We start from the raw sequence: 256,210 nt of genomic DNA on the forward strand, positions 1-256,210 counted from the left end.
TGTTATCAAAATCGTTGCAGAATTATCTTGGTCTAACTCTAGTAATTTTCTTAAAAGACTGCTTAAGTAACATCAATTTCAAGGACATTGGGTGTTGATAGCCCCATAATATACACTGTAAAAGCGGTTTTACGACATTTTTCAACGATTTTAAGAAGTCTACAAAAGGTTCGGTTTCGGTTTCGGCCGAAACTAGAGCCAAAGCCGAACATTCGGTTTCGGTTTCGGCAAAAAAACATGTTTCGGTCGGACACTAGTTTTTATGGAGAAATATAATTCTGAATTCAATTATGAGTATATTTATTATTATTATTTGTTAGCCTGTTGTGTCCCACTGCTGGGCAAAGGCCTCCCTCTCTTTCTTCCACGCGTCTCGTTCTATGGCAATATTAGGCCAATCTTTCCGAAAGACGTCGAGATCGTGCCGCCACCTCCTTCTAGGTCTGCCGTGCCGCCGCACTATGTTTGGTGTCCACTCGGTAGTTTTCTTGGCCCACAAGTCGTATATTTAGCCCCAAGAAACAAAGTTTCTTGGCACAAGTTTTTTAAGTATTGCACTAAGACACTTAGGTTCAATTCAAAAACTACAATACATAAAACAAAACGCAAACGCTCTTGGTGAGAATATTCAGCTTTTAAAAAAAACCTTTTGTAGCGATAAAGAATTGATATTTTTGGCTTAAATAATAAACGTTGAAACATTTTATATCTTGACGCAAGAATTTTATTGTTTCCTTATATAGGAAACACAAAATATCTTGATTCAAGAGTATTTACTTGGCTGGAGAACTATTTTTTTTTCTGTGTTTGGATAATACGACTCAGTGTTATATTGTAACTTGGCTATCTAATACCTACCGATACTCCGTTTTCGTTGTATGTGTTATGGTGTGTATTAAATATGATTTTAAATTGAAAACTGTCGCGCCCATAGTAAAAATAACACTGACAGCTGTATTTCGGACCTTACTCAACAGTGGGGTCAACTGGTGACTTGATGAGCACAAAAACGGTACTCATTGGCGTCTAAGACACCAAACCAGCCTGTCTACCGTATAATTAATCAGACCAGCGTGACTGGCCCTACTGGCATGGTTTCCTTTAGCGGCGACAGATCCCGTCTTTGAAGAATCTTGAAGCTTTCATTTACGCGGTGATCAAACAACGTTACCATAAAAAAAGGGTTGCCAAAAATACGCATTCTAAATTCATATCATAGTTCTACTATAACTTGTACATAATATAACAATCGGTTCCCTAACATAAGTACTTAAGGCCTGGCCAAACAGCCGGCGCGACGCAGCGCCGCGTCCGCGCCGCGTGATGCCGACGCGATGCCTGTTCAAACAGGGCGCGCGCGGATCGCGCCGGCCTCACGCTCTCAACACGCCCTCATCGCGCGCGCGAACGCGGCGCACCGCTCGCTGCCTAACGTCCGATCCGACTGATGTGACCTTGCGCACGCGCCGCGTGGACGCAAGGGGCCGCGCGGCGCGGGGCGCGACAGAAGCGGGGCGTGATACCGGCGGGACGCAGTCTGTTTGACGTCGGTAACCTGTTAGCATGTGCCGCGGTCGCGCGGCGCGGACGCGGCGCTGCGTCGCGCCGGCTGTTTGGCCAGGCCTTTATCCACTTTTCTATACAATTAGTATGGCAACTTGGGTTCTTAAGTTGGGGCACCGATCATAATACTTGTTTACTTGAGCGCAGTTGATTTTCAAATTTCAATTACCAAATTACATTGATAACGGAGTTTGGTGGTGATTTTCTATGACGCTATGAGGCCACCTAACACAAAATTTATTTGCCACTACTCACTTATGATTAAACATAAATACTTGTCAATGTCAAGTAAATTATTATATGTGTTAGTGTAAATTGTCACACCCACGACACAGGGTGCTTTACTTAATTTTTTTACCTATACCTATAGCAAAATACATTGATTGAATTATATTACAATCAATTCTCTTTTCCTATAGTAATAGTAATGTGTATAATACGTGTATAGTAAGACAAAGAAGATACATCCATCATAGGTTCGTAATCGCTTAATGAACTCGTGTTTACGAGTGGAGCGGCCGAGCGACTTGACCTAGTCAATGACAGCGAAACAGGTATGGCCGGCTAAATCAATTAAAAATCGGGCAAGTGCGAGTCGGACTCGCGCACGAAGGGTTCCGGACCCAAAAACAAAACAAAAAAAAAAGCAAAAAAAAACGGTCACCCATCCAAGTACTGACCACTCCCGACGTTGCTTAACTTTGGTCAAAAATCACGTTTGTTGTATGGGAGCCCCATTTAAATCTTTATTTTATTCTGTTTTTAGTATTTGTTGTTATAGCGGCAACAGAAATACATCATCTGTGAAAATTTCAACTGTCTAGCTATCACGGTTCGTGAGATACAGCCTGGTGACAGACGGACGGACGGACGGACGGACGGACGGACGGACGGACAGCGAAGTCTTAGTAATAGGGTCCCGTTTTACCCTTTGGGTACGGAACCCTAATACTTTGGAGGCTATTGTGGCTTGGCTTATAGTCTACATCTATATTGGACCATTTTATTTAAAGCGGTTCAGGCCACTTGCTCTCATTTGTAAATTTAAACGTTATTTCTACTCAGAATCATAAGTTCTTTCGATCCTAATTTGTGTTTTGTACAATAAAGAGTTTACACACGTACATACAAAAAAGTATTCCAAAATGTCCACACATTTTTCTTAATATCCATTCCGTTATCGTCATACAAAGTCTGTGAAAAATGGTAAAGAAACGGAAAAAAAGACTAGGGACATACGTTTTCTGTTTGTCCCATTGGGATCCCAGCAGCTCGAGATTGTGAGTAAAAATAACATAAATATTGTCTGTACAGAATATAATAAATAAAATATCTGAACACGCCTCTATTCTCAGGGCGTTAGAGTGCGTGTTCAGATATTGTGAACACCTTGGCCGCTCCAGTATATCTGATGGGGACTGTACACACATAGACTGCTAAAATCAAAACTTTTCCTTTAGTCTGTTAGTAATTGAAGAATCTAACTATAAAGTCCATAATCCAATCCACATCACATCAGTGTGAGGCAGCGGTCGGCAACCTTTTAGCAACCAAGGGCCACATAGCAGTTAACGACGTGTTTGTTAATATTTGTGACGTTATCAGACATTGTCATTTGTCAATATTACATACAAAATAGCCAGGGAGGCTCGCGGGCCGCAAGTGAGAGGTTCGCGGGCTGCTGGTTGCCGACCGCTGATGTGAGGTCACAGCGGATGAGAAAAGACGTTTAGCGCCGTGTCAGTGCACAAGAAGACAATTTACCGATTGTAGAGATATATTCCCATAGCCGTTTAACTGAGGCAAACCCGGGCATATTAGAGCTCTTGCATATAGGCCCCGTGCATTAACTATAGGGGGCAGCATAGGAGCCGTCTGATATTTGGCGCGAGGCGTAAATGTGTCGTTTATGCTTCCGATGTAGCCCGCACGATGGCAGAACGTCCTATGCACAGGGAAACGTACCGACGAGAACTGTAGATGATAGCACTTGTTTTGGCAATGTACATGTGTACACATATGTTTCCGATTCAGGCCACAAGATGGCAGACCCTTCAACGCACACGGTCCCTATTAGAGAGACAGATAATGAAATATCGATTTTGGATTTTCGCGGTAGAGCCTCTGTTTATCTAAGATCTCATGTTCCGTATGAACTATTCCATATCACTACACCTTATAAAACAAAGTCCACCGCCGCGTCTGTCTCTTTGTATGTATGTAACTCAAAAACAACCAAACAGATTTTCATGCGGTTTCCACCTATCAATGGAGTGATTCTTGAGGAAGCTTTAGGTGTATCATTTGTTAAGGTTTTGTGTAACTCGTGCGAAGCTAGTAACAGATCATTAGGAAACTAGACCGCGAGTAAAACGCCCGGCAAACCATAAAATTTGTTTCGTCACGACGTCACAATATGGTTTGTAATGAAACGAATTAGTAATTAATAATGATCATGTTTTTAGTACAATCGACGCAAAAGATATGATTAATATACTGTTCATGTAGTCTTGATCTTACACCAACGCAATAAGGCGGAATATTGTATGTGTGACGTTGACCGTCCGCAGTAGATCAACGCGCAAATAAGTGCGGGAGTAATGTACTGATAACGCTGATAAACATGCTAATTTCGCCGCTTCCGAGCGATATTGTTTACTATTTATAACAGCTTGTGTGCAAATAGCTTGACGGTTGACGCTGGAATTAATTGTTCGTGTCCTAAAACGTGCAGGAGATTGTTTTAAGTTCTTAGAATATATTTTAGTTCTTCTAATATAGGGTTGAAAATAACCGTTTTATTCATTAATCAGACGTACTTTCCAAATGCGTCCCACCGCGGACTTTCTTTGTTTTAGTTATTCTTGGGAATCGTGGTTTTTCCTAAAGCAAAGGTCATATTTAACTTAGGGTATCGTCTTGGGTCGTCCCATTCGTTTTTCTCAAGTTCTTAAATTAGTCCCATTCTGCTTTCGTCTCCCATTCTACATTCGTCACAATCGTCGGTGGCTTTCAATGTAGAATGAGTGACGAAAGCAGAATAGGACTAATTTAAGAACTTGACGAAAAACGAATGGGACGACCCAAGACGAATACCACTCTATAATGCCATACGATTAAGTAAATTCTGTCAGTTCTCTTTTCAGTCTGAATTTTCCTTGTATTTCCTTGAATATCGTGGAACGCATTCCAAAAAACAAAATACTATCGAGTTGTAAACAAGATGACTCATCAGTATTATCGATAATTGTTCCTTCATCTGCATTCAACGTCAAAAACCAGCGTCGAAAGTATCGAACACTATCTTAGAATTTATCGTATAAACAAGTATAAACCGGATAAATTTCTATAGCTTATTGTTATTGAAATATAGTCAAAATACCTATAATAGAGAAGCATAAAAAAAGCATTTCGTCAGTACTCACTGTAGAGCCTGGAATTTGGACCCAACTAATATTTAACATCAGAAATGCTTCTTCTGAAGCCGAGTACGAGATGATAACGTGTAGGAGTTATGATGATTTAGGTATAATTTTGTTTATGAATTACTTGTGTAATTTTGCATTTGAACAGACCTGTGAAACTAAACCGCATGTGTTCCTACAAGTTAACACGGTAAGGTATTAGTTTACTCACCTCTCCTGCCCCGCAGTGTCCCAAATCTCAAACTTAACGGTGGTGTCATCGAGGCACACGGTCTGCGTGAGGAAGGCGGCGCCGATCGTGCTCTCCTGGTACTCGTGGAACTGGCCCTTGACGAAGCGCAGCACCAGCGAGGACTTGCCCACGGCGCTCTCGCCGAGCAGCACCAGCTTGAACTGGCACACTTTGGTCTGCGGCGCGCCGTTCGGCCGCGCGGCACCGCTCCTGTTTGTCGCCATCGCCTGGATAAACAAAACGACAATGACAATAAACGCTGGGTGCTATCACAGGGACCCTCAATCAAGCTCACAGAATTACAACTAATTCTGTGAGCTTGATTGAGGGTTGCATGCTCACGACAACTAGAAAACACCCTTAAAAGACACATATAATATATACTCATGGACAAATTTAGAGGAAGGCAAAAAAAAGGCTTAATCACTGGATTACAGATTACATTACAGCACCTTAACCTTTTGAACGCCAAACGGCGCATCCATTTGCCGTGCCACTGACGCCACGGGGGTAAAATTTAGTTTTGGGAATAAATAATGCCAACCTAAAAGTGTTTTTCAGTAGATTTTCATCAAAAAACGATCGACGTCAAATGCCGTCTTTGGCGTCGTTGTCACGATTTTGCGTTGACGTCAACTGCCGTCTGTGGCATTAAAAGGTTAAATTAATTTCAAAATTTGTCTTCATTTTTGCGTTCCTCTAAATTTGTACATGAGCGTATGTATGAAAAAAAAAACAGTCGTTTAAAGTGTTTCCTGTATAACTGGGCAGTATTTAACTCTCTTGGTTAATACAGGATTAAGATTCAAAGTTCACGGGTGCCAGGATGTTTTGACCAGTTCTTTGGGAGGACTAACTTTACCAAACACTGACTAGCGCAAAACTTTACACATATGTCACTGTTGGAAACTTGAGGGTTTTGGTACCAAACAGCTGGCTGATTCTCCGTCTTACTACTTACCTACCTACACGTTTGTTTATGTTTGTTTTTCTTGCCGATACTAAGTCTCGCTAATAATGAAAATTCTCGGTAAAACTTCATTGAAGGATGCACATACATGTAACTACATCCAGATTCCAGACAGTCGACGTCAAAAATATGTATACACGTCGCCTATTACCTACAAAGGAATAAGTTGCAATTCTACCCTACCCCTACGATACCTTATGGTCCGAGACCTAGTAGACATTTTAGAGTTGGTATTTGAGGCATGCTGAAAATTTGTCAAACTTCTCCTATCATACCCTAATTCAGAATTGTAAGTCTGGCTGCAGGGTAGCTTTTACACACATTACATTCATTCCAAAATATATTCCAAGGCCAAAACATAAGTAACAAGCAGTTTACCTTTAAATAGAGAGAAACAAAGACGATGTTTGGAAGTAAAACGTAAACATTGCTTCATGCCATACCAAATGTGCTTTAGTCATCACAATGCTCTATGATAAACAATCATAGAATAGACCCAGTGTGAACAATAGACTAAATCTATTTTTCGGTGGCTATAACTGTGCTATGAAACACTCATACGTCAATTGCTAGTCCTTAGAATGGTGATTAGTGTGATCGCACAAATTGTATATTTTGGTTGACAGCTATAAATATAAAACTAGTTTTACAAACCTACATAAGAGTAACTCATTAAATTTCCTTGGTGATATTACTGTTTCAATGTTTGAAATTGGTTTAAGAGGAACCACTGACAATAAGAAACACTTGACAAATTGTGCCATTTTCAATTGTAAACATACTTATTTTTGGTTGTCAATAAAGCAATATTTCCATAAAGCTTCAATTTGAAATCAACCTTATCAACAACTGACAATGTGGTACCTTATGATTGAAAATGTCACAACTGTGCTAACATTGCAAACTTAAATAACTATTGGTAAATTTATCTGCTTGAAATAAGGCTTAAGAATGGTCAATCAACTGATGAAAATGGTACCAACACTACCAATATTATGAGCTCATTATGATTAGAACTATTTAGTATTATTAGATAAAACAACTACATTACATAATGTTATTCCATAAATCATAGAATCATTAAGTTTAGATGGTAATTTCAAATAATTTGCAAATGTTAAATGTAATTACTAATTAGATAGTGGTTGATTTATTGATAGCCTATTGTATTATATTATTTAGGCCAAACCATTAACATTTCTAGTCAGAAAGTGTGGGATCAAACTTTGGTTGTAATGTATAGAGCAGAAAAAATAATTCTCAAAAATATGAAAAAAGATGACTAAAAATTCAGTCAGGATTCTTATCATATACAGTCACCATCAGATATATCGGAGCGGACAAGGTGTTCACAATATCTGAACACGCACTCTAACGCCCTGACAATAGAGGCGTGTTCAGATAGTTGTGAGCACCTTGGCCGCTCCGATATATCTGATGGCGACTGTACAGGCAAATGGTTAAACATTGTTGTGATATTATAGAAACCATTTGTTTTTTCTTCTTGCTGTTTATGTAAATTGTAATGGATAATGTTATCAAATATCAAGTTCTGAAGGGGTCAAAAGTAAATGGTTCGTGTAATATTACACACGGTTGCTGCGTCGCCAGTTCCTTTTTCTTTGAACTTGGCTGGACATGCTACCGCATGTCTAGATTTATACTTGTAGAGTTTAAACTACAACAACTGATGATCAAATGAGCACAAATTAGCCTAGATCAGTTTTTGGAACACCAACCTTTAGATTGACACAGTCAAATATGAAAATGATGTACCCTTCATTTCAAATATTTTTGGCAACTTAAACAAAAACAAATTTTAGCAAAATAGTAAAATGAAACAAATCGAATTTAAACTGTTGTGAGGCATACTAACATTGAATAATTTTACGGTTTAGACTCACTTGTTTTTAGTCACTCGCGCGACATGTTTCGGAGAGCCTAGGTCTCCTTTCTCAAGCACTAACAGTGCGAGCAGCGTTCACGACGGCCGTGTACCGCGTACTGCAGCTCGCCGCATCGCACGCTGCGCGCGCGCCGAGAAAACAGGTTGGGGGAGGTCTTCCGCTGTTATTGTAGGCGAGCATAGTGGTGTGTTTGGGCTTGGGTCACCTAACACTTGTAGCGATACACAGCACGAACTCACTATACAGCCACTATATATATATGCAGTACGCGGTACACGGCCGTCGTGAACGCTGCTCGCACTGTTAGTGCTTGAGAAAGGAGACCTAGGCTCTCCGAAACATGTCGCGCGAGTGACTAAAAACAAGTGAGTCTAAACCGTAAAATTATTCAATGAAACAAATCACCAAACAAACTATAAGGAAAACTGTAGACTGTACCATTCAACCACTGTATCCATCATGTATATGTTCTCACAGCTGTGATTCATGAGGAAATCAACTATTGGTACCTGTAGTAGTCATTTCTTGACTGATAAGACTTCTTAGAAAGTATTGGCAATACTACCTAACATTTTCGTAATAACTGTGGAAGAAATAGAGTTGGACCAAGAAAAGTCTGCAGGGATTTTGATAGCCCACACAGTGCAAGTATTATTTTAAATGTCAATCGTCTATGAAATTATGACGTATAAATAGCATTTGCACTGTGTGGGCTATCAAAATCACTGCAGTATTTTTTTTGGTCTAGCTTTATTACATTTAAGTGTAAATTTACTTACATTATTTTATTCCAATTAAAAGTGGCCAACTACATGTCATAAATATTTCAGAGACCAAAGCATGTGTTTAGTATTATTACAGAAAAGAAAAAGATAACATTTTAGCCCAACAGTCATTGTCACAAATAGCAACAGAAATAACATTGACTGCATTTGATTTTGCAATGAATGTTACATTTACAATTGGCCTTATTTCAAATATATGAATATATGATCAAATATTCAAGTAAATTGGCTCATAAAAATCAGCTGTCTTGAAAAACAAACAATATAAAATTGAAGTTACGTTTTTGATTAATATTCCATTGTAAAAACTTATCACATCTTATCAGCACTAAGAATATACCAATACTCCTTGTATCAGTTGCCACAGAATGTTGAAAGTGAAATGATTTGCAGTAAAATACTCACCAGCAAGCAATCCAACAAAAACACAAGTAGAAACCATTGACCGGGTCTCAATCACACTGCTGCCACACGAACAACCAATAAAGACCTCTTAATGCAATTAATTAAAAAAATATGGCTGAATAACCAGCTCTCTAGCCTCACAACTCTTACAAGAACAGGTGAAAAAAACTATCTAATCAACAAGAGCCTGTGTGCTCAGGATTATAATGTAAACTGGCATAAAGAACGGTAAACAAGATCATTATCAAGCGACGTATCGTCATGCTCACACAAAGAAACAAAAGGGACTTGACACTTTATCACAAACTATTTGGCACATTTTTCCATATCACAAACTGCGAGTTACACTTTTTTTTATCAGACGCAATCGAAAACGTGTCTGTTGTGATGATGACTAAGTTGACTAACCGTATCTGGCCGTATCAACGTTTCCTACTCGTCTCACCAATTGCCCCAAGTGACGCCCTCGGCCGAATCAGCTGGAGGCCTTCAAGAACACTCAACGCAACATTTTCCTTAACCCCGTAACACCTAAGTTACACGAAAGTAAATTGTAGACCTAAATCTACTGCCACAATTACGATCTTCTGTAAAATTCGATAAAATGACGCATTTACTAGATTATAAGGACATGGAACAAGACGTACCCTCCCTGTTATTATATCGCCGTTTATCGCTTTTTGTTGGGCGACAAGTCCTCACGAGGTCGCCTTGATGTCACAAATTTCATTAATTACACAGTTACACGAATAAAATCATCAATTAAATGCTAATCTGGAAAATCTAGCACAGAAATGCAAAATGACCACGAACAAACATGGAAGCGAGAGAGCGAGACGTTTCACCAAAAAGTTGTCTATGGATCCGATACGTCACGTTAAAAAATGTTAAGTTTTAGTTTATGGTTTCAAAATTAGGTTTAAGCCTAGTTTACACGATACGATTATGATCAAATAACTGGAATCTATTTTATAATATTTTCGAACTGCAAAAAAAAAAATTACAGCTGTCAAATGGTCTATGGTATCGCAGCGTGGAATCGTGATTGCGAAATTTGCGAATGTTTTTCTTTTGATTTCCACTTGTAAACGCTTCTCATAAAACAGGTTCGTAAGCCAACAAAATGAAAATCACACGCTACAAGAAAGTCCAGAAATATCTTAAGTTCTACTATAACAACTTCGGTTTCCACCAGCCTTACCAAGTATTGATTGATGGAACATTTTGCTTCGCCGCATTCACCGTGAGTTTTTTACTGCTAAAACCCGGTCTAGGTTACTGCTCGGTCACTAAACCACACGTGGGTAATAAAAACGTGTTTTAAAGTTGTTTTAATTGTTCAGAATGGACAGTAAATACCGTCGCAACGGGCGTTTGCTGGACATGGTAGACGAGGAGTGGCGCGCGGAGCGGCTGCCCGACGAGGACATCGCGGTGCCGGCGGAGGAGCTGCCGGACCCCGAGGCCGACAGCGCGGACTCGCACCTCACGCTCAAGGAGCAGAGCATGCGCTGGCAGGAGAACTTCCCTGAGCCCGCCGCTAACACCGAGCAGTAATCTAGCCTAGGTATTACCTTTAGTATTTTAAATTAATTTTAGGCTGCTGTACACATGGCGATGGTAGCATGTAAGCCATGTTTAAAGTGGCAGTATTGTTGTCTGGTTTTTTGCCCCTAAAATTAGTGAAATTTAGTTTTAAAGTTTTCTCATGTGAATCATAATCTACAGTTAGAAAGACATGCAATAGCATTCGATTTTTTTATTTATTTGATAAAAGACAAAAATACAAGTGTGGCAGAGTGGGCAGAAACAAGATAACAAAAATAAATAAAAACATAATAAACAAATTGTTTGTGTCCAAAATCACTCCTGTGCCATTGCCACACAAGGATGTAGTTCCTCAATCGCTTCACACACGCCTAATTCAGTCCTTGACAAGGTCCCAGCATTACAATACATAGAAGTGTCAACTTATAGCTGCACCCCTGTCTTCGGTTACTGAATTAAGTTAGGTGTGTTAAGCACTTAAAGCAAGAATCTATCAAACACAAAATGAAACAATGGTGTAATTATTTAAAATATCTTTATTTACAATACAATTACTGTTTTAGGAACACATTAATATAAAAGAGCAAGTACCCAAATATCTGAACAGCCACGTAAAACTCCTGACCACAAGATGCATCATAATCGAGACAGAAAAGATCGCCAAGAAGACCCATGGTGCCCTGACCATTTTAAAGCAATTTGGCACCCATGAATGTGGGCACAAAGAAGCCATATCGGGGGCTAATTGTATTTTGTCTATGGTTGGTAAGAAAAATCCAAAACATTATATAGTGGCAACACAAGACAGGGACTTGCAAGAAAAACTAAGACAGAAGGCTGGTATGCCTCTTTTATATTTACATAATAAGTCTCCCACTTTTGAAAAACCTTCACAAGCAAGCTATGACAAGGCAGGCAAAGCCCTAGAAGCCAACCCTTTCATTACTGAAACTCAAAACGAGGCATTGAAAATAATGAAAGAAGCCTTTGGTCTCAAACAAGAAGAAACAAAACAGCAAATTAAAAAGAAAAAGCCTCACAACCCTAATCCTTTGTCGTGCAAAAAGAAGAAAAATAAATCGGCAAAAAAGCTAGAAGCTAAGGCAGGAGTGAGCGAGGGGAAAGTTAGGAAGCGAAAGAAAAAGAAGTTGCCCAAACATTTGAAGGAACAATTGAAAAGTGCTGTGAATGCTTAAGTAAAATAAATGGCTTAAACAAGAAAAGATCGTTTAAAATACCCTATTAGTCCTCATGGTGTTGGTAACTGTCGAAGAATTTTATAGATGGCACCAGCATAGATTTTACCTGTCTCTAGTTTTGTTCTATGGGATTTGACTTAAAGGGTTAGCATCATAACACTTTAAACTCTCGCGTTTTGTACACATATTTAATTACACAATCGGCAATATAATTTCATTGTTTTTACCTTAAATTCCGACGTTAACGTTGACAACGTTAGTTTTTATAAACTAATTTCGGGTACCACTACCAATACCACTTAACGTATTATATTAATATCGCCGTTGATATTTGCTGGGACGTTAGTCTTTCCGTGACCACAGGTGGTGCAACTCAGCTGAAACGTCGGAATTTAAGGTAAAAACAATGAAATAATATCGCGGTAGACCAGTTTGTGTAATTAAAATAGGGTTAGCAACAATAAAAAAACAAGAAGTTTACACTATTCGTAGGATTGACAGGTAAAAACCTATGCTGGCCCCATCTATATAGTACTTCGACCGGCCAACCCCATTGGGGCCGGTGGCATTTTGCCCTCTTGCCTACCCTACGCCATCGCTACTAAGTGGGTTTGAAGGGCCAGTTGAGCCGCAGGCGAGTGGCGCCGAAGGTGGCTATGTGCACGAGCGGCAGGTTGCTCACGTACGCGGTGTGGAAGTGTGTGAGGATGTCGTAGCTCTCTACAGGCTGGAACGCTTCAACACTTTCGGGGGAGTCCTGGGGAACGTATAATCATTTAAGAGCCCATCAACGTGCACACTAGCGCCACTGCTAAACTGTGCTGCTAAATAATCGTGATTATTTAAATTTAACGAAAGATATTTAAAAAACCGGACAAGTGCGAGTAGGACTCGCCCACCGAGGGTTCCGTACTTTTTAGTATTTGTTGTTATAGCGGCAACAGAAATACATCATCTGTGAAAATTTCAACTGTCTAGCTATCACGGTTCGTGAGATACAGCCTGGTGACAGACGGACGGACAGCGGAGTCTTAGTAATAGGGTCCCGTTTTACCCTTTGGGTACGGACCCTAAAAAGGGGGCCGCTACGTACTGTATATATTTAAGTACCTTTTTAATACATCAGACTAGTTTTTTAGTCTAAGCTAAAAAGTACGTACTTGCTAATAGCTACTTTCATAATTAAGTACTCCGCTTTCGAAACTAATATTTCGCGATTTTTGGCGACTAGAAATATGAATTGGTGCGCTCCATCTCTATGTCTCTAGAGTTAGACCAAGAAGACCAAGAGATTTTGACAGCACACGCAGTGGGTGTTATTTTAAACCTATTAAAATCTCTGCAGACTTTTCTTGGTCTAACTGTATCGGCCTGCGTCTCTACGGTCATTGTACAGTCACCTGCAATAATAAGTTACTCTTCGTAGGCCGCAAAAGTATGTGACTGTGACACCACAGGGCGGACACGCCATACATCAAAAATCATTTGCGTTTATATGTGTGCGCGGCACGTCTGTACACGCGTCATTGTCTATGTGTGGGTAAGTCGCTTTACTGAGAGAACGCCAGAAGTCCGCCAGAATCCAGATCACGCCAGATTCATGTCGCGCTCAGACGCGGGGCGAGGTAATGCGCATTGCGATTCGGGGCGGGGCGGTGCGTGGCCGTTCTTGTATGATAATACTATTACTTAATTCTGTGGTGACACGCTCTTATGGCCCTACAAATAAGATCGTGTCAGATATTTTTGCGGCCTTCGTTGTGTAACATATTATTGCAGGTGACTGTACCCACCTCAACGACGTGTCGTATCAAGTTCTCCATGAAGTACGCCCACAGCTCACGCGGAGACAGCCAGTAGGACCACTTGAAGTACTTGTGCGCGTCGAGGTAGAGCGTGATGAGTAACGCCAACTTGTACGCGGTGAAGTCCCGCTGTGCCGCGTAGTCCGTCGCCTCAAAGTAAACAACTTTTTTTTTAATATAGAAGGCAAACGAGAAAAAGGGTTTAAGAGGAATCTCCTCCCGCGGACGCTCCGGCTGTGGAATGAGGTCCTTGCCGAGGGTTTCTCAGGTCTACAGTGGGTATGGGGTTCTTCAAATAATGAGTGTACAAGTTTTTAAAGAGTGCAACGCGCATGTAACTCCTCTGAATTGCAGACGTCCAAATAAGGCTACTTATGGTGACAGCTTATCAATCTTATCATCAGGCGGACCGTTTGCATGTTTGCCACCGACGTGGTATAAAAAACGAGCAGACGAGTCGCCTGAGGGCAAGCAATTACCTACCGTCGCCCAAGGACACCCGCAGCAAAAGAGGGGTTATAAGTGCGTTGTCGTCCTTTAAGGTGGACGCTTAATTATTTCTTGGTTTGAAGGCGGGAGCGGTCCGGAAATATCGCAGGCGACAGTTCATTCTACAGTTTAGCTGTCGAAGCCAAGACTAATAGGTACCTATATAGGGAAACTGATCGAGTCACGTGACTCCATAGCGCTATACTGTAGCTTAGTAATTAATGCTACGAGTTAAATAAGAATAAGCTTTTACCTCATACACAAGACTCGTAAGGAACTGACGCTCGGACAGATTGAAGTTTTCTGTTAATTTTTTTTCCATTACAAAATTATCTGAAATGTCAAGACGAGTATTTACCCAAAATATATCAGATATTAAAATCACAAGTTTGTTTAGCCCATGGTATAATAATATACTCCGCCTGGTACTCCATTCCCGTCTTTTCTAGGTCACCTAACTGACACGGGCCTACGTCATCATGCGACAGCGCTATATGATAATATGCGATAGCGCTATATATAGCGGCCATGTTGTTGTGACGTAGGCCCGTGTCACTCTGGGAATGGAAGACCATGTTTTATTAGACTATGGTTTAGCCAATCTACCCACTATCTATCTAACCTAAACGATAAGTTTTAGTAAGTAGTTACCTTTTTTATTGGAAAGGTAAGCATTTGACCATCTAGATTGGGTTGTAGATTGACCTATGAAATTGCCATTTTAGTAAAGGTACCTAAAATAAAGTACCTACGCACTCTACTTTCAATTCGCTAGGTGCACTGCACGACTGGACTGGTGCTGCCCTCATTTTGTCGGCGTTTCTCGGTTGAATATTAGGGAGCAGTGTTGGGCATTCAAGAATAAAATCATTATTTGAATAAGAATTTGTAGGAATAAAATCATCTCGATTTTATTCCCGTCAAAAATATTCAAATAATTTTGGCCGGGAATAATTCGTATGAGAAAAAATTCAATGAGAATAACATATTCTTAATCAAATAAATATAATCATGATTTTTATTCGAAATAATATTCCACGAATCAAAATGTGGTCTGGGTACCGTATCGGTACTAATTACGTATAGTTAGGTAGATGTAATTGTAGTTAGTCTCTTGTCTAATTTCTACCCATTTTATGGAATAAAATCTTACAAATTGACTGTCGCATAGTTTCAGTAACCGTATTATTTTTAATTTACTAACCAAATCATTAGGTTCAATTTAGCTGGTCTAGGGGCCTAGCTAAGATGCCAATCGCTTGCGCTCCGACAACGAAGCGCTTTCTGTCTCTATCACTCTTACATATTAGTGCGATAGAGAGCCAGAGATAGCGTTTTGTTGTCGTAGCGCAAACCATTGGCATGTTGGCTACGCACTGAAGGTGCCTCCCCAAGATGCCAATTTTTGTTTTTAATTTGATAACCAAATCATTAGGTAAATTTAGCTGTTCTGGGGGCCTAGCCAACAAGCCAATCGCTTGCGCTCCAACAACGAAGCGCTTTCTGTCTCTTTCACTCTTACATATTAATGCGAGAGAGATAGAGATAGCGTTTTGTTGTCGTAGCGCAAACGATTGGCATGTTGGCTACGAACCCAAGATGCCTAGCCAAGATGACAATTTTTGTTCTTAATTTAAAAACCAAATCATTAGGTCAATTTAGCAGTTCTGGGGGCCTAGCCAACATGCCAATCGCTTGCGCTCCAATAACGAAGCGCCTTCTGTCTCTATCACTCTTACATATAGTGCGATACAGAGACAGAGATAGCGTTTCGTTGTCGTAGCGCAAACGTTTGGCATGTTGGCTACGCTCCCAAGGTGCCTAGCCAAGGTGGCAATTTTTGTTTTTAATTTAATAACCAAATCATTAGGTAAATTTAGCTGTTCTGGGGGCCTAGCCAACATGCCAATCGCTTGCGCTCCAACAACGAAGCGCTTTATGTCTCTATCACTCTTACATATTAGTGCGATACAGAGGCAGAGATAGCGTTTCGTTGTCGTAGCGCAAACGATTGGCATGTTGGCTAGGCCCCCAGAACTGCTAAATTGTACCCAAAGATTTGGTTATTAAATTAAAAACAAAAATTGTCATCTTGGCTAGGCACCTTGGGTGCGTAGCCAACATGCCAATCGTTTGCGCTACTACAACGAAACGGCATCTGTCTCTCTATCGCACTAATATGTAAGAGTGATAGAGGCAGAAAGCGCTTCGTTGTTGGAGCGCAAGTGATTGGCATGTTGGCTAGGCCCCCAGAATTGCTAAATTGTACCCAAAGATTTGGTTATTAAATTAAACACAAAAATTGTCATCTTGGCTAGGCACCTTGGGTGCGTAGCCAACATGCCAATCGTTTGCGCTACTACAACGACACGGTATCTGTCTCTCTATCGCACCAATATGTAAGAGTGATAGAGGCAGAAAGCGCTTCGTTGTTGGAGCGCAAGCGATTGGCATGTAGGCTAGGCCCCCAGAACTGCTAAATTGTACCCAAAGATTTGGTTATGAAATTAAAAACAAAAATTGTCATCTTGGCTAGGCACCTTGGGTGCGTAGCCAACATGGCAATTTTTTGTGCTACGACAACGAAACGCTGTTTGTCTCTCTATCGCACTAATTTGTAAGAGTGATAGAAAGAGACTATACGCAACTCTACGGAGCGTTAACGTTTGGCATATTGGCTAAGCACCCTGATCGGATGATAGAACTAGATAGTGTATAGCGGAACTCTTCAATGTGTACTGTACCTAAACTAAAGTAACAAATATCAATTCAATCCGACTTTTAAATAGAAGGGTGAAAATCAACTTACAAAATATAATCGATTGTACTACAAAAATTAACTTAATTCTAAATAACATTTTAATTGAATAAAACCTTATTTAGAATGGTCCCACTTCTAGAATAATTATTCTGTTTTTTATTCCGCATTTAAAATAAAAGTCACATGATTTATTCACCTTAATTTTATTCTAAAATAACTAGTGCAAGAATTATTTTAATTCAAATCGATTTGAATAAGAATAAAATTTCTGTTTTTATTCTTATTCTTATTCAAGTTAATTTTTGCCCAACTCTGTTAGGGAGTATTGAGATCACGTGTGTTTGTGACAATCAGCGCCACTTCTCCCTCCGCCGTCTAGCGACCCGCCCCGGCTTCGCACGGGTTAACAAATTATACACCCAAACCTTCCTCAAAAATAAATAAAATAAATAAATAAATATTATAGGGACATTCTTACACAAATTGACTAAGTCCCACGGTAAGCTCAAGAAAGCTTGTGTTGTGGGTACTCAGACAACGATATATATAATATATAAATACTTAAATACATAGAAACAACCATGACTCAGGAACAAATATCTGTATCATCATACAAATAAATGCCCTTACCAGGATTCGAACCCGGGACCATCGGCTTCATAGGCAGGGTCACTACCCACTAGGCCAGACCGGAATCACTCTATTGATAGGTGAAAAGCGCATGACAATTCGTTCACTAGTTTTTGAGTTTATCGCGAACATACAAACACACAAACTGACAGACTCGCGGACGCTTTGTTTTATAACATCTTATTTGTGATAATTGTAACGAGCCAAAAGTAATTGATAAAGCCCACTCCAAACTATGTGCGTGAATCGCGGGCGAAGCCGCGAACGCGAGTGTGGAGTCGATTTCGCTGTCTGCGAAAATCGACTCCACACTTCACGTTCGCGGCTTCGCGCCGCGATTCGCGCACGAGTGTGGAGGGGGCTTCACAAGATTTAGCAATAACAAACATTATGAGTTAGAGTCTGGCAAGCGAGTCGTGGCACAAAAAAAACGCGGGAATTTCAATAAAAACCGCCACCTGGCAATAAAATTACTATGAAATTAAATGACAGCTTGAAACTGACAGCTTATTTGATAGGAAATAAAGTTGCCTTATAAAGAATTAAAAAAAATAGCTTGTGACACGACTCGCTGGCCAGACCACATATATTATTATACTCTTTGGGCCAGACTCTAAATTAAAAGCTAGTTATAATAGCAGTTCTTACAGATATACTTCCAAAGTCCGAGAGGACCGTCGGCCGCCGCCACCATCTCTATAGCCTCTCGCTCGCTCATGACGGAGCCTATGGAATGACGGTTAACTTACAGTCAGCAGCAATAGTTGCTAAGCGGGCGAGGTGTTCAAAATGATTTTGACGCGACTTTATTGTTAAGAGAATAAGAGCGCATCAAGGCAATTTCGAACACCTCACCCGCTTAGCAACTTAATTCTGCTGCTACTTCTACTATACATAAGCACCGAAGTTCATACAATACACAAGATTAATTGATCGTATTTAATGTGTAAAATCTATAACAAATTCGTGCTTGGAATTGTACAGCTAATGTAGAGGGCGCTGTATAGCTTCGAGCCACGGCAGTATAGATTCTAAACTGAGTACCTAATACATTGTCAAAATTGTGACTGAAAGAAAAGTCAAACTATACCTATAGTTGTAATTTTTTAAGCTAACCGACTCATTTTGCGAACAATGGCATTGTTCTCGGTTGTTTGAAACTACCGCAAATAGCAAAAACGTTGTACGCTGCCGCGCTTAGCATAAGAACAGTAACTCATTTTGAAATTTCTTTCAATTGATGAACAAGTACAATGTATACAATTGAATGACATTTCAAAATAAGTTACTGCTCTTATTTATGCTAATCGCGACAGTACGATACACGTGCGAATAGGTAATTCGCAACTCGTGTCGATTTAAAACACTCCCTTTCGGTCGTGTATAAATTAGCCAATAGTTGCGAATTTCGCACTTGTTTATAACTATAGTCTGACAAAAAAGAGTAGGAATTAAAAAGTGGCAATACTGTAGTAAATGTCGTCCCGTTTTCTATATATTGATTTGGAAGGGACGACACTACAGTATTGCCACTTTTTAATTTCTACTCTTTTTTGTCAGACTATAATACGCGTTATAATTTATAATCCGTTTGAAGAGTAAGTATTATTTAATGAATATTATGATACTATGCCTATAATAATCCTCGGGCGCATCTCCTTGCCCGGGCGTCGGAATGGCGGTGCAGCATTTCGACTTAACGACTCGAAGTAGCTGGGAGCTGATACTTGTTGTTTTAATCGCACTTCTGAGAATACCTGAGTGTGAGCAAGACATTTAATTCTTACTCTTACTACTACCACAGAATAAATAATAGACCTAGGTACAGAAGACTCACTCTCTTGCAAAACGCGTCTGTTATGATCAGGACAGATATGGCCGCAGATATAGCTAGGTGGCGACAGCGCCACGCGCGGCTTATGGGTAGCGCGAGCGCGGATTCTAGGTTTATGGGGTAGCCACCAAAATTGGTGTGGAACGGATGTACTTGTAGCTACCTGTAGCAAAGCGATGAAATCGCGGAGTGAGCCACGCCTGCTACTACCGATTATAAGGCCGGTACCTAACCCAAATCACTATAGGCGTGTCCATAATAAGTAGGTATAATATAACATTTGAAGAGATCCCTTGCTCGGTCCAGAATCCCATCAACAGATAATTATGACAACTTTATAAAAAGAGTATTTTCCAAATCGGTCCCGTCGTCTTTGTAAAATCGGGGATCTATAAAACACCATAATCTCGCCTATCAAACCATAAAAATCGAAAAGATCAGACGAATTGAGAGCCTCGGGAATTTGACGACTTTGTATAGCTAGGTACCTTTCTTTGATTCACCATTCATTGCCATCCACACCCAGCCAAACAAGACGTCCGCCCCAGGCCACAATAATTTCGTCATATAAAGCAGTAGTACCACGATCCCGACTATCGGGTCGTCCGGCCTGGGAACGAAATCATAAAATACCTACCCGATAGTCAGGTTTTCGGCACTGAATGTGTTAAAAGACACAAAATTTAGGAAAACGTAGGTAATAACCGCATTTAGCGTCATACGTTTGAAAATGCGTTTAATACTTACTTTCCAAATTTATCTGACTAAAATTAAATGTAGGATGTTGCAAGACGGCCTTAACATGAAAAGTATGCTTTATGCTTATACCTGGACCTGTATCAAAGGAGCTGAAGACGTCATAATGCCCGCAGACACGGAAGACCCGGAGACCGGACTGATGTCCGGCCCCACTGCACCCAGCAACGTCTCCATTGCAACACCCTGTAGCTATGCTTCGGTACTTTAGTTCCTCCGGATTGTGTAGGTATTTGATGAATAGATTGAGTAGAAATTGTTTACTACCGTTTATCAAATAACATTAGACATTACTTTAGAACTGTCAAAACTGTCAGTCTTGTCACTTAAAGCAACGTGAAAGCAACGCAGTGCTAAAACCAACGGCCAAAACTGTCGGAAGCCGGTGTTGCTCGAAGGCCAAAACAATAAAAAACCGGACCAGTGCGAGTCGGACTCGCCCGCCGAGGGTTCCGTACTTTTTAGTACTTATTTGTTGTTGTAGCGGCTACAGAAATACATCTGTGAAAATTTCAACTGTCTAGCTATCACGGTTCATGAGATACAGCCTGGTGACAGACAGACGAACAAAGTCTTAGTAATAGGGTCCCGTTTACCCTTTGGGTACGAAACCCTAAAAACTAAAAAAAATATGTGATAAGACAATCAATTGATAATTTCATCGACACAGGAGCGATTGCGGAACAGCCCCTATGACGGATTTGGCCGCATTCACCTTATTCATATTTTGCATATACATATATGTATTTATTTTGAACAGAAATGTATCCTTTCGGAAACGGACTCCAGGGTAAGAATAGTAAGCACGGGCACAGATTATATAATCACGGGCAAGAAATTAATAATATATTAACTAATATGTTCACATTCATTTAATTTATTTAACAAATGGAATTACCCCTAAATCTTTACAGCTCGGTATTTTACACTTTCTCTTCGTCATGTTACAAAATAATTGTAGGTAGTACCTATTCACTACTTTTCACGGTTGAAAATTGGGATTAGGTAAAGACGCTTCCTCACCTCACTCTTCCGAGTGAGAGAGTGACCGCAGTGTTGTTTTGAGCAATCAACTTTGCTTAGCGCTCCCTCCTATCTTTAGACCTCTTTTCCTCCCTCGGGTCGACTTTGTAACTGTCCCAGTACCCAGTTGGAGCCTCCCTTCTTATACTACTCGCTCTTCGTATGTCCCAACCATCTTCTGTCCCATGTTTAGAACTCCTCTCATCTTCCGAATCTGAACTCTCTTTCCTTCTATCCTTTTTCCGGTCACTTTCAATATTTTCCTTTTCAGATTTCTTTTTACTTTTCTTATTACCTCGCTTCTCTTCGCTCGAATCTCCGCGTTTTCTTTCTTTATTTTTGGTTCTGTCTTCTTCGGAATCGCTATCACTTTCTCTATTCCTTCTGTTCCGTTTTTCTTTACTACTTTTATCTTTGTCAGTTCTTTTGCTTCTGTTTTCTCTTTGTCTGTCTCTGTCATCGTCACTATCATCGCGATCTTTTTCCCTATCGTCTCTCCGTCGCCGATCGTCGCTTTCTCTGTTTTTCTCTCTAATGTCATCCTTATCACGCCTGTCTCTATTATTTCTAGAATCTTCTCTAGACTCATCTCTACGACGGTCTTCAATTCCGCTATCTCTGCCGCTTCTCGAATCATCTCTTCTTCGCCCTTCATTTCTTATCTCTTCTTGGTGTCTTCTGGAGTCCTCGTAACCGCTATCCCTGTCACTTCTATAGTCCTCTCTTCGTCTGTCATCGTTCCTTCTGTCTGGTCTTCTAGAATCATCTTGACCTCTTTCCCTTCGTTCATCGCCGTTTCTCCTGTCCCGCCGCGGGGGGTCGCGGGGTCGGGCGAACCCGTCGTGGGGTCGCTGGGACCCCGCGGACCCGGTGTCGGGTCGCTGGGACCCCGCGGCCCCGGTGTCGGTGTCGGTGTGGCGTCGCGCGCCGGGCCCGTGCTGGTCGTAAAAGCCGTCGTGTCCCCAGCGCTCCACAGGTTTCTCTTTTTCTTTCTCTGGACTCTGCGGTTTATCTTTATTTTTATCTTTTTTGGATTTCTTGCGTTTGCCTTTGTTGCTTTCTTCTTCGGATTCTGTAAAGAAAATTGTAAAATATATTTTTTATCAGACACTAAGGTACCTTTGCCAAAGATGGCCCGGATATTAAGCTTGCCTACTACTCTCAAAATGTCTTCATGTTTGCTAGTACCAAGACAAAACAAAACTGCAAGTTCATATTAAACATAAGAAACAATAAGAAATAAAAATAACGATGGACCTTCTTTGGTGCAGGTACCTTAGTGGTAATGACGTTCTATAATATTTCTTGTTCAGGTTACTTATTGTTCAATAAAAGGATAAAAATAACACTTTAAACTCTCGCGTTTTGTACACATATTTAATTACACAAACGTCGGAATTAAAGGTAAAAACAATGAAATTATATCGCGGTAGACCCGTTTGTGTAATTAAATAAGGATAAAAATGTCAGCAGCAGCAGCATACACAATTACACAGTATAACAGCACAAATTAACAGACGAATCAATCGCCTTGATGTAAAGGAATTATTCGCCAACATATGTACTCCATCCCAACTGCAACTTGTAATATGGGTTGCATACAAGTTTTATAGTAACTAATCCTTATTCTAGTGGCCAGAGAGTATATTACAACGCCTAGGATATTATGGTGGTGGTTAAGTTCGAGCAGCTAATATAGTAAAGTGGACTCACCGCTGGAGCTGGACGACTCGCTGGACGAGGAGCTGGAGTCGCTGCTGGACGAGCTGGACACCTGGATCTGCGTGATCGGCGGCGGCACGTTCTGAACACAAAGGGGTTTTTACATATAATTAATAAACATTTGTTTATCTCAAATTTAATTGTTTATTTAACTGTTCTGGGAATAGAATTTAAGTAAAAAATATCTAAATTCAGATATTGCTCTTTGTTTCCAGGGGCCCGATTTTTGAACTTCGAGCGCTCGATTTAGTCACTCAAAAATTTGTGGAAAACGGCGAATTAATATTTTTGAAATACGAGCAATAGAAATTAGGAATCTAGTGATATTACCCACTCCTTTCAATTCTGTTAGTAGAATTTAAATGCCTAGTAGTGGAAATATATTGAAGAGACCCACACGAAATCGAGCGCTCGAAATTCATAAATCGGCCCCCTGTTCGATCTTCTAACGCCGTATTCAGGCGGAACGGGACATCGCTGTATACTTGCATAGCGCTGTCTCGCTCACACAACGGAGCAACGGTCGGTAACCACGTAAACTTAATTACACCCAGCCTAATCCCGGTTTTGTTTTGAACGTACATTGAATTATTGTGTAAGTATTTCAAAAGATAACTAGGCTTCTTAAGAAGAATTGCAATACCTGTGCTCATATCTGACACAATATTGACATACCTTGGGCATCTGCTTGAGATGGTCCCGCAGCTCATCAGTTAGGCCTCCGAGGCCAATGCTGGTGAAGAAGTTGATGGAGAAGCGCGTGTTCTTGGGGTTGTCGCGCGGGAACACGCCGCCGAACGCCTCCTGCAGCGTCCTGCAACACAGACAGCTCATTAGTCACTCACTGGGGCCACCGCAGACATCTCAAACTTAGGAGGCCAACTCAAACTCTCGCTTGCGCTAATACAGTTCCCTGTACATTCCAATTGTCTATTGTTTCTGATGAATTCAGATCACTGAGGCCCCTGTGGCCCGGTAGCAGAGGATGCTGGTTCGATTCCAGCCTGGGGCACTGGCTAGAGGCCTTGGTCACTCTTTCTTAGTATATGACATTTATTTCAGTTTAGAATTCAGATCATTTATGTAGAATTGACAGATTTCCTTGACCATATATGGAGAGCATCGGTGAAGAGTGCCACACTCGTCACAGGCTCACAGCCCTCAGCCATGAGGATACAATAAGGAAGAAGAAGAAATTTGTTAATCACGGTAAGATCTGAATTTAGCTCTGGATTCAGACAAGTTATGGTTAGAATCTTCAAGATGTCCAAGTAACATTTAGAAACCTTAAAAATTCCAACTATAGGTACCAGCATTACAAATATGTATTATCAAAACATTAAATTGAAAATATAAATAAAAAAAAAACCAGACTACTGCGAGTCAAACTCGCCCACCAAGTGTTCAGTACTTTTAAGTATTTGTTTTTATAGCGGCAACAGAAATACAACATCAATACATATAAATATATGATTTATCTGTGAATATTTCATCTGTCTAGCTATCACGGTTCATGAGATACAGCCTGGTGACAGACAGACAGTGGAGTCTTAGTAATAGGGTCTCGTTTTTACACCTTGGGTATGGAACCCTAAGAATCAAACCTTAGATTCTTAATTTGAGCAGTTACGAATTTACTATTACAATAATCACTAATAATTGATAAATGATAACTGAGGAATCAAGCAAAGCTTTACTAAGATACTAAATTGAGGTGCTAGCATGCTATCATGAAGATGCTGTTCCAAATACAGCATGCTAGCACCTCGTGAATCAGAACTTACGGATCCTTCAACCGATCATTCAGTTTCTTCAGCCCCATGTACTCCGCCAACTCCTGGAACAGGATCTTGATGTAAATGCGGCTCGAGCTTGTGGTATCCTCTTCATTCAGTTTCACACACTCCATGACCTCCCAGCTTATGGAGTCGGTGAACAGCAGATGTGCAAAGAACTTACTGACATTCCTCAAGCGATTTGTGTCTAATCGGTGAGCTGTGGAATATGATTCTTTGAAGATTTCCTCAAACGGACCAATGTACATTCTGTTCATATTGCAGAATCGTTGTGCGAGTAATCCGTAGAACTTCTCATATGTTCTCTGCTCGGCACAACAGTCCAGGAACATGTGGCAGAGTTCTACTTCCTGCCCTGGTTTTAGTTGCATCTTCATCAGCTTATGTGCGCATTCCTCAAAGTCCAAACTTGAGTTAATGGTCAAATATATAGTCCTACGTAACGCTACTAAGTTAGTCTCCGTATTGTCAATGATGGTGACTTCCTTCTGTTCCCCTTCTTCCTCATCATCAGACTCTTCGCTGCCACTTTCTCCGGAGCCATCTTCTCCTCCCGACTCTGCATCAGATCCTAGGATCTCTTTGCTTAGTGTCTTGTATTTGTCTTCGTTTTCTTCATACTTATCATCATGTTTGAAGACATCTGAAATAGTCAATGGCTGAGATTAGTAAATAAATTTTATCTGTTATGCACTATAAACATCTTGCGTGACTGTAAACTTTTTGTTTAAATTCTATTATCGGGTCCACACAGAGCGAGCATACGCAATTTCCTCGCGCGTATGCTCGCTGTGTGGACCTATTTATCTAAACTCTGACATGATAAGGTAAAGAAGGTTGCAGTGTGCAGGTAATAACAATATTTTTTTAAATATAATTACCCTAAACTGTGGAAAGTATCTCAAATTTGTATGCTGCCAAAGCCTGGGAAACCACCTACAGAGCCTACTTCATACAGACCAATAAGTCTCCTCCCAACGATATCCAAGGTATTTGAAAAAATCTTCCTAAGAAGATTAAAACCCATACTAGAAGTGGAAAATATCATCCCTAATCACCAATTTGGCTTCAGGGAACAACACTCTACAGTCGAACAGGTTCACAGAGTTGTAACAAAGATAAGAAACACACTGGAATGCAAGGAATATTGTGCTGCCGTCTTCCTTGATATCCAGCAAGCCTTCGATAAAGTATGGCATGAAGGACTGTTATACAAGTTAAAAACAAGGCTGCCCAACTCATACTACATGGTCCTTAAGTCATACCTACTAGAAAGAAAATTCCAAGTCAAATTTGGCGAAGAGACATCAAACCTATATGACATTAAAGCATCAGTCCCACAAGGATCTGTCCTCGGCCCAGTATTATATTCAATCTACACTGCTGACCTGCCGGTCTCCGATGAAGTGATCACAGCAACATATGCAGATGACACAGCTTGTCTTGCAAGTGACAAAAAACCTGAAATCGCATCACAAAAACTACAAACACATTTGAAAAATATTGAACACTGGCTCGAGATCTGGAGGCTCAAACCCAGTGTAACAAAATCTGTCCAAATAACCTTCACACTACGCAAGGGAGACTGCCCACCAGTGACTATGCGAGGCGAACCCCTTCCTAGCCAAAGCTGCGTCAAATATCTAGGACTCCACCTCGACAGAAGACTTACCTGGGCCAACCACATCAAGACGAAAAGAAAAGAAGCAGATATCAAATGCAGGAACTTATACTGGCTAATTGGAAGACAATCAACTCTAACACTTAACAACAAACTACTCATATACAAATGTATAATAAAACCGATATGGACTTATGGAATACAGCTATGGGGATCAGCCAGCAACTCAAACTTAGAAATACTTCAAAGATTCCAGAACAAAACCCTAAGAATGATCACGTGTGCACCATTATTGGTCAGAAATAGTGAAATACATGAATACACAGAAATACCAACTATAAAACAAGAGGTAAACGAATACTGCAAAAAGTACAAAGAAAGACTTCAAAACCACTGCAACGAATTAGCCAGAAACCTGTTAAACGAACAAGACTACACACCGAGGCTAAAAAGATGGCACATCCTAGGGCTAGACCAGAGACAATAAGCCCCCACGTAAACTGGTGATGGTGCTCAGTGGAACACCACCCTAAATAACAACTTAAAAAAAAAAAAAAAGAAACAAACCATCTGATTATGGCCAGAACAGCCGATTGCAGATTTACGTTGAAAAGAAAAAAAAAAAAAAAAAAAAATATATAATTTCTAAAACAGTGAATACTGTGTAATTTTCTAAATGAAAAGTGATCAATTAACCTTTTATGGCTCCTCTACGCAATGCGCCAACGTCGGCCAATCCAAGGGACGCAGCTATGCAGTAGAATGAGATAGCAATATCACTTGCTCCCTCTAACGCATACATGCGTCCCTTGGATTGGCCGACGTTGGCGCATCGTGTAGAGGAGCCATTACACACACCCAACCAACCAACCACCATCCAACCATATAACCAACTTATGCACCACATTTTAGGCAGAATAAATGATTTACTTACTTACTGTCCTAACTTAACAGGTGGTGGTTTGCATGTAACTTAAGTAATATGTGTTAATTGTTACTATTGTTAGGTTAATACTTAGGATATCCTGAGGGTCAGTAGCGTCATCCAACATCAGCAAGTGTGTAAACTGCTCCTCCTCCGGCACCAGCTCCAACTCCTCGATCAGTGCCGGGTGGTCCTTGAACCCGTCCTTCCACACTTGGAACATCACCTCTATCATGTACTGCACGCGCTTGTCAAGCTGACCTTCGTGCAAAATGTTGCGCAACATCTCAAACACAGTATTCACACCCTTCGATGATACCTCACTCAGCTTCTGACCACATTCCTTCAGGAACGCTATCGCCACCTCAACGGAATCATCTGTAGGAGTCTCTACAAGCAGAGTTAACAATTCTAAAGCAATAATCTCATGTGCAACTCGTTGGTTCACAAGATGTGCAATAAATGAGGCTGAAGATATACATGTAGGTTTGTCATTCCGTTTGAAACCCCTCTTAAATTGAATGACTAGCCTTTTAAGTAATAGTTCACCAATGTTTGGAAAGCGAGAGTTGACTGCGGCTACCAATGCTGCATACACATTTGTGAATGTTGGAGACGCCGCTTGAGCCTGAATGACTGAACGGCACAAGAGACCGCGTCCGCGGACTATGTTCTCCTTCAATAACTCCTTGATAATAATGCCTATGTTGCCCACGTTAATTTTGTTAATGTGACCATGTATAGACTTCTTCAGGGCTTCCCATGCAAGCCTCTGGTACGCCATGGACGACTTATCCGTGATCTGCGCCTGCATCATCCGCAGCCGCGCCGGTGGTATGTAAGCCCCGCCAGTTCTCGTGTTGAGCATGTCTATATCTTTGGCTTTCCTTTCAGGAACATCTTTTTTGACCTCCGCTTCTTTGGGTTCCTTGCGGTTCCGGTCATCTCTTTCACGTTTGACGGCTGGTGATTGCGATCTAGAATGCCTCCGCTTTCGGTTTGAATCTCTATCTTGATCTTTATTATCCTGGGGAGGAGACCTAGATCGAGCCCTTTTAGACTTCTTTTCCTTGCGACTCTCTTCATCACGATGCTTATCTTTCTTGCGTTTACGATCTTTATCCGTATCCATGATAAAGAAAATTAACAATCACAATAATTAAAAATGAATTCTAATGATCAATATATTTTTATTTTACACAAAAATACGAGTCTAAACCAAAACGCACATTCGGATAGAGAGTCCCGTCCCGTGGCCATTTTGAATTTTGACAGCTACGTTTTTTTTAAGACGTTATCTTGTCTATGCTTCTTATTTTTGTGGCTGCTTAAAGTAAAGGCTTGTATAGACGTTGCCACAAATGGCATGCGATTTTATTTTGGATTTTATACTCAAACCTCGGAGTAAATATCTATGGAGCGGCCATTAACAGGCGTTCCCCTCTGCAAAAAGATCGCGGCCGCCGGTCAAGGAGGTTATATAAAACTAGTTGCCACACGTCATACGCCATTCAGCAAACGTCAGTCTAAGCGGAATGATAGGAGCCGAAAATGCCGAATTGCAGCGTTTTCTCGTGCAAAATGAGATCGGAAACGTCTAGTCTACAAAAAGAACACGTTTCTTATCATATGTAAGTACTATTACATCTAAATATTATCAAATAGTGCATTAACTTTGCAAATAACTAAAAAACATTGTCAATCTGACAGTGATACCAGTGACATCATATTAGATCTAATTTAGGGTAATTCTAAAGAAGACTTTCTAAATATTAATTAGGTACGAGTAGAATTTCTAATAGGAAATATTATGCGAAACTCTGCGTAGGGGGCGCGACTACCACAATCCATCACAATCTGGGGGTCCGCCGCGGAACAAGAAAATTTAAATTTCGTTATCTAACCTCTCTATCACTATTGCATATTTGAGCGATAAAGAGAAAAGAGAAAATTTACTAGCTAGCTTAGTGCTACACTCTGGCGGCAGAACATTGCAGTAATATGCCCTATTTGCGTTGCTTTTTGTTATATATGACGTTCCATGGAAAAAGGTACCTTATGGCGGCCGGCGCTTACGTCGCATGGCGCCGCAATAATATTGGAGCGGCGTTAATAATAGCGTAATCGCCAACCCCCATAAGGTACCTTTACTCGTGGGACGTCACATATAATTTATGTAACACATTATTTTTATATAACACCTTAGTTTCATATCAACCTAATCTATTTAATCAAATAAATAGATCTATAAGAATAAGAAAAGGGGGACGGGGGATCAAATTTAGTCGAAAACATCTCGCGTGATTTGTGCACAGTGCACAACCCCTAAATAACGTAAAATTACCGATACTCTTTTTTGAAAATTATTTTTTCCTTTAGTTTCTACATATAGCTGGTCAAGCAGATCTTGTCAGTAGAAAAAGGCGGCAAATTTGAAAAATGTAGGCGGGAAGGGATATCGTCTCATAGAAAATTTGAATTTCGCGCCTTTTTTACTGACAAGATTTGCTTGACCAGCTATATATTTTTATTTAACATGTCAAATATTTTATTAATTTAAGGTATTTACGGCTGTCACTTTCCATAAATAGGCACTTTTAATTTATTACTCTGGTATCACCGTACCAATATTAGTGATGGGACACCATAAAAACCAATATCGGTAAAATCGATATAAACAAAATGAATAATATACAGATGGTCATGATGCCTAGCGAACACCAGCCATATCGTACAAACCTCAAGGAGTGATATTCCTAGGCAGATGATGATCTGCCTAGTGACCACCAGCCATATCGTGCTAACTTCAAGGTGTGATATTCCTAAGCAGATCATGAAACGCCGGCATGTCATGATCTGACTAGTGACCACCAGCCATACCGTTCAAACCTCAACATTTAGGCATATCGAATAAGTAGGATGTCCTAATTTTAGCAAATGATAACCATTGAAATGGCTTGACGGCCTACTTATAGTACGTGTTTGGGTAGCGTATGATTTTAGTACCTACCTAGTACCTACGCATTCTGCTCCAAATGCCACATAGAATGCAGCACTAGCCGTGGAAAAAATGCAAAAGGCAGATTATTAAATGGCAGCGTTTCATGATATGCCTAGGAATATCTCGATATGCCCGATTTTACGATCTACCGCCGATATATATACTAATTATCCCCTACTCAATATCCCTTAAATGACATCCTATGGCCGCGTTCCATCTCTGACATCAGATCTGCATGCTCGATAGTATATTGCATTGCTTTCAGAAGTAAACCAACATGTAAAATATTAACTAATGAACTAATAATAATAAATCATTCTATATCAGCTTGCAAGATTCGCCCTAAACAAATTGACAAACTATTAGAAATAACATCTAAACAATACAAAAATTCAAAGTTAGTAAAATGCTGGTACAAAGACTTGATATTGTATTATTATTATAATTGATAAAATCAGAAATTAAAATTCATTGTCAATTTTATCGACAATATTATCGGCGCGTCCCTCGCACTATCTAGGTTTACTTAGAACTGTGGGGCTACCGCGAATACCGAAAATCGTCAATTGCGGGCAATTCTGACAGATAAAACACGGTTTGCTACCGCGAAGACAGCCGTCATCGAGCGGCCCGTTCGAAAGACGATTATGGATCGAATATCGTTCCATAGACCTACCGCGAAACGCAATTTTCGGAGTTTTTGACAGCACGAAATTCGTAAAGAACTGTCAAAACACACGTTACCTCAAGAGCTAACGTTGTTCTTTCGTTTATCACAGTGCTGCCAGATAACTCACCTTTCAGCTTTTTATCCCGTTTTTGTGGCAGTGAATCCGCGCATTGTTTTGCAAATATTTTGAATGTCCTCGGTTTTTGAGCACTGCAGCGGGATGAATAAATATATATTTGGGGATTATGCTCGATCAACTCGCAGTTTCAAAGCAGTGCTCCTGTTTTTTCAATTTCATGACCTGGCAATTTCATTCTGTCATAATAGGGTATCATGCCCTTCGTGTATCTTATTATTATAGTTGATTGTGTCGTGCTGCGTGAAATTGTACTGTTTGTTTGTGAACTATTACAAAGATGTTTCTGTCGCAAGAGAACCTGGCTGAAGAAATCCGGCAACAAGCCGCTTCTATAGGTGCCTAATGCGATAAAAATTCCGCTAAGTGAAAGTTCTGGACGCGGAGTTTGTAAATACCACGCTGCATATTTCCACATCCACGACGAAATAGCTGTAGGACCCTGTTCAATAAGGTATACGTTTTAGATTATTTCGTAAGTCATTAATCAAATAGTCAAAACATTGAACATTCACAATAAAAGGTCTAGAGCATTGCAAGATGTATGTTTCAAGTATTCAAAGTTCTACCTTCATGGGAAGCTATGTAGTGTCTGTCAGTATCTAATTAAAATAATATACCATTTGATAGAATGTATTTTTGTATTATACAGAAGATATTAATTTAATAATATATGTATATAAATGTTATGGGACAATCTTACCCAAATTGACAAAGCCCCACAATAAGCTCAAGAAGGCTTATGTTGTGATATATAATAAATACACACATGGAAAACACACACCAAATGACTCAGGAACAGATATCTGTGCTCATCACATAAATAAATAATGCCGAGATTCAAACTGAGTTGTTCGCAAAGTAGTGTACTTCTACGTTATTTTTCCATTTAAACTTTTATGGCAGGCAGATTATCAACATGAAGTGGGCCGGGACCAAATGGATGCCTGTTTCTCAGCAAGCGGTGTCCAACTGCTAAATTACCCCGGTCTTATCAGTATGGACTATCATTAAAGCCGGGTAAGTGAAATTTGTTTACATTATTTATAATAACCTCATATCAGATAAAATAATACTGTGAGTACCTGGCACACACTACTTAATATACCATGAATGAATACGAATTTATAAAATATACTGATAGATATTGTTAAAAAAAATCTTGGGTTTAAAAAGAAGAATTGTCCAGTCAAATTGTATTTGTAATATATGGGTCTTCTTACCTGATTGAAATGTTAAAATAAATAAATACATAAAACATTTACAGTTAAGGTTGTTCTAGCCCCCACTCTATCTAAACACAGTGTTCCTTATATGTAGGTAATCTTACCTACATACAATAATTACGTATCTAGCCAATTCTAAAAGAAGTTTACATATATACATAATTGATGCTAAGTAGTACTTAACCAGTATTTCAGTAAATACTTAGCAGGGCTCTTCTCAAAAAAATAGTTATACATACATTTGTGATATTTCATAAGATTTCAAGAATAAATTATAATTATTTTGTGTGCGTTATGTTAAACTTATGGCATTCAGTGGGTAGTGATTAGAAATGTGATTTGTGTTTACCCGAATATTTGTTAATTAATATGTCGGTAGTCGCGAAAATGACCCTACTCTCCTACCCGCCAATTCAAATGATGAAAAAGTATAAATGTAACTTACCATGAGATGGAAGGGGCATTCTCGCTTTGGCGCTTGAACCGGTAACATTGAGTAGGAAGGCTTACTGCTTGTTAAGTTAAGAATGTCGAAAGTGTTGAAGTAGGAACTTAGAGTAAAATAAAGGCAATTGATTGTACGAAGGACTTTGATTCATCACAAGTCAGAAGTGGTAACACGGCGCCCATAAAAGGACCAGAACGTGTGAGTACCTAGTATATCTACATATACATATTTTATATACATACATATTTTATATACTTACTCTGACGTTATGGTAGTAAGTTTTAAGTTGTGTAATGCTTATAATCTCAAAACCTGATTAATAATATGCAGATACGCGATCATAGTCAAGTTGAAGTAACGAAGTAGACTTGTTACGTAATTTATAACTCTGCGGGTAACTTTTTACAAGAGTCATATTACGATTATGTACAGTGCAGTTACTACTGCACTGTACATAAGATGTTATTTTTATTTTTGTGTAGTATCAATGTTTAGCGAAGTTGAATACAATGGATACGATTTGGATAAATATTTAATGAATCCGTTAGCAATTACAAAACAAACAAGTACTGTACGTGTACCATTAAAGGCAAGTACGTTTATTGTCGTTAAAGGAACAATTTTATTTAACTGATTTTAAATTTTAGTGGTTTTAAATTTTAATATGCCCATATTGTGAAGAGACATGCAGAAGTTCTCGGTTGTTATGCAGATCTAGTTGAAATACGTACTGTCGTTAAATGAAAGTGTTTACATACATGTGCATCCTATATTTGAGTTTCGAATACTGAACCTAATCTATTAAATAGTAGGTATATTTAGTATGAGCTAAATGATCCAATAGCAAGTCATGCTTGATAACCGCCTCTGGTTAGTTTTGAAATGAATGAAGAGTGTCTTAAGTGATTACTATGTACCTTAAGTGCCGTGTAACGACAATTACGTGGTTTGGTAACAACAATTAAACTTTCAATATTGATTTGGCTATTATGCATGTGTACCATGTAGGTAATATAACCGGGTCTAATGTTTAGTTACCTATGTAGGTGGGTAAAAGTATAGTTAGCATGTAGTTAGTCACCAATGTCACCATGTAGGTGTACTATAGTCAGACTCTAATGGTTCTAGATATCATGTAGGTGGTATCATATAACCGGGTCTAATGTTTATTTACCTATGTATGTAGGTAAAAGTGTAGTTAGCATGTAGTTAGTCACCATGTATGTGGTGTACTATAGTCAGACATTAATGGTTCTAGATATCATGTAGGTGGTATCATATAACCGGGTCTAATGTTTAGTTACCTATGTATGTAGGTAAAAGTGTAGTTAGTCACCATGTATGTGGTGTACTATAGTCCGACATTAATGGTTCTAGATATCATGTAGGTGGTATCATATAACCGGGTCTAATGTTTAGTTATATATGTAGGTGGGTAAAGGTGTAGTTAGCATGTAGTTAGTCACCATGTATGTGGTGTACTAATAGTCAGACTCTTAGGGTTCTAGATATCATGTAGGTGGTATCATATAACCGGGTCTAATGTTTACAGCCATGTAGATGTGCTGTTTATGAGTGCGGCCATGTAGTGTGCTGCTAGAGTCTACAGCCATGTAGATGTGCTGTTTGTGAGTGTAGCCATGTAGTGTGCTACCAGAGAATTTAATACGAGTTTGAGTCTAATACGAGTTTGAGTCAAATACGAGTTTGAGTCTTATACGAGTTTGAGTCTAATACGATTTGAGTCTAATACGATTTTGAGTCTAATACGAGTTTGAGTCTAATACGAGTTTGAGTCTAATACGAGTTTGAGTCTAATACGAGTTTGAGTCTAATACGAGTTTGAGTCTCATACGAGTTTGAGTCTAATACGAGTTTGAGTCTTATACGAGTTTGAGTCTTATACGAGTTTGAGTCTAATACGAGTTTGAGTCTAATACGAGTTTGAGTCTAATACGAGTTTGAGTCTAATACGAGTTTGAGTCTAATACGAGTTTGAGTCTAATACGAGTTTGAGTCTAATACGAGTTTGAGTCTAATACGAGTTTGAGTCTAATACGAGTTTGAGTCTAATACGAGTTTGAGTCTAATACGAGTTTGAGTCTAATACGATTTTGAGTCTAATACGATTTTGAGTCTTAACGATTTTGAGTCTAATACGATTTTGAGTCTAATACGATTTTGAGTCTAATACGATTTTGAGTCTAATACGATTTTGAGTCTAATACGATTTTGAGTCTAATACGATTTTGAGTTTAATTAATACGATTTTGAGTTTAATTAATACGATTTTGAGTTTAATTAATACGATTTTGAGTTTAATTAATACGATTTTGAGTTTAATTAATACGATTTTGAGTTTAATTAATACGATTTTGAGTTTAATTAATACGATTTTGAGTTTAATTAATACGATTTTGAGTTTAATTAATACGATTTTGAGTTTAATTAATACGATTTTGAGTTTAATACGATTTTGAGTTTAATACGATTTTGAGTTTAATACGATTTTGAGTTTAATACGATTTTGAGTTTAATACGATTTTGAGTTTAATACGATTTTGAGTTTAATACGATTTTGAGTTTAATACGATTTTGAGTTTAATACGATTTTGAGTTTGAGCTTAATACGATTTTGAGTTTGAGCTTAATACGATTTTGAGGTTGAGCTTAATACGATTTTGAGGTTGAGCTTAATACGATTGTGAGGTTGAGCTTAATACGATTGTGAGTTTGAGCTTAATACGATTTTGAGTTTGAGCTTAATATGAGTTTGAGTTTAATACGAGTATATAGTACGAATTGTCTGAATAGTCTAGAGCTGTTTATGAATGTGGCCATGTAGTGCGCTGCTAGAGTCTACAGCCATGTAGGTGTGCTGTTTATGAGTGCGGCCATGTAGTGTGCTGCCAGAGATCTTAAAGAGTTTAAAAATTTAAAGAGTTTATCTTGAGTTTAAAGAGTTAAAGAGTTTATTTTGGGTTTAAAGAGTTTATTTTGAGTTTAAAGAGTTTATTTTCAGTTTAAAGAGTTTATTTTCAGTTTAAAGAGTTTATTTTGAGTTTAAAGAGTTTATTTTGAGTTTAAAGAGTTTATTTTGAGTTTAAAGAGTTTATTTTGAGTTTAAAGAGTTTATTTTGAGTTTAAAGAGTTTATTTTGAGTTTAAAGAGTTTATTTTGAGTTTAAAGAGTTTATTTTGAGTTTAAAGAGTTTATTTTGAGTTTAAAGAGTTTATTTTGAGTTTAAAGAGTTTATTTTGAGTTTAAAGAGTTTATTTTGAGTTTAAAGAGTTTATTTTGAGTTTAAAGAGTTTATTTTGAGTTTAAAGAGTTTATTTTGAGTTTAAAGAGTTTATTTTGAGTTTAAAGAGTTTATTTTGAGTTTAAAGAGTTTATTTTGAGTTTAAAGAGTTTATTTTGAGTTTAAAGAGTTTATTTTGAGTTTAAAGAGTTTATTATGAGTTTAAAGAGTTTATTATGAGTTTAAATAAGTGTAGGGTGAGAAGAAAGTTCAACAACCAATCATGCAGCGCACTGAAATTTAATTACAGGGTAAAATGGATTCCAATATTGACACCCCGAGATCACCTAGACTGCCGTCACGAGCAAGACTGATGCAGAGTCGCGGTAGACGCTGGAGGTTAGCGACGGTGAATCTACCACAGAGGACGCTGTGGACTGCGACAGCCGAGCGTGAGAACAGCCTGAATACAGATGTCGTCACCACAGCAGGCGCTGACGACGAGGGCCTCTCTCAGATGACCCGCACGAAGAAGGACCGCGGGAGTCAAGGCGACGCTCAAGAAGGACCTACAGTAGAGGACGTCATCAAGCATGTAACTAGTATTGTAATTTGAAAAAAAAAAATGTTTGATTTCAGAGAGAAAATATTAGATAATTGCAACTGTTAATTACAAACCTGATTAAGCCATTAATGTAATTACGTAGCTTCCCCAAAACATTATACCCATAAACAGTTCTTACATTTACCATAAAAGGACTAAAAATTTGATTATTGATGTCAGTTATTATGGCTCATACTGTGGTAGTTGTCTCTTTCTTCTTATTCTGATATATCAGGCTAAATTGTATTGCTCGTGCCATGTTTGTTATAAGTATGTTACAGTACTAAAATCAATGCAATGAAATTTGGGCTTATTCTATAAGTACGTGCCGATAATAATGTCTGTAATCCTGCGTGTAATAAGCTAAAATAACTAATCGTATGGGGTTGACAGTGTGGACGATGTATTTCGTGAACGTTAACATGATCAGTAGTATAAGTAGGTATTTAAATAGGTATCCCTTTTTATGTAATAGTAATACTAGTCTGAAGAATGAATACCGTTTACATCTGCAATACCGGATACCATGAGTAAATTAAATAATTTGAAGTTTACCTCTACTAGAGTTGCTGTAATTCTTTGTATTATTTTATTGTATTCTGGTGTACAATGAAGAGTATTGGTATTGTATAAACAGACTAGTCTAACTATAATAGGATTGAAAAGGCATCGGGCAACACGGCCGAGTGTGATATTATTGTTGATCGTGCACCGGAGGTAGCACGCAGTCGGATGGCCGAGTGTGATATTTCATAAGATTTCAAGAATAAATTATAATTATTTTGTGTGCGTTATGTTAAACTTATGGCATTCAGTGGGTAGTGATTAGAAATGTGATTTGTGTTTACCCGAATATTTGTTAATTAATATGTCGGTAGTCGCGAAAATGACCCTACTCTCCTACCCGCCAATTCAAATGATGAAAAAGTATAAATGTAACTTACCATGAGATGGAAGGGGCATTCTCGCTTTGGCGCTTGAACCGGTAACATTGAGTAGGAAGGCTTACTGCTTGTTAAGTTAAGAATGTCGAAAGTGTTGAAGTAGGAACTTAGAGTAAAATAAAGGCAATTGATTGTACGAAGGACTTTGATTCATCACACATTGTACATTAGAAGTAATGCACATTAATCTTATATCATATTTCATAAATTAAGTACTAATAATTTCATTCTGCATTCCAGGGGTTTTCGATGCACACATGTGACCCTTCATGGGCCATAGGAATATGAAGACCGCTTCTTGTATATCTTTTCCATCACGGAACAATGGTGTTCCGGACCTTTGGGAGGCGTGCGCGGAGCCGTAGGCAACACGTGAGTCCCTTTTGACACTTAATGAAATGTAAGGGGTAAACCGAGCGGATGCTGCCCTTGCCCGCGTCATGGAACACACGCAGAGGCAGCATCCGCCAGGGTGTAAGGACTATTGAGAGTTGATGGTATCTAAAATTAACTAGGCTAATGCGTGCAAGCGATGGTGATGATAAGTACTGAGCTAAGGGATATAAATGGTATAAAACGGACGACTGCCTAATAAAATGATACGCAATTTTATTTCCGGCAGATATATTATTATTATTAGTCTAATAGAAGCAGCTAAAACAGTTTGTCTATTTCTGTGCTTGTTTTGAAGGGCAATTTTATAAAAAAACCTACCTCTTATGTATACTACTGTTTACTATTGTAATAATGTTTTGAAAGTTGTTTCTTTAGTGTACCTTATAAAAAAAGATTGCCTCTTTATCCTGTTAGGAGGTTGATATATTGATCAGTATATTTCATGTTTTCCATGTGTGTAAAAATAATTTTGTGAAATAATAATCTTAACCAGTTTATTCTAATCCCAAAATATTTTAATTTTAAACTGGCTCTTAGCCCAGTCGGTAGTGACCCCGTCAATAAAACAGGAATTTTCGAGCTCGAATCCTGGTAAAGGTATTTATTTCTGTGTTTATCACAGATATATGATCCGGAGTTATGAATGTTTTATATTATTCTATCTATTGTATAATTATATCTTCATTTAGTACTCACAATACAAGCTTTATTTAGCTTTCTATTGGACTAGGTCGATTTGTGTCTTAGCTTTTAGGTTTTTACGATTTGAATATATAAGTAGAATATAAAAAAATCACAAAACAATAAAAAATATATAAACATATTATTAAAAAAACTAACCTAGAATGCCGCCAGCAGCGGGGCAAGGCCCAAGCTGCCGGTGGTCAAGGCCGCAGTGAGAGGAATCGACGTAGGTACTATACGCGCCGTGTCCAAGATATTTATTAATTACTAGCTTCTGCCCGCGACATCGTCTGCGTGGGATGATGACGATGATTGAAAAAAACTAACCCTTTCTCGGGGCCCAAACTATATCCATACCAAATTTAGTCCAAATCGGTTCAGCGGTTTGCGTCAAGAGGTAACAGACAGACACACTTTTACGCGCATTTATAATATTAGTATGAAAGTATGGATTATTAATTTATTTAATTTACTAAGCCTTACATTACTTATTTCCAAAGTTTATAGAAGATGTGTATACTACTGTATACCTACTCTAAAATATTCATGATTTGAATTTGACTTCCTTTTTTTGTAACTTCGTACTAAAGTGAAACAGAAATTAACAACAACTGACGTTTGGTTTTCAGATACGGGATCATATCAATTACGTGGACAAGTCGTATGGTGGGACAACCTACGACACCTTTATATAAAGCAACAGCGTTAGTCGAGATTACTTCGAGCAGCTGGCATGACAGTGTGTGGCACCAGCGAAATAGTGTACATTAGGTAGGTATGTGTTATAATTTATATAAATATATTTGGTGTTTCTAATCACGCACTACGATACCACAGTAATATTAATAAGCATGTGTGTGTATGTGTGTGTGTGTGTTCATTTTTATTAATTCACACACACACACACACACACACAATCAATTAATCGTTTAGTTAGCGCATCATGGAAAAAATGATTTACAAAATTGTCGAATGACGCTAGATGTAAAATGTGGATGACTGAAAAAATAGGAATAAATTAGAATTGTACAATACAAGCAAAAGGGAGCTAAGCTAACTAAATTCGTACTATGGTGAAATATAAATTAACATTATGTAACGTTCGGTTTTCAGATATGGGAACAAGTCAACTACATCATTAACATGGACGCGTCATACGGCAGGGCAACCCACGACGCCTTCATATCTAGCATTAGCATTAGTCAAGACTACTTCGAGCAGCGGGCATGTGGTACCAGCGAAATAGCGCACATTAGGTAGGTAGGTATGTTATAACTTAATAATTTATATAAATATATATTGTGTTCTTAATCATACACTAAACGATCCTACAGTAAGATCAATGAGCCTGTGTGAGTGTATGTGTGTGTTGGGGGCTACGTACTACAGACAGACATAGATGCACATGTTACGTCAGGGGTTCATTAATGGTTTAACGCAGCGGTCGGCAACAGGCGGCCCGCGGGCTGCATGCGGCCTGCTAATTTTTCGCTTGCAGCCCGGCCCGCGAGCCTTGCTGGCTATTTTGTATGTAATATTGACAAACGACAATATCTGATAAATTCACAAATATTAATAAAGTGCGGCCCACTTCAACATTGTTAACAACTATGTACTTATGTGGCCCTTGGCTGCTAAAAGGTTTAGCTCATCACGGAAACTATTTACGAAATATTTCGAATGACCCTAGAGTTAGACCAAGAGAAGACTGCAATGATTCTGATAGCACACGCAGTGCAACTGTTATTTTAAACGTCAAACTTCTATGAAATTATGACGCATAAATAACACTTACCTACACTCTGCATGCTATCAATATCGTTGCAGCCTTATCTTGGTCTAATTCTAGTTGCAAAATGTGGAGGACGGAAATAATAAGAATATAATTGTGTCTTATTTTATATTATTATCCCTGACAGAACGGCAATAATTGCCGCTTATTGTATATGCATTTAGGGTGAGAGACTCTTCGTTTGTTTGTGTTAGTTACAAATAAATGTTTCCATTGCGGCCTTCAGGAAAGGTTCCGTAACACCAGCGATGGTTTTTAGGCAGATATTAACCCACTATTAATATAATGTGCTTATTATAATTTTAGAAGACTCCGGGTATCCACTGCGGGAACACGGGACACCTTATGATTTCTGCAACCGGCGCCGCAGAAGAATCCCCGAGGCTATAACGCCATATAAAATAAGGCGCGCTCCACTATAGAGCTAACATTTGGGATATTAAAAGGTAACTTAGTGTTATGGACACTGATTTGCAGTTCTTTATTATTTTTTATTTATTCAGGCAAACACTAAGTATAAGTTTACAGCTGCAAGATGCCAAGACACTTATACTGTTAATAATACATAGTCAGTATCATAAAATTCATAAATATGTATACACTTTTCGAACTATCTCTAACATACATATTATGTATTACTAAGTTACCTAGACATTTAAAAAAAAACTGATATTAAGTAACATAGGCAGAGTTAAAAAAAATCCTGATACTACGTTGTAGGGACGGCCACTTGTCTGCGAATATGTCTGCGTTTCGGACTGTAGCTATGAAGTTAACCATCCATTGTGTAGATTTGCATTGGGGGGTGACGAGAAAGCTGTTTCATTCGCCGACAGATCCAACAACCATCGGCATAGGTCCTAATATAGGCTTATAATTAGATACGCTTTCCCCAGGGATAGCACGCGCATTGTTGGTGTGTGTCTGTTTCCCGGCGACACTTCAACGACATGTAACTATTACACGTCGAAAACTTTCAAAATGGCGAAGTCATTGTAAACTAGCGTCTAAAGAAAATAAGAATCATAAAATTAGTATTCTAAATCAGCGGTCGGCATCATTTTAGCAGCCAAGGGCCACATAGTAGTTAAAAAGTTGAAGCGTGCCGCACTTTGTTAATATGTGTTACTTTATCAAACATTGTCGTTTATCAATATTACATACAAAATAGCCAAGGGGGCTCGCGGGTCGCAAGTGAGAGGTTCACGGGCCGCCTGTTGCCTACCGCTGTTCTAAATAATAATGAAATTCCTAGTAATGTAATGAAGATGTCAAACAGTAATATTAGTACATAGTAAGTATAGTAATAATTCTAATACCAGTTCTTATGATGTTTCAGTTACACCACCACCATGGCCACTACTGTCTGATCTGTGATCCGTGCTGTGCCTATACGCGATGACCGTACTCCCGACGACGGCGATGAAAATAACACTGCCGGCTTTTCAAGGAGCTACATTACCAGCTGATAATGCAACTATTACCCAATGCCCCGTACCTACGTAGTATAGAAGAAGACTAAGACTTATCTACTATATAAGCAGAGGCTAGCAAACTAGTCTTATTTCCTATGAGGCCATGCTGTGGTAATTATTAAGAGCGCTCTTACAAGAAAAGTCGAAATAACGCAAAATTGATGATACTAGTCGACGAAATTCAGGACTTTGTGCTCATTATTAGAAACAATGAGTACTTGTTCCAGTAAAAGCGTCTTCTTATCTTTTTAAATATCGTTGTAAATATTAGAAAAAGGACTTATTAAATTAGTAATGATTTTTTTTCTGATGGTCGTTTCCGAAAAACCGCGTGAAGCACTGAATGGCAAGCTCTTATTTGGAAATGTAGAGAAGTTTACTCTGCTAAACCTGGCTATTTTGTATTACTAATACCCTGTACTTTAGGCATATCAAACGATATTTTTCCTACACACCTTTGAGAAAGAGAAAATCAAAGTAAAACGAATTCAATTTTCTCTCCGAAACAAGTGTCAATTCCTACGAAAATCTACTTAATATCGAAGTCATTTTCATACTCAAGCAATCTGCAACGTTTGCTTATACTGTTGGTATACATTAGTGTTTATGAAATTCTACTATATTTTTTTGGCAATTTTTTGAAAACTACTCTATATTACCGATGACGCGCGCTGCGCCAGCTCAGTGCCGCGGCAGAGCTTGTAGAGGCAGGACGTGTGTCGGTCGGCTCCGCACATTTTCAACGGCGACAACGAGATTTTTTATCATTGTGTGCGGCGGGCGCCGTGTAAAACGCTATACTGTGTGCGTGTAAACCGCAACGAGAGACTTTGATCCTAGCACTGTTTTTATAGTATTATAATTTATAATGGTACAGTTTAATAAACTACCGGACAGGATTAAAAATATTTGAAACGACCTGACATTCTATATGTATTAATTTTGACTCAAGATAGTACTCAGGGTCTGATGATGGAGCCGGAAGGTGGTCACCGGAATCAATCAACCATGCAACTAAACCACTTCGTGTTTAGGCTCGTTTTATTCATCTCAACAAGATCTTTGACACAAGATAGTACTCATGGTCTGATGATGGAGCCGGAAGGTGGTCACCGGTACCAATCAACCATGCAACTAAACCACTTCGTGTTTGGGCTCGTTTGATTCGTCTCAACAAGATCTTTGACACAAGATAGTACTCAGGGTCTGATGATGGAGCCGGAAGGTGGTCACCGGTACCAATCAACCATGCAACTAAACCACTTCGTGTTTAGGCTCGTTTGATTCGTCTCAACAAGATCTTTGACACTGAAGATACACAGGGTCTGATGATGGAGCTGGAAGGTGGCCACGGGTACCAGTCTATCATGTAACTAAACCACTTCGTGTTTGGGCTCGTTTGATTCGTCTCAACAAGATCTTTGACACTGAAGATACACAGGGTCTGATGATGGAGCTGGAAGGTGGCCACGGGTACCAGTCTATCGTGTAACTAAACAACTTCGTGTTTGGGCTCGTTTGATTCGTCTCAACAAGATCTTTGACACCAGACAGTACTCAGAGTCTGATGATGGAGCTGGACTGTGGCCACGGGTACCAGTCTATCACGTAACTGAACCACTTCGTGTTTGGGCTACGTGTTTGGGCTTCGTGTTTGGGCATCGTGTTTGGGCTTCGTGTTTGGTGTATCACCTAGTGTCAAAGATCTTGTTGAGACGAATCAAACGAGCCTAAACACGATGTGGTTTAGTTGCATGGTTGATTGGTAATGGTGACCACCTTCCAGCTCCATCATCAGACCCTGAGTACTGTCTGGTGTCAAAGATCTTGTTGAGACGAATCAAACGAGCCCAAACACGAAGTTGTTTAGTTACACGATAGACTGGTACCCGTGGCCACCTTCCAGCTCCATCATCAGACCCTGTGTATCTTCAGTGTCAAAGATCTTGTTGAGACGAATCAAACGAGCCCAAACACGAAGTGGTTTAGTTACATGATAGACTGGTACCCGTGGCCACCTTCCAGCTCCATCATCAGACCCTGTGTATCTTCAGTGTCAAAGATCTTGTTGAGACGAATCAAACGAGCCTAATCATGTTACTACATGGTTGATTGGTATCCGTGACCACCTTAATCATCATCATTATCATCAGATCCTCAATACTAGTTCGTTTTTAAACCCTCGTTGATACAAACTTTACAACCTATAGGTACCAAATGCTATGACGAAACATGTAAGTAAGCGAGTACCTATAATTTATTTCGAGTAATACTTATACCTTCATAAGTACGAGTATGGGGCTATTCATAAATTACGTCGTTTCAAATGGAAGGAGGAGGGGGGGGGGGGGGGGGTCTGGACATCGGATGATGGTAGTATGACGTAGGAGGAAACAGAGTCATCCGAAGCATGATTTGAGGGGTGGGGGGTCAAAAATCGTCAAAAATAGATGAAAAATTAATGTATGAACACTGCACACACTTACATTTGCACTGCATTTAGTATTTTCGTACTTACCAAATAACAGTTTTAGGACTTTAAAAGTTAAGCACAGTTAGTGTTGTTATGGTTGATTTCAATATGCTTCGCGAAGGATCAAGAATGTTTAATCCATCATTGTAGTGCGAGTGTGGTAGAAGGGATCGGCATACTGAGCTCGCACGGCCTGCCGCAGCGCGTAAAATACCTAAACTCGCTCAACGCCGAAATGTAATAGCGCTCTTAAGCGTTCCAGTTTGCTGTTTAAGTGTGCGATATGTTTTCCATTGTTTAATGTGGAGCGTTAGCGGGATGCCCCGCTTTCAAGCTTTTGAGAAAAATAAGATTACTTGTTGTATTTACAATATAGGGTTTAAGCTTAAATTCAAGTTAAAAAACGCAAAAGCAGAAAAAAGCAAGGGAGATATCTTAGGATGTGTGCGCAGATGTAGTGAGTGTTGCGTGTCGGACTGTTGAATAGCACATTGTGCAACGAGGGGGGTAAGTGAAATATTGGAAACGAGGGTGTTGAATTAAAGACTCGAGTTTGCAATATTCTTACCCCCGGATTTAGACACAATCGAGTTTCGTAAATAACTCGTAAACGGTAGCCCATAGCAAGAAATAGTCTTTTACGTAAATAATTTGTATACAATTTCCTACAAAATAGATATACAGGCTGTCCCAAAAATATCACGTCAAACTGACATTGGAAGTAGGTAGGACACCCCCACCCTCCGGTACTTTTAGTAAGTATGTTGTTTAATATGTACATAATTCCCTACCTACCCAAAATACGCTTATACACATATTATTTCACCCGTTTTTTCTTCGTTTGGTGGCCTATATGGCTGCTAGGAATAAACAAGCCTCTATGAAGTCTACGACCTATGTAGCTAAGTACTATAGGTACGTCACCTACGTGTAGTAGCAGTAAATAGTTTACTGTTTAAGTGTGCGATATGTTTTCCATTGTTTATTATGCGGGTTATGAGCGCGAAGCCTGAAAGTGGGGCATCCCGCTTTCAGGCTTACTTTGAGAAAAACCAGATAGCTTTATTTACACCAGGAATATAATCATGCCTGCCTGATGGCAAGCGGTTACCGTTGAATAATGGGTGGTTTGGAAATAAAAAATGTGTTGGGGAAATATAAAAGTGAAAAATAATGTTATTGCGCCTATTTTTTTTTAACCTTTCATAAGTGTGTGGTGAACAAAAATCGTGGATTGTGCTGTATAGAGCAGAAAAAATCGTTCTCGAAAAAAATGCTAATACCTATACTTTTGCCTATACCTATACCTATGTACCTATATCTAAAAATTCGGTCAGCAGTAATCCTTATCTTACACATACAAGAGGTTCAATAACTCATGAAAGTTATAAACTATTTATCTTAACATTATGAAAAAGAAATGGGTGTTTAAAATTCTCTCAACGACCCCTTTTTTATAATTTTTTTTTTCTGTCACCCAACAATGGCCCTCATGTTAAGAATACATTTATTTACCTACCTTACACACCAGTGTTGGCCGAAAGTTAATGCGAATTGAAAATATTCGCCATTAACCATTATAAATTAAACCTTAAACCGTAACGGACGATTACAGTTTACGATTCAATTTATAATGGTTAATGGCCAGCATTTTCAATTTGCATTAACTTTCGGCCAACACTGTTACACACCCTCTTTGGATTCCCGATATACATATGTGTAGGCAGTACTTACCTAGGTGGTACTAACCAAATTTTCAACTCCAAGTCCGGTACTTTATTAGGAGCAAACTTGCTGTGACAGACGAACGGATAGATGGACTGACATACAGATTGACCCTAATTAGAGTTCTGTTTTTTCTTCTGAGATACGAAATCGTAAAAAAAAGTAAAAAATGGTGTGACGTGACGGTACGAAACCAGAGCGTGAGTTTGACTCGCACTTTTTTCTTCATTTTGCCTTATTTGTAACTCCTAATGATCGCTTCACTTCCACACCTACAACGGTAGCTCGGTAGGTGTTACCATAATAGTGACATTGAAAGGTTTTTATGAGTATTTGATAACCGACCGTAATACGTAGGCGGTCAGCATTTACATAAATTATTACAAAGCAATTTGGGTCAAGGTCGTATGACGCCATTTTTACCCGACTACGGCGAAAACGGAAGGTGGGTGTGTATGTTTGTGTCCATATAAAGTGTGTCGCTACGGCGCGGCGAGACTAATGAGTTGATTTTGATGAATGTAGTTTCATTCATTTCATTTGATGATGATAGATCATATCTTTAGTGCTCTGGGGGGCTACCGCGAAAACCGAACTTCGCAAATTGCGGGGATCTTTCTCTTTTACTACAATGAAGGCGTAATTAGAGTGACACAGAGAAAGATGCACGCAATTTGCGAACTTCGATTTTCGCGGTTATAGCCCTGATTTAGAAATAAGTGTGATTGAATTGAGTAACATTTAGCTCGAAAGCTTTGAATACCTATACAGGATTCTTCACACAATTTTTTATAGGTTTTTAAAGGGTCAGCAATGCACATAGGAAATCCATGTGATAGCGTCCATAAGCTCCGATAACCGCTATCAGGCAAGCTGTGTGCCTGTTTGCCACCGACGTGGTATAATAAAATAGATAAGCAAGCGTTGACATTTATATAAAACCTTCATAAATTTTTGTAGCTAATTTCCAAATAACGATATCACCAACAAATAAGAAATTGTGTAATCCCTGCCCTTAGCCTTGTAAGGTATAGCTTTAATAGCTTAAACAGCCTTGGCCGAATATTTATTCATTCACAGACTTTGTATCTACAATTCTACATTTAGTCGCCGCCCGGTGTAAATTTTACATGACTCTCGTAAAAACACAAAAGCGCCCGTTGGTAGCCTAGCGGTAAACGCGTGTGACTTCAATCCGGGGTTGGTCTGCATTTAAAGGGGCCCACAGATTACCAGTTCGCCGGACGATATCAGCCTGTCAGTTGTTCGGTGCTGTCAAATTTTGCGTTTAACTGACGGGCTGATCTGATATCGTCCGGCGAACTGGTAATCAGTGGGCCCTTAATATATACTGATCGCTTTTCGATGAAGGAAAACATCGCGAGAAAACCGGACTAATCCCAATAAGGCCTAGTTTCCTAGGTTGGAAGGCCAGATGGCAGTCGCTTTCGTAAAAAGTATTGCCTACGCCAATTTTTGGGATTAGTGGACCCAAGGCTCCCAAAAACAACGCGAGGAAGATGATTATGACTTATGACAATTCGTAAAAACACGTGTCGAGGTGTTCTAAGCTTTAGGCAACACTCGGATATTGATTTTAGCACATACAGTTGTTTCAGGAGGTGACAGGGGGGGGGGGGGGGGTCGTAGGCAGTAAAACGGCAACCAAACCTCGAGCCGTGAATATTTGATGAAGGAATCTCGTGGATTCAGACACGGATACGGTGAGCAGTGTCACACAAATTGTACAGCTGCCTATTACTTGGGATTGTTCGGATCTGATTATGTACATAGCAGATGGATCGGAAGGTACACTAATCAGGACTACAATACTACAATAGATCTATTAAGGAAATGACAAATCGAGAATACAGGAAAACCTATGGAATGAGAATGTTTCAAGATTCATACGTTTGATAACAGAGCAGTGTTCATTTAATGTCATGGAATATATTTTTATTATGTGTTTTCTGTTTTCTCTATGTTGAATATTTTTTCTGTATACATTTATTACGCTTTAACGGTCAAGACAAAAAATATACAATTTTGCATAAGAAAAAAATACAAAAAGATGAGTTATGGGAGGGGGGGGGGGGAGGGGTTGGAGCATTTTTGCCATAGAATATCTAAGTGTGCCCTATGCTTTATTATAATAAAGGGTTTTAGGGTTTCTCGGAACATTCCTAATGGAGCAATCGGTACATTCCTACTTTGGAACTGTGCTCTAATAAAAAGTCGACATTTCTTTTACAGGGCTCAAATCCATCAATATGTTTCAGCTGTAACATATTAAGCTGTTCCAACCGAAACTCGAAGCCCTAGCCACGAACATAGAAAATTAAAATCTCTCTAACTGGCTCTCTATCGCTCGAATGCACAAGAGCGAAAGAGAGTTAAGAGAGGTAGACAACAATATTTTGATTTTCAAAGTTCGCGGAAGGCCCCCAGGTCGTTTTTCGTCAGTCGAGTCACTTACATTACATAATGAGCTGAGGTGTAGGGGAGATACACTCGGCGTTGTGACTGATGGCGGGCGCCGAGCGGGAAATTAATATTTCACTCGCAAAAGGCTACAAAATGGCGTTGCGTATGTCAACCGTTTTGGAACATCCCTTTAAGCTTGCTGCTTATGTATTACATGTTGCAAATTGAGTAATCAATCTACTCGCATTGGGAAAAATATCTAAAAATAGCTCAAGCGTGGGACGATCCCTGGTCTGTGCCTAAATTACTTATACCAGCAGGTTAGAACAACAATGTTTTCATCCCTTTCTTAACTACAACTCCATAAGTCAAAATTACATAGTATGACAAATTATTTACCTATAACTAATTGAAACTGGTAGTGCGTTTATGAATAATTCTATATTTAATATCCGATGTTAAATACGGAAATTCTTAATCTCCACGTGTATAACCTTCTCAGAATTAAGTAATTTTAGACCAAATAATGTCGCTAAATTTAATACAGTCGCCATCAGATATATCGGAGCGGCCAAGGTGTTCACAATATCTGAACACGCGCTCTAACGCCCTGACAATAGAGGCGTGTTCCGATATTTGTGAGCACCTTGGCCGCTCCGATATATCTGATGGCGACTGTACAAAGCAGCGTGAAACACGGAACTTGGGTTTCAAAGCATTGTTAGTTTAACTCAATTTAGGAAGCGATTCAATGGGGGTTCACACTCAATAGTGTGTTTAGTTACACATATAATAAGCAACGCCATTGAGAAGTGCTCAGTAATTTAGTTCGGTAATTCATCTTAAAATAGTCTACTTACTCGTCATTAAATATACATATAATTTTAATTTGGTTTTGTTTAGGTTACATATTATATGAGCAAAAACTTATTATTTCTTTCAGTAACTTCAAAAAAAGAAAGTCAGCCGTTAGTACTTTTTATGGTGCAAGTTAAAAAATAAACAATATTGACATCCTACATATTTCTTGAATATACGCCATCTATTTCAGTTTACAATTTCCTGTATATAACCTATCTGATATTGCATTCAATATGCACAAACTGTAGACACATCAACACACTTCCCATATACTTAAATAAAAACGCGTGAGAGCGATTGTTCGTGTCGCGTTAATGACGTCGCGTAACTTTGTCGTTTCCTATCCTGCATTCGCAACGGCGTGGTGCGGGAAAAGATAGAAGACATTTTTAATGACAATTAGTTCCGTGAAACTGTATCTATCAGTAAACTATCTATCTACAATTTTACACTAGAGTCGATTTAAGAGTCACGCGAACCTAGCCGTGGCCAAACAATTAAAGGTACGTTCTCATTTTTAAACGACATTTTGAAATGACATGAAATTTGACTTGTCATTTCAGAATCCCGTACAATTTTTTTTTTTTTTATTTATTATAAGAACGAAAAGAAGTTTAATGTAGGTACCTACATTTAGTACTAGACATAGATAAGTATATTTATGAGAGCGTAACTTCAGTTGTATGGGAGCAGTTTTTTGACGGCGCGGGTTCGTATGACTCTTAAATTAAATTATGTCATACGAAGGTTGAGACTATCGACCATAAAAGTGTGTCATACATGATATTACAAATGTAGTGCATAATTATTTTCCTTCGTATTTTCACGAAAACGTACGAACGTGTCTTGCTATTTCAGTCAGTCTCGGTACAAAAAGTACTGAGGTTGATTGAAGTAGCATGACAAATTTAATATGAACGTTTTCGAGAAAATACGAAGGAGAACAATTATCGACTACATCTGCAAATACATGTAGGAAGGTACTCTAGTACCAACTGGTAAACGTCCCCAAGTTTAAAAAAAATGTATCAAAAACTCCTCCATTATATTCTTCAGACGAAGTACATCCGTTCTTATAACGAAGTAGAAGAATCACAAAGAAATCAAAGAAACTTCGTAGGGATTGATCGAGCGCCGAGCTTTTTGTATGGCGCCGGAAATTTCATCATCGGCGGAACAAACTTTAAAGACAAATGGCGCTGGGTGTCCCTTCACGTGCATATTATAGGCATTGGATGCGGATCCGCGTTGTATGCGTATAACGCTGTCTTTCACTGGAGCGACGGCGACGCGCGAATCGCATCAGTGCAGTTGCACATTTTATCTTGGTTTCCTCGCGCTCTTAACCAAGAATAATTCCTGTTCCTGAATAATTAATGGTGTGACTTCTACTACTTTTTGTAAAGCTTCTTCATTGAAAAAACTACAGGTTGACCCGAAAATACGTTGACAGAAAAATATATTTTTTTCTTGCCTACTTCTCTTTTACAAAATGTCATTAAAATTTACATTACGTATATTTAACTAAAAGATAACGTATTCTTTTTCTTCTTAAATATTCTCCTCTACTAGATTTGATACATAAACACAAAAGTTAGATACAATTATCAACAAAATGTCGCAGTAAAAACTTGGTCAATGAAGTTTTGAGCCACCCGTACAAAAAACAAGTAAACAAACAAAAAAAAGGCAAGGAATGCTCGTATATTCTAAGATTGCGTTAGGAATTTAGTGTGAGCCCTTGCTCGTCTGGTGTCGCGTGGTTGACTAGGTATGTGATATAAATGGTATAATAAATTACTTTATTTTTGTATTTTTTGTAAAGCTTCTCATTGAAAACCTGCAAATATAAACAAGCTAGGCAAACAAACCAAAAAAGGCGAGGAATGGTCGCATAATTCTAACTTCTTAGATTGCGTTAGGAATTTAGTGTGAACCCTCGCAAGTTGTCGTGTGGTTGGGCTATTGAAAATTTATTGACACCTTCTGACAAGCAGGTAGTATGGGCCTTGTGTAAAAAACTATGAATAGAACTGGTCACTAGTGTTGGTTAACATTCGAGTATTTTAAGTCGTCTGCTTTAAGACTCGACTCAGTTTTTCAGATTAACAATTAAGTCGTACATAACTTAGATTATTTTCAACTTATAGAGACCCGAGTCTTTTGTAGAGACTTGAGTTCTTATCTTCACAGAACTCTTAATTTTTTTTTTTACAAAAAGTTCCAAAATGCGTTAAATTACATTAGTTAACCTACTTTATTTACTGTCTATTTAGATAAAAGCTGTAAAATTGTTGGCAAATCTTTATTCGTAGGCTCGAGTCCTTTTGAGATGAGCTTAAAAAGGACTCGACTCGGGACTAAAAAAACTCGGAAGTTTTTTTAAGCGTAGAGCCTCGTAAAAACGAGTCTAGTTCTTCAAATATAGACTCAAAAGACTCGAGTTCCTACCAACACTACTGGTCACTGGCCGTTCTGTCACAGGATGTGTGTAATGGCTAGATTCCTGTTTTCTGTGTTTGTACTTTGTTAGCGTTAAAAAAGGCAGGATGTTGAAGCACCTTGATGTTGATGGAGTTTGTCTTTTTATTTTGCCATGCAGCAAGTATTTATTTACAAATACGGAGAGATGGATCATACTTGCATACATATATAGACTTTGCAATGGCAAAAAGTAGAGTGTCGCTATTTACGACAAATTTCTGTTACCTCTTCTCACCGAGTTAGATTAAATTTGGTATGGAGATAATTTGAGTTCGGCCGAGAAAGGACATAGCATAGTTTTTTCAATCATCATCATCCCGCCCAGATGACGTCGTGACGATAAATTTAAAAAGTAGCAAATTTTACCTAAGTCATAAATACCTCGGCTCTGACCCCCTTAAATCTTTGCATTTAGCTACCAAACAACCTGTATTATTATTATTTAACCTACCTACCCAAAAATCATCAGTCATTTGTTATCTTGGACGGGGTTTCAATTGTTCTTGACCCGAAAGTCGGCCCGCCACCCCGCTAACGAGGCCCAAGAAGTTGGTTAGGTTAGCAACCTTGGCCAGAGGGGTCCGTAGCTCCCAATGGACCAAGCCGGACTGATCGAAGCAAACTGGTCCGCATCCTATTTATAGGCTTGGGGAAAAATCTTGTAAGCGCCATTTACCAGAGCGCACAGCGGCATCTAGTATCGAATTTGATAAGTAATTAAGTGTTTTTCAAATCTACTGAATGCAAGAGACAAGATCTACTTGCATCGATATTGTAACAGATTTTAAATATTTTTTTAAATTATTATATTGTGGTATGTATGTTGAATTGTTGATATAGAGGTTGACAGGAGGTGTTGATATTTAATATCATGTTGTAATAAGTATAGTTCTCATAAAAATAAAATCTGTTGGAGCAAAATTCCCCGGTGGGGAGCAAAGTAAAGGAAGTGACATCGCGTTAATGTATTGGCTTGGATTGGTACTTAACAAAATTACATTGCATAAAAATAGGGGGATTTCGTAGCTCTATAAATTGCAAACCTATTTCCGTAGCTAGCTCTCCGCCTAGTCTATCTTGTGTCCTGAATCGGAAACATAAACATATGAATAAGTACCTACATTGGCACTTCACGCCAAAGCAAGTGCTGTCATTTACCGTTCTTGTGCGTTTTCTTGTGCATAATAGGTTCTGCCATCTTGAGGGCTACATCGAGAGCATAAACATCAAATTTACGCCTCGCGCCAAAAATCTGACGGCTCCTGTGCTGCCCCCTACAGTACATGCACGCTCCCTATCGGAAATCTGAAAAATATAATAGTAAACAATGAAGGTACGCACCAACTCTTAAGAGCGCTCTTACAAGAAAAGTCGAAATAATGCAAAATTGATGATACTAGTCGACGAAATTCAGGACTTTGCGCTCATTATTAGAAACAATGAGTACTTGTTCCAGTAAAAGCGTCTTCTTATCTTTATAAATATCGTTGTAAATATTAGAAAAAGGACTTATTAAATTAGTAATGATTTTTTTTCTGATGGTCGTTTCCGAAAAACCCCGTGAAGCACTGAATGGCGAGCTCTTATTTGGAAATGTTGAGAATTTTACTCTGCTAAACCTGGCTATTTTGTATTGCTAATACCCTGTACTTTAGGCATATCAAACTATATTTTTCCTACATACCTTTGAGAAAGAGAAAATCAAAGTAAAACGAACTCGATTTTCTCTCCGAAACAAGTGTCAATTCCTACGAAAATCTACTTAATATCGAAGTCATTTTCATACTCAAGCAATCTGCAACGTTTGCTTATACTGTTGGTATACATTAGTGTTTATGAAATTCTACTATAATTTTTTGGAATTTTTTTGAAAACTACTCTATATTACCGATGACGCGCGCTGCGCCAGCTCAGTGCCGCGGCAGAGCTTGTAGAGGCAGGACGTGTGTCGGTCGGCTCCGCACATTTTCAACGGCGACGACGAGGTTTTTTATCATTGTGTGCGGCGGGCGCCGTGTAAAACGCTATACTGTGTGCGTGTAAACCGCAACGAGAGACTTTGATCCTAGCACTGTTTTTATAGTATTATAATTTATAATGGTACAGTTTAATAAACTACCGGACAGGATTAAAAATATTTGAAACGACCTGACATTCTATATGTATTTATTTGACTCAAGATAGTACTCAGGGTCTGATGATGGAGCCGGAAGGTGGTCACCGGTACCAATCAACCATGCAACTAAACCACTTCGTGTTTAGGCTCGTTTTATTCATCTCAACAAGATCTTTGACACAAGATAGTACTCAGGGTCTGATGATGGATCCGGAAGGTGGTGACCGGTACCAATCAACCATGCAACTAAACCACTTCGTGTTTGGCTTCGTTCGATTCCTCGCAACAAAATCTTTGACACAAGTTAGTACTCAGGGTCTGATGATGGAGCTGGACTGTGGCCACGGGTACCAGTCTACCATGTAACTGAACCACTTCGTGTTTGGGCTCGTTTGATTTGTCGCAACAAGATCTTTGACACAAGGTAGTACTGAGGGTCTGACGATGGATCCGGAAGGTGGTCACCGGTACCAATCAACCATGCAACTAAACCACTTCGTGTTTGGCTTCGTTCGATTCGTCGCAACAAGATCTTTGACACAAGTTAGTACTCAGGGTCTGATGATGGAGCTGGACTGTGGCCACGGGTACCAGTCTACCATGTAACTGAACCACTTCGTGTTTGGGCTCGTTTGATTCCTCGCAATAAGATGTTTGAGACAAGATACTACTCAGGGTCTGATGATGGAGCTGATGATGATTGACAGGTACCCGTCGCCACCTTCGCGCTCCATCATCAGACCCTGAGTACTACCTTGTGTCAAAGATCTTGTTGAGATGAATAAAACGTGCCTAAACACGAAATGGTTTAGTTGCATGGTTGATTGGTACCGGTGACCACCTTCCGGCTCCAACATCAGACCCTGAGTACTATCTTGTGTCAAAGATCTTGTTGAAACGAATAAAACGAGCCTAAACACGAAGTGGTTTAGTTGCATGGTTGATTGGTACCGGTGACCACCTTCCAGCTCCATCATCAGACTCTGAGTATCACCTAGTGTCAAAGATCTTGTTGAGACGAATCAAACGATCCTAAACACGATGTGGTTTAGTTGCATGGTTGATTGGTAATGGTACCTTCCAGCTCCATCATCAGACCCTGAGTACTGTCTTGTCTCAAAGATCTTGTTGAGACGAATCAAACGAGCCCAAACACGAAGTTGTTTAGTTACATGATAGACTGGTACCCGTGGCCACCTTCCAGCTCCATCATCAGACCCTGTGTATCTTCAGTGTCAAAGATCTTGTTGAGACGAATCAAACGAGCCTAATCATGTTACTACATGGTTGATTGGTATCCGTGACCACCTTAATCATCATCAGATCCTCAGTACCAGTTCGTTTTTAAACCCTCGTTGATACAAACTTTACAACCTATAGGTACCAAATGCAATGACGAAACATGTAAATAAGCGAGTAGGTACCTATAATTTCTTTCGAGTAATATACCTTCATAAGTACGAGTATGGGGCTATTCATAAATTACGTCGTTTCAAATGGGAGGAGTGGGGGGGGGGGGGTCTGGACATCGGATGATGGTAACATGACGTAGGAGGAAACAGATTCATCCGAAGCTTGATTTTTGGATGATTTGAGGGGTGGGGGGGGTCAAAAATCGTCAAAAATAGATGACGTAATTTATGAACAGCCCCTATGTACATTTGCACTGCATTTAGTATTTTCGTACTTACCAAATAACAGTTTTAGAACTTTAAAAGTTAAGTACAGTTAGTGTTGTTATGGTTGATTTCAATATGCTTCGCGAAGGATCAAGAATGTTTAATCCATCATTGTAGTGCGAGTGTGGTAGAAGGGATCGGCGTACTGAGCTCGCACGGCCTGCCGCAGCGCGTAAAATACCTAAACTCGCTCAACGCCGAAATGTAATAGCGCTCTTAAATTCACCTTAGAAAGCTAATGTAAGGCATAAGGATAATAAGGCACATATATTTGAATCGCCTCCTTTACAGGAATAAATTGTGTAATTTATTGTACCTGCTAGTTAAACTAATACACGATTAGCAGCACTAAGAGTTGTATTGGCCAAGTTGACTACGGAGTAATATACCTAGCAGGTACAATAAATTACATTTGTTTCTGGGGGATTTAAAATATGTGTCTTAACCAGACACAGATTGTGCCGATTGTGTTATTAACTATGATTGCATAACTTTGTCTAGTATAGTTCTGAATATTTGACCATCGATATAAATGATGTAGATATACAAAGATAGATAGATAGAATACTTTAAAATTTAAAGATGTATAATACGTGTGTTTATTTTTCAAAATTACATGGCAGAATTTTGTTACAAAACAATCAGTGTAGTAGTATAGTATATAACGATAAGCAAACATGTTTCTCGTAAAGGAACACACGAACGAAATATATAAGACTTGTAATGTGAAAATCTAAATGTTATATTATATCTGAGTTGTGTAAACTTCGAAAACTTTTGGCTGTGGCGGCGAACAATTATTTCATGACACGGCAGGCGTGCCTTACGCCATAGAATATGATCGCACGCCTGTCGTGTCATGCGCCACACGTTGAAATCATTGATGACACGCCTGTCGTGCCAACCGCACCGAAACGGTTATAAATGTACCTATGATAAATAATTTTATAAGGTTAGGTAGGCTATTTTATTTCTTACTCTTGTATGTGCAAATAAACATAGTCAATGATTAGTCAATAATATGTAAATGACATTAGAGTGAGACCAAGATAAGTATGCAGCGATTTTTATAGCACAAACGTGCAAGTGTATTTTAAATTCCAAATTTCTATGAAATTATGTATTTAAATAACATTTGCGCGTCTGTGCTATAAAAATCGCTTAATATCCTGGTCTGACTAACTCTTTTCGAATGTAGACAATAAGGGAGGAGGAGGAAGCTTCTGCCCATTTGCCGCCTGTTTGTGCATGTGCTGAATGTGTTAGTCCCGAATTTTATTATATTAATATTTAAAATATAATTATACAATTTTAACCCTTTACCAGGCTGACATTTCGAAAATGACAATTGAATGTTTTACTCATCAAAAATAGAACAGATGTTTGAAGTGCCATACGTGGGAAATATAACCCTTAACCCTTAGCCTGGTAAAATTGTTAAATTTTTTACACAAATTAATAAATAAAACAATGTTAATGTGAAGACAAACTTTTTATTGAAAATCTCCCAGCTACGTGTTCGACCACTGCCCGACGATCTGCGAGATATAGTCGCGACGCTTCCGTGTACTGATAAAAATAGCTAAATTCAATAAAATATACTTTGCGTATAATTTTATTATTTTTATTTTAACAAAAATCGGACAAATCTCTATATACATTATACACTTTCAATAAAGAATATTTCAAATCAGTCTAAGCAAATAAAGTTATAAAATTAATGTTAAAAAAAGACCAAAGTTTTTTCCACCGCATCAGTTCGCGGGTGTATAAGTTGGCTTCGATCACCTTCATCTCCAGCACCACCTCACATTCTTGTGGCTCCTGTTGCGGTTGACCGGGTTGGAGTTGTGATTAGGCGACGGACCGGCGCGGCTGGTAGACTGGGAGTCGAGGGCAGGATAGCCCTATGAGGCGCTGCCAGACATGCTCTGGAGTCTGTGGAAATGTTAATAAAAACAAGAATTATATTTAGATATATACAAATTATTGTATTAAACCATACTCCAGTGAACGGTGTGAAATTGAAATTAAGTTTATATGTCAAATCTAATTATTCTTATTTATTATAATTTAGACATTTGTAGACCTTTAAAGCATGACGTATAGGATATATAAGTATGTAGCCAGCCTACTTGGCATCTAGGTAAGTAGGTACCCATGTACCTAGTTGGCGTTGGGCAGACACTTTTATTTCAAAGAAAGTATGAAAGTGAAAGAAAATCGTAGATTATCTCATACACAATCAGGATAGTTTCATGAGTACGAAACGTTACTGTGATCCAAATCAGTAAAAATGCCTACGTTTGTTGGCCTCCATATCATTATAGAAATTTCCATTTTCCAGCAATAGCTGGAAGCTATAAGCTTGAACATATTCCTTGCCAGGGTGCTCACTGTAGGTCCATTGTGATTCCCACTAGTCTGGAACTAAAAAAACACATGAATTAGAGCATATTTTTCTAAAATAACCGGCTACAGGAACTTCGGACAATCAATAGACTATTTGACCTTAAGAACTTACAAAGTAATAAAATAAATTACTTTTGAGAAAATATTAATAATAGGTAGATTGAAAATTATCCTTTAAACTGCTAAAATAATTATTTTATGTAAAAACTACAACTGTTCACTGTTTAACCAGTATCTTATTCTTATTTGTTTCATAAGTCGAGCGAGAGTAACCAAAAGTATGCAACGAAACTATGTAGTTTCGAAAGTCATCGGGTACTAGGAAGTAATTTATATGTTTAAAAGCAACTAAAATAATCAAAAGTAGGTACATTGTGATACATAGTTTCAAAAAGTCGTCAAGTACTTCAATTATAACGGTAATTTCTTCTGCTTTAAGAAAGTTTTTTTTAAAGACAAGGTAAAGATTTTCTTACCTTTTCAATGTAAATACAAATTTTATAATATTAAAATATGTGGTACAACAGACAAACATCGGCGACATCAAGACAGCCATGAGACAGTAAACAATGAATTTGACATTGACAGTCTTGACACTACTGCTTAAGAGCGCTCTTACAAGAAAAGTCGAAATAATGCAAAATTGATGATACTAGTCGACGAAATTCAGGACTTTGCGCTCATTATTAGAAACAATGAGTACGTGTTCCAGTAAAAGCGTCTTCTTATCTTTATAAATATCGTTGTAAATATTAGAAAAAGGACTTATTAAATTAGTAATGATTTTTTTTCTGATGGTCGTTTCCGAAAAACCCCGTGAAGCACTGAATGGCGAGCTCTTATTTGGAAATGTTGAGAATTTTACTCTGCTAAACCTGGCTATTTTGTATTACTAATACCCTGTACTTTAGGCATATCAAACTATATTTTTCCTACATACCTTTGAGAAAGAGAAAATCAAAGTAAAACGAACTCGATTTTCTCTCCGAAACAAGTGTCAATTCCTACGAAAATCTACTTAATATCGAAGTCATTTTCATACTCAAGCAATCTGCAACGTTTGCTTATACTGTTGGTATACATTAGTGTTTATGAAATTCTACTATAATTTTTTGGCAATTTTTTGAAAACTACTCTATATTACCGATGACGCGCGCTGCGCCAGCTCAGTGCCGCGGCAGAGCTTGTAGAGGCAGGACGTGTGTCGGTCGGCTCCGCACATTTTCAACGGCGACGACGAGGTTTTTTATCATTGTGTGCGGCGGGCGCCGTGTAAAACGCTATACTGTGTGCGTGTAAACCGCAACGAGAGACTTTGATCCTAGCACCGTTTTTATAGTATTATAATTTATAATGATACAGTTTAATAAACTACCGGACAGGATTAAAAATATTTGAAACGACCTGACATTCTATATGTATTTATTTGACTCAAGATAGTTTGACTCAGGGTCTGATGATGGAGCCGGAAGGTGGTCACCGGTATCAATCAACCATGCAACTAAACCACTTCGTGTTTGGGCTCGTTTGATTCGGCTCAACAAGATCTTTGACTTAAGATAGTACTCAGGGTCTGATGATGGAGCCGGAAGGTGGTCACCAGTACCAATCAACAATGCAACTAAACCACTTCGTGTTTAGGCTCGTTTTATTCGTCTCAACAAGATCTTTGACTTAAGATAGTACTCAGGGTCTGATGATGGAGCCGGAAGGTGGTCACCGGTACCAATCAACCATGCAACTAAACCACTTCGTGTTTGGGCTCGTTTGATTCATCTCAACAAGATCTTTGACACAAGATAGTACTCAGGGTCTGATGATGGAGCCGGAAGGTGGTCACCGGTACCAATCAACCATGCAACTAAACCACTTCGTGTTTGGGCTCGTTTGATTCGGCTCAACAAGATCTTTGACTTAAGATAGTACTCAGGGTCTGATGATGGAGCCGGAAGGTGGTCACCAGTACCAATCAACAATGCAACTAAACCACTTCGTGTTTAGGCTCGTTTTATTCGTCTCAACAAGATCTTTGACTTAAGATAGTACTCAGGGTCTGATGATGGAGCCGGAAGGTGGTCACCGGTACCTCATCACACCCTGAGACACATGCATCAGACCCTGAGTATTATCTTGTGCCAAAGATCTTGTTGAGACGAATCAAACGAGCCCAAACACGAAGTTGTTTAGTTACATGATAGACTGGTACCCGTGGCCACCTTCCAGCTCCATCATCAGACCCTGTGTATCTTCAGTGTCAAAGATCTTGTTGAGACGAATCAAACGAGCCTAATCATGTTACTACATGGTTGATTGGTATCCGTGACCACCTTAATCATCATCAGATCCTCAGTACCAGTTCGTTTTTAAACCCTCGTTGATACAAACTTTACAACCTATAGGTACCAAATGCAATGACGAAACATGTAAATAAGCGAGTAGGTACCTATAATTTCTTTCGAGTAATATACCTTCATAAGTACAAGTATGGGGCTATTCATAAATTACGTCGTTTCAAATGGGAGGAGTGGGGGGGGGTCTGGACATCGGATGATGGTAACATGACGTAGGAGGAAACAGATTCATCCGAAGCTTGATTTTTGGATGATTTGAGGGGGGGGGGGGGGGGGGGGGTCAAAAATCGTCAAAAATAGATGACGTAATTTATGAACAGCCCCTATATACATTTGCACTGCATTTAGTATTTTCGTACTTACCAAATAACAGTTTTAGAACTTTAAAAGTTAAGTACAGTTAGTGTTGTTATGGTTGATTTCAATATGCTTCGCGAAGGATCAAGAATGTTTAATCCATCATTTTAGTGCGAGTGTGGTAGAAGGGATCGGCGTACTGAGCTCGCACGGCCTGCCGCAGCGCGTAAAATACCTAAACTCGCTCAACGCCGAAATGTAATAGCGCTCTTAATCTATTAAAATTATATTCGACAAACAGCAAAAAATGTTAAATTGGTATTAAAACTTATTCTACGAAGGTTTTTAGTATCATTGTACGTTATAAGTACGTAAAACTAATTATTTAAATATATCTAACTCAGTTTTAAGTAAATTATTAATTTACCGGTTTTATGTCCCAGCGTAGGATGTGAAGTGTGATGCACACTTAACGTTAGGTTCGTTCATTCCATTCACGTCGGTCAATTCTATGGATTCGAAAGACGTAAGCCAAAACGAAAGAGTTTCCCGGTAGGCTTCAGTTGGTTCGTTCGAAGTAATTTACGTGCGGATGGCGCTCTATCGTTCGATTTTCACGGTAGGGCCCCGACGTCATCTCGTTCACGGACAGGGTTGTCTGTGTTTGTTCTTGTACTTGTGTGAATATAGTTTTTGCTAGTGTTTGATAATTTTGTCGTGTGCGTGTGTAGCGACGCATGCTAAAAATGCATTAGTGTTAACATTATTTGTGTGCGTTACCTCGTCCCCCGCGCCAAAAACGACAGAATTTTTCAGATAGAAATTAGTGCGCGTCTCTACTCCATAAGCCTCCTCCACACTCGTGCGCGAATCGCGGCGCAAAGCCGCGAACGCGAGTGTGGAGTCCTGAACGCAGACCTGCGAAATCGACTCCACACTCGCGTTCGCGGCTTGTACCGCGATTCACGCGCATAGTCTGGAGGGGGCTATAGATATTTACTCCGAGACTCAAACACACCCACCTTGTCTGGCGCGTAATTCAAATTTTCGTGGAAGGTCAACCTTTCACGCCTACATTTTTTAAATTTGCCGACTTTCTGTGCCAGAGTATAGCTAATTCTTGGCTAATACTACGGACTCCTACTCCTACTGAAAGATACATAAGACTATCCCGTTCTGTCAGTTACCCCCACCACTCATGCCAGATCCAGGTATGTCCTAGATTCATGGTATCAACCTTAGAGGATATAACCAACGGAGACGCCATGTCTAAAATCTTCGGTACAAAATAGTCTGCCGTTTTTTGCGGGGGAGGGGCACGTCAAATGTCAGGTACGTCATGTCAGATAAACGTCAGTCCATACATATGGTTGACATATGGTTGACCATTGGCCGCCTTTTTTCGACAGAGGGGAACGCCTGTTAATGGCGGCTCCATTGTTAATTACTCCGAGGTATCAACAGTATCAATCTCCGGTGTTGCCAGATCATACTTTTTAGTACGGTTTTTCGCATTTTTTGAGCGGCATGCGTACCAAAACCGTACACTGCCCAAAAACGATCTAAAATCGTACTTTTTGCCTAACCATGGCTAAACCTTTGGCCATGGCTAAATTAAGTTTTTAAGTACTTTTCCTATTAATGATTCAAAACATGCTAGAGGATGTAGAAAAAATACTATTAGACCATTTAAAGCAAGGCCTGTTCACTTCCTAAAGCCCCCTCCAGACTATGCGCGTGAATCGCGGGCGAAGCCGCGAACGCGAGTGGGGAGTCTAGTTCGCTGATATGCGAAATCGACTCCAGACTCGCGTTCGCGGCTTCGCGCCGCGATTCGCGCACGAGTGTGGAGCGGGCTTACGAAAGTTAAGCCCCTGCTACACGGCAGCCGACAAGCCCCCAAACCTCGGAGTAATTAACAATGGAGCCGCCATTAACAGGCGTTCCCCTCTGTCGAAAATAGGCGGCCAATGGTCAACCACATGTCAACCATATGTATGGACTGACGTTTATCTGACATGACGTACCTATACATTTGATGTGCCCCTCCCCCGCAAAAAACGGCAGACTATTTTGTACCGAAAATTTTAGACATGGCGTCTCCGTTGGTTATATCCTCTAAGCCCCAAACCGCGTGGCCTTGGTCTGTCCCGGACCGTGTAGACAGTTGTTACCAACAAAATTTCGTTTGACCTCCGGACGCCCTTGGCATGCGAGCGCGCGCCAGCGACCGCGGTCTGAGCGGTCGGTCCGGAACCGTGTAGCCGCCCGACGCCGACCGCACTAGGCCATTTCGCTTGAAGGACGCGCCGTGTGCGCTCGTGTGGTTAATAGCCATGCCATGGGTACTCAGTAGCATTTCTAATAATTCATCAAATACTTTCCTCTTCATTCTCAGAAAGTTATGTATGTCCCCGTAGCGTAGAGTCCAGCGAATTCATTAAGTTGAAATGACTCAACAAATGCCGTTTTTTGAGCCAGCGTTTCATTCATATACCCTTTTCTTTTTTTACAAACTTTTTATTAACTTGCAATATACCTAATGTAAGTATGTAAATATGTTTTTATGGGTCAAATCTTGCAAGTTAAATTAGACCCACTTTCTAGTTTTCGATGGAGCTGAAAATTTGCATACGTATATAAGTCGGGTGACAATGCATTATTATGGTACCATAGAGCTGATCTGATGATGGAAACAGGAGGTGGCCATAGGAACCCTGTGATAGAACAACGCGACCTAATTGTGTTTGGGGTTTTTAGAATTGTCTCGACGAGTATTAGATGCCTCTGGAAAGAAAAGTACAGTCAGCGATAAAAGCTTGTACCAAATATTCTTTTTTTGCCAAAAACTTATTTTTTTGTCATTGCACTAGTATATATGAGTAGGTAGGTTATGAAATTTGGCGCCCCGGCCAATAAGTTTTGCCGCCCCAGAAGTGAAGGAAGAAAAACAAAATGCAATCCGCCAGGGGTGGCATACGCCGCCCTTAGGGCCATACGCCACTGAGTAGGTACTAATGCCACGCCAACTTTCTGAAAGGTTAGGGGCCATTTTGTGCGCTTGCAATACGTGTTGTCTGTCCGCGAGTTCTGAACACACTTTGGTTTGCCACCGTCTAGCCAGACAACTCAGACGGACCCACACACCAAGGACAGACCTAGGTCAGACGGTTAGTAGGCTTGTCGGCTGCCGTGTAGCAGGGGCTGTAGCCGCCCGACTCCGACCGCACTAGGCCATTTCGCTTGGAGGACGCGCCGTGTGCGCTCGTGTGGTTAACAGCCATGCCATCGGTACTCAGTAGCATTTCTAATAATTCATCAAATACTTTCCTCTTCATTCTCAGAAAGTTATGTATGTCCCCGTAGCGTAGTCCAGCGAATTCATTAAGTTGAAATGACTCAACAAATGCCGTTTTTTGAGCCAGCGTTTCATTCATATACCCTTTTCTTTTTTTACAAACTTTTTATTAACTTGCAATATACCTAATTAAATGTAAGTATGTAAATATGTTTGTACGGGTCAAATCTTGCAAGTTAAATTAGACCCACTTTCGAGTTTCCGATGGAGCTGAAAATTTGCATACTAATATAAGTCGGGTGACAATGCATTATTATGGTACCATAGAGCTGATCTGATGATGGAGACAGGAGGTGGCCATAGGAACCCTGTCTTAGAACAACGCGACCTAATTGTGTTTGGGGTTTTTAGAATTGTCTCGACGAATATTAGTTGCCTCTGGAAAGAAAAGTACAGTCAGCGATAAAAGCTTGTACCAAAAATTATTTTTTTTCCAAAAACTTATTTTTTTGTCATTGCACTAGTATGAGTAGGTAGGTTATGAAATTTGGCGCCCCGGCCTATAAGTTTTGCCGCCCCAGAAGTGAAGGAAGAAAAACATAATGCAATCCGCCAGGGGTGGCATACGCCGCCCTTAGGGCCATACGCCACTGAGTTGGTACTAATGCCACGCCAACTTTCTGAAAGGTTAGGGGCCATTTTGTGCGCTTGCAATACGTGTTCTCCGTCCGCGAGTTCTGAACACACTGTGGTTTGCCACCGTCTAGCCAGACAACTCAGACGAATCCACACACCAAGGACAAACCAAGGTCAGACGGTTAGTAGGCTTGTCGGCGACCGTGTAGCAGGGGCTATAATCATAAAACGGGACTTAAAACACTTAAAACTTAATTACATGCGATTAAGTTTTATAATGAATATTTGCTTCCAACTGTCTCTATCAATGTTCATAAAATATATGGAGGGTATTAGGTACGTCTACTACTACTAGTATGTAGAACTTGTAGAAGCAGTAGGCACATAAATAAACCACGTTGATTACTTTTTTTTTAAAATTTTATTTTACGTCACAATAAACCCCACGCAGTGCCTTATTTATTGATATTATATCGATATATTTACACATTAACCCTTAAACAGGTTGTGTATCTATAAGTACCACATCGCAAATGATGTTTTTTTGGCGATCTGAGTAAATACAACGACCGCGAAATGTCATTGCCGTAAAGTCTATTAAGTGGGTGATATCGGAACGTAAAAAAATGACAGGTGTCAAAACAAATTTCTTTGAAAATTTAGTTGTCAAGTTCAAATCGACAACAAATGGCAGTTTTTGTACGTTTCTCCCGCTGTATAAGTTCGCTACGCCAAAAAAAAGTACTGTAAGTATTTTGTTTTGTATTTTTATGGTAGATTATTAGATAATGTATGTGTAGTAAGTCATAACTTACCTTAGTTATTGTTTTCTGATAAAATATTCGATCTAAAAGTTTGTGGTTCTTATGAAACCTCTGCCCGTCTGGGGCACGTTCGAGTGGTTTATAAGTGGCCTCTGCCCTGCAGGGAGTTTACATGACATTTAAGGGTAAGATTCATTACTATGAATGAACCATCATAGTACAAAAGAAATATATTTTCCTTTGGTTTTTTAATTAAATATTTATTCAACGGTCAATCTTACGAGCCACGACATCCATGCGAGCCAAGAAAGTGCTGGCAGTTAGTGCAATTTGTGACGCAAGTGTAAATGTGATGTGCACATGACTTGCCTTTAAAACTACTCTGTACGGCTAACAAGGCAGTGGCCATATAAGGACCACGTAGCACCATTGGTCACGAGCAGTGGGCATATAAAAACCACCGGGTTTTTTTTATTGAATTAGGGGTAATAAAAACAAATCAAGAAATTACTTTTCTTTTTAAGCTATTACCTACCCGAATCAGTAATCAAAAGTAAAAAATGCGTCAGGCCTGTTTAAGGGTTAACTGTAAGTATACTCTGGCAAAACCACTTTGTCAGTAGAAAAACGGGCGAACTCAAATTCTATATGGGAGGACCACGGAGGACAATCCCTAGCGCCTTATTATTTTTTTAAATTTGCCGCCATTTTCTATTCACGGAAATGGCTTGCCAAAGTATACATCCCTATTATTCTTCTTTGTTTTGTGCTATTATTCATGGTTCGTTAGGCGCCATTTTGAATTTAGACGTTTTAGTTTTCTTCTCAGACGGTTTCAGTGTTGTTTCCGTTTCCGTTAGCGGCAGAATCTTCTTTGAGCGTGTTTATCCCTTTCAGCTTATTCCGTAGTACTGCCAATGATACTGGAATTAAAAAATCAATCTGATATAAATGTCCATTTAATCAGGAAGGTCATTGGGTCGCCGATTCCAATATGAAATCCTGCGTTTCCACTAGAGAGGTACGAGTACGACGATGCGTAGCGAGGGATGTCTTTGTTAAGAACCCAATATAATTACACTTCATCTACCTATCCTCACTCGCTTGCTCAGCGTGTATAGTGATTATCTGGTATAGTATGAATTATCTCAAATGATTTTTTCGGGTTCGGGTGCTAATCCGTTAAACAAGAGCCTTTGTTTCTTTTAAGAGCGGTCTACAGCACGTGCCAAAGCAAGCATGTAGTTTAAAAAGAATCTATATTTGATAATATTAAGGTTCAAATTCATATGACAGCTCGTTCAGAGAACAATCAGGGTGGTCTTGTTTTTGGAGATAACAAACGTGTTATCTCCGAATGTGCTGTTTCATGAATTTAAACCATATAAATATAACGGTAAATTTGCTTTTAAACGGACTTGTTCCCGTCACTTATGTCGGGGCTATTAGCAGTAAGCAGTGTAACCACTGCATAAAGGAAACAATACCTTTTGTTTAACAGATTAGTGTCCGAGCCCGAAAAAATCACCTGAGATAATCCATACTATACTAGCTTTAGGAACGCCAGCACAAAATAAATAATAGTACTAGGTACAGAAGATTCACTCTCTAACAAAACGCGTCTGTTACGATTAGGACAGCTATGACCGCTAGGTAGCGCAAAGTGACACGCGCGGCTTATGGCTAGCCAGTCTAGCCACCAAAATTGGTGTGGAACGATGTACTTGTAGCTATAGATGGTCAAGCAAATCTTGTCAGTAGAAAAAGGCGCGAAATTCAAATTTTCTATGGGACGATATCCTTTCGCGCCTACATTTTTCAAATTGCCGCTGTTTTCTACTGACAAGATCTGCTTGACCCAGTATACTTGCTGCGACGCGACGAAATCGCGGAGTGAGCCACGCCTGACGCCAGTTAGAATAGAACTCGGCGCGTTTTTTGGTTTTTCTTGCAATAAATTTCAAAATTTCATTTTTATAAATGAAATTTCGCAGCTTTATAACCTAAAAATACTATTTTACTATTACAGCGACTCAACCAATACAATACTGCGTTAATCACTAGTTTGAAGGGCGCCGGCGTAGGCCAAGGTTACTAGACAACTAATACCTACATCACTTGACAGGTTTAGTTAGAGCCAACAAGGAAGTATAATTTGTCTTATTGCAATCCTTAATGTCTAAACAATAGATCTATCTATTGAATGATATGTCCTATTTATTTGAATTAAAATTGAAATATTAGTTGCTACTCCGTCAAGTGGACGAAAACTAGAGCTGGACGAAAACTAGCGCAATGACCCCTACGTCATTTCTAATTACAATAAAGCATAATTTAATTAATTCATCAATAATAGCGTAAGAGGTTAAGAACTAAGTAATCGTTACAAGAACTTTTCATACGGAAAACACCTAAAATAAGTATCTTAAAAATAAAAAATACATACCACATCGTAAAAACTTATTTTGGTCGTTTTTATTCCTGCACAAGTAAACCAGTTCTATCGATGATATTAGTGCTACCACTACTAATAACGCACAAGCAATTATAGCCACTAACATCTTTAAATTTTAAATTAAATAGGTAAATGAATATGGCTTGACCACACGTTGGCACTCGCGGATGTGTTTTAGCGTTTGAGCATAATATTGACAGAATAGATAATCTATTCTGTCAATATTATGCTAATTTGGGGCATTACGAACTCGCGTTTAAAATTTTCAAGTTCAAATCGTCGTTATGACTAATAGGCCAAGAAAGGTACGCTCGGCTAGTATGGCGGAATGGAAATAATTAGTAATAGCTGAAATTTTCGGTGTATGGGACAGATAATAAATCTAGTGATTACGTCGACACATAATCCAAATAAATATATTACATTTAGGTATTTAAAAAAAAATGTAAAAATATAAAAAATCACAGAAAGTTTGTAAAAAATATTAATAACATTTTTTAAATTTATACTCATAGAGAAATATTTGCTTTATGACATTAAGCATGAATCACACAAAAAATAATTCTGTATCCTACATTTAAAGTAAGTAACCTACGGTTATTATTAAATTCAGTATATTTCCGTCCTCAAAAATGGTAATAGGCTATTTTTTCTCTCATTATTTCCAAATTACAATAAGTACAAGCGTTGCAATTTAATCGTACACTAAATAATACCGTATGGGAGGTTTTATGGGGTTGTGCATTAATTGCCTGGTTAAAAATGGTAATAGATCAATATCATATGGGATTTTTATTATGAGTTCTCCTTCATCGAATACTGTAAAAATCGGCTTGAAATATGATTCGTAACACAAAAAACCATCAAAAACGTTATCGTTGCTTTAAAGTTGCCGCGCACGAGCCAGCGAGCTAACGCGATTGGTCGTTGCATGGAGCGGGGCGACGGAACGATGAAACTTCCATCGCCCCGAGCGCGAATATTTAAAAAAGTATTTAGTATATTTACTATTTACTCGGTCAAAACATATGTACCAGTGAACGTAAAAAATATGGGAGACTAGATTCGAACTAATTATCAGCTTTAATCTGGGCAAGAGTGCTGTAAATAAGAAAGTAAATTTTACGTAATTGCAGGCTTTCCGTCTTTGCGTGCGCGTTAAATTTAATACAATAATAGGCCAATTATATAGGGCTATTATACTGACACACACCCAATTTGATAGCAGAAAAAGACGCGAAATTAAAATTTTCTTAGGGAAATCAAATCTTCGCGCCTATAAGTTTAAACTTTAGGTTTCAATAGCGGTCATTTAAGTACCACCCCTTACCACTAAAATGTAATTATCAAAAACGACAGTTGCTAATGTTCCCCAAAGTAAGCATTTCTAGTTAATGCTGCAATACAGTGGTACCGGGCACCTTGCGACGCAAGGCCGAGCAGGAATCGCAAACCTTAAAATATTTGCACTAATTAATTGAGTTAGGATTTTGTTAGTACTCTTTAATTGAATAGCAAAAAATATAAGTTATGCATTAGAAATACCGTTTTTATTCTATTTTTAATTAAGTAATTATTGTTAAACTTATTTTTACCGTGTGGTGTCGGTTAAAATTTCACTAGTAACATCATTTGGCGACTAGGGCAATAAAAGTCGACACCACAACCAACAAATTAACAAACAACAATAACCAACAAATTAACAAACAACAAAAATTTGCAGTAATATTCCAAAACTCGACTGAACGCAAGCGCACCGAACCGTGTCGCTCCCCTGACGTGACTCAGTGTCATAAAACGTAAGGCCGTGGTATTAACGACAGCGGATAGCTGAGCGGCGAGCGGTGACTGCAGGCGGCAATAAGGTGTTCAGTTAATGTTTTTATAATTTGAAATGACTTCGTTTCCATGTAGAAATAACCAAACAGACTTTAGAAGCATTTAATATTTTATTTGTGGCCGTATAAATTATGTTTTATTGGTAAATTAACTACAATTATTCATATTTGTGGATAAAACAATATACATACTATAATTAATACTAAATTAACATTAAATAAATACATTATTTATGACATAAAAATACATTGCGCATATTTAACTACTTAGCACTGTTTAATTACGATACTTGCAAGCAAGTAGTAAAGTATATGGCTCCATCCTATCCTGTACCACGATATACAAGCGATAACATTTTTGCGACAGTTTTGTATAGATAATGGATTTGTCGCTAGAAAATTACGATATCGAGATAAAAGTCAGGTCTCTGAGCGCTATTGAAACCTCAGATGCTTTTTACTTATACATGTTTTAAATTTGCCGCGCTTTTTCTAGTCAAGCTGAATGTGTTTCACTATAGAATAGTAATCGAATTGGTTCAGATTTAACGTTTAATGCATATAAATAACATAATTAGTAAATAACATAATTTTGGACTAAGTACATTATACATACCTACATGACATCAGGCTATGGTTTGGCGCACCGTGACCCTGAACGGCGCGGTAATGTGTTACGGCTGTTAAGTGAAGTCCAGACGGGATGATCAAATCGACCGATTTGATCAGAAATGAAATTGGGGTCAATCTCCAAATTAAGCAACAATTAAACAACTGTACCGATATTTGGAACCTCAGAATAATATACCCGGCCGGATACCGGATAGTAACTTTGCTTGATTTCAGAGTAAACAAATTGGATTTAAGAAACAGTCACGGTCATATTGTACATTACTCGTTTATTATTTCAAAAAAATTTAAACATCCACTCACTTGCACGCGTAGGTACCTACTCATTTCGAACATAGAAATGAGTCCGCGCCAATGTTCACCACGAAACAGGTTAAAACCTGCACAATGCGCACCTAAAAACCGAAATGTAGGTATTGTTAAATTTAGTTTGTAGTTAATTAGTTTTTTGGTGTAAGTGTATGAACCAAGGTCTGAAATAAATGATTTTTTATTTTTTTTATTGTTCCGCCGGCCGACGGTCGGGCCGAATATCCGGTATCCGACCAAACAACTATCCATTGCATTTCTAATTGAGAGTGCAACACTATCGTAGGTCGTATTGCCCTTTTCTAGCATATACGTCCCTCGCTCCTACACTCCCACCACACAGGCAGGTTGCTTTGTCAGTTATACAAGGCAAATTTTCAAGTCATTGGCATGCTGTTTTTCCATCTGGAAGGTCGTGAAGCTAAACTGCTGGTGAGTTTTTGAATTTGTACCTCAGTTTAGCTGACTATATTGAAATAGTTATTTATTTTACAAGGGGGCAAAGTTGTTGTTTAACCGCTCGTGCTAATATTGATACTTGAGCAAGTAAAACATTCGAAACATGGAATCTTGAGCGTTGCGAGGGTTTCAAAGCACGAGGGTTAAACAAAATTTGCCCCAAGTGAAACACAAAATGTTTCACCACACCAACCCGAAGCAAATATTAAATGTAAAAATATCATACAAAATCAAATACAAATGAATTTTATTAAATATTTATGATTTAAAAGTCAATTCTACCAGCAAACATAAGAAAACAACTCAAAATTTGCATTTGATTCCTTTGCCTCACTTGTGAATAAAATGAAACTTTGCTCTCAGTTTTTGAAGTGCAAAGTAAGCCTTTCCGAGCTGGTGTGAAATAAATAATTAAATTTTTCACGCCACTGTTCGGAAATGTGGCAATAGATGGTCTAAAACCAAGCTGGAAAGTAGGCAATAGCTGTAGCACCTGAACCACCACTACTACAATGTTTCATTATTATCATCATCTGTCATTGGTGACAGTTCGCTATAGCAATGAGTATAATTTAAAACATAAAAATCAATAAAAGGTCTTTTTTGGCGCAACTTTTTCCTTCAAAAATAAATTTAGGTTATTCATAGGACCAATTTCTTGTTTAAAAAAAAAACGAAATGTCAAACTATTCATTCATTCAGTCAGTTCATTCGATTCACGCTTAAGGCGTTTTTTACTTTTGTAGCTGTTTGTGGTTTTTTTAGCAAAAACGCTTCTAAGTTTAGAGTCCGTTTGAAGCAAACAACATAAAAACGCCTCTTAAATGTGATAAAAAAGAAAAAAGGCGGGATCGGAAAATTCTCACTGAATTGGGTAGTACTATAAAATATAAGAAACACGTATCTACGCTCGCTATAAAAATGAGTTCTTCTAGTGAAGAAAATGATATTCTTACGCTGACGCCTACCGAAATTCAAGAGACAGCACAGGCAGTGGCTAGTAATTTGCTACCAGAGAAATCGCGGGCTAGTACTTATAGTTATTCAAATGTTTCCTTATTTCCTCGCAGTAGTCGTGAAAAGCACTATGTAATGCCTCGGCCGGAAACGCTAAAGATGGAGTCGTATTATTCGAGGGCCTCCACCAACGTGTCGGCCCTCAAACTCACTCGTCCATCTTTTAGCGGTTTTCCGTCCTCTCCTACAATGTACTATAGTTGTCCGTTAAATTATGTAGCAAATAAAAACGATCCGGAATAGTGATGTGAAAGTGCAAGAGGATATTAGAAAGAGAGATGCCTAAGAGTAGCATACCATAATGAATACATGTGTCTTAGCCAGTCGCGTGCACAGAGATTTGGGACTGGGTAGGCAAAATTATATCAGAAAACCGGGCAAGTGCGAGTCGGACTCGCGCACGAAGGGTTCCGTACCATAATGCAAAAAAAGGCAAAAAAAAACGGTTACCCATCCAAGTACTGACCCCGCCCTACGTTGCTTAACTTCGGTCAAAAATCACGTTTGTTGTATGGGAGCCCCACTTAAATCTTTATTTTATTCTGTTTTTAGTGTTTGTTGTTATAGCGGCAACAGAAATACATCTGTGAAAATTTCAACTGTCTAGCTATCACGGTTCGTGAGATACAGCCTGATGACAGACGGACGGACGGAAGGACAGCAGAGTCTTAGTAATAGAGTCCCGTTTTACCCTTTGGATACGGATCCTTAAAAAATGAGAGCTACTAACTCACCAAAAAAATTGCGTGATGGTTTTCATTTTGTTGTCAAGTCTTTTCAATTACTTCTTTTTTTGGCTAAACGAAAGCTTCGAAAACGCATCATTTTTAATAGTTTGCACACACACACACCCACCACAACTTTCACAGTTAAATTATCCATTTTTTCACTAATCGCACTTTATAATTTCCGGCAACTGTTAACTGTTATCTCATAAACTCACCAAAACAAACAAACAATGGCGACCGAATAAAAAATGAAAATAAACTTAACCAAATACTGTAAACGAATAAAAAAATAGTCTCTTATTTGCACTAAATTACCATAGCAAATGCTACTTTTTAAAATAGTCACATAAACATCGGAACTATTCGGAAACTTTCGGGCGTCATTCGTTTAGGTTTGGTACGAAAGACACTGCCTATTGCGTCTAAATGTGTGCGTTACTTGTATAATTGTGTGCTCGTACTTATAGGAAGGCCCACTACACTGTAACCGCGTAACGACGAAGGCACACATAGAAAGATTTAGACGGAAATGTTTTCTGTCTTTGCCGTGCAAGGCACGTAGCGGCGCTAGTGCCGCGTGGTGTAAACTTCGTCGCGTAGAATTATTATAGATGATGACTTGATGACAAAGCTTAACCGGTAGATGGAGCGCTTATTAATTTTTAGAATGTTTTAAGTTATATCGATTACTGATAGTACGATCAAGTATAAATTAAATTAAGTAGTTTAAGAGGATAGACATCGGAATTATAGTAGGGTAGGCAGTGCCTTTTTGCCTTTATGAAGTGCACGCCACTGGTCTTAGCTGTATATTGTATTGTTATAAATAATGTTAAAAATGCTTTATGTTGTTAATGTGTTCCAAATTGTGCTGCTTTGGCATTAGCTGTAAGGTGCAATTTGTTATTTGAATTAATAAATAAATACAATAAATGTTAATTTTACAAAATGTACCTATCAAATTGTATACTTTATTAAATATCTCTCTCCTCACAGGTGTTACAATAAAGTGTGTACGTACTACATTATTAATTAAACACTCATAATATAATTATATTACATACACATAATAAGTATATCATAGGATATGTATAATCACATTGGTCTGGCGTCTTCCCACCACCAGGCGATAACAAACATGTTTCAATATTATTCTTAGGTTCCGAATATCGGTACAGCTGTTTAATGACAGCATTTACACAAAAATAAAACGCTAATTAAATAACTTATCATATTCGGAACTACAGATGCAACGGATAGTTGTTTGGCCGCATACAGGATACGGGAGGTACGGCCTGACCATAGGCCGAATATTCAGTATTCAGCCGCCGAATATTCGGCCGGCGGAAATATTCAGGTTTTTTAGGTGCGCATTGTGGAAGTTTTGGCCTGTTTCGTAATGAACTTTCGCGCGGTATATAGGTCTATCACTAGGTACGAAATTAGTGCGCGAGCTAGTGAATGGAACGTTTAAATTGTTTTAAAATAATAATCGAGTACGATTATATTCCGATATCAAGCATAGTTATTTAGTACCCTTATTTTAGTATCCGGTATCCGTTCGGATATTAAAATAAGGGCGAGATAGGATACCGGATAGTAACCGAATATCCGGTGCATCTCTATTCGGAACCTAAATTTTTAATCCTGCATGGTGCAAATATGTATAATATTGAGACAATGACTTAAAAATTTGTCTTGTATAACTGACAAAGCAACCTGCCTGTGTGGTAGGAGTGTGGGGTAGAGAGGGAGGTATATGCTAGAAAAAGACAATACGACCTAGGGGCTGTCCATACATGACGTCATCTATTTTTGACGATTTTTGTCGCCCCCCCCCCCATAAAATCATCAAAAAATCATGCTTCGAATGACACCGTTTCCACCTGCGTCATGCTACCATCATCCGATGTCCAGACCCCCCCCCCCCCCCACCAAATTTGAAATGACTTAAATTTATGAATAGCCCCCTACGACAGTGTTGCCACTCTCAATATTATTTATTCTTAGGTTCCGAATATGGTAAGTTATTTAATTAGCGTTTTATTTTTGTGTAAAACGCTGTCATTTTAAAGCCGTACTTTTCGCCTTATTGCAAAGGAGTAAGGTGCAAAAGTGTAAACATATATTTCACGTCGACTCTTATTATACTATGTTATACTTATTATGGAACGTAAACTATGAATTGAAAGAGCACGAAATAGTCAATATAATACGTTTGTTGAAAAAAAAAGTCTACAGACGCTTAGGCGCGAAGGGTTATTGTCTCATAGAAAATTTGAATTTCGCGCCTTTTTCTACTGACAAAGTTGTTGGATAGACGTTAATATCAAATTAAAGAGTGGGCCTACACACTTCGCTGTGACAGAATGTGAAAGTGTCACCAAAACTGTCAAATGACTACGATAATAAGTATTCCTTTTATAATGCCACTCCACACTATGCCATTCTGAAATTAAATAAGAACGATAGATAGTCATGCGCAATTTTTATTTTTGTAGTGGGTCATAATTGACGTATATAATTACGAATATAATTTGAACATCAACCAATAATATTGGAAATGATATCAGTTATTTTTAATCAGCTATCATTCACGCGCGCGTTCATTTTGCTCAGACTTGGCCGCACAAATATTTGGTGCGAGCGAGACGCCCACGCACGTTCGAATTGGCCTGTCACTTGTAGCAACTTGTAGGTAAGTACATACTTACCTACATACTATCCACGCGTCCTTGGCACGAACTCCCGCCACCGCCCGCATTGAAACTGTCCCCGCGCGCCGCAAGGAAATGTAATCCTTAGCATTAGCGCAAAGAGTTCAAATTTGGTAGTTTCATTTAGCGAATTTGATAAAATGCACATATTTATTACATTGACCATATTTTTGTGTGATTATGTATTGAATATCACTTTGAACGTTATCAGAACAAAGTCTGCAAGAAATTATATCTATAACCATTTTTTCTAGCATGTTTAGGCGTAAATATATATACAAGTGATACAAATCATATTGATGTCGGATTCTCGGATAAATAGCTTAATGAGGTAGTTTTATGGTAATTCAATCAAAGACCTAATTATTACTTTTTTTTTATATCAAGTTACGACGTATATCCGTGAGGCCCCGCCATTTATTGAATTAGTTATTTTCCGTGTTAATATTTTGACTGATTCCATTGTCGACTCATTATAAATATTATTTTCGTCACGTTTACGAACTAAAAATACTATTACTATTTTTAACAAACAAGAACGGCTCTTTTTTTTAACTATTTTTTTTTACCTACTTCCGGACAGAAAGTTTTTTGGATTCGAAAATAAAGTATCTTAAAATGATCTAAAGAACAGGAATAAAAACAAAATTGCCTATTACTAATTAATGTTTAACGTAAGCGTATCTTTACTGGAGTATAATAGTTACCTACGTAGTGATTCGAAAACCATGATGCGTTTTATAAGGCGGAGGGACTATTCTTCCCACAATAATTTATAACTTTATTTATTTATTAAATAATAGGGTTCAATTTTGCGTAATTTATAGCAAAATGAGAGTATGTAAAGAAACTTACTATAGCGATCTAGTCGGTATAGTGACCTACGAAGCATGGTTATGGCATTTATTTGTATGTTTGTCACGGATAGGTATGTGTTGCCTACTGGTTTTGTATTAATAAGTATATTTGCCGTCTTCTAGTACCCACAACACAAGCCTTTATTGAGTTTACTGTAGGACTGGGTCGATTTGTGTGATTGTTCTTTAATATTTATTTATTTATACATATTTGCTGCCACTATAGATCACTATATAATATAAGTAAATCTGCTTATTTAATAGGCATATTCTAAATCTAAATCAAATCATTACTTTATTGTAGATATTTCCTGCTTAGTGAAGGTCATATTCACTACAAAAAAATTAAGAGTAGTAAAGTAAATTAAGTAAATGAAGAGTAGTAAAGTAATGAATGAATTCGTAGTCAAAGTTTGTAAAAAATGGCCGCCACTTTGAATTTCTTTTTTTTTTGGTACCTATAATCAAGAATTCCAGGGTGGCTGACTGTACCTAAACTATTGGAGTCTTTCCGATAGGGTTATTCGAACAAGTTGAGATTATTGAGAGTAATGTTCGTTATGAAATTTCCCCTTAAGACAGATTGTTGTTGTTGGGTTATTGTCACCTGTTCCCACCAAGTTGTTTCCACTGTTAAAAGCTCTACCAGTTGCTCTTAGAAGAAAAAAATCGTGAGTAAAGTAAACCCAACTTATCTCAATGAGGCATAGTTTCCCCTAGTTTGGAAGTTTGGCCAAAAACCAGTCTTGCACCAATTTTTTTTGGGATTAGGTAGCCACACGCAACCTCCAGGATCTTTTGAAATGCAACCGGGAAAACACTATGATCGTATTCTATCATACTTACTGGAGATAGTTCAATAGCAAAGACGCACGGGTAGGTACTAAATATGCAGCATGAATGTTACGTATAGGCGTTTCCAGTTCCACGGCGTTTCATTTTATATGAACGAACGAACGAAAGTTATCAAATCATTCATTCACTTAACGAGTCGGCTGCAGGCTGCACTCAGTTTACACCCATTCGTGATGCGCTCGCGACGCGCTGGCTAGCCGTCTTTACAAACGAACCACAACAAAAACATTCCAATTTCGAACATTTTCAAACTTCAAAACAATATAAGTCTCCCGCGCATTTTTGTAACGATTTTTTATCCCATGTAAAATTGTATTAACAAAATAAGCCATGTTAATAACGATTCTCGCGATTTTTGGAGCGGTGGTGTTGTTTTTCTCTTTACTAAACTTTCTGTGGACACCATTGGAATTAATTTCGTCCTATTTGATGCCCTTTTTCCTGCCATCGGAAGTGGAGCCGTTGTCAAAGCGATTTGGACCTTGGGCGGGTGAGTTAAGGCTCGGTTTATGTTTTGTTATTGTTGTTAGGTTAGGTCAGTTTCGGAACCTGTTGCTGACCTAGCCGGAGCCGGTGTATTTTTATAACATGTTAATATGCGTTATAACGTACCTAGTACCTACATCCATTTAAATTAAGCTATCTTTAAAAGGATAATGGATAACCACTCCTCACTACAAAAGTAGTCCCCATTCTCCTTCGGGTAGATATTAAGGCTTGACAGTATTTATTTTATTTAATATAAATTTCAGTTTCACACTTGGTGAGACTTTACACCTCCAAATCGGCATTGGGGACCTTATACATCTCCAAATTTAAGTAATGTATTATTTTTAATTCGCTACTTGCGAAATATCATTTTTATGTAGATATATCTAATTGTTTAGACATTAAGGATTGCAATAAGTCAAAATTTGTTCGGCAAGATATATTATTAAAATTTCGTCATCGGACGAAAACTAGACCTGGACGAAAACTAGCGCAATGACCATATATTAAAACAAAACCTATTACAATCATCAATTTAATATAAGTACTTACCTACTATAATGGGGTTGATGACTGTAGGTACTTATTTAAAATTAATTCCACACCATGCACGAAGAGACAAAACACTTTATAATCCATTTATACCTAATCGGAAAAAATCTATAAATAATTAAGATAACTTGACCGTGACGTCATAATCATAATGTCTGTGTTTCATGTTAGTATATGTTTTTACAGTTAAAAAAAGAAGCTTATTTGACTTATCAGTTTAATAGTTAGGTGCCCTTATTGTATTGAAGCTTGATCATAGATTGATTTAATTTGATGAGCATTTGCATGACAATCGAAGTAAAGGTCAGGTAATTAATTACAATAAGACAGGTATTTAAGACCGTTCTTGTTTTTTTTACTTACTCAAAACAAGGTCGTTACGTTAACTGGTTGACTGAAAAAATTACATTGAATGCGTGGTTATAACGAATGCATATTTTCTTAACTTACTTAACCCCTTAATACTGCATGTAATAAAAGATATTTTCATTTTCTAATTTACTCTCAAAAATGGCCGACAACTTTAAATTATACATAAGTAGTTATTTGTTTAACCTCTCGTGCAAAATCTTTCTCCGAGTTAAAATCAACGTAAAATTACATTCAGTTCTTTAGTTACAAAACTTACAAATTGTAATTTCGTAATTATTCCTCCCAGAATGGGGAGCTCTGTAAACTTAGCAAATTTTATGCAATAACAACAAAAAAAAACTATTAAAAAACCGGCCGAGTGTGAGTCGGACTCGCGCACGACGGGTTCCGTACCATTAGGGCTGATTTAGACGGCGCGCGAACTCGCGTGCGATTTTAGTTACATTGCGGACTGTTGGTTACGTCCAATTTAACTGACCGATCAAAAGCGGCAATGTAACGACTCTCACATGCGAGTTCTCGCATCGTCTTTAATGAGCCCTTACTCAAAAAACGGCAAAAATGTTTGTTGTATGGGAGCCCCACCTAAATATTTATTTTGTTCTGTTTTTAGTATTTGTTGTTATACCGGCAACAGAAATACATCATCTATGAAAATTTTAATTGCCTAGCTATAACGGTTCATGAGATACAGCCTGGTGACAGACAGATGGACAGACAGACGGACAGCGTAGTTTTAGTAATAGGGTCCCGTTTTTACCATTTCGGTACGGAATCGGCTCTTTTAATACTACACCGCGCTGTGTCGTTGCTGGCTTTCAGTTCCTCTACAGTCTCTACACGCACCGTGCATACTTCTATACAGTGTGTATATGCAGTGTGCCAAAAATTGGCCCTTGATAATATTCACATTTATTTTATTCTTAATCAATCTAAATGTTAGTTTGCAATTTTAAAATGCATATTCCAAAGGCCACCTAACCATACGCCGCGCCGTTGGCATGGTATTAGTTAGAATTAATTACTTATGTAATTATTTTATAATTACTTACAAGGAACTTAGTTGTGTCGTCAAGGAGAATTCTTATGATGGTGTTTCAACTTAGACACATTAGACACATAGTTTTAATTTTTTTTTAACATTACTTTAGGTGTTGTAATCCAGTAATTAACCATTTTTTAGCGTTCCTCCAAATTTGTCCATGACTACTAATACTACTCCGTTGGCTCAGCGACCCAAAATGAGACGGCCTCCGACACAAGACAGCGCCACTTTTCTCGGTCCTGTGCGACCTCTCGCCAATTGCTGACTCGAAGTTCGCGCAGGTCCGCCTCCACCATGTCGCACCAGCGATATCTGGGGCGTCCGATAGGACGTCTTCCTGCTGGACGGCCCAGGTATGCTCTTTTCACGTTCCGATCTTCATCCATTCTCTCAAGGTGGCCCAACCAACGGAGTCTGTGTGCTTTAGTCTCTCCCATGATGTTAGGTTCAGCCACTAGGTTTTCGATTTCACGGTTCGTAAGGACTGACCAGCTTCCGTCCGGTCTTTTTTTTGGGCCCAGTATCTTACGGAGGATCTTCCTCTCGGCCACTAGCAGCATGTTTTCTTCCTTGAGTGTCAGTGTCCACGCTTCGCATCCGTAGGTTAGGATTGGGCGAATCACGGTCTTATAGATTCGGATTTTGGCGCGTCTACTTAGGAGCACATCCTACAAAAAGTTCTGTCACAGGAAGGGGGAATAGAAGAGCTAAATGGGAGTCATAAGGTGATCGGCTACGCGGATGATCTAGCCCTGCTTGGAGCATCTGTAGACGAAGTGCGGCAAAGCGTCAGTGTTCTGGCAACAGAAGCTAAAAAGGTCGGCCTGAGTATTTCACACGAATTTGTCCATGAGTATATTAATAATTATTTAATCACAGATGCAAAAGACTCGAACAGAGCCAAGTTCAAGCCTTGATCTGTACCTATATAAATGCATTATTTACGGTGCCGCGGCATTCCTTAGCCGTATTTACACTGCGTTTTGACTTCAATACAGGGTGATTTCGGGGTCGTGGAGCAAGAGAGCCAGACATCATACAGAATCCAAAGATGAGCCTAATGATGTTGTTAATTATTGTTTATCACCAATAATGATGATTATTTTCCAGATGACAAGTAGGAAAAAACATTTTTGCATACAATTTGGTGACCCTACTCAATGTGACGTCTTGTCGCTTTCCATACAGCGTATGTCAAAAGTCATAGGGTGACCATAATTACTTACTATAACCAAAAAGAATAGATAGTATAGAGGGGTCCTGTCATTGTCAATTTTGTAGTCACGGTACATTTACTGCCATCTATCGACACACGATTAAAACTTAAAGTAAAATTGAAAATGTATAAAATAATCACAATATGTTTACGGATAAATGATTCTTAATTTTTATTGTTCCATATTGACCCATGTTCTTTCACTGATATGTATTAAAATTGTTAAATACCAAACGGTGTCGTTAACGCCATCTAGCCGAGAATAGGCCAAAGGTAATGGCGCCATCTATTCGAGAATGACTTTTCCTTGGCCGTCCGAGGCACGTTTTTTTCTTAGACTTTATTTATCTTATACGGAGTTATATATATCTCTGGTATAACATTAATTTTACTTGAAAAATTAGAATAATTCAAGTAATTATTATCTTTTAATCAAATACTACCATATAATAATGAGCCAAAACAAAATGGCATATTATTAACCGGGCAACTAAAATATGAAACAGGAACTTTCACTGGGCATATAATAATATAATTTGGGTGTGCATTAATATTTTAGCACTAATAAATTTATATTAGCCTCAAATTTAAGCATCATATTATTATAAAACTGGCAGCAAAACAAGCCACCTAAAAAAAATATAGGGAACTTGAATTGATAGGTTGGCGTCTAAAATAATAAGTTGGCAACTAATATTGTAAAGCAATCATAAAATTTGGTTGTTTATATATTTTGTATGTACATAAACAGAATACCTAATATACCTATAAACATAAGCTTTAAATACTCCATTGTTAAATAATTTAAATATAAACATGTAATTTGACAAACTTTAAATTGACAAATTTCCTAATCCACATAACACCACAAATTTATTTACGTATAATACCCTACTATACTTATAGTTGAAATTCCTAATCATGAAACACCTAATGACCATTATACCATTAGGTCTTTAAATTTTTAATTACTAATTTCAATAGTTACCACGTTCTGCCAGAGTCAAAAGATAGGTGCGACGACGAGCGAAACGACGAGGAGCGTGTTAGGTTGACCGTGTAGTGACAAAAAAAAATATTTTAAAAGAACTTAATTTTTAAATTAATAGATAGCCGTTTTCTTTTTAAAATGTGCTTCATAAGTAGTCTCCAATATAATAATTCAGTTGCCAAATAAATATATGGTACCTACCTAAAAATAAACAAAAGCTGTAACGGCATTAAAATACAACTCATATTGATATATTTTAAGGCTCCGTTTTAGTTGACAAACTATTAATTTTAGTACCCATTTCTATTATTTTAAACTAGTACCCAAAGTCGATTAATTAGTTGACCGGTTAAATACGTGCCAAACAAAATTGGCACTTTTGTTTGCCATCATTTCATGAACTATGTGGCGAGACTAAGACCATTATTTTTTTATTGAGAACGGCCTTTTTACCTACTATTCTGGATAAGTCAAAATGCTGTAGTACTTTTTATAGTTTTTATACTCTTCAATATGATCGAAGCCCTGTGCTGTGCATAGTGCATTAAATGCTGTACGATATGAAATTATGCAGACCTTAAAGGTCGACTGCTTTTACTACATATAGGTAGCTAAATAGCTACATGCATCATTGTAGGGTTAGCTAGATTAACACACTTGACACACTTTATAATATGACTGAACAGAGGGGCTACCGCAAAAACCGAAATTCGCAAATTGCGGGGATTTTTCTCTTTTACTCTAATGAAGGCGTAATAAGACTGACAGAGAAAAATGCCCGCAATTTGCGAACTTCGATTTTCGCGGTTACAGCTCTGCGCCACCTAGCGCACAATGAGCTTAACGTAACCCCCTCTTAGTAGGAGTAGTTCTAAGTAGGTGTCTATATAGATGTCGTCACTGAGGATTCTTCGGTTGTACGGTGACTTTAATTGTTGACAAATCTAGGTTCAAGCTAATCTGGTTTTCAATATAGTATTTAACGGTATGAAATGTCAAATGTAAAGTAAACCCTAAATGGCTCAACAATGAAAGTCCGTGACTGTACAAGTGTATACTACATACATATACATACATACTAAGCATTAAGTACAGTCAGCAGCAGAAGTTGCTAAGCGGGCGAGGTGTTCAAAATTACCTTGACACGCTCTTATTCTCTTAACAATAAAGTCGCGTCAAGATCATTTTGAACACCTCGTCCACTTAGTAACTTCTGCTGCTGACTGTACATAGCCAGGTACGTAACTATACCTACCTACGACTAGTAAGTACAGTCGCCATCAGATATATCGGAACGGCCAAGGTGCTCACAAATATCGGAACACGCCTCTATTGTCAGGGCGTTAGAGCGCGTGTTCAGATATTGTGAACACCTTGGCCGCTCCTATATATCTGATGGCGACTGTACTTATGTACCTGCTTAGGAATCAGTTACGACGTACCTTTAGTAAATAAATATTGTTATATTTGTGCATACCATGGGTTTACTTGAAACCAGGGCCAATTCTGATTTAACGGCTTGTTAAGGTTTTGATACGACATTGACGATCGCTTGGTGCTCTCGAAATGCATGCAAATCCTCGCCAAGATGACAAATCGTACATCTATAAAGTATAAACGCCAAACGAAAAGAATTAATGTATCGGGGTGACAGATGCTACGAAAACTCACGTGAATATTTCCATACATACATATAAGCTCGATTAGCGATTTCAGTCAATGGTTATCATTATGGCTGGCGCGCCAATAAGTGCCCCATGGGCAGTCAGGTCGGGCACTTATTGCATGATGGCGCTCTTGAAATGCACTGTGAGTCGTGTCGTAACAGGATCAAAACTTTAAAATATTAGGTAATCAGAATCAGGTTGTTGCTCGCGGAAGACGCCGCTTGTTTACGGATGATCAATATTTATTTACGTTTGATCAATATTTAATATCGTGATTAGTCTAGTCTTTGTTGATTTGACGACAACGATTTAAAAAAAAACAGGCCTAGTACGAGTCGGACTCGCGTACGAACGGTTCCGTATCATTATACGCAAGAAACGGCAAAAAATCAGGTTTGTTGTATGGGAGCCCCACTTAAATATTTATTTTATTTTGTTTTTAGTATTTGTTGTTATAGCGGCAACAGAAATACATCATCTGTGAAACTTTCAACTGTCTAGCTATCACGGTTCATGAGATACAGCCTGGTGACAGACAGACAAGACGGACAGACGGACGGACAGCGGAGTCTTAGTATAATAGGGTCCCGTGTTTACTCTTTGGATACCCTAAAAATCGACCAAGTGCAAATCAACAGCAAAAAAAACCGGGCAAGTGCGAGTCGGACTCGCGCACGAAGGGTTCCGTACCATAATGAAAAAAAAACGGAACAAAAATGCAAAAAAAAAAACGGTCACCCATCCAAGTACTGACCACGCCCGACGTTGCTTAACTTTGGTCAAAAATCACTAGTAATAGGGTCCCGTTTTACCTTTTGGGTACGGAACCCTAAAAATCAAATACATACCTACTTTGTATGAACACTTGTACACTGTCTGTCGGTAAGTATACCGAGTCCGACACGACAACAACATCATCACTATCATCGTCTTTAACATCTTGACAGATGATTTATGCAGCGTCACAGAATAATAGTCACAGTACTTGGCAGCGTCTGTAAGCGAGGAACAACGTCTCTCGTGGCTGTGTATAAGCCAATACGGGACTATTTGCGACCGCATTTGTGGCAGAGGGGATACCGATAGGGACACTTGGGAAGGAGCTCGACAACAACAACATGGCGCAAAATAGGTACTGGTCCTCTATGCCGGTTCTATACGTAGTAATAATAGTCCAATGGAGGACCATTATTATTATTATTAATTCAGGAGAATTATACAAAGAGCAATGCCTAAACTTTCACAAAATCTGAAGGACCTTAAGAGCCAACGGGAGTGGTCATTTCTCCATACAAACGTACTCCTCGTTTTCCTCCGTGGTTTTTGAAGCTAGAGCAACGATTTTTTCAACACAGATTAATATTGTCAATATCTGTGTCGGACCGTTTTGCTTTTTTTGATATTTTTGTTTTTTAAGGCGCTAGAGCCCTTCAAAAATGGCCAAAATGTCCGTTAGCGAGACGGGTATATTTACCTAAAATATTTAAAACTCAGCTCCCTGTTTCGTCTTAAACATCTCACGTACTATAGGTACCTAAATTAGGTACCAAACTCTCATTAAACCTGTGTGACACATCACGTAGGCCCCATTTGCGTTGCACCATTTGCACACCGTACGTACGTGCAGTTATGAGCACGGTGAAAGGCAGATCTATTGTTTATCTATGCACTAGGTGCATTACGTAAGAGTAGGTTATGCCGGGTCATGCACCGAACTAGGGTTAAGTATATCTAGAATTAGGATACTTTAGATACTTACCTAAGATTAGATACCTACATAGGATGATTCATGATCATAATAATATATTCACCATCGTATTTAAGTGAAAAAATCACACCTATTACTGTTTAAAAAAATCTTATGCCAACAAAATCTAAAGCCGCGTGTTCAAATTTATACACCTACAAATCAATAATTTGCTGTATTACGCAACGTTATTGTGGACGCGGTTAGGTACTAGTACCTACTTGCTTGAGTTTTGATGTCAGTAGTAGGTCTAACCTACACCTACCTATATATACTTACGTACGCGGCAGTTGAAAGCGTTAGACCAAATTAAATTACCTGAAACATGAAAATTTAAGAAAAATATGGTATAGTGTGGATAGCTAACGGGCACCTGATGGGGACATACCTATCTTCTTCTCTGTGCAAATTGCTATTGGCAATAACGATGATTTTCATCGCTTGGTCGTAAACTCTCAAACGATGCAGGTGTGTCTGACATGCTCACTTATTATGACATCTTTTACGGCTCGTTTTTATGCCTTCTAAGCTAAGCCAAACCTATAGAGACCCGTTTCTTAAAGAAGTGTATGTTTTGATGCTAGCGGAAGACTTTTTAACTCCCTAGGAGCACCAGGCGTTGACTGAAATGATCAGAGATTCAGTACCGGAACCTTTACACTCACGGAATAATTTATTCAAGATAGGTTTAAAATAGCAACGTGTGGGTACCACAAGATGGGCGAGGATCTGGCAGGCCCAGGCGGAGATTGCGGGATGACTTGGACGCATATCTCAACGGCTGGCCTGAGATTGCTCAGAATCGAGACAGATGGAGATCGAGGGGGGAGTCCTTTTCCCAGCAGTGGGACACCATAATAGGCTAGTAATAATATTAAATCTAGGTTTAAAATCGTCATTTTGCCCGTGGCCGAGGTGCTCATTATTAAATATCTGACGCCTTGACAATAGAGGCGTGTTCAGATATTTATGTGCACCTTGGCCGCTCCGTTATATCTGATGGTGATTGTACGGCCACGGTTTGGTTGTTGTAAAGTCACCTGCAATAATATGTTACTCTTCGAAGGCCGCAAAAATATGTGACACGCTCTTATGGCTCTACAAATGAGATCGTGTCAGATATTTTGGCGGCCTCCGTTGTGTAACATACTATTGCAGGTGACTGTACTTGCACTATAAAATCTCCAACATAAAGTACCTAAACCATTAATAGGCCAATTGAAATCCTTGACTGTATACATAGTTTGCGCGCTCGAGGCGCAAGTTCGCTAGATCTGAACCACAGAATAAATAATAGTACTACCGTACAGAAAGAAAACTTCCTACAAAACCGAAGTTTGACAGCGGAATCAAGCTATATAATGGCACTATCCCTTTCGGCTATTTAGGTTTGTCAACATTCAAGCCAATTTGTGTCAACCCTAATAATTGCTCGGAGCAATGCTGAGCCGAACGGAGCCGAGATTGCCTGGAGGAGTTTCGGACCCCTGTCTGAACGCATCTTTAAGACGAAACGGGAGGTGAGCGCGAAGTCAATTTTGAGATTTCGAGGTGAATATGTCGCAGTCGGATCGTATAATCCGCCGTATTACATTACGGCTAGCCGTTTTCAAAAACAGGGGCGTTTTGAAATGCGGCGGTTTAACGATTAGCCGGATTGAATGCGGCTGAATGAGAATCCGCCGGAATGTATTCGGCGCCATACGTTCTTCAACACGGCTAGCCGTAATGTAATACAGCGAGTCATTAGCCGCCGCTTTGACAGTTTTTAGTTCCCATTTTTAACACCCGTGGCGCTGCCTGACAAACGCTGGGGTGTCCATCAAATCTGGAGTTCGTCGGACTGTTTCTTTTCAAAAAACATTTCTTTCGCAACTTAACTAGACGGAGCCCCGCTTCGCGGGGCTCCTATTTCTGAGCGGTTTGCCCTTCGGGCATCTGAAGCTACCTAACGAACCTAACCTACCTACCTATTGATTTAGTGAGACGTCCGTGAAAACATTACACTTTGGGGAAAAAAGCGTAGGTAGGTAAGTAGGTTAGGTTCGTTAGGTAGCTTCAGATGCCCGAAGGGCAAACCGCCCAGAAATAGGAGCCCCGCTTGCGGGGCTCCATCTATTTAAGTTGTGAAGGAAATGTTTTGGAAAAGAAACACATGTAGTGCGGTGGGACCATGGTAAAAATAAATTAAATTGCAAATATTGTCAAACTCCGGTTACGTAGGCGACCGAAAGAACTGGTCACTCTACAATCTAAAATAGTAGTACGATGCGGCTAAACGTTGGCCGCCTTATTGAAGAACGTATCGCAATGACAATCCGGCTAATCGTCGAACCGCCGCATTTCAAAACGCCCCTGTTTTTGATAACGGCTAGCCGTAATGTAATACGGCGGATTATACGATCTGACTACGACAAATATACCCGTCGCTCTGACGGGGCGTAACCGCGACGTGAGAGACTGTATTTGTGTGTGTAATAGACGCACACAGACGCATGCGCTGGTACTCGCGCGCGCGCCTCACTGTCTCCAATTTGCAATTGTAACTTTTCGTTCGGTACTTACTGCCAAGTGCCACAAAGCGTTCACTTACCTAAGTATGTATTGCGATTAAACTTTTTGACTCGGCTTACTAGTTTTAAGTTAATACTAGTATGTAAAGATGCAACGGATAGTTGTTTGGCCGGATACCGGAATGAGTGGATGTTTAAATCGTTTTAAAATAATAAACGAGTACGATATGACCGTGACTGTTTCTTAAATCCAATTTGTTTACTCCGAAATCAAGCTACTATCCGGTATCCGCCCGGATAGTAAGTCACTATCCGGTATCCGGCCGGATATTAAAATCAGGGCCGGATACCGGATAGTGACCTAATATCCGGTGCATCTCTACTTGTATGTACTTACTATTTTTTTTCAATTATGCTTAAAAACGAAGTATAGACATGACATAACTGAATATTAACGTAAAGACGTTAATAAGTAAAGACGTTAAGTAAGGCAGGATATACAGAACATGAACCATTTGTACAGTCACGCTCCGTGATTGTTGAGCCATTTAGGGTTCTTACTCTTACTAAATAGGACATTCCATAGAGTACGAGTAAGTATGGAACAACCAGTTCAGCTAGGACTAGGGAATGCAATCTAGATCTCGCAATTTAGAGATCTCGCGAGATCTCGGATCGGACGTATTTTCGAGATTTAATTTTGTTGACACCAAATCTCGATTTGTGCAATCTCGAGATTTTCGAGATCTCGAACGAGATTGAAAGTGAATTACTTTGTTTTGAGTAATATTTTTAACCTTAGATTCATGTTGTTCAGGCAGTGCTATTATGTGTGACCGGCTTTAGCTGACGATAAAAACACGGTGGCGCACTTGGTCGAGAATTCCCGTGCCTCGAGAAATTAAAAAGGTCGTGAAACCAGAAACCCTACATAAAAGTAAAGTAAAGAAAAATGAATTTATGTTAAATGTCGATTTAATTTGTTGTTTTTATTTTCAAAATATAACGTGACGTACCTTATATAAGTAGTATATATGTCGGCGGCATATTGTAAAATCGGGCATATCGAGATAATCCTAGGCGTATCATGAAACGCCACCATTTCCTGATCTGACTAAGATTAACCCAGGCATATCATTCCTTGCATTCCAATGCAAACCAATGCATTCGTTGATATTTCTAGCTTCATACCGGGTGCATCGTAAAATAATTGATCGAGATATTCCTAGGCATATCACGAAACGCCGCCATTTCATGATCTGACTAATACGTCCTTATACTATACGTTCCTTTTGAGTAGCATGCGTACTAAAATAACGTAGCGTCACCGACCACCAGACATATCGTGCAAACCTCAACATTTAAGCATATCAATTAAAGTAGTGTGTGGGTATAGTGCGACGTATTAGTCAGATCATAAAATGCCGGCATTTCATGATCTGCCTAGGAATATCACACCTTGAGGTTTGCACGATATGGCTGGTGGTCGCTAGGCAGATGGTCGCTAGGCAGATCATGAAATGTCAGCGTTTCATAATCCGCATAGGAATATCACCCCTTGAGGTTTGCACGATATGGCTGGAGTTCGCTAGGCAGATCATGAAATGGCGGAGTTTCATGATCTGCCTAGGAATATCACACCCTACTTATTTGATATGACTAAACGTCGCCAGGCAAATCATCAAACTTTAAGGTTTGAACGACATCCAGACATATCACGATCTGCCTTATGAAAGAGGCGGCAGAACGATCAGACCAACGCATTCGTTGATATTTTATTTTATTTTATTTATTTATATTATTTTATTTTATTTTAGTACATGGAAAACCAACAGCGCTATATATATCCAGAAATTACAATAGAATCACAGAGCCAATTATAGGTTCTGATATTCCTAGGTTCATACCGGGCGCATCGTAAAATAATTCATCGAGATATTCCTAGGCATATCATGAAACGCCGCCATTTTATGATCTGACTAATACGTCGCACTATACCTACGTTCCTTTTGAGTAGCATGCGTAGGTACTAAAATAACGTAGCGTCCACAAACGTACTATAGTCTGTTAAGCTATTTCAATGGTTTTCATTTGCTAATACCCTACTTTATTCGATATGTCTAAACGTTGAGGTTTGCACGATATGGCTGGTGGTCGCTAGTCAGATCATGAAATGCCGGCGTTTAATGATCTGCCTAGGAATATCACACCTTGAGGTTTGCACGATATGGCTGGTGGTCGCTAGGCAGATCATGAAATGGCGGCGTTTCATGATCTGCCTAGGAATATCACACCCTACTTATTTGATATGCCTAAACGTCGCCAGGCAAATCGTCAAACGTTGAGGTTTGAACGATATGGCTGGTAGTCGATAGTAAGATCATGAAATGGCGGCGTTTCATGATACGTTTAGGAATATCTCGATATGCCCGATTTTACGATCTGCCGCCGACATGTATATGGAATTCTTTGAGATTTTTGATTAAAATAACACATTTTTAGTTACTTTGTCATATCTCGATCTAGTCGAGATTAATCTCGATCCAGAAAATCTGACTGTCGAGATCTCGAAACACCCAATCTCGATTCGGATTTTTTGTGCGAGATCTCGAATCGCCAATCTTGGTGCGGGATTGCATTCCCTAGCTAGGACCTTAAATTGCTCGACAATTACGGAGCGTGACCGTACCTAAAAATTTTGTAAACCCATAACCATGCAATAAAATATTTTTGATTTTGATTTCTAATTTGAAATATTAGAATCAATAAGTTCAAAATAGATTGTATATGTAACTACAAAAATGTGTTCCCTCTCAACGCAAAACCCCTTGTGTCTTAGGAGGATCTATGTACATATTTTCACACAAGACGGTTTATCGATAACTTCTTACATCACTAGATTATCGACATTAAATGTCGACTATTGCCCATCACTTTTCTGGCTGTGTACGTATTTAGAAACTTAACTCCGCCCCTAAAATTAGTGCGATAGGGACAACTGCAGCTGAGGCGAAAAATCCTGCGTAAAAATGTCAAAAATCGAGGTTTCGTACTCCACTGTTTCCTACTCCAAAACTTAACCAATCGTAACCAAATTTGGAAATCTAAATGATTATGAAATTATCTGTGTCGGACCGTTTTGCTTTTTTGGCTAATTGATATCAGTTTTGAATACCACGCCTGTCATTGCGGCATAGTCAATTAGGCCATTTTGGCCATTTTTGAAGGGCTCTAGCGCCTTAAAAAATAAAAATATCAAAAAAAGCAAAACGGTCCGACACAGATATTGACAATATTAATCTGTGTTGAAAAAATCATTGCTCTAGCTTCAAAAACCACGGAGGAAAACGGGGAGTACGTTTGTATGGAGGAATTACCACTCCTGTTGGCTCTTAAGTACAAAGACTAACTTGAGAAACAGTCCACGTACTTAGGTACTTAATGCAAATTGACCAGTTAACAATTCAGCGACGCTAAAGTTTTGTGAAACCGCAAGCGGTGTACTCCAGCCATAATTTTCTTCAGTAGCAGCAGTAAAGTTTCGCAAGGCAACAATTTTGTGTCATTACGAGACAACGAGATGGTTTGTGAAAGAGTGGTAAGATGATACGTAATTACGTAGTTAGAGGAATGGTCCTTGCTCTAAGAACTGGATAATCCAATAACAATAAGGTTTAGGTATTTAAATCTTATACCTTTAAACAAGCAATTCTTGTATATTTATTTATTTATTTATTTACTTATATATATATTTAGGGGATTTCGGAAACGGCTCTGTTTTGAGGGTCTCTATGGTAAAAACCGTGAAAGTTAAGGACATTGTTATTTTGCAGCGGTGACGGGCTGCACGGACGGCATCGGCAAGCATTACTCCGTCGAGCTGGCCAAACGAGGGCTGAATATCGTCCTCATCAGTCGGAACCCGGAGAAACTACACGCCGTGGCCAAGGAGATAGGTGAGTGTCAACAATATTCAACTGAAAGGTGTATAACACCGGCGGTATTGTAGCATTACTCTCTCGAGCTGGCTAAACGAGGGCTGGAAAAGGGCGGGAAACTTCGACCTGTGCGCGCGTCTTTTTTTACAATTAACAAAATTTAAATATTTTTTGTAGTTATAGTGGTCAACTCAGTGTAAATAGTTTGTAAATATCATTAGTAGTTAGTTTATTATATTTTGTGTATATAAATTCATCATCTAGGTAAGTTTTTAGTGTATATTCACCGCCATGGGCGGCGGTGACGACAAACCTCACGACCCAGGGGGAGGTGATCCTCCGGTTTCACATACAATTACGATTGATAACAATAATAGCTCTAAGAGAGAAATGAAAGAATATCACAGTATGGATACAGATAGCTCAGTATTATCTACCACAGAAGTTAGGAAAAAAAGGACAGCATCCAGGAAGATATGTCGTCACTGTAATAAAAAAAAGCGACATAACAAAGATAAAAATAGGGATAGGGAATCTATGAAGGACGATTGCGATTGTCAAGTTTCCACAAACAATAATGATAGTACGCATTCTCATGCTCCACTTACAGCCCCTGCTCCTGCTCCGGCCCCGGCCCCGGCCCTGGCCCCAGCCACTGCCCCGGCCCCGGCCCCAGCTGCAAATCCTGCTGATATTATCACCTCTCAGCCCACAGTCCCGGTTAGGAAACAATATATTCATTCAGATTGTTCACCTTATATTGTACATGTACAGAAGCAACAAGAATCTCAAGGTGATGGCACTTCAATTCATTCAGTTGCTTTTGGCAACTTTTTAAAACGCAACAATTTTAAGAACATTGTTAATGGCAGCGTTAAACGTATAGGCCGCAATAGAGTCTCACTGTCATTTTCAAAATATGAGGATGCCAACCATTTTCTCCAAGACAGCCGACTGAAGGAGAATAGATATACAACATTCATTCCATCATTTAACGTCATTAGAATGGGTGTAGTTAAAGGTGTTCCATCTGAAATGTCTTTAGATGAGGTTAAGGAGAGTATAAGTGTACCTATAGGTTGTGGAGAAGTTCTAAAATTGAGAAGAATCAATTATAAAGTTATTGTGGATGGCGCTCCAGTGTGGAAGCCCTCACAAACAGTCGTTATAACTTTTGACGGACAAGTTCTCCCAAAACGCATATTTATGTGTTATAATGCTTTGCCGGTCGATTTATATGTTTATCCAACAATCCAGTGTTTTAATTGTTGCCGGTATGGTCATACACAGGTGCAATGCAGGTCAAAACCCCGCTGCTACAAGTGTGGACAGGGTCACACCGGCTCCTCTTGCACTACTGAAGAAGATAGTGCATCTTGTTGCCTGTGCTCTGGCCTTCATTTTGCTACCAATAAGTCTCGTTGTCCTGAGTTTGAGAGACAGAAAAATATCAAGCTATCTATGGCCCAAAGTGCTATTTCCTATTCTGAGGCATCAAAATTGCACCCTTTTGTGACCAAACCGTATGCAGATGTGGTTATGGCCACTCCGTCATCTCCCCAGAACCAGACAACTACTAAAAACCATAATTTAGGTATTAATACACAGCATTCACATTCATATAAAAAAACAGTATTTCTTAAGCCTCGCAGTCCGCCAAAACCTCAAAAAGGTTTTGACACTGTCACACATTTTAATCTATCAAAAGATTATAACATGCCATCTCCTTCTGGAAATGGTAGTGCACAACAATTTAACAAAAAAACTACCAATGAACTCATATTAGAACTCATACAACTGTTAAGTATTAATTTACATAGTAATCACTCAGAACCGTCCAACGTTGCACATATTACCAGTCCATACTCTCATGTTTCCTTCAATAATGGCCAACAATTCCAAAATTCTTCAATGGAATTGTCGCAGCGTCAACAATAAAAAAAGCGATTTAATCCATTTAATTAAGAAGTTTGACCCTTTTGTTATTACTTTATCCGAAACATGGCTTAGGTCCGAGTCATGTTTCAAAATTCCTGGCTATGCATGCCTCCGTGAAGATAGGTCGGACGGGCATGGTGGTGTAGCCATCCTTGTAAAAAAATCTTATCATTTCTCTCATGTTCCATTAGCACCTCATAATAATGAATTTTCCATCATCTCAGCACTTGTAGATAACATTTGTATAGTTTCAGTGTACATACCTCATCCCTCGCTTACCATACTTAGTGAAGTAAGAAACATCATATCATCTCTTCCTACTCCATGTTTAATATTAGGAGATTTTAATTGCCATCACCCTGCTTGGGGGTGTTTCAATTCAAGTAGTTTAGGAGAGGAAATAATAGACATAGTTGATTATTATAATTTAAATATATTGAATTCTGGTGTTCCTACGCGTCGGTCTGCTCCCAATGAGAATCCTAGTGCATTAGATTTATCAATTTGTAGCTCTTCTATATCACACTCCTTACTGTGGGAGGTACTTCCACTTTCCTATGGCAGTGATCATTTTCCAATTCTCATTTCTTTTCCTATTAAAAACAAACCATTACATAAAAGATCTCCACTGTTAGCATATAAACTTCAAAATGCAGATTGGGATAAGTTTTGCAAACATATGGATGAGAGGTTGGGAGAATTATCCGATGTATCTCGTGAAAATTTGTTTAAAACTTCTGATGCTTTTGCTAAGTTTATAATTAATATAGCTGATGAAGTATTTCCACGTAAGAAGTCCTCTAAATTCAATATTCCCAGCCCTCCATGGTGGGATCCTGAATGTTCAGAAGCTGTTAAAAAGAGAAAACAGAGTGAGTTAATGTATAATAATAACATGAACGAAGAGAACTTTAATTCCTTATTAGTTACTTTAAAAGAAACAAAACAGTTTTTGAAGAAGAAGAAAGTTGACAGTTGGAGAGCCTTTTGTGCATCTTTGAGTCCCAGTACTCACCCGTCAGAAGTTTGGAGGAAGGTTAGAATGTTTAGAGGAGCTTTTGTAGAAAATAACGCCATCAATCTTGATCCTCCAATAGCCGAGAAATTTTTAGATAAATTAGCTCCTCCATTTGTCCCATTCCCTGTGTGTCCTGAACTGGCTTCCCCGTCCAATATTGATAATGATAACGTGCAGCGTTTTAACAGTCCATTTTCGTTATTGGAGCTCAAGAATGTCTTATCATATGTTATTGATTCTGCACCAGGATGCGACGGTATCCCATATTCATTCTTGAAACATTCTAGTGACAAGGTTATAGGTTACTTTCTTAATATTATCAACGGGATTTTTATGACAGGTGACATTCCACCAAATTGGAAAGTACAGTTGGTGTTACCCTTTCTCAAACCGAATAAACCCCGTAATGATCCAAATTCTTATCGTCCAATTGCGTTATCTTCTGTTTTAATTAAGATTTTAGAACATTTAGTTAAAAATAGGTTAGAGTGGTTTATTGAGAGTAAGAAATTATTACCCGATATTCAATATGGTTTTCGCAAAAGCAGAAGCACTTTAGACTGTGTGGCTTTATTAGTTTCTGATATCCTTTTAGCCTTCTCGAAACGGGAATATGTAGTAGCTTGTTTTATAGATATCAATTCGGCCTATGATAATGTAAATATATCAATTCTTGTAAATAAGTTGTTCCTCTTGGGAGTTCCTGAACGTTTGTGTAATATTATTGCTGCTATGTTTTATGAACGGACGATTAGGTTAGATTTAGATGATAAAGTATTTCACAGGACAGTTTGGAAAGGACTACCACAGGGTTCTGTTCTAAGCCCCTTACTTTTTAATGTATATACATACGACCTTAGTTCTAATTTGCCAGATTATATATCAATTTTACAATATGCCGATGACATAGTGCTCTACTCTAGAAATAGATCCGTACAAAAGGCCTGCGAACTTATAAATGGTAGTTTGAAGGAACTAAATGTATATTTAAATAATAATGGGTTAGACCTTTCAGTTCCGAAAACCTCAGCAATTATATTTTCTCCAAGGAAAAAAACGGTTAATGAAAGCTTATTATATGGTGGATCTACAATCTCCTTTCGTCAAGAAGTCAAGTATTTAGGAATGGTTTTGGACTACAATTTGTCAGCCAAGGGTCATTGTAATTATGTTAAAGGTAGATGTGAACGCTCATTAAACATACTGAGATGCTTGGCTGGTGTATGGTGGGGCAGCCATCCTTTCTATTTGAAGCTTATTTATAATTCAGTTATAAGAAGCGTAGTTGATTATGGTTCTTTTCTTTTAACACCGGGTACAGAAGATGCCTTTAAAGTATTCAAAGTCATACAGAATAAGTCACTAAGGACAATCCTTGGTGCTATGCGAACCAGTCCGGCTAATGCCATGCAAGTGGAGTGTGTTGACCCACCTGCGCATTTGAGACGTCAATTTTTATCCGACAGATTCATTTTTAGGACTATGCAATTTTCAATACATCCTCTTATCGCAAAATTATCGACTCTTTATGATCATATGCAGTCATCTCCATATTGGCGTAATAGAAGCCCTCCTTGTATAATTAATAGCTACCTTAAATTTTTGTCTTTGTCTTCTCCTACTGTCAAATATGTTAACCTTCCTATATACGAGAAAGACTTTGACTCTTTGATTATTTCTCCACAAGTTATTCTTGACTCCAATATTATGAAGGATATAATAAGCGCTAAACCCGTATTTAACAAATTAGTGGGCGAAAATTGGTCTGATTGGCATCACATATACACAGATGCATCAAAACTTTCTACAAATAGTTGTGTTGGTGTTGGTGTATTTCATCACCAGTATAATGTTGTACAAACAATTAAACTCCCTCCAGAATCTTCGGTATTTACTGGAGAACTATTTGGTATTTATAAAGCTGTTGAGTATGTTTGCATGTTCAATTTAAATAAATGTGTAATTTTTTCCGATTCTAAAAGTTGTCTCCAAATTCTTTTAAAATCACCTTTCAAAATGACAAACAGTTACCCTTTGTTATATGAAATCCGAGACATCTTGTTAAAATGCGAAAAGAAAAGGCTTACTATAAATTTTGTATGGGTGCCAAGTCATTGTGGAATTTCCGGAAATGAGAAAGCTGATCGTCTGGCCGTAGATGCTGTTGCTTCTGGTGATATCTTTCCATATAAAAATTATTGCCATGATCTTCTGTTGCTCCCCAAAAGATATCTCAGGTTAGCCTGGGAGTTCTTTTGGTTTTGGAGCAGCTTGGAATCTGGAAGTTATTATCTTAAGATTCAAAATGACATCCCTATAAAGCCGTGGTTTTACAATAAAAACTTTAATAGACGCGAAATATCATGTTTAACACGCATGAGACTGGGCCATACAAGTGCTCCTTCTGATCTTGCTAGATTTAAATTTATTAATGATCCTAAATGTGACTGTGGTGCTGAGGTGGCTGATATTAACCATATATTCTTTTCTTGTCCCTTATACGATCGCACTGTTTTCATGGAAACTTTACAATCTAAACATATTCCCTTTCCAACAGACATCCCTTCCTTGCTTATTAATCCTGATTTATATAACATCTTAGCTTGGTTCATCTTCCATAATAATATAAAAGTATAGTCTTTATCATATTAATTATATCACATTGTATTCTTATTTATATACCTGACCTGACCACTTTTTCCAAATTCCGAATTTTCCTTTATTCCTTTCCGCGTTTAATTTCCTACCCTTTTACTTGACGTTGGCTATGGGCAACACCGCCCTCAAGTCCATAGAAGAAAAAAAAAAAAAAAAAAAAAACGAGGGCTGATTATCGTTCTTATCAGTCGGGACCCAGGAAAATTACATGTTGTGGCCAAGGAAATAGTTTAATCAACGGTATTAAATTGGAAGGAGTGTAAACGGCGTTTTGTTTTGAAAGCAAAAATAATTGACGCACTCACTGTGAGTAGGCACTTACTTATTTGTTATGCTATTCACATAAATTAACTTAATAGAAGCGTTAATTATTTAATGTAAGTATATAAGTATTTATGTACCATTGTATTCCTTATTGTTACTATCACAATAATTAGTGAATTACCTATGCAGTACATTAAGTACTAATTATACTTCCTAGTTCCTAGGTGAATTAGCAAGAAAGATGATGAGTCAGAAAAGTCGTTTCGCAAATAATTTTGCATTTTGATTGACGTTGATAAAATAAAATTTTAATCATTCATTAGGTACAACTTGCTATTTTAAGTAGAGTATTATTAAGTATTTTTAGGTAGAGAAAGGTACAGCCAAAGGTATACCGGGTAGGTATAGCCAAAGAGAATTAAGACTAGAAGATCAAATTCGCCATACGTTTACAATGGCGTGGGTGGGTCTTAGCAAAACGGACAGATTATACAAGTATATAAAAGTAAATTAAATCTGACTAAAAGAGAAAGCTCCGACGAATCGATCAAACCAAGTCACTAAAATGCCGGTCTCTTTATTAGCGCGAGGGGTAGGTAAACAACAATTACTTCTTTTTTAACGCATTCATATACAATTAAACACTACCTTTTTTCCGCTTTGTAGCGAAAAGCGCCTACGAACGGAGAACTCACCTAGCGGTCACTGGCAGTAAATATGTTAAACAAATAACTAAATTCTTTAATTCTTATTTTATTCGCATCTATGCAAATATCAAGAAGTCGTATGATATGAGATCATGCAGCCATGCGATCATGCAGTAGATAACACGCAAAGGCCAAGACTGTTTTTAAATCCTAGCTTATTCGATTATGATCTTTTTGTTAAAGTCTGTTTAGTTATTTTTAGACCACAATTACTTACGTGATGTCTGAATGCTCGTAATCAAGTTTTTGTGAAAATTTATATTTCATTAGAACATCCTGTTAAGATATGATGATATAACTTAGTACTATTATTTATAATGTGACTCATGTTAGTAAGTAAAAATACCTAGCTTCATCTCATTACTAACTAACCTATGATTATCACCTGGGTTTCATGAAATATTAAGAGCGCTATTACATTTCGGCGTTGAGCGAGTTTAGGTATTTTACGCGCTGCGGCAGGCCGTGCGAGCTCAGTACGCCGATCCCTTCTACCACACTCGCACTACAATGATGGATTAAACATTCTTGATCCTTCGCGAAGCATATTGAAATCAACCATAACAACACTAACTGTACTTAACTTTTAAAGTTCTAAAACTGTTATTTGGTAAGAACGAAAATACTAAATGCAGTGCAAATGTACATAGGGGCTGTTCATAAATTACGTCATCTATTTTTGACGATTTTTGACCCCCCCCCCCACCCCTCAAATCATCCAAAAATCAAGCTTCGGATGAATCTGTTTCCTCCTACGTCATGTTACCATCATCCGATGTCCAGACCCCCCCACTCCTCCCATTTGAAACGACGTAATTTATGAATAGCCCCATACTTGTACTTATGAAGGTATATTACTCGAAAGAAATTATAGGTACCTACTCGCTTATTTACATGTTTCGTCATTGCATTTGGTACCTATAGGTTGTAAAGTTTGTATCAACGAGGGTTTAAAAACGAACTGGTACTGAGGATCTGATGATGATTAAGGTGGTCACGGATACCAATCAACCATGTAGTAACATGATTAGGCTCGTTTGATTCGTCTCAACAAGATCTTTGACACTGAAGATACACAGGGTCTGATGATGGAGCTTGAAGGTGGCCACGGGTACCAGTATATCATGTAACTAAACAACTTCGTGTTTGGGCTCGTTTGATTCGTCTCAAGAAGATCTTTGACACAAGACAGTACTCAGGGTCTGATGATGGAGCTGGAAGGTACCATTACCAATCAACCATGCAACTAAACCACATCGTGTTTAGGATCGTTTGATTCGTCTCAACAAGATCTTTGACACTAGGTGATACTCAGAGTCTGATGTTGGAGCCGGAAGGTGGTCACCGGTACCAATCAACCATGCAACTAAACCATTTCGTGTTTAGGCACGTTTTATTCATCTCAACAAGATCTTTGACACAAGGTAGTACTCAGGGTCTGATGATGGAGCGTGAAGGTGGCGACGGGTACCTGTCTGTCATCATCAGCTCCATCATCAGACCCTGAGTAGTATCTTGTGTCAAACATCTTATTGCGACGAATCAAACGAGCCCAAACACGAAGTGGTTCAGTTTCATGGTAGACTGGTACCCGTGGCCACAGTCCAGCTCCATCATCAGACCCTGAGTACTAACTTGTGTCAAAGATCTTGTTGCGACGAATCGAACGAAGCCAAACACGAAGTGGTTTAGTTGCATGGTTGATTGGTACCGGTGACCACCTTCCGGATCCATCATCAGACCCTCAGTACTACCTTGTGTCAAAGATCTTGTTGCGACAAATCAAACGAGCCCAAACACGAAATGGTTCAGTTACATGGTAGACTGGTACCCGTGGCCACAGTCCAGCTCCATCATCAGACCCTGAGTACTAACTTGTGTCAAAGATCTTGTTGCGACGAATCGAACGAAGCCAAACACGAAGTGGTTTAGTTGCATGGTTGATTGGTACCGGTGACCACCTTCCGGATCCATCATCAGACCCTCAGTACTACCTTGTGTCAAAGATCTTGTTGCGACAAATCAAACGAGCCCAAACACGAAGTGGTTCAGTTACATGGTAGACTGGTACCCGTGGCCACAGTCCAGCTCCATCATCAGACCCTGAGTACTAACTTGTGTCAAAGATCTTGTTGCGACGAATCGAACGAAGCCAAACACGAAGTGATTTAGTTGCATGGTTGATTGGTACCGGTCACCACCTTCCGGATCCATCATCAGACCCTCAGTACTACCTTGTGTCAAAGATCTTGTTGCGACAAATCAAACGAGCCCAAACACGAAGTGGTTCAGTTACACGGTAGACTGGTACCCGTGGCCACCTTCCAGCTCCATCATCAGATCCTGAGTACTATCTTGTGTCCAAGGTCTTGTTGAGACGAATCAAACGAGCCTAAACACGAAGTGGTTTAGTGGCATGGTTGATTGGTACCGGTGACCACCTGCCGGCTCCATCATCAGACCCTGAGTACTATCTTGTGTCAAAGATCTTGTTGAGACGAATCAAACGAGCCTAAACACGAAGTGGTTTAGTTGCATGGTTGATTGGTACCGGTGACCACCTTCCGGCTCCATCATCAGACCCTGAGTATTATCTTGTGCCAAAGATCTTGTTGAGACGAATCAAACGAGCCCAAACACGAAGTGGTTTAGTTGCATGGTTGATTGGTACCGGTGACCACCTTCCGGCTCCATCATCAGACCCTGAGTACTATCTTAAGTCAAAGATCTTGTTGAGACGAATAAAACGAGCCTAAACACGAAGTGGTTTAGTTGCATTGTTGATTGGTACTGGTGACCACCTTCCGGCTCCATCATCAGACCCTGAGTACTATCTTAAGTCAAAGATCTTGTTGAGCCGAATCAAACGAGCCCAAACACGAAGTGGTTTAGTTGCATGGTTGATTGGTACCGGAGACCACCTTCCGGCTCCATCATCAGACCCTGAGTACTATCTTGAGTCAAATAAATACATATAGAATGTCAGGTCGTTTCAAATATTTTTAATCCTGTCCGGTAGTTTATTAAACTGTACCATTATAAATTATAATACTATAAAAACGGTGCTAGGATCAAAGTCTCTCGTTGCGGTTTACACGCACACAGTATAGCGTTTTACACGGCGCCCGCCGCACACAATGATAAAAAACCTCGTCGTCGCCGTTGAAAATGTGCGGAGCCGACCGACACACGTCCTGCCTCTACAAGCTCTGCCGCGGCACTGAGCTGGCGCAGCGCGCGTCATCGGTAATATAGAGTAGTTTTCAAAAAATTGCCAAAAAATTATAGTAGAATTTCATAAACACTAATGTATACCAACAGTATAAGCAAACGTTGCAGATTGCTTGAGTATGAAAATGACTTCGATATTAAGTAGATTTTCGTAGGAATTGACACTTGTTTCGGAGAGAAAATCGAGTTCGTTTTACTTTGATTTTCTCTTTCTCAAAGGTATGTAGGAAAAATATAGTTTGATATGCCTAAAGTACAGGGTATTAGTAATACAAAATAGCCAGGTTTAGCAGAGTAAAATTTTCAACATTTCCAAATAAGAGCTCGCCATTCAGTGCTTCACGGGGTTTTTCGGAAACGACCATCAGAAAAAAAATCATTACTAATTTAATAAGTCCTTTTTCTAATATTTACAACGATATTTATAAAGATAAGAAGACGCTTTTACTGGAACAAGTACTCATTGTTTCTAATAATGAGCGCAAAGTCCTGAATTTCGTCGACTAGTATCATCAATTTTGCATTATTTCGACTTTTCTTGTAAGAGCGCTCTTAAGAAGTGGTTATAATATTCATTAATCATAAGCTTCCACTTAACACAGACTTCGTAAAAACTTATTACATACCTAATATAATTAATGTTTAATCTGGTTGATTCAGGGTAAGTAAAGTATATGACATTGAATGACTGTTATGACGCACAGAAAATCAAAATAAAGCATAAATTAAGTCTCCTCAAACTGTTCTCCTTCTACAAAAAAGACCGTGCAACAACGCCAACAACCCCACGAATCGTTTTAATCTTGTTTTAATTGAGTGATGAACCAAATTATTAATTTTATAAGAAACCAATAACAAGGTAGATACAGTAAATAAAATGTTAATAAACAGACTAGTGTTAATTTCATTCCATAGCGTGACGAGCGTTCGCGTTTGTTTGTCTATTTTTGTATGGGATTTTGAACAGCGCGCCAAGCGGGACGTTTTGGAAACTCAAAATTCCATACAAAATGACTCTGAACGCGTACGCGCGTCACGTCGCGCTACCGAATGAAAATAGAAAAATCTCTATGGTAACCCGACACGAATTCAGCTCGTATGTGATAATTTATTGATGGTCCAAACCTAGCCACTATAACGTACCTACTAAAAGTTACAGCCATAATTAATAGTGATCCTGTTACAATGTTAAAAGGTGACTTGGCTGGAAGGCCAGACTGTAGGGCTACCGCCAATAGCGAAAATCGTCAATTGCGGGCATTTTTCTCTGTCACTCTAATTACGCCTTCATTGGAGTAAAAGAGTAAGATCCCCGCAATTTGCGAATTTCGGATTTCGCGGTAGCCCCTCTGGTCAGATGGCAATTGATTCAGCAAATAACTTAAAGGACGATTTATGTTGCACTGCACTACACTAAAATATGTTAGGTATCTTGCAATTTTGTATGAATGTAGGTACCTACCTATAAATGGATGTCACATTGTTGTACACAGACGATAGCTAAGGCATTCAATGCCTATGTTTTATATGTAGTACGGCCACCAGCAGATATGTCGAAGCGGGCGAAGGCGTTCACAAATACTCGTATTATAGTAGAGCGTACACTTTCGAAATATTTATGAATCATCACTTACCTATTCATTTAAATTATAACCCCCTTATTCATAAACGTTTACTAAAGTTAACAAGCCGATAATAATCGTTTGTCCCTTTCCGACGTATTGGTATGATGGAAAGGGACAAACGATTATTATCGGCTTGTCAACTTTAGTAAACGTTTATGAATAAGGGGGTAAGTTAATACATGAAATGGCTTCTGATTGGTCAATGTGGGTAAGCTATTAATAAGTAATACCGTCTACGTTCGTTTCCAGAGCAGACGCATCATGTGAAGACCAAGGTCATCGTGGCGGACTTCACGCAGGGCGCCGAGATATACCCCCACATCGAGAAACAGCTCAAAGACCTGGACTTGGGGATCTTAGGCGAGATACTACATCGTTTTTTCACCTTTCAAACATCGTGGGTTCAAGCCTCGGTTGTGCTTAGGACAGGAAAAAATGTCTTTGAAAAAAAGCTAAAATACTTACATACCTATGGCAAAAAATCGGCTAGGATTTTTAACATACATAGTGTCGTACGTCTCGTACATTATGAAAAGTGAAAGTTTCTGACCTAAAGTCATGAACCTATCAACCTATACTAATATACATTGCCAAACCATAGCAATTAATGTTTAAGTGCCTATTTATAGCTATGCTAACGATGTAAGAAGGTACCTATTAAGTGAGCTCTGTTGCAATGTTTTTATGATTAGAATTAAAAAGAACTGCAAAAGTAAGCGTATCGCATATAAATATAAAGACTGACTTACACATTAAAAATAAGTGCAATAAAAACTTTTTACAAAAAAAAAGCAAACCGACTTCAAAAAGGATGAAATAAAATATTATCCTTTTTGAAGTCTATGCGTTACCAACTGATATGTTTGAAGTCGGTGCCAAATTTTGAAGCATACCATGATTTTGGTGCGATTCGATAAGGATGTACCAACGTTGGATTGCCTTACACGACGACAATGAACGTACATTCTGTAGGTACAGTCGACGTTAAAAATATGTTTACACTTTTCGCCTTATTACAAAGGAGTAAGGTGCAAAAGTGTAAACATATCTTTGACGTCGATTGTATCTAAGAACACACGATCAAACCTTCTTGGCGCAGTCTGTACCATGTTTGTCGGCACATTAGTGGAAATCCAATGCATTTTTTTTCCGTCGTATTTTTTAAAGAGCATTTCTTACTAATGCTCGAACAGTCTATAGCACGCAAGTGTGAGATTGGGATGAGTAATTTCCCGTTCCTTATCCAGAGGACTACATTTCAAAATATAAAACAATTCAAGAAATTTACCTTCTTGCCAAATTTCACCTAAAGCAGTTCAGTTGTTTAGCCATGAAAAGGCGACAAAGAGGCAGACAGAATTACTTACACATTTGTAATAGTTATTAGTACAGTTCTAATGGCATTTATAGCCATACATCTGATTATTTTTGACTGGTATTGTTACTACTTGGCTTGGCACCGACTTCAAACATATCAGTTGGTAACGCATAGACTTCAAAAAGGATAATATTTTATTTCATCCTTTTTGAAGTCGGTTTGCTTTTTTTTTGTAAAAAGTTTTTATTTTTCCATTTTTAGTTTTAACGCATTGTTAAGAGCGCGACGCATGAATGAAAAACAAGATCATGTTTAACACTAAATTCGTGTACCTATTTCTTTAATAAATATGTAATCAGGAATTTTCTCGAGTCCGTCTGGGAAATTATAATTCCTGTCACTACTACACTAAATCCATCCTCCGCCCCGCCACTGACCCAATCCCTCAACGCCCCGATCACTCAACCTCACAGCGCATCAACCCCTGATCCAGGAACCCCTCGACCCTGAACCAGAAATTTTCTCGAGTCCGTCTAGGAAATTATAATTCCTGTCAACTAAATCCATCCGCCCGCCCCGCCACTGACCCAATCCCTCAGCCCCCCGATCACTCAACCTCACAGCACATCAACCCCTGATCCAGGAACCCCTCGATCCTGAACCAGCAACCCTTCAACCGCCATTCCCCGACCCCTTAATCCCTGACCCCTTAACTCCTAACCCTAATCCCCGATCAGTAGCCTTACCAGCTTACCACGAGTTTGACATTGATATATTCGCTAGCATGTTTGTAACTTACTTCCTATGCATCTCGCTCACACTAAGGTGTTTAAAAGTTACATTTAGATGCATAAGACGTTAGCGAATGTGTCAATGTCAAACTCGTGGTAAGGCTACAGTTGCAGTACATCAAATTGGTGGTTTTCGGAAGCAAATGCTCGAGTTACTTTAGAAAACCCCGAAATCACTTAACACGTGCCTTTAAAAATTGAGGAGTTCCCTCAATTCCTCATGGATTCCATCATCAGACCAGAACCAAAAATAATACGGAAACACCTTGGAGGTAACTTCTTCCAAACAAAAAAAGAATTACTCAAATCGGATCACAGGTGCCGGAGTAATCGCTGAACATACTTGCATTTAAAGAAATCATCATCATTATCATCAAAATAATCATCATCATCAAGTCTACTTCATCAAATTGGTGGTTTTCGGGAGAAAATGCTCGAGTTGCTTAAGAAAACGCCCAAAACACCATGCATGTGCCTTTAAAAATTGAGGAGTTCCCTCAATTCCTCATGGATCCCATCATCAGAACAGAACCAAATTAAAATGGGACCAACTCGGAGGTAGCTCCTTTCAAACAAAAAAAGAATTACTCAAATCGGACTACGGATGTTGGAGTAATCGGTGAACGTACATAGAAAAAAAAAAAAAAATAGCCACAACCGAATACAGAACCTCCTCCTTCTATGAAATTGAAGTCGGTTAAAAAAGATAAACTAAATATAAAATAATACCTCTAGTATTTAATAGTGGTTAAAATGAAATATTCCCGGAAGATTATAGTACTTAATAGTCTGTAATTTTAACTTCGAAATTTTACCGCAAGTACCTACCAATTTAGACACTCATGCTCACTCCTGAGAAGTTCTTTCAATCCTAAAAAAGAAACACTAACTCGAATTAAACGATTTTTTAATTTTTTTTAGTAAACATAATACTCATTCAGCTTAAATTTTATTATGTTTTCTCAAAGTTCGCTTAAAATCTATTAAAAATGGGTTTTTCTTCATGCATGGGGTGAGCACTCTAAGCGTACTTATTTATATGTTTTTCTTTACTTATTTTCTTTCCAGTAAACAACGTAGGCCTAAACTACGAATGTCCGATCGAGCTGTGCTGCGCCCCTCCGTCTCGATCCTGGGACCTAATCGTCGTCAACGTAGGCGCAGCCACCATGCTCACCCGCGCCATGTTGCCTTACATGGCGACCCGAGGTCGTGGAGCTGTCGTTAATATCTCCTCGTCGTCGGAGCTGCAGCCTATGCCGCTTATGGCCGTATATGGAGCCACTAAGGTCTGCCTCTTTCCCTCCTGTCTCTCTCTCTTTTTGTCATTAGCAATTTCATTCTAGCGCACATTTTTTTATCGTAGTCGTCAAGTAAAAATAAGGATTATATTTCAAGGCCGTTTCATTAATGACCGTGTTAGAAAGCCAAATACTTATTTTACAAGATGTAATGGTATACTGCACCACCGTTGCTTGAGAGTTTCTGCGTCATCTCGGTACGGGATTAACATTTAAAATACTGTTAGAAACATAATCAGTTCCAATCCTGTTATTATTTCCACAGGCGTACCTCCGTAGCTTCACGCACGCCATCCGCGAAGAATACGGCCCGAAAGGCATCTATGTCCAGCACGTGGCACCTTTCTTCGTGTCCACCAAGATGAACGCGTTCTCCGCCACGGTCATGGCCGGCGGGCCGTTAGTTCCTACCCCTGAAGCATACGCAAGATATGCTGTAGCGATGTTAGGAAGGGTACAGGATACTACGGGGTATTGGGTGCATGGAGTTCAGGTTAGTATAATAACTGTACGGATCCGGTTAGAAGGACCATTAGCACGTGGCGCTTTCTTCGTGTCCACCAAGATGAACGCGTTCTCCGCCACGGTCATGGCCGGCGGGCTGTTAGTTCCTACCCCTGAAGCATACGCAAGATATGCTGTAGCGATGTTAGGAAGGGTACAGGATACTACGGGGTATTGGGTGCATGGAGTTCAGGTTAGTATAATAACTGTACGGATCCGGTTAGAAGGACCATTAGCACGTGGCACCTTTCTTCGTGTCCACCAAGATGAACGCGTTCTCCGCCACGGTCATGGCCGGCGGGCCGTTAGTTCCTACCCCTGAAGCATACGCAAGATATGCTGTAGCGATGTTAGGAAGGGTACAGGATACTACGGGGTATTGGGTGCATGGAGTTCAGGTTAGTATTATAACTGTACGGATCCGGTTAGAAGGACCATTAGCACGTGGCTTGGCGCCTTCTTCGTGCCCACCAAGATGAACTTGTTCTCCGCCACGGCCATGGCCGATATGCGAGATATGCCGTGGCGATGTTAGGAAGGGTGCAGGACACGACGGGATATTGGGTACATGGAGTTCAGGTTAGTATCATTAATTCATTACTAAATACTAAATCTAGTTAGCAGGACCATCAGCGATTAGTCTATTCGGTTCGAAGGACCATGAGCTGTAATATACTAACCTGTTTCGGCCAGTGTTGACGCTATTGACGTGTCAAATTGTATCTTTAAGCTTTGTAGTCTAGTACTTACAAATACATTCTTGTATTCGTCGATTTTCTATTTTACCCCAGCAGTTACCCTACTTTGCACTTAACCCAACTCTGTATCTTTAGGCATTTAAATAAAAGTAAACAAAATCTACCCTCAAATGGCTCCTTAAGTCAGTTGAGGGTAGTTGAAAACATTACATGATCAAATGATGTAGGTTAAGTCAGGTCGTTCAGTTACTGATCCAGGCTTGAATTTGGTTGGTTAACCAATATAAATGTTATAACTACCCGAAAACGTACAAATTGTTTGTTTACTTTTTTAGGGTTCCGTACCCAAAGGGTAAAACGGGACCCTATTACTAAGACTTCACTGTCCGTCCGTCCGTCCGTCCGTCCGTCCGTCCGTCCGTCTGTCACCAGACTGTATCTCACGAACCGTGATAGCTAGACAGTTGAAATTTTCACAGATGATGTATTTCTGTTGCCGCTATAACAACAAATACTAAAAACAGAATAAAATAAAGATTTAAATGGGCTCCCATACAACAAACGTAATTTTTGGCCAAAGTTAAGCAACGTCGGGAGTGGTCAGTACTTGGATGGGTGACCGTTTTTTGTCTGTTTTTTTCTTCTTTTTTTTTTGCATTATGGTACGGAACCCTTCGTGCGCGAGTCCGACTCGCACTTGCCCGGTTTTTAAATACCTAAAGATACAGACTATAACCTTAAATGAATCCCTCCTGTTGCAGGCTTTTTTCACCCAGTTGGCTCCAGTCTGGTTCCGCACGAAGGTCGCCTGGCACCTCAACCAGGGATTCCGGCAAGAATATCTACGAAATCAGAAGGCGCAATAGCCTAGAACACAAATCTTCTTCATGCGAAATACGACCTTGTTTCAATAAAATACGATTGACAATTCAATATCATCTTAGTACCTATTATGATGGCTCAAATTTTATTTTAGACATTTGGCATTGATTTGGATAACTTCGGATCTAATTCAATTTAGTTATCTCTAAATTCCGTTTTATAGTTGTGAAGTGAACTTATTGGAATAGGAGAAATGTATAGTTTTGTACAAATATAGTGTTATTAATAATATAAGATGGCCATATGTGATGTTAATTTTAAATATATATTTTAAGCATTGCCGTTTTCATTTTTAGCAGTAAAACCTTACCTTTATCATGCATACAGCACGATTTGGCAATATATATGTGTTGTTTTTAAACTTAAACAGTGTGGCGATATCCTGAACTATGAAATATATAAAGGAATCATGCCAATTTCCCATTATTAGGTTGGTTTCCCAACGAAATAAAGGTGGTAATGGTAATACCTACTTTTAGATAGAGTTTGTGCGGAAAGAGAAGAGTCGTGGCACTTATGGGGCCCAATACATTTCACGACTCCGAACAGACTAGTGATTGCGAAATAATTAAAATTTTGTATCTTAATGCAAAAGACTTACACTCGACTATAATTATGTCGATAAGGTAGAAACTGAAATGTTACTATGAAAATCATAAACAAAACTGACACGACGAAGGAATACAATTTTTTTTTAATAAATACTCACTTTATTATTAAATTATTATAATCAAGTAAGCACTTGCATAATTGCATATCAATTGCGTCACTTAAGTACAAAAGAAATACACTCGAACAATAATTATACTACACTATAATATGGCCACATTCAATAAAATAATTATGATTCGATTTAAACATTTTATACATAGAAGATTTAAACTATCGTGAGACATACTATAGTTCGTTTTTTTTAGCATTAGAAAAAGACGTGATCTAGACACATCTTTTGATTGAAAAACGCTTTTTAAAAATCAGTAAATAACTTATATAACTTATGAAAGAAGAATGTAAATAATCGTATATGGTTCATAATTGTTAAATATTTGCCGTGACTTATTTTTCAAGTGTTTTTCATTAAAAAGACACGTCAAGATTGTTTACCTTTATTCTACTGCTAAAAAAACGAACTATATCAAAGCTAATTTTACGGTTTTAGTCACGTGATTTCGTGACCGCTACACACTCATGCACTATGAAGGGGCCCACAGATTACCAGTTCGCCGGACGATATCAGCCTGGCAGTTGTTCGGAGCTGTCAAATTTTGCTTTTAACTGACATGCCATATCGTCCGGCGAACTGATAATCAGTGGGCCCCTTTAGTGTTTGGAAATGGAGACCTAGACTCTCTGAAACGAGAGTGACTAAAATCACGTGAATCCGTAAAATTAGCTTATTTATAGAAGATTTATTAAAATTAGGTTTGTTTAACATATGCACGGACAATTAAATTGTTTTTATATTCTATATATAAAATTGACAGTTGTATTGGCCAATTTGCTACCCAATCGTTCTGCTTTAGAAACAATTTTGTAGTAAAATGACAAATCTTCCGCGTAAATGGGGGCAATCAAACTATCAGTTTAATATCAGGGGTTATACAAATTTTTATGTTTTTCCTATTCCCATTAGGAATATTGAGGTTAAGGAGATTTGAACTCACTACCAATTTTGGTGCCGTTTGTACCAAATTAATGGGTAGGACTTAAGGCGCTCTTATACTCGAGTTTTACGTTTTCAAGGGGGTGAAGCAGACGCGTGGTAGAACGAGCAGGCGGGCGCCCCGCGCGGCGCACCGCACCATTCCCGCGCAGCACGTCTATGTCCTTATTCTGACGACATCGGTATTCTGAATTGTCAGTTCCGGGATTTTTTCCGGCAATTAATATTGAATAAGATTTATTAGCAAATTCGAATTTTGATGAGTACTTAATGAAATTAAAAATGGTAGGTAAGACGATGAGTGTAAATAATTATTAATTATATACAATATAAGTGTATACCGCGACAAACTGAGAATCTAATCAAATGATACCAAATTATTATGAGACAAAAAATAGTACTTATACTAATAGACATTAAAAATGTAATAGAGCTAGACCAAGAAAAATCTGCAACGATTTTGATTGCACACGCAGTGCAAGTGTTATTTTAAACGTCAATCTTCTATGAAATTATGAATAACACTTGCAGTGCCTATGCTATCAAAACCGTTGCAGACTTGGTCTAACTCTAGCAGTCAATTTCGGGCAAGTAGGTAGTGAAAATAAGGAAGAATACTAGCAAAGCTAAGATAATTTGTGGGACTATTGAGTTATGCATAGCTCCGATAAGTACATAAAATTAGCTGTCTACACAAGAAAGAATTATGTATAACAATTTATAACTCTAACTGTAATACTTACTATTTTTCTAATTTTGAATTGACGAGTAAAAGTCAAGCATTTAAAGATTGTAATGACAAAAAACACTTCTACTTCGACATTCGAGTTTGTTAATAGCTCAAGAAAATAAAAAAAATCTGCGGAAATAATTCGTATAATTTTGAAAATTGGCACAGTTATACCTTGTGGTGTCCAGATAACCATACTTAATGTCCTCGAGCTTAGCGGGTGTGCTGAGGGTGTATGGGTGAGGGGGGGGGGGGGGGTGAAGGTCCCTTTTTTTAGTTTTTCGTAAATAACTCGTAAATGGTGGCCAATATTAAAAAATCTTGTTAAACGTTAATAATCTACACAAAATTTTGTACAAAAAAGATTCAGTACACTTTTAGCAGGGATCAATATTTAAAAAGATAATAAAGAGAGAAAGTTAATTATATTAAATTCTAAGGTTCCTTGTTTTTATTTTTTCGTTAATAATTTGAAAAGTATGACTCATAGCAAACAAAATCTTATACATAAATAATAAACATAAAATTTCCTACAAGAAACATGTAGGACACTTTTCGCTAGAATCAATATTAAAAAAAACCGGGCAAGTGCGAGTCGGACTCGCGCACGAAGGTTTCCGTACCATAATGCAAAAAAAAAAACGGAAAAAAATGCAAAAAGAAAACGGTCACCCATCCAAGTACTGACCACGCCCGACGTTGCTTAACTTTGGTCAAAAATCACGTTTGCTGTATGGTAAATCTTTATTTTATTCTGTTTTTAGTATTTGTTGTTATAGCGGCAACAGAAATACATCATCTGTGAAACTGTCTTTCTTCAACTGTCTAGCTATCACGGTTCGTGAGATACAGCCTGGTGACAGACGGACGGACGGACGGACAGCGAGCTTGCCCAGCGTCTTTGAATGTATTATAATTAACTTTCCTTCTTTATTATCTTTTTAAATATTGATCCCTGCGAAAAGTACACTAAATCTTTTTTGTACAAAATTTTGTGTAAATTATTAACGTTTTATAACATTTTTTGATATTGGCCACCGTTTACGAGTTATTTACGAAAAACTAAAAAAAGGGACCTTAGAAGTGATTATAATTGAATTTCCCTCGTTAATATCTCTTTGAATATTGATCCTAGCAAAAAATTGTACTATATCTTTCTTGTAGGCAATTTTATGCAGATTACTTATGTAATAGAATATGTTTTGCTATGCGCCACCGTTTAAGAGTTATTTACGAAAAACTAAAAAAAGGGTCCTTTAATATCAAATATCTCACTCCCGGTCAAGAATTCGATCAAGCAACCGGCAAATTCTGATTCAGCGGGGTCTAATTAGGTTAAAAAACCCGGTTGCTAAAAAGTAATACGATTTGCCAGTCGAAATCGATATTATGAAAAATATGACCAGTCTAAAATATTTGAATCTTGTATATCTATGTTTAAAAATTATTCAATTTGATTAATTTTATAGCCTTTTAAAATATGTTTACACAATTTATCAATCGTGACTGAATTCCGGATTGGTTAGATGGGTGTGTGCCTTTGCTGCCCAACTTGTTATAAAATGACAATATGACGGACGAATGTCTGAAATGTCACCGTATTTAAGAATTATTTTGCTTTTCTTCGTAAGCATGTTGAAAAACATTGTGTGTATAACATATTTGCATATTTTCACTGTGATTACCCATTTTATGAAACGTCCGCTAAACTAGCATAGGTCCGACGCCGACAGTGGTCACGGGCGTACTGGCGTGAGGAATGGGCGCAAGGTATTGCCGCGTAGGGTGTAATTTAGTAAGCAAAATGTTGAATTCATCAAATGATGAATGAAAACATTAACGTTTCGATTAAAGGACAAGCAATAATGAAGATTTACTTAAAAGCTATCGACTGAAGTAAGTTTCATATACATTTTCGTCGTAGTACTTCTAACATAAGGAAATAAAGACAGTGTTAGGCATGTTTTCAACTTAAGATTCTATCGAGAAAATTATGAGCCGTCGTGTTTCTGACAAGCAATAACGTAGTTCAAGGACTGAAGTTATACATACTAGAAAATAATGCATGAAATCCTTGTAAAAGTCTGTAAATATGGTGACAAAAAAGCGCATTTTACTACACACCGCGCCTTAAGTTTAATAATAAAAAAATCCCTTTTTTTAGACTGAATTTGGAGGTAGTTTTATCTTGTGACAACAGTAATTGGCGACGTTGGTGTTTAAATATTAACAATATTTTTATGTTTGAAAAATTTTAATCAATTATTATGTCAATCGTCATATTCATAAAAAACAATGTTATGATTAGTCCTAAAAACTAAAGTTTAAATTATCAATTATATTGCATAGATGCTGAAGAAAGGACGCTTAGCGCGAGGAATTTCGTACATTGACCCTTCTGTTCCTATCTCTATCGCTCGCGCGTAACTACAATATTGCTGTCCCGCACATGATGACGGCGGTCACATGACACTGTGCGAGCGGCATAGCAGTATAATTATTAGAGATGTCCCGAATAGTGAATTTGGCCGAATACCGATTATTCGGCCCCCCTCTCGGCTGAATACCGAATATTCGGCGACCGAATATTCGGCATGACATGCGAACATTTTTAGTCACAATTATTATGAAAACTGTTCGCCAACAACGCACAATGTTTGCTAAGATATATTTTTATGTTGAACACAATCAATTAATGTAGTTAGAATCAATCAAATCAGACCCAAGATAAAAATAAAATATTTTGGAATCAACAAATGCTCAAAAACGTGCCTTCGTATTTAACTACTTTCCAAGAATACATTTTAAATATTGAATAAACCTAGTTTTTGATAATCTTTTTGTGTAATTTTTCTTTTTAGATGGGGTCAACAGATATTCGTTAATCGGCCGAATACCGAATATTCGGCAAAGTGGCCGAATAGGCCGAATACCGAATAGTTGCCGAATATTCGTGGCATCTCTAATAATTATGCGCGTGCGATAGATGTGTTATGTACAAGTAGTTCTGTTATGACTAGTCATCTTACGGATTCAACATTTGTGAGAACTAAGTGTCAAATATATGATCAAAGAGAATAGATAGTATAGAGGGGTCCAGTCAGAGTAAATTTTGTAGTCACAGTTAATTTACTGCCATCTATCGACACACGACTAAAACTCAAAATGAAAACGTATAAAACGTATCGAAAAAATTTATATACAGTGAAACCTGGTTAATTGGCACCTGGATAAATGGAAAACCTCAATAATTGCAACCAAAAGTCCGGTCCCGGTCCCTTGAGACCAAAGAGCGTCTATAATTGAAATTTTGGAACCTCTATAATTGCAATTTAGATTTTAGGGCTTTTCGTAATTTTGCCTCTGTAATTGATCACGTCGCAACTAAGACCTCTATAATTGACACTGTGCTAAAAAAATCCGTTATTTTTGCTCTCCTTTTTACCTCTATTATTGAAACGAGTCTTACTTATTACCTCTGTAATTGAAATAATGTAGTTGTAGACAGCAGAAACAATATTTTAATAGCAATGATCATTTTATTTATATCTTCATCCAGAATTCAATTTATTTATTGGGTATCTATCACAGCCTGTAGTAGGTGAAATATTTTTTATTAAATCAAAAACAAAGTATGCTTTTTACATTCCAATAAAACTTTCTTCTACAATTCAAGGGAATTTTTTAAACCCAAATGATTAATAAGAAAATAAAGTAGTAATTAATGTAGTGTAAAAGTGCAAGTATAGAAGCTATATATAGACCAGAAACCCAGAACGTAAGCGTAAATCTACTTTCAATGGTTATTTGCACCTCCATAAAAGAAATTTGTCAGAACGCAACCTCTATTAATGAAAACCTCTATAATTGACACAACGATTTTTTGAACCTCGTTAATTGACACGACCTGCTTAAATGAAAAACCTGGTTAATTGACAAAAAATGGCCGGTCCCTTGAGATTGCAATTATCCAGGTTCCACTGTATATGGATAAATGATTTTATTATTTTTATATCATTTTGACCCATGTTCATTCACTGATACCTATGTGTTAAAATTGTTAAATATAAAACGGTGTCGTCAACGCCATCTAGCCGACCATAGGCCAAAGGTGTGTACGCCATCTATCCGAGAATGACTTTTTCTTGATTTCCGAGGCACGTTTTTTTCTTAGACTTTATTCATCTTATACGGAGTTACATATGTCTTTGATGATATAATTGAGATATAGCTATTTAATTTGTTGGCAAGGTGCTACATGTTAGCATTTAGGTAGCTAGTAGTTGTTAACATTTTATATAGGGTAGTTCACCAGTAACTCGCCACCTGTTAGTAACTGGCCAGTATATAGTGGCCAGTTACTAACAGGTGGCGAGTTACTGGTGAATTACCCTATGTATTATATTTTATTATTATTCATTACTTAACATTCCAAAAAAATTATGACTACTTATACCTAGACGTCACTACTATGGTCTCAATATTTGTTATTACATACGTACATAGAATTAACATAAATATCAAAATACAGAACGGTAAATATCAACGTAAAATAATAATTATATTGAATTTATAATATCGTTTTTGTAGAATCAAAGTAAAACAAATCAAGTCAATAAAATAAAATTGAACTAAAATAAAACATTGTGAAATAGATCATTATGAACACCGCTTTACAATATACACTCTATTTAGAATTATTCTACTTATGTACAAACTCCGATTGACTTAGCGCCATTAGCAAAATACATTTACACAGACGAATGCTCAAAAATATTTACACATCTGACATTAGTCGTGTAGATATTACTGAATTAATCGCCAGTACACAATTTGGTTTAATAACCTTAAAGAACCATATAATGACGAGCAACCCCTTTAAAATAGGTACGTATACCTCGCTTGGAGCTCATCGTCAAAATGGTCTCCCATGAGCTGGTCGCCGTAGTCCGTAGCTTCTGACCCCACGAACTGCTTATAGTGGGTGGTCTCTCCGTTTAAGATGGTACAGTCAGCAGCAGAAGTTGCTAAGCGGGCCAGGTGTTCAAAATGATCTTGACGCGACTTTATTGTCAGGCGAATAAGAGCGTGTCAAAGTAATTTTGAACACTCGCCCGCTTAGCAACTTTTGCTGCTGACTGTACGTAGATCTCGCCAGAGTTCACCGTCAAAACGGTCACCTATGAGATGGTCGTAGTCAGTAACCTGACAAATAGCAACTTTAAAGTTGGTACATATACCTCGCTTAGAGCTATTCGTCAAAGTGGTCTCCCATGAGATGGTCGCCGTAGTCCGTAGCCTCTGACCTCACGAATCACGAACTGCTTATAGTGTGTGGTCTCTCCGTTTAAGGTGGTCGTAGTCAGTAACCTGACGAGTAGCCGAGTAGCGTTAAAGTTGGTAAGTATACCTCGCTTAGAGCTCATCGTCAAAGTGGTCTCCCATGAGATGGTCGCCGTAGTCCGTCGCCTCTGATCCCACGAACTGCTGATAGTGGTCTAGGATCTCTGAGAAGCTGAGACGTCCGTCTGAGTTGTCGTCGGCCGAGGCGAAGAGATGTTCCACCTCTTCTAATGCAATTTCGCTGTGGAAAATATATAGAAATATGTTAGGAGGTAGTTTTACACAAATCGAGTTTTTATACCATTGAGATTATTTCAGTAGTCGGGTTTGTATTGAATAAATATGAGCGGACACTTAAGCGCTTATTACATTTACGACGTTATGATATTTCGTAACTCAATCCGCCAATCGCAAATCCATCGTACCTACACCGGCCCCCTGTCGGAAGTCCCTTGAAAAACGATCGATGTAACAAGCTTTTTAAAATAGTGACTGTGATGAACAATAATCTGAATCTGACAAAACCTGAATTATAATTTAAGTTTAAATTACTTTCACTGCGTTATTACTTGAAGCCTTTAGACCAGCGGTCGGCAACCTTTTAGCAGCCAAGGGCCACATAGTAGCTAACGAAGTTGGCGCGGGCCGCACTTTGGTAATATTTGTGACTTTAGCAGACATTTGTCGTTTGTCAATATTACACACAAAATAGCCAGGGAGGCTCGCGGGCCGCAAGCGAGAGGTTCGCGGGCCGCATGCGGCCCGCGGGCCGCTTGTTGCCGACCGCTGCTTTAGACGAAGGCTTACTTCTTAGATAATAACATGGTGCAAAAGGGTTTTGGCGTCAGCCGCAAAAGCCAAAGACGCCGGTTCTAATCCCATACACATTTCTTTAAACAACGTTTAATTCCATTTTGAAATACTGACTCGTTGTCGGGTATGATCCAGCGACGGATCTCCTCCGCGTTGAGTTTCCCGTCGCGGTCCGCGTCGAGCTCATGGTCGAACTTGTCGCGTTCCGCCAACATCCACGCTTTATCGTGACCACCTGTAAAACATATTAAAAATGTATGAATATGAATGTGCTTATATTGCTTATCACATTCAGTGCCGAAACCCCGACTATCGGGTATTTTATGATTTCGTTCCCAGGCCGGACGACCCGATAGTCGGGATCGTGGTACTACTGCTTTATATGACGAAATTGTTGTGGCCTGCCGCGGACGTCTTGTTTGGCTGGGTGGCAAAAAATGTGTTAAAAATGTATGCTTATAGAGTTATTAGATCAATCCGGTTGCCGGCCTCATTCTGATGGGAGGGAAAAAGAAGTGTGATACAGCAACCGTCCGTATAATACCGCGCGATTGAAAAATACGGACGCTGTTAATATCACGCTGTCAGATATACCTCGTTTTTGTTTAGCATTAGAAAAAGGGTAAACAATATTTTTATTGAAATACACTTTTGAAAAATAAGTTCCAGCAAATATGTGACCTTGCGCGAAAAAAAGGGACGTTATGTCGGCTGGCGCTTACGTCGCATAGCACCCCAATAGTATTGGAGCGGCGTTAATAATAGCGTAAGCGCCAACCGCCATAAGGTACCTTTACCTGTGGGAAGTTACATATGTAACAATTATATACCTAATTAAGTACATTCTTTTGGTTTCATAAATAATGGATACTATTTTTTTATACGTAGGCCATCATATAAATATTAGACGACATGGCAAAGGCTGGTGGAGTCGGGTTTTAATAACCCAATAACAAATATATTGAGCCAGACACATTACAAAGGGGCCACGTGCATCCGTTCGCCATTGAAGCAACAGAGTCCTGTTGTGTGATGCAAATTACCATGGAACAACATTCAGACTATAAAAATATAAGCTCGTCTTAATATTGATTTCAAGTAACTTGCAGTGTGTCTCGTGTGCACGTGTGGTAGTATCAAAATCAAATCATGCTGAGAAGGAATCGTCTTGGATCGTCCCATTCGTTTTTCGTCAAGTTCTTAAATTAGTCCTATTCTGCCTTCGTCACTCATTCTACATTCGTCACAATCGTCGGTGGCTTTCAATGTAGAATGAGTGACGAAAGCAGAATAGGACTAAGGGTCTCCCCAGATATATCGACGCGCATTCGGCAAAAGCCGATAGGAAAAAGCTTTATGTCCACGCAATAAGAGCGAAAAAGCCGTCGACGCGTCGGCAGGCGCCGGCCGATGCGAGCCGAGCCGAACGACGACTTTTCGCTTTTTGGACTTTTTCGCGAACTTGACGAAAAACGAATGGGACGACCCAAGACGATACCGCCGAGAACATTCGAATTGGCATCGTCCGCTGCGGATCACCGGTTCAATCCAGTGCCGAGTTAATTGCCATTATTGGCTTAAATATAGATTCACGACTGTCTGTTTATTTAGTTAGTTAGTTAGTTTGGTGTTTACGATCTTGTTTAACATCATTAATTCATTACTTGTTAGTTGTAATAAAGCTTGATCAAGTTTAAGTTAAGTAGACGTTTAAGAGTGTCTAATGCAGCTAAATAACAACTATGTATTACGATTTAGACATAGAATATTATTATGCTACAAGTATAGGCGCGTATTTATAAAACGGTAGTCTGAAGCCGCCCTTAGACTTGTCTAATGACGTCATTGCTCTCTTAATCAAAACGAGATGCGATCCTCTAGTTTAACTTCTCTCTTGGTCACACTGTTTTGTCGAAGTACTCGGTCCTTATTCTATATACAGGTCGGCATAATTTAAGCCCATGAAAGAGTAGAAATTAAATAACATGGAACTAAATAATTTCCATATGACGTAAAATGCTTAAACATTGTTGCCATGTTTAAGCATTTTACGTCAAGAATGTGACAGTTACGAAGAAAGTGGCGCCCTCATTTATTTTCTACTATTATATGTCGCTATAAAGCCCGCTCCACATTCGTGCGCGAATCGCGAGTGTGGAGCGGGCTTAAGGTGGAGTAGGTGGTTCGTTATCGCGGACGTTAAACCATTCATGCGAGCCAGCGAATAGCTGTATCGATACGAGTTCGAATTATGTTCTGTGTTATTATAGGTACTTGCTATTTGTTATGGACAACATCGATAAGTGTACCTACTTTAGCAAGATTTTAACGGTTGTATTAAACAACATCTTAGGTTCTACCACGTATTTACCGCAGTATTCTCGTCCATCAAACTTACGACCCAATACTAGATTAGCCCGCCCTAACTCCAACATAAAAATGATCCACTCTGGTCCGTTTGCCATGTCCAGTCAATATATTCAACAAAATTCCTAGACTTAGACAATACAGTTGGAAACAAATATACATAGATTTAAATTGCAATTACAGCGTTTTTTAATTAGTAAAGCATATTATTGTATACAGGATTTTTTAAGTGAGAATTAGATGTTAAGTTATTTTGTAATACCTACTGCTATTAATATTTAATTTGTTTTTGGTAGTTTATGTTGCTATATTACTTATACGAGTAGAACTTGTTTTCGTTATAAAAGTCATTCAATAAGAGTAAGGGATTTAGGGATGATAATAACCTGTAGATGTACCTAGAGTCCTAGACGGCCAATGAGTGAATGAATGAGCCTCACCCCGGTCTCCGATGAACTCCTCGAAGCTGATGCTGCCGTCGTTGTTGCTGTCCTTCTCCCGCATCGTCTGCGCGAGCAGGAACGCGTGCATCTTCTCGTGTTCCTCCGGATTCGTGAACACCTGACAGAAAAATATAATGAGTATTCACGCATACTGTCGGCTATAGACCGACCGCTTAAATGAGTCCTCGCCTGCGCGGTACGGGGGCGACGGGGTAGGACGACTAAGGGCGGCGGGGAAGGTGCGGGCGGCAGGCGTACACCCGCCCGCACCTTCACCGCCACCCTTAATCGTCCTACCCCGTCGCTCCCGTACCGCGCAGGCGAGGCCTCATTTAAGCGGTCGATCTATAAAGTCGCAAACATTTTTTAACTCGAATTTTACAAGCTTTTACAGATGTAGTGCATACTTGTTTTTCTTCGTATTTTTTCGGAAACGTTCGTATTTGTCATGCTACTTCAGTCAACCTCGGTGCTTTTTGTACCGAGACTGACTGAAATAGCAAGACACGTTCGTACGTTTCCGTGAAAATACGATGGAAAATAATTGTGCACTACATACATCTGTATATAGTTTCACCTGTACCGATGTCTGTGCGTCTGTTAATCAAAACTTGCAAGTTAAATTAGACCACCTCCGTTTCCGATGAAGCTGAAATCTTGCATACATGTAAGTCGGTTGACAATGCAATATTATGGTACCATCGAGCTGATTGGATGATGGAAACAGGAGGTGGCCATAGGAACTCTTTTATAAAACAACGCAACCTAATTGTGTTTAGGGTTTTTTGAATTGATTGTCTCGATGTGTATTAGTTAATTGCCTGTGATAAGAAAAGTACAGTCGGCGATAAAAACTTGTACCAAAAATGAAATTTTTGCCACAACTTATTTATTCGAAGAGCTTTTGCGGCTTTAGCAACAATAGATACCTCACCTCACCATCTAGTTTCAAAAACTGCAATTATAATACATATTGTATTGACATCATTGATATAGATATCTAGGACTGGCTTTAAGGGCAATAATAATGAGGCATGACAGGGGCCAGTACAGCGGTGTGACAGCGCTACAACGCGATTGGTTGATGAGTTCGCATCACGCGCGCGATTGGTTGATGAGTTCGCATTACGCGCGCTATTGGTCGCAACTAGTTGCGTTAGACTGCACGATTGGCTGGAATTCGTGAGTAACACCGCTGAACTAGTACCATTTCTAGTGCCCGTAGTGCCCATCCTTAGATATTATACGTTAATGATTGACATTTATACATAATACTTTTACGATCGGTCTGGCCTAGTGGGTAGTGACCCTGCCTGTGAACAAGCCGATGCTCCTGGGTTCGAATCCCGGCAAGGGCATTTATTTGTGTGATGAGCACAGATATTTGTTCCTGAGTCATGGGTGTTTTCTATGTATAAGTATGTATTTATCTAGGTATGTAAAGAGTATGTAAGCGGGAGTCCGTGCGGGTGGCACAAGACCGGTCATTGTGGCACTCTTTGGGGGAGGCCTATGTCCAGCAGTGGACGTCCTCTGGCTGATATGATGATGATGATGATGATGATGATGATGATGATGATGATGATGATGATGATGATGATGATGATGATGATGATGATGATGATGATGATGATGATAAGTATGTATATCGCCGCCTAGCACCCATAGTACAAGCTTTGCTTAATTTGGGGGTAGGTTGATCTGTGTAAGATGTCCTCTAACATTTATTTATGAATACTGACCTCAAACTCGTCGATATCCAGTGTCCCGTCGCCGTTGGCGTCCGCAGCCGTCCACATCTGTTTCTCCTCGTGCACCAGCTGCTAACAACAGCCTCATGACAATTCACGTAGATATCTAAGGAGCACATTCCACGAAATTGTCTACCGTTTGTCCCGTACAAACGCGAATTTTCTGAAGATTTGCAGGTATAAGAGTTTCCTTTTCTATGACAAATTGTCAAAAATATGCACAGAAAAATAATCGCCTACTTCAAATGCCGAAAAAAAAGTCGCAACACAGGAAATAAAATGCGAAACGGGGACAGCCCGTGGAATGCTCCCTAAGGACTGGCCTTTACGGGCAATAATAATGAGGCGTGACAGGGGCCAGTACAGCGGTGTGACACCGCTCCAACGCGATTGGTTGATGAGTTCGCATCACGCGCGCGATTGGTCGCAACTAGCTGCGTTGGTGATTGGCTCCAATTCGTGAGTGACACCGCTGAACTAGTGCCTTTTTTAGTGCCCGTAAGGCCAGTCCTTAGATATATACGTCAATGCTCATGACAAAATATTAAATACTAGCGACACGCCCCGGCTTCGCACGGTATACCTTAACAAAATGTACTGGGTGATTTCGGGGTCGCGATCCACAATGTCAAAAATGTATTGAGATGGTCATACTGAATGAACAAGGTTATCCATGGGACCGATACTTAGAGCATTTAATAACCGAAGTCACCTTTTAGAGCTTACCCCTCTGCCGAAAACCTTGCACAGTGGTGCAAACTTTTGTATGGACTGACGTTTATCTGACATGGCTATTTGTACGTTACGTACAAATCATGTACAAATAGCCATACTTTTGACGTGCCCCTCCCCCGCAAAAATCAGCAGATTGTTTTGTACAGAAAATGACAGCCAAGGCGTCTCCAGTTACTAAATGCTCTAAGGACCGATATGATAAAATCGTGAAAAAAAAATATACTCCTGGGCCCATACATTTCGTTTATTTGTTACAACCTTTTGCATTTGTACCATCACATATATAGTAGAAGATACTTCGCTCGATGCTCGACATAAAGAAGTTTTCAACATAACATATGTTTTAAGTAACACAATCAGTGCCGAGAACCCGACTATCGGGTATTTTATGATGTCGTTCCCAGGTCGGACGACCCGATAGTCGGGATCGTGGTACTACAGCTTTATATGACGAAATTGTTGTGGCCTGGCGCGGATGTCTTGTTTGCCTAGTTGGCAATGAATGTGTTAACTATAAAACTAAGTAGCAGTGTACATCGATTTATTATAAATACTTACCAATTTTTTGTGCTGGAATTAAAATAATCAAGGAATTTAAAAATAAAACATATGCCTTGGGCGTCCGAGATTTCGAATCGAATTTCGAACGCGAATTATAAAATGTTCGAAGTTGGACTAGGACACTAGGTCTTCCCTGCGTGGGCGGGCGCGATATGTAATCAACGCGCCCACTGAGGTGAAGGGGTGATTTCCCCTAGAGTCGGGTCCGAGTCCGGACGGCCGCTGGCGAGGTTGCGGAAGAGGGCCAGTTGCACCAACCACATTTGACAGACTGATCAACGTCAGCCGGCGCGCCCCAGCGCTTTACTATGAAACTTTCCATACATAAAATTTTTACGAACTCTTTAACGATACGAACAGTTTGGTGCAACCGACCCTTAGATCGACAATTCGACACCCACCCGCATCAGTTACCCGTGAACAAGGTGCATGTACTTGCGTCGAAATATCGGGAGCTCGAAAACAATACAAAAGGTAATCACGCACGGTTCATATCCCGTCGATATAAGTATAGGTATAATGCCTCACTGTTGTTTATATTTGTTCTCTCCATTCTTTCCGTGCGATAACATAAACAGGAGCTTCCGCACTTCGTTAATACCGTAAACACCATTGTAATTATTGTAAACCCTATTGCAATGACATAAAGTCGCTGTTCATAATGTGTTTTTCAGAGTATAGATTCATTGTACAATGTGCAGTCGCCATCAGATACATCGTAGCGGCCAAGGTGCTCAAAAATATCTGAACACGCACCATAACGTCTTAATTGATCGAAGCGTAGCGAAGGTCTACGTTTTTACTCGGGCGTTTTGCTTTCGTATGTCCGTCCGGATGTTCTCCTCTACAGCTCACAATTCTCAACCGATTCTCGTGAAATTTTGTGACCAGATTCTATGATTAATAGTACATTACTATAGAGGCTGGGAAGTAAGGGGTTGCCGGCCGAATGCATATAGACGGCCGAACGTAGTGAGGCCGGATAGTTATGAGGCCGACAACCCCTTTTCACGCCGAGGTATGTATAGTGCTTTTCTTAAACATGCAATGAAATAATAATAAAAATTGATGATGATGATTGTTTCATGTCCTAATGTAATAGGTTATTCAGTGCGTGGGGTTCATAAGGGGAACGAACATTTTATTATTTTTGCGCTACGACGCACGGTTTAAGAGCATTATAAAGTATTTTTAGTTTTTTTATCTTTTTTTTTAAGTTTTTTTTAAATATTAATTAGGGGTTTCTTACAGAGGAACGAACATTTTTTTTCTTTTCTAGTGTTTTTTTAAATGTTATTAAGGAGTTTCCTAAAGGGGAACGAAAATTTGATTATTTTTGCGCTACGACGTACGGTTTAGGAGATACAGCATTATAAAGTTTTTTTTTGTTATTTTTTTTTCTTTTTTGTGCTTTTTTTTTAAATATTAATCAAGGGTTTCTTGCAGAGGAACGAACATTTTATTATTTTTGCGCTACGACTAGAGATGGGTCACGGGTATTTACCCAATTTACCCACCCAGGTAAATACCCGGTAAATACCCATCTACCCGGTATTTACCCGTATCTACCCAAATGGACGGGTAGATTCATTTCTTGTTGCACATGTCGATTTGTGTTAAAGTGGAGATATAAACCGAGTTAATGGCTGTAATTATTGTGTGTCATTTAAAATGAAATGGTTTAGTTGCAGTTGCAGTTGTAACTAAGGAATTTTTAGTACAATTTTGATAAATATTAAAAAAGGCCGTCATAAGAGTATTTTTTTTAGACTTGAGTAAATTATCGTACTTATACGTTGATAATACACATTCCAACTTCGGTCGGCGGGGGGTGTGGTTGGGGGGAGGGGGGCAAAAGTGAACTTTTTCATATTTCTTGGAATCTGTCATTCATATCGAAAAGTGTTGTATGTACAAACTAAAGTAGACATAATTTTCTACAAAAAAGGTTATATACATTTTTGTCCTAAAACTAACTGTGTTTGACTTATAAGCTTCACAAGTTGGGATAAGGCACAATTTTTTTTTATTATCATTCATAAGTATTCTTTATTTTCATCTTTCTAATGTATATTAAAAGCATTTTAAAACATTTCCGGAAGCCAGGGAATGATTTTACACGATTTTCATAATTGGACTGATATGTTAAAATCGAGCTTCACCTCATAGCAACCTTTTCGTAATTAGTTTGAACATACATTTTATGTAACATTATAAAAAAATACAGTCAAAACCGTTTACGACGACATCGTTTAGAACAACATACCGGTTATATTGACCAAAATCAAAGGTCCCGGCTAAATTCTATTAGACCGCCTTATAAAAAACACCGCTTTTTGCGACATCGCTTATTACAACATATCTCTTTAAGCGACTACATTTAACTGATATTTTCGGAGAATTATATCTGTTAGAACGACCAGCCGTATTGTAAACATTTGAATAGGTGAGGGCAGTATCCCGTTCCCACATCTGGCACACTAAAATCATTAAGATCGCAAAAGTAAACAAAAACAACTCGAGTTTAGGGTCTATTGTATTTCTCAGAAACAAAATAGGTACATGTGTATGCAGTATAATCGAAACCCAAAGCCCGCTTTCTCATTTCTTTTCAGTCAGTTTGTTACTTATCCGAACACAAGACGCACCAAAACATATTATGACAATACTTTAATTAAAATTCAGCGTGAACTAGTAAAGTGCGTACGTACTACAGAAGTGTTTCAAACAAACTAAAATAACAGATTTTGTTAATGTAGAAAAATGATAATTATATGTACGTAATGTCTTTTTATTATAATTTTCATGTGATATAAATAAAATGTAGTTTTATTTTATAGATGAGTATATTAATTTCACATTTAATAATAAGTATTAAGTACGTCATCGGCTGTTACGACTATCGGTTTTTACGACCAAATATGAGTAGTCCCTTCGATGTCGTTATAAACGGTTTTGACTGTACTTAAATTAATCTTATTTATACTCACATACCATAAAAGACATAAAATTTAGAAGAAAAACGAAAATACCCGCGGGTAGGTAAATATCGGGTATTTACCGGGTAAATACCCGCTCTCGGGTATTTACCCGGGTAGTTACCCATCTCTAGCTACGACGCATGGTTTAGGAGATACAGCCCTATACATTTTTTTTCCTTTTTTTTATTTTTTTTCTTCTCTAGTGTTTTTTTAAATGTTATTAAGGGGTTTCCTAAAGAGGAACGAAAATTTGATTATTTTTGCGCTACGACGTACGGTTTAGGAGATACAGCATTATAAAGTTTTTTGTTATTTTTTTTTTCTTTTTTGTTATTTTTTTTTATATTAATTAAGGGTTTCTTACAGAGGAACGAACATTTTATTATTTTTGCGCTGAGACGCACGATTTAGGAGATACAGCCCTATAAAGATTAAAAAAAAAAAGAAATCGTACCATAAAGCATATACTGCCTATAGTTTTTTTTAAAGCGGTGCGATAGTGTGTTATCACTTTAATGGCTGAATGCCACGATGGTGTGTCACACATATCTGTGAACTGGAAATTTAAAAAAAAATTACTTCCCGGCCTAGGCCTTAAATTTTGTATGAAATTCCTTTACAGTTCTCTGGAGTTGCTCCGCCCTAAACGTGATACTTCGAAGCCTGATATAACGCCCGGAGTGACGACATTTCATTGCATGTTTGAGAAATATTTTTTTTATGTCAATCCAGTTTTTGGAAATTCTTAAAAATGGCGGAGTCGTGATACCTCGCGCCTCAACAAATAGTCGTATCGATATCATAAGAGTTTTTTCTTTTTGAGATATGTTTATAGATTATATGGCCAAAAATTCAGAAAATTTAGTTTGCTGGTTTCGGAGGTATTGAGATATTTAATTTTAACTAATTTTAACTTGAGAATGAGTAGCTAAATTTCGTCAGCTTATCTAAGAACTATTTGGCTCAGTTTGTAAACGTTCGCTTTTTTTGTTTGCACAGAGAGTCTGGGTTCGATCCCCAGTATTTGTATGCTGGGATATAACTTTTTTTATTTATTTTTTTACACTAAAATTTCGTATTGTTTTTTTTTTAATTGACTATATTTTATTACAAGCTTTTTATTTAGCTTCACCTGTCCGTTGTCTGTCTGTCTGGTTCGATAATTAAGTTTTTATTGTCAAATTAGATTCTCTAAATTCTACTAAACAACGGAGCCATACATTTATTCAGTTTAAAGCTCTGCTCGCGAGGTCTACAGCTCACAGAGCCACTAGTAATAAAGGCTATGCTCAGGTATTTGTGAATAATTTAGCCGCTCCAATATATTAGACCAGCGGTGGAACAAAAATGGGTTTTGATAACATTAAAGTTTTTTCTTTTTTGATATGTTATTGCATGCATGTTAAATAACATTTATGTAAAATATTAGAAAATTATAGGTGGAGCGTTCGGCCATATTTAAATATTTCAATTTTGCTAAATAACTATGTAAATATAAAATTAAAGTTACAAAAAACTGTAACATGTTCAATAACACTTTAATTTATTCACAATATTCGGTTTTTAGAATCTGGAACAGCTGCTTTCTGGTGAACGTAAAAACACGAATTACTTTGTCAATAAAGAATTAAAGTAGCTGATATTGTAAAATTACGATATTATCTATCAACTTAGTATACTTGTAAAAAATTAGAAATGTAGACAATGTGCTTGTCTAGATATTGATTTCTGGTTAAGCAGTATAGCCAATATTGAATTAAAGTTTGTAGAGTTAATATTACACGGTCATAATAAAGATCTTAGTTCCCACGCAAAATATTAGAAATATAAAATCACGGCGACACTAAATACTGATACGTAAGTATGCATTCCGCGCTTATATTGAGTTACATTTCAAACGCGCGGCGTTTTCGCGCGCCGCGCTGTGCGCCTTGGCAGGAGGCAGCGATCGACGGTGGCGGGCTAGCGATTAGCGCGGTGCCCGTAAAAAATACGCAAAACGTTTATAAAATTATTATCAATGGTAAATAGTTATATTGTTAATAGTAGGTACACTAATAGAAACTTACCTACACCTACACTTATTTATTTCTATATGTACTAGGGATTGCCCGCGGTTTGGTTTACGTAGAATTCGTTATCGTGTTAAGTATAGAAATAATAGATACATTTGAAAATTATTTTAGGTGCATTGTCATACAGATAACCACCCTTGTTCAAGTATTCTTCAAATTCAATAGACAGGTGTCATTTCAATATAATTTTGCGTAATTTGGCGCTTTTAGGTTATAAATGACTAGCGACATATATTTTTTGTTTAAGAGCGATATCCGATATATATATCTCCGATAATATTTACTTTATCATTTAAATCAATTTCAAACTAACGTTATTCAATATTTATCATTTTAAAGTCAATTTTACCAACCAACTGAGCTTTACGATAATTTTGAATATTTTTAATCTCTCATTAATAAGGCCGATTTGAAGAAACTTCTATGAAATTATGACTTATAAATAACACCTTCACTGCGTGGGCTGTCCAAATCGCTGCAGACTTTTCTTGGTCTAACTCTAATAATTTTTCACTTGCTTTATTGACCTAAAGACGTTTTAAAGAATCAAAAAGTCTAATAACATTTAGACACTTATACTTTTTAAAGGCAGTAACTACTTACTTATATAGGTAACTTTTTTTATTAATACATAGGTAGTTATTTACGATAGAAGTGCGAAAAATTGAAATTTTGCAACGAATGACGAATTTTAAAACACGGCCAAAGGGAGTGTTTGAATGTGCTTATTATAGCACCGGTGTCGTAATGTAGCACCAGGGCCCTATTTCACCAACGTGACATTGTTGCTGACGTCACAGGCATCCATGGGCTACGGTTATAGCTTACCATCGGACGGGCCTTATTCCTGTTTGTCACTATCATTGTATTATTAAAAAAAAACTTTATTATATCGGCAAAAAACAGGTATCTTTCTTGTTTATGATGATAATGATGACAATTGACACAAGATTTCAAAGAACTTTCGGTAATTCATGACAGTAAATGAGTTCTGTGTCGGAATTTCGTGACAACTGTCGTATTTTTTGTGACAATTGTCCAAGTCCCAGCCCCCCCTTTGCTACAGTCCAACCCGAAAGGCACCTTAGGTCGGCGCTTACGTCATTATTACCGGCGCCCTATTAACTAATGAAATGAAAATGAAATGAAAAATATTTATTTCGAGCAACTATGGACTCATACAGATTTGTTAGTAGACTTACGTTCCTAATGTTAGTACCTAATTAACTATTACAATATATATACACTGCTGGAAACATGCATTTCGCAGCAGTGTCTCATATACGGGCAGTCAAGTCTGTCCGCTATCACACACAGGATAGGGTTGGGGCTGGCCCGCACCCGGCGCACCAGGGATGTGCATCGTGCAAACTAATGCGGTGCTACGCGACGTAAGCGCCGACCGCCATATTCAACGTGGTTTGTCACATAGTACCCTGTAAAGGTATGATTCCAGGGATAAAAAATATGTTATAACGTTATCCAGCGTATAATGGAATTCATAAAAGTTTTTCTTTATAATTACTACAAGTAAATTTGTTCATATTTGCATATTTTAAAAAGGTAAATGAAAAGTAATTGAGTAATTTAATTACTAATTAATGTAATCACAATTGCAAATTACACAGAAAAATTAATTACATGTAATTAAATTTTATGTAATTAAATTACAAACATTTTAATTACATGTAATTAAATTACACGAGTAATTAATTACATGTAATTAAATTACACGAGTAATTAATTACATGTAATTAAATTACACGAGTAATTAAGTACGCCCAACACTGGTTGGTGGCAAACAACCACACCGCTCGTCTGATGGTAAGCGGTTACCGTAGCCTATAAAGGCCTGTGACGTCAGTAACAGTGATGTCGACAAATGTCGCACCTGTCACGTTGGTGAAATAGGGCCCAGATGTACAGTAAAAATCATGTTAAAAGATAATACTAACTGTTACGAAGAAATATTTATACTGTAAAAAATTATCCCAACAAAAACATTTTCATGTAAAATGTTGCTAAGACGAAACCATAAGCCTAAGACTCGCACTGTTAAAAAGTTATCAGATTTCTTGTCGAGCCAAGCTTCAAACTCTACAAGCCCCTTCACTAACTCTACACCTTAGTCAAAATATGTGGCTTGGCTGTTTTGCTACCGCCACATGGGCATAAGGTGAAAAACTTATTATAATCATTATTTTTAGGGTTCCGTACCTCAAAAGGAATAAAACTGAACCCTTATAGGATCACTCGTGTGTCTGGCTGTCCGTCTGTCACAGCCTATTTGCTCTATTTGGACTAATAAGTTGAAACTTGTCTATAACCCAAAGACATACATGTAAAGTAAATATGTAATATAAATTTTAATAAAGGGGTCACTTTTGAGATGAATGATAAATAGAAGAAAAAAAACTATATCTTTGTTATATATCAAATGAAGGGGCTCATTTTAGAATTAGAATCTTAAATATATTTTTTTCATAATTTTAAAATAAATAGTTTAGAAGTTATTTAAGAAAACAGGCAAAAAATTAACATTACCCTTATCTCCGAAACTACTGGGTCTTTTTATTATGAAAAAAATACACATATTAGCTCTTTACCTATAGATGACAGGAAAACCTATTAGAAATGTGGAGCTAAGCGTGAGCAGGCCTATGGAACTCTCTGCGCGAGCTCGGATTAATACCTACGAATCTGCTCCCGTTCACGGTAGAAAAGCAAGCCAGTTGGTTGCCACACGCGCTCACGTACGCACGTCACCGCGCGCCGCACTGTCAATTTTTACGATAGTTACACGGACGGCGGGATTCGGGAAATGAATTAGAGATGCACTAGATAAGAAATAGTAAAGATTGTGACGTTCCACGGCAAAAGGTACCATTGCCCCGACTGAATATTGGAGTGGCGATAATAATAAGCGTAAGCGCCAGCCGCCATAAGGTACCTTTTGCCGTGGAACGTCACATATCTTTACTATTTCATATCTAGTGAAGTCTAACGGCGCGATATCTTAAAGTTCGAATCGCGCGGGTAGTAGGTACAGTCAGCAGCAGATATACCTGAGCGGGCAAGGTGTCCAAGAAAACATAAACACTTAAATCGTCACAAAAATAAGGACATCTAAGTTGTCATTTTCACATAGGCTTTCAGTTCGTCACATTTATCTTAACTTCTGAGTTTTTCTTTAAGACATACACCCTTATTTAATCACAATGACAATAACGGTTAGAAAGTCAGTGGTAACTAAGCACTCAAATTCAAGCTGCTGTCATTAATACCTACACGCACTGCCAATCACGTACGTCAGCAGCCAGGGTGCCACCAGTTGCTAAGCAGTTGTTATTTCAATGGTAAATTGGTAACTAAGCATCAACATTTTATCTGTTTAACTTTAAAAAAATACTGTAGCAGCTACGAATTGACACCTCCTTTCTTAAAGAAGTATTTTATCGTCAAGTGTCAAACTTAGACAATAAATGAGTAGGTTCTACGAGAATGATCGGTTTTTTATATTAACGGTCATAGCCGGCCGTTCTTCCAAACCGTAGAGCAAATATATGTTAATATATTTATTTAGCCCGCTTATTGTACTAAAATATACTATACAGGGTGGTCCATTTAGATCGGTCAGTATGGGAAAATCTGAAACTATAAGATATACACCGTTCTCTTCTTACGAACCATGTCGTCGATTTTAGTAACAAGAAAAACTGCATTCATACATTTAAAAAAATAGTAGATGTACTCAGCTCGGGAATTGAACCCCGAACGTTTTGAAAAATAAATCTAAGACTATTTCTATTTAGATATCGATTGTGTAGGTCTTATGCAGTAAATTTAATGTTACTATGAAACATGATGTCTGAAATGAATAAAATGCATTGTTTTCATATCCTTTAATTTTCGAAAAGACCATCATTTTTTTCAATATATTTTACATATTTTTTTTAAATGTATGAATGCAGTTTTTCTTATTACTAAAAACGATGATATGGTTCCTAAGAAGAGATCGGTGTATGTCTTAATAGTTTTAGATTTTCCCATACTGACCGATCTAAATGGGCCATTTTTAGTTATATAACGTACACAACAAACACCAAATGGCATTCCGCACAGGAGTAATCTAAGGAACGCCCACTGCGGGTTCAAATCAAGCGCGAGCGCGAATTCTAGGTCTATGGTTCAAACCTACAACGTCCTGTTAGAAAGTCGTACATACACTACATGTGACATATCTTCAAAAATTATATAAACTAATGCGAAATTAACATAAAACCAGAAGACACAAATTAATAATAAAAATGAAACCCAAAAAAAAATGAAAAGCTGTAATCTCTAGGTGCGTGCGACTGAGATTTGAACCCGCGGTCTCTGCTTAGAAAAGCAAACGCCTGTTACTGAGACCACAACGTGCCTTGACAATTGGCTCTAAATTCGGCTTCAGTTAGCTTTCGCTATGTGTCATTCGTTTTGTCGATTCTGCTTAAAGAAATAGTTTGCAGTAAGTTGACCGAGAGGCCCCTGTCAAATGGTTGAAGAGCAAAACGTGAGATAGATGTATGTGATGACAAGTCTGCACTGGTTTCGATGATTGTCAAAACGCTTTACCTGAAATTAGCATGACTATTTTTCATTCAATATTCGACCCTACTTGTATGCTTTAAACGTCTATGTCTTCCATATTGTTCAGATATATTTGACACGTTGACCGCTTAGATACCAGTGGTTTTTTGACAGCTAAGGTATCAATGACTTGCTGTAAGTGTAGAAATTAATGAATATCGACTGTTAAGATATTTGTGACACGTTGAGCGCTCACAAGTAAATACTACCATGACAGTCAACAACTTTTTGACAGTTTAAACGTTTACCTCTCTTTGAGCACCTGGAGTGTATAGCGACTTCTGCTGCTGACTGTACCTACCTACTATTGAATTTCTTTAATTAAACATGTAATGTTTAATATGTGTGACAAATGTATAGATTTAGATATCTATCTATTTGAAATAGGTAGTAAATTTTTAATTTATTTTGGTAAATGTTTATTTTAACGACAGTAAGTTTACACCGGAAAGTGCCTACTCATTTTTGCTCTGGTTAACTTATAATTAATTACCTTTATTCATGGGGTTTCTATTATTTTTCTTTACTATGTAACATTAATCTCTATCTGGTTTTAAATTACACGAAGTTTTAAAACTAATTCTTGCTGGGATTATTGCGCGGTTTATAAAACGGCGTAAACACTGCGGTTACTGCAGGGACATATGACCTTTTAAAATGACTATTTCGCAAACACTAAAGCATAATCGGAATATTAGGTATATTTTAAGATTTAGCTTTCCTTTTATTTCACTCCTCTGTTTAAGTGGGTATTTATTTATCATTTCTAAGCGTCAGCAACCCTAGCGTTGTGCCGGTGCGCGCGGTGCGGGGAGCGGCGCGTTGAAGGTCACTCCATTGTATTTTTGTGTAGGTATCAAAACGGTAGGTACTTGCGTTTTGTTTGAGAGATAAGTATCAGTCGTAAGAACTATTGTATAATCTGTGGCGTGAGTCGGACTTAAGTACTTAGTTTTTGATCCGATCCCTACGGGTTTTTAAAAGACATTTTACTCACTTTTCACTAAAAAAACATATTGTTAAAAATTGTGTAATGTACGGAACCCTTGGAACGCGAGTCCGACTTGCACTTGGGCGGTTTTTTTATTATACATACAATAGTTCTTGTAGAAACGAAACGGCCGAGCTACATACTTTGACTTAGGTGTAGAGCTAGTGAAGTTAGGGCTTGTAGAGTTAGAAGCTTGGCAAGAGATCTGATAACTTTTTGACAGTGCGAGCCTTATGGTTTCGTCTGGGCAACATTTTACATCAAAATATTTTTGGTGGGATTTCACTTCTTTTTGTAAGTTGCTTATGACAATCTTCCATCCCCTAATTTAAAGGGTTGGGGGTGATTTACTATTAAAAATCCTGAAATAAGTATCTGGGGGCATCTGTTACACAATGTACTTCTTACTGATTCCCCATATAAACCCTTCACCCCGTAAGGGTAAACTTTGGGGTTGAAATCTGCCTTCAGCCCGTAAGGGTAAACTTTGAGATTGAAATCTATTCTATATCCTTCCCCATAACAATACCTATCTACATACCAAATTTCAACTAAATCGGTTCAGCGATTATTGATTCCCCATACAAGATTAAACTCCCTCATCATCCCCTTAAGGATTAAAAAAATCAAGTTTTTGAATTTATTTGTTGTTTGTGTACTAAAACTATCTTACATATCAAATTTCAGCTTCTTAGAGGACTTCAGGAAGTACCCTAAAGGTATTGATAATCATCAAGTGAGTGAGTCAGTGACGAAATCGAAGTTTTTAGATATGAATAAAATCTAAAGTATAAGAGCTATGCAATTGATATGCTTAATAAGTCCGAGAACTTTGTTTATCTAGTATAATCCAACCCCAAGTTATGAGGGTTCCAAAAAACGACGAAGCGCTTCGAGAAAAGGTAGATAGTGCCCTTGCGCTTTGCTCGTCTTGGCGGGGGCACTGCCGTGCCCCTAGATGTTAAAACATAATAATAATAAAGCTTTATGTTTAGTGACTTTAGTTACCTACTATTTTCGCATAAACTAGACAATTTTTATATCTTTAGTTAATAAGGCCCAAAAGAATTATTTTTAACTTATTATAAATATCCTCTTGTTGTGAAGTACCAAATATTGTTATTTGTATATGTATAACTCTTAAGTTAAAAACAATAAAATCTGTTATTGTCTACTGTCAAAATTATTATTTTTTGCGGGATTAAGTAATACCCTGCTAGTGTTCAATAAGGCCCACAATAGGACTTTTATAAAAGGTATATTTTCCAAGAGTATCGTAATATTTTTATAACTATTTTGGTATAATGAAGAACCTTCAATAAATAAGATACCTATTTGAGTGAGTTTTTCATACTTAATATCCTGTTTATTAAAAAAAAAAACATTTTAATTTAAGGTGGGCCGTATATAGGCATATACGGCCGACACGGAATATACAATAAGGTGAGGTCACTTACCTTATTGTATATTCAATATGTATACGTGTAATATTGAGCAGTTGGTTTATAATATACATAATATGATATTGACGTTGAATAGGACAGGACATGACAATAGGAACCAGAAATAGGTATAGTCGGTCAAACCAATTTGTCAGTAAATAAAAACAAAAAACTATATTCATCCTTTTCTTTTGGGTGCTAGTACTAGTGTAAGTCAAAGATAGTATGATGATTCTCTCTATGTTTGAAATGAGACAGTCCTTTGACAAACTATGGTAAAAAATAGTTGTGAATATCATGTACATTTTTCTTACAATTTCGAAATTCAAATGTTCTTCCTAATCAACTCGGCCACTAAACTAACTGATAACTTGGTATCCGATCCGCTAACTCGGCGAATGAATCGCCAATTCGCCAACTCTCCGAGCCGAGTCAACGCTATCAAACTGCTACTAAGGCCATTCAAAAATAAACCTTAATTCGAGAGCCCGAAGGTTCTTATATGACAAACAATACATTATGACTTAAAACTTTATGGGAAACAAAGGGACCCCTTTAATTTCACGTAATGTCCGCATCTAATTTATATATGTCCACAGTAAACAAACAAATGAATGATAAGAAAAGACAGACAGTGCTGTGAGCGGCAGGTGGGGCGAGGCGAGGGGCGAGGTATAGGTAGGCTATGATAGGGTCTCGGGCGCCGCGCCGGCGACACTGACGGACCAGAGCGGCGTATGTATGAATTTCGCGCCTTTTTAAATATATTTTACTATTACAATGCAAGCTACACACCGAAATTTCTTATTTTCCATAATATGGCTGCGTATATTATTTTATAGTAATAGACTTATTTTTACAGACTCTAATTCAATATCATAGTCTAATAAAACATGGTCTTCCATTCCCAGAGTGACACGGGGCTACGTCACAACAACATGGCCGCTATATATAGCGCTATCGCATATTATCATATAGCGCTGTCGCATGATGACGTAAGCCCGTGTCAGTTAGGTGACCTAGAAAAGACGGGAATGGAGTACCAGGCGGAGTATATTATCATACCATGTTCAATATTAGATATTATAGGACAAAAAACGCATATTAATTCTAAAGCATATATCTTATTCTTCTAAATTTTTAGCTTGCCTATTAACTTAAGAATTTAGATATGTTGTTGTGGATTTATTAAACTTTAATTCAATATCGACAAAATAATAAGCTAATTTGTAGTTTGACTAAGAAGCACGTTAAAAAAATTTCTAATAATTTTACATTATAAAGCGTCATACATATTATAAACGATGGAACTTAAACATTGCACTTTAATTCAATATTAAAAAATCATTACTAAAAATATATAAATACCTAATTTATATCTAACGCTCGTTCTAACTTTTCGTCATATTTTACAAATATGCTTAAAAATATGTCCCATGTCAGATAAGTATCACTTTTTCATCTTTAGAATTATCAAAACTTTTAGTGCAAAAATCCGGTCCCACTATTGGTCTATATCTGATGGAGACCCGATTGTATGCTTATTACCTTTTTCTGGTAAGACAGCAAATGTTATCAAATAAACGGCTAGTGGGTGAGTATTGTTTACGTTACAGATAACTACAATTCATAAGTTTACAAGTTGTATACTGCTAATATTTAGAAATTTTAGCTAGGAAACTTTTTAACCTGTCACTTGCACCATCCCACTAACCCAGAGTTAAACTGTTAACCAAGTGCCAAATTGTACTGGTAACCATGGTAACTCTAGGTTTAACCGGTTAACCCTTGGTTAGTGAATAGTGCAAGTTGCCGTAATTGAATCCTAAAGGAGTGAAATGTAAGTTGAAAGTTACATACCATGCCAGTGTCCCCCGTGTCTTCCGGCAGAATCTCCTCCTCGGAGTCCACTCCAAAAGCGTCCGACAAGTATTCACTCCAAGAGACTACTCCGTCACGGTTATCATCTGCTTCCTTCATCCTCTCTTCTGCCTCTTCTCGGGATAACTTGCTAAAAAAATTTACATAATTCATATTATGTTAATATCTTGAATGTACACTATAACCTTGTTTTTCTACTGAAATTGCTCATATTTGTCCAAACCTGTGATTTTAATAGAAAATTGGTACAAAAATAAGATGATTCTATAGTAAATTGATCAATTCAACTATCATTTTAGTACCTCGGATATAGATACAAGGCATAACTTGTATAAAATAATATGACTCTTACAGCAGGGGCCAGTTTCTCAAAAGCTTGTAATAGCTGCTTTGTTACTGCACACCGTTGTATGGGGACCTTGCACTTTGAGACTATGCGCTGAAACTTGGCACAGTTGATTCTTAGCTGGTCTTGAGCAGATACAGACCGGGAGACCTCGAGAGCCACGTCTCATTTAGTGGGGGGGAGGGGGGGGAGTTCGACGCCGCCGCGCTTCACTTGGAGCAACATTTCTCTAAAACTATACCTATTAGGGAATGTAATATATCATTTTCGGATAAATTAAGGATGAGGAATCTAGTTTTGGAACAAAAACAATGCACTTTCTAACAAAAAAAAAGCATAAAGTAGAAAAGACTAAAAAACGTATTTTTGATTTTTTCATAATTACCAATTTTTTTTTAAAGTATAGCAGGAATCTGAAAACAAAAAATACAGTCGTAAAGCTACACTTATTACGTTTAAGAAAATATATAGTTTAATATACAAAACTGTTGATAAATGGGAGATAAAAAATAATATTAAGCGTGGGTCAGAGTGATCTCAATACAAAATATGATGAATGTGGGAAAGTTACTTATAATTTGTTCTACAATCGTTTATTTTTCTTGTTTTTCGTAAATAACTCGTAAACGGTAGCCCACAGCAAAAAAATATCTTTTACGTAAATAATCTGTTTCAGATTTCTTATAAAATAAGTACTACTGTTTTTCGGTACCATCAATATTAAAAAAAATATTGAAGGGAGAAAATAAATACTTAGGTCCCCTTTTTTAGTCATTCGTAAATAACTCGTAAACGAAGGCCAATAGCAAAACAATTTTTAGTACATGAATAATTTACATAAAATTTCCTACAAAAAAGGTCATTCGAACTTTTTCGCTAGGATCAATATTAAAAACGATATTAAAGAGAGAAAATAAATTCTAAGGTCCCCTTTTTAAATATTGATCCTAGCGAAAAAGTTTGAATAACCTTTTTTGTAGGAAATTTTATGCTAATTATTCTTGTGTTAAAATATTTTTTGCTATTGGACATCCTTTACGAGTTATTTACGAATGACTAAAAAAGAGGACCTTAGTATTTATTTTCTCCCTTCAATATTTTTTTTAATATTGACCTTAGCGAAAAAAAGGAGCACTTATTTTATAAGAAATCTTAAACAGATTATTTACGTAAAAGATATTTTTTTGCTGTGGGCTACCGTTTACGAGTTATTTACGAAATTATTAAAAAATAAACGATTGTAGAACAAATTATAAGTAACTTTCCCACATTCATAATATTATGTATTGAGATCACTCTGGCCCACGCTTAATATTATTTTTTATCTCCCATTTATCAACAGTTTTGTATATTAAACTATATATTTTCTTAAACGTAATAAGTGTAGCTTTACGACTGTATTTTTTGTTTTCAGATTCCTGCTATACTTTAAAAAAAAATTGGTAATTATGAAAAAATCAAAAATACGTTTTTTAGTCTTTTCTACTTTATGCTTTTTTTTTGTTAGAAAGTGCATTGTTTTTGTTCCAAAACTAGATTCCTCATCCTTAATTTATCCGAAAATGATATATTACATTCCCTAATAGGTATAGTTTTAGAGAAATGTTGCTCCAAGTGAAGCGCGGCGGCGTCGAACTTCCCCCCCTCCCCCCCACTAAATGAGACGTGGCTCTCGAGGTCTCCCAGTCTGTATCTGCTCATGACCAGCTAAGAATCAACTGTGCCAAGTTTCAGCGCATAGTCACAAAGTGCAAGGTGTCGTGCACTAACAAACTAGCTATAACTTCTAATACAAGCGGGGATATCACTTTTTGACAGCTTTTGTTAGAAAGGGACTTCCACTTGTATTACAAGTTTTACAAGCTTTTGAGAAATGGGCCCCAGGCAACCCTATTACTGATCTCTTGTTATCGTTTTGGCCCTAACTTAAGATAAGGAGCCTAAAAGCGTGTAGATCAAAAAAAGTGTGCCATATTAGATAAAAACACCTCCGTCACACATTTATAGTAAATTTGCAGTCACAATAATTTCTACAGCAAGAATCTTTTCCGTAACTAGCAACATGTTTATCAGCTCTTATCACAAACTTGAGAAACTACAATAGCAACATTTATGTACAAGATTATTCTTTATGTGAAGTTTGAGTTCAAGTGAGTTATTGTTTATTTCAAATATAAATTCTTTTATAAAATTGTGGTATAGCATCCTTATAGCTATTTATACAATCAAAATGTAATAAAATTATTCTTTTCATTATGCTTCAATAGGAATAGATTATAAAGAAAATGATAATTTAAACTATTTATATTTTATTTCTATAATGAACTCACCGGAAAGAATTTAAGATCCAGTCTTTGAGCTCAGGCCGGTCAATCATCTTATCTCCATTGAGGTCCATCTTCAGCAGCAGATCGCCGAGCCGGCGCTTCGCCTCCTCAGGACTCAACTGGTCAAACTCCTCGGCCTCCTTCACGCTCCCTATGGAATAGTAATACGTGACTATGAGCACCGCGGGCGCGGCCGCGGCCAGCGCGCGCCTCAACGACATCGTCACTGCCGCTTATCGTAAAAAGTTTGCATCACAAAACGTCAGATGCGACAGACAAAAAGATGTAAACAACGCACCTAAGATGGCCTCGTGGTCAAACTCTGAATGATGCCCGGAGTCTCCGTAGTGCTCGAAGTCTCTCGCTCGGAAGCTGCCATCGCTCTCGCGCTCCTGGGTATCCACCTGGTGGTTATGCACGGCCGCCGATGCACAGTTCAGCAGCAAATACTGCGTCAGTACGAAAAACGACAGAACGTATGCCGAAGCCATTTTATCGCACCCGCGATCCGGTTTTTTGATTCAGACCTCAATGGCTTTATTATGCAAATCGCATTATATTTAGTTTATTTTCAAAAATAGACTGTCGTCATTCAAGCAAAATAATAGAACCGCTGACAGATGCGGGTTGACTGCCCGCTTGACAGGAGACTCGCGAGCTTTCGTTCGGGAATCGTGACAGTTTTGAATGTAATGACTCGATTTAACTCATTCAACTCCATCAACTCGATTTCTGTAAATTCGACGACGTCAACTCTTATCAATTTTTTTATTAGCTATAGCAGAGTCACAAGTTTAACTAACCGTGAACATTATGTTTGTATTTTAGGGTTCTGTGATTCTATTTTCATAAGAACAAAAACATATTATTTGTAAATGCTTCAATACCTACACTGATTTAAATAAATAATAAAACATGTTCTCTTTCATAACTTTAATATCTATTAAAATTAAAAGAAAAAAATGATGCATATTAAAACTACCAAGCCTTAAAACTAATTTTCAATAAAATATAAAAATAAAACATAATTTCAACAGGCAACATTTCATATCAGAGAAGTTTTTGTGCAGTATCAATAATAGTGGCTATTCTGTGGGCCTGTAAATGGTGGGGGTACTTTTGGAGGAAGGCGGTGAGGTAGCGATGAAGCTCGCCCACCACGAGGGGCAGGTGCACCCGCGTCACGGGATCCGCGGGGTTTAGGTTTAGTAAGGCGTACTCCAAGTAACTGCAACAAGCGTGTCACAGTCAAAATCTGTCTCAAGAACTTCGTCTAAGGAGATGAGACCCACAAGAGAACCAATGTCGTTGACATATATCTAGCCCAAGGATGCGGGGTTTTGCTCAAAATATTAAATATCACTATTTAAATAAAATTTTGATATTATACTTTTGCCTGAAATTTCCAATTCACCATACTTCCAGTCCGTAAAGTGCAATTTTTTAGGGCAAATACTAAATTTACCTGCACTTGAGCGGCGTATCCAGCAGCAAGTCAGTGGCCAGCTGCTGCAGCAGGCTCAGCAGCACCGGCTGCGCCAGCGCCGGCCGCGCCGCCACCGCAACCGCTCGGCACGCCGACATCACCACCGCCAGGTCCGCCGCCAGCAGCGCGCGGGAGAACGCGCCGTTCACGTCGCCGGAGCGGATCAGCATGGATACTTCCGCTGTATACATCTAGAACAGAAAAGAAAGCAGTCATTCAGAGGGCGTATCGCGAACACCGAAGTTCGCAAATTGCGGGCATCTTTCTCTTTTGCTCCAGTTACGGTGTAATTAGACACCGTAACTGGAGCAAAAGAGAAAGATGCCCAGAGATGAGAGAGTGACAGAGAAGATAGGCCCTCAGAGCTGTTTTTATTCCAGGTCAGTGTCGTGTGGCCTTTGTTGGTTGTAAAAAGCGTAAGCACGCAAGTAACTTATTTAAGCGAGTTGTCTTGCCTTTAAAAACCTATACTTACATTCTTTTCCTGAACTATGTAGTTCCTTTAGAAAACCTCTACAGAAGTTTATTGTAGAATACAAAAGGAGTGTTCACGAAAGTAAATTCCTCTGAGACTGCGTGCATGTTTATTTATATTTCAGGGTGTGAGCCGTGTGAGGTGTGAGTAACCGCCCGTCTCGCGCCCGGTTTATGTGTATGAGCTACATATGCAGTGGTTAGAAAGCCGCATCATGTCAAACAGTTCCTAGCATCAGGCTTACCATGCGATCGACAGGAGACAGGCCAGCACTTTCGTTGACTTCAGGTAGCTCTGGGCTAGCTACCGGGAGCGGGTCCGGAGATTCAGCTCGGCCAGAGTCGCACTCCGACATTTGCGGCATAGCGTTGGAGACTTCCTCACGCCACTGTTTTAGCTCTCGCTCGATGACCCTGAGAAAAACAGAACCCACTTTAAGACCCCATGGTATATTTGAAAGTTGTGTCCACCTCATTTTATTATACACTATAGCGATCCGCCCCAGTTTCGCATGTGTAGTTCAACTAATTTACACAAAACCTTAACAAATTATACACCTAACTCTTCCTAAAGAATCACTCTATTGATAGGTGAAAACGTGGTGAAAACCGCATGAAAATCCGTTCAGTAGTTTTCGAGTTTATCGCGAAAATACATACACAGGCAGACGCGGCCGGGGACTTTGTTTTTTTTATAAGGTGTAGTGATTGTAGTGATTTTTGGTACCTAGAATTTCTGTAAAAGTAATTAAGTAACCCAACACAAAAGTAATGGAAACTATAAGCACCCTGTGGTGATTTTCATGACTGTTAATCAGGCAACAGGCGGTTTGCAGTAAGACTATATGCTTAACCTTTCATGTGTTTGCGGTGGCCAAGAAACATGAGTTCAAATCTCGATTGTGATGTATATAATATATAGAGCAGAAAAAAATATTTTCGAAAATAATACAAATACCCTAGATGACTAAAAACTCATCAGTCAGGATCTTCATTATACACTAACAGGAGGTTAAAGCTTACTTCTCCGTAGTACTAGTGACAGCATCCACCAGCCGACTACTGCCGTCGCACGCTTGCTTCAACAAGCTCTCGTGTCTTTGCAGTGCTGCTTGTAAGGACTGTGACGTCTGCCGCAAGGCTTCGGCGTTGCATGCGGTATTCTCTTCCACTGTGGAAACAATAAACAGTAATACAATTTATTTGCTTAAAATGTGGTACAAGAAGTAGATTGGAAAGATATCCGTACGATGGCATATTCTGCTGGTTAAGCATGCAAATGTTATCCTCGAGCTATACGTCAGAAACAGCGCCGGACAACTGTTTCGGATGTCAAACTGGCGGGCACGTTTTTATCTTAGACTCTATTACAATCAATAACTTTTGCTGACATGATAACACTTACGGTCAGCAAACGCAGTGGCGACCATCTTGGTGACATGTTTGAGCAGCTGGCGGTGCGCGCGCTCCATGACCGGTACGTACAGCGACGACACTTCAATGCTGAATAAATTCCTTATAAGCTCCTTAATAGACGCAGTCGTTGACGACACTATGCGCTGTTTCAAGTCCTGTAATACAAAATACAAAAATAAAACATTATTTCAATTTTCATAAAACACACCTCGCCTAATACGCAGTTCGTCCGTCGCGTCTATTTCACGATTCGTCAAAACGCATTTCGTTTATATCGCGATTCGTCATTTCGAATTTCGTCCATATCGTGATTTGTCATTAAGTACCTCGCTCTGTAGTAAGTCCGTCAGCGCAGTCCCAACGCGGCGCTCCAGGCTGGGCCGCGCTTCAATGGCGCTCAGGAGACTCCTGGCACCGCTCTCTCCATTCTTTTCCCTAAATATAATACAATATAGGTAATAACTTCTATATAATATAAAAGAAAAATAAAAATCATTTTCTTCTTGTTGTTTCGATCGTTACCAATCCTTTACCATTTTTTGGCATTCGGTGTCGAGACACTGGGGCCGTGGAGTCCAAGCGCACATTTTGTTCTTTTTAAAGAACTGTGCAAAAAGCTGGTCGATCGATACTACCGGTGACCAGAGAGCTGGTAGCTTTCTTTTGCAGCGGATTAGTATTGCCATTCAGGGAGGGAATACTGCCAGCATCTTAGGCACAATGCCGCGGGGGCCTTATTTAGATTTATTTTTATTTAGATTAGTTTAGTTCTTAATTTTATTATAATTTTATATATAGCTTCTGTAGTTGAATATTCATTATTTATATTATTTAAATTTACATTATTTAAATAAATAAATAAATAAATATTTGATAAAAAAATCACTTCACAAAACAGTAGCCATTTCGGTTCACTCTCTTTAGAGCCCTCTGCCCCGAGCTCACGCCTATTTTCTCATATGGCAAGCAAACTCACGTACCCGTCTTCGGCAAGCTTGTCCAGCAGCTCGGCCAGCACGGCGCCCAGCTCGTCGCCGGCGCTCCGGACGCGGACCTGCGCCGCCAGGTCGGCCAGCAGTCGGGTTTGCTCCGCGCAGATATCTGCCGAAGGTAGCTCATGTTAAATTTTTAAGACAATATATAATAATTGATGAATGATGTATTATGGTGTCACTGTAAATGTTGTATTGACTTGTAGCTGGTTTGTTAGTGCACACCGTTGTATGGGGACCTTGCACTTTGAGACTATGCGCTGAAACTTGGCACAATTGATTCTTAGCTGGTCTTGAGCAGATACAGACCGGGAGCCGTCGAGAGCCACCTCTCATTTAGTGGGGGGGAGGGGGGAAGTTCGACGCTGCCGCGCTTCACTTGCAGCAACATTTCTCTAAAAATATAGCTATTAGGGCATGTAATATATCATTTTCGGATAAAATGAGGATGAGTAATCTATTTTTAGAACAAAAACAATGCACTTTCTAACAAAAAAAAGAATAAAGGAGAAAAGACTAAAAAACATATTTTTGATTTTTATATAATCACCATTTTTTTTTAAAGTATATCAGGAATCTGAAAACAAAAAACACAGTCGTAAAGCTACACTTATTACGTTTAAGAAAATATATAGTTTATTATACAAATCTGTTGATAAATGGGAGATAAAAAATAATATTAAGCGTGGGTTAGAGTGATCTCAATGCAAAATATTATTAAGGTGGGAAAGTTACTTACAATTTGTTCTACAATCGTTTTTTTTTCAGTTTTTCGTAAATAACTCGTAAACGGTAGCCCACAGCAAAAATATATCTTTTACGTAAATATCTGTTTCAGATTTCTTATAAAATAAGTGCTACTAAGATTTTGCTCGACGCAGTCTTAATGCGCTCCAATTCATCCAAATTTACTCACCACTCAATTTGTCAACTTTCCTCTCCAAACTCGAGAAGCCATCATGAGACTGCACACCACTGTCATCACCAGTATAATTGTCGTCCCACTCACTATTTTTATACACATTTTCTACCAAAGAATCTAAAGATTTCGAGCGCTTCATTTTCTTCGACGGAGCGGCACCGGCCATTTTGTATTTGTACGTTTAAGTTTTGTATAAGTACCCTCTTTTTGTTGTTACAAAATTAGTTTGTTAAGCAGTTGGAATGGACTTTATCGCTTGTGCAGTAAAGTTGAAATTTCAATACATGGAAGGTACGTGATACTGTACCTAACAGAGGGCCTACCGCGAACATCGAAATTCGCAAATTGCGGGCATCTTTCTCTATCACTATAATTACGCCTTAATTGGAGTAAAGGAGAACGATGCCCGTAACTTGCGAGCTTCGATTTTCGCGGTTATTGTAGCCCAGTAGCCTATTGCAAAACTTTATTAAGTACTTACGTAGGTATGTATGCAAACATTTTTGCAAGCGGGAAGCGGAATGGTATTTTTTTGGGTGTAATTTAATCGATCTGTAGAATAAACAAAGTTACTAGAAGAGTGATCAGGAGGCAAGAGTGACAATCGCTTATAAAACGCAAATCTAAACTTAAATAATGTATGGTAATAGGCATGTTGACATGAATCGCGAATATATAACATGTTATGTTTTTACCATAGCAGGGAATATTAGAATGCTGAAAATCATATTTTGCAAGTGTAAATATGCGTAATAAATTAATTATAAATAATCAAAAGTATTTAAAATAATGCCCAGTATCACGTGACTGTAAACGCCAATCGGAGCGCGTGACGTCATGACATGAGAAACACCACAGACAAGTCGTCAAACCTGACCGTAATCCATACGACACCACCAAAGAGTTTGGATGTTCAAAAACTGTAAGTATGTATTTTTTATTTCGACAATAAACATTTATTACGTACAAAAAATATTATTACATAATATATAGTATATATTTATTTGTTATTAAATAAATAAAATGTTATATAATAAGATATTTCACCAAAATCTTTTTAATTATTTGGCTGAATGGAGTTTATCATTGCCACGTTGGCTGTCGGAAACAAAAAAAAATATATCTGCGCCCGCTATATTTGCATTCAGAATTTTAGTTGTATCATAATAATTCATCTTAAATTGTAAGCGTAAGTGTTTTTGTGTGAAATCAGTTATTGTGATTCATTTTTGAAATGATTTATCATCGCTGAACGTCATATGTATACATATAGTGCGCAATTAACAATATCATTCAAGTCAAAATTCGTAACTGCAACGTAAGTATCATGTAAATGTAACAAATATTTGTTTTATACTCTAGGGTCTTGATTGTTGTTCTTTTACACATAGGCACTGCATAAGACATGTAAAACTTGTTATTCATTATTTTAGCTTATATATTTACGTAATACTTATCTTTTAGAAAGAGAGATAAATGAAATACTACAGCTTTTGATCTACGCTAGGACTGACATTTTGGCAGCAGTTTGTTTATTTATGATGTCGTGACGTCACGTGACAGCTTGGAGCGTTTAGGCTCAAACTATAAACACTAAACTAATTAAGCTCTATTTAGTGTTTAAAATTAATGAATAAAAATTTTAAATATTTTTTTTGTAATAATTACGTGTCTATCTATAAAATGAATACAGTTCTAAAAAATTGTCACCATGCCTATTATCATGTTACTTTTAGGGTTTCGTAGTTACCTAGAAACCCTTATAGTTTCGCCAGGTCTGTCTGTCCGTCCGAGGCTTTGCTCCGTGATCGTTAGTGCTAGAAAGCTGCAATTTGGCATGGATACATAAATCATGCATTGCGACAGAACGGTTTTTATTTTAATAAAAAGTAAAAAAAAATTTTTTTTAGGGTACTTCCCATACAAAAAGTTTTTTTTTCAATTTTTTTTTGCTTTGTCCCGTTAGTGTGGGATATCGTTGGATAGGCCTTTCAAAACGAATAAGGGCCTCCTAAAACCATTTTTTGATATAGTTAATATTTTCGGAAATATGCGCTCCGAAAGAAAAAGAATATGTGTCCCCCCCCCCTCTAACTTTAGAACCACGGGACCAAAAAATATGAAAAAATAAAATTACTGCTTCAAACCCATTAGTCAGCCAGGGGAGGCTGACTATTGGATTTTGTACAAAAAAGTAGTTTCCAATAGTCAGCCGCCATAAAAATGTTACTTCCATACGGATTAATATAATAGGCCTGTTGCAAGTAACAAAGAATCACGGAAATAATGGTTTCAAAGAAACATATATGTTAATATGATTCTAAAAAATGGCCCAATCTCAGTATAAACTGAAGGATTATTAATATATTCAATAAAATAAAACTGCAAAATTCTCCAATCGGCCATTATTACTGAAACGCCAATCAGAAGCGTTCTAAACAGTGACGTCATCAATCCATAACATATTTCTTAGAGCAACATAGACAACCTCATTGACCGAAATCCATACGTTCTCACCAAAGAGTTCGAAGGAGCAAAAAAAATGTTATTTCGCCACTAAACATTTATTACGTCCAAAAAATATTATTACACGATATAAAGGAGATATCTATTTGTTATTATCTAAATAAAATGCTAAATAATACGATATTTCACCAACAAACTTTTTTAATTATTTGGCTGAATGGAATTATCATTGCCATGTTGGCTGTCGTAACTAGAAAAAATGAAAAATTAAAAAGTAAAACCGGCGCTCGGTGATTTTCACTCAAAATTTACATGTATCTAAATAATTCATCTTAAATTGCAACCGTGTGAGAGTTTTTGTGTAAAATTAATAATCAAACGAACTTACCTGTGAAGTTTGATTACAATTATACGAGTATCCAAATCCAAGACAACAATATAATTTACTGAGCAGCAGTACATGGAATCATGCCGTCCTTGTCACACATTTTAGAGATATAATATTTAAAAAACAAGTTCGCACTGTCCCTCTCACTCGCTACGCTATCATCCCCCGCCATCCCACTCCGACACCGCTCCTCAGATACCCGTCATTATTTCAGAGTGAATCTTTTTGTGTTATGCACGGAGACTATTTTATTTTTATTTTCGGGGTTGGGGGGCGGGACTTTGTTGTCTTGGATTTGGATACTCGTATAATCAGTGTTGCCAACTTGGCATAAATGATGCCAGATCTGGCATAATTTCACTCACTTTGGCACCGAAATTTTCCATTTAGCATCTGGCATATTTTTTAGCATAATTTAGTCTAAGCCAAGTTTGCACCAACTTGGCAGCAACAATATGCGCCATCGCCTTATGTGGTTCATATTTTCATACGAATTTGACTTTTGTGGGCGTTGTGTGGGACTTGTGTGGATGGACGTCGACGGACTATATATGTTTTTTTTTAAATGGCAAATAACTTCAGTTAAATTGACCTCTGATTTTTTCGTGGGTTGACATATTTGAGTTCGGTTTTGCAGATTTGATCAGACAATTTAATCAGGTTGGGCGAAAATTGTCCCATCTGGACTGGCCTTCACTGATCTTGTAGGTATTTACGTACATAAATTTACAGAGGGCCTACCACGAACGTCGATAATGAAAATTTCGAGCGACTACCTCATTTACTCCAATTAAGGCGTAATTAGATTGACAGAGATAGTGGAAACTTTCGATTTTCGATGTTCGCGGTTATATGCCTGAAACGGAGAAGCTTTGCTCGCATTTTGAGCTCATTTGGTCAATAATAAGGCTGGCCACAGACGCACGGAATTTTCCGTCCGGAATGACAGGTGCAAACGAGACATGTATAATTATGTGTATAGCGACGTCCCGTTCACACCTGACCGTCCGGAAACCGAATGAAAATTCAGTGCGTCTGCGGCCAGCCTATATTGCCAAACAACAGCAGACTCGTAACCGTCGTAACTATAGTCTGTCAAGCCATTTCCGTTAGTAAACATAAACGAAAAAATTTAAAAATAAAGTAGGTGCGAAGGATTATCATCCCATAGAAACATAGAAAATTTGAATTTCGCGCCTTTTTCTACTGACAAAGTACGGTGTTTTTAGTGAAGATTTTTAGACACCATATTATTGTAGGTGTCTATTTTCAAGTGACATTTTAGCATTTTTTTTAGCATATTTCAAAAATCTTTGGCATAATTTTGGCATAATCTAGACATTAGTCTAGCATTTTTTCAAAATCCGAGTTGGCAACACTGATCATAGTGCTGAGTGCATCGACTACGCTACGGCCGTGTTGTGGCTCGGCCCAGGCGGAGGCAAAGTGTGCCGGTTAATTTCGTAAAATAGGTTGGAACGCCAATTAAGCGTTTTTTTTTAAATAAAATAAGTCATTTATTAATTCTTATGCAATTATTTATATGAAAATAAGTTATTCATAAAGATTGTACGCTAACACAAACAATTTCTTAAAAGTAATCAATAGATGCCTTGAGAACCGGGAAGAACCGGGAATCCCGGTTCCGGCCATGCCCAGAACCGGGAAATGAAATTCTTGGTACCGGGACCGGTACTGCATGCCCTAGGCCGGCCGGTCGGCCACGTGCGCGCTCAAGGTCACACAGGTGCAAGCCACCTGCGCATTGCGGCGGCACGTGCATAGAGATGGGTAGGGGTGAGTAAATACTGAGTATTTACTCGGTATTTACTCAAAGCACCCGATAAATACCCGTATTTACTCATTTAGGTGGGTAAAAACGATTGCTTATAAAATGTTCAAAAAGTGAGATTTAAGAACAAAATTGTCTTTCATTCAAGAGTGCTAACGTGTATTAACAATATCTATAAAATAAAAAGCATATAGGAAGCTTAATTTAGGAAAAAAAGGTAATTATTAGTGAGAGGCAAATTGTGATAATTCATAGTTAACAATTTTGTTTTAAATAAGAAGGTATTTACTTTAAAAATAAGGTACTTAAATTCTATCGATGTTCGAGATAACTGCATGTCGCGCAAAAGTGCGTGTTTACACGGCACTTACGACCTTTTATTAAGGGTTTTTTAAAGAAAACTCGAAAATGGCTCAACCGATGATGTTCAAAATATTGTTTTTTGTACTCTATTATACGGTTAATCTCCCGATAAGTTTTCAGATTTTTTCTGAACTTTGGTTCTAAAGTTATAGAGAGATAAACATTATTTTGGTCTTTCGAAACGGTTTTTTTTCAAAAATATTCAATTTATCCAAAAATGTTCTTAGAAACATTCCAGTTATTTTTAAAGACCCATTTAATGATGTGCAACACGTTGGTGGTTTCTGAATTTTTTTTTTTGTGACAATTAGTTACATGTATGGAGTGCCCCTCTTAAAAATACATTCCTTACAATTTTGAGTACTTAAGCCAGTAGCGGCTTACAAAATACACCTATATTTCAAATTTATATGCCCCTTTCAGCACTCTAAATAGTTTATACTCACCAATTTGGGTATAAACGAGTAAATACGGGTATATTGAGTAAATACTGAGTATTTACTCGGTTTTTACCTGTGAGTATTTACTCACTACCCATCTCTAAATAAGAGTAATCTCATTGTTAATCAAGTAAATGTAATCATGATTTTATATTCTTAATAATATTCCTGGATTAAAATGCAGTCTGGGTGCCGTATAGATAGAAGTAAATAATAATAGTTTCTTGTCTAATTTATACCTAATTTTATTACTTTAATTTACTGCCGCATAGTCTTTGTATTGGTCGATACCCGTATTGCTTTTAATGTGATAACTAAATCATCAGGTACAACCGGACCGGATGGTGGATAGCGAAACACTTCAATGGCTCACTGTGCCTAATTTAATGTAAAAAATAAAATACCGGCCAAGTGCGAGTCGGACTCAATAAATACAATAAACAAAATAATCAAAATAAATAAATAATATTAATCATATAAATAACATTAATAAAATGAATATTATTAATAAAATAAATTACATTAATAAAATGAATATCATTGATAAAATAAATAACATTAATAAAATAAATTACATTAATAAAATAAATAACATTAATGAAATAAATGAATTATAGTAAATAAATAAACAAAAAAGTAAAAAAAAAAACAAAATTAAGAAAGTTAACAATTAATAAAACAACTATTTTTTTTAGTATTTTACTGACGGCACATCACTAAATACGGATGTTGCAAACGTATAAGCAACCGATAATAAAGGTTACCATAACCGAATAAAAACCTGTTAAAAACCGCTAACAAAAACCCTATCGCGATGGGGTTTTGAGATTAACTCGGTTAAAGGTTAAGGTTACCGTTTCAATAAGCTTACCATTACAATCAGGTAACAGTATGATAGGGTTACCGAATGATACGGTAACCGAATCGATTGGGTTACCGAATGGATAGGATTAAGCGTAAAGAGGGGTTTTCCGGTCCTTGCCTCTAAGTCAATTTAGGCTAGTAATTATGTGAAGCTATACTGTCTTTTATGTAACATACGAGCACAAAATGCTGTGTCTTACAGCTACATATTATTACTATTTTAATATTAATATAGGCTGCTAGCTTGAACATGTCATGCTCGCTTAAAAGTCTTTGCTTACGGTGGCGTCGTTGATCGGGTCGCCACTTTCCCGAATGAAGGTTGAGGGAGGCGATGGCTGAGATACGGGTCATACTCTTGAACTGGTGCTGTTTGTGGAGACTGGTCTGTTTAAGCTAACACGCGCTAGATACCTAGTAACTTTATTTTTGAGTTTAATTACAGTGAGACGCCTCATTCTGCTCTCGTATGTTTATTTTCTCTGATGAATGTGTTAATTTTACAGGATTTTGACTCTTGGAGACCCTATACATCTCTAAGGATAATTTGATAAACTATATAATCTTATAGTTCTGACACCTAGAGACATTTACACCTCTAAATATTATAGATTTTTTTTTGTTTTTGTATCTGTATTTTTTTATATCTTTATTCAATTAGGGTCTTAGGTTAGGGTTTTACAATGTGAGTATAAAAGTAAAATATAAAAACACTTACAAAACATAACAAAAATATATAAACACATTATAAAAAACCTAACCTAGGGTGCCGCCGGCAGCGGGGCAGGGTCCAAGCTGCCGGTGGTCAGGGCCGCAGAGTGAGGAATCGACGTACTATACGCGCCGTGTCCAAAATTACCGCCTTCTGCATCTGACCCTTGATCCAACCACCCAGCGAGAGTCTCTCTAGGTGTTGGTCGAGACTCTTCGCTATGAGACCGTTCGCTGACACGACTATAGGAACAATGATCGTCGAGTCAACATCCCACATAGCGGTTATCTCGTGGGCTAAGTCTAGGTACTTGCTGGACTTGTCCTTCTCGGCCTTCACGAGATTCTCATCATGGGGGATGGTGACGTCGACGAGCACGGTCCGGCGCTGCGATCGATCTATCAGCACGATGTCAGGCTTATTGGCTACAATAGCCCTGTCAGTGATGATAGATCGATCCCAATAGAGCGTGGCACGACCATTTTCGAGAACTGGCGCAGGTGAGTACTTGTAGTACGGCACTTCGCGGTCCACAAGGCCGTATAGGAGGGCAAGCTGCTGGTGAATAATTCTGGCTACGAGGTTATGTCTGTGCAAGTACTCGCCGTTAGCAAGATGAGAACAACCGGAGATAATATGCCTGAGTGACTCTCCGGGACGGCGGCATGCCCGACAAATGTCGACCGTACCGTCCTTCAGGATATATTTCCGATAGTTGTTCGTCATCATCACTTCGTCCGCAATTGCACAGGCAAAACCCTCGGTTTCTCCGAAGAGGTCCCCGAATCGTAACCAGTTCACCGACGCGAGCAGGTCCACATCGGGTCCCGTGAGGGCCTTGTAGAACCGCCCGTGTAGCACCTTACTCTCCCATGCCGCCTTGCGATCCGCAGTACTTAGTACCACAGGTTTGCGCCAGTTCTCGTTTGCCAAGGAGAGCGGCGTGAGGTTCCTGTCTACTGCCACCACATCACGATGCATCCCACACTCGTTGTTAAGGAAATATTTCCTGAGATTGTACACCTCGCGGTTGTGGAGATCCTTGGCGTTTAGGAAGCCTCGGCCTCCACACTTCCGTGGGATGTACAATCTCATAACTGACGAGCGTGGGTGTAGCATGCGATGTGTGGTGAGCAGTGACCGGACCCTCCGATCCAGAGCGTCCAGCTCGGTCTGAGTCCACCTTAGTATGCCAAAGGAGTATGTGAGTAGGGGCATTACCCAGGCGTTGAAGGCGCGCACTTTGTTGCCTCCTGACAAAAGACTGTTAAGGACTTTTGTGAGCCGACTGAAAAAGCGCTCCTTCACCGACCGTCTAATACCTTCTTCCTCAATACCCAACGACTGTGACATGCCAAGGTATTTATAGGTTTCTGATTCAGAGATGGATCTGAAAGACATTGTCTCAGAAAGTTGTAAATTTGTTGAATTTACAACTTTCCCCCGCTGTACATGCATAACCGCACATTTATCGACACCAAACTCCATGTTGATGGCATTACTGAAGACTTCGGTAGTTTTCAGTAGCTCCACCAAGTCTTGGCTATTTGGTGCAAATAATTTGAGATCATCCATGTACAGAAGGTGAGAAATGACTTCACCCCCTCTCCGAAGCCGGCAACCTAGTTCTAAATCCTTCAGCAAGGTACTGAGAGGATTCAGAGCTAGGCACAACCACAGAGGACTCAGACTATCACCCTGAAATATTCCTCGCTCAATCCTTATAAAATCCTGCGGGCCAGGGCTCTCATCCCCGCCTCCTGGTTGACGAAGGACTGTGGTCCATCGCCTCATACACGCGCTTAGAAAGGCTCTTAAAGCTGTATCAACTTTATACAGCTCTAAGACCCTCTCCAGCCATGAGTGAGGCACCGAATCATAGGCCTTCTTGTAGTCAATCCAGGCTGCTGAGAGGGCCCCCCTGTTCCGCCGGATTTGTTGGCAGATGGTCATGTCTATGAGGAGGAGCTCTTTAGTACCACGGGACCCAACTAGTGATGTGCAGAGAGTAAAATACCATTACCGGTATTTTACCATTTGGGAATATTACCAGTAAATTACCATTCTTCCCGGTAATATTCCCAAAAGCGGGTAATATACTCGTACTTGAACGCTTACGTTATAAATGAATTAATTTAATTTAAAACATGTAGAAACGGGCTTAATTATGTCACTAAATAAATAAAGTAAATAAAATAAAATAAATAAAATAAATAAAATAGATAAAATAAATAAAATAAATAAAATAGATAAAATAAATAAAATAAATAAAATAAATAAAATAAATAAAATAAATAAAATAAATAAAATAAATAAAATAAATAAAATAAATAAAATAAATAAAATAAATAAAATAAATAAAATAAATAAAATAAATAAAATAAATAAAATAAATAAAATAAATAAAATAAATAAAATAAATAAAATAAATAAAATAAATAAAATAAATAAAATAAATAAAATAAATAAAATAAATAAAATAAATAAAATAAATAAAATAAATAAAATAAATAAAATAAATAAAATAAATAAAATAAATAAAATAAATAAAATAAATAAAATAAATAAAATAAATAAAATAAATAAAATAAATAAAATAAATAAAATAAATAAAATAAATAAAATAAATAAAATAAATAAAATAAATAAAATAAATAAAATAAATAAAATAAATAAAATAAATAAAATAAATAAAATAAATAAAATAAATAAAATAAATAAAATAAATAAAATAAATAAAATAAATAAAATAAATAAAATAAATAAAATAAATAAAATAAATAAAATAAATAAAATAAATAAAATAAATAAAATAAATAAAATAAATAAAATAAATAAAATAAATAAAATAAATAAAATAAATAAAATAAATAAAATAAATAAAATAAATAAAATAAATAAAATAAATAAAATAAATAAAATAAATAAAATAAATAAAATAAATAAAATAAATAAAATAAATAAAATAAATAAAATAAATAAAATAAATAAAATAAATAAAATAAATAAAATAAAATATATAAAATAAAAATTAAAAAAGAAACAAATATACACGCTCAAAATAAGAATATAATTATATCAATTAAGCTATAAAAAATTAATGAATAAATAACGTATAAAAACAATGTCATTGAACTACACCTTACCTACTCATAAAAATGTGATGCCAGCATCCTTGGTACAATGCCTCAAGGGCCTATTTTAGATTTAAGCTAGTTATTAATTTAGTTTAGTAGTACCACTGTATATATATTGAAAATGTGATGATTATTATTAAATCAATGTGATTTTTACATTTTCCTTTTAGTTTTACTAAAATTCTAGTATTATTCATTGAGTGGTTTTGACTGGAACTGGTTTTGACTATGCCCACTTGCCCAGACAGGGGGAATACTTCCTAGTAATATTGGTAAAATACCGAGTAACATTGGGAAAATTACCAGTCGTTTTGGGAATTTACTAGAAAAGTAAACCTATGTTGATTTTTTGCACTTCGTATGATGCATTTGTTGACAAGTAATGATTTAATGTAAAACAACTTTTGTTGACATTTACTTAATTTGAATATTACCGTAAATTACTGATTCTGGGTAATATTACCGGTAACATTACTGGGTATTTTACCACCTTGGGTATTTTACCGGTAACGGCACATCACTAGACCCAACCCTACATCCATTTTGAGCAGAGGCCAAAATATTGTTTGCGACAATGTGCGCGTTGATTTTTGCTCTCAAAATGGATGTAAGGAGCTTGTAGAGTGTAGGCAAGCATGTGATGGGTCTGTAGTTCTTCGCTTCCGTGGTACTACCGGACTTATAGAGCAGGAAGGTGACACCAGTTGTTAAGGAAGGTGGGGGAGAACCAAGCTCGAGGGCTTGTTGAAATTGTGCTGCCAAGCAGGAGTGTGAGCATCGGAATTACATTTACACCTCTAAATATTATAGATTTTTTTTTGTTTTTGTATCTGTATTTTTTTATATTATTATTATAGATTTTTTTTATGTAATTCGACATTAAGAGACCATATAGGTACACTAACATCTCTAAGTAATTGTAATACGTTAGTTTGAATTGATAGTTGCAGTTAGTTGTATTTTATAAAATTGTTGATGTATTGTTATTATTTTTGCTAGTATGTAAATTCAATGTTGACGTGTAAAAGTGCCCTTGTGGTCTATTTGCTGAATAAATGTTGAAGTTTGAAGTTTGAAATAAAGTATTTTATTAAGTACTAATAATAATTTATGTTTTTGTTGTTAGTTTTAGTTTTATATTCCTGTTTGTCTTTTAATAATTATTATTAATAAATTTATGTTTCATTTTTAATTCAAAACACCCAATATATATTTGACGTCCGTCTAACTAAGCTAACTCTTCATATACTTGGCAAGCGACAGAGTGGGGAAGCGCCACAAATGCCACAACTACCACGTCGGTGTAGATTTACAACACCTATTCACGTAAAGGGTAATAAAAAAATCTTAATTACTTAAGTATAAAAATTTAATCACATCGTACATAACATAACATACCAAGACATGTTTCACATGAGAACGATCATTATAAATGGCTAACAGCAAAATCTAAATGTAGTAACAAGAAAAACTTTAAAATAACATTTTACTTAACTGGATCGATTAATCTTCATAAGTAATCCTTCTGCTCCTTCTCTTACAATTTCTTAATTATAACAATTTAATGTCATTTATGTAGGTACACGATACGTAATCAACAACATTGACAAACTATACTATTCAAAATTTCCGCCTGTTTTAAGTTGGCGTAAGTAAGTGTCTAGTACTAATCTACCAAGAAACACTAAACAAAGAATAATTAATTTTAAAAACAATTTTTGGCGGCCCTGTCCCTATTGACCCTTTAGAGTCCCTATTACTTATGCGCCTCTATTAACTACCACCTCCACCCCCGCCCCGCCCACGTCCCGCTCCACCCCTCAGTCATCCTATTCACCCCCGTTGCGTAGCGTCCCTATACACCTCGTGCTTTTTCAGAATTTTCATGGATGTCTAATTTTCACACTTTTTTTCTAACAAAACAAAGATTATTTAAGTATACTTAAAATGTAATTAATAGGTTCTCAATTAAATGCCAAACCAATTTTTCACTATCAGAAGTGTCACAAACAAGTAAAAACTTTTAAAGGAAGTTTTGGAACTCATATCAACCATTCGTTGACAGACTGAATTTTAAACCGTTAGTTTGACAATATATCACAACTTTCATGCTTTTCCTAGTCTTTCTATTAACAAGAGTATATAATCTACTGTTATTTTCAATCGCACGATACCTACAATTTGTAATACATATTTTCTTTTAAATTATCAGATGTCATTCCCGGTTCTTGTCGCTATTCACTCCGCCGTTCTATTCACCCCATTTGACGGTACTTACTAACTCTTTAACGAACGGGTGTTCGAAATCACGCAAAATTTAACCCCGTCACTTTAAAATAAATTTTAAAATCTTTGTTTGAAATATATTTATACCCTTTGCCTTATAAAGGCGTCAGCTAGTTTTTAAACCATGAGTTCTAGTCGTTAACGTGGATGCAACATGCAACTGAAATAAATAAAAGGTCGCGTCGCGTTCCCATACTACATAAGTACGGGAGCGCCTATATGTGGTGACCGCAATTTCTCATACTTTCAAATTATCTTTGGTCATACTTACTCAATCTACATTCTACACATTACAATCATAACAACCCCGCACACCATCTAAGTATCCCAATCCCAGAGCGTTCTCGAACTTTTCAATTTCTATTTCGTACTCGTTAACTGTTTTCTCAAACACAACTATTAATGTTTCGTATTTTGTCTTCATCTCTATCTCTTCGTATTCTCCAGAATGCTGAGACTTTAGGTCTTCCTGTTTAAAAAAAACAGCATTAATAGGAGTAGTCTTATTGGCTAGGCAATTATGTCAGGAAAAGGCAAGTAGTTATCACTGGTAAAAGGTGGGATTTTTTTTCCCAGTAGTTACCACCAAAATATTGTTAGAATTCAACACTAATACAAACAGTATAAATAGTAGGATTTGTAGGTATAGTATAAATGTAGCGTGCTTTAATAAATAATTATGTGTCAGTTAGTGATTCAGTAAACTGCTTTAAAAGTGATCAAAAATATTAAAACCGTTTAAGTGTAAAACCTACAATAGAAGTTTTACCGGTATAAGTGTAAAACCTACAATAGAAGAGTCTCATTCTAGTTAAGTAGAAATTAACTTATTATCCGGATTAAATTTATCGTATTAACTGTAAATTGAATTACATTATTTGAGCATTTCTCAAAAAGTTTGTACATTTTGATCACATCTTAGATTTCTATAAAAATTGGTATGCTGGTAAAGTACATGAAGCTGAACAACTTCCACCATATTTCCACTAGATTTCCTTACACATTTGGTAACAAAAAAGGAATGTTTCATACAAACTTTCTGGGACATTTTGGGAAATATGGTGGAAGTTGTTCAGCTTCATTACACTGAATGCATCGATACCATATTCACCCATATCCGAGACGACATCGACAAATCGATTTCTAAACACTTTTCTTTTGCTACCGCTTTACTATAATGTCATGTCATCTTATGTTTTGTTAATGTTTGCAGTACCTACATTGCTGCTCAGTAAATTAAAATAGTTATTTACGATACAAGTGCGGAAAAGAGGTGCAATGGTGTCATGGAGCACCTGGTTTTGTACCCTTGTATACCCTTCAACGGCCAAGTCACACAACATTAACTATAATAATAAAGAAATCGCAGTAAGGAACCTTAGACTTGGCACGACTTTGTCTAGATTTCATTACTTTTTAGAGATAAACAAGCAGCTCCATCGAGACTTGGCTAGTTTTTTACAGAATGTTTTTGGTGGGATTGATACTTACATGATATATGTCGGCGAGATTGGTGCGGCTGAGGTCGAGCCGCAAGCGCCGCCCCGCCCCCTGCGCCCGCGCCGCCGCCGCGCGCGCCGGCAACGCACGAGTCAAGTGCGTCGCGCTCCCGATCCTCAACGACTGTAGTAAGTGTAGTAAGTATGCGTATAATCAAAGTCAGAGGCTCTACCGCAAAAATCGAAATTTCATTATCTTTCGCTCGAATATGCAAGAGCGATAAATTTCGTTTTTTGCGGGAAAGCCTCGGAAACTAGTAAATATTGAAGAGACGAATAACCTCCATTCCATACGATACCGCGCCGCGTTCCTCGAGTGCCTTATTATTATTAGGTACTTATTTTTCCGTTTTAGCTCTATATCTGTCATCTACAATACATTGACGACTCTCGCAACGTTGTATGTTCTGTCAGTCTTCTTTATTTACTACTCTAGTATATAATTTGACAAACAAAATACCGACCTCACAAATCAGTTTCAAATGCCGTCATTTCATATAAGCTCAACAAGTACCTACCTCAAGCTCGGGGCATTCACGCACGAGCTCCACCACATCGTCGTCTCGCGCGCCATAGAACCATTCCAGCCTGAGCGACGTGAGTCGCGCTCCGTGCCGACATATCAGCTCAACGAGACAGGCGTTCCCTGCAAATTTATTATACGTCGTTAGTTGACTGAGCGAGAGTGAAACGTCAGTTTGGGATTGGACATAAAATGCTTTCATATACATAGCTGGGCATTAACTCGTTAATCCGTTAATCGTTAATTAACGAAGTTAAGTTTTCGAGTAACGGATTAACTTTTAAGTTAACTTTAAAAACCTGTAACGGACTTGTTAACTTCCGTTAACTTTTCTTAAGTCCGTTAATCGTTAATACCTAAGTACCTACTCACACCAAGGCCGCGCGCTGCCTCAAATATAACACTAGTATACCATCGAGTGCTGCTGTGGAACGCCTGTTTTCGGCGGGAAAAGATATTTTTCTCCAAAACGGGCGTCGCACATAGGGGTAAATTCACGATCTACGGGGCCAAAATTATTTTTGCGGGTTTTTGTATTTTTTAACGTTTTACGAAGTTGAAACAACTGTTTCATGATAAAAATTTTCAATTTATAGGGTAAATTTTTTAAAATTCTACTGATATGTAAAATTTCGACATCTGCACAAAAGAGGAAAAAATTAAAAATATAGTAAAATGTGTATAATAATTTATTACTGAAATAAAATCAGTTGCCATATTAAGCTACATAACAGTCTCTGCTATGATGTTTTCTTCTTCGCTTCCGGAAGAGCACTCTGGGTTCGGATCGGCAGGCAATAGCAATTCTATCGTCTCTGTCAGGAAAGTACTGTGCTTTCTTTTTTTTACTTTTCTCCTGCAGCTCAGTAAGGGGTCGGAACTCAAAAGTAAGCGATTCAAAATATCCGTGTTGCAGCTTTCTTTCGTAAACTTCCTTGCGAAATCAAGTCGATAAGATCGGAAATGCTTGTTACGCGCTTCTGCAGCTTCTTCAGTGAGCTGTCCAATGGGTAGTAACGCATTTTTTTATAATAACAGCACCATGGACTAGTATCTTATGCATCGTGGGCGTCATGGGATGCCATCCGTATAATTTGACATATAGTTCTCCTGTTTCCTTTGCGTAACTGTCGTATTTTTCAGAGTCAATTTTGTGGCAGCTTGATATCGTCTCTAAAATTACTTTTAATCTATATATCAGCTCGTAACTGATTCCAGTTATATCTGATGCTAATTTTGGATCATCAAAAACCTTCTGCTGGTGTTTCCATCATTCGTGTTGCCGAAATTTGCCTTTGGCATATCTACAAACAACGGACTTTCAGCAACGGGAATCGCGAAAGAGCCTTCTAGCCAAGAATTATTGTTTTTTATGAATCTGTCTTCTTTATACTGAGCTTTACTCCATCTAGTCTTAAATTCTGACTTGAAATAAGCAAAATTGCTTTTAAATAATTCTATTTGCTCATTAGTGCAGCCTTCACTAGAAAAAAGTTGATCTCTTAAGGAACACAGTTTTTCTTCCAATGTAGGTAAATTTTTACTTTTGAAGAGATAAAATATGTGTTTTCTAGTCACGATCTTCATTTCTGACGTATTTGATACATCTAAAACAAATAAACATGTCGATTAAACTCAATACAAAAAAAAGTTTATTTTTGAGTAAAATGGCGGATTATTTTTAAAGTATAAAAATGATGATTTGGCGGAAGCATGCGGAAAGTATTTTTTTAAATTATAATAACCAAAGCAATAGACTATAACATGTCGTTAACAATTCTGCTCGATCTCACCCTATTGTATTACTTATTAACGAGTGAAGTTTTTTTTTTGCGAAAAATGACGCTCAAAAACAGTCTCTCTTTCAGAGCATTAACCTAGCCTCAAAAACAAATAAATAAAGCATATTTTTATTTTTGCTTATAAATTACTAACCTGCTGTTTCAGAATCCATGATTTTTTTCACTCTTGATATCTTAAAAACAATAAACCACACCGTCAAAGTTTTGCTTTTCTAAGAGCGCCGAGAACAAGTAACATACACGAAGTGACACGATCAAATTCCGACTGACGTGAAACGAATTAGAAAGTGCATACGAGGGTGGGAGGGGTTGTTATCTAGCCTCTAAAGGGTCCTCTACCGCAGGTAGCTGTTATCGCAGAGGTATTTATTGTTTTGATAAATCGACTTTTGGCCGCGTAGATCGTGAATTTACCCCTTAGTGCGTCGCTATCAGACGACAATTTTAATATGCTCATGTTCATGAAGGGGCACATGCACCTTATGTCAGATGCTAGCGAATGATATTTTTATTGGCTATGCTATTATTAATTAGTAATGATTACCATGTTAATTAGTAGATTAGTCTTTAATAAAAATCAAAATTTATGATTATTTCTCCTAGTTTTATTTCTTATTGCGTATATTTACGATTTCGAGTTAACGATTAACTTTAACTTCCGTTAAAACTTTTGAAGAGTAACGTTTTAACGTTTAACGAAGTTAACTTTTTATTTAACGGATTAACGATTAACGAAGTTAACTTTTTGATTAACGGTGCCCAGCTCTGTTCATATATCTATCCGGTTGTTTTCCTTTATAGCTGGGGAGCCGACGATGCTAAATGTGTAGTTATACTCGACCGTCGTACAGACCTATTGGAATCGAAATATTAGATGAAAAGAAGAAAAAAAAGTTATATAAAGTTTTTTTTTCCAGCGAGCAGGAAAGCGTCTACAATTTTTTTTAAATTTCGGGAGGTTGGTGGAGGGTTAAAAAATCGTTAAGCAGTTTGTGGATTTGGTCGTTTTTGTCCAAGTTAATGCTATATTTTTTCTATAACTTATTACTTAATATAACACTTATTTGTAAGCATTTTCTTAATCTGACGAACACAACTTTGTCGCCTAATTTTTACATTGTAACCGTCAGATTAAGGAAATGCGTACAAATAGTTATCAGATTTAGTAATAGCACAATTATAGCGTTAATTTGGACTAATTTGACCAAATCCATAATCTGTTTAACAATTTGGCTACCAACCAATGGCTCAACATAGACGACTAAAAGGGGTAAAGGTAGACTACACGGGGTAGCAAGATATCACTCATATCTTAATCTGACGCGCTCGAGTAACTACAAAAATCCCCTCTTGGGCTCCCGTACTACCCATTGACCGCCACAGTCGGCTGTGGCCATAGAAAAAGAAGTAACGAAGAAAAGTAACTCAGTACATTGCTACACGGCTTACGTAAATCGCGTTATCTTCGCCGGTACCTCGAATGTCTTCGCGTTATTTTTAGATGGCGTTGTTATCAATAAATAATAGTGACATCTAGTGAGGTAGCAATGAATTACACCGTCAAGTAACCATATCTAAGAATTGATTTAATATTTTGACGCCTGCGCCACTTCAGTTTTGGTCGAGAGGTTTGAGTATTTGACTTGCAATTCTGAGTACTCGGGTTCGAGACCCAGCTCCGGTGGCACTTTTTTTATTTTATTTTACATTATCCGAAAAATTTTCATCAAAAATATTTTTTTTTAATGTAATATACAATTCATGAAGTAAACATTGTTACATCCATAAATGTATCTGAAGAAACCCCTACATATTAAAAATTATAAAAAAATCAAAAACATCCTATATGTAAAAAACATAATTAGTAAAAATATCTTTGTATTTAACGCCATGTATTTATTATGTGAGAGTGTTTGTTCTACAGTGTAATGTATATTGCATTTTGTATCTCAATGAGATACAAAAGACATACCTACAATACTCGAAAGTATGTTTTCCCGAAATGAAAGCAATAATAATCTTATGTTAATTTGTGCTCATATATCATATCAAAACAAGAAGTCCTTGGACTTAGAATATACTTACCGATAGGTATGTAATATGTTTCTCTCAAATAGTTAATATTAGTTGTTCCTGATTTATAGATTTTTCTTAGTGATGCAACGAATAATACTTATTATAAATAGAATCTAGATATTTACCTATCATTGAGATACAAACTTAAAATTGCAGTTGTCCCCTGGACACCAACCTCATTTTCCTTCACTTTAGTTTCGAAAAAAACTCCCTTACTTTAGTTGGGTTTTGTATGAAATATTTGACACAACCTAACTTATGTTTTGAAAGCGTTGACTTAAAATTTTTAACTCCCCTCTTGGTGCTAACGTCAGAAACTAGAATACCTACTCGTAACGCTATGGCTTTTCATGTAAAACTTTATTTAGGCTTATTCTGTTTATTTCATATTTTTACAGCCTACGCCAACACACTTACAAGAAATTAAAATTTTAAATTACAAATAATACTTTTTAAACTACAAACACAACCCCCTTGTCAGTAAATAAACGCCTACATTTTTAAAATTTGCTGCCTTTTTCTATTGACAATGTTGGTGTACCAGAGTATAAATATGTAGCTTTCCAACAGAGAAGGGTCCTTATGGTTCATGTACAATAAGGACCTTTTTATCAGAATTTCAGTTGGAATTTCAGATGGAAAGGACCTTATTGTACTTGAACCATAAGGACCCTTCTGTGATGGAAAGCCACATATTACAAATTATAGTTAAAGCAAATAGGATCCTGTTGTCAACTATCATTGAACACAGAACACAGTTGTGGCAATTCAGCAAATATAATGAAGGTGGGTAGACAAAAATAAAGCATGGATTGAAATAAGGATAAAATTTATTAATGGGTATTAATAACTAATTAAAAATTCTTCATTGCATCGAACTGCATCCATTGAAGCAGGAATTGACAGTTTCATGTTTCTCCTCTTATTCCATATAAATAATACTTTGTCACTTCATTTTTTCAGATATAATACATTGTTGTTGTTGATTGTTCAATGGCAACCCGGAGGTGTGTAGGGCCTCCACAACATCCTTCCACGCTTTTCTGTCTTGAGCATCCATCTTGGCCTCGTTCCGGCTCAGTCAGATATAATACATTGACCAGTAGTAACTCTATCCATTGGTTAGCAGGCGTATGATGTTTAACGACATGTTTCCCCTTCTAAATTTAAAACATATTTCCGATCGTTCGCTTTTCGGGTGATAGGAGCTAGAATGGGAGCACCTGAAATCAAAAAAATAATTTGTTGCATACAAAAACATCTTAAAGATTCAATTCTGACCAGGGACCGAATACCAGTATATTTTTCATACAAATTAACAGGTATTCAATTTCAGTATCACGGTTGTTTATGTATATTTTTGATTCCTGATGCTATTCACTATATTTTTGCATTTAATTTAGCTATCTTATCAATCACTATCCTTACCTAAATACTATTCTAAACTATAAAAAAAATACTGTGAATGCTATGTGATATTTTATTATTAGTTATACCGGATACCGGTAACGGTCCCTGATTTTTACTACATTTTTGCAGGGAAAGCAAGCATTCATCATAAAAATCATTATTTTTTCAAAATAAAGTCCATAACTTGAGTGTTTATAACTACATCTGTATTTTCTAAAATTGTTACTTTTCAAAAAAATTAAAACAACCTTACATTAAGACCTTTCTGTTGGTAAAACTAGATTATATTAACAACTTACATAGATTCAGTAAAATGTTACTGAGGATTATCTTACATGGTTTGAAATTAAGAACTGGAAAACTTATAGTTACAGAATAATTATACTTTTATTACCAATAACTGAGCAACCAATAGATTACATAACCAATAAATTCCGTTCACTAAAGTAAAACCAGCCATGAGTGATTTGCTTCATTATTTTCGACAGTAAATAATTGGTAAATAATGTCAAAGCACCACTCAAGTTTACATACCTAACCGTGTTCACGGTCGTTAGTTCGGGATTGACAAGAGGTTAAAATAAAAAGTTATATGTATAGAGCGTTGAATATGTTAAAATGTTTCAGTAGTTAACATTAAATAACCTTTAATAAACTTACCTGATGCATATTATTAATCCATTTGAAGGCAATATTCATCATTGATTGGCAAACCGTTGACACCCTCTCCTCAGGTTTGTTTGACCTGCTTTAGTTTAATTCTGATGGTACTTCAGGAATCCACAGGAATTCAGTACCTATTGTGAACTACATTTCGAATAATATCAAATACCGAACCGAACTAAATTTAACACATGAAATTAAAAAAGTTCATAATGATGTTATAAACAGACGCTACGCAGTAGGCGGCCGTCGACGCCATGGTCCTGTCCTGAGGGCCTACCGCGACCCACGTACGACATGTTGCCTCCCTGTCACACTTAAGTACGAATTTACAGCGACAGAGAGGCAACACGTCGAACGTGGTTCGCGGTAGGCCCTCTGACAGTTTATATTTAGTGTTGCCATTGATTTTTTTAGTCTCCCTAAATATATCTGTCATGTCATTATTGTTTCTGCTTCTTAATTGCACATGTTAATGGATCAAATAAAAAAATAATGTCCAAAAATACTTTTAAATATAAATCTACTATAATGTTTGAGTTTTAAAATACATGCCTAAAATTTCCAGTCGTTTTTTAAGAAGCAGCATTATAACAACACCCCGAAGTAGGGTACTGTTTTAATAGAATTACAACCCGTACTTGGTACAGTTTCTATTTACGCAGTTGGCTCCCTAGTGAACATAATTTGTAATTTAAATACATGCGTCCATTCTAGCAACAGCCTAAAAAATAAGCATATTTTTTGTAGAAGATTTTATTATAAATACATTAATACGTTGTTATTATTTATATTAGCTAAGATATACTTAATTTATTTTACCGTGGTCATAATAAGAATTTGAAACGAAACGTTATGCGAACACAATCTTGATAATAAATTTGTGTGTATCTGAACCACGCGGCGTTGCCAAATCGCAATGACCGCCAAACCACTGACATCGTTGACAGACTATCGTTGCATTGTATTGTGTACTCATTATTCGAGTTAGTGTAGTGTCAGTTTTGCCATTTCAATGAAACAAAAAATAAATAAAAATATTCCTTTAGTCTAGTTCATGTTCTAGTCTAGTTTTGTATAATTAATGAGTAGAGCTAAATAATTTGTTCAAAATACTGTAATGGTTGATTTAAATAACTAAAATTCATCAATTATGCAGAGTCTATGCGAAAGCCCTACGACTCTTCTCCTTGCACACAGGCTCTAGTACCTAATGAAATGTTCAAATAGACTTTCCAGATTTGAAATTTGTAATGTAGGCAACATAAGCTGAGAAATTTAAACAATCCCATCCACATAAAATTAATTGTCGCCGTTGTGATTTTCAAGCGTGGATAAACGGTGTCAAGTCATTTATTGTATGTTGTATGTGTTTTGGAAACTGTAAAAAAGAAGTTTGAAGTATAAAAATGTAGTTTTTTTAGCAATATTTATTTTTAATCGGAATCCGTTCTTGTATATAAATTTTAGGTTTCTCTTTTTTTTCGTCAATATGGCAACTTTGTTTAGCATACACTGGCACGCGCCATCTACCGGAATACGACGTTCGTTATTTAGTCATTTAACTTACAAAAAAAAGGTTCCATCAATTCAAGCCGATTCAAGTAGCCGACTCGTAAAAATTGCCTTAAATGATTTTCCAATTTTAGGTGTTATAAAGTGATAATTTTGTACGATTGAGTTTCATATTTATAAATATTACGAATTGGGTTATTTAAGTGAAACAATGTGGCGAATTCATCAATATTATTTTTCATGAGTGTATAGTAATGCCATCTATGCTTTGGTTAGTCAAACATGTGAGTGTGACTATGGAGTTCCTTCTCTTTCTTTACTTATTACTTTATGGCTGTGGCCGACATCAAAAAGTTGTGCCATGGACGCCACGACGGCTACAGCCGTCAGATACTTTTGCATCGATTTTAGGCTCAATAAAATCTTTAAAAGTATTTTGACGTGTGTTTTTTAATTATCCTTTAAGAAGTAATATGTTGATTCGTAGGTTCGCAAGGTGTACTAGCAACGTTAAAATCACCCTTTTTAAGGCGTACTGCCAGTCATTTTGTTCGTTTCTCAAAAAGTTGGCACCGCCACCTGTAAATAGTAGTTGTAAATAGGTTTATAGGTTTATGTTAGAACTTTTTTTTATTATGTATAATTTTTATATATAAAATTTTAACACATATTTAGAGAGACTTTTTACACAGAGGCCTAATACTTTGAAAAAGATTTAATAAATATTGATTACAAAAAAAAATATTGTAACTACGTTTATCCGTTAACCTGCCGTGTCCCAACGCGAGGTACTGATGTTCCGAGCTATGAAAACCACACAAATTATTAACTTAATTTAACGCCACTACCGTATTTTACTAACATATATCCTTAACTTTTAAAGTATTACTATCGCATAATAATATTATACTTATATTTTAAGTTCTTCGGCTTCAAAGTTTGTCCAAGGCAATTCTTAACATTCACCTGGCGCGTCACGTTCACGACGATTGTATAACCCCCACCGCACCTACCCCGTCTCACTCCGCACGAGCCCAAGCCGTCACTCATCAGCTATCACCTGGTAGGACGAAGACGTGGTTATCGTGCTTCGCAAATAAAACACAAACGACAAAGTATCGGAAATTGGAGTTTGTAATGGGTGAGCACTCTTTATCCTGGCGTCGATATCTTGCTAATTATGTAACCTATCGCATTACTATTAAGATATGTAACGTAATCAATAGTTTAGTTTTATGTGCCTAAGTATGGAGTTCATCAAGCTAATACATTTTGTGTATTCGCGATATTTTCCCCATCACCTGCTGTAGCGATGCTACATAATTTCCTATAGCACACATATACTTTCTCATACAACATAACCTGTACAACATTAGTGTCGCATTTTCGACAGAATAACATACACCACAGTATGACACTTATGTAAAACGGTAACGTACCTTCCTAGCTGCAGGTTGATTAACATATCCTGCCTCCTGGCTAACTAGTTTCGAAGAAACAAGTCCAAAGAGCACGCCACTTTGGCGAAACTTGTCATCCAAATTGCATGAAAAGTGCTGCACAGAACTAGACTTTATGCACACGAAAATGATCCTTGCAATTAACTGTAACTGTTTATATCGATCACATCCTGATTTAATTAGTATTTTAGAATCATTTATGAAACTATTTAGAAACATAAAAAAGACTCTCGTTAGGTAGTTCTAAGTGTCAAGGCGCAATGACAGCTGTAAAATCACGCGTTTAGTTACGGCATAAGCAGGGGATATTGTGACGATTACACAATAAACAGTACGACGCAACTACCCGCTAGCTTCACTCCGTGGAGAAGTGTCATAGCGTACGGGTGGCTGGCGGAGTGCACGAGTGATAACAGTTGTTTCATTTGATCACCCAGTACACAACGGAGCCTGGACGTCACAGATGGCGACGAGGGTAAAATATTACAAAAAAAATACGGAAAGGGAAGGTAACGGTGGCGGAAAAAAAAAACAAATCTAAGGTATGGAAATCCTAACCTAATAGCTACCGTATTTGTCCATTTCCTCCCGAGCTGCCGATTGTATTCAGGTAATACAAAATTTTGGGCGAGGTGATATTCTGTGTAACGAGTGACGTACGGTTGTACATAATACGAAAATATTAAAACTGCAATGATTTTGTTAGGCGGTACTTACGTAAGTAGGTTATGAAATTCCAAACTCACGTAAGAGGAGTATTAAAAGAACTAATGCAGAATTTAAATATTACTGTAAAAACGTAGATCTAGTACCTATACCTAATTTTATAGTTTTGTTTACAATCAATGTTAATAAAAACAATTATGTATATGCGCAGTTGAATTTGTCGACTGTTTACATAAGAACAGTGGTTAACTTTACAACTATTATTGAGTAAATAATTGATGGTACGCAGCTCGGGAGGAATGTTTACTAAGCAAAGAAGAAATATACGCGTGCTTATTACACTAACTCTTTGACAATGGCTACTGTGCGTGAGCCTGGTTACCAAATGTAAATCCAAAAGTGTAATCAATGCAAGATAGATCAATAATTGGGGTCACTACAAAAAATAATGTACTCAGGTTACATTATTTCTATGATGTGGCACCGACGTATTAGCCATGATTTTTTCCATGAAATGACAGAAACGAATATGCTGATGGTTTGCGTGTTACAAATACAGATGGTACATGGTTTATTTTCTGACTCAAAATCGTATATTAGAATTCATATGATATAAAGGGTAAATAATCAAACTACCTTCGCGGAAATCATGATTATTATGAGTTGTGTATCTACCGTTCATACTTAAAATATACCGACCTACTTAGTCGTGTAATTAAATACTAAGATATTTTTAAATGAGGGAACGTATAGAGAAACCTGCATATTAAGTCGGTATAGTTGTATACATTTTATGGACCTTATGTCCTAAAAGAAATATTGTTCGGTTAAAATAACCAGTTATAATCAATTGAAATGCTATTTATAGCACGATATGGGTATGAATCGATGTTAACTTGGTGTCGACTTAACATGTATTTATATATACATAGGTATGTGCTGTTTATGATAATAAACAATGCTAGCAGGTAACGGACCAGTTAAATAATCAAGGACCGTTACGATGTCAAGTGAGTCAAGAACTATAGATAGCGTACTTAGATTGATAAATGCCGAGGGCTTTGTTATTGTTTTACTGTAGGAGTAGACACGTAAACTCAGCATCAAATGAATTGAGTAGTAAGTCGGAGTCAGACTAACAAGAAAAATAAATTGCAAGAAGTAAACTGTACATCACATCTATGCTGCAGTTGGTATAAGTAATAATTAGTAGGTTGAAACGTTCAACTGGTACTAGCAAAACAAATAATTAGTAGGTTGAAACTTTCAACTGGTACTAGCTAAACAAATAATTAGTAGGTTGAAACTTTCAACCGGTACTAGCAAAACAAATAATTAGTAGGTTGAAACTTTCAACCGGTACTAGCAAAACAAATAATTAGTAGGTTGAAATGTTCAACTGGTACTAGCAAAACAAATAATTAGTAGGTTGAAACATTCAACTGGTACTAGAAAAACAAATAGTTAGTAGGTTGAAACTTTCAACCGGTACTAGCAAAACAAATAATTAGTAGGTTGAAACTTTCAACCGGTACTAGTAAAACAAATAATTAGTAGGTTGAAATGTTCAACTGGTACTAGCAAAACAAATAATTAGTAGGTTGAAACGTTCAACTGGTACTAGCAAAACAAATAATTAGTGGGTTGAAACGTTCAACTGGTACTAGCAAAACAAATAATTAGTAGGTTGAAACTTTCAACTGGTACTAGCTAAACAAATAATTAGTAGGTTGAAACTTTCAACCGGTACTAGCAAAACAAATAATTAGTAGGTTGAAACTTTCAACCGGTACTAGCAAAACAAATAATTAGTAGGTTGAAATGTTCAACTGGTACTAGCAAAACAAATAATTAGTAGGTTGAAACATTCAACTGGTACTAGAACAACAAATAGTTAGTAGGTTGAAACTTTCAACCGGTACTAGCAAAACAAATAATTAGTAGGTTGAAACTTTCAACCGGTACTAGCAAAACAAATAATTAGTAGGTTGAAACGTTCAACTGGTACTAGCAAAACAAATAATTAGTAGGTTGAAACGTTCAACTGGTACTAGCAAAACAAATAATTAGTAGGTTGAAACTTTCAACTGGTACTAGCTAAACAAATAATTAGTAGGTTGAAACTTTCAACCGGTACTAGCAAAACAAATAATTAGTAGGTTGAAACTTTCAACCGGTACTAGCAAAACAAATAATTAGTAGGTTGAAATGTTCAACTGGTACTAGCAAAACAAATAATTAGTAGGTTGAAACATTCAACTGGTACTAGAAAAACAAATAGTTAGTAGGTTGAAACTTTCAACCGGTACTAGCAAAACAAATAATTAGTAGGTTGAAACTTTCAACCGGTACTAGCAAAACAAATAATTAGTAGGTTGAAATGTTCAACCGGTACTAGCAAAACAAATAATTAGTAGGTTGAAATGTTCAACTGGTACTAGCAAAACAAATCATTAGTAGGTTGATTATTCAACTGTTGCTAGCAAAACAAATAATTAGTAGGTTGGAACTTTCAACTGGTACCAGCAAAACAAATAATTAGTAAGTTGAATGTTCAACTGGTACTAACAAACCAAAAGAGTCAAATGTACCTAGTAACTAGTCTAGTAGACGCGATAGTGGTGGTTGGTACTAACGATAGGACCTTTTGTTATAGGTCGTCCAAATTAGTACAACATAGTACTTAAAAGTAAACTGACGCGATATAGTGTTGGTTGGTACTAACGATAGTATCTTGTTGTAGGTCATCCAAAATGTCCTAATAGATACCACCATTAGACGGATTCTTTAGCCCACCAAAACTTAATAGGGAGGCAAAATAGTCATAAACTGACATTATGTTAGTATAGAGTGACCTCCTATTATGTAATGTATTTATTGAATTCGACATAATATAATAAGCAGTTTAGTGCTTCTGCCTACTGTTCCAGTTAACTTAAGGCGTAGGTATAGATGGATGGCCTCGGGAATAGGCATATCTACTAATGTAGATTCAGAGTAGATTTCAATTATACAAAAAAAAAATACGCCAGTTGGAAAACATTTCCTGTCAAGTATTACAATTTAACCTTCTTCTAACCTATACCCGTATCATAAATTTACTGCATTTTGCAGATGTTCGTATGGGTAAGAACTTAATGTATCAGCGTAAATAAAAAACGAACAAAGTATATATAAAAATATATTATACGCCGACTTAGACGGTATTCCGGTTAAAGATTGTTGTAGCAATTCTGTTGGAACAGTTAGAAGACAGGTTAAATTATAGTTTAAGAGAAACAAGCAGGGTACCAGGATAAGAGTAATAATGCATACTGCGTAAGTAGCCGTGGAAATTGTGGAACACAGAGGCATGCCTAAACTTCCCAAATAAAACCTATAAATAGATGAGGATATATAATTCTTCAAAATCGTATATGATCCAGATTTCATATAATAAATCCCAATTCCAATCTATTTTAGAGCCGGAATACATGATCCTATAGAATAATAATCAGGGCAAAGCTCAATTACATACCCAAGTACAACAGGTATGATGACTAATTATAATTAAGTGTAATTAAAAAGGCACTTTATCGGAAAATATATTTCCTTATTTCAGTCACATGCATAAACTTACAATAATTAAGGATGTCAAAACTCTTAGGTATGCGGTTGAGACAATACATACATTAGAAATTATACATAGTCTCAGAACCGATACATTAAATCAAAACAGAAACAAATAACTAAATACTGTGTGTAGGTACCTACACATTATAAAATAAAAACAATAAGTATTCGAATTAACCGTGATTTTGATCGCTCTCAATGACAGTTTGCCTGATGTTTAATTTGTTGAGGCTAACTAATTAAGTAAAACTAGTAGATCAAAGTTGTAGCTTGAACCACTTCATTGTTCTATCCAAGAGTACACATTTATTGTACTAATTGAGCACTAAGACTGAAAAGACCAAAAACCTAGGTCTTATCATTTAGAAACGTTAAAGGTAAAATGGTACCTAAACATTCGAACTGTACTCTGGTGTACTCAGTATTTCATGGGATCATGGGTTAGAATAATGGAATTCCATTAGTTCGTTGGAAGATGTTTATTGAAGTTAAATGACATACTTACCAATGGCAGGATATAGGAAGCAGACATACAAGGTGTATACCTATGTTTCAGGTTTATAAAATATGTTGCAAGTAATTGAAATAAACCGAAGAAGAAGTGTATAAGTACAAATAATAATATTTATGTGACAGTCTGACAGTAATTATTGTGGAAATAATAATACAATACTTACTGGTCACAATTCAATTGAAAAATCAGCTTTCAATTAGTAAGGTGTTACGTTATTTTCAGAACATAAATTGTAATTATGATTCTTCGCATAAGTAAGTTGCTAGAATAATTTTACATTCGATATTATATTTGCTGTGTTACTTTTTGAGCAATAAAATGAATAAAATAAATATTTGGAATAATTGATGTCAAGATTATATCAAGTATTATAATTAAAGAACGATAATTACATATGTATGCAATGCAATTAATAATAATAATGGTCAAATAGGCAGGTAAATCTTAGTAGGTACCTAACAAATTAATAATATATAAATCTATTTGTATAGATTATTGTTTGCTTAACCTATTCACAAGTAAAACTAATCATACTTGACGTGGTACCTCTACAACGAATGTAACATTCCTAGTTTATTTGACCTTGGATTATCTACAAGTATTTTAAATTGCATTATATATATTAACATCATACAAAACAAGTAAAACTGAGTCAATCAGTTATTGCCAATAAGTAAGTAATGTCCAAGACGCTTGGCAAGCTTACAATGTTATTGTACCTAAATCATGAAATAGGTATTAATTAGGCAAATATTATATTGTATACTAATGAAAATACCTGGAAATGTGTAAGCATCAAAAGGAAAATGTAGTAATTAAGGCGTTTAAAGTAAATCTTTGAGTTATAAGCAATTGAATAAAAAACTCAAAACTGCAAATAGGAGAAGGAGAGGGACTGACACCTAAAAAGAAATTGTAAAAGTAAAATAATAGTTTTACAGATTTAAAGGCTTGCTAGTGTTGGAAAATATTTATTATTTAACTGTTGTAAAATGAATACATCCACACCTCGCCGAGTTTCTTACGCCGGTTCTTCTCGGGTCTGAGGTTAACCTTTCCGAACCGGTGGTAGTATACCTAGATTGGAAAAATAAATTAACCTAGCGAGTATAAGATAATACGATAAACTGAACTATTGTTGCATGATAAATATATAAAGTAAAATAAATAAATCATTATAAAAAGGGAGAGATGTGACGATTACACAATAAACAGTACGACGCAACTACCCGCTAGCTTCACTCCGTGGAGAAGTGTCATAGCGTACGGGTGGCTGGCAGAGTGCACGAGTGATAACAGTTGTTTCATTTGATCACCCAGTACACAACGGAGCCTGGACGTCACAGATATATTCCAAAGGAAACTACAATAAAAATGTAATTATTGGTAATTATTATTAACCACTCAAAATACTACAAGTATTAATGAACAGTAATATTTTCCGAGAATCATTTGATTTGGAAAAGGTTTAAGTTGGCTTGACGTTTAATGTGTTGATGTGAATCGAAACGCGACGTGACCGGTAGGTGGAGATTTGGAACTGTCACTGACACTTGGGATGGAGATACGCTAGCATGTAGATGGCTCCTGGTTAAAGATTAAAAGGAGTTGCCTCGTCTCCTTCCGCCGCCTGGTCCGGCTGGTGGGAGACCGATTTGTAAAGTGCGTATATCGCTGTGCGTGAATTGTGCGCGTAATTTACCCAGTGCGTCCCGTGTCGCCGATGGACATGAGCACGGCTGGTGGTCGTGTTTCCTGGCGCGTCGTTGCGCGCCCCCGATTCTGCTGAGCGTCATGTTGACGCTGCTTCCACGCCGTAGGACGCGGCCCTGATCTGCAGGCCGTGTGTCGGATGGCTATGCTGCCGTCCGACGATTCCAAGGTGTCTTCGCGCGGGTCCTTCCCGTGAAACTCCGAGCGCCGCGGGTTGTTCTCGCCTTAGCTTGTCACAGCTGGGGCTCGATGAACGCCTGCCGCCGGCCTACAATGTTCTACCTGCTACGCTAAGTTCCAGGATGAAAGCTACACCCGGTATCCGTGAGTGCACTAGACTTTCGTTTTAGGTTTTGGCCAAAACTCCGCGTTTCGTCCGTCTCGCGATCGTAGGTTAAGAATTACCATAGTGTCGGCCCACAGCCGCTGACAGCTTGTACAAATAAATTGTATTCTTGACAGCGCCCGCCCCGAAGCGGAGTGCCTTGTAACTTACCTAGTATGGATTATTAAAAACGCATGCCATATATTTGGTTTTGTCTTTTCAGTATCCTACCAAGTCCCCAGTAACCAGGTTAGGATAACAAGAGGACCCTTGTACTCCAAAAGTCCAATGTTTTACGGCAGATCCTACCCGTGACATTATTTCCATTAATTAGCGAAATCAGTCAAAAACATCACTTTTACTGCCTTACATTTTACCTAGCTTTAAATCATATTTTTATTCACTACAATGTTTAAATCTTATTTTTTATATACTACAATGGCGCCCGAAGAAAGCTTAATTTAAGTATCAAACCTGGCGGCGCAGCGTCCGCGTTTTTATTCCTTGTCGCCATGCCTGTCACGTTCTAACAAGTATGTAAGTGCGAAAGGGACGCGCATAGTGATAGTCGATAAAAATGGAACCGTGCTAAGCCCGCTAGTTACTGCGAGCTTGGAAGAGCGATAACATCAATTTGTAAATTTTTTTCATTCAAAAAAACTTAATATTTAAAAAAAATTGTGAAATTATTGTTTTTAAAAATACAATATTAATTAATTTGTAAGTTTACTTGTGACAGGGTAGCATATTTATCAATTATTACAATTTTATTAGGCTACACTATGACTAATTAGCATAGCGCTTAGCCACAAATTATTTTTTCCACCACGCTTCATTTGAGAGCAAAGTGGTAATTTATTTTAACACTTCCTGTATAAAGTGAAGTGTTATCAATTTATTATACTTTATTACATACCCTGACACAAGCAAACCATTTTTTCTACCGACATGCCGGACGGGGAAGGAGAGGAATTTCATGAAGTAGGAGGGGGGGGGGGATACCTTAACTACCCACCCCTACCCGTGCCTATATAGGTTATAGGTTATCGCGGGCTTGTTTTCCGCAACTCGACGTCTATTATTGCGCCTATTTTGCGTGATGGGATGGCGGCACTATTCCTGCCAACCCAACTCCACCAAGAAGCCTAGCAGACCCTTTATGTTGCCGACGACTACTGGGAGAGACCCCGGTGAGCCGAGGTGTTGTGCCCGGTATTTTGCCACCCCTGGGCATTCGAGAATGACGTGGGCGGCTGTCTCCTCTGCCTCCATGCATGCTCTGCAGAGGGGGCTATCTGTAACACGTAGGGTTAATAGGTGTTTGTTAAATGAGGCGTGTCCAGTTATTGCCCCAGCTAAAAGCCGGAGCTGTGGTCTCTTCAGCTGTCGAAGCCTCCGCGACAGATTGGGGTTGAGTGTCGGGAGGGCTTCCTTCGCCTGCCTGCATGTGCCTAGGTTAGACCAATATTGCTGGTGTTTTACCTTGGTGCTGTGTCGCAGCGTGTTCCGGAGCCAGGCATATGGCAGAGGTAGGATTGGCTCAGGTCCTGCCACCTTCAGTTCCGAGCCTCCTCTCGCCAGGATGTCGGCTGCATCGTTACCTCGTGAGTTGCTGTGTCCTTTGATCCACTGCAGAGTTATGCCATTGGTGGTACATACCTCTGACAGAGCTTTGTGACATTCGTAAATTAGCCCTGAAGTGAAAGTATAACTTTGTAGAGCTTGTAGTACTGACCGACTATCAGAGAGTATGCGGATGGGGTAGTCCATTGCTTCCCTTGAGACGATTGCGTGTGCTGCCATTATAATGCCCATACATTCCGCCTGGAAGACTGTGTTATGGGCACCAAGTGGTGTCGAGATGTGTATGTTTAGGTCCTCTGAGAAAACCCCAGCGCCAGTGCCTGACCTTGTTTTTGATCCGTCCGTGAAGATTCTCAGCTCCCTTGGGTTGAGTCCTTCATGGGGTTCTTCGTGTAATTGTATTTTGTATTTTTTGTCGAAGACGAACTGCTTGGGTATCCTGTCAGTCACCGCTTCTATAAGCGGTTCCTTACCTATGGCCTCGTAGAGGATTTCGGTGTGTGGCACCCTAGGCGGTCTCCAGAGATTAGATTTTTTGAGACGTACCGCCGCAGCCAGCGCTTCTTGTTGTATGAAGAGGTGCAGCGGCGGCAGGCCCAGTAAGGCTTCCAGGGCCGCGGTTGGTGTTGTCCTCATGCAGCCCGTTGTCGCCATACAGGCCAACCTCTGGAGTCGTTGTAGTCTAGCCTCAACAGTGGATAGTTTGGTGCGTGGCCACCATACTATCGCGCCGTAGCTTATTATTGGTCTTATCACTGCCTGGTAAAGCCATAGAGTTAGCCTAGGAGTTAATCCCCAGGTTCTACCCACCATTCTACGACATTGCCAGAACGCGACTGTAGCTTTATCAATTTTGCCATTTAGGTGATTACTCCAATTCAGTTTGTTGTCAAGTATTACCCCTAGATACTTTACCTCTGCCGATAGTTGGAGTTCTGTATTGAACAGTTTGGGAAGGTGGTAGTTTCCCAAGTTGCGTTTGTTGGTGAACATTACCAGCTCCGTCTTGCGGGGATTGACTGTGAGTTCGTTGTTAACGCACCAGCGCTCCACGATGGCTAGTGCAGAGCGGGTAACATCGCATACCGTACCTGAGTGGTTGCCGCTTGTTAGTATCACTATGTCGTCAGCATAGCCGATTGTGTAATAGTGATTGTTGTTTAATGTTGTTATGAGGTCGTTCACCACTAGGTTCCATAGAAGTGGCGATAGAACTTCCCCTTGGGGGCATCCCTTTGCCACTACTGCCTGCTGTGTCTCGCCTGTCCCAAGTCTTATGACCCTCTGGCTCAACATGTTGTTTATCCATTTGGTCATGACTGCATTCGCACCATGTCTTACCAGTGCTGCTGCAATGCTGCTGAACCTAGTCCTGTCGAAGGCTCCTTCTATGTCTATAAAGGTTCCTAAGCACATGGACCTGTTTTTAATCGCTACCTCAAGTTTGCTTACCACTGCATGAAGTGCCGATTCTGTAGACTTGCCAGGGCTGTAGGCATGTTGGTTGGGATGCAGGGGCACGTTACTCAGCACTCTCTCCCTCAGATGCCTATCGCACAACCTCTCCAAGGTTTTAAGCATGAATGAGGTCAGGCTGATGGGCCTGAAGGATTTGGGATCTGAGTAATCGCTTTTACCTGGTTTCGGTATGAAGATGACTTTGACCTCTCTCCACCGCTTCGGCACGTACCTGTGAGCCAGACAGGCGCGCAGAATGGTGGTCAGCTTCAAAGTGAGATGCCTCCCGCCCCACTTAAGTAGCGCAGGGAAGATCCCGTCCATTCCTGGAGATTTGAAGGAGTCAAAACTGTTTATGGCCCATTGCGTGCGCTGCGGGCTGATTACCTCATGTGTCTGCTGCCACTCGTCCTCCGACGGAGTGGTCTCCTCCTCCTCCCAACTTACTGGGTGCGATATCACGCAGTCCGGGAAGTGTGTTTGCACCAGGACCCGTTCCGCCTCCTCCGGTGAGTTGGTGAGAGAGTTGTCAGGCTTACGTAGGGATCCCAAGGTTATGGTTGAGTTGTTGGAGAGAACCTTCCTTACCCTATTAGCCTGCATGGTGGTCTCAATGTCTGTACAGAATTTGCGCCATGAGTTTGTGCTTCTGTACCTGAGTCGTTTTTTGTACTTGGCCTTGGTGGACTTGTAGTTATCCCAGTCCTCGTCAGTGCCAGTGTTCATAGCTCTGTTTAGTTGTCCCTCATCTTGCCCCTGAGTCTCTCCAGCTCAGGTCCCCACCAGTTGTTCTTCCTTCCACTTCTTGTTGATGGGGTAGCTAAGGGACATGCCTGATGGTAGCAATCCAGGATGGTGTTTGTAAGGGTGCTTACCTGTTCTTCTATCTCAGCTATGCCTACTATCTTCAGGGGACCCTCCTGCTGTTCCAGTACTGTGTTTAGACGCAGGGTGTAGAGGTCGCGATTAGTCCTGCGTGGGTCCCTTCTAGGCACTGCTGTGAATGTTTTTACCTGAATGTCGAATCGAATCCATCTGTGGTCTGAACATGACACCTCCTCCGATACATGCCAGCCTGAGATGTGTTTCGATGCTTCTTCAGATGCTAGGGTCAGGTCAATGATTGTTCTGCTGCGTCTGTTTATGAATGTTGGTTTCGAACCTGTGTTAAGGAGGTTGAGGTTCGTGGTAAATAGGTACTCGACAAGCTTCTTACCTCTCTCGTTACCTGTATCCATGCCCCATAGGGGGTGGTGTGCGTTCGAGTCGGTTGCCACGATGAGTTCGAGCCCCGCCTCTTCGCAGTAGTTGACCAGCCTTGTCATGTCGTGCGGTGGTGGGTCGTCCGCCTCCGGCATGTACACAGAGGCTACGACCATCTCCTGCATGCTGGTGTCTTGCGCCCCGCGCAGCCTTATGGCGCACACGTCTCTAGAACAGAAGCTCGTTAGAGGTTGCACATGTATATCTTTAGTTGTGTATATGCAGGCCCGGGGATTATCCGGACCCGAGTAGACTGTTAGCTTACCTCCTATGTTACGGAGACCGCAAACAGAGCCCCTTCTGACCCACGGCTCCTGGATCAGAATTACGGCTGTTGTGTTGACCTCCAACCACTTCCGGATCTGAGCCGTTGCGGTTTCGCTGTGGTGGAGGTTGGCTTGGAGGAATTTACCAATGGGCGAAGGGGGTTCCTCCACCAGGATCGCCCTCCTCCGCCGACATCGGCTCCTCCTCCTCCTTGCCGATGGCCAGCTTGCCCAGCCCCTGCGCGCATTCCCCTTCACTCCCCGAGGAGTCACGAAGAAGTTCTTCTTCGTCCTTCTCGGGGACGGAAGGAGACTGCGCTGGGGCCTGCAACTCAGGCTCCTGGACTTCGTCAACAGGTGCCTGCGTCGTCACGCAAGTGTCCATGGGCTCGGCAGGTGCCTCAGCTGCGCCATCTATGGCGACAGTGCTGCTAGGGGGCGGTTGTTCCCTGAATTTGCCCCGTGACCCCTCAAACTTCACGTACACCGAACCCAGCATAAAGCCGAGCCGGCGTCCGCGGTTCACAAGGGGCTGCACGACTGTCTCCGGCACACTGACCACAGCGAACGTCTCCGTTCCCTGCACCTCTCGCCGGTTGAGCAGCCAGCGGTCTATTTCCGCCCACGGGTTCTGGTAGCGGAGGGCTCGGCCTACTTCGCCAAAGTCCTCCCAGACACCCGGGAACAGGATGCCGCAGCGTACTCGTTTGGGTACCTCGCTCTGGCGCTTGACTACCACCTTCTCCCCCTCATCGAGGGTGATGGTAGCCACACTGCGCTTGAGCCATGCTAGCGTAGCCTGGTTCTCGCACCACAATCTGAGGGAGCCATTCGCCCATACGGGCTTGCCCCTGAAGAGTGGGCCTGCGGTAAGGCTTGAGGTGGGCTGTCTAGCTTCCTGCGAGAGCAGGGCTAGCAGCTGCCTCTGGACCTCATCCGATTGTTGCGAGGTCAGGTGTCCCGAGGTGGCAGTAGTTACCGCCACCAGCAGGTCAGCCTTTGCCGCCTCTGCATAATCGGCATGGGGGGTTTCACCAGGCGGTCCAGTCCTCTGCCTCTTAGGCTCTCCTCTGGGAGATATTGTCTCATCCAGTCGGGCCCTCTTGGCAGAAGACCGGGCACCCTGGTTACTTTCCTTCTTGGCCCTGGTCCCCTTCGCCCTCTTTTCCTGGGGAGGGGCACGGTTCGCTGCTGGTGGACCAGCTGCAGCCTGCGCCTGACCCTTCCCAGAGACGCTCTGTTGAGGCGCCGGGGCGGTGTTGAGAGCTGCTAGTCTCTCTCTGCGCTTCCTTCTCTGCTTCTTGTTCAGCTTATGCGGCTTAGCCGCAGCTGTAACAGGGGGAGGCGGGGGCACGGGAGTTTCCACCCGTTTATTGGGCTTCCACCTCCGCGCCTTCCTGGACACCTGGACGGTCCAGCCCGCCTCCAGCTGAGCAGAGACGGGGTCCAGCGCTGGTTCCATCACTGGGGTCTGCTCCGTGGCAGGGGGTTTCCCTCCTGTCGGAACAGTGCCCGTGGATGTCTCCGGTGTTGGCAGTAGGGCTTGGGTACGCTGTGGTACCGAACCTACTGGTTTGGGCGTCCACGTAGCAGGTTTGCGTGCCTTTGGTTTCCCGGCGGCTCTAATCCCTGCTGCGGGCTGCCCCTTCCGAGGCGGCGCTGTCGAGACAGCGCCACCACGGGGTGTGTTGTGTCTGGTTTGTGGGGGTACTGTCGAGACAGCTCCCATTTGGTGTGTGTAGCGTGTCGGTACTGTCGGGACAGCGCCGTGTGTAGTGGTGCTTGGCAGGGTTGTTTGTGCCTCCCTGTGAGCACGTGATGAGGAGGGAGGAACTATCGGGACAGCTCCGTCTCCTCGTGTAGTGTTGTGTTGGGTGGAGGTTCCGGGTACAGCCGAAACTGCGCCGTTTCCCTCCGGTGTTGGGGCGCCTTCCGGTTTCCCTTCCGGCACCCGCGGGGTTTGGGATCTTGTTGTTTCCATTTTTTGAAATGTAAGAATTTCACCTCTCGAGCTTCCCACCCTCCATGGAGCCCGCACCTTTGGGGATGTCACTTTGGACACCAGGAATACCCAAGAGGTATAGGTGTGTACCCGTGCCTAATGCCTCATTGTTTAATACGCGACCACGGGGTGCCGCTTCAGACACCCGCCCGCCCGGCCCACCCATTTCAAAAGTATTAAAATATTTATTAATTTTCATTTGTCAAACCAACTCGAACTTTTCATTCCGGAGACTTAGTATGATAGACGAGACGCTCTAAATGTTTTTGATTTTGACTTATTCGGTTCTAAATAGAACTATTTTATAGAACTTAAATGTTCATATTATTTGTTTTTTGTTTTTTTTTTGAATTTGAGGAAATTGGTCCTAGAACCTACCTCAATTTCAGCTATCTTTGCATAGCATTTTTTTTAAAGTTCTACTGAAACATGCACCATTTGTATTCGCTAAAGGTAGGGACATGTTGTCGAACGGCATGCTGCAATCCATATGGAGTAGTATTCCTGATTCGTCACACAACCTCCGAATTTCCGACTGCTATAGCAAACCGCTTTGTAGTTAAGGTAATCTGGAAAAAACCAGTTACCATTTAATTTAAAAGCATTGGTTCAGTGACATTATGCTCAACATTATATTTTACAAGGTGTATTTTCAAGCTAGCAACTTATTTTTATTATTCGGGTGAACTTAGGTAACAACCCATTTTTTTTGAGTATGCATACTTCCTTGACTCATTTAGTCAAGATTTTTTTAAGCATTTCCTGGGAAATCAAATTTTTTTGTGACTACACACCCTAAGGGTCCAGGGTGATGTAATTATATTGGATATAATTCACTGACTTTGACATGAAAAAGAAAACCAAGTTTTCTCTTTTTTCACTTAGTGTAAGCCCGCAGGAGGCTACACATTGAGATTTGACTTGAGTGTGAGCTACAAGTTAGCCTCCACTATTATTAATATAATTTGTAGATATAAATTAGCAACTAGTTACCACATTACATTAAGGTACTAGTAACTTAATTTTGTAGTCATAGGCATGTACATAGTAGGGCATGCTATATTAAACTTAATTATTAATATCGCACTATGTATATGACTACTTGTAATATACTAAATAGCAAGAATTTATAAATATAGTTGAAAATACTTAATATTTAAATTAGGATTTAAATACTTTAGTGAATCTTAGAAATAAGAATATCTTATTATTATTTATGTTGAATAGTGGTCAGACCAGTCAATTTAGGATTACTTGAATTGGAAAAAATATTTTTAGTTATGTTGCAGAAACCACAGTGTAGTGGCCACGCTGTACCTCCCCTAACTTACTTACCTAATCTACCTTAATATAACATAATATAAACACCCCCTTTCGATTTACCCCTAAAATATGGCCATGTGATCGTCTAGCTAGTGGTTAGGACCCCTTAAAGTGAACCGCGGCAACCTCAAATTCTTTAGTATCAGCTAAATTTTGGACTCTGACTTTATTTATTATTACCTAGATTTTGAGAACAGATATTTATGGTAATAAAATAATTATTTATGGAAGTAAGAAATAATCTGAAGAAAATTATTCAGAGAAATAGAAAATTATTCAGAATTTATTAGTGCAACGTAAATGATGGTGTAAAATGTACTATAATGTATTTAAGTATTGCAGCATATATGATGATATAAAATATATAAAAATGTTGTTGGTAAAATCCTGCCACACCTATTAAGCTTCCGGGATAACATAGAAGCAGCACTCCTGAGATAAGCTCTTTTACACCCTAGCATTTCAAGGTTAATTATAATGAACTATCATCTTCTAAACGATGTGTGATTTAATCACACGTGCTGCTCCGTACGCCCGATGCAGGTCTGGAAGCTCTTAGTCCGATTTGCAAGTATTAATCGGAACACCTACCCTACCAGTTTAGCCAGACGGGCTATGACCAACACTTCGTAACCTAAACGCACCTAGATGATGATGAAAAGAAGTGTCAAAGTATCCATCAATCATCATAATTACTTATCTTTTTTATATTCAAAAGCTAGGGATGCTAATCCCATAGTCCCATTCCCCAAAGCTGATAATCTAGACAGAATTCCTAGTTCTCTAGATGTATAAACGAAGCACCGAGTTTATTTGTTAACTATTATGTTTAGTAGAGGCGAAATTGAGTATTCACTCAATAAATCCTTTGTACTGCTCTTGCCTGACAAAGGTTCCCTAAATCAAACCGTTCTTCAATCCCAGAATGTTCCTAAATCCAGATTGATAATTAAGAGTTTATGTTGTGAATACCTGATTTTATTACTCAGTACCTCGTTCCTACACCAGACAACCAGAAATGAAAAGTAGAAATAAAATTTTATAGAAGCACTAATTCTTTCCCCATATAAATGAGAAAAAAGAAAGATTTAGGCAGTTAAACTCTTTACCTTTTAAACACACATATTTTAGGATTAAGAAACCATATTTTAAAACCCTTAAAGATAAATATATATCAACCATTTCAAATTTATAGACCCTAACTAAAAAAGAACGTTAATAGACATCAAACAAGTGTGTGATTCTACCCTAATCCTACCCTTTGTCCCTAATCTAGTATATTCAAAGCATAGTTCGTTCTTACCATCGACCTAATGCTTTGTAATATACGCAAGTGTAGTCCCTACGAGAGGCTGTAAAGTTCGGCAGGCGAGACCGATAAGGCAACCTACAGGCCAGTGTATTTGACTCCCTCCTTATCGCCCGCGGGCATGGTGGATAAGAATAAGTCGCCCTATTCCGTGTATATAAGTGGATCAGTACCCTAGCACACACACGCACTAATCACGAGGGAAACTCTGCCACAACAAAGACTAAGTGTAATATCAGTCACGACAGAAGCCTGTCCCCGCAACCAGCACTAGCATGTACCGGAGCACCGAAATATATAAATAAATTTAATAGGAGACCTAGTCTCAATTACTGCCGACTCCAGTGGGCAGGATTTACACCCAATGACGCGCACGTGACGTCCCCACATCCGTCTAAACAGCTGGGCCTTGAGACTAGTGAGATAATTCGTCTCTTATGTTGATATAAAAGAGACGCCAAGTCCTCTCAAACTTGGAGCAATAGACTCCTAACCATCCAATCCTTTGGCACCGTTAGGCGGAGTGAATGTTTAGCTGGACAAACTGTCAGTCCAAACAATGATCTGGCTTTTAAAATAGCAAAAATACCCCATAGAAAAACACTAAAATAACTAAGTTAAATATCAACAGAAAAAGTCGCGGAGAAACTTCACCTCCCCGCACTACGTTACACCCGAAAACCAGAGTCACTGCTAGCCCGGTCGAAGAATGAATGCCTCTCCCAACGCTCCGCACCGGCCTTTTATACCTTTTACTATGGCGACTGAATGGCGACATAACGGCGACTGAGCGGCGACTGAGCGGGACTGAGTGGCGACTGAGTGGCGACTGAATGGCGACTGAGTGGCGACTGAATGGCGACTGAGTGGCGACTGAATGGCGACTGAATGGCGACTGAATGGCGACTGAGTGGCGACTGAATGGCGACATAACGGCGACTGAATGGCGACTGAGTGGCGACTGAATCAAAACAAAGATACTGGCGACTGAGTGGCGACTGAATGGCCACTGAGCGGCGACTGAATGGCGACTGAATGGCGACTGAATGGCGACTGAATGGCGACTGAGTGGCGACTGAACGGCGACTGAATGGCGACATAACGGCGACTGAATGGCGACTGAATGGCGACATAACGGCGACTGAATGGCGACTGAGTGGCGACTGAATCAAAACAAAGATACTGGCGACTGAGTGGCGACTGAATGGCCACTGAGCGGCGACTGAATGGCGACTGAGTGGCGACTGAATGGCGACTGAATGGCGACTGAGTGGCGACTGAACGGCGCCTTAGCTTGTCACAGCTGGGGCTCGATGAACGCCTGCCGCCGGCCTACAATGTTCTACCTGCTACGCTAAGTTCCAGGATGAAAGCTATACACCCGGTATCCGTGAGTGCACTAGACTTTCGTTTTAGGTTTTGGCCAAAACTCCGCGTTTCGTCCGTCTCGCGATCGTAGGTTAAGAATTACCATAGTGTCGGCCCACAGCCGCTGACAGCTTGTACAAATAAATTGTATTCTTGACAGCGCCCGCCCCGAAGCGGAGTGCCTTGTAACTTACCTAGTATGGATTATTAAAAACGCATGCCATATATTTGGTTTTGTCTTTTCAGTATCCTACCAAGTCCCCATTAACCAGGTTAGGATAACAAGAGGACCCTTGTACTCCAAAAGTCCAATGTTTTACGGCAGATCCTACCCGTGACATTATTTCCATTAATTAGCGAAATCAGTCAAAAACATCACTTTTACTGCCTTACATTCTACCTAGCTTTAAATCATATTTTTATTCACTACAATGTTTAAATCTTATTTTTTATATACTACACTGCATATCGTCCACCTGGCTAAAACTGCCAGGTGGATGAGATTTTGCGGCAGGTTAATGTCACTGATACCACAACTAATACTCGTAACTATATAATTATATAGCGGTTATATCGCTTTTGTGTGTTAATTTAGGAATAAAAACTGTCCTGTCTGTTAAAGCTGCATATTATTCAAATTTGTGTACTTTTGTCTTAAGTCTCGTTAACCTGTCCAAAAAAGTCAGGTGAATGATGCAATGGCAGGTGAATGCAGCGTCATTCACTTGCCATATGACAGGTGAACGATAACTATTTAAAATCCACGTTACATATACTCAAACAGTGATTATGTTTATTAAGTCGTTAGTGGACAACTGTTTCTCCATACAAACGTAGACCCCATTTTCCTCCCTGGGTTTTTTTAAGAAAAAAATAATTTTGTTACACTAATGTCGTAAGTAGATTTGTGACGTCCCACGGGAAAAGGTACCTTATGAGGGTTTTTAGTTTTAGACATTTATTAAAATGTTTTGTAAAAAGGTGAAAACATGCTCATTTTGTTTATTGTGTGATGAGATGACGGGCGAGAGAGAGAGAGGTATGGATGAAAAGAAAAAGACATGCTGCGTCGACCCCAAATGAATGAGCAAGGGCAAGCGAATGATGATGATAATCTGAAACCTTAATGCTTAACGTTTGTTTACCTGACCGATTTTGAAAATTATTTTTTTGATTGTATGTATATGCATACAGATTGGTCCCGTTTTTGTTAAAGTTCTGATGATGGGATCCATGAAGAATCGAGGGAACTCCTCAAATCTTAAAGGCATGCGTATAGAGATTGTTGTATTTTCATCAGAAAATCAAGCATTTTTATTAAAAACTGTCGCATTTGATGAAGTGGAACTGCTGATGATGATCAGAACGGAACTCTTCAACGACGCATAGTTTACGTTTGAAGATTTGTCCTCTTCGTTATGTTTGTTAAGCAAGTTAAGTTTTTAAGCCACATTTTTGTCAATCTCGAGTTCTGATGATGGGATCCATGAGGAATCGAGGGAACTCCTCAAATCTTAAAGGCATGCGAATGACCAAAACAGCGTGTGTCTATGTTGCACCAAACCTGAGTTCCACTAGGTGCTGCGAGGGTTCAGCATCAGCTCTATCTTGGGTACTGCCCTCCCAAGTCCTCATCAAGACGTGTCGAATGACCAAAACAGCGTGTGTCTATGTTGCATCTAACCTGAGTTCCAGTAGGTACTGCGAGGGTTTAGCATCAGCTCTCTCTTGGGTACAGCTCTCCCAAGTGCTCATCAAGACGTGTCGAATGACCAAAACAGCGTGTGTCTATATTGCACCAAACCTGAGTTCCACTAGGTACTGCGAGGGTTCAGCATCAGCTCTATCTTGGGTACCACTTTTCCAAGTGCTCATCAAGACGTGTCGAATGACCAAAACAGCGTGTGTCTATGTTGCATCAAACCTGAGTTCCAGTAGGTACTGCGAGGGTTCAGCATCAGCTCTATCTTGGGTACTGCTCTTCCAAGTGATCATCAAGACGTGTTGGATGACCAAAACAGCGTGTGTCTGTGTTGCCCCAAACCTGAGTTCCACTAGGTACTGCGAGGATTCAGCATCAGCTCTATCTTGGGTAGGTACTGCTCTTCCAAGTGATCATCAAGACGTGTTGGATGACCAAAACAGCGTGTGCCTATGTTGCACCAAACCTGAGTTCCACTAGGTACTGCGATGGTCCAGCATCAGCTCTATCTTGAGTTCTGCTCTCCCAAGTGCTCACCAAGACGAGTTGGATGACCAAAACTGCATGTGCCTATGTTGCACCAAACCTGAGTTCCACTAGGTACTGCCAGGGTGAATAGACAGCAAGATTGAATGTTTACTTATTCACAGAAACTTGTTGTTAAATTGGGAATCGAATCGAAGGTGAGGTGGGTCAGAATCCAAAATTTTAATCATCGTAGTGGACAATAAGGTCCCTTTTTATAGAAAATGACACATTTTTTGATTATTTTTAGAAGGCATTGAAAATGACGTGGTGAACAGGTGGATGACACCCATTTCAGGTGAATGATGACAAGAAACCAGGTTAACGGCAACGAACACAGGTTAATGTAGCCTCTCGATAACCTGTCAATATTTTCATTGGAATTTGTACTTATTTCTCGATAACCTGCTTCTACTATCGATAACCTGGAGACAAAATATCTTTCACCTGTCCTTGATATCATTCTCCTGAATTTCAAACGCCTATATCTTCTAAACTAATTGAAGGAATAGCTTCCCTTCCACATTTTCTAATAGTTTAAGTTGCCTTATAACGATCCCAATAAAAAAAATGCGAAAAGCCAAAATTTTTGAAAAACATAAATTTTAACCTGGCGGTGCTAACTTTTTGAGAAACGACCTTTTACACCTGCAGCCTATGGATCAACTTTACTCAAAAAACTTACAGCGCCCTACGCGTCCAATATAATAACGCTTTTAGGATGCTGTTGGGGCTGCCGCGCTATTGCAGCGCTAGCGGTATGTTCGCGGAGGCGCGCACCGACGGCTTCCACGCCATCATGCGCAAGCGGGTGGCGTCGCTGGTGCGGCGCGTACGCGGCAGCGCCAACAGTCTCCTAGCCACAGTAGCAGACAGGATAGATGGCGCTTTCTGGGAGTACTGGAATAGCCTACATGTTTTATAGTACTTATACATAGATAGTCACTAACATAGGTTAAGAGTAATAATAATAAGCTACTATGTAATATATTATGGAAATTTAATTTCTGAAATAAATAATTATTTAATTTAATTTAATTTAATTTACAGAACATGAAATAAAACATTTCAATATTTATATATGTAGGTATATCAGGAATATCGAAAAAAGTCATATTATTGTCTCTATGTAATTTGCGCTGCACTCTACGCCTATGTCGGCCACAGCCGTTGCATAGGGAGGTGCCAGCCAAACAATAAAATTGACTGACAATATGATTATATTGTATAATAAGTTAAAAACCGTGATCCTAAATCACCATAACTACTCACATATTTAATTACCACGTGCAGGAAGTACACATTCTACGAAGAATATAGTTTATTATTTCCATTTGTAATAATAATCGACACATGTTTCGCACATCACTGACAAAGGAGCGCTTATCAGTGTCCTGACCGCCCTTATATACAAATTGTTGATTTTGAATGCCGGGCTAGTTTTATATTCATTTATGAGTTCCAAATTCGTATTTAAAAATGCCGATATTAAAATTTAACGCCGAGTGAAGGTTCCCAACCCTAGAATAACAATAATTTTTTCACATCACCTATTCGGAAAAAGGCTTTTTCTTCCCTGCTAGGAGGGATCAAAGTGGCACTTTTCTTCCCTGCTAGGAGGGATCAAAGTAACACTTTTCTGTTCTAGCACACTATTTTTAATTTTTTTTGCACATTATTTTTTTAGCTTAAATAATCTTTTTAAGCATCAGATTGTGTCAACACTAAGATTTTTTTATTTTCCTCATAGTTGATGTGAAAAGCAGTATGTGTCACACGGTATCAATATTATTTCTTCTTGGGCGTTAACACTTGAATCCCTCATTACGCTCAGGATTCTATTGTAGAATCCATCGCTTCATTCAGGATTCAATGAACGCCCTTGACGGAAATATATTATTTTGATCCCTTGTAACACAAACTACTAATAACAGTTCTCGGCGCCCATGTCGGCTGGGGCCGTCAAAGTGTGACGTCATTATCTGTCTAAAAACAAGTAGTGTTGTGAGTTGTGAGCCAGTTGCCTCACGGATATTGTTGAGTGGGAAATTATTGATGTTTTCATACATTGTTTGGGTTCTAAAATTTATTTAAAGCATTATAAAGATACCTAATAAATATTTGCCAAAGCCAGTAGCCGTTTAGTGGCACCTGGGTACACTTTTGTATGGGGTGCCTATAACCGTTATAGGCACCATCGATATCGTATTTTGCAATCACTATCTTTTCACTGGTTGTAACTTTGAATGTATCTCTGGCGTCCGGAGCACGGCAAATTCCTTCGCCGTCTGGCGTTCAAAAGGTTAAGTTTGAGTCACGCTAGACCGGGCCGTGCCCGGACCGAGGCGTCCGACATGTCATTTTCTATGACGGCTCATCGGTGATCACGTGGTGCTTTCCATAGAAAACGAAGCTCCGGAAGCTCCGGCCCGGCCACGGCCCGGTCTAACGTGAGTCGCAATTCTCAATCGATTCTCGTGTGGTCAAAAGGTTCGATAATTACATTTTTATTATGGCTGAGCTATTGGGGTTCGCGAGATAGACACAGACAGAGCCACTAAAAAGTAAACTAAGTAAAACATTAGTTAATTTGTTAAATGCACGGAACACCCAGAGCCCACGCATGTCTTACATCACTACTACATCTTATTCGCGCTATGTGGCCCTGCCCTGGTGGATATGGGACGCATTTGTCGAATAATTGTAATTTAAGTGAATTCGCCAAAACAAAACACTACAACACCTTTACCGGTTATTCTACAACAAACTCACTTTCCCACTTTAACAGCTCCAAGGATCTCAGCGCCCTGCAGCCCTGCAGCAACTCTTCTAATTCCTCGGGATCCAGATCGTACGACACACCAAGGTGCTTCAACCGGGGCAGCTGACCCAATGTTTCAGAGAAATCAAAGAAATTAACTCTACTCGAGAGCTCCAACCGTTCCAATTTAGCCATCTTTGGCAACTCCAACTGAACATCATAATGTATTTCCAGTTCAACGCAAGCCACTTTCAGCTCTGTCAGCTCACTAAGACAAGTACCAACTGAATGTGCTGTGAAATTCAAATTACAGGACACAATTACAAGAGATTTTAACTTTGACGCGTTTATACTACTGAAACAAAATCCCAGCAAACAAGGGCAGAAACGGAATTCTAATTTTTCTAAAGCTTTATCAGCTATGAATTGGCTGACGGTTTCGTCTGTTACCTGAAAAAAAAGTATATTTATGTTTAAATCTCGGAAACCAATTCGTCTTAACTTTTCAATCTCAAAACAAAGGTTGTTAAGACGAGAGTGGCTGACCGCTTCTCCATACAAACATAGTCCTCCTTTTCCTCTCTGGATATTGACATTATGAAAAATATTTTTACACAATGGGGTTGGCCGGTCGAAGTATTTAGCAGATGGCGCCAACATAGCTTGCCCTGTCAATCCCTAGGATCAGGTCTTTAGGTCAAATCTCATAAAAAAAGGGACAAGCTATGATGGCACCATCTATGCAAGTCTTTGACAGTTACTTACTCACTAAAGCCCTTGCTACACGGTCGCCGACAAGCCTACTAACCGTCTGACCTTGGTCTGTCCTTGGTATGTGGGTCCGTCTGAGTTGTCTGGCTAGACGGTGGCAGTCCACAGTGTGTTCAGAACTCGCGGACGGACAACACGTATTGCAAGCGCACAAAATGGCCCCTAACCTTTCAGAAAGTTCGCGTGGCATCCCAAGTAACACAGAACAGCTGTATAGCAGCCGAATAATGAAGTACGAATACGCTTGAAGCTGAATATAAAAGCTGCACAAGAGCTGTATCAGCGTCTATTCAGCTTTTATAACTCTTAAATGGGCACAAATTTAGGCAGCCTTAAGTTCACATAGCTACTTAAGAGCCAACAGGAGTGGTCATTCCTCCATACAAACGTAGTCCTCGTTTTCCTCCGTGGTTTTTGAAGCTAGAGCAATGATTTTTTCAACACAGATTAATATTGTCAATATCTGTGTCGGACCGTTTTGCTTTTTTTGATATTTTTGTTTTTTAAGGCGCTAGAGCCCTTCAAAAACGGCCAAAATGGCCTAATAGACTATGCCGCAATGAGAGGCGTGGTATTCGAAACTGATATCAATTAGCCAAAAAAGCAAAACGGTCCGACACAGATAATTTCATAATCATTTAGATTTCCAAATTTGGTTACGATTGGTTAAGTTTTGGGGGAGGAAAAAGAGGACTACGAAACCTCGATTTTTGTCATTTTTACGCAGGATTTTTCGCCTCAGCTGCAGTTGTCCCTATCGCACTAATTTTAGGGGCGGGGTCAAGTTTCTAAATACGTACACAGCCAGAAAAGTGATGGGCAATAGTCGACATTTAATGTCGATAATCTAGTGATGTAAGAAGTTATCGATAAACCGTCTTGTGTGAAAATATCTAGATCCTAAGATACAAGGGGTTTTGGGTTGAGAGTAGGGAACACATTTTTGTAGTTATGATATACAATCTATTATGAACTTTTTGATTCTAATATTTCAAATTAAAAATCAAAATCAAAAATATTTTATTGCATGGTTAAAATGGGTTAACACAATTTTTAGGTACCTACAGGCACGCTTCGTAATTGTCGAGCAATTTAGGGTCCTAGCTGAATTGGTTGTTCCATACTTACTCGTGCTCTATGGAATGTCCAATTTAGCTAGAACCCTAAATGGCTCAACAATCACGGAGCGTGACAGTACAAATGATTCATGTTCTGTATATCCTGCCCTACAATGGCGTTAATATTTGGTTGTCATGTCTATACTTCGTTTTTAAGCATTATTGAAAAAAAAAAAGTAAATACTAATATTAACCACTAAGTACATAACTATTACAAAAAAAGCTAAATAATTATACGATTGCATGCTTAAAAAAGACACGTCACCTTCACTCTAATGCTAAACAAACAAAGAATAAGAACTAACAGCGATAAGACCGCCTGTTGCTACCTTTATCTACATTGTAAATCGGTTTTAGGGTTCCGTACCCAAAGGGTAAAACACGGGACCCTATTACTAAGATTCCGCTGTCCGTCCGTCCGTCTGTCACCAGGCTGTATCTCACGAACCGTGATAGCTAGACAGTTGAAATTTTCACAGATGATTTATTTCTGTTGCCGCTATAACAACAAATACTAAAAACAGGATAAAATAAAAATTTTAGTGGGGCCTCCCATACAACAAACGTGATTTTTGACCGAAGTTAAGCAACGTCGGGCGGGGTCAGTACTTGGATGGGTGACCGTTTTTATAAATAATGGTACGGAACCCTTCGTGTGCGAGTCCGACTTGCACTTCGCCGGTTTTTTTTAAATTTGTTTTTATGTTTGTGGTGTAATAAAGAATATTTTAGAGTCAGACCAAGAAAAGTCTACAGCAATTTTGATAGCACACGCAGTGCAAGTGTTATTTATATGTCATAACTTCATAGAAGCGACGTTTGAAATAATACTTGCACTGCGTGTTCTATCAAAATCGCTATAGATTTTTCTTGGCCTAACTCTACTTTAAATTACAAAGTAAGGCCTAAATTATAAAATAAGGCCCATCAATGTTTTTTTTTGTGTTTATTAAACTTGATATTTTGTCTATAGTATTAGCGGACATGGCCTCAAAATTTAAACCCGCTTAAGAATCGGGCCTTATTTCGTGCATTATATACAATACTACCCATTTTTGTGTAGTCATTATTTATACTATAGAAGCATTGTTTGAGTAGCCAATTATTTAAACAGTATTTTTTTAAAGGGCAACGGTGGCAATATTTTAAGGTCTGGATAATAAGATACAGATCTTAATAAGGATATCAATGTAAGTGAATGTTACCATGACTACCAAACAAACAAATGTGATAGAATTTGCCAGCTGGCATTGTAACATTCAGACAGTTACCTATGTACCTAATCTGAAATATGAATAAATTAGTAATATTTTAAACAGGAAAGTAAACCGAATTTTGGCCTTTTGCTGGACACAATCACAATAGTAATTTGTTTTACAAGAGGGCAAAGTTTATCGCCACCGGTTGATGCATTTGCAGCACCAATGGTAGAAAATGCAAGCTCATCATCAACTGCATAATCGACGTTTGATATGACTATTGAGTTCGTTTTTTTGCATTAAGGTAACAGATTTTGACATGTCTTATTAAAAATTACCATTGAAAAATAAGTCATAGCAAATATGTTAGAATTATAAATCATATTAATCATATTAATGAGCAAGAGCACCCTAAACCGGCGAGCGTGTATGAGGAATTTTATGAATGTGAAGGAAGCGAAAGTGGTATGTCAGGATCGTAGCAAGTGGAAATCCGTGGTCTCTGCCTACCCCTCCGGGAAAAAGGCGTGATTGTATGTATGTATGTATGTATGTATGTATGTATGTATTAATCATATACTTTTTTATATTCTTTTGCTTTCATAAGTAATATAAACTAATTTTTGAAAGCGTTTTTCAATAATTATTAATAAAAAGACACGTCATGATTGTTTACCTTCTGTCTAATGCTAAAAAATAACGAACTATAATAACCGGGCCTTATTTGGTACAGAACCTTGATTTGATAGGTACATCGGATATTCTGGGCCCCTGAGTTTGTTACGTAAAGGACAAAATGGTGACATGTGGTTAGAGCTGATACTGTTAAACTAGTGGTTCTGTGCGCTAAATATAAAAAATAAGCTTCAGCGAACTCATTAAGCCTAGAAAAAACCCTACACCCTACTGCCACTTAAGTCAGTCTTGAGTCTTTGAATCAATTTCCGTAGTAGTAGTACTACTACTAAGGTACTAGGAGGTAATAAGGCCTATAGTAGGTATAATAAGGCCTACCTGAAAAATAATGTTCTTACAACAGTGTAACCGTGTTAGTTATTTGAGTAACATATATGTAAAGTGATACAATTAAAAGCTAACAGCAAACCAGTACATAAATTATATCTTATGTACTTCTTATGAATTACACTCTTATAAAGGTTTCGGCTAATTACGCATATGTGCATCACGCAATAAAATATATAAGTAGGTACCTTCTAAAGTAATGAATACTCGTATTCTTAAAATAATGTTTCGTATAATAATAATACCCTCAGGTACCTTTATAGTATAATACTTAGAGGTTAAGTTCGTTGAAATTTAGATACTTAAATAAGTAAGTAAGTAAGTAAGTAAATATTCTTTATTGCACCAATAATTATACATTTTACATACATGTAAAACTACAAAGAAATTTTAATAAATTACTTTCAATCGGAATAGAGATGTTTTTGTGCCTTAAATTTTCAAATAAAATAAAACTAATATGATACTGGCAAATATTGGTCATATTTCTTGAGTACCTGGGCCTTATGAGAATACAGTAGGTATATGTGCTTCATAAATCGAAGTAGGTTTATATAAACGTACATAGGCATTTTACATTAAATTTTTTTTAATGAAATCTGTTTTTAATTCACAAAAAATAATACTATTACACGTTCTTAACCTAGTTATAATCTTTAATATTTAAGATTTTAGTAACTAGGATGAGGGGGACATATTAAATTTATTCCCTAATCTTAAGTTCTAATATATTTATTACTTATCATTATAAATACATAATGTATATTTATGTGTAGGTATATGTATTATATTTATGTGCTTACTTAACTAATAATTATTCTTGTACTATGGTATTTAGTTCTTTTTTTATTATATACTTAATCTTATTAGGCTTATTACTTATTTCTAGTAAAACTCTATTAGGAAAGTTGTTTAGAATAGTAGGTAAGTATGAATTCCAAACTCTATTGCCATATTCATTAAATATTATGTGTGTAACTAATAAACACGATTTACCTATATGTATGTAGGTACCTACCTATACTTCGGCAAGTCATCTTTGACATTAGAAAAATGCAGCAAACTTAAAAAAAATGTAATCGACAATGATCGACCTCCCATTATAAATTAAATTTAGTGCCTTTTTCTAATGTTAAAGTTGGCTGTTGAGTGTAAGAGTATATATAAGTAAGTACACGATTTATTTTCCCTACCCTTTTTACTCATTATTTGACGTTATCATGAATTCTTTATAAGTAAGTATCATAAGTAGGTACCCTACGTACAACACAAATGTCATAATTATTGTAATATTATAACCAGAAGTTTTGTAAACAACACGTAGGTATAACAAAAGGTATAGGTATACTTGAATAAAGGTAGATGAATTGCGTGCGGTCCAATAGGTAACCACAACTCACGGAGTCCAAAACAATAAGCTGATCAGCAAAGTCAAGTAAACAAAGCCAAGTCACAGTAGTAGAAAGATTATCGAGTTCCGTAAACGTAAGCCGGGTCAAAAAATTCAATCGCAACACAGTAAGTAATAAGTGAACGCCTCGTGGCAGTAACGCACGAAAAATGACATTGCAAATTGTCGGCAATGAGGCGCGCGCGGGTGCAAGCGTACGCATCTGTGTGCGTGCATTACACACACAAATACAGTCTCTCACGCCCCGTCAGAGCGACGGGTATATTCAGCTTGAAATCTCAAAATTGACTTTTAGCTCAGCTCCCGTTTCGTCTTAAGAGCGTTGTAGCAGCAATTTAACGGAATTATAAGGGGTAACAGGAGTTACAAGGGGTGTATATTGACTGGGTAAGAGACCACCAGTTACCCTTTATTCAGCTAAGATGTCACATGTGCGCCCTAATACCGGGAAAGATTGACGTTGGGCTGAATAAAAGACAATTAATAACATACTTTTACACCTCTGCCTTAAAAAGCAGCTATTATTTAGTCTAGTGACGACGAACGCAGAGGTGAACATTGAAGCAAAAACGTTAAGCGCAACGACACCATAAGTCATTTTGTTAAAGTGTTTAGTTAAATGTTAGTACATGATCTTTTATATATTAATGCGAGAAAGATGTTTGGGAATGCAAGTTTATTGACATTATACATATACATTATCTAAGAAAATTTCAGTGCGCCAAGAAAATAATCAGTATTTATTTAAATTTATGATATAAATAAGCTATGTGTAAAAACTACTTCAGTGGTTTTGACAGAATTATGAGATAAAAAGTTAATAATACGTTAAAGGAAGTACTAAACTAATGATTAAGGTTAAGCACTCATGCACAAAACCTTATTGTTACCCTTAAAAGTTGGAAAAGTAATTTCAATTTTGTAGGTTATATACAATAAAATGGCGGTCAATGTTAAAAAGCAACGTGAACCGTTAAAATTCTAATATGCAGCATACGACTGTTATATATCAGATAAAGATACTTAAGTGAACCACTATAAAGTCCAAATCGTTATTTCGATACACTAGTGAACCTCTAAACAGTTATAATGCATCTTGTGAACGTTTAAACAGCCGCTATGCAGGCAGTCTCAATGGTAGTATAATAGGCTGCTTAGCGGTAAACATGTTCAGCGCTAAGCTGTATTATGCGCCACATGTGTTCGATTATACGTCTATTGGTTACATAATAGTTCACTCGTTCTCCCTTATAATAAGTCAGCGAAATAAAAGCTGCTTTAGCGGTAAACATGTTCAGTGATAAGCTGTATTATGCGCCCCATGTGTTCCATTATATGCCACCCCTGGCGGATTGCATTTTGTTTTTCTTCCTTGACTTCTGAAGCGGCAAAACTTATTGGCCGGGGCGCCAAATTTCATAACCTAGTCATACTAGTGCAATGACAAAAAAATAAGTTTTTGGCAAAAATTTCATTTTTAGTACAAGCTTTTATCGCTGACTGTACTTTTCTTTCCACAGGCAACTAATACTCGTCAAGACAATTCTAAAAACCCCAAACACAATTAGGTCGCGTTGTTCTATCACAGGGTTCCTATGGCCACCTCCTGTCTCCATCATCAGATCAGCTCTATGGTACCATAATAATGCATTGTCACCCGACTTATATATGTATGCCAATTTTCAGCTCCATCGGAAACTAGAAAGTGGGTCTAATTTAACTTGCAAGATTTGACCCGTACAAACATATTTACATACTTACATTAGGTATATTGCAAGTTAATAAAAAGCTTGTAAAAAAAGAAAAGGGTATATGAATGAAACGCTGGCTCAAAAAACGGCATTTGTTGAGTCATTTCAACTTAATGAATTTGCTGGACTACGCTACGGGGACATACATAATAAATAAAATAAATAAAAAATAAAAATTATTTATTTTCAGATTCCTGAGATCCATAGATTGTTAGTTACAAGACACTTATAAAACTACATTAGTAAACTTAAAACATAATAAACATACTTATTTTCTAGGTCGTAAGACATGAAGGTCGGTATATCGCCGGAGAATATCCGAGTCCCACCTCTCTGCTATCATTCTCAGGATGCTATTTGAGCTCCCCCTCATCCGCATCACCACAGATGCCGTCTTCTTCCTTACTATGGCATAAAAGTCCTCTACGCTAGCATCGGCAAACATCCCAGAGGCGCTGCAGAATCGAGGAAGCCCAAACAGCATTCTGAAAATGTTATTATATTGGATACGCAGGGTATTATAGGTCTTCAGCTTGAAACTGGCCCACAGGCCACACGTATAAAAACTTTGACAGTAAGCTCTAAATAAAGTGAGCTTCACTTGGGCACTGCAGCGTGCGAACCTGTGCGCCAGCATCCCGCCTCGGACCGACAACGCCCTGCGCTCCCGTTCGATATCGAGATCGTCTTTCAGGTCCTCGGTCACAATATGCCCAAGGTATTTGAAATGTGTGACACGATTCAAAGGGACTCCGTTCAACATTATTTTGGGCGTGTAGGCTGGACACTTTATTTTACCCCTGAAAATCATGAACTCGCTTTTGGCAGCGTTGTATTTCAAACCGTGCTGCTGCGCGTACATCTCGCATGTATCGATTAGCTTTTTTAGCCCTGATACTGATGGGCTCAACAGCACCATGTCGTCGGCATAACTAATATTATTTACACAAACGTCATCAATTCTACAACCGGCATGAGTACTGCTGAGCCCCTCAATCAGTTCATTTATGTACATACTAAACAGTCTAGGCGAGGTTAGCCCCCCTTGCCTCACCCCGCACTTTAGCACATACGGATCCGAATATTCTTTAGCCCATTTTACCATGTTTATCTGCTTGCTATACCAGTGCGACATGATTCCCGTCACAGCCGGATTTATGCCTGTCTCCTTCAATTTTGACCACAGTATATCATACGACACGGTATCGAAAGCCTTAGAAATATCCAAGAAACAGGCATAAACAGGCGTATTTCTCTTAACATAATAGCTTACTGTATGTTTTAAGGCTAATATTGCACTTTCCGTAGATAGTCCTTCACGGAAACCAAATTGGGCATCATTTAATTTAACATGTTGGTTTAAACAAGTGTCAAGAAACCTATCTAGTACCTTAGCGGTGACTGTTGCCAAAGATATCGGCCTATAGTTACTTTTATCCGCGAGATCTCCTGTAGAATTTTTAACAAGGGGTACGACGACAGTTTTCATCAAATCAGGAGGTAAATATGTGTGTCTCAAGCATAGCGTGAACAGCATAGATAATAACCGCTCAATGTGCGAACCCGCGTGTTGAAGGTGTTCAATGCTGAGCCCGTCGTGCCCAGGAGACTTACCTCTTTTCATATTAGCTATAGCTAGTCTAACGTCTTTAGCGGAGACTACAATTGACGTAATGTTCACGTTGGACTCAGCATTGAACCCCTCCCGCACGGGTTGATAAGGGGGCTCCACCTTAAAATAATCCCTGAACATGTTAGCAACATCTTTGGGTTCACTAATGCCATCTACACTAACCGACAAACTTGGTTTACAATTTAATTTTTTGGTGCTTTTCCAGAATTTACTAAACTGTTTAGTCGCATGTTGTGTTGCTAATATGTCAAACTTAATCTGCTCTTGATTGTTTTGGCAGAACTTAAGCCTAGATTTAAAAATTTTACGACTAGAGCACATTTTTTCATAAATAGGACCACTCTTGGGTTTCCCATGTAATACATATGTCAAAAAATCTACCCTAGCTTGCTTGTGACTGTTTGATACATGTTTATTCCAGCCCAAAATGCTTTTACGTTTATTTTTCCCATATGACTTATGTACACTACTTTCTACAGATGCTCGACTTAGCGCGCCCATTATGTCACAGTATAGTTGATTAATAATACTTCTGTGTGAAATATCCCGACACATATTATCCGCACAGTAGTGAAGTTCCTGCGGAAAATCAACTACCTTTAAATAGTCATTACATAGCTCTGAGTATTTAGCAATCTGTTCAGGGCTTCTCACTCCCCATAACACTTTATTACAAAATTCACTCTTCTGTATGTCTTTTGACCTAATTACGTTAATATTACATTCGATTTTTAATGGATAGTGATCCGACCAGTATACATCATATAGAACCTCGATATTATTTAACGTGTAAAATGCAGAAGTACTTACCAAGCAGTGATCTAACCACCTTTGGGATCCGTGCGCATCACTCACAAACGTATGGGTTCCAGACGATGCACCCAGTCGAATAACATCCGCACATAACCACTGCCTTTCATTACAAAATTCGAACATTTCTTCATAAAATTGAGCCGAGGGGTGCGCATTGTAATCGCCTAACATAAACACATTTTCAACACTGTTGTCCTCGATTATAGCATTCATTTCGCCTAAACATTGCGTAAAAATGGGCAAATTATCCGGTACATCTGTCGGCATACACATAGCACTATGAACTCCTTTCGATCCTTAGTTACTACTTTTATTCCCGCCATACGCTCACTACTGCACTTTATAATGGAAACGCTATGAAACGCACTATTTCGCCAGAGTATCGCCACGCCGCCGTGAGGCCTCCCGCGAAGAACGCCAGCTGATAAATCGACTGCCGATTTGCCTGTGTAACTGAAGTCCTTATCAATCTGTCCTAGGAATGCCAGATCGTGGGGCAGTAGCCAGGTTTCCTGAAGCGCAATCACATCCGCCCCCTTACAAAGCGATCTCACACAGTCAACGCTTCTCTTTATATTTTTACAGTTAAATGTTATAAAAGTACTATTATTATTCATCTGGGGCGTTTTTACTAGTATTGTTTATTGGACCCTGCCCCCCACTCCTTACTGCGGGGCCACTGGGTTTGAAACGCATGAAACGGCTAAATTTAATACCGTCGGGCCATAAGTTATCGTCTAGATACATGTCTAACTTGCGTTTGTTTACAAATATTTTATACGCATTGTAAGACCTCTCAATCTTCATGCTTATTTTTTTAAGTGTGATTTGGTCATTAGTTTTACTTTTTATGTAATCACAAATATCTTTCTCCGACGTTTCTTTGTCTACATTTGAAATAAATAACGGTATTTTTATTTCTGCCGCCTTAAATTTAATTTCAGGCACAGTAGTGGCCTTACCAATACGCCCTGTAACACGATTTAGCGGTTTTTTCTTTTTCTTTTGTACTAATATCCATTCGTTGTGCTTCATTTTATTTTCACTTACTTCCTTCTTAGCTATATCAGAATAAGTATTCGATTTGTTTGGCAACGTATCTTCCGATGTGTTCGCTATACATTGCTGATTTTCCACCACGTCCGTCTTATTGTTTACGGGCGAAGCCTCAATGGACGATTTGGATTCACTAACAGAGTCTTTACTTTGTCGCGGAACTGGTTCACGGTTACGAGGCCTAGGAGTGACGGAGAGCGCGCTCCCCGCACCGAGCGCGGCGTCACCCGAGGGCGACAGGGACAGTTGCAGCCGCGCTGGCTCACATTGCGCTGGCTGCGCCGGCTCATTGTCGCGCACATATTCTTCAACCGCTCGGAAAACCTGCGAGCACATACCCGCACAATCCGAATTTATGCTGTGCGGCAAACCAATGGGTCCACTATCATAAACGTATCCACCTCGCTTTCTCATGTTAACGTTACAAGTATGATCGCTAACAATAATAGATGCATGCTTTAAATTATCCACGTCCACTTGCAACTCACGCAATTGCGACACCGTTGCAAACATTTCTTTGAACGAAATAAGTTCGTTTTTTATTTTTATAACGTCTTTCACTAACGTAACTGCATCGACGTGGTCAACCGACGTTGGGGGTATTTTTTGAAGGTCACGAGCCACAAAAATCGGAATCAGATGGGCATCCGTATCATCATGCATGAAGAAACTGACTATGTCATCCAGGTTTCTTATCTTTTTGCCCTCGCTCCTCCTTGATATAATCGGCTGCTTTGTTGTAATAGATTCGAATAAAAGTTTCTTAGCACTTTCCACTTCACTTTCCGAAAAATGAGCGTCACACATTTTTATTAAACTGTCCTTGTCCATTACATCATGTTTGTATTGAATATAGGATAATAGTTCACAAATCACTACATTGCAATTGCTACATTTTAACGTATTATACGCCATTTTAGACAGCACGAAACGCGCCCGAGTGCAACCGCTGCGCGCACGTCACTCTACATACATACATAACTTTCTGAGAATGAAGAGGAAAGTATTTGATGAATTATTAGAAATGCTACTGAGTACCCATGGCATGGCTATTAACCACACGAGCGCACACGGCGCGTCCTCCAAGCGAAATGGCCTAGTGCGGTCGGCGACGGGCGGCTACACGGTTCCGGACCGACCGCTCAGACCGCGGTCGCTGGCGCGCGCTCGCATGCCATGGGCGTCCGGAGGTCAAACGAATTTTTGTTGGAAACAACTGTCTACACGGTCCGGGACGGACCAAGGCCACGCGGTCTGGGGGCTTGTCGGCGACCGTCTAGCAAGGGCTTTAACCATAGCTATGCCCCTTTGTTTGACTTTTTTCGGTTTTTGACATTGGAAATGTCTTTTCGTTCGCTCCAGTATACGGTCCGATTTCACGAAAAAGTGCGATCCCCTTATATCTCGGAAAGTTGTGAAGATATGATATTAAAAAATAGGCTCAAAAGACGCATAATCACGAGAGCTGTAAGGTGCAACAATAATTATTCGAGAAAGTCAAAAACAAAAAAAGTTATGGTCGAAATAGTGAAAATAAAATTCAATTTTTTCCGAATTTTTGATTTTGGTGCTCGATAATTTGGAAACGAAGAATGATATCAAAAATTTGAGAAAAACGGCTCTGGACAATTTAGTCAGCTACAATTTGAGCCTAAAACAAAGACGATCGGGTTAAGGGTTTACCCTGTAGCCTAACCTTAAAATAGTCAAAAAGTCAGAACGACGATTTTTCACAGGACATTTATGACTTCATGTTTCGCAGAGTTCGTTATCGGTGTTTGTTGTGAATTATCGGGATTATGACGGCAGAATAACACTTGCACTGCGTGGGCTTTCAAAATCGCTGCAGATTTTTCTTGGTCTAACTCTATCTATCCTGTTTGAGACGGGCGTAGATAACGCACTATTCGACAATCTATGCATTATTGTGGTGGTGGAAATAGAAATAGAGATAGAGGCAGAGGCAGAGGCAGAGGCAGAGGCAGAGGGAGAGGCAGAGGCAGAGGGAGAGGCAGAGGGAGAGGCAGAGGCAGAGGCAGAGGGAGAGGGAGAGGGAGATGGAGAGGGAGAGGGAGAGGGAGAGGGAGAGGGAGAGGGAGAGGGAGAGGGAGAGGGAGAGGGAGAGGGAGAGGGAGAGGGAGAGGGAGAGGGAGAGGGAGAGGGAGAGGGAGAGGGAGAGGGAGAGGGAGAGGGAGAGGGAGAGGGAGAGGGAGAGGGAGAGGGAGAGGGAGAGGGAGAGGGAGAGGGAGAGGGAGAGGGAGAGGGAGAGGGAGAGGGAGAGGGAGAGGGAGAGGGAGAGGGAGAGGGAGAGGGAGAGGGAGAGGGAGAGGGAGAGGGAGAGGGAGAGGGAGAGGGAGAGGGAGAGGGAGAGGGAGAGGGAGAGGGAGAGGGAGAGGGAGAGGGAGAGGGAGAGGGAGAGGGAGAGGGAGAGGGAGAGGGAGAGGGAGAGGGAGAGGGAGAGGGAGAGGGAGAGGGAGAGGGAGAGGGAGAGGGAGAGGGAGAGGGAGAGGGAGAGGGAGAGGGAGAGGGAGAGGGAGAGGGAGAGGGAGAGGGAGAGGGAGAGGGAGAGGGAGAGGGAGAGGGAGAGGGAGAGGGAGAGGGAGAGGGAGAGGGAGAGGGAGAGGGAGAGGGAGAGGGAGAGGGAGAGGGAGAGGGAGAGGGAGAGGGAGAGGGAGAGGGAGAGGGAGAGGGAGAGGGAGAGGGAGAGGGAGAGGGAGAGGGAGAGGGAGAGGGAGAGGGAGAGGGAGAGGGGAGAGGGAGAGGGAGAGGGAGAGGGAGAGGGAGAGGGAGAGGGAGAGGGAGAGGGAGAGGGAGAGGGAGAGGGAGAGGGAGAGGGAGAGGGAGAGGGAGAGGGAGAGGGAGAGGGAGAGGGAGAGGGAGAGGGAGAGGGAGAGGGAGAGGGAGAGGGAGAGGGAGAGGGAGAGGGAGAGGGAGAGGGAGAGGGAGAGGGAGAGGGAGAGGGAGAGGGAGAGGGAGAGGGAGAGGGAGAGGGAGAGGGAGAGGGAGAGGGAGAGGGAGAGGGAGAGGGAGAGGGAGAGGGAGAGGGAGAGGGAGAGGGAGAGGGAGAGGGAGAGGGAGAGGGAGAGGGAGAGGGAGAGGGAGAGGGAGAGGGAGAGGGAGAGGGAGAGGGAGAGGTTGACTACGGATTTGCCGTGTAATAATTTTCTTGTACTTTGAACATTAATATATCCTGCTTATTAATCGAAAAATGAAATATGTACCTATACTTATGCGCCACGTTGACAATTATTCAAACTTGGATACGCGTGTGGAAATTTTGCAATTGTCGTGCTCGATAGTCGTGTGAGGCACGAAATCTGTGAATTTTTAATTTGACGACCGGTCTGGCCTAGTGAGTAGTGACCCTGCCTGCGAAACCGATGGTCCTGGGTTCGAATCCCAGTAAGGGCATTTATTTGTGTGATGAACACTAATATTTGTTCCTGAGTCATGGGTGTTTTCTATGTATATAAGTATGTATTTATCTATATAAGTAATACAAAAATAATACATCTTTTTGAAGTGAAAACTTCTTTAGCGGCGCTGTGCACTTTTTGAGGTGGGGAAAAAATGATAAACTCGAGACAGCGTAACGCGTAAGGCGTCTCTCCTCTCTTTCTACCGCACGGCGAAAATGTATGCCTGAGTCTGCTGTTTCATGTAGGCGGCGCAGGGCGCTTGCGTGACTTATGTTATGTGTGACGGACAATGTAATTTTTTTTTTATTTAAATGCCATCTAGTGAGTTTCCCTCAAACTGGTGAGATGACTCTCACAGTGATGGGCTTAGGGGTATCAAGTAACGCGACGATACAACGCTAGGTGGCGTTAACCTCAAATATACATAGTGCTGCACACATTTTGCACTATATGGCCCTGTTATTAATATTTTGAGTTACAATGTCGTTGAGTTTTCACTTCTGCCGGCACTCCCGGAGTGCAACCCGTTGTTTTTTTTATTATAACCCAATCGTTAGAATGTGTCGTCAGTACAATGATTTAGTTTCACAATATAGAGACATCGATATTTTCAACTCACGGCTAGCGGTTTTCAAGAGGCATGTCGTTAGAGTTCTTGGCCACCAACAATAGTACACAACAACAATAGTAATCAATTTAACATGTTACGATCATTTATGTAATTTTAAAATTTAGTATGTTTTTAAGATATTTTGTGTTTTTTTTTTATAATTTTAGGATAGTTTTTGCTCGTTGTTACTTATTGTTCTTGCTGTGCTCACTTATTTTGGATGGCATTTCTATATAAAGCCTACCACTTTTAATGTAATCATGTATTGAATGTCATCTGTATAGTGTGCCTTATAAATAAAATAAAAAAATAAATATAGTCGCCCAGCACCCATAGTACAAGCTTTGCTTAGTTTGGGGCTAGGTTGATCTGTGTAAGATGTCCCCAATATTTATTTATTTATTATTTATTAATTAATTATTTGCTTAGGAGAAAAAATAATAAATAATCCAACAAAGGGGCATAGCTGCGGTTATTGCAGTATACTCCAAATTGTTTAAAAATATTTTTTATGATAATATCCAGCCAGAGAGGAAAGTGGGGACTACATTCGAAAAGAGTTCTTGAGTGGACATCCACATTCATCTTAATGTTTTTTATTTTTTTCTGAATGCAGTATTTTACTCTGCGACACTTTAAATATGCTTCTACCTTAGCCAGAAAAGAAAAATCGAATTATGTTAATGTAATTAATAAACCTTGGTCAAACACATTGTTAGTAATTATTTTTGTACTTACAACACACAGATAGAAGGATACCCGCTGCAGGAACTTGAAGGAGTCCTGTAGATTGTACTTATGCTGGCGCATTTCAGAATCAGTGCATTCAATACTGGATAACTGAAATATTAATATTATGGCAAACATTGGATTGGTTTATCAAGAATTTGGGACCAATTTTTAAAACATTATCATTCACTTGCAATTATTGCATTTGGGTATGGAGCATATATTAGGTCCTTACCTATGAAATTGGCGTTTTTGTTCATAGATATAAGTCTGATCCTAGTTTTTTTTTTTTACAAAAGTACATACACAATTACAATAAAACTACAGTGCACTCAATAAACAACGATTTTACATACAATTAATTGTTATTTTTTATTGTTAAGTGTTCAGAATTAAGCCTTGAAAATAGGTCTTTTCATGTGCTGTCGGTTCGAGTATTAAAATTACTTATATTTTTCTAATGGTACCAATTTTCAAGAAATGGAGATATTGAAAACATACCTTAAAGGTGTCAAAAATTACTGGAAAAATTTTGTTTGGTTTGAATTAGCCATCAAAAAAATATCCGCAAAATTAATTGTATGGAAATTCGTGTTTCGTTGAAATTCTCCGTACAAAACGCCAATTTCATAGGTAATGACCTAATAATATGTCTTTATACTTAATGCCAACTAATGCTATATTATTTGTGGAAATAATAATTATTCATAAATGAACAGTTCACATTACCTTATGTTAAAAAAGGACCCACCCACAATAAAAAATGTAAGGAAAAATTATCACACTTTTTAGAATTTTTAGGACTATAAGGTGACAATATGGCTAGACTTGAATTGATTTCTTATAATCTGGTCTGTTAAAGGGTAAGAGGTTTTATTGCAATACCTGGAGGGCTCTTAAGTTGGGGCAGTTTTCTTTGACCATTGCCAGATTCTCCAAATTGTCACATTCAAAGGATGCAACGGATGAGCCTAGTTTCTTGGTCCAAATTTCAAAGGACTTATATTCTGATGGCTTTAAGGTGAAGGTGTTAAAGGGGTTTATTTCCTTTCTCCAGTCATCTTTCACAATGTTAATATGGATTCCTGTAAAAGAGATAGTGTAAATTGATATTGCATCATAACATTTTATAAAAATGTTTCCCATAAGCGAATAAAAACTAACAGACAATATTTATTTTATCATCCTACAACTCCTACATACCTATGTCATGTGTCTACTGTTAAAAGTTTTATTTTAACTGACTAAGCTACTACAGTCACCTTGCAAGTACGTCAGCACCATCGCCTGCCACCGGCGGCTGGCGCTCTCTGTACGTATGAGGTCCTGCGCGGGCACGTACTGCAGCACGGCGCGCCAGCAGTCCTCGTTTAGGTAATCCAGTATCGTCCTTTCATTGCTTAGTTCTGCCTCTAACATCTGCAATTACAATGACATTGTTAAAAGCGTAATTATACTTGCACATAATCTTAAAAGTTTAATTTGACTGCAATATTTGTAAAGCAAACTATACTTTCTCTAAGTTTCGTGACGTGAAATGTTTACATGTCATATATTATACAGTAACCACCAAATATTCTGTATAATGTCATGTTTCGTAGCACTTTCTCCTTTTTTATGTTTCTCTGCTTGTATAATTTTCTTTTCTGTCTTTGTACTCACGAATAAAAATATTTCTATTCTATTCTAATAGTACATTGTGATACAAGTGTACTACGATGGTCATTACACACGAGGCGATATTGTGCGCACGAGCTGTAAGGGAGCGCGCAATAAGAAAGCCGATGTGTGTAATGACCAATGAACACGCGTTGCATAAACGTTTTTCAACACACTTGCGAGAAAAAAAAAGAAACTTTCATATTAATCATATTTTAATAGTTAAAACAGTTAGTAAACACTAAAATCTGTCATACTGCCTGCCGCCCCTCTCGCCTGCCGCTGGCGGGCCGGTCGGGCCCCGGCAGGCTGTCGGCGGGGCGCCGGCGCCCTCCAGTCCTTGTTGTAAAATCTACTCGACCAATTTAAAAGGCTCCGTTTCCATACATAGGTATTATTAGCAATCAGTTACCTTCTTAGGTCAGTCGGATTATGGTGAAAGCACGCGTGTTTAATATTTAGGATTATGAGCCTAAAACCGGTTCAATAACTTTCAGCTTCTCACTGACTTAATATTAGAAATAGACACACAGAGCGGAACACAAACGTCAACAAAATGTGGGTCAGAATGACATTAGCGGCAAATTTGCATTGATGATAAAAACGCTTACGTAAATTTTGAGTCAAGATAAATGTTTTGTACGGAAAAGAACTTACTGCCGTAAGCATTAAGTGTCAAATTTGTAAACATTACTACCAACACTGTTAAAACTTTAAGTCCGATGGCACTAAACGTAACTTCACCTTTGTATTTACGTCAAACAACGTCAAACGAGAATAATGAACGAATGGAGTCCCTTTGGTACATTTTAATAGGTATTACTGTACAGAAAAACCAAAGTAATAAATTAAACAAATTTAATTTGATCGGGAGTTCAAATAAAATTAATTCATGGTAACAACCCGTGTAAGTTATCATAAAACAAATATATTTTTAATAACTAAGTATACGTCTTTAAATACTATTTTCCTTGAAATAAATTCAATTTATTAAATAACTGTGTATTTTATATCTATATAATACTCTTCGCACTTTCGTTCTTTGCAATATAGTGCACGGGGACATTCAGGTCGCTACTGGTACTAGGGTTGCCAGATGGCCGGGATTTAGCGGGATTCTCCCGATTTTTACCATGTGTTCTCGATTCCCGACAAAGTGAAAATTGTCCCGAAAACCAGCTTCACGTTATGAAACAATAATTTCAAGTTCCGAACTGTCGTCGAGCGAGCGAGCGAGCGACTCAAGATCTCAAAGAATGTATACTATTCTAATTTAAAAACGTCTATGGGCAGAGCAGCTGACGTAGTGCCAATAATGTAAAATATCGTTGTTTTTAATACAATTACTTTAATTTGAATGTTTTTTTTCCCCGACTTAAGTCCCAAAATCCCGAAAAATTTATATTTTTTCCCGATAATAGCGCCTTTCGATCTGGCAACCCTAACTGGTACTGACTGGTCTTTATCAAAAAAATCCTGTGGTCGTCACTGTGTTCAGACAGGTTTAGCATTTACAGTTAGTCGATGTAATGTAAGCCCTTATTGGTCGTGTATATGTCGGAAACAGGGAAATGGGCCGAACACACAAGTGCCGTTTTGCCTTGTTTAAAACTGCATCACCCCTATCTCTTGCTATAATAGCAGTCCACTCTGCACGTCGCATAGGTTTTCTTGGAAATCTTGAATTTAAACATAATATTATATCTTATGAATTCCATATAAAAATAAAAAAGTATTGACCTCACATCGACTCATTAGATTTTTGTTCCTTCACATCCCTTCTTTGGGACTAACAAAATAATTTATTCAAAACCATGAAATTACCACCAGATTACATAAATTATGTAATGCTATCCAAAGAACTAACCGAAAGAAATGCATTCCATGCTTTTTCCTTGTTTTATCTTTGTTGTTTTTGCATATTTTCACGACCATTTTACGACATTGTTGACAACTTCACATTTGAGCGGTCCATACAAGACTAAACGAAAAAGTAACGCGTGATCTGTTTTAACGTTACTTTTGCGGGGCCATTTTTTGCGGCTGATTGGGTATCCAGTTCTTATTCTATATCAATGCAGCTTCTACGTTATGTTGAAAACATTTTTATCAATAAATTAAATTAAATACTTTAACTCACTTTTATTGATTTAAAGATTTTTCGTAAAAGATTCTTTCTGAGAACTTTCACTTTTAAAGAATAGAATAGGATGACTGAAGTCATGTCATGCCATACTGAAGTATAAAAGAGGAAGCCCCAAGACGACAAGCACCGGTGTTGCCAGAGCATATTAGTAAGGCCAGTCCAGACGGAACAATTTTTGCCCAATCTGATATTGATATTGATAGCCCGCGCAGTGCAAGTGTTATTTTAAACGTCAACGTCTATAAAATTATGACGTATAAATAACACTTGCACTCCGTGGGCTATCAAAATCGTTGCAGACTTTTCTAGGTCTAAAGGCCCCTGTACACACTGGGCCAGCGCCGGCCAGTCCAAGGGACGCAGCCATGCGGTAGAATGAGATAGCAATATCACTTGCTCCCTCTAACGCATAAATGCGTCCCCCAGACTGGCCCACGTTGGCCCAGTGTGTACAGGGGCCTTAACTCTAAAGGCATAAAGGCCAGTCCAGACGGCACAATTTTTGCCCAATCCGATTAAAGGCCAGTCAAGCCGGGATGATTAAATCGACCGATTTGATCAGAAAATAAATTGGCGTCAATCTCCAAGTTAATCACCAATTTTGGATTTGTGGTGATATTTGTGCGCTTTGAATAGGGGGTATTACTGCAATGTTCTGCCGCCAGAGTGCAGCATTAAGCTAGCTACATGCGAAGACTTAGCGAAAACTTTGAATGGTATATATATATATATATATGTATTATTAATCTATATTTATGTATTAATGCCATATTTATTAAAGAATCATGTGATATATGTATGTACATTGTATATATTTTGTTTCTAGATAAGTTCTCTTTTGGTTTTCTAATGCACCGCCTACAATATTTTCTGCTTGGCCTTAAGGTTGACTGGTAGAGAATGCCTCATGGCATTAACTTCGCCTTTTGTACATTAAGTTATTCTTTTGTGAAATAAAGTTTAAATAAATAAATGATCTGGCAACTACAATTCTAATGTCAACGTCACCTACTTCAAATGTCAAATCAAACGTCAAAATAGTTTATTTTGGCCTTGTTAAGCTTGAAGCTTGTTTTTGTTATAATGTTTATTAGTTGTCGACTTCGTCAAAGTTGTTTATTACTTAATTTTTAGGAAACACTAACCATCAACAGCATAATACTAGTAGATCCTTTTGTGCGTGCGTGAAACGATGGAACCTGCGCAAGAGTCAGATTCCATGCAAAGTAGTAAGGAACCTGATGGTTCCTTAATTGCACTGCCTGCTAACATTCGCCGCAGCCGGGTGAGTCAGACTAAAGCCGGTCTTTAGGGCTAACGAAGCATGTTTTAAGTTTATAGTTTATGATTCAAAATCTCATCTTTTCTGCAATTTAACAAAACAGCCATTTTAATAGAATGAAAATGACTACTAGCGCTTCGAAAACTATACACTTTTGAAGAAACTAATAGGTACTATTCTTTGACCACACAGTAAGTATTTTTTTCAAAATTATAGTCTAAGCTTTGTTAATATTTGTGACATGTTGGTAAAAACAAAGTAACGGGGAGTTCAACCAGAGGCGAATGTTGCAGACTATGCAGAGAACTTACTTTCTGGGATTTCTAAATCAAGATTGTTGGAATCATGTTTTGGATTATCTTCCTGCGAGAGATATTTTGAGTGTAGGGCTAGTCTGCCGCCGGTGGCAAGCTGTAGTGCAACATTATTTGCATAGTAAGTAAAAATACATTTAGATTTTGCTTATATAAGATAAGAAAAGAAAAACATGTTAAGTTCACAAAGAGACAAAACATTGTAAAAATATTTCTCATAATGTATTTCCCAATAGTGAGCAATGATATATTTATATAGTAGTTAGAGGCTAAACTATTTCTATTTAAAACTTTTTTCAGGTGACAGACTTAGGATTGAAACTATAACTAACTTTTGGGATATTAATGTGCAACACCGGCGCCATAAATGCTTGATACTGGTTCTCAAAGATGATCCAATATTTTTTAATGTCATGCTCGAGACATATGGTAGTTCAGTTGTTGAGCTTGTTTACGATGCTAGACTTGCCAATGAGCACATTCTACGTAATTTGGGAACAGAATGTCCAAATTTAGAAGATATTATGGTATGTGTATTAACACCTTGCCTATTTTAAAACCTCTGAGGCTCTATACAAACAATTAATTTGTTTTCTTATTATTTCCGGTTTATGCAGCTAGAATTTTAATAATAATAATAATAATGTATCCCTTGCTTTTAGATTAAATGTCTTAAAGGGCCTCTGCGCTGTTGGCTTCGGCCCCACGTACGCCTCCCAAAGGTCCGGGACCCCATGGTCCCGAGATATGGAACAGACATAATAATAATAAAGAGACTCTCGCTAGGTGGTTGGATCAAGGGTCAGATGCAGAAGGCGGTGATCTTGGACACGGCGCGGATAGTCCGCCGGTTCCTCTCTCTGCAGCCCTGACCACCGGTAGCTTGGGCCTTGCCCCGCTGCTGGCGGCACCCTAGGTTAGGTTTTTTATAATGTGTTTATATTAATTTTTATTGTTTTGTAAGTGTTTTTATATTTTACTTTTATATTCATATTATAAAATAACCTAACTTAAGATGAGAAATAAATAAAGAGAATAATAATAATACCGCTGACACTGACGGACGTCCTTTAATATTTCTTTTCATAAATAATATTTTAACATGTTGCTTTCTACATTAATTTTACGAAAAATATAATCCAAGACTACTACATACTATTACGTATATATGTACGGGTTATCATAATCGACCATGGAAAATAATGTTCAACATGTACGACAAAACTCCCTAAGTGAACGAAAATGCAAACGAGAAGCAAAACACGAGCTCAACTAGCGTCTCCACGAAACGCACGCCCACCACCCCCGTCCGCATCATCCGTCTCCTCGCAATCGTCGTCGGGCGATGAATTCGCCACCGCGCCCGACACCAGCGAGTCGAGCGATGAGTGCGGGCCGCCGCCACCGCCGTCACGACCACCTGCGCGGCGCGGGCGGCCACCGCTGTCGGCACGCTTGGGGCCTGCGGGACATCCTGCCCCGCCCACGGCTCCCGCTGCCGGTGGTGTAGTGCGTCGCATGCGATGGTCTCAAACCATTAATGAGAACGTCATGCGCGCCTACTATGGGGCTACAGAGGGGGGAACCAACTTATGCGCGTACCGTGTCCGAATGCTTCCACTGTTTCAGGCCCTCGAACCGACCATCGACGTGACTGCGCAACGACTATCGGATCAGGTGCGAGTCATCCAGCGGCAAAAGCGGTTGGATGACTCGACACTTGATCGGCTTCGCCTGGAGGCTCTCTCTGCTCGCGCAGCTTCTACCTCGGCGCGGGATCCGCCCGCCACGTCGCCGGATCCGGTGCCGGCACCCGACCAGGCACCGGGGGCGCCGCGGGTAGATCTCAGTGCCGACGAGGAGGAGTTCGCGCAGAGTGTGGGTAGTACAGCCAATGAGCAACTGAGGAGGACTCTGGACGAGGCGATTACGCGGTACCGCTCCACACCCGATACTAGGCCACGATTACCACGTTTGCCTATGAATAGACACAATCTAGCGCTAATGGGAGCCCTAAACGCTTTACTAGAGCCATATTTGCGGACTAGTAAAGATTTAGATGATACGCACGCGATCATGTATTGCGGAGCCATCGCGGCGTGCCGTGTTGCACGAGTCAAGTTTCCGGACTCTGAACGTGCACCTAGGACCGCCGGAGGTGCCCCCGCATGGCAAATACGGATCGAGCGACGTATCAGCTCTTTTAGGACTCTTATCGCAAAGCTGATCTGCTTCAGGGGGGGCAACAATCGCCCCCGAGTAATGCGCTTTGTAAACCAGGCATTCGTGGGGACGGATATCAGGCCCCGCGACTACATGGCCAACGTTACGGAGCGCATCGACTTTCTAAAGCAGAAAGTCTATGCATGGGCAAACCGTATTCGCCGCTACAGAGAGCGTGTGGACCGATTCAAGCAGAATCGTCTTTTCCAGAGTGACCAAAGGAAGATGTACCGAAGGTGGGAGGAAACCAACCTTCGTGCATCCGACTCGCGGCCACCGGATGCTACTGTCATGAATGACTTCTGGCGTAGCATCTGGTCGGTGCCTGTCGGACACACCGAGGGGAGTTGGATGAGTGTTGTCGAGCGTGAGTGCGAGTCCATTGAACCTATGGGGGCAGTCACCATCAGCCCCGATGACGTAAGTTGTGCCATCCGCACGGCCCAGAACTGGAAAAGTCCTGGGCCGGATGGATTGCACAACTTCTGGCTAAAATGGTTCCGATGCTCGCACTCCTACTTAGCAGCACAATTTCAACAAGCCCTCGAACTTGGTTCTCTCCCACCTTCCTTAACAACTGGTGTCACCTTCCTGCTCTATAAGTCCGGTAGTACCACGGAAGCGAAGAACTACAGACCCATCACATGCTTGCCTACACTCTACAAGCTCCTTACATCCATTTTGAGAGCAAAAATCAACGCGCACATTGTCGCAAACAATATTTTGGCCTCTGCTCAAAATGGATGTAGGGTTGGGTCCCGTGGTACTAAAGAGCTCCTCCTCATAGACATGACCATCTGCCAACAAATCCGGCGGACCAAGGGGGCCCTCTCAGCCGCTTGGATTGACTACAAGAAGGCCTATGATTCGGTGCCTCATTCATGGCTGGGGAGGGTCTTAGAGCTGTACAAAGTTGATGCAGCTTTGAGAGCCTTCCTAAGCGCGTGTATGGGGCAGTGGACCACAGTCCTTCGTCAACCAGGAGGCGGGGATGACCGACCTGGCCCACAGGATTTTATAAGGATTGAGCGAGGAATATTTCAGGGCGACAGTCTGAGTCCGCTATGGTTCTGCCTAGCTCTGAATCCCCTCAGCACCTTGCTGAAGGATTTGGGACTAGGTTGCCGGCTTCGGAGAGAGGGTGAAGTTATTTCTCACCTTCTGTACATGGATGACCTCAAATTATTTGCACCAAATACCCAAGGCTTGTTGGAGCTACTGAAAACCACCGAAGTCTTCAGTAGTGCCATCAACATGGAGTTTGGTGTCGATAAATGTGCGGTTATGCATGTACAGCAGGGGAAGGTTGTAAATTCAACAAATTTACAACTTTCTGAGACAATGTCTTTCAGGTCTATCTCTGAATCAGAGACCTATAAATACCTTGGTATGTCACAGTCGTTGGGTATTGAGGACGAGGGTATTAGACGGTCGGTGAAGGAGCGCTTTTTCAGTCGGCTCACAAAAGTCCTTAACAGTCTTTTGTCAGGAGGCAACAAAGTGCGCGCCTTCAACGCCTGGGTAATGCCTCTTCTCACATACTCCTTTGGCATACTAAGGTGGACTCAGACCGAGCTGGACGCCCTGGATCGGAGGGTCCGGTCACTGCTCACCACACATCGCATGCTACACCCACGCTCGTCAGTTATGAGATTGTACATCCCACGGAAGTGTGGAGGCCGAGGCTTCCTAAACGCCAAGGATCTCCACAACCGCGAGGTGTACAATCTCAGGAATTATTTCCTTAACAACGAGTGTGGGATGCATCGTGATGTGGTGGCAGTAGACAGGAACCTCACGCCGCTCTCCTTGGCAAATGAGAACTGGCGCAAACCTGTGGTACTAAGTACTGCGGATCGCAAGGCGGCATGGGAGAGTAAGGCGCTACACGGGCGGTTCTACAAGGCCCTCACGGGACCCGATGTGGACCTGCTCGCGTCGGTGAACTGGTTACGATTCGGGGACCTCTTCGGAGAAACCGAGGGTTTTGCCTGTGCAATTGCGGACGAAGTGATGATGACGAACAACTATCGGAAATATATCCTGAAGGACGGTACGGTCGACATTTGTCGGGCATGCCGCCGTCCCGGAGAGTCACTCAGGCATATCATTTCCGGTTGTTCTCATCTTGCTAACGGTGAGTACTTGCACAGACATAATCTCGTAGCCAGGATTATTCACCAGCAACTTGCTCTTCTATACGGCCTTGTGGACCGCGAAGTACCGTACTACAAGTACTTACCTGCGCCTGTTCTCGAGAATGGTCGTGCCACGCTCTATTGGGATCGATCTATCATCACCGACAGGACTATTGTCGCCAATAAGCCTGACATCGTGCTGATAGACCGATCGCAGCGCCGGGCCGTGCTCGCCGACGTCACCATCCCCCATGATGAGAATCTCGTGAAGGCCGAGAAGGACAAGTCCAGCAAGTACCTAGACTTAGCTCACGAGATTACCGCCATGTGGGATGTTGACTCGACGATCATTGTTCCGATAGTTGTGTCAGCGAACGGTCTCATAGCGAAGAGTCTCGACCATCACCTAGAGAGACTCTCGCTGGGTGGTTGGATCAAGGGTCAGATGCAGAAGGCGGTAATATTGGACACGGCGCGTATAGTACGTCGGTTCCTCACTCTGCGGCCCTGACCACCGGCAGCTTGGGCCAAGCCCCGCTGCCGGCGGCACCCTAGGTTAGGTTTTTTATAATGTGTTTATATGTATTTTTTATTGTTTTGTAAGTGTTTTTATATTTTACTTTTATATTCATATTATAACAAACCTAACTTAAGACGAAAAATAAATAAAGATAATAATAATAATAATGTATCCCTTGCTTTTAGATTAAATGTCTTAAAGGGCCTCTGCGCTGTTGGCTTCGGCCCCACGTACGCCTCCCAAAGGTCCGGGACCCCATGGTCCCGAGATATGGAATAGACATAATAATAATAAAGAGACTCTCGCTAGGTGGTTGGATCAAGGGTCAGATGCAGAAGGCGGTGATCTTGGACACGGCGCGGATAGTCCGCCGGTTCCTCTCTCTGCAGCCCTGACCACCGGTAGCTTGGGCCTTGCCCCGCTGCTGGCGGCACCCTAGGTTAGGTTTTTTATAATGTGTTTATATTAATTTTTATTGTTTTGTAAGTGTTTTTATATTTTACTTTTATATTCATATTATAAAATAACCTAACTTAAGATGAGAAATAAATAAAGAGAATAATAATAATACCGCTGACACTGACGGACGTCCTTTAATATTTCTTTTCATAAATAATATTTTAACATGTGGTTTTTGCCGTAAAATATTGATCATTTACTCGTGTTTATTAGTAAATCATGCGGATAACTGGCGGATAATATATTTGGTTATAAACACCGCGACCATGGGTCGCAGTCAAACATACTACCGTGTTGACAGTTGTCATGTACCATCGGCAATACTACGTAATGAATAGAAATGATTACAAGGAGTCGAACTAAAGCGGCAACAACAAGCGCACGCCCACCACCCCCGCCCGCCTCGTCCACTTCCTCGTCCACATCGTCGTCAGGCGACGAGTTCGCAACGGCGCCTGACACAGACGGGTCCAGTGAAGAGAGCGGGCCGCCGCCGCCGCCGCCACGACCACCTGCGCGACGAGGGCGGCCACCGCTGCCGGCACGCTTGGGGCCTGCGGGACATCCTGCCCCGCCCACGGCTCCCGCTACCGGTGGCATAGTGCGTCGCATGCGTTGGACTCGAGACATGAACGAGAATGTCATGCGCGCCTATTATGGGTCTACAGAGGGGGGAACACAGCTGTCCGCCTATCGTTCGAGAATACTGCCTCTGTTTCAGGCTCTTGAACCTACCATCACCGTGTCGGAGCAGCGATTATCGGACCAGGTGCGCGTCATTCAGCGGCTAAAGCGCTTGGATGACGCGACACTTGATCGGCTTCGCCAGGAGGCTCTCTCTGCTCGCGCGGACCCCACCTCGGTGCGAGATCTGCCCGCCACGTCGCCGGATCCGGTGCCCGCACCCGACCTGGCACCGGGGGCGCCACGGGTTGATTTCAGTACCGACGAGGGGAACTTCGCGAGTCAGAATGTGAGTACAACTGCTAATGAGCAACTGAGGAGGACTTTGGAAGAGGCGATTACGCAGTATTGCGCCACAACAACCTCTAGGCCCCGATTACCACGTTTGCCTATGAATAGACGCAATCTAGCGCTAATGGGAGCCCTAAACGCTTTACTAGAGCCATATTTACGGACTAGTAAAGATTTAGATGATACGCACTCGATCATGTACTGCGGAGCCATCGCGGCGTGCCGTGTTGCTCGCATCAAGTTCCCGGACGCTGAACGTGCACCTAGGACCGCCGGAGGTGTCCCTGCATGGCAAGCTCGGATCGAGCGACGTATCAGCTCGTTTAGGACTCTCATCGCAAAGCTGATCTGCTTCAGGGGGGGCAACAATCGCCCCCGAGTAATGCGCTTTGTGAACCAGGCGTTCGCGGGGACGGATATCAGGCCCCGCGACTACATGGCCAATGTCACAGAGCGCATCGACTTTCTAAAGCAGAAAGTCTATGCATGGGCAAACCGTATTCGCCGCTACAGAGAGCGTGTGGATCGATTTCAGCAGAATCGCCTTTTTCAAAGTGACCAAAGGAAGGTGTACCGAAGGTGGGAGGAAACCAACCTTCGTACGCCCGACACGCAGCCGCCGGATGCTACTGCCATGACCAACTTCTGGCGTAGCATCTGGTCGGTGCCTGTCGGACACACCGAGGGGAGTTGGATGAGTGTTGTCGAGCGTGAGTGCGAGTCCATCGAACCTATGGGGGCAGTCACCATCAGCCCCGATGACGTCAGTTGTGCCATCCGCACAACTGACGTCACCGGCTCAGAACTGGAAAAGTCCTGGGCCGGATGGATTGCACAACTTCTGGCTAAAGTGGTTCCGATGCTCGCACTCGCGCTTGGCAGCACAATTTCAACAAGCCCTCGAGCTTGGTTCTCTCCCACCTTCCTTAACAACTGGTGTCACCTTCCTGCTCTATAAGTCCGGTAGTACCACGGAAGCGAAGAACTACAGACCCATCACATGCTTGCCTACACTCTACAAGCTCCTTACATCCATTTTGAGAGCAAAAATCAACGCGCACATTGTCGCAAACAACATTCTGGCTTCCGCTCAAAATGGATGTAGGGTTGGGTCCCGTGGTACTAAAGAGCTCCTCCTCATAGACATGACCATTTGCCAACAAATCTGGCGGAACAGGGGTGCCCTCTCGGCCGCTTGGATTGACTACAAGAAGGCCTATGATTCGGTGCCTCATTCATGGTTGGGGAGGGTCTTAGAGCTGTATAAAGTTGATGCAGCTTTGAGAGCCTTCCTAAGCGCGTGTATGAGACAGTGGACCACAGTCCTTCGTCAACCAGGAGGCCGGGATGACCGCCCCCGCCCGCAGGATTTTATAAGGATTGAGCGAGGAATCTTTCAGGGCGACAGTCTGAGTCCCCTGTGGTTCTGCCTAGCTTTGAATCCCCTCAGCACCCTGCTGAAGGATTTGGGACTAGGTTGCCGGCTTCGGAGAGAGGGTGAAGTCATTTCTCACCTTCTGTACATGGATGACCTCAAATTATTTGCACCAAATAGCCAAGACTTGTTGGAGCTACTGAAAACCACCGAAGTCTTCAGTAGTGCCATCCACATGGAGTTTGGTGTCGATAAATGTGCGGTTATGCATGTACAGCGGGGGAGGGTTGTAAATTCAACAAATTTACAACTTTCTGAGACAATGTCTTTCAGATCTATCTCTGAATCAGAAACCTATAAATACCTTGGTATGTCACAGTCGTTGGGTATTGAGGACGAGGGTATTAGACGGTCGGTGAAGGAGCGCTTTTTCAGTCGGCTCACAAAAGTCCTTAACAGTCTTTTGTCAGGAGGCAACAAAGTGCGCGCCTTCAACGCCTGGGTAATGCCCCTACTCACATACTCCTTTGGGGCTATTCATAAATTACGTCATTTCAAATTAGGGGGGGGGGGGTCTGGACATCGGATGACGGTAGCATGAAGTAGGAGGAAATGGGGTCATTTGATGCATGATTTTTGGATGATTATAGGGGGGGGGGGGGGGTCCAAAATCGTCAAAAATCGATGACGTAATTTATGGACAGCCCCTTTGGCATACTAAGGTGGACTCAGACCGAGCTGGACGCCCTGGATCGGAGGGTCCGGTCACTGCTCACCACACATCGCATGCTACACCCACGCTCGTCAGTTATGAGATTGTACATCCCACGGAAGTGTGGAGGCCGAGGCTTCCTAAACGCCAAGGATCTCCACAACCGCGAGGTGTACAATCTCAGGAATTATTTCCTTAACAACGAGTGTGGGATGCATCGTGATGTGGTGGCAGTAGACAGGAACCTCACGCCGCTCTCCTTGGCAAACGAGAACTGGCGCAAACCTGTGGTACTAAGTACTGCGGATCGCAAGGCGGCATGGGAGAGTAAGGTGCTACACGGGCGGTTCTACAAGGCCCTCACGGGACCCGATGTGGACCTGCTCGCGTCGGTGAACTGGTTACGATTCGGGGACCTCTTCGGAGAAACCGAGGGTTTTGCCTGTGCAATTGCGGACGAAGTGATGATGACGAACAACTATCGGAAATATATCCTGAAGGACGGTACGGTCGACATTTGTCGGGCATGCCGCCGTCCCGGAGAGTCACTCAGGCATATCATTTCCGGTTGTTCTCATCTTGCTAACGGCGAGTACTTGCACAGACATAATCTCGTAGCCAGAATTATTCACCAGCAACTTGCTCTTCTATATGGCCTTGTGGACCGCGAAGTACCGTACTACAAGTACTTACCTGCGCCTGTTCTCGAGAATGGTCATGCCACGCTCTATTGGGATCGATCTATCATCACAGACAGGACTATTGTAGCCAATAAGCCTGACATTGTGATAGTAGATCGATCGCAACGTCGGGCCGTGCTCGTTGACATCACCATCCCCCATGATGAGAATCTCGTGAAGGCCGAGAAGGACAAGTCCAGTAAGTACCTAGACTTGGCTCACGAGATAACCGCCATGTGGGATGTTGATTCGACGATCATTGTCCCGATAGTCGTTTCAGTGAACGGTCTAATAGCGAAGAGTCTCGACCAACATCTTGAGAGACTCTCGCTAGGTGGTTGGATCAAGGGTCAGATGCAGAAGGCGGTGATCTTGGACACGGCGCGGATAGTCCGCCGGTTCCTCTCTCTGCAGCCCTGACCACCGGTAGCTTGGGCCTTGCCCCGCTGCTGGCGGCACCCTAGGTTAGGTTTTTTATAATGTGTTTATATTCATTTTTATTGTTTTGTAAGTGTTTTTATATTTTACTTTTATATTCATATTATAAATAACCTAACTTAAGATGAGAAATGAATAAAGAGAATAACAACAGCAACAGCCACTGGGTAGAAAGCGGCGCACACCTCTCGACACCCCTGAGCCGCTCACACCGATGTTGCTCCTGGTCGTCTTTACGACGGCAGTTTCAGGGGCCCATCTAGTCAGCGGCGAGTCACCGCCTGCCTCGATGACGGTGTTAACATTGTTATGGCAGGTGTCCGGACCTCTTTTACAATAGACCAATCTCATTGTCCACCCAAACATCAATCCATAGACTGGTATACTGTTCACTTTTTCTACAATAGTCCCAATGCCTGCTGAGACCGGTTCATGGGTGTCTATTGTTGCGCCTGTGAACGGGTTCCAGCAGGCGTTCTACATGACATTAAAGCTCTCCAAAGGGCCTCTACGTGTTGGATCTATATCCCCACGCAAGCCTATCAAAAGACCGGGATTTATAGGCCCGTGATATCTAAGGAGATACATATAATAATAATAAATCTTTATTTCCAAAAATACAAATTACAGAGTGAGGCAGAGGTCTCCGCACTAGGCTTCGCCTGTATCGCGGGGTACCAGGATTACATTAAACAACAGAATTATTGTTACAAACAAAGTCCAGCTTATGGCAAAATAAACTTATTATAACTAACAATCATATCAACACAATAAAGGTTGATAAAGGTATAGTACTTATATATAACATTAATAAGTTAAAGTACATTATCTAACATAGCTTCTGTCTCGGCATAACTAAGAGAACTTAGGAATTTAAATATAGTAGTTTTTTTGCTTCTATAGTGGTGCTAGATCTAAGGTTACACTGTTTAAGAATGGAATTGTAAGTTGTGACTCTAATGCGATCTCCAAAACGTTTTCCAAAGGCGGAACGTACTTCGGGAATTGGTAGATTGAAAATGCGTTTTTTAACTAAGATATTATATGAGGGCAATGTTTTAGAGGTTTTGTGTGTGTATAAACAGATTTTGTGTAAGAATAGCTGTCGGACGGTTAAAACTTGAGCTTGGGCGTAAAGATCAGAGGTTGGAAACCGATAGGATTTTTTGAGCATCACCTTTAGTACAGAGCGTTGGGCCCTTTCGATTTCCAACATACAAGTCTTTGCTGCACTGCCCCAAACTGAAATACAGTAACTGATCACAGACTGACAAAGCGCAATGTAAATCATTTTTAATAGTGATTCATCTGCAGAATTACGGAGTTTTTTGGATATATATATTGACTTTCTAATTCTTCCGGAGAGATTATGAATATTGTGTTTAAAGTTCAGCTTATCGTCAACTAATAGACCAAGATATTTTATAACATTCGTTTACTCAATAGAATTACAGTTGCAGGGGTTTAAGGGGAAGTCAGTACATGAGTGGATTTTTATTGTAGGGTTGAAAGATGGTTGTGACGAGGCGGTTTTGTGAAAACAGAGAAACTTAGTCTTGTTGCAGTTCAGGGTCAGAAGATTGGCACGGAACCAGTCAGATGCCATTTGCATGCCCTTTTCTGTTATGGTGACTGCGTCCTTCCAGCTTGTATCATTAAAAAGTATTACCGTATCGTCCGCATAACACAGAATTTCAGAATTTGGAATTTTGAGATTGAGGATGTCATTCATGTATATCGTAAAAAGAGTGGGACCAAGAATGCTTCCTTGCGGAACACCGAAATTAACCTGTTCAGTAGAACTTTTAAAAGATCCTACTCTGACAAGTTGCCTTCTTCCCGTCAAGTAACTTGCGAACCACGACAGAGGGACTCCATGCACGCCCAGGTTTTGAAGTTTGCGAAGTAAAATTGGTATAGACACAGTATCAAATGCTTTAGCAAGATCTAGGAAGACGCCAATACATTTTTGGTTATTGTCTAAGAAAGATGATATAAGATTGATAAGAATGGCTGCAATCATCATGTGACTGGGCCGCAAAATTTATTAGGCTGAAGCGAGTTTGTTTTGAGAATTGCTCGGTAAGTTTCTAGTTCAGATTCAGATTCAGATTCAGATTGTTTAATATGGTAAAAACATACATGTCAAAAACATAAAAATAAAATCACATACACACCTAAAACTAATTAAACCTAAAACTGTACATATACACAAGTCAATTAATTAAAAAATAAATTGGCTTATGACCGCAATCAATGGAGACGTGTTGCATGTGGTCGCGATCCTCAGCATTGAGGGAACGAGGAAGAAGAGAAGAGAGATATTTTTACATCTACTACCCTCAATGAGTTGGATGATTTCGCTAATTGCGCAAATTCCGCTTTAACATCCCTTCCCGTACTTCTCTGTTCTTAGTAGTCTTGGTTATAGTTATTGTATTTAGTAGTTTAATAGATAGTAGCAGGGACAGAATACCGGTACCTATATTTTTCATACAAATTAACTGGTATTCAATTTCGGTATCACGGTTGTTTATGTATATTTTTGCATTTTATTTAGCTAATCTGATTAATCACTATCCTTACATAATACAATTCTAGAATATCAAAAAAATATTGTGAATGCTATGTGATATTTCAATTTTTAGTTATACCGGTAACGGTCCCTAGACTCCCTAGATAGTAGAGACAAACAATATTATTTGTTGAAGGACAAAATAATATAACCTACATAATAGGAAAGGGACTGACGCAAAGTTACGATTACAAATAAGTAGAGTATACAATAAATTCTAATTTTCCTCTTCAATTTCAAATGTGTGACCACATTTGAGTGATACAGTATGACCACCAGTCACTATGTTTTAGACGTTATAGTGCATTCCTGGCCTAATTTTTGCCTTATTAATGAAGCCTGAAGTGATTGTAACTATTCTTCAGTGAATTGATAAATCACAACACCATCAAAGAACTGGTATTCCGCATGACCGACACCTTCACCAGCCGTTTCTTACAGACCGCAGTCGAAAACGAGAATGTCGACTTGACCAAATTAAACACTTTAATACTCAGCAGCTGTTCATATTTTAACTTGAAACACTTGCTATCTGCAGTAGATCCAGTGAATTACTTGACTGAAGTGAAAAAGTTGGAACTGCGCGATCTATCTTCCAACCTACGTCGATACAAGCAAGTCCCTTTGATATTAGAGAATATGCCTCAGCTGGAGCATCTGACATTAGATTGTGGAAGGCAGTTTTGTACGGTAATGAGACTAATGAGAGCGGCTGTCACTACACTCAAGAAATTGCAGTATCTCTGGTATGTAAGAGAGGTATGGTAAAGTATTTTTAAGTTGCTGTTGCATCTCTATTAAAACATAGCATTCCACTGTTTGCAGGTATCTGAGTTTATTTCTCTGTAAAATAATAAGAATATATATAAATAAAAAACTATAGTCGTCACTAGAGATGTGCGCCGATGGCAAAATCATCGGCGGCGGCGTCCGATGATTTTTTGACCGGCGGCGGCGGCGTGATCGGCGTGAAATCGGCGTGGCATAATTTTTGATACTGCATTAGAACGTGGCTGTAGAAACTCTATATTAAAGCCTTCTGAGTATTTACTAGGCTATCCAAAACATATTATGTGTTATGTGTACATATATTATGTGTGTTTTCTAAATTATTGCCGAAAATTATATCCCATCATGACACTTGGCAACCATTTATTACCAATACCAACATAACGGTTACCAACGGTCTTTCTCTTTGTTTCTCCTGGCTTTTGTCCCAGTTTATTTGGGGTTAGCCCTCCTAGTAATCTTGCGCCACAGCTCACGGTTGTGGCCTTGTGGGTTGTCTCGTCTGTTGCGTTCAATATCTTCATGTCGTTTTTGACTGTTTGGAGCCAGGTTGTTGGTGGTCGTCCGGGTCCTCTCTTCTTCTCTTCGATTCTCATAACCCTTTTTGTCATGTGGTCATCATCCCGCCTCATTACATGTCCATACCAGCGCACACGGTTCTCTCTGAGTTTTACTTGTATATTTGCGACCTTAAACGTACCATGAATATAATCATTCCTAATTTTATCGATTCTTGTCACTCCTCCAGACCAACGTAGCATCTTCATCTGTGTTGTGTGCATTTTTTGTTCATCTTCTGTTCATCTAACGGTTAGCAACGGTATGTTTAAATATTAAAATAAAAAGGATACTTTAAAACGCTACATTTTAGGCAGTATTTTTACTTACTTTGTAAGTGGAATACAAATAAAACATTAAAAAAAAATCTTTATAAGTTAAGTCTTAAATCTATATATATTGACTTTTCCCAGCCGCTGTCGCCTCACCTAGGATTTGTTACGAAATAATGATGAACTACATACTTTACATTTATCTGAACTGAAGTTTAACAGAAATGTAATGCTACATTAAAGATGTCATTGTTTTTGAAAGAAAACGTCTCTGGCAGGTAGATTCGATCAACAGAATGTCTTTGAAGTGTCCCGTTTTATGGAATATTAAGGTCTACTTTGTTTTCTTTACTGCTAGCTTAGTGATGATAGTTCGTGATTTAAGTTCCTATAAGTAGGTATAATTGTTTAAGTATAGCTTATTGCGAAGATTTAAACTGATTTTTATTATTTTGATTGAAATATATATTGTTAAGTAAATGAAGCTGATAATCACCATAAAATGACTAAGAATTGATCGTGTGTTATTTTAAATGAAATTGTATATTATGTGATAAATAAATCATATTTATTTATCACATAATATACAATTTCATTTACGTTCTACAAAAAAGCTGTGCGAAAAAATATCAAATAATAACCTGAGATCCAGAAACTAGATCTTGTTTAAATTAACACTATATTTGACTAAATCGTTATCACAGCTAACACCGCAACGACAAAAATGATGCTAATTTGGTTCACCGGCAAATAATAAGCGAAAAAGCATAAGGATCTTTAAATTATACCTCTGACACTATCTACTCACTACGCACCATGGAATAAGACACGATAGGTATCAAAATTTCCCACGCCGATTATACGCCGGTCAAATTTATCGGCGGCGGCGGCGTGGAAAAATCGTCGGCGGCGGCGGCGCGGCGGCGCGGCGCACATGTCTAGTCGTCACTAATAATAAAGAAAAATGCTTTTTTATGGGACTTAGCTGTGGAATGCTTCTGAATGTTGTTATTGTTATATGTGGGATCGATGGCTTGATTTTTTAGTGTGATTACTATGTTGGAATGAGAGGTCAATAGGCTACTAAAAAAAGGCTTAAACTCACTTATCTTTCTTATTACCCTTTGAAAGCTTTAAGTCATAAACAAATACGTCACTCACGCGCCAAGTCATAGGCGCAAGCGAGCTAATGCAAACCTTACTTTAAAGCAGGGGTCACCAATTAGTTTCTTCAGGCGCGGTCAGTTTCTCTTTGAGTTGATTAAATAAGCAAAAAAATAAAATAGGTCGGCGGTCCGGATGCTGACCGCGGTCCGCCATTTGGTGACCCCTGCTTTAAAGTGTGAAGGTTACTTTGACAGTGCAGCGTACGCCACATAACACTTATGTGTTCATGGCACTATAAGCACGATTAGATACGACGCCTTTAGTTAGGTGTTCTTGGCGGTTAAAACACTAGGAAAAAGTTAAAACACTAGGATACATTTGCCACACCTATTAGGTACATACTGTTAATTTAATTACTTGCCATACGATAAATAAAGTTTTTGATTTGTTGTTTTGCAGCCGTCCAGACTGAACCGACCGATTCTGCCAAGAAGGCTGAATCGATTCCAACCACCACGAATGCCATTCTAGCACAGTGTGCCAAGCCCCTTAAACTCTCGTGCCAATGAGGCCTAAGGGGAATGCACACTGCATCCAAATCGTACGTGCGAACGGATAGCGTTAACTCGCTCAAACATCGGAGCGACGTGCGTGTAGCCGGGTCCACATAGAGCGAGCATACGCGCGAGGCAAGTTCCTCGCGCACAAAACGGCCAGTGGAATGTGTGGACCCGGTTAATCGGATACAGTGTTCCATGCGCCTAAATGCCACAATATTGCAGATAGCAAGCGATTATCGGTGACATTTGGAGAGGTTAAGTACTATAGGGTTATTGGAATATATTAGGTAGGTATAAGCGTACCTTATTGTAGGCAGTGAATGTGTTAATAAAATAATTTTAAAATAATAATCTTTTAACATTTTCGATAGACTTTTCGAAGCGCTAGTAAAGTCAAATTTGTGTTATTTTTGGGGATATAGTGCCTTAAGGCCGAGCCACACCGCTTGCGTGCGCAGCACGTGTGCGTCGACGTAAGCGTAGACGTGCACAGCACCCCTGTCACACCGGGAGACGCGCACGCCACGCAAGCGCACGCAACGCAGTGTGCTGTACACGTCACGCAGGCGCACGCTGCAGCTCTGCGTGCACATCCGCCGCCATTTCCGTACTATTCCCTAGAGCATCTAGACGACTAGCAATGTTTGATAGCAGTTCATCGGATGAAGAGGAGGCACTCCTCTTACTTTTAACGCAAAATACTCCTACGAAACCTAAAAGAGTGTGGATTCACGAAATCAATGGAAAAAGAGGGGAACATAGTGAATATCATAACCTATGCCGTGAACTTGAGTCTCACGAAGATCGCTTTTACTGGTATTTCCACATGTCAAGAGATTCTTTTGAAGAGTTACATGATTTAGTGAGACCTCATATATTAAAAAATGACACTAACTACAGGAAGGCTATTGGAACCAGAGAAAGGCTAGCAGTTTGTTTAAGGTTTGTATTTTAAAAGCACTTATTGTCTTAAAACTTAATTAATCAATTAACTAAAACAGTCAACAAATACAAAATAGGAACTCAAAACAATTAACATGTGATATTATTATTATCTTAAGACTAATTAAATCAATGAACTAAAACAGCGGTCGGCAACCAGCGGCCCGCCAGCCGCATGCGGCCCGCGAGCCCCCTGGCTATTTTGTATGTAATATTGACAAACGACAATGTCTGATACAGTGTTAAATATAATAAAGTGCGGCCCGCGTCGACTTCGTTAACTACCATGTGGCCCCTGGCTGCTAAAAGGTTGCCGACCGCTGAACTAAAACAATCAACAAATACAAAGTAGGAACTCAAAAAAAAAAAAATATTATTATTTTAATCTTGTGATCATTATAAATGTGATAGATCAAGGACCTGTGTGTCATCATCGGCTATTACGCTAATATCAACTTGGTTTGCAGTGGGTACTTCTTCTTGAGAGTTATTGAACAATAAAGACTGGCTTGGATCACCTGAATCGTCAGATATTATGGAATACGCCGGAGACAGAATTATTACCGGTGAGGAGGGTTCAATGTTTAGGTCGGGATTAGTTGTTACATTATTTTCTAAATCATCCAATTCAGCCTCAGCGAACATTTTTGCCAACTCAACTTTTATTTTGCCTTGTTTTCTAAGTGATAGTTTTTAAAAGTTTTAGCATAGCTCATAAACAAATGGTCAACACTATCCCACTCCCTCTTTTTTTATTTCTGAGATAGTCAAGAACTCTGTCAGGGTGTCTAGTCCCGTGTCGCTGTCATTCCTTTTTTTTGTTGTACGTGGCGTTGACGACGGCAATGTACTTGGTTGTTGTTGTGTTTGCGAAGATGGCCGAGATTGTGGTGCAACTGGTGTTTGCGGTTCCGTTGGAGGTGGTGGTGAAGATGGTGGTCGTTGTGGAGGTGGTGACGGTGATTGAGATCGTCCGGCCAATGAAGACTGTGGCGGATCAGAGCATTCCTGCGTAGGTCTAACATTAGATCCAGTAGGTCGTAGCTCGAGCGTTCCATCAAGAAATGTCATGTGGGAACTCCATGTATAATTTGAATATTTCCTACTCGAACCCGTTTGTCCTTTCACTTGTTTTTTGTGCCTAATATATCCGTCTCTCAACGTTCTCCAGGCGTCCTTGGCTTTGGTACCTTAAACAATTACTAAAATTATATATAATCTGTACAAAAATATAAAGTTATATAAGTAAGGAGTATTCGGGTAATTTCGTATGACGGATAATTTCGAAATACATACAGGTTAAAATTGTCCAAAATTCCATCATAAGAAGAGTCACTTATTGGATTTATGTGACGGTTTATGACCATATATAAAATTACCCGAATACATTCGTTAAAATAGTTTATATATTTTTCAGGTACATAAGAACTGGTGACTCTTTTCTAACAATTTCATTTTCATTCCGCATTGGACGAAGCACTGTTTCTATAATAGTAGAAGAAGTATCAAAAGCTATTTGGGAATGTTTACAACCTATATATATGCCTAGCCCTACTGAAGAGATTTGGAAACAATCGGAGTTGGGCTATCGAGAGATTTGGAACTTCCCAAACGCCGTCGGTAGCGCAGACGGAAAGCATGGCCAAGAAAGGTACGCTCGGCTAGTATGGCGGAATGGAAATAATTAGTAATAGCTGAAATTTTCGGTGTATGGGACAGATAATAAATCTAGTGATTACGTCGACACATAATCCAAATAAATATATTACATTTAGGTATTTAAAAAAAAATGTAAAAATATAAAAAATCACAGAAAGTTTGTAAAAAATATTAATAACATTTTTTAAATTTATACTCATAGAGAAATATTTGCTTTATGACATTAAGCATGAATCACACAAAAAATAATTCTGTATCCTACATTTAAAGTAAGTAACCTACGGTTATTATTAAATTCAGTATATTTCCGTCCTCAAAAATGGTAATAGGCTATTTTTTCTCTCATTATTTCCAAATTACAATAAGTACAAGCGTTGCAATTTAATCGTACACTAAATAATACCGTATGGGAGGTTTTATGGGGTTGTGCATTAATTGCCTGGTTAAAAATGGTAATAGATCAATATCATATGGGATTTTTATTATGAGTTCTCCTTCATCGAATACTGTAAAAATCGGCTTGAAATAAGATTCGTAACACAAAAAACCATCAAAAACGTTATCGTTGCTTTAAAGTTGCCGCGCACGAGCCAGCGAGCTAACGCGATTGGTCGTTGCATGGAGCGGGGCGACGGAACGATGAAACTTCCATCGCCCCGAGCGCGAATATTTAAAAAAGTATTTAGTATATTTACTATTTACTCGGTCAAAACATATGTACTAGTGAACGTAAAAAATATGGGAGACTAGATTCGAACTAATTATCAGCTTTAATCTGGGCAAGAGTGCTGTAAATAAGAAAGTAAATTTTACGTAATTGCAGGCTTTCCGTCTTTGCGTGCGCGTTAAATTTAATACAATAATAGGCCAATTATATAGGGCTATTATACTGACACACACCCAATTTGATAGCAGAAAAAGACGCGAAATTAAAATTTTCTTAGGGAAATCAAATCTTCGCGCCTGTAAGTTTAAACTTTAGGTTTCAATAGCGGTCATTTAAGTACCACCCCTCACCACTAAAATGTAATTATCAAAAACGACAGTTGCTAATGTTCCCCAAAGTAAGCATTTCTAGTTAATGCTGCAATACAGTGGTACCGGGCACCTTGCGACGCAAGGCCGAGCAGGAATCGCAAACCTTAAAATATTTGCACTAATTAATTGAGTTAGGATTTTGTTAGTACTCTTTAATTGAATAGCAAAAAATATAAGTTATGGATTAGAAATACCGTTTTTATTCGATTTTTAAGTAAGTAATTATTGTTAAACTTATTTTTACCGTGTGGTGTCGGTTAAAATTTCACTAGTAACATCATTTGGCGACTAGGGCAATAAAAGTCGACACCACAACCAACAAATTAACAAACAACAATAACCAACAAATTAACAAACAACAAAAATTTGCAGTAATATTCCAAAACTCGACTGAACGCAAGCGCACCGAACCGTGTCGCTCCCCTGACGCGACTCAGTGTCATAAAACGTAAGGCCGTGGTATTAACGACAGCGGATAGCTGAGCGGCGAGCGGTGACTGCAGGCGGCAATAAGGTGTTCAGTTAATGTTTTTATAATTTGAAATGACTTCGTTTCCATGTAGAAATAACCAAACAGACTTTAGAAGCATTTAATATTTTATTTGTGGCCGTATAAATTATGTTTTATTGGTAAATTAACTACAATTATTCATATTTGTGGATAAAACAATATACATACTATAATTAATACTAAATTAACATTAAAAAAATACATTATTTATGACATAAAAATACATTGCGCGTATTTAACTACTTAGCACTGTTTAATTACGATACTTGCAAGCAAGTAGTAAAGTATATGGCTCCATCCTATCCTGTACCACGATATACAAGCGATAACATTTTTGCGACAGTTTTGTATAGATAATGGATTTGTCGCTAGAAAATTACGATATCGAGATAAAAGTCAGGTCTCTGAGCGCTATTGAAACCTAACGCTATACATGTTTTAAATTTGCCGCGCTTTTTCTAGTCAAGCTGAATGTGTTTCACTATAGAATAGTAATCGAATTGGTTCAGATTTAACGTTTAATGCATATAAATAACATAATTAGTAAATAACATAATTTTGGACTAAGTACATTATACATACCTACATGACATCAGGCTATGGTTTGGCGCACCGTGACCCTGAACGGCGCGGTAATGTGTTACGGCTGTTAAGTGAAGTCCAGACGGGATGATCAAATCGACCGATTTGATCAGAAATGAAATTGGGGTCAATCTCCAAATTAAGCAACAATTAAACAACTGTACCGATATTTGGAACCTCAGAATAATATACCCGGCCGGATACCGGATAGTAACTTTGCTTGATTTCAGAGTAAACAAATTGGATTTAAGAAACAGTCACGGTCATATTGTACATTACTCGTTTATTATTTCAAAACAATTTAAACATCCACTCACTTGCACGCGTAGGTACCTACTCATTTCGAACATAGAAATGAGTCCGCGCCAATGTTCACCACGAAACAGGTTAAAACCTGCACAATGCGCACCTAAACACCGAAATGTAGGTATTGTTAAATTTAGTTTGTAGTTAATTAGTTTTTTGGTGTAAGTGTATGAACCAAGGTCTGAAATAAATGATTTTTTATTTTTTTTATTGTTCCGCCGGCCGAAGATTCGGCGGTCGGATACCGAATATTTGGCCGACGATCGGGCCGAATATCCGGTATCCGACCAAACAACTATCCATTGCATTTCTAATTGCGAGTGGCAACACTATCGTAGGTCGTATTGCCCTTTTCTAGCATATACGTCCCTCGCTCCTACACTCCCACCACACAGGCAGGTTGCTTTGTCAGTTATACAAGGCAAATTTTCAAGTCATTGGCATGCTGTTTTTCCATCTGGAAGGTCGTGAAGCTAAACTGCTGGTGAGTTTTTGAATTTGTACCTCAGTTTAGCTGACTATATTGAAATAGTTATTTATTTTACAAGGGGGCAAAGTTGTTGTTTAACCGCTCGTGCTAATATTGATACTTGAGCAAGTAAAACATTCGAAACATGGAATCTTGAGCGTTGCGAGGGTTTCAAAGCACGAGGGTTAAACAAAATTTGCCCCAAGTGAAACACAAAATGTTTCATCACACCAACCCGAAGCAAATATTAAATGTAAAAATATCATACAAAATCAAATACAAATGAATTTTATTAAATATTTATGATTTAAAAGTCAATTCTACCAGCAAACATAAGAAAACAACTCAAAATTTGCATTTGATTCCTTTGCCTCACTTGTGAATAAAATGAAACTTTGCTCTCAGTCTTTGAAGTGCAAAGTAAGCCTTTCCGAGCTGGTGTGAAATAAATAATTAAATTTTTCACGCCACTGTTCGGAAATGTGGCAATAGATGGTCTAAAACCAAGCTGGAAAGTAGGCAATAGCTGTAGCACTTGAACCACCACTACTACACTCGCGTGCAAAAGTATTGCATCACTTTGCATTTTTTCGTCCGCACCCAATATCTTTGTAATTCTATACCCGATTCTGAAAATTTTGGTATCAACTGAAAGCTTATAATGTAACGCATTAGAAAAATGGTTAATTCAATGAAATTTCGAATCTGAAGACTATAAAAAATCATAAAACTGAAAGTAGTCGCATAATGCTCCAAAAATAAATCCGGAAACTTGAGAATAAAAGTCATTTTTTTAATACAATATCGTTTATTATTATTAAATTAATACTTGGTATTGCCACCTACAGGCCTCCTTTCACAAACCAAGTGGTTTTTCATAGGCGTAATTAATTTTCTAATGTGATCATGAGGAATAGCGTCCCACTCCTCCAGCAAGGCTCCCTTCAACTCCTCAACATTGACCAGGGCAGGATTCCGCTTTCGAACCCTCCTTTTTAGGTAGTCCCACACGTGTTCAATGGGGTTAAGGTCCGGGCTCATCGCTGGCCAGTCCATTGTGTCGATGCCCACTTCGAGAAGGTAGGCTGCGGTGGCCCTAGCGGTATGACACGGGACATTATCCTGCATTAGGATGAACCCCTCATCAAAAATACCGGCATAAGGAACAACATGTTCCTCCAGGATATCAGTGATGTACTTGGCAGCGGTCAATCCACTGTCACGGCCCCCGCCAGGCACGAAAACCAGTTCTGTCCGCCCGTCGTAGGAAATGCCGCCGCAGAACATTACGGATCCACCGCCATAGGCGACCCTTTCGGAGAAGAAACATTGAGCGAACTGTTCTTCTGGCCTTCTGTAGACTCTTCCTTTTCGGTCACATCCATTCAAACACATTCTGCACTCTTTCAAGAAGAGAACTGGGGTTCATTGCTCAATGGTCCAGTCCTTGTGATTTTCAGTAAACTCTCTTTAGGCTGTACGGTGTCGCGCCAGCAATCTGGGCACCGCTGCGGGCCTCCTGGGTGTCAAGTTCGCTTTCTTAAGTCTTCTTCTTATTGTCTACTCACTGGCAGCCACTCCTCGTACCTCACGCAGACGCTGCTGGATGGCAATGCTGGTCTGGTGTCGATCTCGGAGAGATGTTGTGACAAAGAAGCGGTCGTCCCTCTCTGATGTACACTCTCTGCGGCCGCTTCTTGGTCTTGAAGTAAAGGATCCAGTCCCCTGGAACCTCTGGTAAACTCTGCAAACTGCAGATTGGCTTAAATTCAGCTCGGCAGCTACTGAACGTTGGCTACGCCCCGCTTGCAGGGGCTGGATGATTTGGCGGACTTCAGCTTCAGTGGTTTCCATTTTTCCAGGTCTTTTTCACGGGAAAATACGCGGAGATATGTAACGATCGACTTCTGATAAGTGACTGATAACAACCCCTTCTCTACCCCCGTTTTATAAGGGTCAAGGGTAACGCAACTCGTGCGCGTGATAACGTGAAACCGCTCACAAATCGGGAAAATGCCGATAATTTGAAAAATACTGGGCCGATTTCCATGTTTTTTTACTTTTCGTAAAGCTAAAACTTCAAGGAACATGATTACATTAAAATAATTTAGAGAAATTAACCAGTTTACAAATATATTGGATGCGGACGAAAAAATGCAAAGTGATGCAATACTTTTGCACGCGAGTGTACAATGTTTCATTATTATCATCATCTGTCATTGGTGACAGTTCGCTACAGCAATGAGTATAATTTAAAACATAAAAATCAATAAAAGGTCTTTTTTGGCGCAACTTTTTCCTTCAAAAATAAATTTAGGTTATTTATAGGACCAATTTCTTGTTTAAAAAAAAACGAAATGTCAAACTATTCATTCATTCAGTCAGTTCATTCGATTCACGCTTAAGGCGTTTTTTACTTTTGTAGCTGTTTGTGGTTTTTTTTAGCAAAAACGCTTCTAAGTTTAGAGTCCGTTTGAAGCAAACAACATAAAAACGCCTCTTAAATGTGATAAAAAAGAAAAAAGGCGGGATCGGAAAATTCTCACTGAATTGGATAGTACTATAAAATATAAGAAACACGTATCTACGCTCGCTATAAAAATGAGTTCTTCTAGTGAAGAAAATGATATTCTTACGCTGACACCTACCGAAATTCAAGAGACAGCACAGGCAGTGGCTAGTAATTTGCTACCAGAGAAATCGCGGGCTAGTACTTATAGTTATCCAAATGTTTCCTTATTTCCTCGCAGTAGTCGTGAAAAGCACTATGTAATGCCTCGGCCGGAAACGCTAAAGATGGAGTCGTATTATTCGAGGGCCTCCACCAACGTGTCGGCCCTCAAACTCACTCGTCCATCTTTTAGCGGTTTTCCGTCCTCTCCTACAATGTACTATAGTTGTCCGTTAAATTATCTAGCAAATAAAAACGATCCGGAATAGTGATGTGAAAGTGCAAGAGGATATTAGAAAGAGAGATGCCTAAGAGTAGCATACCATAATGAATACATGTGTCTTAGCTGTATATTGTATTGTTATAAATAATGTTAAAAATGCTTTATGTTGTTAATGTGTTCCAAATTGTGCTGCTTTGGCATTAGCTGTAAGGTGCAATTTGTTATTTGAATTAATAAATAAATACAATAAATGTTAATTTTACAAAATGTACCTATCAAATTCTATACTTTACTAAATATCTCTCTCCTCACAGGTGTTACAATAAAGGGTGTACGTACTACATTATTAATTAAACACTCATAATATAATTATATTACATACACATAATAAGTATATCATAGGATATGTATAATCACATTGGTTTGGCGTCTTCCCACCACCAGGCGATAACAAACATGTTTCAATATTATTCTTAGGTTCCGAATATCGGTACAGCTGTTTAATGACAGCATTTACACAAAAATAAAACGCTAATTAAATAACTTATCATATTCGGAACTACAGATGCAACGGATAGTTGTTTGGCCGCATACAGGATACGGGAGGTACGGCCTGACCATAGGCCGAATATTCAGTATTCAGCCGCCGAATATTCGGCCGGCGGAAATATTCAGGTTTTTCAGGTGCGCATTGTGGAAGTTTTGGCCTGTTTCGTAATGAACTTTCGCGCGGTATATAGGTCTATCACTAGGTACGAAATTAGTGCGCGAGCTAGTGAATGGAACGTTTAAATTGTTTTAAAATAATAATCGAGTACGATTATATTCCGATATCAAGCATAGTTATTTAGTACCCTTATTTTAGTATCCGGTATCCGTCCGGATATTAAAATAAGGGCGAGATAGGATACCGGATAGTAACCGAATATCCGGTGCATCTCTATTCGGAACCTAAATTTTTAATCCTGCATGGTGCAAATATGTATAATATTGAGACAATGACTTGAAAATTTGTCTTGTATAACTGACAAAGCAACCTGCCTGTGTGGTAGGAGTGTGGGGTAGAGAGGGAGGTATATGCTAGAAAAAGACAATACGACCTAGGGGCTGTCCATACATGACGTCATCTATTTTTGACGATTTTTGTCGCCCCCCCCCCCCATAAAATCATCAAAAAATCATGCTTCGAATGACACCGTTTCCACCTGCGTCATGCTACCATCATCCGATGTCCAGACCCCCCCAAAATTTGAAATGACTTAAATTTATGAATAGCCCCCTACGACAGTGTTGCCACTCTCAATATTATTTATTCTTAGGTTCCGAATATGGTAAGTTATTTAATTAGCGTTTTATTTTTGTGTAAAACGCTGTCATTTTAAAGCCGTACTTTTCGCCTTATTGCAAAGGAGTAAGTAAGGTGCAAAAGTGTAAACATATATTTCACGTCGACTCTTATTATACTATGTTATACTTATTATGGAACTTACTATGTTATACTTATTATGGAACGTAAACTATGAATTGAAAGAGCACGAAATAGTCAATATAATACGTTTGTTGAAAAAAAAAGTCTACAGACGCTTAGGCGCGAAGGGTTATTGTCTCATAGAAAATTTGAATTTCGCGCCTTTTTCTACTGACAAAGTTGTTGGATAGACGTTAATATCAAATTAAAGAATGGGCCTACACACTTCGCTGTGACAGAATGTGAAAGTGTCACCAAAACTGTCAAATGACTACGATAATAAGTATTCCTTTTATAATGCCACTCCACACTATGCCATTCTGAAATTAAATAAGAACGATAGATAGTCATGCGCAATTTTTATTTTTGTAGTGGGTCATAATTGACGTATATAATTACGAATATAATTTGAACATCAACCAATAATATTGGATATGATATCAGTTATTTTTAATCAGCTATCATTCACGCGCGCGTTCATTTTGCTCAGACTTGGCCGCACAAATATTTGGTGCGAGCGAGACGCCCGCGCACGTTCGAATTGGCCTGTCACTTGTAGCAACTTGTAGGTAAGTACATACTTACCTACATACTATCCACGCGTCCTTGGCACGAACTCCCGCCACCGCCCGCATTGAAACTGTCCCCGCGCGCCGCAAGGAAATGTAATCCTTAGCATTAGCGCAAAGAGTTCAAATTTGGTAGTTTCATTTAGCGAATTTGATAAAATGCACATATTTATTACATTGACCATATTTTTGTGTGATTATGTATTGAATATCACTTTGAACGTTATCAGAACAAAGTCTGCAAGAAATTATATCTATAACCATTTTTTCTAGCATGTTTAAGGCGTAAATATATATACAAGTGATACAAATAATGTTGATGTCGGATTCTCGGATAAATAGCTTAATGAGGTAGTTTTATGGTAATTCAATCAAAGACCTAATTATTACTTTTTTTTATATCAAGTCACGACGTATATCCGTGAGGCCCCGCCATTTATTGAATGAGTTATTTTCCGTGTTAATATTTTGACTGATTCCATTGTCGACTCATTATAAATATTATTTTCGTCACGTTTACGAACTAAAAATACTATTACTATTTTTAACAAACAAGAACGGCTCTTTTTTTTAACTATTTTTTTTTACCTACTTCCGGACAGAAAGTTTTTTGGATTCGAAAATAAAGTATCTTAAAATGATCTAAAGAACAGGAATAAAAAAAAAATTGCCTATTACTAATTAATGTTTAACGTAAGCGTATCTTTACTGGAGTAGTTCGGGTAGAATGCCCTCGCAACAGTGGTTCAAACTATTACTGTTACAAAAATTTTTTTTCAATAGTCTTATTTGCCGTCGCCGACCCATTTTATAAATTTACCGTGATAGACGTTGGCAGTTACGGCCGCCACAGTGATTAGTAACATTTTTGAAAATTCTGCGTTTTATCGTCAATATCTACACGATAAACAGTTACTGCCTCCGAAGCCCCTGCCTGGTACTACTGAACCAGTGCCACACGTTTTACTCGGCGATGAAGGTTTTGCACTGCAAACATTCTTAATGCGACCATTTCCCGGAGCAACAATTATACATGACCAAAGAAAACGAAGATATAATTACAGGCTCTGTCGTGCACGTCGTCTCGTCGAAAACACATTCGGAATTTTAGCAGAAAAATGGCGAGTTTTCCATAGACCTATGGAATGCCATATTGAAAAAGCCATTCACGTTACAAAGGCTGCATGCTGCTTGCACAATTTTGTTAGAATTAAACACGGCGACATGATGCGAATGCTTCCAAATGAACCGACTTCGAGTCAAAACTTGCCCGAAAATGCAGGAACGAGTCAAAACTTGGAAGTAGCAGGAGATCTAAGGTCCCGTTTTCTAAGGGGACCTTGCATTTTGGAGACAAAGCAAACCGCTTGGAACAAGTGTTCCTGGGGGTGACCTGAGCTGATTAAGCCCGGTTGCCAAGAGGTTCCCCCCAGTAGGTGGGCAGGGGAGGGGGGGTAAAAGTGCCTCCGGCGCGCCTCACTCTAAGCTTTATATCTGCATACATCTCGCAACTATATCAAGTTTGGTGTCTTTTTCGTATAATTCGAGGATGAAGAATTCATTTCTGTGACTAAATTTTCACTCACCCATACAAAAAATTCGAAAAATTCAAAATTCAAAAAAAATCTTTAGATTTTTTTTTTCGAAAATCCTCTACAAAATGTATACTATGAGGATTTGCTCTAGAAAAAAAATACCTGTGAATAGCCCAGTTCTCCTACTATACAGAATAGTAAACTTGTCAAACATTTTTTTTCATAACTCTGTTAAAAAAAATGTTTTGTGTCGCGCGGCGTACTTGCATTGTAAGAGTGGTATGCAAGTGGTAGGCTTGTCCATATGGGCTCCCAATAACCTTGTTGTTTGGACCAGCCCCAGTCAGCAGGACATGGTGGCTGTTGCTGAGGGGCTATAATCTGTCCCCAAACATAGACCAAATCGCGCCGTGCGCCAAAAACCGCCGTGTCGCCGAAATAATTTTCAACCAGGTTGACAAGGTGCAGAAAACCCTAGAGGCAAAGCAAACCGCTCTATGTGCGTTCCTTGATGTTGAAGGTGCTTTCGACAATACGCCCACAGAGACCATACTCAATGGTATGAAATCAAAGGGAGTACACGAAACCACCAGATGGGTACATAGCATGCTCTCAAACAGAGTAGCCACTCTGACCATCAATACTATATATAGAGCATGAATTTTATACCACTAAAGGGTGCCTACAAGGAGGCGTTTTATCCCCACTATTATGGATCCTAGCAGTGGACCAACTTCTTGCAATCATGTCAGGCCTCAGGCCAAGACTTTGATACCTACACAAGGATATGCCGACGACCTTGTAGTCATCGTCAAAGACCCTTGCCTCAACACAATATCCAACCTAATGCAAGGAGCTCTAAACACAATATTCAAATGGTGTAGAGAAAATGACTTGTCCATTAATCCGAGCAAGACTGTAATAGCCATTTAACCATTCACAAGGAAACGGAAGCTCGATAAACTCACAAAACCAAGACTTAATGGACAAATAATACCGTTCTCGGCAGAGGTCAAGTATCTAGGGGTCACCTTTGACCAAAAGTTAACTTGGAACCCTCACCTGAGAAACATTATACAAAAAGTGAAAATGGCCATGTGGTCATGCTGTCGAATGGCAGGAGCAAGATGGGGCTTAAGATCCAAATTGCTATGTGGTTATACACAGCGGTAGTGAGGCCAATTGTCACCTACGCCTCCGCAGTCTGGTGTAACAAAACCAGCCAAAAGACAGCAATAGACACTCTAAACAGCCTGTAACGCACGGCTTGTTTAACAGTAACAGGCGCCTACTCCTCGACACCGGGAGCGGCCCTAGATGCACTGCTGGACATCATACCACTCCACTTGCAGGTGCAAAAGGAGGCCAAGCAGTGCGTCTACAGAATATGCACGCTAAACAGGCCAAAATGGCGCTCTCAGGCATTAACCAATCTAAAGGCCTGGGTTTTTGCGAATAGAGCCCTTAGCATGCCCACTGATGACGCTCACACCGAATGTCATCTCACCAAACTGTACACAGTAGAAATACCTCCTAGAGACAAATGGATCAACAACCAAATGTACGTCGAAGAGGGAAGCCACATCTGATATACAGATGCTTCCAAGAAAGGCAATGATGTAGGATGTGGGATCTATGGTGAGAGATCTAAGCTCAGAGCTAGCGTCAGCATGGGCACATTGGCCTCAATCTTCCAGGCAGAAGTCTTCGCCGTCAACAAATGTGCGGAGATCAACCTGGATAGAAACCTAAGACACCAGCTTATCTACATCAACTCAGACAGCCAGGCTGCTCCGCTGGCACTAGAATCCCTTGAGTCAAACTCAAAACTAGTCCAGAACTGTAAAACAAACCTAAATGCACTGGTTTACTCCAACAAAGTTACACTTAGATGGGTACCAGGGCACTCCGACATTAACGGAAACGAAGAAGCGGACGAACTTGCTAGAAAGGGCGCAGACAAACCCCTGGTCGGCCCAGAACCCTTCTGTGGAAGCACAAAACGAGATGCATATTCTCTGCTCAGCAACTTAGAAAAAACGAGAGCAATCGATTGGTGGAAGTTCGTTAAAGGACAAGAACACTCGAAAGCTCTGATCAAAGGGTTCAACAGCAAAACTGCTAAGGAGCTTTTAAGACTCAAAAGGCACAAAACCTGCGCGGTGACCAGAATACTGACTGGACACTGCAAGTTGAACAAACATATATATGTTTCAAATTGGCAAGAAACAAGATGCGACATGCAGGTTCTGTCAGGAGTCAGAGGAGACTGCAATGCACATTCTCTGTTCTTGTGGACTACTAATGTCAAAAAGAAGTACCTACCTAGGGCGACACGTAGTGCAACCCTATGAGGTACAAAACATTACGGCCCAAAGAATCTGGAACTTTCTGGATGCAACGGGCATTAGTAATGAACTTAAAGGGCCGTCACAATAAATCAATGCTGGTCAATGCGACACTCAAAGGCCCACAACACCACAATAATAATAATAATGTCCCGCGGGGGCAGCTTGTGGCGAGCTGACGGTGAGTGACGACACCGCGGACCCCTATTCCAGAGGGCCCTGTCATCTGGCCCTCGCCTCTGTGCTTGCCTTGATTGGCCGGCCAGAATGGAGTCGCAAGAGCGGGACCTATGCTCCAGGTTGGAAGTGTAAAATGTCATAACGCCGGCTGAACGGATTACCGGGATCTGGCTACCGCAGACTCACCTCTCGACAACCTCACAGCCACTCCAAAGTGTTGCCCTGTTGTCGCACTGTGCGTGCGGCTATTGCGGGGCCCACTCAATGAGTTGGCGAGTCACCACCTGTCATTTACAATTTTGAGACTGATTGTCACGGCAGGTGTCCGCTAGTCTCTCCCATAGCCCATTATCCAGTCCATCCAACTTTCAAATCTATAGCCCATGACCTTAGTTCCCATCGCAGCACAAAAGTGCTGCACTGTAATAGTCTTTGCACCTGGCGGGGACCATCTCCGGATGTATTATATTGTGCGTTCGGGGATAGTATCCACCACATGTATCCCTTGCTTTTAGAATAACGTGCCTTAAAGGGCCTCTGCGCTGTTGGCTTCGTCCCCACGTACGCCTCCCAAAGGTCCGGGACCCCATGGTCCCGAGATATGGAAAAGATGTTAATTTTATCACATTTATAATACTTAACTCTGTTGGCGAAAGTTTTCCCAACATCTTTATTTATATATTTAATTTATATTTGTATATATATCATTTCCAGAAGTAATTTATTAATGTAATCTACAACCAGAAGAATAACAACTTATCAGAAGTCATCTAAACATACTTAAAAATCCTAAACGCTGCATACCGCTCTTACAATGCAGGTACGCCGCGCGACACAAAACATTTTTTTTTAACAGAGTTATGAAAAAAAATGTTTGACAAGTTTACTATTCTGTATAGTAGGATAACTGGGCTATTCACAGGTATTTTTTTTCTAGAGCAAATCCTCATAGTTAAAATTTTTTAGAGGATTTACGAAAAAAAAAATAAAAGATTTTTTTTGAATTTTGAATTTCTCGAATTTTTTGTATGGGTGAGTGAAAATTTAGTCACAGAACTGAATTCTTCATCCTCGAATTACACGAAAAAGACACCAAACTTGATATAGTTGCGAGATGTATGCAGATATAAAGCTTAGAGTGAGGCGCGCTGGAGGCACTTTTACCCCCCCTCCCCTGCCCACCTGCTGGGGGGAACCTCTTGGCAACCGGGCTTAATCAGCTCAGATCACCCCCAGGAACACCTGTTCCAAGCGGTTTGCTTTGTCTCCAAAATGCAAGGTGGTGGACCTTAGATCTCCTGCTAAAGGCGGTGCATTAATGCGTTTGCGTCGTACAAATGCAAGGTCACCTAATGCCGCAATTGCAATTAGGGAAAAATTTGTCACCTATTTTAATCGAGATAATCGAGAATAAAATTATTATACGACGCACGCACAAAATACACAAGACAAATAGCATAGCACAATACAAAACATAAACTTACCTTCTATTCCAATTGCGACACCAATTTGTTCCCATAACAAGCTTTTATAGGACGAATTTTTATAATCTTTGTGTTTTTGGTTATAAATACATTCGTATTTGCGCAATAGTTCAATAAGTTTTTCTTTTGTTTCGCAATCCATTATAAAAACCTCCACGCGCACCGGCCGAGTTGTAAATAAATACAAGAGAGCCGCGCGTGTACACGCACAGCACCTATGCAGCACCGAGCGGTGCGTGTCCGAACCAGGCCGCGTAGCCAAGACGCCAATTGCTTACGCTCCGTAGCGATCGAAACGCAACTGTCACTGTCACGCTAATATGGAAGAGTGATAGAGAGACATAATGCTTTTCGTTGTCGAAGCGATAGCGATTGTAACCTTGGCTAGGCCGGCTGATCGGTTCGCCGTCTCATAGGAAACGCCGGTAAATACAACGTCATCACTGCACGCAACGAAGCGACGTTGCCGCTCCGCTGCGTAGACGCGTGCATGCGGCACGCAGCCGGTTTGTCTCGTCGGAGCTGCGTTGCGTGCAAGTCACGCGTACGCGCACGTCACGCACACGTCACGCAAGCGGTGTGTCCTCTCGTATGAGTTTTCGTATTATACGAAAACTCATACGAGAGGACACACCGCTTTTTCGTATTATACGAAAACTCATACGAGAGGACACACCGCTTGCGTGACGTGTGCGTGACGTGCGCGTACGCGTGACTTGCACGCAACGCAGCTCCGACGAGACAAACCGGCTGCGTGCTGCGTGCACGCGTCCACGCAGCGGAGCGGCAACGTCGCTTCGTTGCGTGCAGTGATGACGTTGTGTTTAACTGCGTTCCCTATGAGAGGGCGAACCGAGCAGGTTCGGACACGCACAGCTCGGTGCTGCATAGGTGCTGTGCGTGTACACGCGCAGCTCGCTTGTATTTATTTACAACTCGGCCGGTGCGCGTGCTGGTTTTTAATATGGATTCAGTGATAAAAGAAAAACTAATTAAAATCGTTCGTCAATACGAATGTATATTTACAACATAGCACAAAGATTACAAAAAATACGTCTTATAAAAATTTAATTTGGCCTGTGGGAACAAATCGATACTATACTATTACGATAGGTATTAACGATACTATTGGAAAACAAGGTTGTTGTATTGTGAACTATAGTGCGTCGGTGAATAATATTATGTACTCTCAATTATCTCGATTCAAATATGAGACATTTTTTTCCTCTAATTGCAATGGCGGCATTAGGTGAGCTGCTTCCATTTGCAACGGGAGTTATAATAACATGATGTAGGTACTGTCGCAGGCGTATTTTATTTTACTGCACGCATGACTGAGCTGCAGCGTGCGCCTGCGTGGCGTGTGCAGCACACTGCGTTGCGTGACGTGCGCGTCACCCGGTGTGACAGGGGTGCTGCGCACGTCACGCAGCGCACGCAACGCAGCGTGCTGCACACGCAGCCGGTGTGGCTCGGCCTGTATTCAGCGGCGCAGCCCGCAGACCAGATGCAATATCCGCTCTACAATGGCTCTTACGCACGCTCCTGCGACGCCTGTGTGAGCCCTATAAGTTGAACTTTAGGTCTTGGCATAATATTGTTTTGTCAAATTCCAAGACGAACGTGTTTATTATCGTGTGCGAATAATATTATCTATTTACAAAGTATTACAATGGCATCTAAGTGCAGTGGTTGTGGGGTGAATATTTTTAGTCTACAATACATGGAATGTTCATATATGAATTGTAAAAAGACTTACGATTTGAAGTGTCTCGCGTTACAACCGGCGGAGTTCGAACATTTCTCCCAAGACTATAAAGACAAAAGACAAAGGGATTTGCCCTGAGTGTGCGTGTATGAAACCGAAATCCAATAACAGTTCTACACCAGTTCGAAGCAATCTGAACATCGCTTACACATCCACAAACACTAACTTTGTAAATACACAACGGGGTAGCCATCCCCGGTCAAAGGTCACTTCTGAGGACGACAACAAGTATCAAGATAGTGTTCATCAGCTTATTGACGAGATGATACTGTTACGATCCGAGGTCATGGCCCGACTGGACGCGCAGGCCGTGCAACTTCAACAAATACTGCATTCATTCGGTGGAACCAGAAATGAGATACGGGAAATCGATCTTAAAGTGAGGGTACTTGAACGAAAAATCGCATATAAACCATCTCCTAAAATTCCTATTGCCGAGGACAATTCAGGCCAACAGCTGGAGTTACTACCCCTGCCCCAATCTCTAAATGTTCAAACATATGCGGAAAAGGCTAGTGAACAAGCAAAACAGACAAAAAATGCAGCGCCTGTACGAGTAGATGCTAAGGTTGGGGCCACGAAAACCGCGACTTCACCGCTCGTAGCGAATAGCTCTGCTACAACCAAGGTCGATTCTCAGATTTCTTCGGCAGGAACGGATTCATTGGACCTTGATAACACCCGGAAAGAGCCATCTAATAATAAAAAGCGTAAACAGATACTAAAAAATCGGGCAAGTGCGAGTCGGACTCGCGCACGAAGGGTTCCGTACCATATAAAAAAAAAAAAACAAAAAAAAAAGCAAAAAAAAAAACGGTCACCCATCCAAGTACTGACCACTCCCGACGTTGCTTAACTTTGGTCAAAAATCACGTTTGTTGTATGGGAGCCCCATTTAAATCTTTATTTTATTCTGTTTTTAGTATTTGTTGTTATAGCGGCAACAGAAATACATCATCTGTGAAAATTTCAACTGTCTAGCTATCACGGTTCGTGAGATACAGCCTGGTGACAGACGGACGGACGGACGGACGGACGGACAGCGAAGTCTTAGTAATAGGGTCCCGTTTTACCCTTTGGGTACGGAACCCTAAAAATGTCATTAGAGGTGAAAATACTAGTTTAGAAATAAAGGCTATGGAAAAGAAAAAGCACCTTCACGTTTGGCGTTTGATATCAGAAACTACCGCTGAGCAAATAAAATCTCATGTTCAGTCGATTTGTGGTAATGACGTAAGCATCGTAGTCGAAAAAATCAAGCATAAGTCGGAGAGGGGCTACGCATCTTTCATAGTAGGCGTTCCGGAATCATATTATAATGATATTAGTCAGGCGAGCGTATGGCCGCGTGACGCAGAATTTAGCGAATGGATTTGGTTTCGGAGTTCAGTCAAAACTGCAAGAGAGAATACCAATAGAAATTCTGTATCAAAATGTGAGGGGTCTTAGGACGAAAACTGCGAATTTCCTGGCGTTGCTACTGTCTTCTTCATCAGATCTATTTGCCATAACGGAAAGTGGTTGCAATGCTTCTATTCAAGATGCCGAATTAGTACCACCAGGTAAGCAAGGTGGCGCGCTTTTAGTGGCCACACCGCGGTTCGAGTTACGTCAAGTGCAGTGCGGCGGCATTAACTTGGATGACCATCTGTTTGAACTCGTAGGTGCTACGGTACATTTAAACAATAAGTTTTTATTTGCTTGTTTCGTAGTATATATTCCGCCACAGGCGAATGAAAATGAATACATGCTTATGTTTAGTATAATAGAACAGTTTTCGGTTAAGTATAGGGGCAAGTTAATTGTGTTTGGAGACTTAAATTTGTTTTCTAGCAATGATAATGTTCGTACATATTATGAGTATTTTATAACTTATTGTGGTTTTACTCAGAACAATGGAGTACCTAATTGTAACGGTAGGCAGCTCGACTTGATATTGAGCGGCGCGGGAGTGAGCGGGCTCGTGACGGTGAGCGCGGCGGGAGAGGGGATGCAACCCGAGGACCCGTACCATCCGCCGCTTGCGGCGTACGTGGGAGTGCGCGAGGCGCCCGCACCGGCTCCTGGGACCGTCGAGTCTGAGTCTGACTTATTAACTGGTGATTCTGATATCTTGACCAGTGATTGGAATTTTGGCAAAGCTAACTTTAATTTATTGTATGAGTCGTTAGCAATTATAGACTGGACTGATTTTTATGATATTAACAATCTTGCTGAGGTAGTAACTTATTTTTACAATAAATTAAATACAGTGTTTGATACTTGTGTCCCTCGTAAAATAAAAAAGGCTGTGAAATCTAAGTACACTTATCCGGAATGGTACACGGCGGATATTATTCAAAAAATAAAACTTAAATATTTATTACATAAGCAGTATAAAAAGAGTAAATCGGAGGCTGATTATAGGAAGTTTTCGGATTGTCGTAGGGAGTTAAAAAATAGCCATTTCAATTGCTCACAATCAGTACCAAGATTTGTTACAGATCAATATTGCGAAAGATCCAAAATCCTTTTGGAGTTATATAAAACGGAAAAGGAAGAGTAATTACAATACTGTATTAACAGAGGAAGGACGGATCTTATCGCCTCAGGAGTCAGCTGAAGAATTTGCTAAATATTTTTACTCGGTTTACAGTTCAACACCGGCTACTTTAGATTCCACGGCAGCGAGTGCGGCAGCGACTGCTTCCAGCACGTACGTTCGCGTTCACGAGCTGGAGGTCGCTGAAGTGCTCCGCGCGTTGCAGAAACTCCCTCCTAAGCGCTCAGTAGGCCCAGATGGAATTCCACCTTTCTTACTAAAAGATTGCCGTTCGGTACTGGCTACGCCATTATGTCACTTATTTAATGTATCCTTAAAATCTGCAACTTTCCCGGATCAGTGGAAGTTGACGCGTGTGATACCAGTACCGAAGGGCAGTGGCGGTCCGAAACCGTGCGATTACAGACCAGTGGCAGTATTAAGTGCACCTGCAAAGGTTTTCGAATCGGCCATACAGCGGTCTCTGCAGGAACAGGTCAGCTGCCAGCTGTCTGATGCACAACACGGTTTCCGCGCGGGACGCAGCACTTCGGGTAACCTGCTTCACCTTATGTCCGCGATTACACCAGTAGTGGATGCCGGCGGTCAGGTAGATGTCACTTACTTTGATTTTAAAAAAGCATTTGATACGGTAGATAATGACATCTTACTGAAGAAGCTGGCAGACGCGGGGTGTACACCGCGGACGCTTGCATTTTTCGCCAGCTATATGCGGGATAGGCGCCAGTACGTAGATTGTGCAGGGTACAAGTCGAAGCCGTACTACACGAGGTCAGGAGTCAGTCAGGGCAGTAATTTAGGTCCATTGAATTTTGTTCTGATGATTAATGACCTCCCAGGTGTAGTAAGAAACTCAGAATGTTTATTATTTGCTGACGACTTAAAACTGGTACGTGAAATCAAAGATGTATCGGACTGTCTCGCATTACAGGATGATGTTGATCGAGTCGTACAATGGAGTCAAAAAAATAAACTTTACTTTAACGTTGGTAAATGCTCATCAATATCTTTTAGCCGGTCACACAGTCCGATACATCATCGATACACTGTGGAGGGAACGGCCATAGAACGCGTTGCGGAGGTGCGGGATCTGGGCGTGCACTTTACAGCTGACCTTTCCTTCAGAGATCACGTTGTTAGGATTTGTAAAAGGGCATACAGGAATTTAGGGTTTGTCATGAGGCAGGCACAAGGTTTTACAAATATAGTCGCCATACGTGCATTGTACGAGGCTCTTGTAAAAAGCCACCTCGAGATGAACGCTAGTATCTGGAGCCCGCACGAATCCAAATACAAATTAATGCTGGAACGAGTACAAAATAAATTTGTGAGGATTTTGTACCTGAAATGTTATGGTGTTTACCCTTTTTACCCCCTTATGCACCCAACTTTATTTATACTGGGAATGGTAGGGTATAACCAGTTGGAGGTTAGGAGGGAGCTTGCTCTAACATCCTATATATTTAAATTGTTGCGCGGTAGAATCAGTAACCCAAGGGTACTGGCCACGGTGAGCCTGTGCGCGCCCCCGCGGTTTGTGTGGCGCCGACGCCGACCCCCGCTACTGGCGCGCACCGGCCTGCTGCGCGAGGCGCCGTGGACGAGAGCTTTGCGCACGCTCAATCGAGTTGCTACCCGGATTGATGTGTTCCATTGTTCTGAGAATGACTTCAATAAAATCACTTTGTTTGTATTATGTTATATGTAATTCTTTGAAATAATAATAGTATTAAGTCCTAGGTTAAATATTTGCTACACTATCGCATTGGGCAACTGTCATGATAGCTGTACCGTTATTATAAATAAAATAAAAAAAAAAAATAATAATAATAATATACAGTAAGCGCTAAGTATTTCGACGCTGGCCAATCCGGCACGCCCAGAAATCCGGCAGGAAGCGACTCGGGTGACTCTATAATCCGGCATTTAACAGCCGAATGCCTGACACAAATCCATAAATACGGCAGTTCCAATAATCTAGCATGGGGAGAAAATTACAGGAGCCGAATTACCGAGCGCTTTCTGTATATAAGTCAGTTATACTATCAAAGGTCAATTTTTAAATTCGCTATTGCTTCGGGGCCCCGCAGCCGGATCTACGGCATCCATTTAAATAAAATAATTAGCAAGCATGCCATCCCTCGCAACGTCCAGCCAGCATCTCCGAGCTTTGCCCTTTTTCCGGGCCCAGGCGGAGGCGGCATCAGAAACCACATCTTATCTTTTATTGTGCTAGTTTTCAGGAGCGGATACAAATGAACGAACGATACTTGATTACCTGAACGAGGACTGCTGGCGCGCGCTGCTGGCGTATGTGCCCGTGCCAGACATCATTCGGTCAGAGCGTGTCAGTCAGAGGTGGCAGGCGGCGGTGTTGATGTACTTGCGAAGTGAGTAATGGTGTTCTCTCCTAAATAAATAATATATACAGATGTCCATCACAATGAAAAAATGTGCTCAACTCTAGGTCAACGGAAAGTACCCTTTAAATGTTGACATCCTTGAGAGTTTCGAAATATAGGTTTTTTTGTGGCATAAACGGCCGTGTTAGAATATTGTTATTCTATGTACAAATTGTATTACGTATTAAACTGACCTGTTTCTCTTTGACGATAATATATTACACTATTTAAACACTTAACACAACATCACGTGAATTTTACAGAATTTGCTATTTATGTGGGTAGGTACGATACGAAACCACCGTTGACAAGAGAAACAGTAAGTCTGTTAACTTAGTACTTAAATTTGTAAACTACTTTGAAGTAATTATATTTTGAATTAATATTACTAATTAATAATTATGTATAACGGAGTTTATTGAAAATATATTCTAATAGTTTTATTCTGCATGATTCGATAAATGGACTGGAATGAGAAACTACTTCTGTGACGTCACTTATCGAATGACAAGTGGCATGATCAACCAGTTGCCAGGTAGAAATGGGTATAAAAGGGACCGACCGATCCATTATTGATCATTCTGATTCTGATTCTGCATTCTGCCTTGCCCTGCAGCACTGAGTTAATCATCGCCAAAGGAATATTGAAAGTTAAGTAAATACTATGTTGGTAATTATTGTAATAATTATGTACCTACTTGATTAATTAGATGGATTAATTAATAAATAATTAATTAAATAATCTCTTACTGAATTATAAACTAATAGTGGATGTTTATATTAGTTGTTGATGATAAGGTGAATAAATTGTATTATTCAATTTAATAAAACAGTTTTATTTTCAATTACATCTGTTTATTATTTTATTTATTTTGCTTAAAACTTAAATAGTATCCAGTTATTGATTTAGCAGTTTTACATAATTATGAATCAAGGTAAATAAATTACTTCCTGACAAGTTTTACCTTGAAAGTAATATTTACTATCAATTTAGAGTTTTTAATATATTTAATATTTTAAATATTATACATTTATCTAACATCAGAAGTGGGATTGTATCCAGCTACACTACATATATACTTATATAATTTCAGTCGAATTTGGAAGCTGTGTGAAGCCTTCTGAAAGCTGTCTCCGGTGCTCGCGGAAGAGACAAGGACATCGCTTTGCCCACCTTTGACCCCGCTACAAGCGACAGTGGAGCAGATTCCTGGTGTACCACGAAGCTATCGTCAAGCAGAAAGATATGTAGCAACTGTTATATGTTTAAAACAATGTGCAATTATTCGTCAGATTGGCCGAGCGATTTTTGGAAAGTTTATCAAACAGTAAGCTATGTACATGTTATGTAGGTAAATGTTTTATTTTTGGTATTTTATTTTGGCATTTATGATTCTTTGTTTCTGATAGACTAATTGGGTATCCGCTGGTTGGTCATATACTTGGTGTCAATTGTCTCACTAGCAGCGGGTGAATGTAATTGGCATGTCTAGGTATTTGGCAATACCCTCACAACACTTATTTGGTATCCGCTGGTCGGTCATATACTTGGTGTCAATTGTCTCACTAGCAGCGGGTGAATGTAATTGGCATGTCTAGGTATTTGGCAATACCCACACATTCGCTGGTTTGACTAGTGATAACATGTCTATTCAAGCTGATCATATATTGATTACACAATGTGTGTAAATTAGCATTATTTACTTATTTACATTTTATTTTTCATTTATTTGCTTACATTTATGTACATAGTTGTCTGGTCTTTAAGTAACAATATAATTGTCTCAATACATGATGCCCATATCAGGTGTGGCAATAAATAAATACATTTTTATCCTTATAAATTGATCCTATTTTGTACTTCGGGAACGAAGTACATGTCAGTATGGCCGTGTTAGAATATTGTTATTCTATGTACAAATTGTATTACGTATTAAACTGACCTGTTTCTCTTTGACGATAATATATTACACTATTTAAACACTTAACACAACATCACGTGAATTTTACAGAATTTGCTATTTATGTGGGTAGGTACGATACGAAACCACCGTTGACAAGAGAAACAGTAAGTCTGTTAACTTAGTACTTAAATTTGTAAACTACTTTGAAGTAATTATATTTTGAATTAATATTACTAATTAATAATTATGTATAACGGAGTTTATTGAAAATATATTCTAATAGTTTTATTCTGCATGATTCGATAAATGGACTGGAATGAGAAACTACTTCTGTGACGTCACTTATCGAATGACAAGTGGCATGATCAACCAGTTGCCAGGTAGAAATGGGTATAAAAGGGACCGACCGATCCATTATTGATCATTCTGATTCTGATTCTGCATTCTGCCTTGCCCTGCAGCACTGAGTTAATCATCGCCAAAGGAATATTGAAAGTTAAGTAAATACTATGTTGGTAATTATTGTAATAATTATGTACCTACTTGATTAATTAGATGGATTAATTAATAAATAATTAATTAAATAATCTCTTACTGAATTATAAACTAATAGTGGATGTTTATATTAGTTGTTGATGATAAGGTGAATAAATTGTATTATTCAATTTAATAAAACAGTTTTATTTTCAATTACATCTGTTTATTATTTTATTTATTTTGCTTAAAACTTAAATAGTATCCAGTTATTGATTTAGCAGTTTTACATAATTATGAATCAAGGTAAATAAATTACTTCCTGACAAGTTTTACCTTGAAAGTAATATTTACTATCAATTTAGAGTTTTTAATATATTTAATATTTTAAATATTATACATTTATCTAACAGCCGTATCTTTTTTTTTACGTTAACTTAGAAGTTTAATTTTTTTACAACTTCAAGACTTTCAAGAGCCTGTAGACCTGAGTATTTGGTTGTAATTTCAACTTGAAACCTCAACGCGTTGACAGACGGACGGATAGACAGACAGACAGACGGACGGACAGACAGACGGACAACAAAGTGATCCTATATAAGGTATCCGTTTATTTACAAGCTTTTATTTACTTTCACCTGACCGTTGTCCGTCTGTAATCAAATCTTGCAAGTTAAATTTGATCCACTTCCCGGTTTCCGATTGAGCTGAAATTTTGCATGCATGTATAAATCGGATGACAATGCAATATTATGGTACCATCGAGCTGATCTGATGAAGGAGACAGGAGGTGGCCATAGGAACTCTGTGATGAAACAGCGCACCCTAATCTAGAATGGTCTCGATGAGTATTAGTTGTCTGTCGTAAGAAAAGTACGGTCAGCGATAAAAGCTTGTACCAAAAATGAAATTTTTGCCAAAAACTTATTCCTTTTGAGGTACGGAATCTTAAATAATATGTTTATTAAAATGTATTGATTTATTAACAGTAACGGTGTTATTAATTTAAATTTTACTGCACATTAAAAAGTGAACAGATCAAGAACAAATGGCTAACTTAATTCCAGAAGGCATTCTCTTAGACAAGCTAATGTCGAGTGAGATTGGTGAAGCATGAAAATGCGTCAGTAGTTTTTGAGTTTACCGCGAACATACAGACAGACTTGGCGGGGGACTTTGATTTATAAAGTGTAGTGATTTACATACTTTTTGCAGGCGTTCGTATTCAAATGGAGGACCATTATACTACAGAGGATCGGTCTTTTTGGCATGCATATGATCCGCTAACAGCGCTAAACAGGCTCTGTAAGATGAAGTTGGTTGGAGACGATAGGGTGTCATTCATGAAGTGGACTGGAAAACTGGGGCCATCGGTTGTGGCAGTTGGATGTGAATGCGAGGACGATCTTAGGATGCTCGAATACTGCCCTAATTTAGACTTTTTAACGGTATGTGTATGTATGACATTGACAACATGAGCGCTTGCCATCATTAGCATGTCGTGACGATATTCTAAAGTCTCATCACTAAAGCGGCTTTTAAGTTTTTGCAGTTTTCTCTTGTTATTAAAAAGGCGTATTATACAAGGGCTGCGATGCCTGCGATATCTATTGCTTGTTATGTAAATACACGATACCCTCTAATATCCTCTTTCTAGGCTGGCTATTGTGACTGACAGATATCCAAATTAATGGAACCCTACTCTAATAAAAAAAAAACATATAAACATAATTTATTCAAAAAACACGTATTTCATGGTTACAGTCATATAAAACAAAGACTTAAAAATAGTGATAGTTTACATGTGCCTGAACTAGGATTGCCTGTGTTTCAGGCGTGAAGTATGGGAAACATTGTTCAAACTAATTAAGCACATGCTTAGGCTGTTTTTTTAGGGTTCCGTACCCAAAGGGTAAAACGGGACCCTATTACTAAGACTTCGCTGTCCGTCCGTCCGTCCGTCCGTCCGTCCGTCCGTCTGTCACCAGGCTGTATCTCACGAACCGTGATAGCTAGACAGTTGAAATTTTCACAGATGATGTATTTCTGTTGCCGCTATAACAACAAATACTAAAAACAGAATAAAATAAAGATTTAAATGGGGCTCCCATACAACAAACGTGATTTTTGACCAAAGTTAAGCAACGTCGGGAGTGGTCAGTATTTGGATGGGTGACCGTTTTTTTTTTGCTTTTTTTTTGTTTTTTTTTGCATTATGGTACGGAACCCTTCGTGCGCGAGTCCGACTCGCACTTGCCCGGTTTTATTTAATTCATTAATTTGCGTTGTTTTAGATAACAGCAGCACACATAACAGAAGAGATAATACTAAAAAATCAATGCGAAAGTTTTAACTGGTTGCAAAGGCTTCGGTTTCAATACTTTCAATATGGCCATTCTGTAAGTATCTAGAATTTTGAAGGTTTGTTTTGAGTTGGGTCTTTAAAAAGTCGTTCTTTGTGTGTTGCATGCAAATGCTTTAAAGCATATACACAATTTAAAGCAAATTGAGCTGCCGAAATTAACACATACTAAATAATCCGAGTACCCCACTTTCTATGTGGTCTTTACTGCCTTACCCCTAGCTAGAGTGTTCCCATCCCTCGCCCGCTATGACAACGCGCTGAACCATGCGAGGTGAAGGTATATTCCCATTTGTCCCCGCCCCACGTGACCGCCGGCATACACGAGGCGGGGAGATGTATCATATGAATGCTATTCCCATCTGTGTTCGACGGGGAAAAATGGGGATACACTGAGGCGAAAGTGGCTGAGGCTTGAGCTTATAGAAGATTAATTAATATCTAAAACCATTTGTTTCAGGTAACCGATCGTTGTATCAGCCCATACACGACTAACTTAAAAGAATTAGAAATCCACAGGATTAAAAAATTCACTGGTCAATGCCTCATGACTACACCTTCCAGCCTAGAGTCTCTGGTTATTAGTTTTTGTCCTGATTTTGAGCTGCGGCACTTACTAGCAGCTGAGAACTTAAGTCTGCTGAGAAAACTAGAGATCAGCGGTGCCAAGAGAGAAATGTACAGTGAAATACACTTAGTTCTCGATAAAATGCCCAAATTAGAATATGTAACGATGAATTATTCAGTTCTGAGAAGTGAGGTGTTCTTCGAGTCCGTCTGTCGGTTGAAGAACTTGTATCATTTGCACGTCAACTTTAAAGCGAATGACGGGGATTTGGAGGCTGTGACGCGTTGCTGCCCGCAGCTGCGGTCTTTGGCGATGATGAGGTGCATGGGTGAGTTATTCTACTCCCGTAAAACTCTGAAATGTTAAAACAAGTGGCTCAATAGGCTGTAGGCCTCGTGAAGCCATTACAGAACAAAACAAAATTAGCGGAGAATCGCTTTTAAAATAAATTTTAACACAATATGGAGAGTATAATCTGCATTTAAAAAAGTTATACATAGTAACTAGCCAAATGATTGTTGGTATTTAATAAACTTTGCTTACGCATGTGTGTGCCACAGATGTGACGGGGCGCGGCGTTAGAGCTGTGTGTGAGCACGCAGGAGCACGTCTCTCGGGGCTCGGTTTAGCCAGCAGTCAGGTCACGGACGACGATGTGGTGGCCTGTGTACGCGCCTGCCCCAAGCTTAAGGTACATTAAGGGGCCCACAGATTACCAGTTCGCCGGACGATATCAGCCTGTCAGTTGTTCGGAGCTGTCAAATTTTGCGCTTAACTGACAGGCTGATATCGTCCGGCGAACTGGTAATCAGTGGGCCCCTTTAAACTTAAGACCGTACTATTCTCCGGACTTTGATTGGCTTCGATTAATG

The 256,210-nt window shown here is 39.1% G+C and overlaps 11 protein-coding genes and 1 long non-coding RNA gene across 16 annotated transcripts in view; 4 read left to right on the forward strand and 8 right to left on the reverse strand.

The window, feature by feature from the left end:
- LOC134790990 (ras-related protein Rab-5B-like) overlaps nucleotides 1-10,137 on the reverse strand; it is a 30,236-nt gene extending 20,099 nt beyond the window's left edge. The window contains exons 1-2 of one of the 2 annotated variants that reach the window (XM_063762032.1): nucleotides 9,935-10,137; nucleotides 5,200-5,447 (exon numbers count right to left, since the gene is read on the reverse strand). In XM_063762032.1, coding sequence (XP_063618102.1) covers nucleotides 5,200-5,444 — 245 coding nt within the window. In that variant the 5' untranslated portion in view covers nucleotides 5,445-5,447; nucleotides 9,935-10,137. Of the gene's footprint in view, nucleotides 1-5,199; nucleotides 5,448-9,287; nucleotides 9,444-9,934 lie in introns of those variants that run through there. The other variant, XM_063762033.1, reaches the window with a different exon arrangement.
- A 255-nt stretch (nucleotides 10,138-10,392) lies between these two features.
- LOC134790878 (rRNA-processing protein UTP23 homolog) lies at nucleotides 10,393-12,058 on the forward strand. Its single transcript, XM_063761863.1, has 2 exons — nucleotides 10,393-10,530; nucleotides 11,399-12,058. Exons 1-2 carry the CDS (start codon nucleotides 10,411-10,413, stop codon nucleotides 12,029-12,031), a joined length of 753 nt encoding a protein of 250 aa, XP_063617933.1. The 5' UTR covers nucleotides 10,393-10,410; the 3' UTR covers nucleotides 12,032-12,058.
- On the forward strand, nucleotides 10,400-11,538 carry LOC134790880 (anaphase-promoting complex subunit 13). The gene is made up of 3 exons (XM_063761866.1): nucleotides 10,400-10,530; nucleotides 10,631-10,854; nucleotides 11,399-11,538. The coding sequence occupies exons 1-2, from the start codon at nucleotides 10,502-10,504 to the stop codon at nucleotides 10,842-10,844; spliced, it is 243 nt and encodes an 80-aa protein (XP_063617936.1). The 5' UTR covers nucleotides 10,400-10,501; the 3' UTR covers nucleotides 10,845-10,854; nucleotides 11,399-11,538.
- Nucleotides 12,059-12,187: 129 nt separating the features above from the next.
- Nucleotides 12,188-18,437, reverse strand: LOC134790879 (uncharacterized). The gene is made up of 4 exons (XM_063761864.1): nucleotides 18,368-18,437; nucleotides 14,582-14,661; nucleotides 13,828-13,989; nucleotides 12,188-12,791 (listed from the first exon to the last, which is right to left on the reverse strand). The coding sequence occupies exons 1-4, from the start codon at nucleotides 18,435-18,437 to the stop codon at nucleotides 12,636-12,638; spliced, it is 468 nt and encodes a 155-aa protein (XP_063617934.1). The 3' UTR covers nucleotides 12,188-12,635.
- Nucleotides 18,438-21,163: 2,726 nt separating this feature from the next.
- On the reverse strand, nucleotides 21,164-28,639 carry LOC134790881 (pre-mRNA-splicing factor CWC22 homolog). Its single transcript, XM_063761867.1, has 5 exons — nucleotides 27,487-28,639; nucleotides 24,839-25,493; nucleotides 23,730-23,868; nucleotides 23,046-23,136; nucleotides 21,164-22,404 (listed from the first exon to the last, which is right to left on the reverse strand). The coding sequence occupies exons 1-5, from the start codon at nucleotides 28,526-28,528 to the stop codon at nucleotides 21,389-21,391; spliced, it is 2,943 nt and encodes a 980-aa protein (XP_063617937.1). The 5' UTR covers nucleotides 28,529-28,639; the 3' UTR covers nucleotides 21,164-21,388.
- A 48,922-nt stretch (nucleotides 28,640-77,561) lies between these two features.
- LOC134790958 (inactive hydroxysteroid dehydrogenase-like protein 1) lies at nucleotides 77,562-109,135 on the forward strand. 2 transcript variants are annotated; one of them, XR_010144225.1, is made up of 6 exons: nucleotides 77,562-77,888; nucleotides 91,824-91,946; nucleotides 103,619-103,729; nucleotides 106,547-106,767; nucleotides 107,045-107,681; nucleotides 108,743-108,880. XR_010144225.1 is itself a non-coding variant. In XM_063761982.1 (6 exons), exons 1-6 carry the CDS (start codon nucleotides 77,729-77,731, stop codon nucleotides 108,845-108,847), a joined length of 948 nt encoding a protein of 315 aa, XP_063618052.1. In that variant the 5' UTR covers nucleotides 77,566-77,728; the 3' UTR covers nucleotides 108,848-109,135. The 2 variants fall into 2 exon arrangements, 1 of the variants encoding a protein (XP_063618052.1); XM_063761982.1 differs by having other exon boundaries at nucleotides 77,566-77,888; nucleotides 107,045-107,272; nucleotides 108,743-109,135.
- On the reverse strand, nucleotides 93,820-96,947 carry LOC134791031 (uncharacterized). 2 transcript variants are annotated; one of them, XR_010144229.1, is made up of 3 exons: nucleotides 94,882-96,894; nucleotides 93,918-94,717; nucleotides 93,820-93,834 (listed from the first exon to the last, which is right to left on the reverse strand). It is a non-coding gene; the product is annotated as an uncharacterized LOC134791031 (long non-coding RNA). The 2 variants fall into 2 exon arrangements; XR_010144228.1 differs by lacking the exon at nucleotides 93,820-93,834 and having other exon boundaries at nucleotides 94,280-94,717; nucleotides 94,882-96,947.
- A 6,110-nt stretch (nucleotides 109,136-115,245) lies between the features above and the next one.
- LOC134790967 (reticulocalbin-2) lies at nucleotides 115,246-140,596 on the reverse strand. 2 transcript variants are annotated; one of them, XM_063761997.1, is made up of 7 exons: nucleotides 140,240-140,596; nucleotides 139,945-140,092; nucleotides 137,248-137,398; nucleotides 121,965-122,042; nucleotides 120,220-120,340; nucleotides 117,527-117,647; nucleotides 115,246-116,840 (listed from the first exon to the last, which is right to left on the reverse strand). In XM_063761997.1, the coding sequence occupies exons 1-7, from the start codon at nucleotides 140,430-140,432 to the stop codon at nucleotides 116,672-116,674; spliced, it is 981 nt and encodes a 326-aa protein (XP_063618067.1). In that variant the 5' UTR covers nucleotides 140,433-140,596; the 3' UTR covers nucleotides 115,246-116,671. The 2 variants fall into 2 exon arrangements, with proteins under 2 accessions (XP_063618067.1, XP_063618066.1); XM_063761996.1 differs by having other exon boundaries at nucleotides 121,965-122,045.
- Nucleotides 140,597-140,859: 263 nt separating this feature from the next.
- On the reverse strand, nucleotides 140,860-145,437 carry LOC134790954 (enhancer of mRNA-decapping protein 4-like). The gene is made up of 8 exons (XM_063761978.1): nucleotides 145,226-145,437; nucleotides 144,298-144,418; nucleotides 143,644-143,752; nucleotides 143,307-143,472; nucleotides 142,925-143,072; nucleotides 142,147-142,315; nucleotides 141,407-141,618; nucleotides 140,860-141,169 (listed from the first exon to the last, which is right to left on the reverse strand). The coding sequence occupies exons 1-8, from the start codon at nucleotides 145,395-145,397 to the stop codon at nucleotides 140,992-140,994; spliced, it is 1,275 nt and encodes a 424-aa protein (XP_063618048.1). The 5' UTR covers nucleotides 145,398-145,437; the 3' UTR covers nucleotides 140,860-140,991.
- Nucleotides 145,438-157,224: 11,787 nt separating this feature from the next.
- On the reverse strand, nucleotides 157,225-208,739 carry LOC134790949 (uncharacterized). Its single transcript, XM_063761973.1, has 8 exons — nucleotides 208,623-208,739; nucleotides 207,814-207,970; nucleotides 207,437-207,636; nucleotides 206,561-206,662; nucleotides 191,030-191,468; nucleotides 159,697-159,824; nucleotides 159,171-159,302; nucleotides 157,225-158,148 (listed from the first exon to the last, which is right to left on the reverse strand). The coding sequence occupies exons 2-8, from the start codon at nucleotides 207,968-207,970 to the stop codon at nucleotides 157,963-157,965; spliced, it is 1,344 nt and encodes a 447-aa protein (XP_063618043.1). The 5' UTR covers nucleotides 208,623-208,739; the 3' UTR covers nucleotides 157,225-157,962.
- Nucleotides 208,740-228,671: 19,932 nt separating this feature from the next.
- On the reverse strand, nucleotides 228,672-243,460 carry LOC134790401 (inactive protein tyrosine kinase pTKL-like). Its single transcript, XM_063761169.1, is given in 4 exon segments — nucleotides 228,672-228,964; nucleotides 228,967-229,021; nucleotides 229,068-229,465; nucleotides 243,319-243,460. Coding segments are annotated over 4 exon segments (888 nt in total).
- A 10,169-nt stretch (nucleotides 243,461-253,629) lies between these two features.
- LOC134790304 (uncharacterized) overlaps nucleotides 253,630-256,210 on the forward strand; it is a 5,458-nt gene continuing 2,877 nt past the window's right edge. Inside the window, exons 1-4 of the mRNA XM_063761078.1 lie at nucleotides 253,630-253,856; nucleotides 254,703-254,807; nucleotides 255,231-255,666; nucleotides 255,899-256,029. Of these exons, the coding sequence (XP_063617148.1) occupies nucleotides 253,638-253,856; nucleotides 254,703-254,807; nucleotides 255,231-255,666; nucleotides 255,899-256,029 (891 nt within the window). The 5' untranslated portion in view covers nucleotides 253,630-253,637. The remainder of the gene's footprint in view (nucleotides 253,857-254,702; nucleotides 254,808-255,230; nucleotides 255,667-255,898; nucleotides 256,030-256,210) is intronic.

This window comes from Cydia splendana, chromosome 5 (genome assembly GCF_910591565.1).
Source record: "Cydia splendana chromosome 5, ilCydSple1.2, whole genome shotgun sequence".
NCBI classification, from domain to species: domain Eukaryota; kingdom Metazoa; phylum Arthropoda; class Insecta; order Lepidoptera; family Tortricidae; genus Cydia; species Cydia splendana.

Excerpts from the sequence above, each read along its gene's own strand:
- LOC134790878 (XM_063761863.1), top strand. The coding sequence starts at position 10,411 with ATGAAAATCACACGCTACAAGAAAGTCCAGAAATATCTTAAGTTCTAC. Across the intron at positions 10,531-11,398 it reads TTTGCTTCGCCGCATTCACC|GAACACATTAATATAAAAGA; the intron begins GTGAGTTTTTTA and ends TTACTGTTTTAG.
- LOC134790880 (XM_063761866.1), top strand. The coding sequence starts at position 10,502 with ATGGAACATTTTGCTTCGCCGCATTCACC. Across the intron at positions 10,531-10,630 it reads TTTGCTTCGCCGCATTCACC|AATGGACAGTAAATACCGTC; the intron begins GTGAGTTTTTTA and ends TTAATTGTTCAG.
- LOC134790879 (XM_063761864.1), bottom strand. The coding sequence starts at position 18,437 with ATGAGCGAGCGAGAGGCTATAGAGATGGTGGCGGCGGCCGACGGTCCT. Across the intron at positions 14,662-18,367 it reads CGGACTTTGGAAGTATATCT|ATAATTTTGTAATGGAAAAA; the intron begins GTAAGAACTGCT and ends TTGACATTTCAG. Across the intron at positions 13,990-14,581 it reads TTACGAGTCTTGTGTATGAG|GCGACGGACTACGCGGCACA; the intron begins GTAAAAGCTTAT and ends GTTTACTTTGAG.
- LOC134790881 (XM_063761867.1), bottom strand. The coding sequence starts at position 28,528 with ATGGATACGGATAAAGATCGTAAACGCAAGAAAGATAAGCATCGTGAT. Across the intron at positions 23,869-24,838 it reads AATGATCGGTTGAAGGATCC|GACGCTGCAGGAGGCGTTCG; the intron begins GTAAGTTCTGAT and ends TCTGTGTTGCAG. Across the intron at positions 22,405-23,045 it reads CGAGTCGTCCAGCTCCAGCG|AATCCGAAGAAGAAAGCAAC; the intron begins GTGAGTCCACTT and ends TTTTCTTTACAG.
- LOC134790958 (XM_063761982.1), top strand. The coding sequence starts at position 77,729 with ATGTTAATAACGATTCTCGCGATTTTTGGAGCGGTGGTGTTGTTTTTC. Across the intron at positions 106,768-107,044 it reads CCGTATATGGAGCCACTAAG|GCGTACCTCCGTAGCTTCAC; the intron begins GTCTGCCTCTTT and ends TTATTTCCACAG. Across the intron at positions 107,273-108,742 it reads ATTGGGTGCATGGAGTTCAG|GCTTTTTTCACCCAGTTGGC; the intron begins GTTAGTATAATA and ends CTCCTGTTGCAG.
- LOC134790967 (XM_063761996.1), bottom strand. The coding sequence starts at position 140,432 with ATGGCTTCGGCATACGTTCTGTCGTTTTTCGTACTGACGCAGTATTTG. Across the intron at positions 122,046-137,247 it reads ACACGGGGGACACTGGCATG|CAGCTGGTGCACGAGGAGAA; the intron begins GTATGTAACTTT and ends GGCTGTTGTTAG. Across the intron at positions 116,841-117,526 it reads TGGATCATACCCGACAACGA|CGAAATTGCATTAGAAGAGG; the intron begins GTCAGTATTTCA and ends TATTTTCCACAG.
- LOC134790954 (XM_063761978.1), bottom strand. The coding sequence starts at position 145,397 with ATGGCCGGTGCCGCTCCGTCGAAGAAAATGAAGCGCTCGAAATCTTTA. Across the intron at positions 143,753-144,297 it reads GACAAGCTTGCCGAAGACGG|GGAAAAGAATGGAGAGAGCG; the intron begins GTACGTGAGTTT and ends TATTATATTTAG. Across the intron at positions 141,619-142,146 it reads TGTCTCCTGTCGATCGCATG|ATGTATACAGCGGAAGTATC; the intron begins GTAAGCCTGATG and ends TTTCTGTTCTAG.
- LOC134790949 (XM_063761973.1), bottom strand. The coding sequence starts at position 207,970 with ATGTTAGAGGCAGAACTAAGCAATGAAAGGACGATACTGGATTACCTA. Across the intron at positions 207,637-207,813 it reads GGTGCTGACGTACTTGCAAG|GAATCCATATTAACATTGTG; the intron begins GTGACTGTAGTA and ends TCTCTTTTACAG. Across the intron at positions 191,469-206,560 it reads TATCCTTCTATCTGTGTGTT|GTAACAGACGAAACCGTCAG; the intron begins GTAAGTACAAAA and ends CTTTTTTTTCAG.